We start from the raw sequence: 276,469 nt of genomic DNA, 5'->3' as shown, positions 1-276,469 counted from the left end.
CAGAGCAGAGACGTCTCGTAACGGTGTAAACTGCGTGCGCTACCTTTAATCCGATGGACCGAGGAATGTCGACGATCTTGGGGTTCGAATTCGGACAACTTGTCTCCCCAGCCGAGCGCGAGGCCTCCTACCAGCGTTAGCTCGAGACATTCGAAACAACGAGCATGACGTCACCCCCAACAAGCCTCCAGCCGGACGAGCCAGCACAGCAAAGTCCACCACCCCGGCCCAAAAACCCGGCACCAAAGTCTGCATTAACTTCAGATTTATTCATGGGTACCACCGGAACATTTGATTGCATCTTTGCTACTGCTACAAGCCAAAAAAGAGAGGTCCAGACACTCCGCACTGATGTTACACGACAACCCCAAAATAGTGTTATGTTATAAATGTGATTACAGACAGAATAAAGCAGAAAAAAAGTCTACTAATCTTAAGGGAATTTTATAATGTCATGTAAATATTTGAATGAAGGAATGCATTACCTGTTAGTTCAGGTACCAAAAGGTCAAACCAGGATAAATAAAGTTCACATATGATCAATTTGTGTAAGGCCACAGCTCAACAGTTAAACTGCTTAACTTTATATAAAGCACATGTGGTTTCAGACATAAAGGGTTTACTACTGGGTTTGGTAAAGATGAAAGAAAAACAGCAAAGCTACCATTTGTTATAAATCTGTCTATCTAACCTGCAGACTGAAGCATCTTAGCAATAATCGTGGTATCTATTGGTCACCATCACTGGTTCCGTGATTTCTGGATCTCACCCTTTAAGGGGGCTCACGGCAGAAATAAGCCAATTTGGTGTGACACAGTATATAAAGAAATGCGGCGCGGACACGAACAAAATGGTTGGAAAACAGCCTCTGCAGGTTCTAATTGTGTGGGCCGCTCTGCTCCGTCGCCACGTGTTCCTCGGCTTTCTCTGTGATCTGGGGGGCGAAGGGTCCCACCAGCCAGTTGAGCGGCGTGTTGTGGAGCAGATACTCCATGACGCCATCCAGAGACTGTTGCACCTAGAGGGGGAAAAAAACCAAAACACATTCTCTTACCTAAATTACTACATAGACACATGACAAATAAAAGAACAAGTGTAGGCAAGTTAAAAGCAGGCAGCATAAAGGTCGACTGTACTTGTGTCAGTTGGTGGCGGCTCCGCTCCAGTATGATGGGTGTGATGGAGCTGGTGCTGCCCAGGGAGGAGTACAGGTCCTCAGCGGACTGCCTGGCGTTGGTGATCTGGTCCTGCACTGTCCCTGGTAAACCCTGAACGCTTGACACCACATTAGAGCACGCCAACCTCAGCTGATCGCTCATGCCGCGCACCATGGACAGAGCTCGCCATTCCAGCTGCTGTGAGCAGAACATGGACACAACACATGTAACTGGTCCTGATGGTTGCATTAGCGTCCAGGTGATGATGATGATGATGATGTTCTTCTCATTCGGTTTCCCTGATTCAACATTAATGGTTAATCTAATCATGCGTGGGTGGCTTAAACCATATTTTCCATTTTAACACTGTTCCAAATCGTATCCCCTGACCTCAGCTTCATCCTTAATCCCGTCCGGTTCTGACTCGTTCTGTCCGGATCCCACCTGCTTCTGCTTCCACTCAGTCCAGTGCTGCCGCAGCTGCTCGGTGGCACCTTCTATCTGGTTACCGGCAGAGCCCAGACTGGTACGGGCGCTCTCCAACAGGTCGAAAGTGCTCGTAATCTGAGTCACCGCATTATAGGTGTTATCCCGGGCCTGGCGAGCCCGGGCCAGCGAGTGCTGCAGGGCTCGCTCCTGCACTTTGGCAGAGAGCTTTCCCAGGCGGACAAAGTAGCTCGGGCTCCCTGCTGAGGTGGTCACCTGACCAGAGGCAGGTTCAGCCACAGCAGCTGCAAGAGAAAGAAAAAATAAAGCAGGTTATGCTATTGCCTGCAACACCGTCGCCTTGGAAACCGCTTAGTCACAGAAATGCAAAGAATCCTCAAACTGCTAAGCCTCTTGGGAAGTGGCAGCATTTTCACATTCATAACCAAACGATAGTTGAGCGTTTCAGGTTGTCTGGCTCCGGTAACGTCAGAGGAGCAGGTGTCGAAGCTGTGTGCTGGAAACTGCTCAGGGCCTTTTGGTCCAAATTCATGGTTCTGCCCCCTTTTCTATGAATAGCACCGAGCACCCAGGGAAACAGATTCAGCTATTGCTGTTCTAAGTAACGATCGCGGCTCCGTTTGATCTGAAAATCATGGTGAATAAGTCACGCGTGCCCGTTAATCAAGGGCCAGGTCCGCTTGTGATTTCTTATATTCTGGGCAGCTACTGACCCAGCTCCCTCTCCGTCATGGGCAGGTTCTGGTCGACCCATTCCTCAGAGCGGCTCAGCGCCAGGCCCATCCCGCTGCTGACCATCTGGCCCATCCTGGTGCCCATGGCGCTGATGATACCTCCGCTGACCGCTGCCCGGGTCATCTCCACACCCCCCATCACGGCGCCGACCACAGCATCTTTGGCCCCCGCCACGGACTGGTACACCATACCCACGGTGTCCGACACCACCTACGGAAAGAGTTATTTAACTACTACGGCATCAGTTTAAACAGATTGCTAGATCTCCCTTTACATTAAATATGACCTCAAAAATCAAAGAAAATGTTGAAAGCAACCATCAAAGGGCAGCGTTTCAGGCCTGACCTGGTTTGCTGGTTGGTGAAGAACCGGCATCTTCTCCTCCATTTTATCCAAACCTTTCAGAGCGTACTCATTAACCGTGGCAACTGCAATACAAGAGGCGCGGGAATGGAACGTCAATTGGGACTGAAATCTAAATCGTGACGTGAAGTCAGACGTGGGCGTGCCGGGGTGCAGACGGAGAAACCTACGCTGTGGTTCTATGATGTCCAGCAGAGGCTTGGACCCTGTGCTGGCCGCTGCTCCCAGCGTCCGGACGCCGCTCTCGGCTGCATCCATCACTCCTTTCAGCAAAGGCAAGCTCTCCTTGGTGCTGGTGTAGGACCTGGACACGACCTCACAGGCTGAGCTGACCAGCGGGAGGTTGCTCACACGGGCAACGACATTCTAGATCACAAAATCGAGGATTCAGTGGTCTGTTAGGGATCAGCAGCTTTTGGACTTTGGACTGTGATCCTGGGTCACGCTGCTCCCCACCTGCTGGTCTCCATCGGTTGGTTCTGGTGCCGTAGCTCCGGGTTCGTTCGCTCCTCTGCTGTCTGCCATGATGACCGCTGGATTCAATCTCTGAGGGGAAACCGAGTCAGAAAGTCAGCTCACAATAACGGGAAGGAATAATGACACCAAGCTTCCTCTCTGCAGCCTTCTGTCTAAACGGCTGAGACACTTTCGCTTAAAAAAATCGGAGCGGAGTCTTAGAAATTTGAGACTAAAGCCTGACACCTGCCAGTGGCAGCCGTGGTGACGCAATGCCAATGAAACACCCTGAAGCCAACAGTGTTAGTGTTGAAAGTGAATATTTATTATTAATAGCTCAATATGAACAAAACATGAGAAGAACATTCAGCCTACCCAGGAGAAAACTCAGGAATTTCAAGGTTAAAATCAAGTTGTAATCCTATTTTCAAAAGCATTAGAACAGCATTGTGGTGTTTAAATTATACACGGTTAAAGTTCTGAGGCCATGCGAAGTAAAAAGACTCAGCTTCACATCCCTCAAAAGTGACAATCATGATGTCAAACACAAACACAAGCTCGCTCTCTCTCTCTCTCGCTCCTTTCATTTAGCTTGATGGATGTATCGTTTCTTTTGTGCTGATTTTTCCACTTGTAGATGATGAATGTGAGGAGGGAAAGGACAACTGTCTGCATGAACTCGAGATTCCCTAAAAAATAGGCCTTGCCTCATTCACTCAACGTAACCTATCATAAACCAGGATAATTCAACATGATTTGGGGCTGACAGCTGCTGGCCTCCTCTGCTCTCTTGCTCCCAACATGTGGGTAGCATCTGTTCCGCTTCCAGATGGTAAAGGCAGACAAGAGTCTACCTGAATTCACTGGAACATTGTTAACAAGATTCCAACACGGCTGACCTGTTGTATAGGGCAGACAGTTCCAGAAGAAGATGGGAAACACAGATCACTCGAGGGAAGAGCTCAGCCATGCAGCTGTAAATTGTTGCCAGGAAGCCACCAACGTTCAGGTAGAACACATCTGTCTACAGATGGGACTGCTGACAGGTAAGCCACATATCCAGGCTTAAAACCATGGCCTCCTCCCAAAGCCACGGCATTCACTTCGAAAGGTATTTTTGGGAGAATTGAATATGCACTTTCTTGGTCAATGAACATCTCTGGGCTGTGTGTGATTCACAGTTGCATTTTATTGCAACAGATGGGTTGAGCAACATATCCTGTCAGATAAAGGAAACATGACACTGCCAGAATAGCCTTGAGATAACTGTCAGGCAAATAACTGTGATGAAGACAATGTACTCAACTAATCCAGCAGGTGACTCTTCTTCACTTGTGTTTTAAGTTCAGTCTCATGATCCTTTCAGAGGGAAGCCAAACCATTTTCTTAAATTCTTTTTTTTTTTTTCTTAAAGAGTAAAGCTTACCTGAAGGAACCTTTGATATTGCTGACCAAACTTAATCTAATCTGCTGAACCAATATTGAGATACCTTTAGTCAGGAGATAAAGGGGCCTGTAACGCTGTGTTGACAATAGTGGCTTGTAAACAGGTAAATGAATTACAATTGGCACTTTAATCCAAATTCCAATTAGAAAACAGATTTAACGTCTCATACCTAACACGAATAAAGCGATTTGAGCAGCTAACGTTGCCTTATAATATGAACTTTAGCCCAGATACTGAGCTGTGAGTCACCTCTTCTAAACAGAAACCTCATCCACACTTTATATCATCATTTCGCAGCGTGAGCAGGCTGCTGCTTTGCTTTAGAGCTGAGGAAGCTAGCGAGGCTAACATTAAATATAATAAGTTTAACACGTTTGTTCATTAACGTACACTGGCTAAATGAGCACCGCACCTTCATTTGTTAAAGTTTTTGTCCATTTTAAACCACAGTCGCACTCACTGACCTCACTGACGAGATGCCGGGACTCTGTCCTGGTGTCACCTGCGGGCTAATCTGGGTCAAAGGACGGGTTCGACCCACAACAATGACTTTAACGGGCACCGAACGCCTCGATTGCGCCGGAAGTCAGCCGCTGGGGGCGTGGCCCGAAAACTTTTAGCCAATGAAATCACAATGCGGAAGTGCGACTCACTATTCTCACGTGTTTGTGGACGTCAGCCGCGATGTTTGGGCGCGTTTCACGATAGATTCGTTGTTTCTAGTACGCAAAAAAGGAATGAATATTACAGTAGGTCAAATCCAAGCAGAGGATACGGTGACAAATTTGGACCTTATTCGCCCTTATGTTCGTTTTTTAAAAATTATATCTGCTATAGGTTAATAATGTAGAATGACGTCTCCAGATCAACGTGTTATAAACTTACAAAATACTCTGAATACTCTGACGCATAGAAACTGATTACTTAATATATGATTTCAAAAATAATTTGCTGGTAATACTCCAGTGAATCCACATTTGGCTGTTTGTCATGCCGCCAAATGTTAGTAGAACATTTTTTAAATAAAAATCACGTTTATCTGAATGTAGGCATGTGATTTGGGAATCATTTGTTTAAGGAATTGAGTTTCCTTATAGTTTGAATAATTGTGTGGTTATTTATTATTTACAAGTTGGTGGTCCAAAGTGGATCTTTTTCTAAATTTATTGACTTTAAACAAAGCTTCTGTCGTAGCAGGTGTGATCTTGTCCATTAGTGATTTATAAATGCGTACAAATATAAGGATTTGTCCGTATAGGATTTACGACGTAAAGTCAGCCTGCAGTTGACACATTGACCGCGAGAGGGCAGTCTTTACTCATCGCGTCAACACCGACACGCCTCACCGACACAGAGCTCGTTCCTTTTCTCTTAAATAATAAAGGATGGAAATAACCTCCAAGAAAAGCGAGTGGTGGATGGCAGAGGAGGGCCAGAACACATTTGTAGGTTCAGTTATTTTCGTATATAAGTTTTATTATTTGTGTGGCACTGACATTTTTCATATCCCCGCTAGACATCTATTACATTCTCCCTTTCCTGTGATAGGATTTTCATTATCAAGGCCATTTTAGTCTTCATTTTATGTGCTTTTGTATTTTTTTATTGTTATTATTATATATAAATGTATTAAATAGATGGATTTGCTCAGCCTTGTTTGCACCGTTAACAGCGGATTGGAGGGTTCCCCTCCTTTCTTTAGTATTGTGTGTTATGACTTAAAGTACACATTCATGCATGTTATTGGCACGACATTCTCCTCCCAGCAAGTTAAGCAACATTTTCCCCGAAGGCCGTCATCTGGTCCTGCTTAACTTTTAGCTCTGCCTCACTGAATCACTTGATTGAGGCCAAAATTGTTCTGGATATTGAGTAAGTGAAGATTAGCAGATAACAGGGAAATCACTCATCCCTGAGAGGGAAATGAGCTCTCTGGTCATGGGCAGGTTCCGCAAATCTTTTCAAATAGATTTATCATTAAGATGTTTTGTGTCCTTTACCTTCAGATCGTTCGCTCCCAACAGAAGAGACACGCATCATTGAGAGCAAATAATCAAACCCCAAAACAAATCAGAACCAAAAGCAGCAGAGGTCACTTTAAATTCAAGTCCTAGAAGGACTTTGAAGCCTTTTCCATGGGTGTTTACTTATTTTCACATCCATCATCCTCATCAAAGAGCAGTTTTGCTACTATAATGAAATCCATTTGCTCCGATTCAGGTTTGCTAATAATGCAAGTTTCAGATGTACCAAAGCAGATCACGTCACGACCACTTCTGGGGGTCAATACTCATTTCCCCTCCAGGTTCCTGCAGTCACAGAACCATAAAAATTAACCCCTGTCCATTAATAACTACCCCGGTCTCATCTGCGCCGCACAATTGTTGGGATTCTTGTTTCCAGCATCCTGAAACAAATTTCCGGAGTCTTACTGCGGGAGGTATCAGTAACATGTAACCCAGCTAAAAATTGCACGTAGCGTGAAACTTAATATGGACCTTTTGCCCCCATGATCAGCCCATTAATGTTTTAATACGATACCACAACAGCTCTGCAGTGTTTGTGTGTTTTTTATTGGATATCGACGTAATCCGAGGTTGCATTGACAATCACCCACCAGTTCTATAGAAAATTCCAAATTTATCATCTTCAAATGGACAGCAGTTAGCATAGCCTAGCATACTAGCACCTCCAGTGCTCCACCAATAATTTGAATTTAATGTCTTGAATGTATTAATTATTCTTTTGTATGTTCTTATCTCTATTCTAATTCCTTCTACAACACCCACAAACATCTACTGCTGTGCTGCACAAAGTCAACTCTAGCTAACGATGCTAACAACCAGAGCTCGACCTCGGGCTTTTCTAACTTTGTAACAGGAACATCGTCAATTTAGATCAAATCATGATTCATGAAGAAGGGAAGCGTTATAAAATGGGGACACGAGCGCTCGATAGCAGCTTGGCAGGCTGCAGCAATATGAATGATGAACAGGCGTCACAACAATCCAACTGTCCCAGCTTCACTGTCGTGCACGTCGTCCATGATTATGTGGCCGACGGACACACAGACCAAACCTGAGGTTCAGTGTCGCAGATTAGAGTTGCGCCCGAATGCTCCAAAGATATTAATGAGTGAGTCAGTTTGATGAACTGTTGACCTGCCTGAAGGTCCAGGGAGGGAACGCAAGGGCAGTAATGGAGGGAATGTTTACTGACTCCAATCTGAAAATAGGATCTAATAAAACTCATGCGTGCATCTACATTAAATTTTTTACAACAAGACTCTTGAATCTTCTGAGTAATTTTGTCCTGCATAGTAAATCTTTTTATGGCTGCTCCACCTTTGGCTTCAGGAATATTAGAAAAGTGATTTGTGGGGACCTCTCGCAGACCTTAAAAACACCTCGTGATTTGTAGCCCAGCTCAGAAAATACGCCAAATGCCAGATCACAGCTAAAAAAAAAGCCCCGACCAATTTCAACGTTCCCACAGAGGCTACGCAATTTCCAAAATAGAAGGTCACGGACGCAGGCTCTCTTGCCGTACTTTAAATTTGCAGGCTTTTCTTCGCCGTTCTGCTTTTCTTCTCTTACCCATCGGCCCTCTCCTCAGCGCCGTGTCCTCCGCATTGCTTCAGCGGAAGCGCTCTTGGCCTCTGTCCTCTGTGTGTCTTCTCTTCCCACTAAGTATCAAATCTAATTTCCTCTGCTGTGTCGTCTCCGCGCCGCAGATGACAGATTGATGGCCGCCTCTGTGGAAGCTGCCCTGATGATAGCCGCTGGGATGGGCCCCGACCAATTTACAGGTCTGTTTGCCTCTGCTCACTAGATGATTGTCATATTTAATATCCTAAACTATGTGACTTCAGTGTATTAGTAGGGCTGGTGGGGGAGGGGGGGTCCATCCTGGTCCATTCTATTACTGGGCTGGCGCGCTGTGGCCACACACAAGGAGGTCAGGCCACATAGGAAGGACGCAGATGAGACATTATCCCCGAACAAACATTTTTAAAAAGTAACCATACGAGTTGCTAAATATTTGAATTTTGCTTCCCTTAGACGAGATGATCAAAGAGTCATTATTTATGAAAAACAGGCTGAGAGCTTTGATGTAGGACGCTAGTGTAGCGGCGCAGAAAATTGAGTTTTCAGTGCGAATGCTAAAGTCAGCGCCGGTCGTTCTCCCTGAACGTCGGCATTTTTCTTGTTTTTATACGAAGTCGCAAAGACATATTTCACTTTAGCAACAAAATATTCCTGTTAGAAGACGAATTGGAGTGTTTGGCCTTTTTCAAGGGGAGGGGGAACTGTTTTGCTTTATACCAAGGAGTAGTTAAAAGAGATGAATCCAGCGATTAAATATGTCCTGACCTTTCTCTACTGAACCGGATCATCAGACCCCTCAGCCTGGGAAACAGAGTTGAACTCGGTGACCCCTGTGTTCCCCAGCACCGACCCCCTCCTCTGAGCTCTCCTTTGGATTCGTCATATTTCCGTGGAACTGGAAGTGGAGGGACTGACTTTGTCTGCCGGGACTTTGCTGCTCTGCTCCTCTTCTCTCTGCTGCAGGAAGATAAAAAGAAAAAGTGCATCCGCCATCAAAGGCTGCAGTTTTCCCGCTAAGCTATTCTGTGTCATGACAGCTCTTCCGCTTTTAATCTCGCTCAGGTCGACTGCCGCCTGCCTGCTCTGACACACCGGGCAGGATGAAAGGACGCCGGCAAACACAACACGTATTCATTTATTTCTGTCCAAAGACAACATTTGACAGGAGGTGACGCGGCAGGAGCTCTTTGTAAAGTTGGACTGAGATTCATGTCTATTCAGATTAGCCCTAAATAGAATAATAAAAGTAATCAGGTGTATAAAGAACGGACTGCAGCAGCGATATGGTGGGAAACATCTACATTTTTGCCAAAACACTGCCAAAGTGATGGTGACTGAAGGCAGGAAGGGCATTACTGCGTTCTATTGATGTAGCTCTGCCAAACTGTAGGAATCCCAGATTAGGAAAGTGAGGGGTTTGATTATTTAATGGTTTAGACACTTCTTTGGTGTAAAAGATACCAAAGGGTGGAACTCTGCACACTCTTATCATTTACAAAGCAAAATGTTTGTATGTGGAAAGAACAAGCTAATGCTAACTAGCAGGAAGTCAGGTTGAGTCCCTAATGTGTCTAAGATAGTTTGTGTTTCTGTTTGGGTTGATATTGCTGTTATGTAATCAAGATTTGCTTTAATAAAAGGTGTAAGTCATGACTTGTCTGGTCTGTTTTTGCAGATATTGGTGAGCTCAAACATTGTTTCACTCTGGGGGACAAAAATTAGACCACTTCCCATTTCAGTACACTCCAAGGAAATACAGCTCGACTATAGTTATTAAGAGAATAAAGCTTTTCTTCTTTGAGAAATTCTGCTAATAAAACCTAACCTGTGGGCTGCAATCCACAGATACTCCTGAAAAGATGAAAGAAAATCCACTAGTTTGAGGCTAAAAGAAGTCTGAATGCCGCTTTGCTGCTCAACATTATGAAATGTTACACAAGAAATATAATATTCATACTGTAATCCTCTGGCCACACATTATTTGGACATATTTTGCCTATTTTTTCCTTTGAAATTGCCATAAAACAGCTTTGATGTTCTTCCACCGAGCTGCCTCGTCAACATTTTGGGCCACTGGCAGCCTGATGGCGCTCGTTCAGCTCCAGCATGTTTATCCTGACATCAGCAGATGGTTTCATTTAGTTGTGATCATGTGCTGTACTTTTAATTGTCTCAGTTTTGCAGTGTGGTACACACAGTCTGTTAACTACCGAGAGGCTAAACAAAGAGAGCTGGCATCTATTTACGCTTGATAATCAGCATTGCTGATTTATGATTTAACTTGAACCATCACTGACTAAAATGGAGAATTTTCTTTTCTCCGAAAGTAAATTCCCAGACATATTTCATTATAGTTTGGTATTAATTCAGTGAAATATAGCAGACTAAACAACTAATAACCAAATAATTGTGTTTCAAATAAGGAACATAATCTAACATAATCAGATCCTAAAGTAACTGATATGTCCGGAGTATATTAAACCATTTTAACGCTGTAAGTACTTGCTTATTGATTATTAACAGGGAAATCACATGTTTTTGGATTCTTCAGCATCCACTGTTGCTTGTTTAAATGGACGTACTAAAACAGAAACATATAATAACAATAATAATACGTATAACTCGCAGTCTTTTCATTAGTATTCTGAAACGCCACTAGGGGGCAGCCTGCAAAAAAGGGAAAATATTCAAATGTTTATGACTAATTGAGCTAAACATCAACAAATCGAGGAAATATCAAAAGAATTATTAGGATTTAGTTTAAATGTGTTTCAAAGACAGTCATACTGCTCCCATCACTCATTATGCAACGAGCGTTGCTTTCATTAAGTTTTTTCACAATCAGTTGATTTTATCAAAGTTCAAAACAGGTTGCTAGATGTACCCAAAGGAGATCTAAAAAGGAAGCACAAAGCTCCTTTCTCATGTCCTTTAACAGTGTGACTGCTTGAGCTGTTTCTCACAATCCTGGTGAACGTTGCCCGACAGACACTTATGGTCACCTTTGTAGAAAATGGTTGGTACTGTCTCTGTCTGCTGATCTGCAGCTGGAGGCTTCTCACTGACGTTATAAACCCCGTTTCTGCACCACATACCACACATGTGAAATTAGAAAGGAGGCAAGCAGCTAGTATTGAACTTTATATGGTGGGACAACACTGCCCCCTCTGCTTCCCGGTGGTACTGCACCCACTCGTCCACATCCATTAATTTCACAAAAACACAGAAATGGACGCAGGTCATTGAGAAAATGATCTCAGTTATTAAAAGCCTCTTCAGACTTGCAGCAACAATATGGACATAAATTAAGTGGACATACTCATTATTATTCCTCTGCTGGTCCAACTCCCCCTGAATAGTCCGCTGTCAGCATCGGGTTTGATATGGCCACACAGAGCCACGTGCAAAGCCGTTCTCTCTGGGACAAAGGAAACTTTGCTTTTTCAAGTTATAATTGTGGAGTCTGCAGAGTCACAGGCAGCGCGCCACGATAAGGCCAGCAGGATGAATAAGTATTACGCTGCTGGCACGGCCACGTTTCGCTGTGTAAAGGAAGATAAGAGCCGAAACAAAGCCAGAAAGCACCAGCAAACCAAAACATCGTCCTACAGCAATATCAACGTCAGGCAAGATAGCATTCATCTGCAGAGAGCGAAACGTCCATACTGCTTCATGCCTTATAAAAAAGGGGGGTTCGGCTGGATAAGAGTTTGTCTATACAGTACACATAACTTTTTTATTTTTTGCAGAGTCAGCGATTGTGCAGCACAGATAAGATTGTATTTAAACATCCGGGCCTGTTTTTCCTTCACAGACAGTTACATAAGTCGTTTTCAGAGAGGAATCGTGGAGGAACCGTGGCTGGAAAGTGGCGTGGCAGCTCCTCCGGATGTCATGGAAGGTTCAGTGGGTGTTAACTGCTGAACATGTGTGAAAGGCAGCGCCGGTGCCGGCCGTTAACACTGCTGTAAATACCCTGCCCCACACGGTAAATTTAACTGCGCGGGTCAGCGAGAGTCAAAAAGGTCAAAGAAAGCTGATGGCACGGACGAGCGAGGGTTTCTCTGAGGTGCACGGATGTTCTATGAAGTCGAGGTTGGAAGTTATTTCAGGTTCGAAATGACCCGTCGGGAGGTGGAATCACAAGAGAGGGTTTTCAGTGTCAGATATTTTGTTGTCAACACTTTCCCACGTCTGTTATATTTTCTGTGCAGCTGCCTCACAGACCCAGAACAAAGCCCGTCTGACTTCCAGGTTCTGCCTTATGCCGCAAGGACACTTCTGATGTTTTCAATCCAGCGACTAATTGTTCTGAATCTGTGCTTTGATTCAACCTTGTGGTTTAATCTGAACGTCAGCACAGCCATGTGGACCCTCTCAGATCTGCTTTCTGTCTTAACCGCACTCCTTTAACACTGTTCTCTCTTTCTTCACCCCCTTTTGGCCATGTCCGCGTTCCACTTTTCAACCTTGGGCGCTTTCAAACGTAGATCAAATCCACAATACAGCCGCAAAAATGAAAGCCCAGTCATTAATCGGTTCCGTTCCAGTCTCGGAAGGACTCTGCTTCAGGTTTTGGCACTTACATGCCTTCGGAGCCTGGATGACAGTGAAGAGCGGTGCTGGAGATGCTGTAGCTCAAACTACCGCTAGAAGTCCAGCACTGTGGTCCTCCGGAGCTCCTGGAAAATTGGGGGATTTTTTTCTCCCCCATCATTTGAACGGGACCGGGGCGCCGAGAAGGACACTGTCCCCTCTCAGTGAAAAGACGCAGCGCTGAGGGAGCAGCGGCGAAATAGAGCAACTATTGTGGAGACGGAAAGATTGATAACGCAGCCAGGCGAGCGGCGGGAGCGGCACATGTAACCTCCGCACGGCCGCAGCTGGTTGGGCGCCGGGCGGGTCGTTGCTCCCCTCTTTCTTTTGCCGGTCACTGTCTCCAGCGCCTCCAGTTGACGCGGGGACCCCGGGCGGCTGCTGTGCGGGAGTGTTGCCACGGACACGGGAATGCCATGTGTCGTTGCGCGACATAGAAGCTCTTTGTGGGCTGCTGTGCACCGCGGACAGGTGGTGCCTTGTGCGTCCGGGCGTGTGGGTGTTGTGCGTACTTGTACTTAACCTAGCGGGTGGGCGCGCACAACCCCCTGAGACAGTTGTCCTGGGGATGTCAGGCCGTCGGGCGGGAGCAGCTTTCTCCAGAGACAGGTGCGACCGAGAGGAGTAGTTTTCAGAGCCCCTGCATCGGTTTTGGGAGCACGCTCGCACTTCTCTCTGATCACTACTGGATTTTTTTTTTTTTTTTTACGTCTAGCGGGACTTTATTCTTGCGCACAGCGGCAGTTGCCTCCCTAAAAGCAGAGGTAAGTGTTCCGATCTCCCCGGTGTGGATGTTTGGACTGATGGTTTGGGAAGACGCGGGTTCCGTCGCGCAGTTTGTTCAAACGTTTTTGCTCCTGATAGCATGGCACAATTCGGTCGAAGCTCGTGTGCAGCCTCTCGATACTTATCAGAATGCCTAATTTTCAATTTCATACTGCGTAGCTTGCAGTCACGCACGTAACCGAGCCGCTCCGGGCGCCCGGAGCTTGAAGAGGCTCCATTGATCGGATATTGACACGAGTCAGATCGCATGATTGAAAATGGCTGACAATTACGCACCCTATTGACCGGGGGATCGGTCGCTGTCTCAACGCGCTACCAAAGTAGCTCATTGTCATCTTAATTAATTAAACAGCTTCTTTCCCCGGAACTGCGCGCTTGGAAAACACATCCTGCAAAATGCGCCAGTGTTAAGTCGAGATTTGTGGAAACAGAACTTAAAATCGTTTCTGCCGGAGTGTGTGTGTTGTGGTGTGTTGTGGTGTGCTGATGGCGCTTGTGCGTGGTCCCTGGTGTCCAGTACTCCCCTGCTTCAGGCTCTGCCGTCCTCCCCTCCCTCTTCCTCTGCAGTATCTCTAGATTACACTGAGCCAGTCAGATGATGTGGCCGGCATCCCATTTTTAGCCTTTTGCACAAAGGTAACTCTCAAAAGCTGCTTTGGTCATCTGAGATCTGCGTATCTTTTGCCCTGATTGCCTTTTTTTCATATTCAAATTACCCTTCAGCCGCCTTTTGTCTAACGCTGAAGTTCGTGGACTGGAAAGAGACACAGAAGTAAGTAAAGTTCCCAGGGGTCAAAGGAGTCCTACAATGAGCTGTAGTGTGAGTATAAAGAGACCAAGAGGGAAGGAGGGGGGGTTAAAAACGCATTTAAGAATGCGAGACAGTGCTGCTGGTCCAAGTGGAGGGAATACCAGCACCTCCACTAACCTCTCTGCTCCTCTGCCCGTGTCACTCAGCACTGGAGCACAATGGCCTCTTTAATTCCTCTTCCCTCTGGGGCTCGCTCCCACTGACAGCCAGGGGCTCCCGGATGCTGCCACGGCGCAGGTCCGTCCTCCTCAACGCCGCTCAGGTGCAGCGACGGGGCCGCACACTGGTTTGCTTTACTGGTGCCAGCAGTGGAACTCCAATGGGTGGTGAAATGACAGTACCAGATAGGTGCTCATGCATAAGGAAAAGCAGCTAATCACATGAGCTGGAGGGCCCTCCCATACAGCGGGGCCACATCAGTAAATACATGATGGCAGAGGAGCAACCTGTCGGATGTTCTCCTGGAAGCAGCTGTATCGAGTTTAAAAAAGGAAAACAATTGGCCATATTGTTTTTTCTTGCTGAGGAAAGCGTGCGCAGGGTCGTTTTGCTCGTAGCAGGTCCTTTTGTTTTCATTCTGCTGAATGATTTTTCAACAAAAAGCCTCCTCAAAAGAGCTTAATTTCATGTCTGCAGGCAGGGGAGGCTGGATAAATGTTTTCTTGGTCGGTGTTTTAAGGTTCTACAGTTGGGAGCGTCTCTCCTGCCAATTGAACGGCTCCATGGGGGGAGGATTGCACACACGAGTAAGGCAAACATGGGGGGGGGGGCTGCAGGAGTGGCGCACCTGATGTTGGAGCGGGGAAAAAAAACCCTGAATGCACGGAGGGAGCCGTAGAGGGATGCCAAGAATAGAAAGAAGCAGCGATTGCGAGTACGAGCTGATGCAGGCGCGGGCTTTTGTGTGAGTCGGGAAGTCCGATAACAAGACTGTGCTGTTCCAGTCCTGAGTTTCAGCTGCTGATGTCAGATTCTGGCCCCCTTTCCCTCTCTGTCCCTGGTGCTTCTCCATGCAGCTTAACAAAGCGCTCACTGCGGTGTGGCTAATCCTCCGCTCTCAGTGCCAAGTGTTTTATTAAAAAGTCACTTCATTTGGGAAGATGTGCCACATCTCGCCGTAAACACTGGGCCTGACAGCTCCCTGCCGCGGAGCCCACGTCGCCAATTAGGCCCAAGAATCGTTTTTATATCGTCGGGGATAAAGGGCGAAAGGCAAGAGGAACTTAAAGGAGTTTGTTCTTCCCATTGTGTCTGTTTGCCTTCCTGTCGTGTGTGTGGACCTTGTGTGTGTTGCCAGAGTGTGTGTCCTACACACCGAACAAGTGGGATTCAGCCCCGTCCAGCACCGTCTGAATGGACTCACTGTTTGCTCCTGGTCTCTGCGACCAGCGGCCGTTGCTGCGCCCCGTGTGTCAGAGCAAATGTTGCACCCCATGTGCTGAGCTAACAGGTGGCAGCAAACCTCACACCCCTCCTGGGGTCTGTGGGACTCGGAGGGATGGGGGGGTTCAGAGGTGCAAATGAGGTCGACGACTTGAAACTTTCTTAAAATCTTTAGCATCGTTTTCACAAATAACATTATTTTATTAACGTTTTAAGCACTATTGAGCGGTGGAGTGGGCCGTGAAAGCCTGTGAGGTGTAAAGAATTAGAGTTGCATTATGGGAAATGGGCTGTAGGATCCAGTATTTCTGGAGATTTACTCACGCTACACATTAAAAGTATGGATATCCAGGCCTCTTGGTTGCTTTCTTCAAATTTATGTTATTATCCGGGGAGTCTTATATCTTCATGAAAGAGACACGAGACTGTAAACCTACTCAGATTTACGCCAGACTCAGAGGATGAGTTCAACAAGGTTTTGTCGCTTGTATAAGTATAATATCTAGAAATCCACATGTTTTCAAAAGGGGAATGGAAGATGAATCATTTTCTTCTGTGGTGCCATTAGAAAATTGAAATATAAATGAAAGACCCACCAGGACACATTTAGTGGTGGAGAAAACTGGGTTTTTCCTGATATTTGAGGATCATTAATTTCTTGCTGAGCATGAACAGAGCAGTCATTGTTCCTTCGGTCATTCTGAGGTGAGTATTTTTCAATATTGGTGCAGTTGTGGGGACATGTACACGTGTGTTTCCCATTTGGGGTTCTCTGGCTTGAGATTGACAGCCGCAAGGGAAGCCTCATTGGCAGTCAAGTCCGTGTGTGTGTGTGTGTGTGTGTGTGTGTGTGTGTATGTGTGTGTGTGCGTGTGTGTGTGTGTGTGTGCGTGTGTGTGTGTGTGTCTGTGTGTGTGTGCGTGCGTGTGTGTGTGTGTGCGTGTGTGTGTGCGTGTGTGTGTGTGTGTCTGTGTGTGTGTGCGTGCGTGCGTGTGTGTGCGTGCGTGTGTGTGTGTGTGCGTGCGTGCGTGTGTGTGTGCGTGCGTGCGTGCGTGTGTGTGTGTGTGCGTGTGTGCGTGCGTGTGTGTGTGTGTGTGTGTGTGTGTTAAACCTGGCACCACAGCCTCCTGAACTTTTTGTCTGTCTTTCATTCCCCAGCATTCTGCCGCGCTTTGCTTCACACGTTCTGCCCCGATGCCGCCGCTCCCCCTCATTACCTCTCTTCTCCTGTTTCACCCGCCCCCTCTCCTTTACTTGCCCCCCCCTCCACCGTCCCTCTTCCTCTCTTCTGGACCTTGATGTCAAGGCCTCTCAGGCAGTGTGGTCTGTGTCTGCAGGCTGTCAGGGCAGGGACACTGCCCACTGGGACCCTGAATGGGACAAATTGACCGTAACAATGTTCCCACTTAGCATGTGGACCTGGGAGAAAGAGAAGGTGAAAAGGGAGGGCTGATGATTGAGGGGCAGGAGGGTGGGATACAGGAGGAGGGTCTTTGAAATGTATGAATTTAAGAGCATACCCCCCCCCCCCCCACACACACACACACACTAATTTTGAACACATCTCTGGTCTTTCTTTGGAGCGAATGGATTTTCTTGTTATTTGCCCAAGGCTAGCGCCATGGTTGCTATAGCAGCAGGATAAACATCACTTGTGACCCTACACACGCACACATGCTGAGATGCCATGCATGGCATACATCATGCCTGGCAGTTTGAGCTGCCTAAAGGTGGTACTGTGGTTTCACACAGGGGTCAACACCCGCTCCTCATTAACATGCAATAATGGCTGACGCTCTAATCTGACCTCCACCATGTATTCGCGCACGTTCCACCACCAGGCGCTTCTTTTCTTTCATCTCTCAGTCACGTATTTTGCGAGTCTTGTCTTCTTTTCTCTCACGACTCTGCATGCTTCATGGATGTAATGCATCCAGCGCTGCACCAAGGACAGTTCAAAGAAATCCGATACAGCCGTTAACAGTAGTTTCATTTTCTTTAAAATTCTCTCTCTTAATCTTGCAGAATGATTTTCTTAAATTCCCACGCCTTTTAAACAGTGGTTGTAGAGTCTGGGAAAAGTTGGAATAATGTCACGATGTGCACGGTGCTGCAGCTTGTCAGGAACATAGACTTGCTTCTATCAATAATGGCCGAGTGATGGTTGGAGACAAAGGCTCCCAATGGCGAAACTGACGTTCTCAGCAGGTTTATTGTTCTATCAAAGCGAAATGTCTGGTCTAGATTGATGCCCAAAACATTCAGCAGGGGCTAAAACATTTCCTCCCTGATTCATTTACTGGCTCTCCCAACAAGAGGACGCAGAAAACGATGGCTCACATAAACCAGGTGCCTGGGGCAAGAATTCGTCAGCAAGGATAATTTTGCCTTTTTAACAGCACAGGATCATTAAGAGTTATTTTTATTGCAACATTCAAAGAGTTCCTCCTAAACAGACTGATTTTACTGACTCCCACCATGTTGTTTGTTGGTAGATATTGTGGCAGAGAAGCTGGTCTCACACACACACACACACACACACACACACACACACACTGACTCATTTCCCACATCAGCATGGCGTGAATCTGACAACAACAATGTTCTGTGGGCCGGACTTGTTATTCTGACGGTGTTTTATAGCTGATTCATTTCTTTTGGGGGGCTTCCAGCCCAGATGGCTCTATCCTGCAATTTTATGGCCACAGAAAAAGACAATGTTCTCATTGCTGTAAACTGCCTTTGTTAAGGGCATTGTTTACCGCTGCGGCCGCAGCTGCAGGTATTATTGCTGCAGACCTTATTTATTTAATCTGCATGGGTTTTAAGTCTGAGTATTATGCATTCAAAAAAAAAATTAAAAATTAAATAAATGCGCACTTTCTGCTGCAGAGCGCTGTTTTTTTTCCCCCCTTGGCAATTAAAAGCTTTACGCATTCGCCGACCTTTGGGAGTCAGTCATGCTGAAAAGACTAAAGTAAAACTCCAGCTTGCTGGCACTCGGTGCGGAGCAGTTGGCAAAGGGTGGGGACGGAGACTGCGACCTGCTGTTTCTTGTCCCTCATCCACGGTGAGCAGAAGAACAAGGCATGAATGGACAGTGCTGCAGGAGGGAGAAAGCAGGAAAATAGTGGAAAAGTCTTGGGGGGGAATGTTCTCGCAGCCTTCCTTACTGCTGCAAAGTGGAAGAAAAGTGGGTCCTTGAATCTACTCGCCTAAATTAACGGCTCAGAAGCACCAATTAATGTACAGCCTCTCTGTGGGCCTTTGCTGTGCTGAATCAAAGAGGTCTTGCTGTGCCGTGCGTCTGCTCATCCCACCCGCGTGTGTGTGTGTGGGTGTGTGTGTGTGTGTGTGTGCACCCACACTCACACTCACACTTAGCCAACTGAGCTGGAGCCTGACGAGCGGCAGATGAGATGAAACCAGAATGTCAAGGTTAAAAGAACAAAAGAGGAAGACCAATTTGGTCAGTTCTGTCAATGAGCCTCAAAGGGGGAGGGGGGGGGGGGGTGTTTGATGGGATTATGGGACGATGAGATGAAACATGCAACGGAGGGGAGAGCGCGCTCTCAGAGGGCGCGAGGCGCTGAAACGGGTCGGGGACCCATCTGGAGGCAACAGGTCTGGTGACAGCAGGTGGGTTCCCGATCCAAGCGTCCCAGTCATGGATGTCGGCGAGAAACCAAAAGCCAGATCGCCATCAATCTGTGCCCCGACACGTTTTTATGACAGTTTCTGGAATGCAGTATTTCAAGCTGTAAGTGGATGGTTGATAACATTGGCGTCAGCCCTGTTGCCATGGCTGGGTGGATTCTGCAGAGACGACGGGAATGATCGCAGCTTCTTCACAGCTAATCTGCTAATGTGGAACATTATGCTCCTGGTCTGAATTGATTAACATTTATTTCACAGCCTTTGAGGGGGTGATAAAAAGATCCGCAGACCAATAAGCCATAAAAGGAGAAATAATTGATATCCTGAACACATAACGACTACTTCTGAGGCCTGTTTGCTGGTACAATGGAGCTTCTGATTGGCAAGTCCTCTGTGGCTTGTTTTCAGCGGTTGCCGCGCTCTCAGAATACCATACCATAGCGCGCTCGCAGTTGCTAATGGGTCATTCGTATTTGCATGTAAATGTTTTTCACCCCGTGGGCTAACTGGTGGGGCCATCAGAATGCCTCTGTCTGCATCACTGAGAGGGAGGCTGCGGTGACTGACTGCGACATTCAGAGCTCGAGCCAGACTTCACCCGTCGCTCTCATTAGCTAGTTCCGCTCGCACGGCGGCTCGGTGAGAAAGGGGGCGGCTCAGGGAAGGGTGGGTTTGCTTTATTTCCACGTTCCCCCGTTGATGCCATGTCCAGTGAGTGGATGCTTCAGTGCATTCACACTTGATGGCTTGATCTGCGCCACACATAAGAATAATCCCACGTCATTCAGCCGAGGGGCCTCGATTCGGTCACCGGTGGCGCCAGTCAGATTGACAGGCTTAAAGGTTTTGCCCACTGGGATCCTGATGCCACACACACAAGAGCGCATTTGTGTGTGTGTGTGTGTGTGTGTGTGTAAAGTGCACATTTAACCACGTAAGCATGAGCGTTTGAGCCCGACGTGTGTCATGCTCGCTGGATTTAGACGTTTACACAGCCGACAGCCCGTTTGCTGAAAAGTAAAACGATAATTTGCTGTCTCTGACACTGATGAGAGAAAATGAAAGAAATTTGTCTCGTCTGGTGAAAAACGCTGCTCCGTCTGTTGGGACCGTCCTCTGCCCAGCGCTGATGTAGGTGAATCCTGCATGAGTGCTTCTCTCCCCGTGTGACAGGCCCCCGCGTGTTTAGACGCTCTAAATAAACACATAAATTACTCAGAATGTTTCCCAGTGTTGTGGCGTAGGGACGGCTTTTCAAACATTCCCCCCTCTGATATGTGAGATCTCAATAGTTTCATCCAAATTCTCGGATGCTGTTGCATTCTTTGTGTGCTGCAGGGAAATGTGGCGGCCGTGCTGTATTTCCTTGCTGAACTGTCGCCATGTTGGCAAGTCTTGGATGTACTTTGTGATCGATTCAACAGCTCATTTGTACTCTGACTCCCACCTCTTGCAATCTTCACCTGGCAGCATCATCAGCGCGCTTCCTCGCCCATCCTCTAACCTTTTTAGCAATCATTTGCTTGCTTCCTAGAGCCTTCTGTGTTTGGGCTGGGTTTATTTCTAAACCCAGTGATGCTTTCTCTGGGCAGAACTTAATCCCACAGTCTAAACCGAGGCGATAAACAAGACAGAAAATGCCCCAGAGCCCGGCTCTTGCAGCTTGTCTGAGCTATGTCGCGCATCCCCAAAACACCGGCTGTGACGAGTCGGAACCACTGACTGAATGACTTGCGTGGTACAGAAAAAGACAGGGTCTCCTGTTGCTGTGAAAACAAGAGTACACAGACTGGAATATCCCAGGACCTCATTAGGTATATTCGCCACAGAGATTGCGCAATATCGTCTCAGCGAAGCCCGCTTCTCTCATCGGGCGACCCAACAGTTGGTCAGTTTCTTCTCTGGGAGCCAAGTCGGCTCGGTTGGCTGTCCGTCCGCATTAGTGGACATCTGTCACCCACCGTGTGTTGGGAGTGCACTTTAATAGCTGTTTAGCAGCTTCTGCCTGTACAAATCCTGCAGAATCCACACACGTCTGCCATTGTCTATTTAGTGTGTTGCAAGGCCATTTTGTTTCCAAAGTTGGAGCCTTCGTGTTGCCTTCAGTCTGGTTAGTGTGCACAGGGCTTATGCATTTACTCCTTCTGCCAATTTTAAATATTTGAATAGTTCTTGGTGTTAGCTGCTAACCGCCGCTAGCTGTTGGCAGCATTTTTCAAAATGGTGCCTTCGTTCTTGGTAGATCAAACCGTGGAACATACATAAGTGCACTGTGAAACAAGGTGTGTTACAGCAGTCATTCTCCACCTGGTTTCCTCACCGTTGAAGACGCTGTGAACATGTTTTTAATTGTGGCCCCCTGAAGCGATGAATTGAATGAATCATTACAGAGTCACAGGTGAGGGCTGCTCCTGTCAATTGTTAAGTTTAGTTTTCTAATTTTGTCACTCCAGGAAAGAGCTGGTTATCTGTAAGGAGCACATTTAGTTGTAATTATTGTTATGATTCATATTCTTGCTCTTGGCTTCACACTCTCCTGCGCGCTTTGTCTCACCTGGCTCGACATGGGGATTTTTCTTGGTATCGCCAGGATATCAGCTGAGCAACTTCGGAGCTCTGGGGGACTAAGGGCTCCTGGTTCAAGCTCAGGGAGGTGAAAAGCTCTCTTCCCCCTTTCATAAATGCTGAAACAATTACTCTGCAGCCATTTGCAGCCCCTCCTGTGGGCTCTGGAATTAAGGCTGAAGTTTTAAATGCAGCAGTAATGACTGTATAGGGGGGGGATAAATGATGCTAAAATGGTGAGTATGCAACAATAAATCCTTAATTCACTGGAGACAGAGGTAGCAACTGCTTGAAGCTCAGATTTATTGTTGTCTCTTCAGTTAATTGGGTACATTATGCTCATTTCCTTTGCCGCTATTCAAATCTTAATCGGATGTTTAATTTCTTGCGGGCTTTAAGCAGCTGGCTCTAAATGTCTTCATCTCCTGTCTCTTCATCTTCGCTGTGCATTCTCCATTGTTTTCTGGCCTTGTTAATAGTCACGCAGCAGCGGTGTGAGCGTGCCCATGAAGCTTGGGCTGCCATCCACACACTGGCTATTTGCATTTGACTGGCAGTTCAGACTCAGATATTCGATATTAACTCACACATGCACCAAATGCCATTGCTTATATCTTGTTTTTCCCCTTCACAAACGTCAAAAAGGAGGGTGGGGAGGTGATTATAGGCTCCACAGTCACTCCTTGTTTTCCACAGGCCACTGGCTCAGCATCTCCTCTGCTATTGTCAGACTGGGAGATAAGAAGTAATTGCCAACATGGCAGTTAACTTGCTTCTTCCCTGAGAGTTCTCAGCAAGGCTCAAGCAGTCTTCCCAAATCTTTTTTTTTTGTTTCTCCTTGAAAAGCCTACATCAGGATCTTTGTCTGGAGTCGGTTTACATCTGATAGTCTCTTTTCACTCCTGAAATTAGTTTCCCTCTCTTGAGGCTAACGAGCAGAAGCAAAATTACAAATGAGTGAGGATTACAAATGTAAAAGTGTGAAAGGGTAGAGATTGGAAAATAAGTGGAGTGTGTGTGCGTGTGTGATTGTGCATGTGTGTGTGTGTGTAACCTCCCTGGGATGCACTTCTGATTAAACTGAGCAGAATTCCAGGATAGTGAATTGATGGAGGGAGCCAGGGCTCATTAATGCACCTCAGAATGGCCTCCGGCCACCCTAGGTGGTGGGTCTGGCACAAGGTTTAAAACAAATCCTCCAGTCGAGGTTATATATAATTCATTAGTATCTGCAGACACCCATGCGGCCAAGCAGAGGACTCTAATCCACCTCCAGGAATGTTTTTTCCGTGTCAATATTCGGGTGAAGTTGGGGAACATCTTAGTAAGTGAGATAAATCTTGAGGCAGCCCCATTCAGCCTGAGCCAGCGCTTTGCACTATTTTTGTGCACCAGTTCTCAGTTTAATCACCAGGGGACACACAGGAGACTAGTTGCTGAATGAGCCTGGGACTCCGTGTGCGCGCCTGCCTTTGTGTGTTTACAGCGGTGATCCATCCACGTTTTGGGTTTGTGACGGAGCTGTTATCAGCACGGGGGAGAGGAGATGGGAACATGTCTTCATATGGTACTCAACAGTATGTCTTGCTATTGTTGTGAGGGCTTGCTGCAGCACTGCTCTGGAAAGCTCAGCCGAGCAGCGCCTCCGCTCAAAGGTCCGCCGGGTCCTAACCTGGATCGATTCTTCTTCGTGACACGGCCGTTCCCTTTAATGAGACAGATTATGCACTTGGAAGGCGTGGGGCCGCGGTCAGGAGCCAACAGGCCAGTTTACTGGCAGACAAGTGGGGAAAAATCACAAGAGCCTCCCCCTCGCCACCAGGCTCCACATCCCGGTTGCTGGGACGGCCCCGCAGGTAGTTTTGACGTCTCATGTACGCTATCAGGAAACAGATGACGCTGTTGCACGTTAGAGGTGCATGAGTGGCGACAATTTCAAGACAGCGCAGTAAAGCGGAGACCTGTCGGAAGATGAAGCTCCTGAATAATGGATGGGGAAACGTCTGCTCCGGCCTTTGCTGTTGCAGCTCGAGACGAAGGGGTCAAAAGGCGAAAGCGAAAGGTCGACGCTCCGTGTCAAAAATATTTTGTGATAATTAGGTGTTAAACTAGAGAGGAAAGAACAAAGAAGCCTTGGACTGTCTCCGCCAAGGCAACAGGAACCACCTTTGAAACGGCAGAACGAGATCCGACCCTGGTTCTGTCTAATTTTAATACAGACCCCTGGCCCCTCCCACTGTTACTGCACTGGGCTTTTTATAGGGCAGAGACCCCCATCTGCTGATTTCAATCAATCTTTATTTATAGTGCAGATATTTTAGAAGCAAGAGCCAAAGAACAAATCCTCCAACACAGTTTAGGATGAATGAAAGCAGAGAAACCAGAGTCAGAGAAGACTCCTGATAATAGACTCTGTAGTTTATTCATGCCGTCATTAGCGTTAGCGGTTTAAAAATCAGGATTCGCTGTGATAAATTCAGACTAGGGTCTGTGGAACCATCGCATCAGACCACCCCCGACTCATTCATGTGAACAAAACAATGTTTACTGCCTGCGTGCGCAACCTGTGCTGTCAGGGTCGGGAGTAACTGCAGGAACATAAAACACATGAGGTCTGTGCGGTCACGATCCGATCCGAGTGTGTTAAGTAAGAGCTATTTTCTCTCATTATTTCCAACGCGGAGCGGCGGCAAATGGGTCACATTTATGCAGTCATGCGATGTTTTAGGCGTTCGATCGCATCGAAAAAATACCAAAACCAAGCACGGGGGAGCAGGCACGCACCCGCGGATGCTTGTGTGTGGCGAGGACTTTGGGTGGGTGTGCGGCGTCCCACCTGGTGGAGCGCACCGGACGTCTGAAATGGCCTCGTTGAATGAAAGTCTCTGCATTCACTGAGATTTCTCCAAATCAGACGTGCACTCAGGCTTGAAATGTTTTTCTTGGACCATTGATTAGTTCTCTCCCCCCTCCCACTCCCCCACCTCCGCATATGTACCCAAAGCGCCGGGTTGCGAGAGACGGGGATTTAAATGGCGCATGTCGACGGAGCAGGTGAGCGAGAGGTCAGTGCTGGTGGACGGACGGGTTGGAGGGGGGGGGTCAACTGAAAGAACACCAGCTTTGTATTGCGCATCTCCGCGGGGACCTTCCCTGGACCAAAAAAAGCAGCCTCAGCAGAGCGGTGATTTAAGAAGAAACCAAGCTGCTATTGACTCTTATTGTGGGTGTTTATGTGGGTTTATGCTTCCGCTCAGTTTCCTACTCCATGCCAGATGACCTGGGGTCTGTCCAAAGGCCGAATGCAACACATTTCTCCTCCCTCTCGTTCTCTCTGTGGGTGTCAGCCGTGGCACAGAGAGGACAAAGAGCTCGGGTCACTTCCAGAATGATTTCCATTGCCACATAAGTGCCTTTGGAAGAATGCGATGTTGTTCATGCCAGAGAGGCAAAGAAACGGCGGACCCTGGAGGGGGCGTTTCAAGTGTTCCATTTCGCGTTCTGGTTGGAGGAGGTTCTGTGGCCGGGGCCCAGCAGGGCGATTCAAACAATTTGCCGCGGTGGAGGGAACAGCGTGTGGTGGTGGAGGAGAGTAAGCTCCAGTAAATGGAAGCCATCACCGAGGTTTGGAGCGGGAGTGCAGCTTTTTCTCGGCAGCCAAGGCCGGGGATAAAGAGGGGCTTTGGAGAGGAAAGGTCTCCAGATCCACCAGATTACAGCAGCAGCAGCAGCAGAAGCTAAGGCCTCGAAAAGTACCGTTAAATTAGAATAAATTAGAAGAATGAGGATGGAGAAATGCTTGCATCTCCGTCATGCTCTGTTCGTAATGCTTTCAAAGGCCAGCACAGGTCTCCGTGGCATCGAACTCGCAGCCAGCACCCGGAGCCCAGAGACCCCCACCCTCTTAATTAACAGGAACCACGAACACCGATTCTCCAGGATGGTAAAAGATGAAGGAAGTGAATGGGAATGACTCTGGAGACAAGAATCCTCAGGGAGTTTGAGGCTATTTTCTTTTCTGGCAGCAACACAGACTGAGTGTCATGTGAGACAGGAAGGAGGTGTGTGTGTGTGCACGTGTGTGTGTGTGTGGGGGGGGGGGGGGGACACACCAAACTCAGCATCATTCAAAGCCTCTTCTTTTCATGTGTAATCATAACAAAGCTCTTCACAAATGACAGCTTTTACTTAACATGTCCCCCCTCTTTGATGCCTATTCAACATACATTTTTGTTGCCATTTATAGCCCCCCCCACATACCCCACCCCCCCCATCTCCCATACTGTGGTTTTACAGCAACCATAATGCTGATGAGCACCAGTAAATAAGCGGCGTGGGAGCGCTGGCAGACAGAGCATGCTGGGTTCTTGTAAACCAGTGGTGGAAATGATTAACATCCACGCCGTCTCCACACGAAACCCCGACCGCTTCCCCGCCGCCCTCGTCTGTCCGCGCCGTCGGCTCCAGGGGCCTCGTCTTCGCTCAGGAATAAAGGTGGTGCGGAATGTTTCCTTTAAAGGGAGCACTTTTCCAGCCCGTTCTTTTCTTCTCCTCACATCTGTGGCAGACGAGCTGCTCAGAAAGCCGCCGTTTATACGTTTCTCTGCTTTCACTAGTCATGCTTTGTTGAGCGCCTTCCTGTCTTTTTTATTTATTTTTTTTAATGGTGCTGTGCTGTTGCCGCTGACTCCAGAACAGGCGGAGTGTGCAGACATCTTCTGACCTACCCGCTCTGTCTCACGTATACCGACTGCACCCCTGACATTTTAGCTTTGCCCTCCTTTTTGCCCTGTCTGTTCTGATTACGGCGCCACATCCATTTGCTGTCAGAGCGGCTCTTTGGGACGCCCTGACTGAGCTCGGCGTCACTAAATCACACTTGCTCATGGGTTGTTTTTAATCACAGGCTGTCTGCTTCTCCTCCGGTGCTCGGCTCATGCCTGATCGACTGTGTCTCTTCTGCTGCTGTTGTTCATGGATCTGCTGTGTTAGTAATGGTTACCTGGCAGCAGAGAGGATTAAATAATGATGTGATGTGGGCGCGCCATCCTTCACGCATCTCTGAGGATGTTATCGCACCAAAGGGATCTCCTGCGATGTGACATTTCTTCAGTCGAAGGCTTAACTGGCGTAGATTAGCCAGGCATAGATGCGCCTCTCCTTTGTTTGCTGCATCTGCATTATTTTTGTTTTCCCTCCGTCTCCGCCGCTCTAAATGTCAGCGCCGCAGATGGTCGATAAAGTTGTTTATCCCGGGTTTTAGTCCGAACAGGAGTTTAACAAGCGTGCGGGAAAACGTGCTACTGTGAAAAAGAGTAAAACACTGGGGACAGGCTAAAACAGCTGCCACCACCCGCAGACTCAATCTTTACCTCTTGCAAAGTTTCCTTCTTCCTTTCTTCTTCCTCCCTGCTCTTAGCCATAGAATAAAGTTGCATAAATCAGATGATAAGATGGCTCCACAGTGTCTTTGCACTCGAATGGCTTCATTTCTATTATCGGCCTGCCTCACAAACACATCAGGGCCCGGATCTCCAAAGACACCTGCTGTAGACCGCGCGAGCTGATGATGTGATTTATTCGACCTCCGGCTGATCGGGGCCCTTACACTCCTCCTCTTCATCCTCCGCTGGAACAAAAACATCCAAAAGGAGCTATTTTCTCTCTCACACTTGCACACGTAAGACACAAATCTGTGCCCCGCCGTGAATTATCGCTACGCGGCGAGGTGCAAAAGAGACGTCGTTGGACCATTTGACTCAGTCTGGTCTCATTTAATTCCATCTCCAGTTACTAAAACACCAGAGCATCCACTGGTGGCAGCCTCCCCTCCCAGCTGGAGGTGGAAGACGCTGGTGCTCAACCACACAAGCTCCTCTCTACTCACCAGAGACATATCATGTGCACGTGCTCGTGCACGCTTCCCGACACCTAAGCCCCAGCGCAATTTACAGTGGAAATGAAAACACTCTGATGGAGGAGAATGGGACACGGTGTGAGTGCTTTTAAATGTGGCTCTATTCCTTTATGAAACTCCCTCAGGTGAAACAAAGACATAAACACTCCTTCAGAGTGTTGAGACGGGTTTATATTATCTGAATTCCCGTCTGTGTTTCGGGGTATTTGCGGCTCGACTGCTCATGTTTATGGGTGCCGCGGTTCCATTAGCTGCTCTGCCAGTTATGGAAAGCTAGAGTGGAGGAATTAGAGCTAACAGGAGGTGATGCGAGTATGTTTATACTCTAACCTGGAGGTTGAATTGATATTCATATAAAGATTTGTGGGGCCTCCATCAATGCGTTATAATCAGATTAGAGATAAGATTAAGCGTTTACAGCTTGTCTAACTCTGGCAGTGATGCCACTAAAACCCGCTGTACCAGACTCGGTATCCTACTTCCAAATTCCTGGGTCCCGAACCTGCTCGACTTATTCCCCCTCCCCTGGTCTGTGTGTTTGTGACCTGATGGAGTCACATAAAATCGCTTCTATTTTTAATAATAAAGAAGAGAATCAGTAGTTTAAGGATGCGGAACTGCTGCCAAGTGTGTCTGAAGGTGGGATTAGGTTTTTCGGCGTAGGATTTAGGAAGGGGATTGTGTTGTTTGGCCGTCAAATCCAGGGAGCGGAGGTGTAGGGACCCGAGCCAAAGAAATACCAGAGGGGGACGGGGAATGGCTGCTTGACAGACTTCCAGTGTTTTGCTTGGCGTCGCAACTCAACTGTACATGTGACTCCCATTTGTGCTGAACTCGTTCCCTCGTATTTTTCTTTTTTCTCTTTCTCTCCCACACGTATTATCACACCGTGGAAGAACTTCCAAGCTCCAGGACAATAGGTCACAGGATAGCACACCTTTTCCTGGCCTGGCAACACACCGCCAGGTTTATAATGCCCCTTCCCTTCACACGGACCAACGCTCGACTTCCTTATTCAGTTTTTAATCTGGAAAATTCACCATCTCACCACTCGGGTGCACTTTAATAATAATACAAACACGAACAGGAAGAACAATGCATCATAGCAACTGCTGAGATAATCCATAAACGTTTTGCAAAATGTTCCCATGTAGGGTTGCCATGGACTGGGAATGTCCCTAAAATAGGCCAGTGCTGCGCTCCACGGAGGACACGCGGTGAATTTATATTTAATGGAAACCATAGCAATCTCCGCCGAAAAGTTCAGACAATTTCCTGTCGATACTGTGACGAGGAACAGTATTCAGAGTAAATTGCCTCATCCTGTGTGTGGTTTTTTAAAAAACTGTAGACGTGATTGAAAAACAGAAAATAATATCTCTGTCGGTTGATGGTTAAAACAAAATGTCGTAAAAAAAAGAAAACAGCCAAATTCAATTCAACAAATGTTCTTCGGGAGAGCTGCTGGTGCCGCCTGCATGGCAGACACGTCTCATATCTGCTGGAAATGAAGGCGGGTTGTGTAAATAACTATCAACACACATGCTGTGTAGTATTTGCCATAGAAGGAGCTACCTGATGTGGAAGGTCATTAGGAATCTTTAAGAATTTAGGACTCAGTTACACATCTTCCAAAACTCCACCCAGAGGAGTTAGTCTGGTGACAGCTCTTCATCTCCCCGCTGTCATGTTTTTCCTGTTTGGAGTTGTGCAGAGGTTCGATCTCTCCCGCTCCTCGTACGCACTGACCCGCCGTGTCCCACAACCTGAGAGGGTGTAATGGAAGCTCTCTTGTTGTAGCCGCCGAGTTAAGAGAGCGAGGAGGCTGTGGGGCTGTCATTCTGATGGAATATTGGATAAGCAGGGGTCAGAGGTCATGTTTACACCGCAAACCCTCAATTTCCTTCATGTCACGTCGGACAGGAGATATATGGTGGCGAGGGGAGGTGAAAAAGAAACTTGACTTGATGCGTTTAATCGGCATCTCTCAGAACTTCCCGTCCACGACTGTCTGCGGCTCACTCTGTCACCCAATTTGTCACCTTCTAACTACCTCTCTGTGCCGTGCGATTTCATACAGACACCCACGCTAACCTTCGTATTAGCATTTAAATTGAGCAACTATTAGAGGTGGAAGGAATCACAAAGTTTCTCCGTTGCTTTTCTTCTCTACAATAAGCTGTTATGTCTTTGCTCTGATATGATAAAGGGCTGTCATGATTGATTTCCCCACTGCCACGAGCCTGTCCTCCGAATTAATTTTGGATCTGTCTCCGTTGAATAAATCTTCGGCAGCAACTTTTTGCTGCGTTTTACTTTCTCTCCTCATCTCTGCGCAGCTCCCCGAGCTCAGTTATAATATCTTGATGCTGCTGGCCCTTGTCTGGTGGTGGTGGTGGTCCGGCATGAGAGGACGCTTGCAGAGTTTGACCTCCCTCTGACTTGAATGCTAAAATTGCCGCGGCGGTCTGGGGCAGAGCCCTGGCAGCGATTCTGAGGGGCCAAAGTCGAGAGGAGAAATTTTATGTGGAAAAGTTTCTGCCGAGTACTTTTTTTTTTTTTGACATGGCAATCCTCGACTCGACTGAGCTCAGCACTGAAGATTAAAGGTGAATCTCCATGAATACATTCAGCATTTAATCCCTCTCTTGGGTTAAAAAAATGGCAGAATTTTATCTTTCCGGATATGCCTGTAAGAAAGTGCTGGAAGAAGAAAGCATGGAGGTGATATGTTGCTTTATCAGCCCTGGGAGGAGTAGTAGCAAAAACCAGTAAGCAGCAAAGTCCCATTCTGGTCAATAACACGATAACCTCCACGCAACCTTTAAAGTAGGCGGGCTAAAACCATCCGGATCCTGTGGGCTTAGAAAGAGTTCTGCAGTTTAAAAAATGACCCCATAACAACTGCGACCATGCGGGCCACCGTTCCCAAAACAGTGCTGGTGGCTGCAGAGTACATTTTCGTTTCATTAGAGTTAAAAACTGCCTATGCTAGCTGTGTTAGCACTAGCTGCTTCAGCAGCTACTGTAGTTTTGGACGTGCGGTTGGATCGTCCGCTCCTGATCGGCGGGCCAGCAAGAACCCTGTACCGTATCAGTTAGAGCCAAGCCATGGAACACAAAGAGCTCACGCAGCATAGTTTTACCCAAAATTCCCTTCATTTTTTTCAAAAGTGCCAGCACCAGTTCATACGGTGGTTTAGCTCTGTTCTCCTTCCAAATGGAAACATTTGAAGGCCTCTGTTGCCATAGACAGAGAGGTTGCTATAAAATGAGATCTTATTTATGTGTTTTTGGTGTAGAGGAGAAGGACGAAGATTAATACGTAGATGAAGTTCCTGCGTTCTCATTGATGCAGACCGCCGCCCTCCCTCCCACTCACTGGTCCTGATCTAAAGAGGAGGGCTGCAGGCGGAACAAGGCAACCTTTGATCTCTAACATGATGGATACCGACCTCCTCTCTTTACCGTTCCACTGTTCGTTGCCGAGTGCCTCCTCCGTTGGACGTGAAACCCAACGCCTCTCACCCCCTTGACTCTGGCGTTCCCTGTCCATCTGTCTGCTGCCCGCTCTTCTCAGCCCCAATTCATGCAGCAACGGAGGGGAAACCGCCGTTGTGACACGTGCAGAAACCATCCTGTCGACAATGCAGCTGTTGAGTGCAGCTGGCAGGCAGGTGGAGAGTAAACAAAGAGGATTTGGGTGGAAACAACCCAAACCTGGCTCGAATAAACTCACTTCAGACTGTAAAATTGGGTTTTATTGTTCCCTAATTTGTTAGGTCGCTCTGCGGAATGGAAGATGTTTTCCCCTGAAGCCTTTTGTTGCTTTTGTTCCCAACGCCTGAAATAGGCCAGCTCAACTTTGGTTAAATGGATGGAGCAGAGTTGGCATCAGGATCAGGATGCTGACTAATGATATTAAAATCTCGCTAACCTGCAATACGTTACTCAGTGTTCTTGGAATTTGCTATTGATTTTAATTAGGAAGATCTGTTACATGTGTTTAGTGTCGTAAATGAAGAGCTTTCCTAAAATAACCTTTACGTCTCAGAGTTAAGACCTTTAAGGGGGGAGCAACGATTCAGTGCTCACGGCAGGTCAAACCTGACTTTTCTACAGACAATACACAATACAAGCTGAGTCAGAGCATCTTAATGTTGCTGCAGCTCTTTATACAGCCACATTTTTCATCAGGCATATCCCGTTTAGGCCAATTTTCCGCTCGTTGTAACGAGAGTTGCCAGAAAACCTAACCGGCTTTGTACTGACCGGGGACTTTACTTTTTATAGAGAGAATCGCGTATTGATTCGAGACTTTTATTTGGGTATTAGCGGGCAATGTAATTGGTCGGTATTACTGCGAGCGGAGGGAGAGCGGTGACCCGGAGCAAAGACCAGCAGCAGTTTAGTTAAGTGCTCTACATGCTCCAGGCCCTGCAGGTGAATTTTCATTATTCTTCCCTCTCACTTTGATAAAAACAGGTCGGTGTTGCCAGGATTTAAGTGGGATTGCAAAGGCTTGTACGGCAGGATGTGCTATTTTTTCTGTTATTCCTCTCCCACCGGTCGTATCCACCTCTTTTTCTCTCCTCCGTCCTGGCATCCGTACACTGCGGCAGCATTGTTTATACCTCGGTGAGCTTCCTGATTAGGGGACTGATGTGTGGAGGAGCAGCTAGATGTGAACACCGAGAGCTGAATAGAATATTGGATATGGGAGACCACCAGAGGAGAACTTTCTGGCAAACATTGCCTCCAAACTTTCTGTAGTTGCTCATAGTTCCGTAGTCCACTGCCCAGTTAGGAAATGGACATTTTACTGGTAAGGACAAACAATACTATTGGCTGCCGTTTCACTGCATGGACAGTACACAACAGGGTTTTTTAAAAATTTGAACGAAACATTGTTGGCAATCCTATTGGTGACAGAGAAAAAAATCTTTTTAATTGGGAAACCTACAGTTTATGGGTGAGAGGGAGTGGGGAAGGTCAAAAAAAGAGGGGTCGCTGGGCCCGGGGGGCGGTGTGGAACTACCGGACGCTGATACCTGTCAGTAGATGAGGTCTGTTCTTTTTATCAGTACATTTCCCCCAGAATTGAAATAGAGTGTGAAAACAGAAGAAAAACCCAACCGAGGACGAGTCCACAGATTCCCTTTAATACCATCTCAATGATTTTCTGAGATCTCATTTGCTTCGTGGTGAGAGCGGCGCCGTCCAAAAGGATAAAGTCGGAGATTTTAAATGCCATCGTCTCGTCGTGCTCCCACCGTACATACATCGAGAGGGCTGTGGGGTTGTCAGAGGGAGGCAGAAATAGTTAGAAATGGTGACCTGGTTCAGGGAGACGGGCTGCAGCAGGTGAGCTGACAGGGTTGGTGGTTAATAAGACAAAGTGCGGAGCGAGGCTCTCCTCTGGGAGCGGTGGTGTGAGGAGTAGCTACGGGGAGGAACATGTAGAAGAAATGTACCAGATGAGGTGAAACGTCGGGAGCCTGGTAACAATCTTTCATTAGTGTGGCGTTACAATGATTCTCATACTTTCCCTCATACGCACAACTGGTTTGGGAGAACATGTAGACTCAGACAGAAACACCTGAGCTGGCATCAAAGCTCGCTGCCATGAGCTGATGGTGCTCACCACTTGTGTCAACTGAATGAACTGATAATTAGATGCCGACCAACTCCATCAGTTAAAGATGTGGGCTGAGGGGTTTGAGGTTTTATGTTGTGTTTCTTCTAAGCAGTACAACAGTTGAGTATTTCATGGTGCATCTTGATCCGATTAGCATTTCCACTGGGGGACTCGGGCTGAAAACAGTGGTAATCTAATAAAATGCCACAAAGCATGCTACAACTATTGCTGTTGCGTGAGCTTTGCCACGCCGTGTGACAAGCCGACACGTCAAACCATAGTTTACGACCCTCCCGTGCGGGTGTGGTTTAACACTGACTCACTCTCATTTCCATTGTGCGATGTGAAGTCGAGCTCGCGGAGGCTTTGAAACGGACCCGGGATGGTAATCGAACCTGTGTTGGATCGTTGAGCCCCGAGCTCCGCTCCTTTACCAGCTAGGGCACCTCAGAACAAAGTGAGCCGGTCCTGGTAACCCGATCCCTCCCGCAATGATTCCCAAGTATGTGGGGGTCTCACACACAAGTCTCTCAGAAGAATGTGTCACAACTGAGACGAGCGTCTTCTTAACACGCAGAGGAACCCGATCCGCTCCTTCTGAGGCCCGGAAGAGTGTGAAAGGGGCAGAAATGAGTTGAGCGTATGGCCGTGGCGTGCGTGCGAGTGCGTGTTCAGTATCGATCAGTATTTGATCCCAACCGCTATGTCCTCCCTTGCGTCTCCCTGCAGGCTCCGCGCTGACCTTCTCTCTGACAGTCTGTCTCCACGCCAACACCCCCCCCCATCAGACCGTGATGAGTTACCCTTGAAGCGAGTGGTGTGAGATGTGTGCGTGGGGGTAGAGGGAGAAAAAGGTAACAAAAAAACAAAGGGCAAGGAAGAAAAGAGAGAATATAGGGGGAGATCTGGCTTTAGGCATGTGATGGAAGACAAATGGACTGACTCAATGGGTCCATTATGAGGCGAGGGTGGAGGCGGCGGTTTGGAGATGGATGCAAAGGCGAGGCTTTGAGAGGATGTGAAAAGATGTAGGGAAGCGCAGTTAGACCAGGCAATCTGCTTAAACAGCTTAGAGCTCCTGGCCCCATTCCTCACACTCCATCATCTCACACTTTCGGAGCACAATCAGACGCACTTCAATAGAGGTTATCTGAACCGTGCCAAGTGTGCATTAGCCGTCTTCTCTAATATTGCTATTAGGCAAATTCTTTGGTCATCTTACATCTCTCTGCACCTCCATCTGTGATTCAGGGGTCAGGGGATCGGACGTTGCTTTGAATTCCTAAGTCGTTTCTGCATCTCTGCGTGCTCGCACGGCGCACGCGACGACCCCCGCGGTGACCTTCGCTTTCAAATGTGCGTTCGTCTTCATCTGATTTTCCTCTGGCCCATTCTCAGCCTCTGCTTTTCCCTCTCTGTTCCTCCTGGTCTTTGCTTCTTGTCAGCCGGTGAGATTGTGAAGTCACGCTTTATGGTCACATTTGCTGACTCGCCCGGTCAGTCTAATAGAATCGCTTCCTCCTACGTAGACAAGCGTTTCCAGGGTAACAGAGATGGGGGAAGAGAAGGCCGGCGAGAGCTCTGTGGTGTAGTCGGATTTATCAGGAGGACGATTTCTGCCCAAACATCTGCAATGTTATTACGATTGGCGAACGATTGGATGGTGTTTGCTTTGCGTTGGGTGGTAGAACAGGTGTCTGGAGCTAACCTTCACTGGCATTTCAGAAAAGTAGCGGTCTGCTGAGGTTTCTCATAGCCGCGCGCTACCATTTCTCAAATGAGTCCATCTTATCTTATATGAGCACACGCCGGCAGTTTCTTACGCCTGCAGTGTCAGACATTTCGACAGCAGGCAGACCATAATATGACTGTCAGTAATTTCCTTACTTTGCTCCTGGGGATTAATATTCACATGTGGGATTGCTCCTCCTTCGTGTCTAAAAAGCTGCTTTTATTCCTCTGTCACATTTTTACTGGAGGTCTGGGACTGGGTATTTTCAGGAAAAAGACAATCTGCACTTAAGGCGCATAATGAGTCAGCTTCTCAGCCGTTCGGGGTCCCTGAAGAAGACATTTATCACCACAGGTGGGTGGGAGGCTGCAGCGGAGCCAAATCATGGGCCTGCACTGAGCTCTTCTGTCTCACGCACTCACTCTGATATTTGATTCACTTTGTTTTGGCTGATTTATTTTTAACTCGCCGCCACAAAATGGGTGAAAGGCGGTCGCCGGTTGGGAGTTCTGCTCGCAGATGGGCTGGTGGTCGTTCAGGAACTGACTAATCATGTTCCCGCGGTCTCGAGGTTTTTGTGCGACGGGAGGAAGTGGTGACGCATCCTCGGCTTTGTTTTGTATTCATGGGTGATGATGATAATTATGATTTCCAAGAAGTGACAAAACAGTGAAATACGGGATGCCTGAAACTGAAGGTTTGGGTGGGTACCAGCGGCCGTGCTGCGTCACGTTGAACTCACTAGAGTGTGGCTCGTACATGTAGCCAGTAATCATTAGTAGTGTGAATCTAAAACTCAGCTGCACTGTGCCCTTCAGGCTGTCCAAAGATAGAAGTCCATGTTGTTTCTCTAATCAGAGAGGATCCTGCCTGGTGGTCACCTCTCCGGTGCCAGTGGATCCCTTTTTGTTATTAATGCTGCATGCAATGTCATCCCGTTTCTATAAAAGGGGCTGGGATGAGGAGAGGGTAGCGACGGTGAGGCCTGGCCACTGCGTTTTTACCAGGGGGGTGTGTGTGTGTGTGTTTTTGGAGTGCTGCACCGTGAGAGACAAAGAAGGGGAGGCGCGGTTATATTTAGGCTGACCTGAGTGCCCGTGTGAGGAGCAGAGCGGCCAGCGAGACAGGTGCAGCGGCCAGTCATTAATGGAAGAAGAGCTAGCAGTCGCCGGCCGATGATGGGGCCTCATCTGACAACTACCTATACTCCTACCTCACTGGATATATTTAGATCCCAGGACCAGTGGCTGGGGATTAGAGCTGAGCGAATGTTTGTGCGCCAGCGCAAGTCTGCAAGTGTGTGGGGAGAGCAGGGTGTGTGGGTGGGGACTGCTGTCTCTAGGGAGACTGGCATTTGTTTGAAGATGATATACCGTGTTAGGTGTGTTTGTTCGGGAGACGCGGCCGATCACTGCAGCGTCTTTGACCACATTCCGGCGTTGCCTGGCGTGTCGTAACATCTGCCGCGTCCGCTCCGCACGTGCAGCCGCGTAAGCCGCATTGGCAGAAGGATGAACTGACACTGGAAACAGTTTAGCAGCTCGGTTTGCTCGGGACCCAACAAACTGCCTGCAGCTCATCTTGTGCGGGGGGAGAAGTGCACTGGTGCATTCCCTGGCCGTGTTGTCTGACCTGCACAGCTTGTCTCGCAGCACAAAACAAATATTGGCTGTCATGAATCCTGGCAGAGGCCGTCATTTCTGTATGCCCTTGCCTGTCTGTCTGAGAAGATCCCCCCCCCGAGGGAGAGGGAAAAAGGGAGGAACTGTTCAGCCTTGGTTGGCTCTCTGGGAAAATTTGCTGTGTCACCACTCTAAGCCTATGAAATTGCCTTTCTTTAGCTATCTGAGGTTCTCGCCGTGCAGTGATAAATTGCTGGTTTTACCTAATTTGTAATTCTTGAAAGTATATTTTAGGAATTAGCTGTGAAAAGCCATCACCCCATGCAGCATCTCCAAAGCTCTAAATAATCTTTCCTTAATGCCGCATGAAAACAAAAATATGAATTTCGCCCCCCCCCCACCCAGGTTGCGAGGTGAACTTGATGAGGTCGCTGAACTGGGCCCTGAAACCTTGCAGCTCCGACCCGTCAGCGCACCAGCGTGTCAAGTTATTCTGTGTTTATCTGGATCAAACAAGAGAAAACCCGCCAGCTTTAAAGGTTGGTGAGTGACTTTCAACCCTGATTCTAATCTCTGTGCTAAACTAAGCTAAGATGAACTACACCACCTTCCTCAGTGGGGGGATTTTCCAGTGATTGTTCTCTCATTTGACAAGGATTTTAATTAGAGCGTTTAATGTCTTATGTCTCCAGCCTGCAATTTAAACCAGAAATACTTAAATCATTTTTGCTATGTAATTGCTTAACCCAAACTATAATCCTCACTTCATGACATGTTATATATATCTACCTTATTAGTGGGTGGAAGACCCCGATGCTGGGGGGCCTGGGGGGTTAGCACTCTTTTCTGTTGTGTGGAGCTAAAAGGCAGCATCTGATCAGTTTCAGCAGAAGTGAGAAGATGTTGCAGACATGATGCAGACAGACACGGTGACGCATCCTCATTGTACTGTGCTTAAAGTGAAATTAATGCATTAAAGGCTAAAGTAACATGAATGGGAGTGTCAAGTTACAGGTTAGGTTCAAAGCATCAACCGCCCCCACCCCTGAAACCGTAGTAATCCAAGGCGGGAGAATCCCCTCTGATATTTGGTCGGTCTCGGCTCAGACTTGAGTGAATAATAGCACCCGATCCAGTTGCAAACATCGCTCGCAGCGGAAGGAGAGGGTAAACTCCAGCTCTGGGTGCTTTGTTTTCAGAGGAGAAGAGCATTGTGAGGTTTATAAAATGAGATGGACTCACTGTTTTCATTTCTTTCTTTCTTTTTTTATTTTTTTTTACCATTTTTGTTTTGTTGCCAAACTGCAAATGCGTCCGTAGGGAAAGAAGCGCACCAAAGGAGATGCCTCTTTATCCAGCCCTGCCTGCTGGCTGCAGATTGCAAAGAGAAAGAGCGCAAAAGAGAAAGACAAATCATTTTCCCTCTTTGATGTATGTAGCCGCGTTCCTCGGGCTTCGCCGCCCGACTGGGAATTGATTTGAAATAGATTCGATTAAACCAGTTCACGTTGTGTTTGCTGTTGCTGAGCGAAAATGTGAGCGGCACAAGTTTTGCAGACGACCTTTAGTTGGGTTGTAAATTGTCAGCTGGACGCTTCACCCCTTGTCCCAGTGTGACCTAGAATACCTTTGGAACCATCAAGAGTGTAATTTGAGAGGGACCGACGCTCTGTTTAGGTGGGTGTTGCGAGGTGTTCGGGTTTTTTTAACTCTTTGATTTCATTTCGGATGGACAAGGTCACCGCCACTTGAGCGGAGAGTGCGGATAAGTGGCCGCGGGGCCGCGCAAACGATGCCAGGCGGGGAGAAGGACGGACATGAAGGTGTAGGAGAAGGATATGAGTTATAGAGGTCAAGCCCACTGGAGGCACTAAAAGAGGTGGAACGGGGCCAAGATGACGATGCCAGGTTTTTATTTAAATCTGTGGTCACTGAAGTGAAACGTGGAGGCCTTGGTAGGCAGAAGCTAATAATCAAACCCTCGGAGACAATTAAAACCATTAAAATGCCCTCGACTTTATATAAAATAGGCGAAAAGATAGTTCCATTAGTAGTTCCTGTGTGTAGTCTTTGCATCTGTCTGGGTGACGTGAGCCTGGAGTTCAGGTTTGCTTTAAAAAACCAAAAGGTTTCAAGGCAAAAGGAAAAGAAGTAAATCCTTTAATTTGTTTGTGGGTAGCCTAAGTACACTCTAAAAATTGCCTTAAATGAGATAAATAGATACATGTGTTGATGCAACAAACACAAGAGACCAATTAATAGAGCGTGCTCCGTGGTTTATTCAGCCCGTGCCTGTGGAGTCCTGTTCAGTGCTCGTTTCTGTTGACATTATTGATTTATAGGCCCTACAGCTAATCAAGATTTAAAACCTGCTACAGATTTCTTTATGTAAACGCTGCCTCGCACGCATGCACGCACGAGGAGGGCTCCCTCATCTCCTCGCACCTCTTTACAGATGCTACAGATGTGCGCAACGTTCCATCCCTCCTTTCCTTGCCCGCGGCCTCTCCGCCGCCACATCCTCGCCGCCCATTTATCAACTGGCATTAGTCTGTGTGGTAAGCAACCAGACAGCTTAATCCACAGGCAGATGGTCCCGGGTTAGAGACGGCCGCTCCGTCTCTCTCAGCTCATCTTTCCTCGCTCCGTGAAAATTAAATGGAGAACAAATCTGACCCGTATAGATGAACGCACGTCTTCTGATCTTCCTCCTCTCTCAGAGCAGCTGCGATTCCTGTCGCTGTCATTGGCCTGCCTTTGCAGCCCCCCCCCCCTCCCCATCCCTGTTTTCCCAGAGCCCATAAAAGTTGGAGCACTTTAATAAGAAGATGAAAAGGGGGGCAGAGCAAGTGTGCGATGTGATGAAGATAAGAAACAAGATGAAATGGGGATGGGGTGGATGGTTGCCACAGGTGACGGGTCTCACCCCCCCCCCCCCCCCAAAAAAAAAAATCTGTTTATCGTCCTCTTTTGTGCGTCCCACATCCCCTTAGCCCCCCTCTTTCCCAACACTCTCTCCTTTTCCTCCACACCCCCCACCCTGCCCGCCTGCCGCCGCCACCTCTCCCTTCGTATTTAGGGCGTGCGTGGTTGTGGATCAGCGCTGGGGTAATTAGCAGTAGTATATTAATTATGAATGAGAGCGGGTTCTGTGGGAGCCAGTGAGTGGGCCCCTCGCAGAGACTCATCAATTAAACAACAGAGTTTCTCCTTTTGATTAAAGATAAAGAGGAAATACGGCGATCATTTGGAACCTGTTAGGCTGAGGCGGGGGCAGGGTTTGGGTCCGGCTGATGGGGAACAAGGTCCGTGTGACCGGATGGCTTTGTGGGAAGCGGCGGGATGAGTCAGCGGTGTGAGCGTCGGTGTCTGAACGTTCCGCGGTGGCGAAGTCTCAAGATCTGTCTGAATCAGTGGTTACTCTGCCCACACAGGCCGACGCTTGGACGCTCTCCAGTACACTGGAGTGCAAAACAACAACCCCCCACCAAAAAATAAAATGATAAAAATCCTGCCGTCTGTTCTCGCCCTCCTTTTCTTCCCCCGCCCCCTTTTCCCTTCCACGCCGACTCCCGAATCTTTTGTTCTCTCTCCTTTCTCCCTCCCGACGTTTTTTTCTCCTCTCGCTTGTCGCGCCTCGTCTTTTCTCACCTTCCCGGCCCGCCTCTCGCTGTGGTCAGTCGTTCAGCATGTCCTCCACCCCGCCGGTCCAGGAGGACCAGATGTCGCTGAAGATCTAAAGGTCTACAAGTGCTTTTAAGTGAGTCATTTTCATTAAGATAACCCAGAGCCGGACCCGTAGGGGACTGGTGCAGATTTAGCAGCGCCGTAGGATCCCTCATTGCTAACGTGACACCTGTTGTTTTGGACATTCTGTATTCACAAAGACACCATCACGCGCTCATATGGCCTCTTAGTCAGGGAACATATGGGGCCCCCACAGGTCTTCTCACGTGTTCCACCTCTTGCAGCCTCGCTATCAGCCTCCCGCCACGGTAAGAGGCCTTCTGCCTTCGCTGATGCTGCTGTTGTTTTCACGCTCGCGTCCTCATTTCATCCACGCCCGGGTCCACCACGTCGCTGAGGTCGGCCATCCTTGGCTGTATGCATAAATCAGGTTAAGGACAAGCACCACCTGCAGGTGTGGAGGACTGTAACATTCACCAAGCTCCACTGGATAAAAGATGACCTTGCATGTTCTGGGAAACCTAGTCAGTATTGTCAATAATAAATTGGGTTTCGATTTAGCAACTATTGTATCAACCTAAGCATTTTACATCCTTTTCAAAGCCTGGAAGTGTGCTAGACAATAACAGCAACACGGACCAGCTGACGGCCTTCAAACATGTAAATAAAGCGATGAGAACACAAAGACGGGCCTCCGGAATCGCATAATTATATTGACCCTTGGCTCCGTGCACGGTCTCCACACTCTTTGTTTCTGATTAGGTAGATGCTGTTAATGCCATTATCAATTCCACATGCTAATGCTTACAACCTGCCACTTGCATCTTCTTTAGATTGATTCAGAGCTGTTTCTGAGCTGCACGCTCGGTCTCCTCAGATGTTTTTTTCCTTTCTTTGACCAACATTAACAGCATCGGGTGCTTCTGGATGACTCCTTTCCTTTTACCTCGAAGTGCACCCTGACATCCAGTCAGCTCCTCACATTTGGTAGCACTGAAGTTCAGACTACCACAAGTTAAAAGCAAACAATTTGTTGCGTTGCATGAGTTACCATGTGCATCCTTGTGCCTTTAACCCCCCACCCCATCCCCACCCAGAAGCTCTGCCCTCCAGGCTTTTAGCAACTTCAGTGGTGTTTTTACCAGCTTACAAATCTAAAATTCTCTGACCGATGTTTATTTTACGTTCCAAAAAGGCTGCGTTCCGCATAAGTTTTAATTTATATGCTCATCTGTTGTGTGGGAAGTGTAGGCTCAGGTAAACATATCCTGAGGGGACCAACTGTGGAGAACAGAATGTGAGATGAGGAGAAATATTGTTTCGATCACTTCTGATTTCTGGCAAGAATTTCCAATTTTAGGGCTGCAATGGCCTGTGCTCAAAACACACGCCATCATTTCCCTATTCAGGCACACATTCCTGCGATGATGGGAAGATCAGCCATTCACACGGACGCTCGTGCGCCAGTGAAAGGAACATCAGGGGTAATTCAGAGTTTAGCTGCTTCTCTCCAGTGGAGAGTATTGTATACTGGAGGTAAAGAGGCATTAACATACCCTCTGATTCTGACATAGGATCGCTCCCTGTAAGTGGGTAGCAGCACTCATCGAGGAAGAACAAGACAGGAAGGAGAGAGGCCCTGTCTGTTTTGTATGTAGAGTTAAAACAAGTGTCTGGTCTCTGTTTTGGTGCTCGGAATGTCTAAGGTTTAAGGGAGAAAACACAAAAGAGCCATTAAGGCCTCATAAAGCTGCCAGGCTAATTTGGGAGCTCTGACCTGCCACACTACTTTTGGAGTGCTGGTTGCCACAATAAAGGATGTTGGGGGGGGGGGGGGGGGGGTAAAGGATGCGAGTGGCGACTGTTATTCAGTCACTACTCGGGATGAGTTAAAATGGAGCCTCAGGTCATGATGGCTGCCTTTATCTTGTCATGAGCTAAACTGTCTCAGAAAGAGAGCGCAGCATTTCCACAGGCAGCCTCTCTGCTATCTTTCCATTTGTCCCCCACTGTTCTTAGTCAACCATTCAGTTTTATCTTGTTGTGTCATCAGACTGAAATTCATTTACGCCCCCTTTGTCCTGACAGTTAACTATCTCTCTGCTTCCTATTTTTTTCTGCCTTTCTTACACACGATCACCTCTAGATAAACACTGGTTATCTCTCTCCAATAATGGTTCTCATGCTCGACAGCTGGCCTTCAGGTGGGCCTTTTTCCTCCCCCAGATATGGTTCCTGCAATAGAAGGATGTATGTGGAAGCCAGGCTCAAGCCTTTGTCACACAGGGAGGCGACGTGTCTTCATCAGTATGAACCCAGTGGAGGCTGACATGGTCTCACTGCACTAACTTTAAAACTGTTTCACTTGGTTTTCAAAAACAAATTATCAGCATTCTGAAAAAATGAAGGTTCTGAAGCTCGAAGTTGTCTAATGTCTAAGAACGCTTTACCTTCACTCATCTTCTGTTTACCACCATGTATTCTTAATCAGGCTAATGGGGGCAGCTGGAGGCTATCCCAGCAGCCACCAGGTCACCAGGCCATCACAGGACACACGTTCACCCCACACACTCACACCTGAGTAATTTAGGGTCTCCAATCAACGTAATGTGCATGTTTGGGGACTGAAGGACCTGGAGGAAAACCCACACAAATACTGTAAGAACATGCAAACCTGTTATGAGCCGACAACGACAGTCGGGCGCAGCCATCTGAAAAAGTGAAGCGTTGTCCCCACTGTGAGACAGTTTAGTTCAGCACGGTACGGTGCGATACGTCTCCTCTGCTGGTGACAGCTGCCGCAGCTTCATAAGTAGTATTGACATTATAGCAGAGCGATGTATAATGGCAGCGTAGCTTGCTAATGAATTTAACAACAGAGATGTGACACAGCAGAGAGGGCTGATGGGTACTAAAAGTACTCACAAAAACAGAGAACTCCGTGTGTCCTCATTCTGTAAGAAACAGCTCAATTCTTACATGCCTAGCTGTTAAGGGGGCTTATTTCATCCACAAAATTGCTTCCATTTTTCATTTATGGTGCGGCCGTTTCAAACGTGTGACATAAACAGCGTCGGTGAATGTTCACAGTCATCCAGTTGGGAGAGAATCTGGATTTCTGTTCGTTTTTCGAAGGAATCCAACAGGCTCTTGGAACGGAGGTGAAACGTCGTTGAAATCTAACAGAAGTCCAGTTTATTTCTCTTAAGCCAAGGCATAAACAGCCCATTTTTATTGTTTGTATCAGAGCAGGAGATGGCAAATATATTGAAATATTGTATCAAATGAATCTAATGTTCCGGTTCGACGGTCGGTATTGTTTTTAGAAACAAACATCCGCTGCGCTCTGAGGAAGGAATTCTTTGTTGATCCAAAATCCAAGCAGGGAATTAGCGAGGCACGGTCACGAAGCACGGCGGACATGGGAGACAAAGATGGACAGAGAGACGGACGGTTAAAACTGGAGCCAAGTGAAACAGCCTCGGGGCATCTGTGCAGCAGCGAAAGCCCAGAGAGCCGTCAATAAACAGGCAGGTTGTTGTTGCAGAATCAATCCTCGGAGCTTTGCTTCACTCCTAATTGCCATGTGGACGAACAAAGAACACATTCTGTTTTTTTTAATGTTCATCTGCACCAACTCTTTTCACCACGCCAACAATGTTCCAGTGTGCAGACTTGCTTTCATTTCAATCAATCACGAGCAGGAGTGTCAGATTTGACTGGATCTGAGCTGTTTGTTTCAGTTTCGGTGGTTTTTCTATTTGCTGCACATGAGTCACAGCAGAAGAGTGCAGAGGAGGAACAGCACAGATCTACTGGTAATTCAACGCTAACTCCAATTCTTCATTATTAACAATAATAATGCTGCTCAGGCAGTTTTATCAAGTGGTCACTCAGGTAAAAGCCACATTAGGACGCCTTTTGTCTTCTGACCTGGTGGCTGTCAAACTGCAACAATGGTGATGATCGTTACCTGCTTGTTTGTGAATGATCGTACCCGGTAGGTTGATGGCGGATGCAGGCAGACGCTATAAAAAGGGTCAGCGTTGCTCGTAACGCGTGCTGCCTCGGGCCACAACATGTTTTTAGGATGTTTGTTACTTTCCTGCGCGTCCACCTACGCACAGTGAACGCATCGTATTGACGTTTTCTCGGGGCTGCTGCGAGTCGCCCGGTGAGAATGAAGGGAGCTGCAGCAAAAGTTGACCAAGATGCAGTTTTATGTAGAGTTTAAAGGAAATAAGAAACTGCACAGAACACAGCAGACAAAGAGGATCAGGGGAGGAGCCGTCCGGGGATCTGAATTGTTTCTGAAATGATGAGAATTACCCATTCAGCTGGGTTCAATTTGCCTTTTCCCCCCATTTCACATTCACCAGGAGTGCTGCAGCCTTCTTTAGTGACTGACAATGTTTCTAAATTACATTTTCTAATGAAAGAGCCTGAGAATACATTCAAGGACAGTATAAATATTCAATTAAAAAACCCCAACTGTGTGCTTGCTCTCATTTATTTTCAGAATTGGACGACATAATGTTACGGCATCCTTTCTTTTATCAGGTTGAAAGGAAGTGAAAGGCCTGTGAATGTGAGGAAACTAAAGCAGGAGGAGCACACAGGGAAATAAAAAAAGTTGCAGGGGAGAAAGCTTTTTATTTTCTTAAATTGCAGCCTGTGTCAACAGCCACAGCAGGGGGTCAGCCTCCCGCCCGTTAGCCTCTGCAGCATTATACCCTGTTGCTCAAAAGTCCAGACACAGCCCGATGAGCGAGCCACTTACCCCGTTATACTGAGAGCAGTCTGTAGCTACCAATTTGCCTGAGTGGAATGACCACAAAGAGCCTTGCTAGTGCTTCAGTGGGGAGATGGGCGTGAGCGTGATGGAGCTGCGTGTTGGTTTTAAGCTTCATGCCCCCCCAGGTATCACAATCAGTGTTGTCCAATGTTCTTCAGTGTTTCTCGTGTCTGTCATATACAGGATATTCGTTAGCTGCGCACAAATTGTTTAATGCCGTTAATAACTGGGTTGATTGAGTCAAACTGACAAGCAGAGCCCGCTGACTTCCACAGCAAGATGGTTTCTATTGATTTGACCCACTCCACGAGACGCCGGCATAATGATTGACATTGTACAAGCGCACGACTCCGACCTTTGGAGGGTTCTTTAGCGCGAGCCCCCCCCTCCCGTTATGTAAAACTGAATGGATGTTTCCGGGTGACAGAGCAGAGAAAACGCTATTGAGAAGCTCCCTCTGCAGAGTGTCAAGTGAATGCCTTCATTTTTGAGCGTGACGTGATGGATGGGGGCTGAGCTCCAGAGCCTTCTGAGAGAAAGTAAAGAAAAGGAGCTGTTAACCATAACACATCCTCTTTGTCCATCTGCCTGAGTCCATTCAGGTCAAGGAAACAACATCTCTATTAATTTGTCTCTCCTGGCCCTTTGCTTTTGTTTAATAAAGCTAAAAAGGTCATCCTGTGATTGAGCTATAGAACGAGGACATCTTCTCCTTGTAATGAATGCATTCAGCACACTTCACGTCCCATATCCCTCCTGGCCCCCCCCCCCTTTCTGCCCCCCTCGCTCTGTTACCTCATTTGTCTCACCATTGTTATTGCCATCGACACTGAGAAGACCTCCCCCCTGCGCTCCCCCGTCTTCATGACTTAGAGCCGAGCATTAGCAACCATCCCTGTGAACGCACAGGCACCCCCCAAAATAGGCGGCGCTCTGATGTTCCGCTTCAAATGTCGTTGATTCGCCACGTACGCGAGGACAGAACAATCAAGGGCATCTCTCATTGTTGGTGGACTTTAATGTTTTCCTGTTGGGTCGTGAAGTCCTTTTGCTGCTTTTTTTGGGCAGCATTTTAAAAGGAACAGTGTGAACAAACACACACGTCTTTGCTTTTTCCATCTTCTCTTTCTCACATCTTTGAAAGTCTTGACTCTGATCTGATCACCAGAACCGAATCCACTGTAACATAGGCAGGTGCAGATCCTGGAGACTCATAGAGGAGGTGGGGGGGGGGGGGGGACATCAAACTGGTGTGTAAAAGTGCGAGACCCTCTCAGAGCCTCTCTGGATAACCCTCCAGTTTTATAGTGGCTTAAATCCCATCAGGCTAAACCAGAAGAGGCGGATGGAGTGGGGCGGGTTTGCTGAGGGGGGGTTAAAGAAGACATGATTTGCTGCGATGCGATAAGAGAGAGAGAACACCAGGAGGAGGTGAGATGTGTGAGCGATGAAAGCATCCACTGACAGGGGAAAGGGGCCTGACAAGAGCAAAGACGGATTGGAGAGAACGGATGCAGGTAGAAGCAGGAGGACGGAGAGAGAAGACGCCGGAGCAGCTGCGATCCAGACGTGCACAGCCGAGCTGGCAGCCTCCTTCCTCTGATTAACATGCCTCTCAGACACAGGGAGGGGGATCAAACTTGCGCACAGCCAGGACTGGGAGTTATGCCTGCAATGAAATGGCAGTGCGCATGAGCGTGCACGTTTGTGAGTGCACGGGCGTGTGCGTGTGTGTCCGCGCGCCCAGGAGATGTGGCATTCAAAGCAAGTGGGAGAGATAAAGCGAGGGGATCCAGGGTTTCTGCTGCGAGTGAAGCCGTATGGAAATTGATACCAGAGGGGCCCAGTGGAGGGGGCTAAATTGGATGAGCAGGTGGCCGGTTTGTCCTGGGAAGAGATAGAGCAGGATGGGGAAAAAGAGTTTGAGGGGAGATGAAGGAAACATGTCCAGATGCATGTAGCGTTAGCCCGGCCTCTCCAGACCGCTGCTGGGAGAAGATGCTGGCCGTCCCTGTGGCTCATGGGGGATTTGGAATTCCTTTAAAAGATCAGTAATGATGCAGGCGCAGAATCTCTCAAGGTTATTTTTACCTGTGAATATTTTAAAGCATAAAACCCATCTGGATGAAGCAGGGTAATAGATCATTCACTCTATCTAGCAACGCCATTGCCTTGGCCTTTTGTTTGGAAGGATTTTTTTGGCGTTTGCACAAAAGAAGTCTGAAATATTTCTCCATCTTGCCGAAGCCCGCTGTGCTCGAACCACTCGGAGTACTTCCTGCTGCCTCTTCACATATTAACACAGCCAAAGGCTTTGTTCTGTGGCGAAAGCCGACCTTGAAGGTGTGTTCCTCAGTCGCTCCGAGATGCGTTTATGGCAGCATTTTTGTTTCGCTCCAAGGCAGAACTAGAACTAGAGCTGGTATCATTTGAAGTTGAAAGCAAAGGGTTTGAGAATGCGTCGTGGTATTGAGGCTAGCAGGTGTTTAGCTTAGCGTAAGTGAAAGTAATGACAGCAGGATGGGAACAGCTGATCCAAATCTGCTGCCCAGCAGAATCAAAGCTCACAAATGAACCTATATCTTATATTGTTCCCTTGTTGCCTGGCAACAGCAGTAACCGTGAGGTTTTAATAGGAAACAGCAGTCATATATGCTTCGAGTCCACCCTGTTTTCCTACATTAAGCGAACATCAGAACTGAAGTAAAACTTCAGCGTTGTGAAGTTCTGCTTCTCATGTTTTTCTTCGCTCTTCTGCGATCTTCTCTGCTTTGGCCCCCACCTGACCTGCTGCCTCTGCCGCCGGCCAATTGTTGCTTTTGCAATAAATCCAGCCCCACCCGATTCACGGCCAAAAAGGACAAACTGTCGTCAAATTGAAAAATCCTGACCTATTGAGTTACTCCGGAGTATTTATGCAGGGTAATCCAAGTCCTTTGGGGAATTTTAGCAGAATAATTACGTCAAGAGGGTTTCTGTCATGCTGCTAGAGCTTTTTATTGCCATTAGTGAGGTCTGCGTATTATTTATAACCGTGCTGGAGATTATCGCCTTTTGTGTTTTGCTTTACCAGCTTTATGGCGCCTCCAGCCAGTGATGGATGGGAGTTGCTTTTAGCTTCCCGTCAGTCCTGGAGTGTGTTTTCTTTTTTTATTTCTGCCGCTGTGGTGCCGGCTCTGTCCGACGTGGATGGCTGGAGTGTGATTTATGGCCTCGGCCCCCTGATCCCTGACCCGCTAATGATGGTTGTAAACTGGTAGGAGGCCAAAGGTTGGATTCATCTCTGACATGACGTTCGACCCTGACTAGTGACGCTCAGAAGATTAAATTAGCAAAATTCACATGAGGTAAAAACTTGAGTTGCTTCTTGAGAAGAGTCTTTCCCCTTAAACATATGTAGGGGCCCCATGTCATGCAGCTTACAGCACCTCTTTCAAATAAATGAAAACTGCATGTTTAGCTGATGCGCTCCTGTGTTGTGAGGAGGGGGCTGCTTCAAACATGGCTCTGACACCCTAATGGTCGTTTGGGGGATCCACCCCAGCTCCGTTTCGTGCTTTCCTGCATTTTTGGCCCTCGGGTCCCCGCTAAATGAAAACTCGGATGCACTCGAAGGCTGATGCACGTATGTGACGCGGTGGCTAAATCATTGTTGTATTCCGTCTATGTTGCATTTGTCTCGGCAGCTATAATTCCATAGATTAGGAAGGTTAACACTGACAGAACTGCAACTCCAAAGATCCATAAAGATCTGTTCCGTGACAATAAGCCTTCAAAAGTATGTTGCTCTTTGATTCCCGCTACGTTTAACCCGTTAATGCAGGCTCATGCACTAAAGACCGGATGAGTCAGACACATCTTTCAACCACCAGCCTTTAAATTCTCCTAAATTAGACATCTATAACTGTTAAAAGACAATCCCACGCTAATTGACGGAACATGGCGTCACTGTTAGAGGGACGGGGGCCAGAACAAGCTCTGGAGGTCGGATTCAGACAGAGGACTGTTGAAATATTTCGTCTATCTGCCTATGCTGCACATATTTCCACGGACACTTCTCCGTGATGTTGTTCAGCACATGGGAAAGGGGTTTCGGTGCTCAAAGGTCACTCTTCATTTTTCATTTACTGTCCACTCCCTCTCTTCTCTTCCTTTTTTTACCCTTGTCAGCCTTTTCTCTCTCTCTCTCTCTCTCTCTCTCTCTCTCTCTCTCTCTCTCTCTCTCTCTCTCTCTCTCTCTCTCTCTCTCTCTCTCTCTCTCTCTCTCTCTCTCTCTCTCTCTCTCTCTCTCTCTCTCTCTCTCTCTCTCTCTCTCTCTCTCTCTCTCTCTCTCTCTCTCTCTCCCTCTCCTTTTAAATATGTACAATGCCGGCCAGGCTCTGGCAAATCATGGCAATGTAACTACCTAGTAAACAGGCCCATGGTTGTCCTGGACCCAGGCACGACTACATTCAGGTCCTGAGGAGCAAATTCCAGCATCATTTCCCCATTAACCCAGAGAGAGACGAAGGCCCAGAAGATGCGGTTGGACTTAAGTGAATGAAGCAAACTAAAGTGTGACGTGACTCTGAGCTGCTTTCTTGTCTGCATGTGTGTTGAGTTTCTTGCAAATGTGCTGGCGTAGCTGTCCATCTGTGCAAAAGACTCGGCTAAGCTTATATAATATGTCACTGCAGGGAAGGTACGTTAGCGCGCAACAACAAAGACGCAGTTCAAACAATGAGCACTAATCAGATACAAGAGGAACAAATGCTCTTAGTCTGTTCTTTGCACATTGTTCATATTGAAGCGCATTAAATGTAATCAGTAGAAATATCTCAGCAGCGGAGACCATAACCCCTCCCCCGGGGAAACCCGAGGGGCCGGTGCCAAACATGAGGTATGAATCATACTGGATCATAAGCAGGTCAGAGAGTTCTTAGCTCTGGATCAAGGCGACATGGCTTTATAGAAAAACTGAATTAGAAAATCTAATCACTAGAAGCCAAGCAGGAGTGAAAATCTGGTTTCACGAAAGTGCGTCTTAAATGAGAACACATTTGCTGCGTGCACTATGATGTGCAGACTGCGGTTCAAGTAGTGACCCGGGAGTGTCATCGCCATCATTTCTTTTGGCCTTGTGGGGTTTCTCCTGCCCGGTGCCATCGTACATCCTGCTTTCAGTCGTACCAGCTCTCATACATTCCACTTTCTTTCACTTCATCTGCCTCATTTCACACATTTCTGGCTTCTCCTCCTCTTCTGAACGCCTCGCCTGTATTTCCTTCACCTGAAACTCTCTTTACCCCCCCCCCCCCATTCTTTTTTGACAGTTTCTTTGTCCCGTCTTGTCATGTCTGCATACGGCAGTGTTGTTTAAAACAGCCTCTCTATTCATGTCCATCTCTGCTTCAAATCCCCGCTCCCAGACATTTCCTACGTCCTTATTTCCTCTCGTGCTTTGGCCGTGCACGGCGTGCGAGTTAATGCTGATGTACCGAGATACTGGCTATCAGCGGCCATATATTGCCAACACTCAGCGAAGCTCTCGTCTCTCACTGCAGGAAGTGGGGCAGCCAGGGTAATCTGCGGGGTGTCCTTAGGTCGACACAAAGACAACAGAAACATAAACTTCATCGCCTTCTCCGTGTACGCTCCCATGTACCTGCACAGGCTCGCCACTTCCCGTTGACCTTCAGAGCAAAGCAAGAAAATCAGAGCAAGGGGAAACTGGACACAGCAGTAAGCAGACAATCCAAAGGCCTGTGTTGATTTATGTCTCTCCACTGCGCCGTAATAAAGGCCATTAGAACACTTTTACCCATCGCAATGCTGTTTACATTCTAGCGTCTCATCTGAGAGTCCTACTGAGAACTGTGGGCTGGATTTAATATGGCAACATTGTACTATTATCTTTAAAAAAGCATTATAGCAGCATTTAAATCACAGATAAACAGATGGACAAATGATCACTTGTGTAAAGATATGAAGAGAGGATATAAGTTCAGCGGAGACACTTCAGTGAATTGTGGATCTATCAGATTAAGAGAAATAACGTTTATTTAAACATCTTTTTTGGACCAGGAAATAACAAATTGATTTGGATCTCTCTCCAGTTGAGGGGAAATGTAGAGTGGGGAGTGAGACCTCGGTTCTGTTTACAAGCCTTTCACATTACATGAGTGATAGAACTCAGGGGAGCTCGGCCGGGGCTTTTCACTGAGTTTCATGCTTCAACAATACCTGCTAATGTTTCAGTCGTCATTCTCTGTCACAGCAACGTTAATCTGATGTCAGGCCTCCAGCAGAACACTGCAAACACTCAATTTCATATAGTTTGATCTAAAATATCGGAGTAAAAATAGAGCGTGGTTGAATTTATTCCTCCTCTGTGTGGAGATTTTGAAGCTCCGGGCGCTGCATTATTTTGGTTATACTGCTGTCAGATTACTGACAGCCCCTATGTTAGATAATATAATCAAATATCCTCTGATAACACCGCAGTTCCATTTATTAGTGTTTTCCTGATATCTGGGACATGCGTAATCTTGGGTTTTCAGCTCATCGTATTCGTCTTCCCCCTCAAAGAAGCTGCAGTGCACCCAGAGACAGCGTACGTATATTCAGCCTCAGTGAGGAGGTGAATGCCTGGCAGCACTCCTGCAGCTCTGTACCCTGGTGCTTGGGAAAAAAAGGCTGTTCACCAAAAGGAAATGCCAGGCCGAAGTCAATCAGCCGAACCCCGATTGGCTGCTTTCTGCGGTCCACCACCATGTTGTTATCAGGCCTGACATCAGCGTGGACAATTCTGCAGGAGGTCAGGTGCCAAAGGAATAACTGATCCTACCTTTGGAACAGGAAGACCTTCACCTCTGTCCTTCACACGCTCTCACTGGCCTTTATCCAACTTAAAGCTGAAGCAGATCTACGTAAAAGAACCTTTACAGCATCTGGAACTAAACCTTGAAGCTGTCTCAGAGTGGCAATTTCCTCTGTCTCTCGTGGATAAAGACCAGGGACTGTAGGCGAGGGCTAATTCTAAAGCTAAAAGAAGCTCCCAGGTACATCATTCTGAGAAAAATCTTTTCTCTTGTTCAGATAAAAGCTGTTCACAAAGCATCTTTGTCCTTAAGAGAGCTCCTAAGGTGGAAAACTTAAGAGGAGGGAGGAGGACTATAAATAAGCCCAAGATTGTCTTAAACAGACAAGATGGTGAAACAGACAGAGCAGAAGAAGAGACATTACACACTCAAGCATCTATATGAATATATAGCATACATCTAATATGTAGCGATGTCCATATAAAAGTGTGATTCACATATGTTTCCTCCTATACAATAAATACGAAAGTTTGGGGAGAGGCAGTTTGTGTGCTGCGACCTCCACTCCCCCTCTGGATTACAGCACGTACCAGCGCTTTTACACTCTTTGCTTGTGCAACGTTGGGCAACGTGCTTATTTTCCTCTTCTCTTGCATCGGATTTCCCTCCTGGAACTCTGTTGTTCTTATGCTTATGCTAATGCTTTCAGGATTGCACATTTCTTCATACAGACTAAGTGCTGTGGTGGTTAATTGCCCTGTCCTGTCGTCACCAGGAGCGCATTTGTTTTTGATGCAACCAATCACAGCGTTTAGAAGACGGCGTCACCTAGCAACGAGGTCACCCTCACCTCCTCAGTTGCTCCCAGAGTCACTCACTCTTAAGCTCAGGCTCCTTGCTAAGAATTTTTAGGCTGAGTTAGGAGTTCTGAGAGGACTTTGATAATCTTTGTGAATACAGGCCCAGGAAACTTCTTAATCAGCGTGATTAAGTCCTCCATCTCCATCAGAGTAAATGAAAGCAGCCACCATAAGCAACAACCAAACCCACTAGAAACCTCCATTTCCTGTCTTCTCTTCTGTTCTACAGTACGTGGATGGAAAGAATTCAGACTTTGGCAGACAGTAGCAAACATTCTGTGCCTGATTGGGGAGATTCTCCATACCGCTTTTACCGTCTCTTCTTCCTTCCTTCTGCACCACAGCAGCATCAGTCCTCATTACAGCTCAACCAGAGACGTGCAGACATCATTTATCGGCCCGTGATTTGTTGTCCTCGACTTCTACACGCTGGCCACAGTTGAGATGTCTGTGAAGGAGCATCGATTTTGGGAGACACGGCTCCGTTCTCAACAGCCTCCCAGCTCCTCCTCGTCTGCAGCGCTGTGGTATCTTAATGGCTTTGTTTGGAAAATTAGCTGCCTAAACGCCCATGGTCAAATTGATCCAGTGGAAACAGACAAATTAACAAGCCCGTGTAAAAAGAACGGAGCTCAACGTTGAATTTTCTCTACTGTGCAACAATCCCGACAGGCCTCCAAACCCACAGCTGCTGCAGCTTCCGATTCAAAGGCACCCATATCTTCAGAGATTGACCTTACCTTGAAAACGGAGTAAAACTTTTGGTGTTTTGAAATCATTAATAAAAAACGAAGGAAGGAATAAATCTCGCTAATAAGACGCGCCGGAATGTTGCCTCAAACACTGGAGACCGTAATGTGCCACCTGACTGTGCTAACATCTGCTGCCATTTCACTTTTCAGCGAGTGGCGCTATGGCACCCTGGGGCTTGAATACTTTGGATTAGCGTCTTGTCCAAATGGCACAATGTATATGTGGTCTTGTAGCGTGTGTTGTTCAGTCATAATGGTATATGAGAGGCACGGCCTGTACCGCGCAGCACAGCTCCCCCCGATGGAATCGGCCACGGCCATTTGTCATAATTACAGTGACACTAGCGCTCTGTACTGCACACATATGCGTGCACACACAAACACAGTTATATTTGTGTCGTGTATCTATTTATTCTGCTGTAGCATGAAATTGTACAGCCAAGGGTGTCTAATTATACTAATCGAATGCACGCCTCCTGACATTTATTCATACATTATTAATACTCGAAACAATAGAATACCTCATTGGCTGGACTGACTTCCTGGCTTCTTATCTCCTCTCTCTAATGTGTCTCTTATCTCTCTCTCCATTTCTCTCTCACTCCATCCCCTATGATCTCCTTTCTTCACACAGTGACTCTTTGCCCTTCACCTCCTGCAATTTAGCTTGTGGGTGTTGGGTAATTAGCATGGCTCCCGCTTTTTATTCGGATTCAGGGCAGGGAATTCAAGAAATGTCCCGCAAAGATCGCGCGTCCTGATAAGGTTCTGTCTGGGGCTCCATTAAAAGGATGGTTGCCACAATAGCTGCTTGTGTCGGCAGCAGAAAAAAGGAGCCGGAGCACAAAGGGTTGCGGAGGCGAGCCGCTTTCATCGTATAGAATTACCGCCTGCGTTCAGTTAGTCATGGTCCAAGCGAAGAATTGTACAGTGTTTTGCCTGTTGTTATTATTATTAAAACTTTCTGGGCGTTCTTTTTGTTAGAGTTGTTTCCATTGAAGCCGGCAAAGTGTTTGTTTTTGCATAGTTCGCACACATCCGTGACCATGGAGCGTTTACAGTGAAATCCTGGGGAGGTTTGCATAAGGAAATACGACCTGGAGAATTCAAATCAGAGATGGTGCGTGAAGCGATCCGTTCCAGCAACGGCGGCCATGTAAAGCCCCCCCCCCACTTGATTTACAAAGCAAATGACTGGATGGCGCACGGAATTAAGATGATAACCAGGTGGGAGTTTTGGGAAGGATAGGACGGCGGCGTTTGAGGCTTCAGCAGAACTGAAACGCGTCTGATCACAGATGCGATAACAGCCGCCACCGGGCGAGGGGGGGCCGCCCTCCCTGCCTGACTCCGCCCGTGCAGACTCTCATCAGGAGTCCATACGCCGTCCTCGATGTGGTCTCGCTGTGCCACACTCTGCTCTGAGCTGACTCGGCACTTTTACCTCATCGGTTTAATCCCTCACTCCAGGCGGGGGGTGTGGGGGGGGGGGGCTGCAGGAATACAGAGATAAAGCTCCAGTCAGAAAGCACAATCAGTCATTTAGCTGCAGATTAATTGAAAGACAGTGTGTGCCTGTCAGCGTGAATCACTCATCTGCCTTTTTTTCTTTTGGCAGACACTCACCTCTTTCTGTCCCTGTCTCTTTAAAAATGTCCACAGAGTCCATCGTCGGGCTGCGGTGAAGACCATGACCCCTCCCTCCTTCCTCCTGCTGGTCTGGATTCTCCGAACCGCCATGTCGGCGTTCCCAGAGGAGCCGGGGCCTCTCAACTTCATCCCCACTGAAGGTGATGACCTCCTGACCTTCACTCACGCTCTCCCCTGCATTCCTCCGGGTCATCCAGCGTGAGGCGTGGGCGCTGGCTCAGCGCGCGGGGTGTTGAATAATGTTGGGGGGGTTCAGAGTGCGGGCTGTGCCAGTCAGTAAAGCTCTCACACGAAGTGTCACGGTCAGGGTGTGCGGGGTCAAGCAGAAGTGACCCCCCCCCCACACACACACACACAGTCAGACTTTGAGTCTCTGCATCAACTTGGCTGTCAGGTTTGAGCAAAATCTGATGGCAGATCAGTGATATTGATCATTTGATTTCCAGACGCTAATGTCAGACTGCACTGAGCCAGTGTAACTCAGATTTTACTTGCAGGAGATCAATACATTTAAATTATAGATGCACAGAAAGAGTGCGAGACTGTAGAGGCAGACGGAGGAATCGCTCTCAGGCTCAGGGGAAAACGCAAGAAAAATTAGAGGATATAAATAAAAACCTTTGTCTCTGGATCACCGTCAGTGACTGGCCGATGTCTGAACTGTCAGAAACGATTAAGACAAAAAATCATTTCTCTTCACGTCTCTCTGCGATGGAGGGATGTTGTTGACGTCTGTTCTGTCTTCTGCCGTCAGTGGTGAGAAGACACCCGGTGTTTCTGGGCCGACCCCACCGGACGTGGCTGAGACAAGAGCCTCTGCACATCCAGAGGATCCTCCAGATCAATCGGACGCTCTACATTGGAGCCAGGTACAGCAGGAGAGATGAAGCTCCATGGATGGATGGATGCATGGATGGGTGGATGGATCGGTGCATGGATGGATGGATGGGTGGGTGGATGGATGGATGGGTGGATGGATGGATGGATGGATGGGTGCATGGATGGATGGATGGATGGGTGGATGGGTGCATGGATGGATGGATGAGTGGATGGATGGATGGATGGATGGATGGATGGATGGATGGATGGGTGGATGGATGGATGGGTGGGTGCATGGATGGATGGATGGGTGCATGGATGGATGGGTGGGTGGATGGATGGATGGATAGGTGCATGGATGGATGGATGGGTGGATGGATGGATGGATAGGTGCATGGATGGATGGATGGGTGGATGGATGGATGGATGGATGGATGGATGGATGGACGGATGGATGGATGGGTGGATGGATGGATGGATGGATGGATGGGTGGGTGCATGGATGGATGGATGGGTGGATGGATGGATGGATGGATGGGTGGGTGCATGGATGGATGGGTGGGTGCATGGATGGATGGATGGGTGGATGGATGGATGGATAGGTGCATGGATGGATGGATGGATGGGTGGATGGATGGATGGATGGATGGGTGGATGGATGGATGGGTGGGTGGGTGCATGGATGGATGGATGGGTGCATGGATGGATGGATGGGTGGATGGATGGATGGGTGCATGGATGGATGGGTGGGTGGATGGATGGATGGATGGGTGGATGGATGGATGGGTGGATGGATGGGTGGGTGCATGGATGGATGGATGGGTGCATGGATGGATGGGTGGGTGGATGGATGGATGGATGGATGATGGATGGATGGATGGATGGATAGATAGATAGATAGATAGATAGATAGATAGAGTTCTGACAGCGTTCTGCTGGTCGAGCTGCCTCTGTTACAAAGCAGCAGCCCCTCTTTTCCTCAGGCTTTGCTGTTCGGTGGTCGGAGCGACACAGACGTGCAGCCGTTGCCATAGAGAGGTGCTCTCGGAGTTTGATTATTTAGACCTACACACAGATACAATAATGCTGCTCACAGACCGGCTCTCTGCATTTCTTTGAAAACTGCCATAGCAGTCAATCATGTGCCCCCGTTTTGTGGACTATTTTTAAAGCCCCGTCTGTGAAATTGTTCTCTGGATGACTGAAATCACAAACAAGGCCACTTTTGACAATTGCGGCTGTTTTTTCTTCGTGTTCAGGAGGCAGGAGAACAACAGAAGTAATCATTTTTTTAAACTTAATATGACGTCATGTTTGAGCTTGGGTTGAATCGTGACCTATGAGACCTCCTGGTGCTTTGCAAGCAGGAAGTAGCACAAATTAAAGACATATTTACACCACCGTAAAAAAAATATGTTACAGAAATCGTAAAATATGTTACAAAATCCTCTTTTCATGAGCACTGCTTGGCACTGCGAGTGTGCACGTGATGGTGCCAGCACATGTCGGACAATCTGCTGAATGCACTGATCCTGAACAGGAGCTGCGAGGTGGTCAGCAGGGTCCAGACAAAGACGCTCGGCTCAGCTGCACCAGATTTACACCGTAAAAAGACGCATCCGCTGCCCCCCCCCTCAGCCATTCAGGAGCCGCGCTAACAAAAAGCACAGACTCAGAGATTTACTGCACGTGTTGTCGAAAAATTTAATTTAGCGTGGAACATGCGAAAAAATAGAGACACGGTCCCCCCCCCCCCCATATGGTGTCGATTATTGGATGGAGCACCACAATGAAAGAAGACTGAAGTGGTTTCCAATAAGTGAGGCCACACTGGTCCAGGAAATGACCCAGTTGCAGGCATCCCGATGATCTAACCTCGCTACAGAGGACCGTAGGAAATAAATCAAACAGGATCACTTGTTTCCAGCCGTTCTGTCTGCACGCAGAGTCTTTAAACGCACACGTGCGCGCAGCCTCGTAAAGCAGGCGGCTACTGTCTGAAGTGTCCAGCTCTGCTTTACAGCGTAACCAGAACCCCAATCAGCTAGAAACCGGCGCTTAATTGGTTTAAAAAAAAAAGTGGATGTAAACTTCGAATGTGTCAGCCAAGCGGATGATAATGAAACGCTGGACTGCTACCTAAAAATACGAGCGCTTGCCAGTTTCAGAGCGTTTCAGAGAAAAGACGGTTTCGAAGTATATTTATATATTTCCTGCTAATGGTGTTTGTAGCTTTCTGGCAGGAAAATATCAGCCTAGGAATGATACATGTGCAAATGCTTGTGTGAGCCCCAGTCAGGGGAGGCAGAGTTTAAAAAGAGTCGTGTAAAAATAATCCCTGTGTGGTGCCAGGTATGACTGGGGAAAGAACCCACATAACAGAGCGCGTGGCCCTGATAAGACGCCTCCTCTCCTCTGCCAAATCCTGCCACCATTAGCATAGCTGCTCCTCAGACGGCGGGGGCCGCTAAAAGTCTGCAGCGAGCACCTGTCGAGAGCAGCTCCGTGTCTCTGTCCTTCCAACCTCGTTAGAGGAGAGTAAACTGTGTGTTGGCTGGTGATAGGTGGAGTTAAGCACTGCGCTGCGTTAAGTCCTGGTCCGTTGCTGTCGAGATGATCTGTGGCTCTTGTGGATTTCCGCTCTCATGACCCAATGAATCGGTTGCTTCTTAGCCGATCTGAATGTGAACAGAAGGAGATATTATACTTAGGTGGGAAAGGGAAGGCTTGGCAGGTCGCCAGACGCGGTTTATTAGCCCGGAGACGCTGACCTCAGAGGTCATGATACAGTCCGTGTCGGGACAAATGCTTCACGGACAGGGAGACGCTGAGCTGCGGCAAAAAATTGCGAAGGTGAACGGAGGAAGAGCTGCCAGGCTGAGACGAGCGTGTGGAGACAAGCTCGAACGCACACACGGATTTAAAAAAATGCAGAAATCACAGAGAGTTGTAAAGTATTTATCTCTTCACTGTCATAGTTTACAGCTTTGATACCATCAAACATGCTATTTTGGTCCAACCAGAAGAGAAATGAACCTCAGAATGAATCAGAAAACTCAAACACGCATGCAAAAAGCACAAGATAAGCTGTGAAACCACCAATATTGATATTAGCACAGCCACATCAGGCTCGTTTTACTTTTGGCTCATATTCAGCATGTGAATTAAGTGGAGGAAGTGCCTGAATTTGGAGTTTTTCCCGCAGCCTGGGGGCTCAGAAAAGATATAGCACAAATTTCCAAAAGTTTTTAGTCTATGTAATAACACAAGTTTGAAACAGTTAGTTTAAAAGAAGCAGAGGGATCCGGAGAGAGGTATAATGGTCCGAGCCTCGCTTACAGTTTCACAGCATTTCAAAAGGTCTTCAAATGCTAGAAATTCTTTTCATTTTAAATATAAGAATTATCAAAGGGAGACAAGTGTGTGTGTTTGTGTGTAAGCAGGAAAATCAATCAACCCTGGACATGCCTCATCTCTGACAAAGACGGGCTGTTCTCTGACACGTTTCATCTGCAGTCCACCACCAGCCTCATCCTGCGGCCGTTCTGCAACGCACGCCTCGAACTGGCCGAAGTGGTGTGGAGGAGAACTAAAACAAATGGAAGAAACTTGATGAATTAAGATGTCTCGACCTCTAAATTGACCATTGTTGTGCAGGCCCACGGGAGACAGTTCAGGGTCTGGTTACTGCAGATATACAGGAAATCTTTGACGGTTTCTCTCGAATCTTTGTTGGTGTTGTATTAGCTGGGACAAAAAAGGTCCAGGAAGCTTATGAAATAACAACTCAGACACGCGCACGAGGGCAGACAGAGGCGAGAAAATGGACGTTTTTTAATATGCATATCCGACTCCGCAAATGAGGCCTTTTCTTCTCGTGTAAAATGAATCCCACCAGCACGCGTGGAAATATTCACGCCACAGGCTCTGGCCACCACTGGCCAGGAAAGGGAAGGAGAAGCAGCAACGTGAACAACCGCCTGACAAACACTCGTCCCGGTGCTGCTCCATTATGTTAATGCTGAGTCAACCTTGGATGAGATTACGCCCCGCGCTCTTCACCCTCTTCAGCCTTTGGAGAACACTCAAACTCCGACCTAAACACAAACACATCCGGCAAGCGTTTGATGGTTTTTGACTTCAGCACGTTGTTCCCTTCTGGGACTGTTGAGTACATAAATGTAATCTGACAAAAACATCGAGGTGCTGCAGAAATACGGTTATCGGGACGAGAGGGGGCAGATGTTCCGCTGTCCAGGACTGCCAAAGTGAGATAATCCAACCCCGGCAGCCAGGTCTCACCTCATGATGGTGCCAGAAGGATGTGATGGAGATACTGGACTCTATCTATGGATACAGGCAGCAAAGGTTTTGTCTCTAGAATGAAGAGGGTAGAATCCAACAGTACAAGAAACATCCATAGTATGCTGCGTCAATACAAAACAATGTTGTAATACCACCAGTGGCCACTGGGGGTCCGTTCCAAAATGGAAGAAAAGCAAGATTATTGATGTAAAAGGATGTAAAACCAGCACCTGCAGAAGCAAAACAGAGAAAGAAGCATTCCAGTGAGGTTTAGTTGGATCCATTCTGCTGCAGTAACAGAGATGTGGCAGACTTGTTCGTTCCGTGCACAGACAAAGCCACAGAAATCAAGGCCTCGATCAATAACTGCTTCACATCAGGTGGCTCCAGAAATATTGGTGGATCAGGGGTGAGAAAGGGCAGTTCTGGGGATTTGGTGCAGTGTGTAGGAGCTCGATTAATGCCTCGTTTAATGTGATTATAGACTTATTTTCAAGTAACCGGGATAAGTTGATTTGATGACCAGGCGGCGTATTTAATGCAGCGAGGCAGGTTTAATGAGGTACAATGAAAATGATTAAGCTTTAAAATGGCGACAAGTACTCTTTCTCATTTCCACTGACACCGCAGTGAAATACTTGATATGAGAAAATGCTTGGATTAGGGTTCTGCAACCATCATTTTCACTCTTTTACTGACCCATCTTTGTTTTTCACCTTTAATATAAAGTCTGTTCTTTGGCGGCAGCCCTGATTTTCAGGCTCGACCTGCAGCTCCGGAAACCCTGTGCTGGCAGAAGGCCACTCTAAATCTATCGCTCTCTGTTTTCCGTCTCCAGGGATGACCTTTTCCGAGTGGAGTTGGACAATGTTGCGGGAGATGAGATGTTCTACAGCAAGGTGAGCACGAAGCTGGGCGGCCATGAGGGATGCACTGTTTAGAAACGATTGTTGTACGGAGAATAAACGTGTTGCTGGGTGTGATTTACAGAAACGCACATGGGAGTCGAACAAGAACGATATCAGGATCTGTAGGATGAAGGGCAAACATGAGGTGAGAGATCCATATTCCTGCTACTGTGGGAGCTAATAGAGCTGAGCTGAGCTAGTACAGGCTACACGCTGCTGCTGTCCAGTATTTATACTTCCTGTTTGTTTTCTTTTCTCTTCATCTCTTTTTAACATGTGCTGGCGTAAAACAATAAAATCAAACAGATACACTGTCAGTACTGGGGAGAAATCTGGGCGTGTTAATCTGATTTCTCACCCTCTGATAACTCCCGGTATCGGATGAAGCAGATCACATTATGTTGTTTACATGATCACTTGAATAATGTCCAGAAATCAGATGATGATCGGATTTTCATGATCTTGTCAATGGGCCCATTCATGACAACATATCTTGTGATATTATGAGTTTTCCATGATACAACGTTCCCTAAATTGTGACAAAATCTGATTTTTATCTCGTTTCTGCCTCTCTTTATACGCGGAGGCTGTTTCCTCTCTATGAATGCATGAGTTCCATCCTTGCAACAGCAGGAACAGACCTCTGGTAATGCCCCATCCATCAGGACAGAGAATACCCCATCACAGGATCAGGTTTTTTTAACAGATATAGTCACATCCTACTATCTTTTCCCAATCATTGTGTCACAGTCTGTGTGGAGCTTTGTGTGATTGGGCCACTCGTGTCACGATCACCCCATGCTGATACAGCCTGGAGTGCATCAATTATCTCATTGTTTCTGCTCATTTTAACCATTTACACACACGCGCGCATGGCGCGCATGCACGCACACACACTTCTATCATGTGAAACAAGCCACTCCCATTCTGTTCACCACTTGTGCCGCCATCATGCATCAGGAATTCACTTTGTGCCCTCAGAAAACGCCGGTGGGCGTCGGGAGAGCGAGGTGATCGTGGAGATGGGGTGAACTGCACCAGCGTCCCACGCCTGACTGCCTCCTATATCCTCAATGCACACATTCCTAGCAGCTCTCAGCCGCACATAAACAGCCTGTGTTCCTCCGTCCGTCCTTCCGCGCGTGTGTGTGTGTGTGGGAGGGAGAGAGAGCCGCTGTCCCCCCTGGGCAGAGAAAAATGATTTAAACACAGTGAGAGAACACCTGACATTAAATCAGGTGAGAGAGCGGCAGACAGAAACACCGGGGAGAATATGAGGACGGTGACAAAAGCTGAGCTGAAACGAGAAAAAGGGAGTGTGTGATGATGGGGTGGGGGGGTGGATGGTTGCGGGTCCCTGTTGGCCGAACCCAAGGAAAGCTGCGGGGCACGCCGAGATATGAAAGGTCTCCTGCCCCCCCCCCCCAATGGCTGCGCTGGCTGGTCAGGCCGTGAGTCAGACGACAACATGAGGCAGATAAGAAGCCACCCAGGAGGCAGTGCCAGGCCACGGCCGGAAGAATGGAGGGGTAATTACAAACGCATCAGGGTTGCCCCCAACTGTATCAAATAGAGTGCAGAAAATATGTTTTTTTAAATATATATATATAAAAATAAGAATTATTAAGGAATTTCAGTAGTAGTTGTGGAAATAAGCGCCCTGCTTTAGCATTTTGGCTCAGTAAATTACACAATTTGGAAACGAATGCGTGAAAATATATATAAGTGAAGTAGTCGCGGCTAAATATTCCTACGCATATCTTTTTATTCTGTCTCCTTTGCTGCTCTTTACCTTCAGAAAATGTCCTGTTCTGCTCGAGGGGGGTTTGGTTGTGTCAGTGGTGACACATCAGCCGCCTCGTAATTGGTTTTGTAATTAAATGTTTCTGCTTGGCCGACCACAAAGGACATGTATAGTATTCTCCTGAACTGCCCCCCCTCCCAAAAATTCATTATTCTTTCTCACACTCCCATCGACTAAGCGATTGTTGGGGGACGCAAAAGTCTCCTGCTGTCATATTTTTTTGTCCGTCACTTTGCCCTTTTTATCCGTTTCCCCCCTCGCCTCGCTCCTCACCTCTCCTGGGGCGGTTTGGGGCGAGGTGGCCCTCCGCCAACGTGTCAGGACGGCACGTAGATGTAAACGAAGGTAGTCCCGTACAGAGCACTTTAAAAGAGTGGATGGGCGTACTGAGCAGCACTTAGGCCGATTGTTTGATCAATACGGGGTTGATTGTGCTCCCAGAGGTTTTCAGCTGGCTGACCAGCAGCCAGTTTCACTTTCACAGCTTCTTAAGCTCCTAAATTGATATTTCATTTTTTAAATTTCTGACAAGTCCTTGCGAAGTCATTTGTCATACATTAACTCCTCTCTTGGATGTTAACCACTCAACCTAAATCTTTCAGGATCTTAAAATGATCTATTAATTGGGGCTGTCAAATGATTCAAACTTTTAGTCAGATTACTTCGCATTTATTAGCATTTCCAGGGGGGGCTAAAAGACTCGTGACAGACTGGAGACTAGTCGGGTGTTTTATTTAAACAGGTATGTGTCCTGAAATAATGATCATAGCCATCTGTAAATCAGTTCATTGTGACCCACCCAGCACTGGGGTCAAAGGTCGAGTTACCGAGGGCCCCACATTCCGTGTGGGTGGTTTGCACCAAGCCCCCGTCTGTTTACTTCGGGTTAGTGTGATGCTTTTAGCTGGAAGCTAAACTCCCCAGGCTCCCCGGTCCAGGCTGGTGTGGCTGCTGTGCTGCACATGCTTTAACTGGAAATGAAACATTTTAAACTTGCAGTGAATATTTTCCATTATACCTGACATTAGCATCAGCAGCACAGTTAGATTAGACCCCTCCTCCACCTTCACGATGGGTGACAGGGCCACACTTCTGCCATCTCTGTGCTGGTTGCCAGGTGCCCACCAGCAGGCCCCTCCCTCGGGCCTGGCTCCAGGTCACAGCCCCAGGCTGGTTACACGAATGATTGATTCTGCTCCTCACTGGGGTGTTGATCCGCGTTGTCCTTCAACTTGGATCACTCCGCCTGGCACACGCCTGCTAATACAGCAATCTTGGGACGCTCAAACGGCACCATGAAGAGGCGACGATTGCAGAGCTCAATCGCTCATTACAATTAATTAGCCGCCATTTCCCTCAGCAGGTGGTCTCTCTCTCTCTTTTCTGCGCTCCCTTGCTGCCTTCCTCCCCCTGATGTTTGATATTTTGGCAGCCCGTGGCGCCTTCAGCCAGAATCACCATCAAACGGGGTGGAAGGTCGCAGGGGGTGCGCGGATTAGCCTTAACATGCTGAGTAATGCCGCAGCGCACGGAGCAGCGCATCGCTGCTCATTCGGGACCGCTGCTAATTTATCTCCCGCCCACATGCTCCAAAAACACAAACATGACAGTCCTTCCTGTCGCAAATCTTTTTTTTTTCTCACAGCCGAATATGTGCGTCAGGGATTTTTCTGGGAATGACAAGTCTGTTAATGAGTGGAAAAGAAACGAAGCCAAAACTCCATGTGTGTGTGTGTGTGTGTGTGTGTGTGTGTCGGTTCTTGGCAAAGCTTTGCTCTCTCCTCTCTGGCCGCTAACATCGGGGGAGCAGTCAGGCATGTAATGGAAACTTTTTAAGATTAAGAGGAGCAGTTTTGTTTTTTTAACTGCGACCCCCTGATGTGGGCCTGCTGCCTTAACTGGTTCCTGTTGCAATCATCAGAACCCAGTCAGAACACTGCGATGGCTTCAACCGGGATGAAAAGCACATCCCAAATCAGATAAACGGCCGTTTTGGCCGTGCATGTGAACGCCGACTGTGTCCAGAAGTCAAACTGCTGTTTGTTTTTCGGATTTGGCCTCATCGTCAGACATCATTGCCAGTTCAGGGAAAAAGAGAGAGGGACGTTTTTTTTCTGTAGGTTGAATCTGAGCTGCGTACACGAGATGGAAAGCAGATGCGTGGAGGCGTTTAAGTGTCTGGCTGCTGCAGGTTGTTGTAAGCAGATGTGTCGTAGCAACGGGGAAACTGCTGGAGCTCCCCCGCCGCCATGTGTGCGCCATCACTTGCGTTTGTGTGGGAAGTGTTTGGCACGGAGGATCCAGGAGGGTAGGGGAAGTATTAGTCAGGCAACATCTGCAGAGGACAGCTAGCCTCGGCTGATATCTGAATTATGGGATTCGCGCTGATTTAAAGCAGGCTGCCTGCGGAGCGTCCAGCAGATTTCTGATCCGAGCCCGCCCTGCAGATCCGCACCATCCAACCCGGTCCCTCTACGTCCCCTCTTGCTGCTCCTCAATTCACCGGTGCCGCAGATTAATGTTTTAGTGCCCAGAGGGGCAGCAGAGGACTGCTGTCATCTGGGATTTCAGGAAGGATTGTCAGCCAGCTCAGGTGGCGTTTTGTCCAGATTTGATCCCAGGGGAGTAATGAGGGGGGCAGAACACGGGGGTTCTGGTTAATTCATCGTCACACTGCTCCACCGTGTGTCATTATCCTAATTGGGTTGGGACAGATACACCTGATTCACTTCCTGGGAGCTCTCAGGAATACAGTATTCTTACAGCCAGGTGGGCCCTGATGGCAGACCATGGCTGAAGGTGTCTGCAGAAATGGCGGGCTTCATTTGGCGTGCAAGCGCTGCCAAATGGGCACGTTTACGCAGCGGTTTAGCACCTTGGATCTCTGCTCGTCAGATGGAGGCACTTGGACTTATGAGAAGTGCTTCATCTGGCTTTGTGATTACAGCTCGGACCGCAGCGACTGACTCGCTGTAGCACCAGCATGCAAATGGCTCCCACTTACGAGCCCGCATCTGTGCCTCGATAAGCACGCGCACGGGCGTGCACGGCCGTCACGCGCACGGACAGCGCTCCAGTCTTTGTGGGGTGAAAAATGAGAAGCCTGCAGTCAGCGAGGGGATAGAGCGAAGCATCTGGAATAATGCTCACTTCCTCTCATATCGCCGCTTTCCCTCTGATGTCTCACACGCACACGCACACGTGCACGCGCGCATGCACGCAAGGTCTACTGTCACACACACGTAGTTATGCGCTCAGACACATCATTCAGCATGTCACCACCACTCCAGACCCACTTCTCTGTTTGAAGACATCAGTGTGGGTGGTGGTCTTGAAGTAGACCAGTGTGTGTGTGTGTGTGTTAGTGGTGTGTGTGTTAGTGTGTTTGTTTGCGTTTGTGTGTGAGTCTCTCAGAGCTGGTGCCATCCAGGCTGAGAGACTGTCGGAGTTTGGGGAGTGGGTTGCTGGCGACTGCTCCCCATTGATCTTTTGTATATCACCACTTACACAAACACACACACACACACACACACACACACTGGGTCTCTCTACAAAGGTGAACGACTGTTATTTTAAAGCCAAAAGCTGGAAGAATGTGAATTCTGAATCCCCGAGGCTCTTGTGTGGGTCTGAGATAAGTGCAGGAGGACAAAGGAAGGAGGAACTGCGTCACCAAAGTGTTCTTCCAGACATCCCATATGTTTTCCTTTTCAGGAAATAATGCAATCATACGATGCCGTAATGGCGATCACATTCAACCATGTGGCCCAAGTACGGCGAAAAGGTGGAGCGTTTACGAAGCGTCTGTCCTGGCTGTAGTCTGCTTATCGTCTGTACGCGCTGTCACCCAGTCGTCCCTGTCCCGAGGCAGCAGATGAAGTTGAAGCCATTTCTGCTGCACCAGTGTGGGGTGGAAGCTGCCACGCCGGGGTAGAAGCTGCCACGCCAGATTGGAAGCTGCCACGCCGGGGTAGAAGCTGCCACGCCGGGGTAGAAGCTGCCACGCCGGGGTGGAAGCTGCCACGCTGGGGTGGAAGCTGCCACGCCGGAGTAGAAACTGCCACGCTGGGGTAGAAGCTGCCACACCAGAGTGGCAGCTGCCACGCCGGAGTGGAAGCTGCCACGCTGGGGTAGAAGCTGCCACGCTGGGGTGGAAGCTGCCACGCCGGAGTAGAAACTGCCACGCCGGGGTAGAAGCTGCAATGCCGGAGTGGAAGCTGCCACGCCGGAGTGGAAGCTGCCACGCCGGGGTAGAAACTGCCACGCCGCGGTAGAAGCTGCAACGCCAGGGTAGAAGCTGCCACGCCGGAGTGGAAGCTGCCACGCTGGGGTAGAAGCTGCAACGCCGGGGTAGAAGCTGCCACGCCGGAGTGGAAGCTGCCACGCCGGGGTAGAAGCTGCAACGCCGGGGTAGAAGCTGCCACGCCGGAGTGGAAGCTGCCACCCTGGAGTGGAAGCTGCCACGCCGACGGGCCTGTTGGAGGGAGGGAACTGCGGCGTGTTTTTATTCAGCCTCCGAGCTGAAGCCTCACGCCGGGAAATTAGCTTCAAAGCTGGTTTTGTTGAGGCGAAGCTGAGGTGAGCGTCTGTCAGTCAAGGGCAGCCTGTCCACGTGCACGTGATGGGGGGGGGGGGGGGGGGGCGAGCTCAGCGTCCCCACAGGCTTCGACAGCGTGACTGACAGTGTTAATGGTGTGATAATTCCAACATTAGGCAACCGAGAAGCTGCAGTTTGCGGAGGGCTGTGAATCCTCGTCGTCCTTTCTTCTTCCTTTATCTTCCTCTGGTCTCCGTCCTCCGCTTCCCTTAACGGTCCCATTTCTGTCCTTGCAGGATGAATGCCGTAATTTCATGAAGGTGCTCCTCAGCAGCCGAGGAGGTCTGTTTGTGTGTGGGACCAACGCTTTCAACCCATTATGTGCCAATTACACGGTAAGTAAAGCACGTGGTCGCGGTAACTGCATCAGGCCTATTACACCGGAGTTTTCCCAACGTTCCCGTTGTCCTGTATTTAAACTAATCATCCATCTGCTCTGTGATTGTCCCTCAACCGTCACGTGATCAGTCAACACCAGTGAACTTGTCCCATTAGCCGTCGCACCGTTTTCACTGTTGCTGAGCCTGCTGAGGTGACCATAGAGGTCTGGTAACTGGGAGTACTTTGGTAATCGCAATAATCTGAGGCGATGCGTTTCCATGCCAGTTTAGCTTTTTAGACGCTTTTTTGGACGTCCTCACATATTAGCTCATGTTATTTCCTTTACCCTAATGATGGCCACTGATGTCTCCCTGTACCTCCCACCAATTGTTTATTCCAAATGTCAGTTCAACTCCCAGAATCGTCCTCAGACCTTTTATCTGCTTCATTTGTCCTGAAGTAATGAGGAAACGAGCCAGGCGACCACGAAGTGACTGCTGAGCCGCTGAATTGGAGAAACTCTGTATAACTATCGAGAGCGTTTCCAAAATAGCTTCACTCAAAGCAGAAAGTCGACATTTGTCAGGTTGGAACGATCCAGTGTGTAATATTTTAATAATCTATTGCCTCCTTCCATTGAGTTTGAGGATTAGCCTTTAGCATAGCATTGATCTTACTCATAAGCTAAAATCTCCACGTTTGCAGTCCTTTATTTCATGTCTGCTAGAAGGAAAATGGCAACAGTAGTTTGCCCCCGCGTCCGTGGCCTCGCACGTCCGTCCCGTCTAAGACTTTCTGGTCACCGTTGTCACTTCCTGCCGCCAGAGTATCGTGTTCTCTTGACGTCCAACACTTGTTATTCTCCCGCTGCTCAGCGTCGCAGTTGGCTGAGCTCATTATCATCGAGCGTCTGAGACAAGTGGAGTTTGAGCTGTTTACCAGGCCGAACATCTTCTAACGAGTGGTTCAGAAGGATGCGAGTGTTGATTCTGGGCCGTTCTCTGAATATTTCCTCAGCTACGTCCGTGATATGTTTGCCAGAGTCTGAAGCTTTGAGCCCCCCCCCCCTTTACCAGGCATCTGGATATGCTCCACTTGACGACGATCGCCGTCTCGCTCAATTACAGTTACCATTTCAAAGCCGTGGAAGCAAAAACTACACATGAATATTAATCGCCGACTCGGCTGAGTTGGCGTTATTCTGTGGGAATAATAAATGAGGATGTTGGAGGCAGAGTTGAGACAGGGATGGGGGGGAAGAGAAGAGTTTCACAATCAAAGGCTTTTTTAGATAACTGTTATTTTCAGTCTCTCGTATTTCACACGTACCGCAGGGCTGCAGTGGAACTCTGAGACGCGCTCGGCCTGTTATCTGTCAGCTACTAATGTCATCCTGCAACACGCCTGTCTCCTCCTGATTGGCTGGCTGCTTCTTTGGGGTCTAGTTAGCGACGCTAGCTCCTGATTTATTTATAGCGGATTTTTAATGAAATGACACCTACAAATTTGAAAAGGGCTCCGCTGCACATTCCTGTGCGCTTGAGGATAATAGATGGAAAAGTGTGAGTTCACACATGACTGTGAAGCATTAGCTTACACTCTTAATTGCATCGCGTCTTCACTAGCTGTTTTGAAGATTAATTTGTTTCATCTGTTGATTAATGCTCGTGTGTGTGTGTGGGTGTGACAGGGAGACACTCTGGAGATGATCGGAGACCCTCTCAGTGGTATGGCCAGATGCCCGTATGACCCCAAACATGCCAATGTAGCTCTGTTTGCAGGTAAGGATCATTATGCTTGCCCTTATCCTTTACTGAACGTGACTTTACTTAAATGGCTGCCGATATTGTTGCGTTCCTTCATGTGAGACAGCCATTTTGGAGCCCAGATGGAGGGCGTTTAATGTCCGCTCTTGACCTTTCGTTCACTGATTGGTTCTCCTGGTGTTTGTATTTCAGAGGGGAATCTGTTTACAGCCACGGTCACGGACTTCCTGGCCATTGATGCGGTGATCTACCGTAGCCTCGGGGACAGCCCGGCTCTGCGCACCGTCAAGCACGACTCTAAATGGTTCCGAGGTACCTAACGACATCTGCGCTAGTGTGTGAGCCTTGCCTGTGCCCGCCCGCTAATGCGTTTGGGCTTTATTGTGCATTTAGCCGGACGGGAGTTCCTTTTCGTACATCTTCTCCTTGTTCCGAGTTGACGTCAGCAGCGCTGAGCGCACACGGGGGAGGGATGTGTGTGTCTGCAGCAGAGGGCCGAATCTGTGGCCCGTCTGTAAAGAGCCGTCTGCTTCTGGACGCGCTTTATGTGTGTTGAGAGCGCCTTCTCAGAGACATCAGGGAGTCATAATGAGCTTATTGTTGTGCGTGAAATCCCCTTTCACCGTGTAATGAAATTAAGCACGGCCCTCGCCTCTTTCTCCCTGCCCTCGTGTTATCTCTGCGTCATGGGAGGGAACGAGTGGCGGACAGACACGCGGCTCTGAACGCCTCGTCACGGTCCGTCTTCATCTCAGGAAAGTTCTCACCTGTGCTCCTGCTCCCCGTTCCTTCCCTGTAGAGCCGTACTTCATCAGCGCCGTGGAGTGGGGGCCTCACATTTACTTCTTCTTCAGGGAGATCGCCATGGAGTTCAACTACCTGGAGAAGGTACCGACCCCGTCCACCGTCTCGCACTGCTTTGCTAATAAAAACACAGGCTGACAAGTTTGGAATCTGTAATTGTTTAGTTCCTATGCAAAGAGAAGGAGGAGAGGTGAGAATCATATCTCAGCTGCCAACACATGGTGTTTATACCAAATCTTTCCCCACGTCTGCTGTGACCTTTCATCCTCCCGTTCGCTCGTCTGCATACAAACCTCTGCATCAAACCAACAAATCGCGGTGTGAGCAAACAACTGATGTGGATATTAAACCGAGAGGCAGATATGGCAGCTTTTTGTGTTTCCCACCCAGATTACAGCTGGGGGTGCATTTGATATCTGCATCAAATCATAAACAAATACATTCCTTACTCACATTTGGGGGGAAATGGATTTAAAGCCTGGTGCGTGTTTACAGAGAGCAGATGATGGCTTTAACAGCAGCGCCTCATCACTGCAGATGAGTTGGGAGATGATATTTTGATGAATAATTCACTATACCATAACATTTTAAAGCAATCATCTGCCAGACGCTGCAGTGTCGTGACCCCCGCAGAGGTCATGGAGCTTAAGATTGAGTTTTTGAAGATGAACCCCCGAGCTCAGCTCTCAGTGGACGCCGCGCACGAGCTCTGTGACGGTTCATTTTCCCGTGCCTGATCCAACACAGGTGGTGGTGTCACGCGTGGCCCGGGTGTGCAAGCGCGATCGGGGCGGCTCCCAGCGCGTCCTGGAGAAGCAGTGGACGTCCTTCCTGAAAGCCCGCTTGAACTGCTCCGTCCCCGGCGACTCCCACTTCTACTTCAACCTGCTGCACTCCACCAGTCCCGTCATCAGGATGCACGGCAGAGACATCATCCTGGGGGTGTTCTCCACCCCGGCTAACAGGTGCGCCTCCACTAACGGATACACAGCTCGGTCCTCTGTATTGGTTTCAGTTGAACTCTGGTTGGTGGCTGGGACAGGGTCCTGGTCAGGACATTTGGTCCTTTCAGATCAAAGAAGCTTACCTTAGAACCACTGCCACACGTAGCGTACACCCTCTTCATCTGTTCCTGTTCCTCATAACTAAAGTTCTGCCCGGTTGATGTGTGGAGAACAAATGTCTGTATTGACCCTAGCTGCCAGCCACGATGGAGATAAATTCAGTTAAGTTTACGCTAACCTATAAACTGTGGTATGGGGTCGATACATTACTTTTACACCAACCTTTTCATTTAACTTCTTTCATCCCTCATTTATTTCGTACCAAAGAGGCTGAGGCTATTCATTATTTTGCCCTATTTTCCATTTTTAGCTAACTGTTGTAAACCTCTTTGAATTAATAATCCAGTTCCCAGCAGTACTTCCCAGCCCATCCCAGTCCTAACTGGGTAAAAGACCCATCGAGCATAGACACAACCATTAAACAACCATCACCTGCAGATTATCTCCAATGGGAATTCATCAGAATCTGAAGGAACTGAAGGGGATCCATGCGTGATCCCCGAAATCTACAGCCGCACGTGACCGTGACATTAGCGTGAGTACGCGCACGTGATACGTTCAGGTGGGTCCTGACTGGTTAGGAATCAATATCCCAGATGAATTCTTAACCAGCCTGCCTTTTGCACGCCTATTGACGAGGGTGGGTTTCAAAGCGAGCCCCCTTTGAAACCTGAATGGCGAGATTGTGTCCCACTGGGAGCTCTAATGAGATTTGCACAGATGTAGAAATGGATTCAGGCGTGCACGAAGACTGACGCACGCCCAGTGGGAGGCGGCACTTCAAGAAAGTCACCTTGAAAATGTTGTGGCCCATCACATTGTTTTCCTTCACCTATCAGAAGTCAGGATGAGCGAGGCTCCTGAGAAAAGGAGGGGGGCCGAACGGGGGCCCAGGGGTCAGAACTGTGCGCCACAGAGTGATTTAAACCACATGGAACCCTCTCAATGAGGACAAAAGGGCGATTTGCTGAAAGACGCGATGAAATTGGAAAAAGGTGAAAGGGAAGCAGAGGTGCTGTCGGTCAAAGGGGGGGATTATTGGAGGGTATTTACAGACGGACGGAAGGACCGGGCGCAATCACGCCGTGGGGAGAGAAGCGCCACATAAGCATAAACGCCGTGCACGGGCTTGACTTCTGATCCATTTCATCTGCAAAACACAATTCTGCTCCAGCGACAGAAAGCCTTTAATATTCCGCAGCGACGCGGCGTAATGTTTTGGAAAATCTGTCAAGACCGAATTGAACAAATGAGGAAACTGTCAGCCTGATGATATAATTTCACTCTCAGGGAGCGTGGTGAAACAAATCAGCTGTCTGCTCTGCCGACACTTTGTTGAAAACACTTATTAAATGCTGCTTTTAGCATTTTTTTCCCCGTCATTAGCCAACAGTAACGCTCCGCATTCATCTCTTTGACTGTACAAGGACACTTTCAAAGCTGCGCGAGTGAAAAATATTCGCCTTTTATGCGTCTGTGCTTCTCCACTGCCTGGGAGCCCTTCTGCAACAACCGCCGCTGCAGGCTCACATTGGTCCACAGCCTAGAATCAATACACCTTCCGACCTAAATGCAGCCGCAAAGAAAAGTATCACCTCCCCTTGTGTAATAAAAAGAAAAGTGAGGCTCCATACTGGCGGTGGCACGGTTAACCCCTCAGCAGCAGGAAGAGGAAAGTAAGAAAATATTGGGCAGGTATTAAAAGCAAAAAAAAGGCACCAGAGAGGGACAAGAGAGACTCAAGGACGAGCAAGTCGATAATGGATGACGTGCAAAAAAAGAAAAAGTGTTTCATCAGCTGCCCCTTATCTGTATTTTTGGAGGCCCAAGCTGTGGGAAAAAAGGGCCACTGTTAGTGCAGACAGATGGAGTCTTCACACGCTTACAATGGTTCCAAACAGCCTTGCAGAGCAAAGGGGAACCACCTGAAAACACACACACACACACACACACACACTCACCTCCTGTTTTAAATAACCCCCAGCTACAGAGGGAGCCGCGGCGATAGAAGACTGTATAAAGATTGTGTGATGGATGAAAGGACAGGAGAAGACGTGAGGTGATATGCAAAACCGCCACCGGCTCCGAGGGCCCGCTGCGCCCCCACGCTGGCTCCGTGCCCGACAAATTGCCTTTGCTGCCAGGGTGCAGCATGAGCGCGGGACCTTGGAAGTGAAGGAGAAGCTATTCCGTCCTGCCGCTCGGGCCCGTGCGGCTTCCACGGCACACTGGTGTTGGAACCGTGGGGTGAAGCCGATCTTGGACGGTTCTTCTCAGTAACAGCCTGCAAGTGAACCCTGGTGCGGTCCGTTTCCAGTGTGAGCGCACGTGGATGTTGCTGCTAGACGCAGAGAGGAGCAGTCAGAGGACTGTTACTGCATTATGGGATAAAGGGGATTGATTATTTTGCTCATTTTTGGTCCTGGCCCATCATTCAGTCCCACAGTTCTTGTAACTTTAACCATTTTCAGCATTCCTCGTCCAATCGAACCGAGTCCCCTCAGACCGTCCAGGTGTGACCGCCCCCTATGAAACGGTCAGGATTCACACCCCAGTTTCAAGTTCTTGTGCTGCCAATGTGATTGATGAGCTCTGACCTAAACACCAACCACTAGGGGTGCGAGGGAAAGGATCCCTTTGGGTTGTTAGATGGTTGGAACAAATAAACGATCTGCTGTGTGGTCGTGTTGTTTGGAGGACTTGAAGCAACAACTCCGTGTCAAGTCGGGGTCTTCCCGTCATCCTTGTGCACACAAACGTACTGAAAACAAACCACCCTCGCTCGGTCTTAACTGTTGTTTTGGCAGCTGAGCGCGTGTTGGTGCTGGAGGAGACGGACTGGGCTTCATTAGTCTTAATGGAGCCGCGCTGCAGCGCTGTGAAAACATCCCGTGGAAACGGCGTCGATCCAGCGCGTCCTGGGGGCCGGGTGGGTGGTGGGGGGTGGCTCGGTTCTGGATGTGCGGAGTCTGGCGTGACAGGGTCAGACAGATGTGCGTCCTGTGGGGAACGCAGCATGGGAAGGGAAAAAGAGGAGGAGACGAGGTTTTCAGTGCCAGGAGGAGTGTCCCGCCGGGGAGGAGGCCCAGATGTTACAAAGCGGTACCACTCCGCCCCCACCCCGTCCGCCCCCAGGCCTTCCCCGTGACATCCGTCTTCTCCTGACGCTCGCGGCGTTAAAGCTGTTCGCCTTTACCTCCACAAAACGGCGACCTATTCCCCAGTTAAGGTCATTAGTTCAGCGTGAGGGAGGGAGTTCTGTCACTGGTGCTGGCGGAGCCTCGGCCCGACACACCGGTAGCTCTGGGGGGGGGGGTGCGTTCACCACAGACAAAACACAAACGCAGCATCGTTGGTCATCAGACCTCCTGGAGGACTGGTGGTGGTTTGAGAGGAGGAAGAAGGCGAGCGACAGATGGGGTGTACGTGGGTTTCATCTGCATGCGTGACGCAGGTATTCACAATTAATCACAAGCCCTGAGACACACACACACACACACACACACACACACCATTAATCACTGATGAGGACACACTCATCATAGAGGAGAGACCGGAGCAGGAAGGGAGGGGATCTTTATTCTTTCACTCGTCCCTTATCTTCCAATCTTTTATGTACATGTGTCTGTAGCCAAAACACACACATGGATCAGAGGTCTAAGTTTTTGTTTGTTATGGTGTGTGTGTGGGGGTGGGGGGGGGACCTCATGGAGCAGATGTTCTGGTTCCTGTTCCTGGGTTCACACGTAGTTGAACCAACCTCTGAGCTGCTCCGGGACCTTTGCAAGAATCTGGGAATGATGAGAATCGTCTCAGTTTGGGAAGCCAGACGCTCAGTGACTCATTTCCTGTTGGTTTGTCTGATATTCCAGCGACTCCATCCAGGATCTCTTCCTGGTTGGAATGGTGCGATCAGATCTGCGGATCTGCTCTACGGGTGCCTGACAGGTCCTGTCAGGTTTCTGTCACGGCAACAAAAGCTGCTTTGTGTCGGCGCGAACGTCAGAATCCGAGCAGGTTCTAATCTTATCTGGTTTTCTGTCCGGTCCGCTCCTCAACGTGGTGACTTCTCTTCTTTTTAACATTCCAATTTACGGATTCTCCGTTGCTCGCTGTTATCGTAGTTATTATTCATGCTGTCCTTTATTCAGCTGTTTCCTAACAGCCCGTGTTTCGCTGCAGCATCCCCGGCTCGGCCGTGTGCGCCTTTGACATGGAGCAGCTGGCCGGCGTGTTTGATGGGAGGTTCAAGGAGCAGAAATCCCCCGAGTCCATTTGGACCCCTGTTGCAGATGAAGCCATCCCCAAGCCAAGGTACAGATGGCCGGAATCAATTTAGGCGTCTGTCCCCGGTGGTTATCTGACGGCCGTAAACAGATCAGACGGGTGTCGGTCCACACGCGTTGCGTGTGTCACGGTTACACACATTGTTGGCTTTTAACGTTTGAGGCGTGGTGTGTCCAGGCCCGGGGGCTGTGCCGTTCAAGGGTCCCGCTTCAATTCCTCAAACTCTTTCCCCGACGAGATGCTGAACTTTGTCAAGACCCATCCCCTGATGGATGAGGCCATCCCGTCGCTCGGACAGAGGCCCTGGATCGTGAGGACCATGGTCAGGTGAGTCGGACCTCCATGCCGTCCAACACAAGCGCTTTACAGACCGAGGGGCCCGTTTCTATCAAACAGTAGTAAAACTCCATCACTGGTCTCTAAAGTCCCAAATCCCTGATCTGAGTTAAAGTCTGTACGAAGAGAAACATCCCAGTTAAATGTTAAACAAGCAGAACTGTCCCTAAGGACACGTGTCGAAGCACATTAGTGTCTATAATAGATATGTCCTCTCAGGGAGCCGTGATTATTGGTTAAATCTGTATTCAGAAGGAAATATAAAGCTTAAATCACTCCCTTATCTTAGCGCTGCACTAAAATCGACTGGCGGTTTAAAGGTAAACAAAGGCCTTAAAAAATAATGTTTCAACCTCTGCTTCCTGGATTGCCATAATTGTATTTGATGTGTTAAACGCTGTGTATGCTAAGCTAAGCTAGTGGTGTTTGCACATGTCTTCACTGTGCACCTAAACCCTGGCAGTTGTGAAAGCTGCGTACGTGTGCACGTGTGCACGTGCGCTGCGATTCCCCGTGATAGTCTGTGGTAGCAGACAAGCAGCTGCAGCGCTTTCAGCTCCCATCCTCGCCGTCTACCATCTGGAGTAGACGTATGAATATTAAACACCCGCTGCGACCCGGCCGCTCATCTCTTCTACTGACCCGCACAGAACTGATTGTAGTCCAGCAGCTTCCTGGATGACTCCGTTGCCTGATTTAAGGTGATGGTGTAAGTTCGCCGCGCGGCGTCTCCTGCGCTCGGTTTTAACGCTCTCGAACGATGGAGGACGATGCTTTTAGCGAGAAGATTAAGGTCAGGAACGAGGCGCGTGACTCTGTGTAAATGCCCCGCAGGTACCAGCTGAATAAGATCGTGGTGGATACAGAAGCTGGGCCCCACAGGAACCGGACCGTGCTGTTCCTCGGGTCCAGCAGAGGGACCGTCCTTAAGTTCCTCATCATGCCCAACCAGGACAACACGGTCACCAACAGCAACATCTTCCTGGAGGAGCTGGAGGGATTCAACCCTGATAAGTATGATGGATGGTGGATGTGTGTGTGTGGGGGGGGGGGGGGGGGGGGAGAACAGGGTTGCACTGGGAGACAAGCAGAAAAGCAATCACAAGAAATAATAAAAACACCCGCTTGTCCTGGAAAAGCGCAGCTTAAATGATGCAGACGGTCTCACCTGCATAATTGTGCCGTAACGCGGCGACAGAAGGAGGCGCTGAATCCAAATCGGGTGAACTGAACAGAATAGGATTAAAGGCTAATATTTTATATCCGAAAATCTTTTAATGGGGGTTGTGACACAAGGTGTTTGGGGGGAAGAAATCATCAGAAAATAATGAAATTACGATTAAATCCCACCATTTTTGCTCTTGACAAACAAAGGGAAATTAGTCTATACGGGCTGATTAGATATTTCTAATAGCTGGATCTTGACAAATGCTGAATATCTCAAACTTTTCCCTTTAGCATTTTGTAGTTTTGGGGTTTTAGGCGTCACTGATTAAATCAAACACAGCAACTTCTTTCTGCTGTTGGTGTGTTTGGGTTTCTATTCTGAGCTACTTATGTGTGAGGGACACTTTTGCATGCGTGGAAATCGGCGAGTTCGGCTCTTCCAGCAGGTCTCGAGCTAATCAGGCGACAGACTGCTGCTGCGTCTATTGTTGCAGGCAACTTCTCCTCATCTACACAGAAGTTCCTGAGCTTCGGGCAGCAGCGTGGCTCCTCACACTCACCTCTGAGAGCGCAGATAACGATAAAAACAACGGCGTCTCGACTTCTGCGCGCGCGCGTTAGCCTTCTTCTGTGTCGTCTCTCTTCGGCGGTGCTTATTTCTCTTGCATTTGCGTACTTGTTTATTGGCTCCCCTGCCCGCGCCACCTTCCTTGACACGGCCCTGCTGGATATTGGCGGTAAAGAATGGCTCACAGCGTGGCTCGTGCAGCGTGGCGGATTTTTCGTAATTACTGCAGGTCTGCTGCAACGTCATTAGCATAAACCACCAAGGCGTCGCTAATGCGCGAGCACATCTGTGCTTAAAAAAAATAACATGTTAACCTGACGCAGTTTTCTGCCATTTATTTATCATTCGAGCAACTGTGACGCGCTAGTTCAGCCCCACGTGACTTTCTGCCCTGGTTTCTGTATTTATAGACCTCTGCTGGCGTGTGTCTCCTGCTGCACATCAGTCGGGTCATTTTTTGCTTGTTGTGTGGATGTTGCAGGTGTGTTGAAGACTCTCCACAGGCCAGGCAGCTCTTGTCCCTGACTCTGGACCGGGCCAGCCACTCTCTGCTTCTGGCGTTCCCCTCCTGCGTGGTCAGTGCTCCAGTGGCACGATGCCAGCTGTACTCCCGCTGCATGAAGTGAGTCCAGGCAGAACGCTGTCTTCACGAGGACACGGCCGCCTGGTCAGGTGTCCCTCAGTCACACACTGTGACCCACCTGAGCGCTGCAACAGGCGCTGGGCTATAGCACTGATAATAATAGTGGGAATTTAATAAAGGTGTCTCAGTTTCTTCCCACAAAAATCATGCACATTAGCTTTATTAAAGGCACGTAGTGTGATTTTCCCTTTCACGAATGGGTGTAATAAGTGCTGGTGTGTGTTTTAATGGGGATGTGAGGTCACCAACATGACTCCATCGCAGTTCCTGCAAATATGCAGTTGGGCTAAAAACGTCCTGCTAATCCTAATCCTGCATGATTAACCATGAAAATGAATCTGTGCTAAACAATGATAGTTAACTGCACACACCCACGCAGCCATATTACCGGCCCGCTCCCCCACCCCACAGCTCACTTACACAGGCCCGCTGCCTGTGGCTGCAGCCGCTCACACACTGATGCAAAGCTCTTAGCAGCACAACAAGCGTGCAGTTTGTTGACTGGAAAAAGTGACGCACACAAGCATGAAACCAAAACAGCATTCAGAGAGGTTGGCATAAGTGTGTGTGTGTGTGTGTGTGTGTGTGTATGTGTGTGTGTGTGTGTGTGCGCGCGTGTGTGTGTGTGCGCGCGCGTGTGTGTGTGTGTTTGGGCTCAATCAAGTAATGGATTGTGTCTCTGCAGGAGCTGCATCGCCTCCAGGGACCCGTACTGTGGATGGACGAAGGGAAGCACCTGCTCATTCCTCAGGCCAGGGACCAGGTACACAACCTGTCTGTGTGTCTGTGTGTGTGTGTGTGTGTGTGTGTGTGTGTGTGTGTGTGTGTGTGTGTCTGCATTTGCTCTATATTAACTTTGAAAATACTCATTCTACTAGCAAAGTAAGGACGTTTTCCCACATTTTGCTGGTCCTCACAACTTCAAAGGACTGTTTGAGGGTTAAGACATTATTTTAAGGATGAAGTTAGGATGAGTTTAGTTAGTCCATCAGAGTCAGTCAGTCAGTCACGATGGATGGATGGATGGATGGATGGATGGATGGATAAGGAGCTAGGTAATGTATTATGTCCATAAAAGTCCCCACTAAAGTTGAAATGTGTGTGTGTGTGTGTGTGTGTGTTTAATTTATCTTTCCTCTGCAGGTTTGACAGTACAGCTCAAAGACTGCGTGTGTCTTATCTGGTGTTCACGCCACGTGGCGTAACAGGCATTGGTTTCTGTGCGCTTGCACGTGCGCGCTCACGGCTGACGCTTTGACGGCTCACCTTCAGCCGGCTCCTTTTGAGTGAAATCCGATCTCTTTCCAGCCAGGCGGCTTATTGAGTTAACGCTGGAAAACAAAGGTGGAGCGCCAGTGTAACAGACAACACTGGCCCTGAAGATCACCCCAGGCTGCCTGCTTATACTATTAAAGGCCTCTGTGTGGTGTCCTGATCTGATTTACCAAAGGCGGTCAACTCGGCAATCGATTTGGCATCGAGTTACCGCCGATTTCCTCTTTGTGGACTAATGCAGCTTCTCTGCAAACTGACGCCAGCAGAGGATTCAACCTTTACAGAACATTGGATTGTTGTTTGGGCCGTTTCATTGGAAAATAGGTTCCGGTTGTTTTGTTTTCGGAGTTGAGGCTCACCCCAGGGAGGGAATATGCTTTTGTGTTTTGTTTCATGGCCGTGACCTCCCAGTGCTCCTCGCTCTTGCTCATTTCCGTTGTAGCTTCCTTGGTGCGAGTGTAAGTGTCCAGACCAGCTTAGTTCTGTAGGTCCACATGTGCACGAAGGCAGAAAATAAAGTTGAAGTCTAAAGCTCGCTGAGGTGGGAATTCAGATGACATTTGTCACCACGCTCCGCGGTCACTAAAGGCAGGAGTTGTGCCTGTGTCACAGCGTTAGCACAGCGCTAAATGCCAAGTGCTAACTTTTGCTCTCGAGGCCACGTAGTGATCAGTTACAAGAACAGCGTTTGGAACGACACAGAATGTTCTAAAACAGAAATTTCCGATTTCCCACCCAACCCTCTGGGAGCGGCCTCTCCTCACTCCGGAGTCAGAGGGAACGGGCCACACGGCTCAGCTCTCATGATCTTGGTCCGTGCGCCTTCATTCTCACACATGTCGTTAGCGTGGCAGAGACATGAGCAGTGATGAGGAGCAGGTGTGTTTTTCTTGGTGCACCTGGTCTGTGTTCAGCCCTCATTTCCTTTGCTTCCACTTGGTGTTATTGTTCTTTGAATGTTCCTGCTCTGCTTTAGTCCCCTAAAGACTTGGAATAACGTATGAGAGGGTCCAAAAACTGTGGTTGATGCCTTCTGCTTAACTTGTTAAATTAATTCTTTTCATAATAAGAGCTGAATTCTTGTGGTAAAGGAGCCTCCAGAATAATGACCAGAACAGATTTTCTTTAACACACATCCTTAGTGCTGGTATGTTGTAATCTGACCTAGAAATGTTGCAATTCTCCGCATAAATTAGCTTAATTAATGACCCTAAAGGCTTAAATGCTTATCTCTAGATAATCATGGGGATTTTTGCAGCATATAAGGCTTCCGTTCCCTCCATCAAATGTGCCGTAATTTTGCCCTCTTGGAGGGTTAAAGGGGCCTGTATGTGTGTGTTCCAGTGTAGCGCTCCCCTATCAGAGCAGATCTGCAGCGCATCGGCAGCCGACTCGCCTCTGATTAACGACCGTGTCCTTTCTCCTCTGCAGGCTGCCGTTCGAGCAAGACATCGAGCAGGGAAACGTGGCCCACTTGGGCGACTGTGACGGTAAGAGGAGTCCATCGCTCTCCGTGTGTGTGTGTGTGTGTGTGTTCTTGGGGTAAACAGCAATCCAGCCAAGGAGGGGAAGAGCTAGCAGGAATCTGGGAAAATCCACAGAAATGTCTACTGTTATTTCATATCACTCCCAAGAGTAACCACAAAGATCCACAACAAAGATGATCTGCTCGTCCGATTTTTGTCCCGTCGGGAGGGAGAAACATCCCTGTGTATTTTCTAGGCTGACTTTGTTCGTCTTCCTGTTTACCCTGTCCTTGTTTGTACGTCATCTTTGCTGTGGTTGGGGAGATTTTGGTGTTCAAATATATTCATCTCCAGCTCCAACACCACCCCCCCCCCCCCTCCCGATGTTTTCTCTCCTTCCCCGTTTCATTATGAAAATAGAAGTACACAGCCGAGCAAAATCTCTTCCAGATACGCGGAGGTTTCGGATACTCCCACGACACCTCCTCCCTTTGATCTGAGCGCTAATTCCAACGCGTGGAAATTAATCCTGTGCTGCTCGAAGTTCCCCGAGTTCATGTGCCGTGCCCCTGGAGAAGCGAACGGGGGGAATATTGCGTAAACGGAACACGCGGATGACGCTAATCCTCTTTCAGATGGCTGCTCTGTTTGATGCCGCGCTCTCACTTCAGGTCCTCCGACTGCCAAACCACAGGGGACAACCTGCAACCGATGGCTGAGGCTCACTTCATGCTTGAGGAAGTTAAGCTAGTTATTTGTCTTCATCGAGCCCGTATGGTAGCTGCTTATAGAACATGTGGGCGAGTGTGTCTAAGCTGTTGATCCTGCTTCTTTTTAGCGTCTTTCAAGTTGCTTCTTTTTTTTCTCATCAAGAGAGCTGAAGCGGAAAGAAAAACTGTGATTTCTGTGATCAGTTATGGCTCCAGATTTAATTTTCCTGGTGGTAAGTTTTTAGCTTCTACAGTGACGTTAGCGCACCGCCGACGATGTGTCGCTGCTCGTCGTTTATTTTAAAAGGATTCTCAGAGGAGAGAAGCACCAATTCCACCCTTAAAGTTGACTTTTGATGTTTGATCTGTTGGATTACAGAGTCTGATTTGGATTTCTTATTTATTTTTTAGAATTATTCGCAGATTGCGTCAGAAAGTGCTTCTGTTCTTCGGGCCGGGGGTTCAGAACCGGCTGGTTTGAGCAGGTTTGGAGGGCGGACCACAACCACAGCAGAAACTGGGGGCTGCAGAGACGCCCGACGGGCTCGCAGGCCTATTTTTAGATTCTGCTTTTATGTTCTGACTTGTTTTCCGAGGTCTCTGGATCAGAGAGCATAATTACGCTGCAGTGGCAGGACGCCTCAGCGCCCGCTGCAGACCCACGCCGCACGTGTCGGATCTGTGGCGGCTCGTCCCTGGTGGCGGTACCAGACTCCAGGGTTCAAGCTGAGCTGGCTGCTGTTGAGAAGTTTGTGGACTCGAGGGAGCTTAAAATGTATAATTGGAACAAGCATTTTTCCCAAAGCAGAGTGGTTTTGCCTCCACTTTCAGAGGAAGGTGTTTTCTGATTTGACTGGTTTGGCACTCCAGGGCCACCGTAGCGTCCAGCAGCGCCGCGCTGGGCCTCTCCTTCCATTTACCGGGACGCAAACTGCCAGCGATTTGACAAAGTTGTTTGCCGAGCAGCAAATCACAGGCGTGTTTTACAGGCGGTGCAGGTTTCACCTCGCTGGAAGTGTTTTTAAAAAAAAAAAGCCACAAAACTGGCCTGACGGGTAAAAATTGGTGGAACATCGATCAGAGGCCTGGCGCTCCGACAGGGCCCTGTCTCAGTTGTTGTCACAAAACTAATTCCGCCTTTTTTTCCTTCAGCATATCTCATATTTTCTGCGCTGACATTTTCATCCTCTCTCGTGTTCCCCGCTCTCTCCTCCTCGGCGTGAACGCCCAATCCATCCCTCTTTGTCTCGCGTGAGAGCCGCGCACGCCGCCGCAGACGTTCAGGCAGAGGACGAGAGACGGGCGTCGCTTCAATGAGCCTGTTATGACAAACTGTCACCGGCGCCGTTCAGATCTCAGTCTGTACTTCCTCTCTGTCCCCGACCGTGGTTCTTCATCTCCTCTCGCCGTCGTTTCCACCCAGAACGAGCATATACCATAATCCCCGTCCCTCTAAACACAGCAGCAGCACCTCCGGGGCCGTGATCTTCAGGGGGCTTTTGGTCCTTGAATATTTCATATCTCTATATTGGATATATCTGGGGCCTGACCCGGCAGATGGGCCGGGCCATCTCATCCTTCTTCGGGGAAATTCAGCAATTTCATTTTGACTCTCCCTCTTTCATGAAAGGGGAGATTTTTTTTCTTTTTTTAACTTGCAGCTTCTTGTGGAAGCACGTTTTCCCTCTCGGTACAGCGGCCGTGATCAAGAGTCACGCACGCCGCCCTTCATCTTGCAGTGGGCGGTGGGCAACTTTTTCAGCCGCGGTTCTGATCAGGCCGCGAAAAACAGAAGAAAGAAAAACAGACTTTTGTTTTATTTGACGGGTTCGGCAGCTGGCGGGTGGCCAGCTCACAGAGGCGTGCGAGCGTGCGTGCGGGTGGGTGGAAACGGGCGTGTTCTGCTGCGCTCTTGTTGCCCGACAGTTTCCCACCTGTGTGCAACAGGTCGATCATCTGTAGGAGGCGCTTGGCCACCTGCTGCCCCTCATCAGCCAAACAAATGGCTCAGAACTGACAAGAATTATCCAAGATGAGCCTAAATTTCCTGTTTTATACATTGGTGTTCTGGAATTTCAGCCTCAGGATGATGGAGACTGTCAGAGATGTGGAAGCATGTGGTGCGTTAGTCACTGCTTCTTGTTTAACAGTTAGATTTGAAAAGGGCTAATTAGAGCGTTCTGACGGTCATTTATCAGACCAGGGCCTTGGTTCATCTGCTGCTCCCCGGCCTCACCCCCCCCCCCCCCGTCCCAGGGAGATGGATTCTTTGAGACCAGCTAACTGCCTCCCGCTTCTCCTCAGGCAGAGAGGAGCAGTTGCCGGAGGGGGAATCGATTCTCATCTGTTCGCTGGCTGATGGCAGCGGAATAGTTATCAAGGTTGTTCCTGCTGGAGGAAAAGGGCCGAGGCTCAAAAGAGCGAGGCCGAGGCGAGGAGGCGGGCTAAATCAGAGCCAAGAGGGGAGACAAGAGCAAAAGGAGATTGAGAGATCAGAGGAAAGAGGCGAACTTTGAGGCTGAAACGGAGCAGGGATCAGAGGGGGAGAAATAAAAGGAATGATTGGAGGAAGGGACCTAAAGAGGGCCTCCAGAGGTGGAAGGAAGAGTCAGGTGGTGGGGGTAATCATACAGGAAATGGACCCAAAGCAAAGGGAAAAGAGAATAGAAGAATGTGAAGAGGAGACGGCTGTTTTCCTGCCAGCGATGTCAGTTTGATGCGGCGGCGGACAGAACGCCACATGGCTGAAGCAGCCGTGGCCTCACGTCCTCTCACTCTCATACATCAGAGCGCTCCTCCTCTCCGTCCTCCTTCCCAGCACAGTCCTTCAGTAAAATAATTCAGTTATTTCGCCACAAAAGCCGCCATGTTTCCCGACGTCTCGCAGCACCGTCATTACACCTCAGCAGGCCATTAATTACAGCAATACGAGGAACCTGAGTCCAGCCGTGTGGAAGGCATGGCTAGCTTTGTGGGCTTTTATTAAAGATCACACGCCAGCCATTAGTATGTGGCATCGCATCGTTCTTCCAAAGCTCTTCTGATCAAAGAGGATCTCATCAGAGGCACAACTTAATCGAGGCAGCGTGCAGTTGGAGGATACGTGGATGAAACAGCTCAGGTCGAGGTCGCAGGGAAGGCTAGGTTCAATTACGCTAGCGTGTTTGTGGGTAGAGCAGAACCGTTTGCCTTGGGGCTTTCCTCCCTCTCACTGGAGCAAGTTACATTTATTTTAATGCGGAGGCCCAAACAACCACTGCCGGGGGGGGGGGGGGCGGTTAATGTAGCATCTGGCACAAATCAGTACCTTTTTACCTGCAAATACCTGATTTTATTGTAAACTATTATAAGGTACCTCTAGATCATAAAGGCAACTCCTTGTTGGGAAGATGAGGAGTGTCTTATAAAGTCAGAGGCAACAATCATCTGCTTTATTTATTTATTTTTACACTAACAGCACAGCAAGAAAACGATTCCATCATTTCCCAGGGTTTCACTTCAGTGCGCTTTCTATTAAAGCCATCAGACATCAGGATGGAGATAAAATCTCTGCTTACCAGCTCACCAACCGGGCGTTGCTAACAGAGCTGCATTATATTACAGTCCTGCTAATGCAGATGAAATAAATGTAAACTTTACACTTATTTATTAGCAGTATTCACATGACGCTAGGGATAAAATAAGGAGCCGGCTCCTAAATCACAGGTAAAGTAGCCTCGTGTCACATGGCTTTCTGGAGGGTGTCAGCTTGAGAGCGGACCAACACGGAGACTCAGGTTCTGCTCTGTTGGCTCCCCTTCAACTCAGGCAGGCCTCCGGTTTGCTGCGAGCTCGGTTGTTAGCTGATCGCTGGGGCTGTGACAAAACAGGTCAACCAGAACGAACCAATACTGACACTCTGACAGACGGTTCATTGTCGGCTCCCACAGCAGAGCTGGACAAACCGGTCAATAAATCGGTAACCCACCCGTGCGTGCGTACACGGGTACGCGTCTTTTTGAATGTTGGTGACGTCGATGTCACTGTTTGACTCAACCGCGCGTGCAAAGGTTAAAATATCCTGAAACATATACGCAGCGGGCTGTGTCTAAAAGTCCAAACATCGCCTGATTTTGTTTGTTACTTTTGTGACGGCGCTAAAATAACCAAATAACCCCGCCTGCATATTTCAGCTGATCACACAACGGCGAGTCATTCCGACCTGCTCGGGTTCCCCGTGTCTGGGCGCAGGACGCGCAACGTAAACAGCGTCATGCCTCGGATTTGGATCAGACCCGCAAAAGATGTCGGATCCACTTAGGACGAATGATCCCGGCGTGTTGATTGGCCGCCGTCGGTCCTTCAAGGTCGTGACCCCCTACTGACTTGTGGATCAGTTCCAGTGCAAACAAAAGTTAAATGGTTGGACAAGCATGAAACTCCTCCTAATTAGCCGTAGCGTGCTAGCCATTCATTCAGATCAGCTCGCCGGCACCTTGTCACTGTGGGGAGATCAATGGCTACCTCTCCGCGCGGCAGTGAACGCCTCACCGTCTGGCTTTACCTTTTCATTTGGCTCGGCCAAAAACGATCTCGGATGTGCAGACAGCTCGTGAGCCAACTCTGTTAAACCGACCAGACAGGTGCAGTAAAACGCTCCAAGATGTGTGCGGCGCGCTCCTTTATGTCACACTCTTCTTGCCTTTCCAGCTTTTCTCAAGCGTGTTTCGTCCTGCGCCGATCACAAAGGAGCAGACACATGCTAACGGTTGCACCGCAGACGTGGGGTCCCGGCCCGGTGTGCCGCCAGGCTGGAATGACACCGCTATCCGTCGACACAGTGTTGCTACAGATGGAAGCAATTATGGCGCCGAGAAAATATTTCTGGAAGAACGACAGTGTTTTGACTGCTGGAGCGGCGGGATGCAATCACTCCGTAATTGAGGTCCTCTGAAACATCAGCGCAACGCAGATTCCGCGTGGTGTCGCGATAAGAACGGGCTGCGAGCGCCGTCGTGGCAAGCTTAGCGAAGGAAAGGAAATTTGTTGCCCGTTTACAAGCGCGGTCTGGGCTGACGCCACGCTAATTACTGCGGTTTGCAGAGGGGCCTCGGTCAGGGCTCCGCGGCCGCAAAGCCGACGCGGATCTGTGCATTCGTAAGTTAGGTCCTGGAGTCCAAACGCATCGCCCCCGGGCGTGCGACAGGAAATGAGACGGCAACAAAGGGGAGCGGGGGCAGCGTTCGCCGCAGGAGTTGTTTGAAGTGCCACTCCTCCTCTCCGAACTCCCTCTGGAGGCACCAAGAGCACGAAGAAAAGCAGATAGGGGAAAGTGCGGCGTAGCGGCGTGTGTTGGCGTGCCAGCGGGGGCTTTAACTCGTGCACCGCTACCACCCAACGGTGCTTCTGAGAGGCCTGGAGAACAGAGCTGATCCCCGCTGTGAAAAATGGGCCCAGCTGATGAAAAGTGTCCACTTTAGCTTAGCAGAAGGAGGACAGTGGAAATCTGAGGAGTTTCCCACTCTAAAACGAGCTCCGGGCAGACGAGAAGAGCGGCCCGACCGCCAGGAAGGCTCGGCGAGGGGCGAGGGACTCCTGAAGGCTCCGGCTCTTTCATCTGCCCTCTTCCGAGTCCCACATCTTCCTCTCGACAGCCGCATCCTCAAGTGAAGACGGGAGAGAGTGAGACTAGGAAAACATGGCGGGGGCCCGCTGACCCCTGGCTGGGCAAAGGGCCCGCGCTGATTGATGTGTTTGCGTACGCACGCGGGGTTGCCGTCTGTCAGCGAATGCTCGGGGTGACGCTTGGGAAGAGGGGGGTTAAACAAACAAAGCTCAGAGGTTTTCCATTGTTTTTGGGCTTTACCCAAAGCCCAGCAACATTTCATCTCCCCTTTAAAGGAGCGGCGTTGTTACTCCTCTTCTCCAGAACGGCTCAAGCTATTAAAGCTTCATGTGTTTTTGTGTCGCACATCTGGAAGCAATGAATCTACAATTGCAAATATGTGAGGCCAGCGATCCTCTCTTGTATTCACACATGCTGCAGTCAGAACACCTACAGAGGAATTTACACATCAGCTGGTGAAGAACGAGCGCTCACACAGGTGGTGAGCGTCGCGCCACACTTGTGGCGTTAAGAGAGGCCTGCAGGGCGGCGTCTTGAGTCCGGTAGCTGCTGTCGTCTCTTAGCAACGGGATTTTATCGCCGCCTGACAACTGGGGTTAGATCCTTTAACATCCTGCATCACCCAACACTCTCCTCCGTTCACAGCCTGTCGTGCACACCACGGCCTCGTGCACCTGTGGGAGCGCTGTGCCGGATCCCCTCAGACTCCCTCTCTGGAAGCGAAGGCAGCAGAATCAGGCGAGCGGCGATCCGCCCAGATGGCGCCGCGGGGTCTTTCACAACACCTGATGGTTAATCACTCCCAAAAAACCCTCCAGGATCCAGTCCAACTGAATGGGCGTGCGCTCCAACGCTCGGATGTGATGTATGGATGCGACGCAGGAGAAAGATTAAGCTGAAATCGTCCGGTTCAGGATTCCGAAATAAACGAATCCCACGCGGGCTTCCAATTTATCGACTTTGCCACGTTTCAACATTTATTATTGTCCCTGCACCTAAAAGGAGGACATCTGTCACCCAATGAGAGCCCAGGCAGGAACATAAAGCATAAACTATTAAAAATGGCCCCCCATGGCTACGTGCTGCCTACCCCCTGCTTTCCAAAACGGTCAAATTTATATTCCCCCAGTATCCGTCACAGGCCAGTTGCTTTGTCTCAGATTGGATGGCGCTCAGCCCATTAGCGGGCTCGCCCTCGTTAAGCCTTGACCAGATCCGGGTCGGCAGATAATTGAAATCCACAAATGAAACAGGGGAGAGCGTTCTTGACTGTGAACTAACTCAAAACGCTCCCGTAGCTTGTGATTAGACGGCAGCGGGAGCGCGTCAGATTTTTATCACGCCGCGGCGACCGAAGCGTCGACTCGTTTGCCGAGATGGGATTTTTTCCATCAGCGAAAAGAGGATGGGAAAGGGCGGAGAGTTGAAAACCCAGAGCTGAGGTCGGGCCATTTAGCGTTAAATATAAATCTTTCCCCAATCATTTTTATTTTATTTTTTTTCCAAACTGAAGCTTTCCAGAACTGCGGGGCAGCCGTCCTCCGCCGGAGCCATAAATGGTTTTACAGTCGTCCCGGGAGTAAACACGGTTTACGAGCCGGCGAGGTTAATCCGAGTAAGGACGGCTGCCGTCCCCCCGCTCCCTTTTAAAGCTCCGCTATTCTTCCAGCTTCTTTGCTCTTATCTCCAGAGCTCCAACCCACGCTGGCAAGAGAAGATCACACCTGATGTGCGTGTTGGGCGGGTGGCAGCGGCGGGGAGTTTGGAAAAAGGTCGAGGAAGTGGTGAAACGGCGGCGGCGGCCTGCGGACCGACGGGGAAAAGCAGACGCTAATGAGGAGAACCGCGGAGCCGTGGGTGCAGCCGGTGCACGCGGCCTCTTATTAACACGCTCCCCGCACTCCGCTTCACGTGCTCGGCAACGTGCGTTCCCGCCGTCAGCGCGCGTAAACACATTAGCATGCAGCCAAACGGCGGGTTGTCGGAGATGAGAGCCCCCTCAGAGTAACCTGTCAAACTCAGGAGCGGGGGCCTGTGGCGGCGGCGGCGGCCCCGTGGGGACGTGGTGGAACCTCTTTGTTCTGCTTTCATGTGCGCTCTCAAATACGCAACAGTCAACCCGCATCAACGTTTCTGATTGCGTCACCCGTCCAGCTCGCGTTTGTCGGGCTCCTGACGTGCGTCGAATTGTTGAAAGCCGGAATGTGGTTGGGGCCGGTCCGGCTCCTGCGGCGCTGGTGTGAGACGCTGGCTGACACGGTCTCACCTGTGCAGTCGGGGTTACGGCTACAATCTGGCTGTGTTTGTTTGGGTTTAAATAAAGGGAATTGATCCCAATCATTGGTTCCAGACGTGCCTGCCCTCCTGGACGCACACATGCAGATGGGAAGCAGGCGGAGCCCCTTGGAAGCAGGAAAAAGGGCAATTTGTTAGCTTTTCAGCACGTTGAGGGTCTTCATTCTTTAATGTTCCATGTAAAAACTGCTCTGAGCAGGATTTGCATAAAAGTAGAGTCGCTATAAGGGGCAGCAACGGCATCCAGCTGATCCTGTGCCAGATTTGTTTATCATTTATCCGTACGATGATGCACTTGACGATCTAAACAGACGCCAACTTTGATTGACACTTGTCAAAACAGGGTTCGTCTTCTGGAAAGCGAGCTGTAGAAACCGTCATGGGGGGCTCCAGCTGTGCACCGGCGGATCTAAACAGAATCATCCTCGCGTGACGTGAAAATATTTCCATGGATCCTGGAGCCGTTCTGATTGTCATTACGGTGTTTCCACAGAGCTCCAGGATTTCAGCAATTACTCTGAGTACAATGCCCAAAGGAAGCGGCGGGCGGGGGCCTGGAAACGAGACGCAGGTTGTAATAAACCCTGATTATCCCCATCTAATCAAGCTCGCTGTCGCCGGGTTACAACCGTCCTGGAAATGCTGCCGAATGCAGCGTCCAATCAAGCGGGATGTTTGGCAACCGGCACGCGGCGAGCGGCGCCGGCAGGAGGAGCCACCCCAGCCGTCGCCGTGTTGACGAGAAGTCTGACCTCAATTTGGAAGTGTGTGATTTTGCGTTAGCTCTGCTTCCCTTTCGGAGCTTTTGAGCCTTTGCTCTCGTCATGCCGCCACCCCTGGTGATCAAAGCGAGCGGTGGGAAAGAGGAAGCTGAGGAGAGGATTAATGGCTAACAAGAGGATGAGGAGGAGCGGGGGGATGAGGGACTAAGCAAATTAAAAAGCAGAGGCAATACAAACATTTACAAGCTCCTTTTCACTGATGATGCCCACTTTCATATTAGTGCAAATGCACCTTAATGAATCTATTTTTAGCTCCAGCTGGCTCTCATCTCTCCACCTTCAGTTGTTTAATCCTCACTCGTGCCCTCTTCCCTTTTCTCTCCTCCTTTCATCCTCCCACCTCTTTTTGAACTCCTCTGTGCTCTCTCATTGCTTTCCCCCCTTTTCCTTCTCTTCTCCCCAGCCTCGAGCTCCTCCTCCTCTTCCTCTTCCTCTTCCTCTTCGCTCTCCTCTGCTTGTTTCGCCGTAATTGGAGGAGGAAGCTTGGAGACGAGCGGCTCGGCGTGCGTCGGCCTGACAGGCAGCGCCGTTGGCTTCTATTAGGCTTTATTAAGTGAGCGGGATTGGAGGAGGAAAACGAGTCGAGCGGAGGAGCGTTCAGGCTGGTTATCGCCTGGCGTCGACATGGCCGCCATCACGCCAGTGCGCCGTGCATCTGCTCGTTATTTTGGGGGTTTTATTCGGTTACCAGAAACGTTTGTTACACATCTTTCACAATTGCATGAGAGCGGGATTTTGTTGACACCCAAAACTGGGGTACAGGGATCTGCTGGAGTGCCCCCAGTAGTGCCCAAACCTTCTACCCATGCGGGGATTCGACGATCATCAGGTTTCAAGGCCTCTATGAGAGCAACGGAAACACAGTGAGACGCTGAGCATCAAACTCACACACTCGGCGAAAGAAGCTATCAGATGCGAGTGTGACGTGAGGTTTGGAAGTGAAGAAATGCAGATCAAAGAGATCAAAGAGGACCAAGCGTGGATGTTGTGTGGGATGTCGAGCTGACCTCCACCACCCCTGTCCATCACTAACAGGCCAGAACTGAGTGTGCTTATTGAACCACCGATAAAAGACTAATTAGTGCTGAAAAGGTCATTGATTCCCCAACAAAGACGACTGACTGATGTCGGGATCCAGGCTGTGAAACCTGCAAACTGGACCTGGAGTATAAGTCTCAACACATCAGTGAATTGTAGAACTCCGTAGAACTCTGGTAATTTATTATTTCTTTCACGCGCAGAAACACTCCAAGGCAGCATGAATACGAAGCAAGACGCCCGGCAGAAGTTTATGAATAAATAAATAAAGACTGACAAGGTTGCTCTTCTCTTTATCCTAAACCTTTGTCTTCGGGTCAATCAGATATTTTTAGCTGTCCTGCTGCTGTTGCTGCAGGTGTTATTGGTGCAGACGCCAGCTTCCCTTCAAGGTTTAACATCAATAAATGTTGCATTTTTCTTTTCTTTTTGTGCCGTTAGCAGGTCGGAAAAAGGTCAAATAACTGCATCCGTGTTGGTGCCTCATTCAGTAGATGGAAATTACAGAACTGCTGGTTGTTGGTGCAAAGCCTTGACAGTGCCCCCCCCAGTCCGGCCACCTTCCCTTTACTGGGAAATGTCTGAAATATCTGCACGTGCCACGGAGCCCGTTCAGCTGTCGCTCAGTGGTTTAACTGCCATCCCTCACTGACTGTTGTCCGGCGTCCTCCCCGGCTTCCCTTTAGCCTTTAAAACTGGATCTGTGGTGTTCCGGGACTAATGTTCCTCCCTAAAGGTTGGTTGTGTCTCCTGTGTTTGGATCTGCTCCTCTCTGCTCTGGCTCCGTCTATAAAAACCTTCATTCTTTGGCATTTATTTCGCCACCCTGACGGAAATTGTCCTGTCACCACGATCCAACTCCAGTGTTTGTCCAATGTCCCCAGCCTTCACGTTAGCTTTCAGCAACTTTTTCTTGCCCCCCCCCCCCCCCCCTCCCCGCAGAACTCCCCCCCTCCCCCATTTTCCGCCACTCCATTTCCCTCGGCACATTTTCATTGTGCTCTCCCGTCCCCGGAGCTCAAACATCTGCTGAACAAAGTTTTCTTGGGGCATTTTTCTAATTGATCTGAGGCAGCCGGCGCCGGCTATGCTAACATCTTTAATATTTCATCACCTCGTCTCTCAGAAGGACTTCGCCTCATCCTAAACCGAAGAAATACAGATTTTTTTTGTACAACTATCCACTATTTAGAAAGTTTTCAGGCAGTTGGAGCGTCCAGTAACGGGGGGGATTAGCATTTTGCTTTCATTGTTGGGTCGTAGCGTTACATCATGCAGAGACCGTTTAGACGTTTGTGGCTCATTAGAGAGAAAAGTGTCTGCAGAAAATCCTGTTGTTAAACCATGTTTGTGTATTCCACTCAGGCATCCACGCTGTCGAACCTTTTCCCTTATTTTTCACGGCTAATGTCAGACTTGGCATCTTTCCCCATAAAGCTAATGTTGTGAAACATGTTAAGGTTGAGAGTCCTTCTCAATCAGGAAGACACTTATTACCACTTATTACCACAGTTATTACCACTATTAAAATTACCATCCACTTTAGGAAATGAAGGCAATTAGCTACGGCTACCTCTGCCGGAGAGCAGGAGGCCGATCCCACCCACACGTGTGAACGAGTTAAGGAAATGTTAACCCCCACTTACAGGAAGTGCTGATGCTCTTCGCTGACGAACGCCGTTCTCCGATTGTGTCTCCGCAGGATTGCCGCCACAGACCGTCATCGAGGAACCCAATGGCCTGGTGTCCGTCAACCTGCTGGTGGTGTCCGCCGTCTCGGCCTTCGCAACGGGGGCCGTCCTGTCCGGCCTCACCGTCTGCTGGATCATGAGCCACCGCCACCGCCACTCCCGGGGCTCGGCGTCCAACGGCGCCCGCCGCAAGAGCGACAAAGAGCACGGCATGCTGGGCCAGGGCTGCAGCGGGTCGGTGATGAGCGTGACCAGGACCAGCGGGGGCGAGAGGCGGCGCTCGCAGGCGGACAACCCCTTCGTCACGCCCAACGGCTGGCCTAAAGGCGAGATGGACCCGGGCTTGCTTCCCACCCCGGAGCAGACCCCCCTGCAGCAGAAACGGACCATGCGACTCCCAGACGGCGACTGGGACCAGAGTCAGACCTTCCTCACCGCCGTGGGGACGCCGTGCCCCAACAACTCCGTTATCTACCTGAGCTCCAAGTTCCTGCACGGGGGCGGCGGCAACGGAGGGATGGTCAGGATAGAGGACCCGGGGGAGGTGATACTCCCCCCGCACACCGAGCGCCAGCGTTACCTGATCCTCGCCACCCAGAGAGGCGAGCACGGTGGCGGTCGTCCCAGCGGCGCCTTGAGGAACTCAGCGGGAGAATACATCTACCCCGCCACGCCGCAAGACTCCCCTGACCGACGGAGGGTAGTCTCTGCCCCCACCCCCCACATGGACTATGGGGAGCCCCGCTGGAGCCACGAGGCCCTGAACTACAACAGCAACAATGGGGCGCCGTATCACCTGCAGCGTCACGGCCTCATCAGGCCAGACGTGCACGGGCCCCGAGCGCTGGGGGAGCTGGCTGACTTCAGCCACCTTCTTGTGAAAAACATGGGGGAGCGCGCCCCCAGTGGCCAGTGAGGGAACAGGCGGGCGAGCTCTCTCCGGACACCCGATCCCTCCGATAGCAAAACTGGAATAAATCGACCCCCCCCGGACCTGCCGTCCTCGTCCAACATCACCCTGTCTGTCCTCTTTCGCCGCCATTCAGTGTTCTGACGCCATTCGGCCGACCGAAGAGACCGACGGCGACAAATGGAGAGAGTTTGCAAAAGAAGAGGACTGTCCTCATTTCCATTACTCTGCTCCTGGTGAGAGCCCCCCCCCCCCCCGCCGGGGCATCAGACCCGCCGCAGGAGGAACTGTGGGGGGGTGAGCAAAGGAGCGGGAGGACCAACTGGGATGGGCTTGTTTTTTAAAAACAGACATTTACACGAGCACCGCCGCCATTTTGTTCGCCTTTTCTGACAACCTTGAGTGTAAAGTTCGGTTCCCGCCTTTGTTCGGGCGCGCTCGCCCGTGCATTTCAGACGACGCCGGGACTCGTAGCCGCGCCCGAGCGCACGCGCACGGCTGCAACAACCGCCGACCGGCGCGCTGGTGTTTTAACTGTGAAGTGTAGCTGCGTGGTGACGTCTCCGTGCGTGAACTATCACTGAACCTGATCTCCGTGTGCTGAAGCAATCAGAGGGTCGGCCCTCCGCGCCACAGCTGCCATGGAAGCAACAGAAAGCAATAAAGGGTTAGAAACCTGGAGATAAACGTAGGCGAATTTGATATAAACCCATTTGATTTGGGAAACGGGGAAGAGCACCGTACCCCCCCTCCATTCTTGTCCCCGCCCCCCCTCAGTGTAGACCCGGGTCCGCTGGTCCTGACCTCAGCCTCTCCTGCGCTCTGCGGTCCATTCAGAGGTGGGGAGGCGAGCTGCGCCCGTCCAGGCCGGGGCTGTGAGGCCCACTTGGGAGCCCCAGTCAGCCTCTTCTGCCTGACACTGAGCCTCATTGTGCCACAGGAGCAGGGGGAGACTGGGGGGGGGGCGACTTTAGCAGAATATCAATGGGGAGGAGCAGCTCCTGGACCTACTTCCTGAGCTTCACCCGCTCATTCGCCAGGGCGGGGGGGATCAGAATGGCACCCGTGGGGGTGGAGTTGCTCTGTCGCATCACTTCTCTGCTTTGGTGTGTTGTCATCCTCCTTTTAGCTAAAGATGTAGAGCGAGTTTCTCTCCTTCTTCAGGGCCGTTTGTGTGTCTGCGTGGCACGTTGTCAGTGTCTGCTGTGCATCCATAAACGCATTACTCATATTGAGTGCAAGAAAAACAAAAACTGCTCTGATCAGTTTTCTCACCTTTCCTCCTTTTTGCTCCTGAGTTATTAATATTGTGGAGCAGCTCTGAACGACCCGCTCAATCGTTTATATTCCTCTCAAGGATGGGAAGTTAAGACGGGCTCACGTTAGCTCGTAAGCTTGTCAGATTTTAACTTTAGAATATTTATTCGTAAAAGAGCGAGGGGCCTTATGACGCGTGTCACTCTCCCAGCTCACGCCGTCGGTGGGTTTGTCCTCAGGAGGACCCTTTTTTTTAGCAATAATGTCCCAAATTTAGCGTCCGCCACTTTCTTGTCAGTGGCGAGAGGCTAGCCTGCGAGCAACATCATTATAGCGTCGCTCCGTATCTGGACTAGGCCACGAAAATGATCCCGACAAGTTCCCTTCAGCCAGATTTTGTCAGTGCTGATAGTATTTAAAGATAAGAACAATCAGTTAATGTTTCTCTAAAAAGCGCCTGAGTTAGCCTGAAAAGCTGGAAACCCAGTGACGACTGGTTTGTGCTTGTGCAGACTTTTAAACGTCGTCGTCACTGATGCAGAGAATCATAATCGCCTGTAACATCCACCAAATAAAATGTTTCGTCATTCGTTGCCTCTGTTAGCTGACCTACGGGTCATTCTGGGGCTTTCAATAGACACGAAACAAGGGCAGGATGCTGCTGCCTGGAAGCCATAAAACACATTTTTGTTTACTTTTTCATCACAATTTCAGTGTCCTCATATAATTAGCATTGTGTTCTAGCCGTGGGTGAGACAAGTCACTGCAAAACGCATTTGAGGGGGATGAAAAATACAATTATTCATTTTTAAAGTATATTTTCACACGTGTAGATTGCTGCTTGATTTTTATTGATGCACCTCTGGGTCCATATAGGCCAGTGGTCACTACGGCTGTGATGGCAGTAAGTGTTTTACATTGAAATGCCAACAGCTTTCAGCACTTAAACAGTTTACTCAAGATAAACGTGGACGTTGTGGACGAGACGAGGCCGTGAAGTAGGTTTGTGAATGCAAAGAAGCTGAAGGAGGTCGGGATGTTCCTGCATTACTGCCCGAGCGCGTTAGGTCTCCTCTACTCATCCCGCCCTGAAACAGGTCATTAGCATTGAGGTTACAGATCCCGCCCCCCCGCCCCCCCCCCCCCCCCCCTCGCCCGGCCTGTGGTCTCCGCCGGCGCGGCCTGTCTGCGAGTGCGTGCACGAGGTCTCCCTCTCTATCTCTCGGTGTCTAGCCTGCCCAGCCAGCCGTGTCCTCGCCCACGTCTCCTCCGGTGTTTCGCTAAACATGCTTGATTAGGCAAAGTACATTCCCAGCCCGCTAATGTCCTGATGAGCCCGTGAAAGATTACTGCAGACACATCAGACAGCGAGGGAGGCACAGGTTTAACCAACACTTTACCCCTCCAATAACCACCAACCCCCCTACACACACACACACACACACACACACACACACTTTAAAGCTCTGGTCTGAGATAAGCTGACAGGGTCTGATTCTTGGAAGGTTAGTTGATGTTAGCTTCCCCGTCGGCTGCATTATCCCCTATAACCTTCGCTCGGCGTTAGCGGGCAGCTAAAGAATTCACGTGTAACCTCCCCATGAACCGGCCCTGTTTATTTAATCCGTCACCCTCCCTTCTTTTCACATACTTCAGGTCGTCCCTGTCTCTCCTCTCGCAGCAGCTGTCTTTTGTCCTCCCCGTGTGCCGGAACGCCCGTTTTTGGTTTGAACCACCGCTGACCCTGCGCGCGAGCACGTGGCATCTGCAGCTTTCATCCCCAACAGAGGTTAGCTTGTTCAATAAAGAGCCGCTGACAGACGTGGAAATCAAAGCGATGCCCTGCCTAATTTCACATCACGGTATATTTACTGATGTTTTCTTTCCTGTTACCTTTTTTTCCCATTTTCTTTTTTGCAACATTGCCTCTGATGTCCTTCAGCTTTGGTCATGATCTGGTTTTATTGCTTCTCTGTATCTCAAACTGTACTATGTTGGGGCGTTTCTGCCATGTTGCCATAGTAACGTGAAGCCCCGCCCAGCCGATAACTGCCACCTCACCTGTCCGGGATGTTCTGCCTCCAGAAGCAGGGCAGCTTCTGCTAGAAAAGCCTCCTCACACTCCTGAGAGGGGGCGTCTGACGGCTCCTTTCAAGCCAACCTCAGAGAGGGGACGAAGGAAAAAAAAGCACAAAAATAAGCCGAAAAAACAAACTCAGCATTTGCTTTTTTGTAACGTCGTTGAGTCCAAGCTGATCTTTTTACTTTGTCCCGTTTGTTTCCGTGCTAGCTGTTTGGTTTGGAATATTATTGGATGTGGTTTCCTTTCTGGGTGGCAGTGAAGACCTGTTGACCATCAGGATTATTATTAGCCTGGCGGCGAGGCAGCGCTGGCGTTTGGCGTCCTGTTCTGGAAGCTGAATCTGAACTGACAGAAGAAGAGGAGGAAGAGCTCCTGGACTCTCTGAGATACTTCCGGCCTTCCTCCTCTGGGATTTTCCCGCTACTGTGAAGGACCCGCGGCTCCTGTGTCGGAGCGGGCCGCCATCGGATGACAGCACACGTCCGTGTACATAAACCCGACGCTTTAACGTGTAATTGCCGTGCAGTAGCCGCATGACGACACAGCCTCCGTGTGTGTACAGGCGTAGCCACGTGTGAATTTGTACAGTACATGCAAGTGTGTTTGTGTGTGCTTGTGTTCCACAAAGAAACCTGTCGTCACGCAAACAGCAACACGTGCATGCACCCTCTGACACACACACACACACACACAGCCCATTCTCCATGCTGTCCACAGCTCTGCATGGAGACTTTACTCTGTGTCAACTTTCTTATTCTAATAAACCTCTCAGACATCGAACTCATCGTGTTCCTGGTTTTCTTTCGCTGCATTTGAAGGCAGATTCACGGAGTCTGTTGGATGCTTGTCTCATCGAGGGAATTCAAATAAACCTACACAGTTATTCAATGAATGTATCATTTAAAGCCAAAGGACATCTCTGCCTGGTGGTTCCCAGCTTTAGCTTTAAATAGGAGTTTATTCAGAATGTTTCTTGGGCTGCAGCAGCATTTGGATCTAATGTCCCATAGAAATCCAGACTCAGTGTCTCATATTTCTTAGACTGGTCACGTAAAATCATATCGATGTGCTCAGGTTAATCCTGCAGATTTTGCTCTAAAATCGAATGAACCAGTTGAATGTAAGTAAATGACTGAATGCTAACTTAATACAGTGAACGGTTAAACAAGATTGAACTTTTGCATCACGAGTTTGATGTTATCATTTAATTTGTCTGAGATTGAAGTCATTAACCTCAGGGGGTTGGACATGCAGATATCCACAGGTTCTTCCGGGCTCGATAACTTTAAAATGAAACTTTACAAAAGCATAAAGCATGTCTGACTAGCTAAACTCCATCTGCAAAGTGAAACACCAAGCGAAATATATCAGTCGTTCAGTGTGGCTGCGCCAGTACACCCAGCATGAAATGATGTGCGTGAAGTTGGCTTCAATACAGTGGCTTACGGCTACGTTATTGATTCATACTGCCATAAAAATGTTTCAAATGTATGAAGTATTCAAAGCATAGGAAACCGTGAGGAGAGACGTTTATTTTCTGGCTGTGTAGTACAACTACCGGCCTCTAGAGGGGGCTGTTTTTCAACGCATGTTATGGGTCTGGCGAGCAGAAGCTGCGTGGTTAAACTGAATAAATGAGGTCTTCGACATCTCCGTGTCACTTTACATTGAACAGTCTATATGACATCACTCTTCCTACTTTGACCTACTCCATAATCCTCTCTCCTTCCAGCACTTCTTCTCTCTGGGGAGCCCATCAGGCCAATTCAGGTCTGCAGAATGGTGAAGGACCATAGGCACTTGTCAGGGCCTCTCGTTCCTCCATGTTTTATGGGGCTGAAGATCTCCAGTGCTGCGGTGTTTAATGAGGAGGAGGAGGAGGAGGCCAGACAATATCAGTGATGCAGTTTCACTTCACATCCTATGGGACGAGTGTGTCAGGGATCATTTACAGCTGGATCTGCATTTTCTTCTGCCAGTTAAAAATATAAATTATCTGACATAGTGCAGCCCTTTAACCGCCCATTCCACACACACACGCGCACACACACATTTGCAAACACTCATTATAATGAAGCAGATTAATGAAGGGCCTGAAACCCAGCCAGTGGGCACTTTCCTTGATTTGAACCGAGCACCACATACTGATTTATATTCTTAACCATCTCGGTATTTCAATATTTACTCTGCTGTATCTCTGAAGGCTCGTGCTCACCTTCGGGAGACCTGAAACAAGCGGATGCAGTCATGCATATGAACTGCTTCCTCCTGTGGCCCGGAGGGTCCAAGTGAAAGGTGAGGATAAATTACATGGTTTTTCATACTGAACGCAGCCTTTTTAAGTTTTAATTGTCACTTCCAGTAGTTTTCAGGGAAGCAGCAAGACACAAGTAATCGCACACTTCTCTTAAAGTTAAATAAAGTAGAACAGATGAACTTCCTGCAATAGAGCATCCATTTTACATAAACAGACCTATTTGCCATCTTGGAGGTAAATATTAGGAGACACTGACAGGACTGCAGACAGCCAAACTGTCCAATTAGATAAATAGCAGGAGTAAATCTGAGTCTGGCGACTCAAGCCTTCAGAGTAGTAGATAATTCTTCATCGGTAACTACACCGCGCATTTATCTACATGTGGTTAATTCCTCTTTGATTAAAAGAATTGAATAACGAATAACATGGCGTCTGCAATAGCGGTCTCGTTCGCTAGGGGGCGATGAAAGCCGCTAATCAGAACTTATTCTGTCTCCATTAAGTTTTTCTCTATTGATTTAAATTTCAGGCGGTGAATTATGACATATTTCACGCTAAATACGCGGCGGGAGAATAATCCATCTATAAAATCTAATTAGCATTTGGAGAATCGCTGCACTGGGAGAAACACGAAGCTAACGACTCATTATTGCTGGAATGAAAGAGGGATGACTGTTTCTATGTCAACGGGAATGCAGGATGACTCCAAAACAACAAAAAATTGAGGTTTCGTGGATGAATTCCCACCAAATCGACAATAAATCGAGTACAGAAGCTCTAATTCTGTCGGCAGTGTTTGCAGACGGTTCCGTCACTGATTGGTGATTGCGCAGAGTCTGACGGGCCTAATTAGTAGATGAAGCTGTGTCGGCGTCACCGGTAGATCAGCGATAATTGGCGAAACAGCGGGACAGCGCGCACCGCCGCCGTGCACGCCCCGCAGCAGCGCGCACGCAGGAAAGGCGATTAAACACCGCGGGGGGGATAATCTATCGGTGCTTTACATAAATATTTAAATCTGCTCTATAGATCTGATGCATCAAGTGTCTGCGCACACGCAGACACGCGCGCACGCTATTATTATTATTTCTGTATTTCTGTTTCTAAATATGGAAAAGTGAAATATTTATTTGCCCGGAGGCTTATGGGTTGAAACATTTAAGCCACGTCAGCTGGAGTCCTTTTTTTTGCTTTTATTTAAAGAGATTTGAATAAATTTCAATCCTAAAGTGCCCACTTGTCCTTGCAACATCACAACTAAACCCCCAGCCCTAAAATTCTAACCTTGAAACCGAGTCTTGACCATCATTCACGTCTTTAAGCTGTCAGGACCAGATAGAAATGGCCTCACCTCATGAAAGGGTCCTCACTTTGCAGGTAAAATGCAGATTTGGGGCCTCAGTGTGAATCACATTGGCATCATCTCCAGTTTTTCAGAAAACACAAAAAACTATGTATCTATTTTTTTTATGCTCACTAACGAACTCTTATAAAATCCGGAACTTATTCAGTTTTTTCCAGCTGCTCTATGTGGGACAGTGTGCTTGCAGGTGTGAATCGGCTTTTGTCTTGACACACAAAACAAAAATGAGGATCAATTTGTGGGTGTCAGAGATTACTGGGGCAGTGGAGCACGCCGTTGTCTTGTTCCGTTGTTTTTCCCCCGGCCGCCCTCTTCAACGCTGCCTCCATTTCTGCCTCAATCTTTTTTCCAATTTGCCTGTAATCTGTCCTCGTTTTTCCCTCCTCTCTCTCTCCCTCTGCTCCTGCACACAAAGGTGTTTACCTGCTTTGTGCGAGGGCCAGATTGCATCTGCCATTGTCCCACTGCACCGTGTTGGCGAGCATGTGGGCGTCTCCACGGAAACCCGGTTCAGGGGTCAGTAATACTGCAAATGCTCTTCAGTGAGATGTAAAAATGTAGCAAATTGATGCGTGCTTTGTGGCTTCCTCTTTGTGTTAGAGGGCTGAAATGTTCTGTCCCATATTCCGTCCTTGCTGCCCATTCTCAGCTCTCCGTAATGTTTATTGGTTCTTCTTCTGTTATCTTCTTTGACGCCCGCTGCAGCTCCACATTGGTATCAGCGTGTCGGTGGCGGTGCTGGTCGCCAGCGTTGGCGAGATCCATGGAAGAAGGAAGCAGCCCCGGGCCATTACAGATCCCTTGTCCCGATTGCCTGTCCCATGTCTCACAGCACAGTCCCCGATTACAACAGTGCTGAAAGTGAGGACCCCCCCCCCGAGAGGCGATGCTCTCATTAATCTGCTCAGATCGGTCTCAAGTTCTTCTGAAATCTTAAGTAGCAACATCGGTTTTCATGAGCTGCAGAGTTCCAGTGGTCATCTGCTGCTGGCCTTGTGTGGACATTTGGGCTGGACTTTAAAGGACATTAAAGGACATGAAGATTGAGGATAGCATTGGGTTTAGGTCAGGGCAGGGTAGGGAGCACTAAAGACAGCAGTACACGTGTGTGTGTGTGTGTGTGTGTGTGTGTGTGTGTGTGTGTGTGTGTGTGTGTGTGAGAGAGAGAGAGAGAGAGAGAGAGAGAGAGAGAGAGAGAGATGATGTGGAGGACAGTTGGAATGATGGATAATTGAACATTTCCCCTTTTCCCCATTGACTTGGGTCTAGCCTGACGTTTTGTCAGATGTGGTGGGTTCCATATAGAAAGGAAAAGGTCTCTGCATTCGAACAAAATGTCAAACTCTCTCTCTCTCTGTGTCTCTCTCTCTCCGTCCATCCCCAAAACTCAACTAATCTGCCCGGTCTGACATTTGAGGTGATGCCGATGTAGATTAGAAGCCTGAAAGGTCTCCTGTCTGGATGATTAATGATGATAACTTTAGCCTGGTAACAGCCTCGCTAATCGGCCGCCGCTGGCCGTCACTAAAGGCAGTTTCAGCTCGTTTGCACAATCGTACCTGTGAAAACCTTCTGCAGGCCGTCTCCCTGTGGACACCGTCGGTGGGGGTGAGCCTTTGAGAAGCCGTGTGTGTACACGAGCTGTGCTGAGCAGCTCAACTAATGGATGGAATCCAGGTAAAATGAGCTGAAGGATGCATTATTGTGTCGAAGGAGCAACGCCAGCGAGAACCTTGAGCCCCACACACTGTTCCCGTGAACCAGGACATCCTTGGGTGCTGCAGGATGAAAAGGGCGGCTGAGAATCACAGGAGGATTATGTCCTCACACAGAAACACACATGGACGTGTTAACACCCCCCCTCTGTCCCTGCACAATGACTCCTCACGTCACCGTGATCGTGTGTCTCTTATCATGTTAAACGCACAGCTACAGGATGGGAACGCTCACGGCCTTGAACCCTATGTAAGACGATGAAGGAAATATATACTGTGGGCTTCCCATCTCTGTTTACATCCGCTCTGCGTGCACAATGCTCCGTATCTTCGTTTCACAATAGCACACAGTCAAAGGCTGGGTTGGGCCTCAGAGCAAAGGGGCGCAGCGATCGGCACGGCGGGGTTTGGGGGTTCCGTTCAGGCTGGCATTACGACCTCCCCCTGGGTCTGTCTGAGTTTTCACTCCTCTCTCCCCCCTCTCCCAATGAATGCTGGGATAGACACCAGCACGCTGATTAGCAATTAGTGGCGGCGAACACAGGATGAAGGGATGGCTTAAAAAACACACCGAATCTTTAACGTGTGTTTCTGGAAGTCCTGCAGAATCTTTAATGCTGCTGATAGGCCGATGAGCACAGGGTGTCCCTCCAGCCTACCTGGACTCACTCATCCAGATGCACTTGGGCTGCTGGCACACAGAGGAAAAAATACCACTTTATCTCACACCCACACGCAGCTTAGCAGCGATGTGCATTTTGGCTCTTATGTGTGAGTGTAGCTGCCTTTGTGTGGCCGGATATAAGAGCCCTTGTTTTCCACGCAGCCCATAAAAGAAGCGTTTCATTATCTTTTATTGGCAGAAAGACGAGAATAGAACTCTTAGCCACCACACTGTTTATAATTGAATGATTACAGATCCCAGCCTGGACAGCGTGCCATGATCAGAGGCCGGGGCGTTCGTGTATGTGCACGGACGTGAGTGGGGTGTGATTCTGCGGTTCTGGGACTAGAAGACGCAAAAAATAATCCCAAATTTCGCTGCCTGTGCAAAATCCATTTGGTGCTTTCATCTGCAGCCGGCGCAGGCAATCACAAGTCGACATCACGAGATGTGGAAAAATCAGAGTCTGAACGAGGACGGCAAAAACAGGAACGTCTTTGTTGTCTTGTTTGTGTCCTCGTTTTTTAGGGACGGCACACACACACACACACACACGTATACTGACAAGGAGAGAGAGAGTTCTCTCGACGTCTGTACACATGCACACAAACAGAGAGAGTGAAGGTGATGGGAGTTGGGTTTAATTAATAAATGATGTCAACATAAAGGAAAAATTGAACTGGGTCAGTGTAACTGGGACGAGCTTTCATTCATTATTTACGCTCAATTGGCATTAGGTCACAATAAAGAGGGGCTGTTTACCGATACGCTGTTATGTAAGGAGAAATCTGACACAAAGAGAGGTAAGTAACTCCAACATCATGTATTAATGACACTGGAAATTGTAAATAAAGTCCAGTATCTCAGTTTAAATCGATTAGAGTAGCACATCCTGTCTTATCCTGTGATTAGCTTTGTCAGGTGATCACATGAACATACACACACACACAAATACGTGTGTGTGTTTGTGCGTGTGATGGGTTGGTGATCTGTCTAAGGTGTGTTCCCCTTTTACTCTGTGAAAAATTCAGTTTAATTTACAGAAAGAGCTCAGGACGCTTCCCTTCCTGCTTCCTCTCCAGGCCTCACCTCTGATCCTCTTTTTTTATACTGTGCAACTCTGATTAATGTGTTTTCACACTCGCTTTTTCACCGTGCTGTCCGTGTCCTATTGACACAAGAGGGTCACACCTACACTTAATTAATATGAAAGCTTTTTTTATGTGTTCTTCTCATCACAGGGAATTAGGTAAAGTATATAAGTTCATACAACATCCATCCAGTTATACTTAATTAGGCTCACAGGATACTGGTTTCTATGCCAGAGAAGCGAGCACACACCCTGGACAGGTCAGCAGTCCATCAGAGGACACACAACATTAGCCCACTCACTCCCAGGAGCAATTTAACTCCAATCAGCCTTCTAGGCGTGAACCTGGAAAACACACATAGATCCATAAGCCAAATATAACACGATAGCAACCGTTACCCAGGTTTCCTTGACTGTCTGCTCAAGGAGACTGTGCTTCCTATTTTGACAGGACGTGTCTTGCTAACGCTGTCTATGCAAACACAACTCGAACGAGCGTGAACCGGTTGAAGCGCTTGCCTAAGAACAGTGTGACAGGCAATTTTCACAGCCTCCTCCTGTCCTCCATGCTTCGTCATTGCTGCTGCACATCATCTGTCCTCACGCAATGTTTTGTTGCTTCCTGTTCCAGCTTCGTTTATCGGTGAATCGAGGAGAGGCTGGTTGAAGCTACTTTTTTAGGCAGTGAAACTGATAACTAATATTATATCTAAAATAATAATAGACCAGAAAAGGAGATTCTAAAATTGCTTGATTAAAAAAGTGAATGCTGGAGGGCACAAAAACAACATGTAAAGCCTTGCAGTCAGCCCTCTTCAGCTCAGAGGTTGCATAATAAAAGCTACTTTAATTGTGTGTGTTCAACTGATTAATCTGGCTTAGAGCAAATATTAAAGCCCAAGCAAGTACACAAACACTCATGAGCAGAATTATAATGTTCTCATTACAATCATCAAGCTCTTTTTTTATTTATTTTTTTCTACATCTGGCTGCAGGAAGCAGCCGCCAACAGGCCCGTTCTTCTGACCATTACGCAAGCAACAGAAAGTGCACATACACCCATCTCCACCAGGGGTCGTAGGTTTGCAGATGTTGGATGTTATTAAAAACTTTCCAGGCCCCATGACTCCAATAAAACCAGAGAGGAAGAACGGGCAGATACACACTGTATACACACAATAAGTCGTCTTTCACACTGAGGGGAAGGACAGTTTTAAACCCAGTGAGATAAGCAAACAAAATAATCCAATCATCAAAAACACCCGATGAAGAGAGGCACTGAAGCACAAGAGAGTGTGTATTGTGGACCAAACAATGGAGCCTGTAATAAAAAATAGAGAAATACAGAAACATACAAACATGCTTTTATAGTTGCAAGAAAGTTGCTGGGAAAAGTAGGTCATTTTTTTAAACGCTTGTTCTCCAAAATGTGGTCCTGCACACAGTGAAAAGAAAATGTGCCTTTCAGACGTTGAAAGAAGTTTTCACAATGTTTAATCACACAGAATGGGTCCCAAAATAGTTTGGACACAGCACAGGACAAGTGGGTGACCTCAGTTTATCTATCTTGACCCCAGAACAGCTGGAACCAAATGATGGAGGAGAACTGGTGATGGGGCTGGCAAAAGTGGGCCAGCATGCCAAAGGAATAAGGCACTGCATGCTGCAGTCAGGAAAAAACATCGTCTTTTAATCACATCCGTGTTCGTGTTTTTGTGTGTTTGTCTCAAAGGAGAAGGCCACAAAGAAGACGAGGACGGCGGGACGGCGAAGAGAGACGGCTTTAATGTGGCAATAACTGTTGTAAGGTGGCAGCTTGGGTGTGACAGCGCTATTGTCCAGTCATGCTTTTATAAAGTAGGTCAAAAACACATGACATGTACCTCTGATTCACAAAGCAGCACCATGAATCAAAACAACATGGCAGCGAACCTCTACCACCCCGACCGCCACAGCCGTTCACTGAAACCCTATTTAGCTGTAAATAATGGCACGACCAGGGAAGCATTCGCTGTTTCGTGTGCTCGGTTACCTTCAGGGTTCTTCCGTGATTATTCGTTACTACGAAAATGTCGCAAACGTCTCTGCAGCTCCTTTTATTTTGCAATCTTATAATAAGCTTTCTGCTGTCGCCAGTCCTGTAATTAAAAAACATGGCTCCTTAGCAACCAAATGTTTCATCAAATGGCATTAAGCAGTTTCCATTGGAAAACACATGCACCAAAGAGGGGAGAGCGATATCTTGTGTTTCTTAGTTCCTTTCATTTTTTTCTAATGTTCACTAACTTTTAAAAGGAGCCTAGAATTTTATATTTGTACTCAATTTATGCTCTGTCACAAAATAAAGTAGAACTGTTTGTTTTTAGAATATTGCACAAAATTGCAGTGTGTGAACGACTGGAAGTGAGAGAAACAACGCCCCAGGTAACGCACACAGGAAGACGCTTCGGTTCTTTCAAACAAAAATAAAGAGTGTGTCCGCTTTGATGCACTGCCCAGAACACTTTCATACACTCAAAGGCCCTGATTTTTATTGTTTTTACAGCTCTTGGAACCACGCAACACTCAGAGCGGCTGTCAGAAAAAACATGTCAAACATGTGAATTAGCAGCACTTAAAAAGGCTGCTCTTGCACACACACACACACACACACAGACACACACACACACACAGGGCTGTGGCCATAAAGAAGCAGTTTGAGTCAGGTCATAAATCAGCTGCGGTGTGTGATCGGCACGTATATGGTTCAGGGTACAGTCCACTTCCCTTCTCCTTGTTATTCTGTCAGAGAAAAGCAATCCTTCTGTGTGTGTGTGTGTGTGTGTGTGTGTGTGTGTGTGTGTGTGTGTGCGTGTGTGCGTGTGTGCGTGCGTGCGTGTGTGTGTGCGTTCCATATGTGCATATTATCTCACCTTCAAGACACATGATTCATTACAGTGGAGCCGCGGGTCGGGGGCCCTGTCAGGAGCTGTTGTCATGGCAGCAAGGCCTGGAAACAGCGGATCTCCTTTCAGTATCGTCTTCAAATGTTGGGACAGCGACTCTGTCTTTCGCTGACTCTGTTTCACCTTCAGAGTTTTTTTAAATTCACCGCTCCAGAATCCTTTTGGCCATCGTGTGTTTATTCATTCAAATCTGATGACCCATGTTCCCTGAGCCTCACACTAAATATGCCTTCATCATTTTTCAATGCATTTCTGCTTTAAATGTCCAGCATCTGTCTCAGCCAAAGCTCTGCCTGGGGCTCCATAGGAGCCCACCTCTCTGTGTGTCAGCCCTGGCATGTCATGGCCCCCACGGTGGACAGTGTGTGTTCTGACAGCCGCCGATCACACCTGTTCTGGCCTTCCTCTGTCTGATTTAGAATTTCTGTTATCACCTTCAAGAGGCCGAGCCGCGTGGGACACACACACACACACACACACACACACATGTATTTGGAATTCTATTATTGTGAGGACTCTCATAGTCATAATACATTCTCCAACCTCTGACCTGAACTGTGACATAAACCAAGTCCTCACTATGTCGTAACCCTCAAACAGACCCTTGAAGTTGTAAAGGCCAGACAAATTCACACACACACACACGCACACATACACACATTTCAGGGTTTTACGAGACATAATAGTTTATTCAACTCTCAGTCCTCTCATTATAACACATTTTGCATCATTAAGGTGCAACTGAAGGGCACTTATGGCTATAAATTAAAAGATCAGGGGGTGTCTATTTTATTCAAAGTGTATGCATTTTCAGGTGCTCAAAAATATTTGTAGAGGTCATATTTGTTACTTGTTGCTTAGGATGATTGAAGTGGGCTCAAAATTCTGAGTTTTAATCAAAGACACCTCAGAATCTGTTTCTTGTCCAGTTGAACCTCTTTGTAGCTGTCTAACCGGTTATGATAAAGACAATATTAAAGGATGTGGCAGACGTTTGCATTAAACAGAGAAACAACTGTTGCAAGTTTGGTTCTGGTGACAACCACGATGTGTTTTTCTTTCAACTGCTGTGATTCTGTCTCTCTGTGACAGGTGGAAAGAAGAGTGCTGTTTATTTAGCCTCCATCTGTGCAAGTCATTTTCTGTCATTTTCATTAACTCTCTTTCTTTTGGATCTTGCACAGTTGAAATGTTGTCCTGTTACTAAGCAACAAATGCAGGACATCCATATCCAGACACGAATGACAGGGAAAGGGCCCACATCTCCTCCTAAGTCAACATGTTTGTTTTTTCTGTTTGTTGCATGCAAGGATGGGTGACATCACTCTGGTCACATCCATTGGAACAAAAATTAGGGCAGGATTAACATGTAATTAGCAATGAAAGAAAATGGTGGGAGCAGATGGGCGGAATAACCTGTGAGGTAATTAACAGTTACCAGTTGTGTTAATGCCTTTGGGTGTTTGTAACTGACCAGTTACAATGCTGGTTTACTCATCAACAGTGGTAGGTGGAGGGTTGTTCAGGTGCGGCACTGATGCGTTTAAGTGCACAGCGGAATCACGTATTTTACTGTATTTTTCCATATGTGACCGAATATGAAAGCTTTGGAGGTGTTTTAATTCCAGTGCAGACTGCTGGGACGTATACTAATCCAGGATCAGATCAATCTCTTCCATAATCCCTTTTGGGTCGGTGTATTTATTAGATCGTCTAAATTGTTGTTTATTGCTCTGTCTGTTTATGAGCGCGTCCAGACACAGCTGGTCCTGCAGTCATGTCTTACTGGCACCGCTGATATTATCTGGAGAGCAGCGGAGCGCTATCGACAGACAGCAGGACCGACCCTGTGAGGAAACGGCGCGGACACCCACGCTCCTAAATGTCACCTTTAATTGGACGTCTGGTCATTGAAATAATGCCTGTCAATAATCAATGTCAGCTGCAATGACAGGATGTGCATAAAATTAGCAAACTGGGACATCAACAGCTGATAACCAAAGACAAATATCAAGATGTGTGTGTGTGTGTGTGTGTGTGTGTGTGTGTGTGTGTGTGTGTGTGTGATGTCTCACCTCGCTGTAAGCATAGCACCTCTGTGCCAAGCCGACAGTGTTAAGGTGAAGCTGGCAGCGACGCTGCTGTCATATTTTAAAGGTTAGTAAAAAGGAGATTTTTTTCCCCAGGAAACATGGAAGGAAAGAGGAACTGCCTCTCTTCTTCTGCAGTTTTAGACATCCTACTTCTCTCTTTGCTAATGGACGGGATGCAGGCCTAAACAGGCTGCTTTTCTTACAAGCTGAACTTCCCAAAAAATAAGTTGTAAAACCCTTTAGTGTGGAATTATTTAAAATGCCAGATGTGTGCTGCATGTCTAAGAGTCTAACAGCTTGTACAGAGCAAGCAGGTGACATTTGTTAGCGTGTTAGCATGTGATAAATTAGGAATGAAGTCAAGTGTTTCCTGGCTTTGTTGAAATATAAAATAACAAAGCCAACATCTACTCTCTGCCAATTTACAGGGGAATTTCAGTCCCAATCACCAGAGGTGATGGGGAGATTAAAATCACCAGTGGAAAATGATGGCACACTAACCTATTGATGTGAACCTGAGGCAGGTGAGACATACTGTAGGTACAAACCAGATTACAGCCATACAGGGAGCCCGAGTGAGAGAGATTAGTAGGTATTTGAAAGAGGAGAAGCAAGAGGATTTAGCAGGATGAGGGAGAGGAGAGGATGAAGGATTATGGAAGGCAGAGCTTGAATCCCAAAATAATCCTCTCAGCATACTGGGCTTCCTGCACTGTGCAGCGGAGGCCAGTTTGGAATATTAAATCAGCATCGAAACATATAGAGAACATGTCGGCGCCCCCACTTTAATGGAGAAAGAGGGGAAGGAGAGGAAGGGAGCGAGAGGGGGGAGAGAGAGGGGGAGAGGGAGAGCTGGAGAGAGAGAGCGAGAGGGGGGGGCAGCTTTGATTTCATCTGCCTTAATCTGGAAAGCTGGTTGGAGCTGTGTTTTTGTATGTGGTGTCCTAAGCACCTCCTTCTTTCCATGCTTCGTGTTCTAATTTGGGTATTGCCACGGTTATGTAAGCTCGAGGGTCAGGGGGTCAGTGCTGTCGCTGTTCAGCACCGGATGGATGTGTGGCTGCTGCACCGTCAAAAAAAACAGCACGCAGGCCGACATAATATGACATTGAATAAGAAATGAGATCGGGATCGGGAAGGAAATCATCCGAAATGACAGGAAGAGGAAGTTTACACATGGAACCTAAAAAAAAAAAGCAAAAACATGGGGTTGCATTTTCCCCCCTCTGCATTGTTTCTAAATGGCACATTCAGGAAACACCAATCAGATTTAAACTTGTGATTTCCTGCGAATGCTTGAAAGAGGTGAAAATGAGGAAGAAAATAATAGTGGAACACTCAAGCCCACCCAGTGTGATTCTGAATCACAGCACCCAAAAAAATAAATCGCCATCTTTCAGAGAGGGGGATTCATGACAATGTTGCTCGCAGCTGGAAAAAAGCAAAACAAAAGCACTCGAGTCTCCACGCATGCACGTCCAGAAAGATGAGTAAGGAGGAGTGTGACCGCCCAGCAGTGCTCCACTAACCTACTTTCCAGGATCTGTCCGTCCTTCTCATTTCATAACTCTGCAAAAGTTACATGATGCATTTATCACCTTTTGCTAACTGATCCATTATTTTCTTGCTGTACAGTTTCGCTGGGTGTCACAAGCTTTTCTCTGGGGGATTTAAAAGGGTGTGCCCGCTCTAATTCTCACAGACACATTCCATTGTTATATTATGATGTCTATGAATGTATTTTTGTCTGTATAGGAGGAGCCCGGTCAACTGGAACGGCAGTGTCAGGATAAAGTGAAGCTATACATATGACTGTCATCTTCCTTTGGCCAGTTTCTTCTCTATTGTTGGGGGACGTTAACGAGGACTTTAACAAAGGGTATCCATTCAGCTTCTTTGTGCACAGCATTGTATGAATTAAACAAAGGCGTACCACAGAATTCTAAAGTTGTCATAATTTCAAATTTGTTTCAATTACAAAGACCGAATTAATTCTCACTGACACATTTGCACTATTCTAGCCCCACCCATGCTTTTAACTTTATATGTATAGTTCTATAAAACCCCATAGTTTAAATTTAAATTGGGAAAAAAATACATACATATATGTGGATTAGAGTCTCCGGTCAAACAATGAGTATCCTGTTGGCCCAACTCAGACATTTTTGTTGCTTTGAGGCCACCTTTTACTGTAACATATTCTAAGCATTAACAAGCACGCCTGGATTTAAAAGTGTCTTTTATTGCAAAATAATACTAATAAAAAACACCTTATAGCTACGTTTGTAGCTAAGCTTGCTTTCACGTGCAATATATTGTGATAATCTCATTTTCAATATTTCAATGTCTATCAAACACAGATTTATTTTTTTTAATTTCAGATGTAAAGCTAAATAAAAATGTCCGTGTTTGACACATGATTCGCATCATATTTAAAGTAACTTTAAGTTTAAAATGAGCTGATAAAAACGAGAGCCTGGTTGAATGAACGCTAACTAAAACGTTCATTAAATCGATGCATTCCCAAACTGACTGAATCTATTTGTCATGAGCTAAAAATAACAGAAATTAATTTAGGAGAGCTGCTCCCGTTTCTGGCCCATTCCCTAAAACACCTGAACAACAACATTCAGACCACTTCACTCATTTCTTTAGGAGTCATTACACAATTATTACATTGGGGATTAAACGTTTAATTACTGCTGCTGCACTAATAACGCAGCGCGCTGGTTTTCCAAAGGTTCCCGCGAAGGTTCCCAGTCTGTCCCCACTGACACACTGCCACACTTTCCCACGCACGCGAGAGCTTCCTTGACGCGCGCCGTGGGTGGCGCGCGCGCGTCAGCTCACGGGGCACGAGGCGGGCGGACCGCGGGCTGAGGATCATGTGTAGTCCACGCGCCGAAACTAGGTTAGAGCGAGCAGCGGCGCAGGACACAACACACAGAGCCCGAGCTGAGCGTTTCACCCTTTTATCGCTGTGTTTTCCAAACGGAGCGGCACACCTGGGGCCACCAGCGTGCACACGAGTGTTTGATTTTAGAGGTCGGCGCGTGCGAGGAAAAATGTCACAGGAAAAATCTATATGAGGATTTGCTGTTGTGACAGTTTTTCTCCGCTCCGCACCGGAGCGACCACGACCGCGTCGCCTTCAGTGTTCCTCGGCTTTTTTTCCGCCTGGAGTTTTATGACTTAAGAAAAGTTGGCTACGCACTTCACCGCCGCCGCCATGAGAGGTGAGTTTCCACATTTGTCCACCTTCGTCTCCGACGAGCTCCCGTGTTTTCACGCAACTTCGGAGTTGCGTTCACTGTCTGGACACGGGAGAGCTTCGTATGCCACGCGCGTGACACTATATAAACGCATCAAAGGAAACTAAGCCGCTCTCGTGGGAATTAAAAAACACATTTAGGAATTTTAAGGACGTTTTACAATTTAAAGATAACCTTTTAGACGGTGCTTTTTAAAAAAAACAACAACAACAACATTATCGTGTAAGCATGTTAGCGTACAAGTTCTAAAGTGTTTGGATTGTGGGGATTGGGTTCTTTTGCTGTAGCTGGGATCACTCTTATTTCACCCATGCAGCGACTCCAGTTATGTAAGAGAGGGGGAGGGAGGGGGGAGGGAGCGGAGTGATTCACTGAGCCGTGTCAAGTGGCATGAAAATCTCTTGGCTTGTTTATGGAGGATAAAAAAATAGTCCCGCTCTTATAAGCATATGTTGTCCAGGCTCTGGTTCAAGTTGGCTCCAAATTACATATACATATCACACACACACACACACACACACATATTTGTTATCATGTTGATGTTTTTAGAGTCACTGTTTCCATTATTTTGCTCAGAAGCATTACTGTGTTCATGTCATTTTAAGTGATCCCGTTTTTTAATCTTTAAAAAATAAAAAAATAAAAATCTTTAGCATTCAGAACGGTGACAGAGAGAGGAGGGTGCTCCCCTGACCTAGATCTGTCATTGAGGATTACAGCATGGGCCTGCGTGCGTGTGTGTGTGTGTGTGCGTGCGTGTGTGTCGTCAGAACTGATGAGGCAGTGTTCATAATTGAAATCAGTTGGCTCAGTGCATCTGTCCTGGCAGTTTATGCATCCGATGATGTGCTGGCACAAAGTGGCTGTGATTTCGATGCAACAAATGTTCATCTTAGAGTTTTGTGTTATTTTTTTCACATCCACGCACTGAAACCGTGCACGTCGATGTGTGTTGTTATATATGACACTCAGAAATGATTAGATTTAGTCTGTCTGGAGGTCAGAGCTGTGCACTGCTGTGACAGGCAGGATATGGGCACAGCAAGCCCACATGTAACCATGAAGCACAGCAGGGTTCAGTTAAGCTCAATTTCCTCCTTCAGCTAAGGTTGCTTACATCAACTGGAGTGCATGTCAATCCAGCCCAAGTTGGCCTGTCAGTCTAAAAGACTGGAAATGCCACATATACGCTGTTCTGAGTTGAATCTTGAATGTAGGCCCCGCGATGAGGAAGATATGTAAGGGTGAAGCTCAGACCGCCAGCCTTGCTGTTAAAGTCTGGAAGTGGCTTTCGTTCTGCAGTCGCACAAACAGGTTGGACTGGTACGTGTGCACCATCAAGCAAACCCGGTACACCGAAGCCTTCGTACAAGGCTTTGGGTGTTGTTGAAGGGCCCCGTCTGTCCAGAGTGCAGCCTTTGGCCTTCACACTGAGCTGCAGCCTGTAGCAAGGTGCCCCTGACAACTGCCTGCTAACATTCCTCTCCTCTCACAGGAACCTGCAGCTCTTCAGGAACATGTCGTGATCCTTTTTATTTCCCCCTCTTGGTACGTAGATTTGAGCTTTGAACGGACCAACCGTCTCCCGAGGCAGGGTCCTAAATCTGCTGCTGCGGTCCAGCGCAGTATGAAAATGACCTGCTGTGAGCTGAATTCCTCAGTCTGGTCCTGCTTGTGTTTCAGAGCCCCCCCCCCCCCCCACCCCTCACCCCTTGAAAGCCTGGGAGCTTGGAAAGTCTCGCAGAAAACACTCAAGCAAAATACATGTTTGCACAGCGGAGTTTTCATCCCACGTGGTTGTTATTATGTGGTGATAGATCTTCAACAAATAGAACCTAATGGTTTTTTACAGTGAGCATAGATGGGACTCAAGAACATTACAGGCATCTCTCTAACTTTACAGCTGGAGTGACAGACACCAGCTGCAGATATTTGCGCAATATGCCATAAAATCTCCTGAATGTGGGTCAAGTGTACAGAATATCAGGTAAATGTAAAGAGCAATAAGTAAATAGGACTTTGGACTGTGTTTGATTAGCTGAGATGAGGGCAAAGTCTCCCATGGAGACACGTTTATGGCCCTGACTGGAAAAGTGCTGACCTGTGGCAAAGTGCACGCCGACACACAAATGACTGTAACTTGAAAAAGCTGAGTTTGGCCTTTAGTGTTGCCTAACCCATGGAAAATGTGTGATATTACCTTACTTTTGATGCACTGAAGTGGTGTGGCCTGCACGTCCCCCCCCCCCCCTGCACAACACTTTATTGCTGCTCAGTTTCCACCATCAGCAACATCACAACCAAAGAAACCTACCCGTAGGTTTTAAAAATCTGCATGTTGTTTCCACTCTTCCTTCTGCATAACAGAGCCCCAGGTGTCAACATGCAGAATTCCTTTTCCTCATTACTGTAAGAACTGTTGGAATTAAACAAAGTTTCAGGAAATGATTCAAATAAATAAAGGCTGAGAATGAATGAACCTTTGTTCTTTGTTCAGGTCCTGACTGGGAAAGGAGTATCGGCGTTAAAGCCTGCGGAACTCTTATGCCGCCTCAATTAGCGCTCCCATTTACATTAAACAGCACGGCCATACGGGCCACAGAACCACAGGAGGAATCTGGGCAGCCAATGGCACCAGTGTAAAAATAGAATTACAGTTGGGCTCCAGCACATCTGATATTTCACTCAAATGTTTGACATGCTGCAACAAGTCGAGAGCTACTATTAGCTCCATCTGTTCCAGCCCCTCCTGCAGCTTACTGGGCTGATGTTTTGGAGGTTCTTCCAGATGTTGCGCAACTCATAAACTCTTCTGCCTTAGCCTTCAAAAATGGTTTTCCTCCCAAAAGAAAACGGTTCTCCACCCTTTTTTTTTTCAACCTCAGCGCGCTTCATTGTGAAAACCAAGGTTGTGCTGCCATCACCACCGCCGTCCCCCCCACCCCCACCCCCCCACGCGCCTCCTCCCACCAGGCTGGGGAAACTGTGTCAGTGGAGCAGCTCCGGCTCAGCTGACTGGCAGGGGAGGCAGCGAGTCGCACACAAAGCCGCCCCGTCGTCAGCCAATGGGAGGAGGGGAAGGAGCCTCGTCATACGGTTGCCGGGGCAACCACCTTTGAATGAGTTTGTTCAGGGAATGTGGCCAGATGGCTGTTATATAACAGGCTGAAGGGCGGGGTATGGCTCTGAAGCGGGAGTGATAAAGGCAGCAGTGGAGAAGCAGTGGAATTTATTTTACCCCGTTGCACTTTATTTATTTATATCCCTCAGTCGTGTCGGTCTTTATGGATTCTGTCCTGGCGAAATAGTTCTAATCCACTGAGCAGAAACTGTTTGTTTAAGTCATCTTTTCTGTGCTGACTAGAATATTAGGTGTTTCATTTGTTGTGAGCAGTTCCCACACGATCCCAAAAGAGCACTAGTTTTGTGAAGAGCCGTGCTGGCTGGTTAAAATGGCTCTCTACTGGTTACCTAACACCTCTGTGACGCAGCTGAAGTGGTTTAGTGATTGTGTGTTACACCCTGCAGCCTGAGGATAATCAAATCTCCCACAGTAACAGGAGCGGTTCTTTTGTGCGCCTCAGCTGTGGCCTTTAAAACGTTCTGCACCGGAGAACCTCTGATAGGCTTCTGTACCTCTGAGAGAAGCACCAACAATGAGAAAGAGCTCTGAAACTTTCTAATCGAGGGCCTCGGCTAATGCAATTGACCTGTTGTGGGCTTGAAGAGGCCCAGATACTTAGACTAACAGCATAATGAAAAGAACAGGCTGTTCAGAATGTTCCACGTAAGAAGGCTCAGGCATCCACAGCAAACACAGGGAGGGGCGAAGGGAATATTAGGCTCACTTTATCAATCACTCCCTGCTCCGTCTCCTGTACATGCGCCTCTCACACCCTGTCGTTGCCGTCGGGTAGAGTTCCAGCCTGTCTTTGCCCCACCACGCTCCAGGCTGTTCGGCTTCAGAACAAATCCACGCCTCCCTGGGGTTTGACGTTTAACTGCTCATTTGTTAAATGTGAGAAGCCTGGAGAATTTTATTGGCAATGTTTACCATCTGCGTAAACACAGAGAAATGTGGATTGAAATGGCAATGCTGCTGGATGAAGGACAAACGAGTCTTTGTTGCATCCCTGCGGTAACCGTGCAGTCTGTGCAGTGGCATCAGACGAAGTGACGCTCATCAATAGCCTCACTCATTCCCTCTTTCTTCTTCTATTCCAGCTCAAATAGAAGTGATTCCCTGCAAAATCTGTGGGGATAAATCCTCAGGGATCCACTACGGCGTCATCACCTGTGAAGGCTGCAAGGTGAGCCGTCGCTGGTGTTTGTTACTAAAGATCTGATGGTGTGTTCCTTTTGGCTGACGCACTTGTGTTTTTGTTGGCAGGGTTTCTTCCGCCGCAGCCAACAAAACAATGCTATGTACTCCTGCTCAAGGCAGAGGAACTGCCTCATCGACCGGACCAACCGGAACCGCTGTCAGCACTGCAGGCTGCAGAAATGCCTGGCTCTGGGCATGAGCCGCGATGGTGAGTGCAGAAGCCATCCTGGCACCGTCAGGACTTTGGGTCACCTTCTTGGATTCCTCATTTTCAATCTTTTTTTTAATCTTATTAGCCGTGAAGTTCGGCCGAATGTCCAAAAAGCAGCGCGACAGCCTGTATGCCGAGGTCCAGAAACACCAACAGTCCCAGGAGTGCGCGGTGCACGGCACCCGCGAGGAAAGCGTTGACCTGGGCGACCACGGCTGCGCCTACAGAAGAGGCTCTGGCACGGCGCTCGGCGATCTGGATGAAATCACCACGCTACCGGACGGCCTCCTCTTTGACCTGCCGCTCACTCCTGAAGATGAAGGAGGAGACTACTGTAACCTGGAAATGCTGGGCGGCAGCGCGGGGAGCAGCTCGTCCTCGCAGAGTTCACCAGAACAGAACAACTTGGACTGTGTCGACAAACACGGCATCAAGCACGAGTACCAGTTGCTGCACGACTCTGGACTCTTCTCACACACCATCCACAACCCGCTGCCTGAACCCTGCTCCCTGCTGGACACTGGTCAGTATAAACAAGAGCGCTTTCTAACAGCACCCTGGGGAGTGTGCTTTGGACGTTGGAACCAGCTTAGTAACACAAGTGCCCTTTTTTCCTGTCTGTGTAGAGCGAATAACCCAGAGTGTGGTTAAGTCCCATATCGAGACCAGCCAGTACAGCACAGAGGAGCTGAAAAGGATGGCGTGGACTTTGTACAGTCCGGAGGAGACACACTCCTACCAGATGAAGGTACGCAGTCGGTGTCTCTTTGAAAAGTGATTTGTGTGATTAGTGTCGGTCCTCATCTTGTTCTGTCATTGAAGTCTGCGGAAGCGATGTGGCAGCAGTGTGCCGTCCACATCACCAACGCCATCCACTACGTGGTGGAGTTTGCCAAGCGCATCACGGGCTTCATGGACCTCTGTCAGAACGATCAGATCATCCTCCTCAAAGCAGGTCAGTGGATAACAACACGACACAGCCCGCAGCTGAAATCTATACAATATGCTCGGACAAATCACTGGGCTGTCTGCCTGCAGCCTGCAGCCAGGCAGCTAGCGTGATGTTTATATCTTTATTACCTCCAACTCTGACACAGTTCTTGTCACATGAGTGCTATATCACCCTGATAGCTGATTTCACTGTGTGCAACGATCACATGTGAGCAATAATGTGAAAAGGAACATAGATTTCCTTGCTCACAAGCCTTGTTTTAATGAACGTACATGGCCTGCTGAGGTTATTGCACTGTAAAATATGTCCACTTATAAATCTACTTACAAAACAGAGGCCTAGTTGAGCTATTTCCACATATGGTCAGATATTTGTTTCTTTCCCAACAGTAAGTCAGTCAAAACAAGGGATTAATGGGCTTGAGACAGCTACAGTATTTCCTTGCATCATTTTATGAAGGCAAATGAAACCGAAGCCTCCATGTAGACAAGGGAAGATTAATTGTCTTCTTCAAATGTTTCCGTTCTCATGAACCAGCTGCTAAAACTGGGTAATACCAGAAGGGTGGGGTAGGATTACAGATTGGTCTGTGTGGTTACAACACACTGCATGTGGCAGAAATACATTCCAGGAGGCGTCGTCTCCCGTGACAACGTGTCTTTCATTCGCACCGTACAGACAGTAGCATACTCAGGTGTTGCTAACGTGCAGGACTAACATATAATATGTATGTATATAATTAGGTGTTTGTGTGTGTCTGCAGGCTGCATGCAAGTTCTACTGATCCGTATGTGCCGGGCCTACAACCCCATCAACAACACACTGCTCTTTGATGGGAAGTGTGCGACTCCTCAGCTGTTCAAAGCTCTCGGTGAGTCAGCAGAGACGTGACGGACAGAGGAGGCAGCTATTTCACTGAGGACAGCCTTTTGACAGCCTTTTCTCTTGGGCGTCTCTGTCTTCTGCCGCAGGCTGCGACGACCTCGTGAACGCCGTGTTTGACCTGGCGAAAGGCCTGAGCCGCCTACAGATGTCTGAGGAGGAGATGGCGCTGTTCAGTGCTGCTGTGCTGCTCTCGCCAGGTACTTGGATGCACATTTAAAAACACACAGCGAGATTCCAAAAGCCTGTAGATCTGCCACATTTGGCAAAATGTATTTCGCACGTCCATGTCGGCATTGCTTCATTCATGGCAGCCGTACTTTTATTGAAAGCTTGTTGGCCCAGACAGACACATAAAACAGTTTAACATTCATCCCCTTCAGCTGGACATTAAATTAACTTTATTACAGGAGGTAATGAAACTGGCTGAGCCAGAGCTGCCAGCTGGTGTCTGAGAGTTGGCAGCCTAACAGTAAATGTTGGATGCAGAAAATTCCGACAAGAAACGCGCAGCTTACACCCAAAACGGTACACAAGATTTAGCTGCTGCTGCTGACTTCATTCAGTTACGCTCACTGGTTTATGAGCCATCATTATCTCACACCAAGGTTAGGGTTGGAAGGAGAAAGACTTCTCAGTTGTTCCTTTAGCCTGAAAACACTGCTGACCACAGGCTGCCTGTCATTTATGTCTCCCTCAGACCGGCCCTGGCTCACAGACGTCCAGAAGGTGCAGAAGCTGCAGGAGAAGGTGTACGTGGCTCTGCAGCGCTGCCTGCAGAGAGACGGAGCGTCGGAGGAGAAGCTAACGAGGGTGAGCGCCTGCTGCGCTGCTCTGCACCTTCACTGAAACACCAGAGGCACTTGTGTGTAACACGTTCTGGCTCTTCCTCTCCAGATGGTGTCCAAACTCCCAGTCATGAAGTCCATCTGCAACCTTCACATCGACAAACTGGAGTTTTTCCGCCTGGTCCACCCTGAGACGGCGTACACCTTCCCTCCTCTGTACAGGGAGGTTTTTGGCAGCGAAGTCACCTTCCCAGACTCCACGGAGGGCTAGCAACCTTTAGTCAGCACGCGTGATTCAAAGAGAGCCATTGAGGTGTGGGGGAGGGGGAGATTAGAAAGAAATGTGGCAGACCAGTTGAGACTAAACCAACCAGCAGCTCAATGACAATCCCGCACGCTACACTTCAGAACACCCCCCCACCCCACCCCGTCAGCGAGCCCATCAGCCTCAGTCAGAGCCCCAGGACGTGCTGCTGGGTTCTCCCTGCATGTTACCTCTTTTCTACAGAATCAGCAGACCTATTGTAAAGTAGCCAATATGATTTCTATTGTCAGAAATATTTTTTTATGCCGAGACCTTAAACCTCTCATGGTGTTGAGTTCCTTTCCGGTTCCTGCTTAATTGAATGTACACCCTCCCCCCTTAATCTGCTCGGCTTGATGCAGAATGTACCTATTTCAATCTTCAGCCAGTTTTAGCCAGCGCTCAGCTTTACCGGTGTGCAGCGCCCTCGCTCTGCAGCTTCGTAATGTATTCAACAGTTTTACGGGACCACGAGCAAACCCCCCCAGCCACAGCTGTCTGACCAGGTAGCCCAACTCCCCGCTCCGAACTCTTGCACACGCCTGGTGAATCGTAGCACTTATTCTGCTGGTGGTGGCAGCGAGCGCTTTAATCACAGTACAATCAGAAACCTCGGAGCTGTTCCCAAAGGAGTGTGAGATTATCAGCGAGGAATTGTGAAACCGTCCTCCAGATGCCCCGTTCACACGTACAGACGTGACCTCAGCAACAGCCCTTTAACGCGTGATCCCTTGTATATAGATTCTGAGGGAGGGGCGGGTTGGGGGCTCCGGTTCGGTCCACATGCTGGTGACAGGTATGTTAGCACTTAGAAGTCTTTGATAGAGTTTAGAAAATGTCCCTGCCATCGCTGAGACTGCACCATTAACCCGATATGCCCCCCCCCTGAGGACCCAGCAGCCCCTCGACTTGCACGTTCACAGACTTTGTGAGTGAACTGAACTGAGCGTCTGATGCTGAATCGGGACAGTTCCTGCTGTCAGGACTGCACGAGGACGAGGGACAGACAGCAGCGGCGGACAGCAGCCCCACAGACATGAGGGGGGGGGGGGGGGGTACTGGAAGCTTGGACTCTCGCTGCTTCCCCAGAAGCCAGCGTGGGTGTTCTGTTTGGACAGTGAAATCCTGGGTTCCTCTTTTCCCATGCTACCTCACCCCGCGTCAAACACTACACGGCCCAGTCAGAAGGTCCGGAGCAGCACCCCGCCCCCTCCCAGAGTTAGCATTGCTATAGCGACCCTCTCGGCCCGGTTTTCCATCACTAGAGAGCGTTTGATGCCTTCAGGTCCAGGAACCTATGCAGAGGGAGACCCAGCAGGTTGGCCAGGATGGTGGTTCTCCTCCAGCCTGGGGAGTCGCTTTGGATTCCTGTTTGAGAAGAATCTGAAGAGCAGCGCTGGAAGCTTAGAGCGCTCTGGTTCTGTAGTGAAGGAGACTCACACAGTTCATTAGGGTTCTGACTCCTGCTCATTTGCTACCCAGCTGCACACAACACGAAGGGGGTTCACATTTTTGTGGGTACGCACAACTGTGGCATGGTGGGATTGTGCAATAAGGTCTTTCCCATAGTTCTGAGTCGGCCCGGCCGTTGCTGCCGTGCACCGCGGGCAGAGAAATTTCACAAGCACTCCAGCACCAGTCAACCTCACAGCACAAAAGAAGACGCCATTTTAGAGAGAAACGCACCAAACCTGCCAACCACTACAGTCGGCTCAGCGCCGGCACCACACGCATCGTCAAGGACGGGCCGAGAGGGGAGCGGGCCTTCTTCAGGGTTCCGGCCCGGAGGGCAGCTGTCTGGAGTTCCTCAGGGAGATAGCTGGGCTCTCTGTCCTACAGCGTCTGCAGCTAGTCGAGCTAGCGACACCTTGCACCAACATAGAAGACCTTAAAACCTTGATCACTGTGTACAGTTCATGTTCTCGTGAATGTTTGATTTCAGAAGTATCAAAGATTTTACCCCTGTCTGATATCAAGTTAGCATGATTACTATTGTTTTTTTAGTTTGGGTCGTAGATGAACTAGGATATTCAAGTAAATATATGAGAACATAAAAGATGGATTATAATCTCTGAATCTCGTGTTGGTTTTGTTGTGATCTCTGTTTCCTAATTGTTTTATTTTTTTTATCCCTATATGTGCTGTTTTATTTTCCTCATCAGTTTAGTGTCATTTTTGTCTGGAAAAGATGTAATTATATTTTTTTAAAGAGCATTTTTAAAGATGTCTCCCTAAAGGTTTCTCTCTCTTGTCTTGATCATCCTGTTTATATGTTATCTCTATTTTAAGATTGTTATTATGGAATCAGTATAGATTTTAATAAGAAAGTAATAATTTATGATGTATTGAGGATATAAAGCCCAAAAAGGCTTTAAAACAAAGAAGTGTTATTGCACAATGGTGATAGAAAATGTGGATTGAAGAATGTAATTAAAGTCTTTTTTGCAGTTAAAGCCTGTTTTGGCCCTGATTCACCCATGATTAAACGGCATTAGCCACTGGTTCTGCTTGATGCTACCAGCTAACAGAGTGAGCAGATGCTGCAGGTGGCTGCTGCCCCAGCGCACGCACGCACACACACACACCCCACTGAGACAGGACTGCTGCAGTGGTGACTGCCTGTGGTCACACTCAGGGACACTGGCTCACCACAATCACAAGAACTTCTCATCCTCCCCCACCCCTACGTGACTTCCTGCCTCTGTCTTTCTGCAGCGGCTAAAAATCAATGAGCTTTTCAGACATTTCCCTTGTCAATAAAACTCAAACTGGACATTAAACCCACTGAGGTCAAACCGATGGACGTCGCTCACGCATATTTTGACGTCACCACTGAGTCGTCTTCAGCGTTTCCACGGTGACTGGCTGCCCCCCTGCGCTATTATTTATCTTCATTATTATAATGAGTGAGTCATGATGATAATAGTGATTTTTATTTCCATTATTGCCGTTGGTTTGTTCGCACTGCAGCAGCCTCGCCGGGCAGCGGGCGCGTACCCGCCGCCTCCAGCAGGGGGCGCCGCGCCCCCGCACACGCCTCCGCCAAGCTCTGCTGTTTAAACTCGGGAAACTGATTTTCCTCCAAAGTGACTCATGCAGATTTCCCGTCGCCGTATCAAACACTACCAGTGAGCTTTCACCTCGCCGCATTGCTCTGCTCCCTGCTTAGGAAATCCAGCCACCTTTCGCCCCGTTATCTTCGCCGGGAGCTGATAATTACCCTCGACGTGGACGTGGTCAGTTGGCGTGTCCCGACTTTCGAGTGACGGCTGTGCAGTCCTATGATTCCTCCTAAACAATCCTGCGCTGGCCCCTCTCCTCACAATCTACACTGCCGAGTTTAGTCTTTAATCGTCGCAGCTCTGTGGAAAAGTTGAAGACGGTCGCTCAAGATGTCCGTAGCGGGCTTGAAGAAGCAGTTTTACAAAGCGAGCCAGGTTTGTAAAACTTTTCCTCCATGCTAGCAACTGTCATGTACCGTTAGCAGCTAGCCTAGCCTCGCTTAGCTTGCTCGGCTAGCGGTTCATACTTTGCTGCCTTTAAAAAAACACTCATAAAAGTAATAATTTTGAGTTGTGGCAGAAGGAGATAAATATGAACGTGACAGACCGTAACGTTTAGACGCCACTGGTAGCTCTGTTTTGTGGTTTTAATACTTAGCAAAGGCTGAAGTAGATGTGCAGCTCTTGTTTAGCAACAAGTATTGGAACTATTGGAACTAATGCTAAGTAATAAAAGCTGAGGTTATGAGGCTTTATCGCGGACTCAAAGATCCAGAAGTTCTCCAGACTAACATCCGACCCTTCCCCCGAAGCTTAACCCTGATTCAGATTGAGCAAGTACACATCCTGTGGTAAACATGAGCAGGATCTTTGACTGAGGAACCACTCGGAGTTCTGGTGGAAACCAAGAAATGCAACGTTTGAGAGCAAAAAAAAGGGGAGAGAAAAGGTGATGTTTGCAGAGAGGCCTTGCGTGCGTGGCACTGCAGCTCACCTGGACATCAGGTTTTTAGAGATGCTTCCAGGAATGAGCACACTGACCTATTTGCCAGCTGTTTTGTGTTAAGCAGCCCGTCAAATAACCAGGACGGAGGGAGAAACCTGAACCGTCTTTGCCTTTAAATGCAACTTGTGGCCACGGGCAGGTTGGAAAAGAATCCCTATCTCTGTGTCTGGACCTTGACTTGCATGTTTTTAATTTTTCCCTGCTCTCATGGGTGGGGACGAGTGATTTTTCTCTTCCTTTTTTTTTTTCCCTGAGTGTCTTTTTCTTCCTTCCCCTGCTGATCTAAGCAGGAAAAGCCTTTTGGTTTTTGCAGCAGCTTCCTGTCAGGAACAGACTCGGATCCCCGTCGGTTTGGTTACGAGGGGAAAAATAACATGGCCTCCTGTTCTTTCTGTTTTACTGGCTGCAGTGGAAATAAGTGGCTAAATGGCTGGAGGTGGGCTGGATAATGCAGGGAAAATGCACGCGTCCCACTGCTGCTTTACTGCACTGCAGCTCGCCAACGCTGCGCCAGAGGGGTCCCGACACAGACCGTCGACTCTGGAGGCTGCGAGGAAATCGGCCGTGGGGTGGGAATCTGTGCCCTGTGGCTCACGTGCGCTCTCACAGCTTGTTCCTCCTTGTTTTCCATGAAACGCACCCTCCGGACCACCTTCCCATCGGTCCATAGGTGGCCCAGCGTGCAGCCTTTAGTCTTTTATCTTTGTCCCAAAGTTTTGCTGATCGCCTGTTAATTTTGGGACAGAGGAGAGATTAGTTAATGGCGGCTGAATAGACGCAGATTAGAGGTTGGCGCAGGATTAAGCCCCACTTCTGAGAGTCATAATCGCTCCGCATCACAATATTCTGTGGTGACGAGGGAGCCCAGCGGCCGGAGGGGTTGAACCTGCTCCTGAAGGCATCACGGAGGATTAACAGCTGGCCGAGCCGGTCACTCTGGGATCTGGGCCGCACATCTGGGCCCCTGAACGCCCCTTGCCTCGGTAGAAGGGTGCATTCTTGTGATGTTTGCTGATGTTTGCCAGCTGCTTCTTGGAAGCCTTCATGCCACGCGTCCTGTCCCCCCCCCCCCCCCCCCCCCTCCCGTTGGTGTAAATCAGCGTTTTGGGGGTGTTGAAGCCTCCAGGTGATCTGTATCTTCCAGACAAGGGGGCCTGGCCCAGTGGGCTCAGCTCAGAACCAGATCAGACACCCCGTCATCAGAGTGGTGAGGAGGCTGGATCCAGACCGCTCCTCCCCCGCAGCTCTGGCCGTCTTTATGCCAAAACATCCCAATTGTAACCTTTTGTTTGGCTGTTTTGGCTGCTGCTCTCAGCGTGTGTGTGTGTGTGTGTGTGTGTGTGTGTGTGTGTGTGTGTGTGTGTGGTGTGTGTGTGTGTGTGTGTGTGTGTGTGTGTGTGTGTGTGTGTGTGTGTGTGTGTGGTGTGTAAATGATCCCACCACACTGACGTTTGCCAGAGATTGAAAACACAAGCGGCCTCAGTAGTAAAGAGGCAACTTCCCTGATTTTGGTTTCACTTCTTCAGCGGCGCTGAAAAGACAATTGTAGTTCAGTTTTTAATCCTGTGAGCGCCTGTGCTTTAGTGAGCCGCTCTGCTGACTCCTCCTCCTCCTCCTCTTCCTCCTCTTCCTCCTCCTCCTCCTCCTCCTCCCCCCCCCCCCACCGTCCTGGAAGACCCACACACATAAAAGACCGAAGGTGCAGCAGAGAAGGTGGAACAGGACGTGCGCGCAGCTGCTGGTGATCTGTGTGGTGTCCATTCAGCGCGGGTGTGTTTGGACCTGGGTTGCATTACTGCTGGCGGGCCCTCGTTGAGCACAGGTCCGTCGGGTCGGTGGCAGCGCCGGGCCACAGCCTGCCGCTGTCTGAGGCCCGAGCACGGCCCTGTTTCTGCTGCGGTCCGCTCAGATGAGGTTTAGAAAGCCTCCTCTCCACACAGCAGAGCCGGGGGCCTCGGGATGAGAGCTGTGGGTTGTCATGGATACCCGTGTTTGGGGCCGTCCGTGGGGCAGATTGCGCAACAGGTCGTGCGTGACCCGTCCTGTCAGTAGCAGAGGGTCTGCCGTGGGTTTCAGACGGAGCGTCCTGGGACCTCTGGCCTGAAGGTGATAATGGTCACGAGGTATTGACGGGATGGTTGAATATTAAAGGTTTAGGATGGAAAAAGACACCAGTGAAGGGTTCTAACAGGACCTTTCTGGACTCGGGACAGATGCTACATCTTCTATCAGACTGGCAGCTGAGGACAGCCGCAGACCCCCGGCTGGGGGGGGGGGACAACGACTGGTATTCAGCATCAGTGTCACATGTGAGGCAGATGATCTGAGCCAGGAGGGACGTCCACATCTGCTGGAACTACTGTCAGTCCAGGGGGACGGTCTCGGGTTCAAATCCCTGCAGGGGGGGTGGCTGCTTATCTTTGTTGATCAGATCAGCATCACAAACATGTCCCCCTCTCTGTCTCCCCCACTCTCCCTCTCTGTCCCCCTCTCTGTCTCCCCCACTCTCCCTCTCTGTCCCCCTCTCTGTCTCCCCCCACTCTCCCTCTCTGTCTCCCTCTCTGTCCCCCTCTCTGTCTCCCCCACTCTCCCTCTCTGTCTCCCCCACTCTCTCTCTCTGTCCCCCTCTCTGTCTCCCCCCACTCTCTCTCTCTGTCCCCCTCTCTGTCCCCCTCTCTGTCTCCCTCTCTGTCCCCCTCTCTGTCTCCCCACTCTCCCTCTCTGTCCCCCTCTCTGTCTCCCCCACTCTCTCTCTCTGTCCCCCTCTCTGTCTCCCTCTCTGTTCCCCTCTCTGTCTCCCCACTCTCCCTCTCTGTCCCCCTCTCTGTCTCCCTCTCTGTCCCCCTCTCTGTCTCCCCACTCTCCCTCTCTGTCCCCCTCTCTGTCCCCCTCTCTGTCTCCCCCACTCTCTCTCTCTGTCCCCCTCTCTGTCTCCCTCTCTGTCCCCCTCTCTGTCTCCCCACTCTCCCTCTCTGTCCCCCTCTCTGTCTCCCTCTCTGTCCCCCTCTCTGTCTCCCTCTCTGTCCCCCTCTCTGTCTCCCCACTCTCCCTCTCTGTCTCCCTCTCTGTCCGCCTCTCTGTCCCCCTCTCTGTCCCCCTCTCTGTCTCCCCACTCTCCCTCTCTGTCCCGCTCTCTGTCTCCCTCTCTGTCTCCCTCTCTGTCCGCCTCTCTGTCCCCCTCTCTGTCCCCCTCTCTGTCCCCCTCTCTGTCTCCCTCTCTGTCCGCCTCTCTGTCCCCCTCTCTGTCCCCCTCTCTGTCTCCCTCTCTGTCCGCCTCTCTGTCTCCCTCTCTGTCTCCCTCTCTGTCCCCCTCTCTGTCTCCCTCTCTGTCCGCCTCTCTGTCTCCCTCTCTGTCTCCCTCTCTGTCCGCCTCTCTGTCTCCCTCTCTGTCTCCCTCTCTGTCTCCCTCTCTGTCTCCCTCTCTGTCCGCCTCTCTGTCCCCCTCTCTGTCCCCCTCTCTGTCCCCCTCTCTGTCTCCCTCTCTGTCCGCCTCTCTGTCCCCCTCTCTGTCTCCCTCTCTGTCCCCCTCTCTGTCTCCCCACTCTCCCTCTCTGTCTCCCTCTCTGTCTCCCTCTCTGTCCGCCTCTCTGTCCCCCTCTCTGTCCCCCTCTCTGTCTCCCCACTCTCCCTCTCTGTCCCCCTCTCTGTCCCCCTCTCTGTCCCCCTCTCTGTCCCCCTCTCTGTCTCCCTCTCTGTCCGCCTCTCTGTCTGTCTCTAGATGGTGAGTGAAAAGGTCGGAGGGGCTGAAGGAACTAAACTCGATGATGACTTCAGAGACTTGGAACGGGTGAGAGAGCATCTTCCCACCCTTCGGCTCCCTGCCGGGTTATTTCTGCTGTATTCTCTGTTTCAGCTGATCTGTCTGCTCGTATTTAAGCTCCAAACACCCAACAGAAGTTATTTTAGACCTTAGCTGAGCACCAGACCCCCATGTAGGTCAAAATGGCTGCGTCCAACCTTCCAAACCAAAATAGTTCAGTGCTGGGCACACAGGAGAGGCCCGATATCAGACAATAACACGCACGCGTCACTTCATTCAGATATTTATACCTTCACATGTCTTTCCAACCTCATCGATCATGCTACATCCGCCGTACGTGTAGAAAGTGGAGGTGACCAGTAAAGCGGTGGTGGAAGTCATCTCTAAGACCTCCGAGTACCTTCAGCCAAACCCAGGTGAGGAGAGCAGCAGCCATCGGAGCGTAAACGCCGTTTCCCGACTCTCTGCTGACTGGAGTTTGCCCCCGCAGCGTCCAGAGCCAAGCTGTCCATGCTGAACACCATGTCCAAGATCCGAGGGCAGGTGAAGAACCCGGGCTACCCGCAGGCCGAGGGGCTGCTGGGGGAGTGCATGACCAAATATGGCCGGGACCTGGGAGAGGAGACCAACTTTGGTGAGGCGTTCGGGATCCACTCCTTTAAATGTGTAAAGCAGGCCGCTGGCTGCTAACGTGTGTGTCTCTGGGCAGGCGGAGCGCTGGTGGACGTCGGGGAGTCCATGAAGAGGCTGGCAGAAGTCAAAGACTCCCTCGATATCGACGTCAAACAGAACTTCATCGACCCGTTGCAAGGGCTCTGTGACAAGGACCTCAAAGAGATCCAGGTGAGACAGATCGAACGTCCCAGTCGTGCCCTTAACTTCTAATCAGGCTTTTTCCACCCCCCCCCCTCAGCACCACCTGAAGAAGCTGGAGGGACGTCGCCTGGATTACGATTACAAGAAGAAGCGCCAGGGCAAGATCCCTGACGAGGAGGTCCGACAGGCCCTGGAGAAGTTCCACGAGTCAAAGGAGGTGGCGGAGACGAGCATGTACAACCTGCTGGAGACTGATGTGAGCGCTCTGTGTGTGTGTGTGTGTGTGTGTGTGTGTGTGTGTGTGTGTGTGTTCCCAGGTTATAAATTCTATACTATTAAAGTGACAGAATCTGGACTTTTATAACAGTAATAACAGTAATATGGGTCAGATGGCATAAAAGGTTGTTTTATCACAGCGTGAAAGGATAGAAATGATTGTGTGTGTGTGTGTGTGTGTGTGCGTGTGCGCGTGTGTGTGTGTGTGTGTGTGCGCGTGTGTGTGTGTGTGTGTGTGTGTGTGCGCGTGCAGATCGAGCAGGTGAGCCAGCTGTCGTCGCTGGTGGACTCTCAGCTGCAGTACCACAGACAGGCCGTGCAGGTTCTGGACGAGCTGTCCGACAAACTCCGAGACAGGTGCAGCACAGTGGCTCCTGAGTCACCTGTGGAACTTCTCTAATCACCTTCTGCTCCCAGGGTGAACGAAGCTCAGTCTCGACCACGGCGTGAATACACTCCCAAACCCAAACCCATCTTCGACTTCGGAGACGACAGCCACTCGAACGGCGGCTACTCGGCCCCGATGGCCCCGCCCCCTTCCAGGAACACAGGTGAGGCAGCGAACCGGCTCTCGCGCTGGTGTCTTAAACATTGTCCTGAGCTTTCTCGGCCCTCGGTGGCCTTTCTGATGAAGATTTGGCTTCAAAGCCAGAAGTGTAAAACAGAATTAGGGCTGTGGTCACAGCAACCTTCCTCACTTCCAACACGACCGTTGGAAGCATCCGCCGGGGTTAATCATTGACAGCGGGAAGAAGCACATCTGCGTGTGATTGTGCGTGCACGGCGCCGTGCACACTGGCCTCTCTCCAACTGACCTCGTTCCTCTTTGCTGTGACATCATCAGAGCCGTATTTTCACTTTGCCAGACTGACGCGTGGACAGTCCAGAACGCGTGAGTCACAGTTTGAGTTTTGGCGCTGCTGGTGTTGACCAAGCTGATGATGATGATGATGATGGCCTGTGCACAAATCTGTGTGTTTAATTGTGGACAGCAGAGCTCCCGCTGCTTCCCTTCCTAACACGTATATATGTAAATAATGCAAGAGCCTTTTAACCGCATGATCCACATCCTGTAGGCTCAGTGGGGCGGTTGGCTGCGGTTGTGTACCGACCTGCAGCAGCTTCAGACCTTGTGACTCCTCCCACATTTGGAATGGAATTCAGGCCCTAAACAATGTTTTCAATTCACCCTAAATGTCATTTTCTTGAGGATTTACTCCAAGGTTGAAGCACCGTTTAAAAAGTTGGCTAGCATACAAGCTAATTTGTTATTTGTTGGCTTCATTGCTCACCACACCGCTAACTGCTGCTAGTTACAATTTGTCACCTCGTTTGTTATGAGCCTCTGGTTGGTGTTCACTCAAACACGCAGCATTTCCATTAGTTTATGTCAGCGTATTGTGGAGTCGCTGCATTTATCTGCAGTAACCAGCCGTTCCCCACCCCTCCAGCAGCAAATGATACATTGAGCAACTGGTGCGTGTTTGCATGTGCGTATGAAGAGACTTGGTTCTAAGGGTCAAGTTGGGTTTAAATGGACGGTAAAGTGATGAAGAATGTATTATAAGTCTTCACAAAGATAGAAGTACAAGGGTTTGTGTGTGTCGGTGTGAAGGGAACTGGATAGCAGATGGAGCAGACCAAACAGACAGGAACACGGTGTCACAGGAAGCTGTGGGAGAGTAAAAAAAAAATCTTTGCATCAGCAGTTTGCAGCTGGTTTTGCAGCGTAACGTTTTTCTGAACTAACGTAAAAACACAAACTTCACTTTGTGGTGGTTTGCTTGTTTAAGTTTTTTTTTTTGTCTAACGCCGGCACTTCCTCCTCTCATTCATCCTTCCTCCCGTGTCGTCAGCGGCCCTGGAGCAGCCGAGCTGTAAGGCGCTGTACGACTTTGAGCCCGAGAACGAGGGAGAGCTGGGCTTCCACGAGGGCGACATCATCACGCTGACCAACCAGATCGACGAGAACTGGTACGAGGGGATGCTGAACGGCCAGTCGGGCTTCTTTCCCCTCAACTACGTGGAGGTCCTCATCCCGCTGCCCCACTAATGTCCAGCAGGAGAGGGAGGAGGAGGAGGAGGAGGAGGAGGAAGGATGGTCAGCAGAATCTTTACACTTCACTTTCAGCTCCATCTTAACCGGAGAGCACCTTTGGACACCTGGGTTCTGGAGAACACACTCACTGTTTTCCACGTCCTAGAATATCACCCCCGTCCCTCCCAGAGGCCAAAGGTCACGAGAGACGCGTGATGTCACCTTCTTTGCCTCAATAATGATACAGTATTTTTCTTTAACCCTAAATAACCAGTAAAGTCAAACATACAGACCTGATTCTCTGTTAACGTTGGAACACTTTGTAAAAGAGTATTAATGTCTAAATTTCAACGAGAACAAATGACTAATGAAACATTTCAGAGGCGATAGCGCAGGTTAATTAGTAACAGGAGTTACTCAACGCCCAGACGAATGCTAACAGCAGTTAGCCTCGCATTTGGGTGTCAAGTGAACAAGTCAGTCACGTGATTTACTGCAGTTATGAGTCCGTGGGCTCGTATTTGTTACCTCTGATAACTTTGTTGGGTGATTTTACACGGTCCCAACTTTATTGGAGTCAGGGTTGTACCAAATCTCTTGATCTGTGTGTGTTTAAACTCAGGTGTGTTCACTGTCAGATTCTAAACCTCAGCATGTGTCATGTGTAACTTAACTCCACTTTATTTTCATCTGGACACCATTGGTCTGTGCCTCACGATGACACCTGCTGGCGAGGTTAGGAACGACCCTTTACCTGAGGCGGACCCAAGGAGGGTCTGTCCCTAAAGTAAACCACCAATTATGGCAAAAAAAGGAACATGAGATCTCTTTTTGGTCCATTTTTCAGATGAGTTATGTCAAAGCCGCGTGCGGTCCGACGGGCCAGCGTAGGTACCAAACCCAGAACAACTTTAGAGAAAATGCACCTTTGTCCTGGAGAGATTGTGACCACCATCACACAGACCCCCCCCCCCCAAAGCTGAAGGCAAACACTGCGCTGGCGGGCGTGTTTGTTGTGTACAGAGATGCTGAAAGTGATTGTCTGCTAGTCTGTTCAATAGAGGAGACAGAGCCAAAAACAAAAGTTAGAATTAAGTCCAGTCCAAACCTAAATAGCTTGCTTGCTTCAAGTGCATATTCTTCTATAACAGCCATATAGTCACTTCCTGTTTGTGTTTGGGCGGCTGCCACCTCTGGACTGTTGTCATGCGGCGCCTGCGTCTGTTGCTGCGGGCAGCAAATCTGCGTCATCACAAACTTTCTTTGTTCCCTCGAATGTTTGAAAATGTGAAAGTCCGGCATTAACCCCGCTTCACCGGTCGGCCCGGGACGAGGCTGGATCCTCGCCCCCACTCCCCCCCGACTTTGTCCCCAGTCCGCGCTCACAGGTGGACACTCGGCTGGAGGGAAAGACGCGTGAAAGGGAAGAATAAGTGGGTTTTCTGTCTGTTTGGATCCACTCGGGAAGCCGATCTTTAATGGGAACAGTCACTGGTGAAGTGGACGATGTCTCTGCGTCACCCCCCCCCCCATAAGTTTACATTTACATTATGCTTGTGGAAAGTTAAGGGCAACATTTGAAAGACTTTACCGTTATAGACAAAAGAATAAATAACCTTGTTTTGGTGCCTTTTAAAGGGGAAGTCCTGCATAATCACAGCAACCAAAAGCTGGCGCTACTTGAGAGAAGAGTCCGGAATTTCCTTTGTCTTGTTTGATTTCTGGTTTAGGTTATTTTAATATGTAAAAAAACATGCATGTGTTCGCACATCTGACACTACAGGCCGTGTTGTTTAGCTTAATGTGACAGCAGACCACTAATGGAAACGTTTTATTATAGATTTTAATTCATGTTTTTTAAAAATGTCCCACCTATTTTATTTTTCCAAGGCTATGTATTTGTTTAATCAGTCTTAATCACTTTGGCCCACTTGGTTTATTTTGTATACAAAGATTTTAAAGCATTTAAGTTGAATTTGCATGTCTTATATTACGTGTAAATGTATGTTTTTAGTTCTAAGTTGCATTTTTACTTTTGCTACAAGTACAGAACGTAACCATAATATGTCCTTATCAAAGTGTTTGTACCCGCTTCATTCGTCTCTCCCCCAACTTGTTACAATAAATAAAGTAAAAAAAAAAAAAAAAGATGTTTGGGTAAATTCGGAGTGGTCCGAAACTTCTGGTTTTGGTTTTAAACTCAGATTTTGGAGATTTGCGGCGAACAGAGCGACTGATGGACGAAAACACACATCTGAATGTTTTATTTTCAGATTTTTACAAGGTAAAATGCCAAAAGGTTTCAGTATGTCCAGTGTGTTTGAGGGTTCGGGGGATCATCAGCAGGATTAAGGCATTGCTCTGTGGTCGTCGTCGCTGGGCACCAAACAATCCGTCACAGTTAATTATTACATACAGTACAGGTGGGGGGGGTCAGGAAGTGTCTCGGGACCCTCCAGGAAGACAGCAGAGGGGGCACGTCACATGACACGTGGTTCAGTAAAAAGGTGCTGGCACAGTGGAGTTGCACAAGTTTCCCAACGACATCGAGTCAGTGCACGTGCTCGTGCCATACGTACCGGCTCAGGTCAGAGGAGGGGCACGGGTAGGCACATCCAGTAGGTCCATGGGTCAAAGGTCAGAGGTCAGGCTAGTTTCTGGCCAGTGAAATGCTTCTAGTTATTGTTTCTAAAATGCCCCTCAGGTCGCAAGTTCAATTCTAACAACGCTGTTTTAACTCCAGCACGGACAAATTCAAGGCATCTACGTTGTGAAATGGAAAGACTGGAGAGGTGAGAGCTGGTCAGCTCAGTGCATGTTGCCCAGCTGACTGTAGACGTGCTCCAGGATCTGGGAGTAGGCCTGGTCCTTGGGAGCGTGGCAGCTGAGAGAGCCCTGCGGGAGAGCAGAGGTCAGAGGTCACCCAAACTGTCCCCTCACAGATTTCCCCAAGATTCCCAAGGGGGCTGAAGAAAGCTGACGGGCAGAACAAGCAGCATTTTCCAAAACTTTCCAGGTTAACACATTCCTGGAAATGTTGGTGGAAAAGGGAAACATTGTGGGACTTGGGTGAAGCGTTGCGTTACCTTGATCTTGTCCAACATGGTCGTGTCGGGACACCAGAACTGGCTGAACTGGACGAGGTCGGGAGCTGCCCTGTAGTAGTCAACCAGTAGCATCTGGGGGGGGGAGGGGATCACCAGTACAGTGAGCAGCAGAAATAACTGTGTCTATGCACGACTGAAAAGCTGACTCAGGCTTTACCATCTCATTGAGAACGTCACTAGTGAGGAAGTTGTCCTGCACGTAGGTGACCTCCACAGCCACCGGAATGCCGTAGTCGTTGGGCCGTTGCTGTAGTAACGCGGGAAACGCACAAGTTTAGAGGGAACAGGAGAGAGTCTGGGTAAGAAAAGGTGGCGCCGGGCTCACCTCAGGAGGAGGAACGACCCAGAAGGGAGTTATTGTGGACGCCACGCCTTGATTGCCGTGATAATACGGACCTGAGGGACAAAGCGGTGAACAAACGTGGCTCCCTCAGCTCATGGGTGCAGCCAGCGCGGACCTACCACAGATGATGCCCAGACAGGGCTGGAAGCCGTTGTTTGAACCCTGCAGCTTCAGCTGGTGGTCCATCTGGGAGTCGATGTCCTGCAGCGAGGGCAGCGCCGGACCGCGCGGGTGACTGTGGTACCAGCCCACCAGTGACAGCCCGCGCATGAACAGGTTCTGACAGATCTGAAGGAGAGGACAGGTGCAGCAGGAGATGAACCACCGTCTCCATCTTTACAGGCTTTGCCGACTGCGTTACCTCCTCCTCGACAGCGGAGGCAGCGTCTTTGTCCGCCAGCCTGGTCCGGCAGGGGAACGCCCTCAGGACGGTGAGTACTGAAACGAATCGACCACAGGCAGAACTGAGCGGCGCCGTTTCTTTCTTTCTTTTTTTTAAATCAATATTGAAGAAGCGAAATGGCGCTCACGCTGCGTGTTGGTGTCCCACCGACCTCCGAGGTATCCCACCACCTCGCTGCTGGTCAGGTGACAGTGAAAGTCCTGGAAAGGGTTCAGAAAGAACTTCATTTGTGGAGCGAGGGGGCGTGCGGGCGGGCTCACCGTCAGCACCATGGTTACTCACCATCAGCAGCAGGACGTTGCTGGACACGGCTACGTTGAAAGGCTGGAACCTGTTGATGGCTGAAAAGGCCGACAGCTCCACCAGCGTGTGCGGATCTCTGAGGGAAACGGTGATTCGTTTAAAAGAAACCTTCAAAAAAACCGAATTCTTCTGAACGAACGCGGATACCTGGTAGCGTCTCTGGTGCCCAAAGAGCAGTATCTGACAGGAACTCTCTCTCTGTCGGCTTTCCGGGAAACCATGACGTCTGGAAGAGGTCACAGCGCGTTAAAACCGGGCGGCCGCCACACAACATCTGCACCTGAACTTTCCAGGACAACAAAGGGCACCATGTAATCCAGGCTTGTTGTTCTTCATCTTCTCGTCTGCCTGCACGGCCGTCTTCCCTTCCTCTTCATCCTCGTCCTCATCCTCTTCGCTCACCAGACTCTGTCATCACAAGACGTTTTTAGATCCGACGTGACGTGCGCACGCCTTAGTGTATAACACGGTTCTTTTGATTCTTCGATCCTCTTTTTTTTTTTTTTAAACATTTTTAGCTCATTTTTGTGGGAATCTTAAACAAATTCCTCCTGTAAACCAGTTAAAGGCTTTAAAATTCCATCCTCATTACTCTGATTCCTCTGTGTTCTGTTCCCAGTCCTGTGCGACTACACAACACAACACAACACAACGCTGCCAGAATCTCCAGAATTGGCCCCGTTCTGTCATTTAAATGCTGATGGTAACATTTCGGGGCACGCTGGTGTACCATGACAGAAGGTAAAAACGGTTCACCGCTGCTCTCACCATGTCTGCGCTGGGCTGGTACTTGTGTAGCCAGGTGGTTTTGTACTGGGCCAGTTTCTGTCCCCGGTAGCGTACCGATGCCCAGCCGCAGCCGGACTTCTTTGCTGGGTTGACCAGACGTTTGCAGTGTGTGGCCCAGGCGCTGGGGGAGTTAAAGATCTGTCCCGTCTCCACCCACCTGATTTTCCCATCAGTCAGCAAGTCTCCTACAAAGTTCTTCCCCTGAGGACACAGAGGAGATCAAAAACGTCCCACAAGCAGGAAAAAGCCCCCTCACGCAGACACTGGGATAAATAGCAGCATTCCCACTGCGTGTAATCACCAGGTAATGGATGGTTAGCACCCCGTTTCCTGGTTCCACCAGGCCGTCTTTGAGGAGCACTCTCAGGGTGATGCCCCGCCGGGTGAGCAGAGAGCCTCGGCCTGAGCTGGACCGTAAGTCTGCCTCCTCCCCTCCGCTCAGCTCCTCCTCATCTTCCTCTCCTCCATCCTCCACCACCTGTGGAGAGCTGGGTGGCTCCGAGCCTGAGAACACACACGAGCCAGGGATCCATTATTAATGGCTGCCCCTGGAGCGTTAGCACGCACGGTTCCATTAGTAATAACACCAGGTTTGGCTTTTGTTTGGTATTTAAATCATTAGATCTCTTAAATCCGGAGCAAAGTCAAAGCAAACGGCCCATTTTCTTAATTAAACTAACTTTTACGCTGGGCTGCAAAGGCGGGCAGCATCATTCCTGCTTCGGGCCATCCTGAGGCGGTGGAAGGAAACCTCTTCAACCGCTTTAAGATGCACCAAATTGGCGTTTTATCCAGTATGGCTGAGCTGCGCGCCCGGCCTTTGTTTCCACCCCCCATCAGGACGCGGCTCCCTCCGCCAGAAGAGGCCCGTCTGTCCTCTATTATCTCCCCTCGCAATTACAAATGAAATATTTCCACCGCTCTTCTCACCCATATCTCTGACAGCGTCGCTGAGCGCGCTCCAATCCGACCTCGCTGCTCCTTCCCGGGGCACCGTGTTGGGGCTGAGCTCCCGGTGGCTTCCACAGACAGGCCCCGCACTGCGCCGCACTAGCTGGGGCTATTATTCAAAAACATAAAATGAAGGCGTCTGTGTCTCCGCAGTGTAGTTTCCTTGTTGTGTTGCTTTAATGTCAGCTCCCCTCCCCTTTCTTTCTTCCCTCTCCCCGTCCTTGTCACTCTCCCAGCGCTCCTCTGACGCGCCGGACCGGCCCGGCTGCCATTATCCGCGCCAACCTTCCTGCACAACAGACGCACCCTCATCGTGTCGGTGCGATAATCCACGGTGGTCGGTGCTGGGGAAAACGCTTTGATTAGAAAGGGAACGAATGTGGCCATAAATCGTCGCTTCCTTCGCGGTCCGGTGTCGCCGCGTTCGCACGAGTCGTCTGCTATTCAAATCGGATTAAGTTTTGACTATTTTATACTATTTGCACCGAGCATCACTTGAAAGCTTAGACGGGGGTTGTTGGATGTTGTGATACGAGCCTGCTGTTTACGTGAATAGATGATTTTATTTCCAAACATCGTTGAGACGGACCTTGTCGCCTAAACCAAACTGTTATACGCCGACTGACCGGAAGAGGGCAGCAGAGTGACCGCAATAGAGATGAGGAGTTGCTCCTCGAAAAAAGAGCCGGAAAATCTGAGTCACTGGGGATTAGGAGCCGTTCTTTTAAACTCCATAAATTAACTGACTGTTTAGTTCTCCTCATTTAAGCAACATTGCTTACCATTTATTATGAAGCATTTTTTTTCTTGAGTCCACCTTCTGGGTTTAATAATAATAATAATAAGTAGGATATTTAACATGAGAAGGGTTAAGTTGATGGATTTTCACATCAAACAACTTCACTTGCTAGATTTGCTTCTTAGAAATTAGATCCTGAACATTAAAAATTTAAGACCAGTCTTGTCTGTTATATTTAATCTGCAAACTGACTTGAAAACAGACAACAAACGCAATGACAAAGAATTTATTACCAGGTTTGATTACAATGAGGAGCCATACATTACACAGTGGACACATTCTGGATGTTCTTGGTTTCAACCAGTAAATATACAGATGTTCCTCAAAGAATCATTATCAAAAGACTCATTATCATTATTATTATTATTGTATGAAATGTTTCGACATTTAAAGGTAATTACACAAATTAGACCACATCTAAATCAAATATTGATTAATATTAATATATCTTTTAATCTTAATGTTGATCATTTGTTCCGTCCTTGTGCCTCTGCTGAGGAAGGCAGAAGTTAACAACAAAATTTGATGTTGTTGACTAAGGTATGCACTCAGATCCTATCACCACTCGGTAGGAGTACTTGTTGGACTTGCAGGGAAAGATCACTCCTGCCTGGCCTGGTTGGTAGACGAAGCGCCCTTCAGCTTCCTCAACAAGGTCATCAATGCTGACCACGGACCTTCCATCACATTGGGCGATAAGGTTGTTGCTGAACCGAATGCATCTATGGAGCTGGTCCCTGCTATTCACGTCCCTCATCGTCAAATTCAGAACGAGATTCAGGTCTGCCGCAGTCAAAGGATCGTCCCGGCACCTGTCGTCTGTGAGATTTAGGCTCAACTCCCAGTTTGCCTTGCTGTAGGTGAAGGGAGCGCTGTTGTGAAAGGGTGTCTGGAAATCAAATGTCTTTATGATCCTGCCTTGGCCCGGTGACCTCTGATTCGTAAGATAGTCCATGTGGACGTGATTGATGTTATAGCTCCATGGGATGGCGGTGTACATCCTTGGCCTGGAGCTGTTGCTCTCTGTAAAGCTGCTGCTTTGTGAGGGGTATGGCATAGCCTGAAACTGGAGCCCCTCACACCTCCCGGGTTGGTACTGGGGGTCAGTGAGCAGGGATAAATCCTTGGCTGGGATCATTGGAAAGCGGATGAGCTGCAGGAGTTCTTGAGGAACAGCCGTCATCCCCTGCGCTGTGGCCCACTTCTCCAGACTTTGCAGAACAACGGTCTCCGTCTTCACCACGAGGTCTGAGCGAGTTAGCAGCTCTTTGACCACACTCCAAGGAAGATCTGTCCATGGTGGAGTAGAGCTCAAGCTCTCAAAGTTCCAAGCCAGATAATGAAGGAGGATGCCCATCAGCGCCTCATCGAAGGGTGAAAGTGCGTACTCGTACACGGAGAGTGCGGCCTGGAAAGTGTTGTCCTGTGCGAGCATGGACAGGACGATGTTTGTAGTCTCATTCTGAAAGTCTTTCAGACCCCAGTTGGAGGCCATCTTTAGGATGCAGATGTAGGAGGAGAGGTTGAAGGTAACCTCTCCTGTGTAGAAGTATCTGAAAAGCAAACATCCTTATTAGCCGGTTCCAGCCGTTGGCGCCGGTGTCACCGAGGCCGTTCTCACCTGACGAAGGCCCTGGCGTGCTGGCTGCAGTTGGAGGTGGTGGAGATGCTGAGGGGCCTCTGTGAGTCTCTGATGTTTGGGTGCTGATGGAGGATGAGCCTGTGAGCACAGATCGGGTCGACGTGGCGTCCGTCCTCCACCACGCTGATTTCCACGTCGCAGTCGCTGCCGCTCTCAAACAGCGCCCGCAGCCGCCCCGCCCAGCTTGCGTCTTGGAAAACGAAGGGGACCTGTTCGGTGACCTCTGGGGCACAAACACGGTGTTAAGCTGTGAAGCCTTCTGCCTCAGCGATGCACAGACCTCTGCGATCGTACCCTGGATGCACCTGACCCTCACATCCTCGTCGTGCTGACAGTTATGAACCCCCCAGCCGGGAAACTGGCAGTGTGTCAGATCTAGCTCCTTCCCATTGCAGTTCATCTCATCCAGCCAGATGGGTCCGCTGCCTAAACCGCCGAGGAAAAACACAAACCGCTTTCATGCCAAAGGTTCTCATTACTGAGCTCGCAGCCGTCTGTTACCTCTGCTAACTGTGGCCAAGTCGGCATCAATATCCACACCGCTGAAGCCGAGCTGGTGGCAGGCCACCTCAGCGTCCATTACGTCCCAGCCATCATCACACACGGTTCCCCAAACTCCATCATGCAAGATCTCCAGGCGTCCCTCAAATGAATCTTTACCCCCAACCAGCCTGATCTTGGACATTGAACCATCTAAAGTAAAATAAACACATGGTAGCATTCAGGTTAAAGGTCAGGTCTTACATTTAGCTTTTTCCATCTTTTACTTTAAACAGTAAAAATGAGCTAAACATTTTTACCTTAATTAGCTTTTACATTGGTTTTAAAAGATTAGATTTAGATAAATGTTTTTTGTCAGTTGCACAAGTGATGAGCAGATAATTCACATGCACATGTTACCATTAAAAAACTCGCTGTTTCTCAGAGGATTTCTATTCCTTGAAACCCCAGAGATTCACTGATTAATTTACTTCATTTAAGCAACACTGTCATGAAATGTAACTAAATAAATGATTCCAAATGTTGGGTTCAATGTAACATTCAGAATGTTTCAGTTGTTGATTGTTGTTGTTGTTGTTGATCTGGAGTGCTTGGTTTCCCACTGAATTAAACTAAAAATCAATCAGTTTTTTTTTAAAAACGGCCCCAATTTCTTATTGTTGTATTGAATTCTTGTTATATTTGTTTCTTAGAAATTAGATCCTGAACATTAACAACCAGTTTTGTCTTTTACATTTATTCTGCAAACTGACCTGAAAGCACAATACAATTAAATGCAATGAGACACAATTTAATTAAATTTAGGAGAATATATTGAAAGAGTGGACAGATTCTGGATGTTTACCAGTAAATATGCAGACAATCCGAGCAGAACCATCAACCTCTTATTATCAGTTTCAATGTTTTTATTTACTGGATCAGAACTGTTCACTGACCAGCAGAGAGGCCGATGCTCAGGAGAAGGATGCAGCAATATAAGAGCCTGTTCCCTTTCAGCCCCATTGCACTGAAAAAGAAACAACAAAATCATTAAAAATGGACATTCCAGGCCGTGTGATGCCAGACGAGGCTACGTCCAAGACAAATTTGATACAGTTTATCTATGAATCATTTTCTCTTCGCATGAGGACAATTTTATAAAAAAGACTTCCAACCAACCTGGACAGGATCGAAGCCAAGGAACGACACTAATGACAGATTTTGACTGCTCACTTTATATTTGGGTCTCCATTCTTGCTTTTGATTGGCTGGTACATTGAACTCAGCACAGAAATCAAGTCACACACTGAATCAATGATTTCCTCTTTAAAAAGGAAAAAGCTGCTTTTAGAGTTTCCTCTTGCAACATATTCTTTGATTTTCTGGGAGCATATTGAAACAACAAGCATCTCACAAAGGTCGTTCTGTATCTTTATGTGTGTGTTTGCTCTCAGGTTCTGGACGTTGAACCGAGTCAGGTCACCTCCAAACTCCTGCATCTACTCAATATGAAACAGTAACAATTCCAAAAAAAGAGAAGTACCAATGCAAAATGATAATAAACTCCGCATTGTTTTTTCAGAGGTTTCGTAATCCCATAAACTGGAGAGGGGGATTCGTTGCTAAGTAACCAGAGGTCGGTCGTAGTGAAGTTAAAGCTTCAGATCCCAGCGCGATGTCGACGCAGGGGGAACCAGTTCAGGTCGGAAAAGTGCTGAGTTTTCTCCGGGAGTGGGACCGGGGGGACCGGAGCGCCCGCGGCCGCATGCTGAGCTCGTTCCTGGGCCACAGCGCAGGGAGGACGCAGGGTGAGCTGGAGGTCTGTTCCTGGCCCGACTCACCAGCTGGATGGAAGTCTCGTATCCTTCTGTCATCTGAAGCCAGTCAGAAAGTTGTGTGGTGTGTGAGCTTAGCAGAAGATGAACCACGTGTCCAAAAGAGATCTGATAAAATGGTCTTGCACATTTTAATCAAAACATGAAGGTCCAGTCTGGAAAAATACTATTATAGTGTTAGACAGCAATTAAGATTTACTTTGTTGACAGTTACTTAAGGTTGGTGTGGGATTAATTCCTGATTAACGATCAGGTCAAAGTTAATTCCTGAGCTTCTGTCCTTCAGGTCACCACCTGCCACAAAATTGATTGGCTGGTACCAACTTCTGCTACATTGAACTCTATTTCAAATGAAATGGAAAACAAAACAATTCCATCAGCATTTACAGTTTCACAATATCACATCAAAGCAGAAGTTTCAGTGTCTTGATTTTTTCTTTTAAAGAAGAACAGAAAAAGGCATTTTTTTAGGATTCCCTTCAGCATTTTGCAATATTTTGCGGTCCTTATTTAAACAACCTGCATCTCACAAAATTCATTTTGTGTCTTTGTGTGTCATTTATAAGGACCTGGATGTGCAAACTGGCCAGGTCACCTTCAAAGCTATTACTAAGATAGTTAGTTATAATATGATACAGTAACAATTCCAAAAAATTATTATTATTATTATTAATAATAATAATAATAATAATAATAATAATAAACATGTGATTTCATTGTCATGCCGATAAACGGGGGGGGGGGGGGGCGGTGGGGGGTTGTTGCTAAGTAACCAGCAGAAGACAAATATGTGTGAAAATGAAGGCGGACAAAAGTCCGGCGCTGTCACTGTCGGTCGAAGGTCAAAGGTCATTCCTGAGCATCTGTCCTCCACTCGGTGCTCAGATCCATGTTTGGACACGTCTCAGGGTTGCAGCCATTGGCGTGTTCCTCTCTGCCTCCAGCCAGTGAGTCAATAAATACAGTAGGTTTTTGTGCTCGTCTGGCATTCAGCCCCACGTTTTTAAATGTTCCTCAGGGATCAGTACCTGGGTGAGTTCGTTGGCCACGGAGGCGTCGTCACTCTCCTGGAGGTTTTAACTCAGCCCCAGAGCATCGAGGAAATAAAGGCCGAGGCCCTCTGTCTTCTGCTCGCCATCTCTGATGCCGGCCGCAAGTATAAGGAGCTCATCTGCCAGAGCTGTGGTGCGTGTTCCTTCAGAGCAGCTCCGCTCCTCCAGCCCGCACAGCAACAGCAACATTGCTGTGTTTCTGCAGGGGCGATGGCAGCATCGGAGTGTCTGACTCACTCGGGCACAGGTGAGACTCAGGAGAGTGCGTGGATGCTTCTGGAGTCTCTTTCTCATGGGAACCCAAAGTATGAGGGTGAAATCTACAAAGGTCTGATCGGGCACCTAACGTGCACGTCAGCCAAGGCCCAGCAGTTTGTCCTGCGCACCTTACACACCCTGCAGGTAACGAACCTCTTTAAATGTAAAATCCACATCTATCTGTAGCGACAGCATACTTTGTAAGTAATTTCCCTGCAGGTTGACTTTTATTCAACAAGCTCCCCATGTGTGATCATTTAAAAATGATGAACATGATAACTCTGTCACTCCGTCTCCTGTCAGTCCAAAATGGAAATAGCCCATCACAGCATTGTAGAACCTCTGTTGGGTGTCCTCACATCTCTTCACCCAGATGTGCAGAGTGAAGGTAACCAGGGAAACGGGTCTAATCCACTCAGTTGTGCTGAATGTCACTGAGCCCTGCGTGTGTCTGGCAGTGGCGAGGCTGATCTTTGAGCTCAGGCGTTATGATGTGAGGCCCATGCTGCTCAGGGCGCTTTGGTAGAAAGAGGTGGTTAAGAACAGATATTTGATTTTTGTCTTTGGGGTTTTCAGCTTTAGATGGTGCCAAATCTCCCACACTGAACCTTCATTTAGTGTCATCTTTCCTTATTAAATCCATCATATTGTCTTTGCATGTCCACCAGAATCGGAGGTAAAACATCCATCCAGCTCTCTGCCTGTGTTTGTGCAACAAGCCGTTGCAGCTAAACTTATACGGTACTCCCATCAGCCATGATACATGTTAATAGTTTTGCTTTTTGTTCCTGTGGTCACACGTGTGCATGTCTGTTTTTTTGAATGCGTTGAAACTTGCTCGCTGAAGACAGCCCTGAGATTTCCCATGAGCTCCTCTCTCTTGGAGTGATCCAGCATCTTCTGTACACAGCAGGCAACCGAGAATAAACCGATACACAAGTACAAGCTAGCCTGGCTTTAAAGGTACGATTTCACACAAACATACTGCTGCTTAAAGTTATCACCAAATAAATAGAGTAATAGATGCTCATTTACGAACTCTCTCAAGCACTTTGTCTGTTCATGCCCATCTGTTGAGGAGCACGTGCGAAGAGTCGTCGGCACGAACCTGTTTGTAGCATTTATGGTAATCAGCCATAACATGAGGCTGCTGTTACAGTAGGATACAGTGAGAATGCAATTAGTTTTTTCCTACAGAATAAACCTGAGACTGGTGCATGAACATGGATGAAGCACAAGCAAAAAGTCTGCGCACTTGTAAAGTAAGCAGAGCTGAAGGTAATGAGTTCTTAAGTCTTCTCTCACAAGTTTATTTACCTGTGCTGCTGCTACTTACACACTATTACTAGTTCATTTTCATACAGTCACCTGTCATTTAAGATGGGTTTCGTGTGCTGAATGTGACCCTTCAACAGAAGGTTTGACTGCACTGACACCTAGAGGGCCCCAAACCATCTATAGCACCACAGTAACAACATCCGCAGCCTGAGAAAACCTGCCTGAAATGCTTTCATCTGTGTTTGTTTGGAGCAGACGCCTCAGAGCCAGGAGAGATTGAGGGAGCACCACCCAGAAGATGATGTTGGTGACAGTTGGGGACAGAAAAAGTGTAACAAATAAGCAGGAATATTGCGGTTCTGATAACTTTCAATGTGTGTGTAAAACAATTTTTGAAAAATCTTGATTAAATTTACTTTAATGCAAATGCTTATTTTTCATGTCTATGTTCAAAATTGAATGTAATTGATTAAACAGAAGGCAAGGATGCAAACTATTTGAAGATCAGTTGGGTTTTAATTTGGATCTATATTAACGAAATTAAGTTCTATATAATTTTTTTCAAGTTTGACTTACACAAAGATACATTAAATCCTCGGCATAAAAGACAGCGGTTAAGATACAATTTTTTTGTAAAGTCTGGGGTGGATAAATTATTTTATGAGCACTTAAATATGCACTTAAGGAGCGTCAGGTATATTTGGACCATGATAGGCCCCACCCACCGGATGTGACGTTTGGCCGCGAATCGTTTCCTTGCAGCGGATTGGGCCTGAACGTGGCGCGAGCTCCGACATATCCGGAAGGTAAACAACACCACGAATCTCGGTGGAAAAAGTGGATCAAAGTGCTTAATGTGCTATTTCTTTATGAGGAGACTCCGTTTCACAACACCTAAAGTCCAGATAACGCGAACGAAAATGACAGAAGCAGTTAAATCAAAGCGGAAGAGGACAAAAGTAGCTGTGAAAGAAGGTCGGTTAGCTAGTTACACCTGTTATGTCATCTCCATGCTGTGTAATATAGGACACATAGGTTAATGTTGTTTTTGACCTATAGAAGAATCCAGCCATGCTTCCTCACCATCAGCATATCACTTTTTCCACGATGCCGCTGATGTTGCGCTGCTGCGCTCCCGCCTGCTCGCATGGTACGACCAGGAGAAGAGAGAGCTGCCCTGGAGGACTCTGGTAAAATGAAGAACTTACTTGGCTGGCTTTCACATCAGAATAACACTTTTAAACTCATGATACGTCATGTAAAGTGTGGATTATTTACACTATGAGAATCTTCTGGTCTAACCAACGCATTACTTGTATTCTGTTTACAGGCTCTGACAGAGCCAGATGTCAATATCAGGACGTATGCGGGTATAAAACTGAAATGCCAAAACTGATAATAAATACACAGCTGCTGTTGTGCTGGCATGTTATGGAATTTTCTTTCCTTTCCTAGTCTGGGTTTCTGAAATCATGCTGCAGCAGACCCAAGTGGCTACAGTGATTGATTACTACAACAAATGGATGAAGGTAGAACTCATCAGAGGCGTTTGTAGCCTCCTCTGTAGTCCTTCTGCTCTGTTCCGCCTGTGTGAGCTCTTGTCTCTGTGTCCCAGCGCTGGCCCACGGTGCAGGACCTCGCAACTGCTACGCTGGAGGTGACTCAGTAGGAGCAGATGAAGGTTGATTGAAGATAAGAAGTGATTTGACCAATATTCTTCATGCACAGGACGTGAACCAGATGTGGGCAGGGCTTGGCTACTATTCTAGAGGGAAGAGACTGCATGAAGGAGCCCAGAAGGTGTGTGAATGCATCAACCATGTCCCTAGAGCCTAGGCTGTGTAAATCCTGCTATAGATTCCTGTAGATAATTCAATTTAGTGACTAATGAGAACCACAGTGTAACTAAAGTGCCTCCTGTGTGTCAGGTGGTGTCACAGCTTCAGGGAGAGATGCCCAGAACTGTTGACGCCCTGCTGAAACAGCTGCCAGGAGTTGGACGCTACACAGCTGGTGCTATAGGTTCTATCGCACTGGGACAGGTTGGTTCTCGCAGCACACACACACACACACACACACACACACACACAAACAGAACTGTACATTGTAGACCTCTGTTGCCTAGGTTACTGGAGCAGTGGATGGTAACGTAATTCGTGTGCTGTGCCGCCTCAGGGCCATCGGAGCTGACTGCACAGGTCCCACAGTAACAGAGGCACTTTGGTGAGAATCAAAGTTGAAGGTCCTGCAACGCACATGAATTTCTGTCTAAAATCTCCCATCTGTCTTTATTCCCACCTCAAATGTGATATGGATTTCTCAATTTCAGGAGTTTAGCCAATACATTGGTGGACCCTGACAGACCCGGAGACTTCAATCAAGCCCTGATGGAACTGGGAGCACGTGTGTGCACTCCTAAAGGACCCCTGTGTACGCGATGTCCTATACAGTCTCACTGCCACTCTTATCATAAGGTAACGCTGCTACTAAACATGCTAGCAAGCAACCTCATAGAAGAGATATAAATACTTCGGGTCACTGATTGTATTTTGAACCATGTGAATGAATGTGCAGGCGCATTTCAAACAGGAGAAGAATTCCATAAAGCTGATGGGGAAGCTGGACAGGAAGTCCTCAGCCCTGCCCGACATAGAGGACTGCTGTAAGTGATGTCAGCTCTGCTTTTCCTTTTGCACCGGGAGATTAAACCCTCTGACGAGCCTGTTGTTTGATAAACTGTCCTCACCGCTCCATCAGTGAGCAGCGGGACATGCACGCTCTGTCTTTCAGAACCCTGGGACGACGAACTGGGTGTTCAGAACTTCCCCAGAAAACCGGCGAAGAAGCCTCCTCGAGCAGAGCGATGTCTGACCTGTGTGGTGATCCGACAGGGAGAGGGGGGAGAGCATGAGTTCCTGCTCACACAGAGGCCAAGCAAAGGTTCTGTTGGTTGTTGGTCACACGGTCCTACTGCTCTGTAGTAAGTAATGAATCAAATTCTTTCTTTTTGCAGGTTTGCTGGCTGGCCTTTGGGAGTTTCCGTGCATCAACCATGAGGAGAAAAATGCTGTTGAGGAGAAAAAGGTGCTGTGTGCTGAGATCAACAGGATACTGGGTACCAGCCTGACCCACGGTCTTCTCCAGTATGTTGGAGAGGTAATCCTGGCATCGTTATCATGAGCACATTTACAGGCAGGTCAACTAATGACACATCGCTGTCCTTTGCAGGTTGTCCACATCTTCTCCCACATCCATCAGACGTACGTCGTTCACACATTGCGCTTGAAAGACGCCGTTTCACAGAGTGAAAACATGCAGTGGCTGACCCCGTCAGCTCTACAGGAAGCTGCTGTGTCCACAGGAGTGAAAAAGGTGTCGAAATTGTTTGAGCGAGTGTCTGTTCACGATTAGTTTAACGGGAAAACCTGATTTAACTTTTCAACTCTCCCGCAGATCATGAAGCTGTGTAATTCCGCGCTCGGTCAACAGGGGGCGCCAGATGGCGTAAGAAACCGTGCTCTCTCACCCTGAACCAGCAGCACGTTCCTGCTTTGTTGTTAATTAACGCTTCTCTTATTTAGGAGGAAAAAAGACCGAAGAAGGACAGGAAAGGACAGATCACCAAACGACCCAGACTGAGCGGCGCTAACAGCCGGAGCAGACAGCTCTCCCTCAGCTCCTTCTTCCAAACGGTGAAGCAGGACTGTTGAGCCCATTCTTTCTCTTTTCATGTTTCAGAACCTTTTTCTTATGACTGTGGTTAGCCTCGATCTGCAGCGGACACTTTCATGGCGGGCGTAATGTCATGGAATTAAAGGTAAAACATAAACCGAAGCATCGTCATGAGGGACTCCCGTGGTTTTACTGCCTAGTATCAACAGGTGCTGCGACATGGGTGTGATGAAAGGAGGAATTGTGCTGACAGCAGAAATTCCAGCAGGTTTAAAAAGAAAGTGTACTTTCATCAGCCATAAGCCGTTCACTGTGTGTGATTTTTAATGATGGAATTACTTTTGATGTCTTTTTTAAATAAAATACCATTTCACAATAAAAAATATATATATATTGTCACATTTTTTGTCTTCATTGTTACAACTAAATGTACCAGTACTAAGTATAACCAGATACTCTGCTCTTATTCGTAATAATTCAAATAATACTTAGCGGTCTAATGCCGTGAAGTAGCGCCCCCTGCCGGCGTGAGCAGGAAGGCGTATCCTGGGCAAAAAAAGGGAAGAGAAGAGAGCAGCGATTCAGATGCGAGGGTTTTTATCTTTCAGGCTCCCTCAGCTGAAACTCTGTAGCTGAGCTGTGGTTTTTTGTTCTGCCGTTCCGTCGTTTCCTCACTCCTCCCGCGAGAAACCGAGAGGGAGATTGGACAGGAAGTCGTCCAAAGTCCGCCGGCGCGGTATCAGATGCAGAATCCTCCTCTATGAGGTACGTATGTGATTAAAGTTCTTTACGTTATGCTCAAATCTGAATATTCACTTCATTGTCGTTTGTTTTTAAATGATCGTAGATGGCGTCGTTGTGGCAAAGTCTTGAGGCTGCGCACCAAAAGATAGTGGACAATGGAGGTTTGTGCGCTCTACATTTGAGCTGAAGTTGGGTTGCACTTGAAGGAGGATTATTAGCTTAGCATCTTAGCTTACATTTCAAATGTGCCCGTGCGTGCGCGCGCGAGCGTGTGTCTTCCTCCCATCTGAGTTCACAGTGACTACATTGTGACATGTCACATGATCGTGCACCGCGGAACCTCTCTATAGGAGAAACAGGCTCCAGCCACCAACAGTGTCCAGAGGAGTTGGCGTGCACAGAGATGCACTTTTTTGGAAGCCTTTTTTCTTGGTTGAAACCTGCATGGCTGCAGCAGTGTGTCAGCATGTCAGTGTACTGTCTGTCACTTCCCAGATAAAAGGACAGACCCGTGGCTGCTGGTCTACTCCCCCATCCCCGTGGCCTTCCTCTTCCTCCTCTACCTCGGTGTGGTGTGGCTCGGCCCCCGGCTCATGAGAAACAGGCAGCCTGTCGACCTCAAGGTCGTCCTCATAGTTTACAACTTCGCCATGGTCGGCCTGTCTGCGTACATGTTCCACGAGGTGCGTGATGAGCACGGCAGCGCGCATGTTCCTGTATCCCTGTTGTTACCTCTTTGATTGTCTCGCAGTTCCTGGTCACATCTTGGCTCTCCAGCTACAGCTTCCTCTGTCAGCCTGTGGATTACAGCACCAGCCCTCTGGCAATGAGGGTAAACGTGTATTGTGGTACCCGCCGACTCGGGTGTTCTCCAGCGTGACCTCTGACCTCTGCTGTCTCCTTACAGATGGCCCGAGTCTGCTGGTGGTTCTTCTTCAGCAAGATCATCGAGCTGAGCGACACGGTCGGTATTGGTGCGAATGTCTCGGCACGAGCAGTGAAATTCAGGGTGTAAGCGTCCCGTCTGATCCCCTCTGTGGACAGATCTTCTTCATTTTGAGGAAGAAGGACAGTCAGGTGACATTCCTGCACGTCTATCACCACGCAACCATGATTTTCAACTGGTGGCTCGGAGTGAAGTACGTGGCAGGTGGCCAGTGTGAGTAAAGTTCCATTTTTTTTTAATCCCACCAAATGTGAAGCAACTGCTCTGGATATCATTTTACTTCTGCTTGCGTTCGTCCGCCAATCACAGTTAACAAAAATAGTGGTTTAAAAACGAGCCCTGCCCCTGCTGTGATTGACTGCTGCTCCGGCCAATCAGAAGGCCACACACGGCAACCACTGGAGATGCCTTCAGGGACAAACTGAAAAACAACTATTGACATAACCGCGATCGATGCCGTGTCTGTCCGATCATTGCCAATATTCTTACACGCTTAAATAGCTTAATTTTGGCTCAAAACCTAACCTAAATAGGACCTGCCATCAAAATATTTTATGTAACATTTATACTTGCTAACCTGATAGCTCCTTTTTGTCTTCTAAATATTTTTACACATTTCATCTGTATTTTGGTGACAATTTTCTGATAGAAAATTATTATAGCAATAATAAATATGTAACAATAGTTGGCATAACAACAGGGATCATTTGGATATTTAGCTCCATGCTACTTCCTGGTTGTTGGTCCTCATTTCCTTGCTCTATTGTGCTCTATTGTTTCTGTAACATTGTACTCCCTACAAAGTGGCCTCTACCGGCTGGACCGAATCTCTGATCCCAGTTTGCCTAAGGAGTGGTCATTGATGTCGTGATTTTTTTTTATCACTCCCTTCCACGGCTTTACAAGCATGATAAATCTGAGGCACCCTGAAAGCTTTTACCCTTGCTACCAGTTCTTGTTCTGAATTCAGTTGCAGTGATTTATTTCCCACTGTTCTGTTTTTGTGCACCACCGGCAGCATTCTTCATTGGCCTCCTCAACACCTTTGTCCATATTATCATGTATTCGTACTACGGCCTGGCTGCCATCGGCCCTCACATGCAGAAGTATCTATGGTGGAAAAGATACCTCACATCCCTGCAGCTGGTGAGAACGTCCTGTTCACGCAATCTGAGTGTGTGTGTGTGTGTGTGTGTGTGTGTGTGTGCGTGTAAAATAAACTGAAGCGACCTTTCTCCCTTCAGGTGCAGTTCGTGATGTTCCTGTTGCACACGGGTCACAACCTGTTCACAGACTGTGACTTCCCAGATTCCATGAACGCATTTGTGTTTGGTTACTGCGTCACCCTCATCATCCTCTTCAGTAACTTCTACTATCAGAGCTATGTCAACAAAAAGAAGAAGAAATGAGAGCAGCCCTTCCTGTTTCCGTAATGCCCACATTTACCACTAGAGGGAGCAAGACGCCCACGAACTGCGGAGTGTCCTCGTGCTGCTGAGCTTCGCGCTCATTCTCCCACAAATTTGAGCACTTAATGCGTTTTTGTTGTTTTTATGTAACTTGAGATACACGTCAGAAAACAGCCTTTTAATGATCCTTCAGTTACTTTTTTCTGCAATAACAAACATTCAAATGATTGCTGTAAACAAACTGTACAATTTTATACACGTTCATATAATTAGCATCGTAATAAAGGAGGTTGGTTCTCTGTTCGAGTGCAGATTTACTGAATCACCCCGAGATAAAGCCCAACGCAAAAATAAAACGCTTAACGACACAATAGGAAAATGCAGAGGCGTTTTTCACTGACAAGAAAAAAGCACAGCAAAAAAAAATAAAATATATATTTATATATATTCTTTACATTTCGGCCTAAATCGATTGAAAGATGTGGATGAAATCACCAGGGAGACGGAGGGCCATTTCCTTTCATCTAAGGTTCACGTAGAAAACTGAAAAAGAACGTTTGTCGGCACCCGTTTCAGACAGATTTACAGCGCGTCTCCTCGGCCCTTAAATGAAATTATGTGCATCTTTTAATGACTTCTCAAAGTGCATCTTCTGGACATCAAACAGGAGAAGATAACAGAGACGCCGACGTCTGAGGAGCTACATCGTGTTGTTGCCGCTGTGGAAAGGTTGAGCTAAGGCTACAGCAGAGGCATACCCGGCTTTCAAGCTACCAGAAATATAGTTAATAACATTATACGATTTGCTGATACTGTAGGTTCTCGTCCATCTGGCAGCTGAGTAGCTCCACATTGATGCTAAGCGAGTGGGGATTTTGCTATTGGACCCACATCTCATATGAAAACAGGAAGCGCAGATGCACGATAAGACAGTTGTGGAAGGATTTGGGGCTGGCGGTAACAGTCAGTGCGGCGGGGCGAGGCGCGCTTGGCTCCAGTGTCGCTCTATGTCTCCGTGTAGACGGACGACATGTGGCTCAGGCCGCGGTCGAAGCTGCCCCCCGGGAAGAATATGCTCTCCTCCGGGCTGGACGAGAACTGGCAACCCCCTCCTCCCTGCAGCTCCTGGCTCAAGCTGAAGCCTGGGACAGAACGAGAGCGTGTTTAGATGGTCGTTTCTGAGGCGCGGTGACGGGCGGCCCGGTTGGGGGGGGGGCTCACCTGCAGCGCCAGTGTTGCTACTCGACATGTGGAAGCCATTTTGCGGATGAGAGGTGTAGGAGTGAGAATCCCCCGGGATTTGGACACCTCCGCCCGTCGTCTGGTAGGACTCTCCGAAATGGAAGCAGCTCTGAAAGGTGCCCTGGTACTCTAGGAAGGGAGGGGAGATGTAGAGAAGCGGAGAAGAAGAACAGAAACCAGGCTTGATCGACTGCCACTGGGTCTGCGGCCGATTGTTCCGGCCCTTCCAGCTGAAACTCCCCGAGGATCCTACGTTGTGACGCGGCTATATTTGTGCTCCCGCTGACCCCGCCAGCCTCTCGCCGCCCGTCCCCGTCGTCGCAGTTTGCATTCGCGATCGACCGCAGGAGTCGCGATAATGGGAGAGAGGCCTTTCCTGGGGCGCTCTTGCGCAACTCCCCCGACCACAGCATGGCCAGAGAGACGTCCGCGTGCAGATCGTTACAGGGAACTCGGTGTTTAAGGCATTAGGAAAAAGGCTCTGGAGTGACAGGCGAGCCCGCCGAGAGACGGCCCGACGCATGAGCCAGCATTCTGTTGGCTAAGTCAGCGCAGGGAAATGGCTTCCGGCATGTGGTTTTCCCCGCGCTGTCTTGATGATTTTAATCTCTCTCTCTGTCTTAAAACCATTCTGACAGTGACAGAGCAGCGCCACGGCTCCACACACACACACACACTCATCCCTCTGAGGCCTTTGGATCGGGCCTGCAGCTACAGAGAGCATTTGAGAAAGAACCCAGGCGAATATTAAAGCGATCCGAAACCAGATTCTCTTACAGGGAAGTTCTATAAAACCTAATACATCACCTGTAAGTGGGGGCAGGGGGGGGGGTCAGGATATTGAATTGAAATGGCAACCGTCATTTTCAAATTCCTGTCAAAAGCGATTTCCTAAACCTGGCTGAGGCGCACGTTCATGTGGCCAGATGTCTCCAGATGTCGGCCTTACCTTCGCTGGCAGGCTGCTGCTGCTGCTGCTGCTGCTGCTGCTGCTGCTGCTGCTGCTGCTGCTGCTGGTGGTGGTGGTGGTGGTGGTAGTGGGAGTACGGCTTGTGGTGAGGGTGGACGTGCTGTTTCTCCAAAGATGGAGGAGGTGTCCCCGTTCCCTTCATCCCAGGGGACAAGAGCGGCCCGGACAACCTGGAGGGGGGGAAGGGGGGGGGACAGACACTGGATCAGACGAACAAAATCCAGTTTACATGGACCTTGTTACAATTTCACAATCATCCTGGCTCGTTGACTGCCTGATGGGCCTAACGGAACACACACACACACACACACACACACACACACACACACGCTAAAGAAACATTCCAGCCGTGTGGAAACTTGGGCTCCCCACGCGTAATCGTCCTCCTACCACATATTATGATCCTAGGTCAACAAACAGCGGAGTGTGCATTCAAGTGAAACTGACCCCCCCCCGCCCGTGCGCACACACACACCGCCGCGGCAAGGCCAGGCTTTGTGGCCCGCAGAGAAGAAAGCACCGTAATGTTTAGATTTATGACCTTTCAGAAAGATAAATATTGAGATGACATGTTTGCGACTCTGCAGAGGACGACTCTGGTTTCCAGGCCCGGACGTTACCGCGGCAATAAAAGGGCTAATAACGGCGATATTGGGTTGCCATCACGGGGCATAATCTCAGACCCTTCAAAAGGAGCGGCCAGTTTTCTTTGTCAACACGCGCCGCAGAGTCCCGCCGAGCTCTGGAAAACCCTCGGCCGCCGGATCAAAGGAATCAAAGCAAGCGGAGAAAATATCGCTATCGTTTTCGGTTAATATTGTTTCACCATTTAGCGTCGCGGTGGGATCGCTCCCATCAGAACGCCGATTAAAAGGAGAGCGAGCGATGCGGTGAGTTTGTGCAGAAGCTGTCAGCAGCATCGGAGGCCCGGTTCTGTACAGCCTCACGTCATCTAATGTGAAAAGTATGTGGTGATCATCGTGGCCTTGTTTATTCCTGACGCCGATCCGGCGTAAAGCCTGTGTGTTCGGGGATTTCTCGATATTTGGGGCGTTACATCATGCAAATCGAACCCCCCCGACCTCCAAATCAATTGCACAAACATTTGTACGAATGTAAAAGGTTGCATCCACACCCGGGACGCGGCTGTCAGATCTTTGCTCAGCCTCTTCTACACGCGAGTCAAAAGTTCAGCTCGACAGAGGGAGGTTCTCCAAAGCCGCTGAAGAACTAGGAATCACCTTAGAACCCAGGAACATTCCCAACTGTGTCGATGAAACAAGGATTAATCTCAACACTGGTTCCTATCACCCTTTCGGGGTGCGAAGGCCTTTTTAATTTTTTTCCTGGATTAAAAAGTTAGAAGTTCTATGAACTGCAGCTCCGGCGCCTGCTTTCTAAAAACAGCTTCCACCGTTATGGAAGAATCAGCATTTCTGTTTTCTGTTATTTCTGTTTTCAAGACATGCAACAAGTGCCCGTTGTTTTATTTTGAAGAGCCTAATAACCACAAGGATCAGAATTACTGCTCAGCACTTGTTTGTAGAAGCCGAAAAAGCCCAAAAGCTTCAGGAGATTCTCCTGGTTTCCCTTCTTTTTTAACCAATTAACTTTAACAAATGTACCCAAATACTCAGGTCCGAGTTCAGCTGGACACACCTGGCCGCTCCATCAAAGCCCCCACATATTCAGCAGCTACTTAGTGCCCTCATGACTGCGTGTCAGGAACGCCGCCACATCAACCGCCGCCGTGTTGCCGTGGAAGCTCAGGGGTGCTGACAGAGTGTTGCTGGAGGCGGCCGACGCTTCCACCCGACCCCCCTCCCATCGCACACTCACCGGCGGGCAGTGGCGCTGCGAGATGCATGCGAGATCTTTACGAAATCTACGCGGCTCTACTCGCTCAGCGCGTTTTTCTTCTTTGCCTTCGCCTCTCGAAAGAAAACGTGGTTGATATCATGAACTTTTAAATGTGATTATAGCTCCCTGGTCCCCTGAATTGTAATCTGTACAGCTGAGTTCAGCGATAGGATCTCGCTTCTGAGGCTAAGCTGGCTGGTTCTCAGCCACGGGAAAAAGAAAAAAAAAAGCCACTTTTGTTCTGTTTCAGTGATGCAGAAAGTTCCGTGCAACATCTACAGCTAATTTTATAACGCCGTCTGCTAATTCGCTCAATATACACGGTATTATCTTTATGCAATAGTGTTTCTTTGAATAAAATCACATTTTCTGCGCTGCAGCTTTTCAGCCCTTCATTCAGGAACGTGTTTATCTGGGCATCACGGTAACCGTAGTCGCGCTCGCTCCGAAAGGAGAAAACTGAGAAAACTTGTGTGTGGCACCTTGTATTAGTCCGGCTCCAGAGAAGCTAGATGTTAGCAAGCGTGGCTAATCCACTGGCTGGCGCAGGCCCAGAGCGTGGCCATGTGTAGCTGCAGAGAGCAACCTTCCCCTAGGAGCTGCTGTCAGCACAAACTTGGGAAACAGTTATACTGTTCATATTTTTACAAGCTGCCTCTCTGTGCAGCTAAAGGGAATCACACGTTAATCACTGCCAGCTGTCGGCCCGGCGCTCGCTAGCCGCTATAGCTTGCGAACGACTCAGTCTTGAGGTATGAGGGGAATCTTTCATATGCTACATTAATCTCCCTCCTGATATTCATCTTCAGCTGAGCATTGACAACACTTTTTTCCCCTTCCAGGCAGCCCACCCACTCCCGCCCCACCGCTGCGAGCCATATTAGACCGGCCGGGTCCCGCAGCTGAGGGGGATTTTCAGGTGATCCGCAGGTGAAACCTTAATAAAAATCGATAAGCCGAGGCAGAGAGAGGTGCTGCGGGCGCGGGCGCCGCCGGGTGAAGCTTCTGGTGTCGGCCGACCCGGTTTCTGTGCGTCCTTCTGCACAGTGAAATGGGAGATCTGATGTCATCGTGGGAAGAAGATTTGTTGCGGCGCTGCGGTTCGCACTCAGGCACTCGTGAGTTACAGACAACTTTTGGCTCTTTGTGTTGAAGCGCAATGAGACGGTAGGAAGATTCATGAGCCGCCCTGCTCTGCTCCTCATTCATCTTCTCTCACCTGCAGCTCACTGTCCCACCAGAGAGCAGCGATCCAGCCCCCACCACCCCCACCTTTAAGCCCCTCGACCATTAAGCCCCTCTGATGGATGACAGCAGCTTTGCTGGCGCAGACTGGTGGGAACACTTCTGGTTCTGGTTTGCAATAAAGCGCAGGCTACAGCATCCTGGATACAGCTAAGCTAAGGCTAAGGCAGCCCTGAAGGCCCCGGCATGGAGAGCGCAGCCAGAGTTCTGGATATTTTTAGGGTTTCTGGAAGCTCTCTTTTAGTCCCAGGAAGATAACTGTCCTAAATGCAAAGATCCATCCTTAATCACCATCCGTCTTGGAGGAATATTGATAGTAAATCACCCTATTATTGCTTTCAAATTACCCATTTGTGCAGAGGGTGTAATTAAGGGCTCCATATTTTTGAGGCGAGCGCCGCAGAATGATTGACCGACCGCGCGCTGCCTCAAAAATGTTGCATCTTGGCCGCGAGGCCGACTCTTATTTCCTTCATGACTGTCGTCTGATAATAGCTGACAGACGGACGGACAGACAGACACGCTGGCTGTCCGTCTGACAGGACATCCCACTTCAAAACGGGAACATTTACGCAGCTGTAATTCAATTAACCCTCGTCCATCACTGATTTATCAAAACGCCTCACACTAATATTTACAGAGGGACCGTGTATAAATACACACGTGTACGCTGCTCGCTGCAATTATATAACCACACACACACCTGAAGCACTGAATACCAACATTTAGCTCCCATCTGTTGATGAGTGTGGGCCGCCACACACACACACACACACACACACACACACACACACACACACACACACACACACACACACACACACACACACACATGTGTGCCTGTGCCACACAGATCATTCAGAGCGTTTTTAACTGGCATATTTTAATATTAGGTTCAGGACATTTGGAGAGTAAGAGGAGCCTAAAAGGGCCATTTGAGCCAGTGTAAACACATTTAGCAGTGAGGTCAGAGGCTGCCACACGAGAGGCACGTTAGTTTGATAATTTTGTCAAAATGTTTAATGTCCCACTAAAGCGTTTGGGGAAAAACACGCACCGGTTGATATTGACTTTGGCAGCAAGCTGGGACACACAGGGCTTTAAACGCGTAAATCAAACGCTCCATCTTCAGGCAAATGTGAGCCGACGTTTCACAACAGGCCCGAGGACCCGAGCTCCCGGCCACAACTCACTTTTGGACCCCCGGCCCCAACCGTCATAAGTCCTGTTACGGAAACATGGCGCTAAAAATGCTAATAATAATGCTAAATGTCATCAGCACGACTTTTAATTTTAATCATGCATACATATTGTTGAGGTGGTAATTTATCAAAACAAATATCATATATAGATGTTATCAATTTACAGGCTGCGTGGTGAAGCAAAGATTCACTTTGTAATTCAAACATTTAAAAACAACAAAGAAAATTAAATTCAGTCTAAATAATAACCATAACGCCTATAAAGAAAATGTGGTTTTTTTGAAGATGCAATTTCCTAAACAACTTATGAGTAACTTTATAAATGTAGAGGTGCAAATCCAAGATTTTAATAGAACAGAAGAAGTAGAAGTTTCAGGCAGTAGAAACGCTTGCTGGTAGTGATGATGAAATGCACTTAGTGACGCCACATTTCTCTGCCTGTTTTAAGTCTGTTTGAGAGCACTTTGGAAATAATTCCAAAATAAATATCTTCACGGTTGTCGCACGGGAACACACATGTGCTGCAGGTAAACATGGCGGATTACACAGAAAAACCAGCGAACACACGTGTCAAACCTCACACAGCGCTCAGATGTTCCTCATCAGGGAGCCTAAAGAGCCGCTCCGCCTCGGTAACCGCGGTTACTGCATCCCCTACCCAGGTCTTTTTGACTTTCCATTCCTCCGCTAATGTCAGTAATGGCGCAGGCTGCTGAGAGTGAGATGAACAAAGACCAGAAGGTGATTCCTCCCCTGCTCTCAAAGCCTGAACCAACTCAACACCTTCCAGATGCTTCCAGGCCGGCCTGACAGCCCTGAGTGGCACCCATGTGTTTACGTGCAGGCGGCTCAGCCCGCGCCGTTCCCCCGCGCCGCCGCTCGCCTGCAGTGCCTCAAGTCCCGCTCACATGCAGCCATGTGTGTTTCCTGGATGACTCTGTGTAAACTCCTCTCCCTCACACACGTTCCCACACACAGGCGACACACAAATGCCATCAGAGCGCGTCCTGCCGCAGGCCGCCGCTGCTCAGTCTCACCCAAAAGTCAATATACACACCTGAGGAGCAGAACCCAAAGAGGGGAGGGAAGGATGTTTATGTAACGCAACCTTTCTCTTTCCAAACACATGTTTAATGACGCTCGATTCCACTCTTGCTCAATGTTATTGTGCTTGTAAAAATGCTGTTTTCCCTCTCGGTCTCCCTGGTGTTGAGCTTTGTTTAATACAGTACACACTGTGACTCCCGATGACACCCGGCCTCTGCAGCTCGGAGCCGCTCACTCTGTGGGGAAATTATCTACACTAATAGGAAACACGCTGTGCCTCTCCCTCACACACACACACACACATTCTGGTGCTACTATCGTTGTAAGGACTTTCACAGATGACCCAAACCTACCCTAACTCAAACCTGAACCTTCAAAGACCTTTCGAGGTGTGAGGAACAGATGCAACGTCCAAAATATCTACGTCCCCAAAATGTCCTCACTTTGCATGGGAAATTCTTCTGCTGGTCCTCAAAACGCAGCACGAATCAGAACACACACACAAACATTCCGTTCTTTCACACGTTCTAGTATCCACTTTTGCACACTTTGGAGACAAACATCCTCTACACTTATTTGTTGACAGTGTAGTGAAAACACTCACATAACTCACATGTTCCCATAACTCTTTGTTCACGAGTGGCCCCACTCCTCAGAGGTTGAGAAACGCTCCAACTGCATTGGCGTGTGTTTTTTTATGGACTCATCTTTATCTTTAGTACATAGCGTTTGATAGAATCAAGATTTGGTCAATGTGTTTACAGAAACCAACAGCTTGACCCCAAAATATGCAAAGGTGGCAGGAAAAACTCCCTGTTATCAGAAAGAAACGTTGAGCAGGACCAGACTCAGGTTATGATGATCTCAACACCAAACTAGATTGAAACTCATTTTGTTCTCTTCCAGAGATGTAGCAAGAGACACTTCCCTGGTTTATTGCTGTTTTACAGCAGTGTCTGCAGCTGTCTTTATTCCTGCAATTATCTGACAGATGTGTAATCATTTATGGGGATCAGAGGGCCTCAAAGTGTCAGTCCAACACCCACTTTTAGAGAGATTTTTGATTCGGGTCATTGGAGAATAAAACAAACATGATCCGGCCTCTCGGTTTATCCTGGTGAGAGCGCGAATCATGTCCTGCCAAATGGTTCAGTCATCGTTCCGATGCCGTTGCGTCCTGTGGAGGACTGGGACCTTATGAACACGGAACCAGAAATAGATGTGTCATGTTGACCTCCAGGAGACGGTACAGTCTCCAGTTTGTGCTCTTCTCAATCGTTAATGAATTGAGGGTTAGATTTCTCCTCTTCTTGGAGATAGAATGACTCATTTTCTCCCTCGTCTTTGTCCTCTGACTGTTTTTGCTGACTCCACATAAAGTTTCAACATGGAAATTCTTTTCTTCTGAGAGTTCCCCCCCCGGGGACACGAGACTAAACACTCTTGTGTCTGGTGCAGGACTCACCCGTCTCTCGCTCCGTCCATGGCAGCCAGCGGCGACAGGTGGTGAGGGCTGCCGAGGTCTCGGTCCAGCCGGTGCTGTCGGGCCGGCAGGTCAGTGGCGGAGGCAGAGGTGGAGCTGGAGGTCGCGGAGAGGAGCTCCACTGAGGCAGTGTGATGGGTGGAGCCGGAGCCTGCGTACATCCCTGAGCCACAAGTGAAGATCAGTCTCCAAATGTAGTGACAATGTCATTTATGATACTACGTTATTTACTGTCAGTTTTATTTTTTATAAAAGAGAAACTTTAAACGGAACATGTTAAAAATGGGAAAATTCAGTAGTTTTATCACACACAGGCTCCGCCCTCTTCGCACTAGAGCAGGCGACCTCAATACGTCGATGGTGATCTACCAGGAGATCGCATGACAATAAAAACATAGAGGTCAGCCTATCGTCCGTCCCATCACTTGATTGATCTACAGGGCAGCCAGTCACATGACATCTCCATTTTGTTGACACTTGGGTCACTGTGAATGTGCAAACAACGGCTCTACGTGCAGCAAAGCTAACAAGCTAGTCAGTTTGTTACTGCGATTTTTTCTCTTAAACTTAAGAAGGGGCATTGAAGTGAGTGGAGCTGGACCAAGTATGAAGAATAAAACCTATCACTTTCATACAGAATGGGAGGAGGACTTTTGTTTCAAAGTGTGTTTGCCTCATCTGCCAGTCTACCATCGCAATATCAAAGAAGGGAAATGTGCAGCGGCATTTACGGACTGTTCGTGGAAAATACGATGCCGAATACCTGCTGAGAAAAATGAGAAAATGAGGGGAAAAAATGAGAAAAAATGAGAAAAATGAAAATGAGCTGAGAAAAAGAAAGAGAAAGTCCCAGTTGTTTATCACAATGGCAAAAAATGTGCATAGTTAATTACGTTGTGTTGCGCAACATATGCGGTTTTGCAACATACATCAACATAAATTGTAAGAATATCAATAGTTTTCTAGATAAATACATATTTAAAATAATGGGTCGATCATTTTGACTTGGTCATTTCAAAAGTAGCTCACATGCACTAGAGAGGCTGTGTAAGACAGGGCGCCCCCTTCAGGAGTTACATGAAACAACTGATTCTGATCACAATTATTTTCTCTGATGCATCTCTCATGCATCTCATGCCGAAAATAAGATTTTGCATATGTTACATTGGTGGTATAAGGTTTTATATAAACAAAACAATCAACTGATTTTTTAAAAATAAACTGCCTACCATTGCTATTAAAATGCTTCTTATCACTAAGATGGTTGGAGACTAGAATCTAATTTTTGTTTCTGTGTTCGGTTCTTTCCAGTTTTCAGGTGAGTGACTGTGAAATGTGAAAAATAAAGTCACCATGTCCATGAAGAGTGTGTTATTCCTGGACACGGTCACACACATTCCAAACGAAGAAATGGATGAATTTGAGTTGCAGAAAAATGCCTAAACTGGTCCCGCGTCAGTCTTTCTACGTACAGCTGTGCAGCCTGCGGCTCACTTTACACCAGAGCATTGAAAGTAAGACAGTTGGACACCTTCACCCCATTTATACACTTTCCTTGTGTCTGACACAACTCTGCTTTAGCTATTTCTAAAGTTACAAGTCAAAACACCTCACAGTCACCGACCTCCCAACGGTTGCGAATCCTCCGAAACAATTCTGGAATCTGAAATTCTAGAATCAAATATGAACTACTGAGATCAGAGGAGAAGTGCGATATTACAGAGAGTAATATTTTAAAGTTAAAGCGTCTTATTTTATGTTTGAGTTAGGACAGAGATGCAGGCAGATTTGGCTGCAATAGCTCAACCTTCCTGAATGAGAACAAGATTTGGAACATCAAAGTATGACAGCTAATATGGAGGAGATGTTCACTTCTGAGCTCCTAATATCAGCTAAGATCCCATTCATGCTCCTGTCCTCTTCCAGGCTCAGTTGCCAGCTGAAAGAAATATATAAAATAATGATCCAAACAACAGCTTTAAATACCAAAAGTTGCATACATATTTCCCTTTAATGTTTTTAATCTCATCTAAAATCAACATGGCTTCCTGACTGAACCAGTGATGTAGCTCCTGGCCCATCAGAGACCAAAGGCTGACCTGCCAGCACTCCGAAATGGTTACAAGCTTCATTCAACTCATCAATCACAGCCCTAAAAGCTGACCCACCCTACCTCTACCCCTCTGGCTCCAACATCTGCTCCCTGTCCAGCACCAAACAGTTGACAAATAATGGCGCTGAGTGCCTCCGTTTCTTTGTCAGGATGGTGGTTGAGGGAGGAAAGGGAGAAGGTGGTGGAGATCTGGAGACACTTTCTCAGTTTTATTGGGGATTTATGTGGACTGAGTTCAGGAAGAAAGCTGCGTGTGAGAGCAGAAGCATGTAAACCACTAAAACAATGATGACTTCTTCCTCTGGTTAACTGGAGAACACCCTAATTATGCTCCATTTAACACAGAGGGGCTTCTCTCAGTCATGGGAATAAGAGCAGACCAATAACCTGCGAGCTCTGACTGGAAGCATGACTCATTTTCTGCTCCACAAGTGTTAATGATGGGATGGCTGCCTGCTTCGACCCACCTCTTCCCCGCATCCTACTGGCAATGCAGCAAAGTAGGAGTCATGCAAATAGGGATCCCTCATGCCAACCAGCAACAGTTTTGCAGGCCTGGAACAACACCGCGACCCTGGGACGCTCTGGCTCATAATAGAGCTCCTCCAGGCTTCAGAACACTTTAAACAAAAGGGTGAGGAACATCCATGCGGAAACAGAGGGAGGTCGAGGGGAAAAAGCCAAAACTCTGCGGCCCGGTTGAGCATTCAAAGGTGTAGCGGTGCGCTGGCGTTGGAGCAACAATAACAGGGAGCGATGGGGAGCCCGGACGCGTACAGACAAAAAACAAGCCCATTTTTAGCTGTAGCGCCTAAGAAGATGTGGCGCAACTCCTGGAACCAATGAGGTCGCTAAGCGTATCAGTCAGGAGAGGTCATTATTGTGTTATTTTCTTTTATTTTAATATTTACTCACTGCATATATGTTTAGTCATGGCTACGGTAATAGACGTCATTTATATTTCAGCAACGGCCTCAAAGAATGACGTTTACTGCCCAGCAGCACAAAATGGCCATAATACATCTACATAAATGTTGACAAGGTGGCGAGGCTCCGCAGATGGATCTGTGATGGCTTTGCCAGGTGTTTGGATTTCTCGCCGTCTGACCTCACTCGCTGAGCTGCTTTTCAGCTTGGAACAAAAATACCGTGGCCACATATGCTGGCAGCACCGGCGCGAGATAGAGCCGAGCCGACCTGTTTCACGCTGATAAAACGGAACATATGGACGAACAAGAAACTCAATATGGGTTTGATATCACAACAATCAGGAGAAAAATGTCTTGAAATTCATAGCAAACCCGCTCAATGTGATTTAAAGCTTCAGAAATCAGTGTTCCTCTGAGACGGTTGCAAATATACTGTCCTCTGTTTTAGCGCAAATGCAGTAAATTTGAAGTGATTGTGTTGTGTTGAGTTGTGCAGGACTGTTCTCCATTAAGAATTGAAATTAAACATATGGAACGTACAGTAAGAGAACGTCCGGAGAGGCGGGTCGTGTCAGATTACTCAGTGCCTTCAGAGGAGGACGAGCTAACGTTATCAGGGTGTTGGGTGGCAGAGCAACAGCGCACCTGTGAAGATGTCCTGGCCCAGTCCGGGGGAGCGGCCATCTTTGCCGTTGTAGAGGTGTTCGGAGGAGGCAGAGCCCTGGAGGTGCTGAATGGACAGGCAGTCGCTCAGGACATCTGGCTCCAAGTGAGGACACGGGCGGAGCTGCCGACCACAAACACACAGGAGGTTTGTACGAGAAACGTTTGCTCCTTCTAAGCGAGCTCCACATGGTCTGCGAGGATTGTGCAACTTCAGGAGAAAACAAAGCTTCGGTTCTGCGAGCTCGTAGCTTGGACCCTATGTGGAGTGTTTTATTTTCTCTTTTTGCAATAATGCAATTGTATTGTTAATGCGAACCAGTCACGGGGAACCAGAGGGAAGATCATGCTCTGCCTGAGTAATGTGTGTTGCCCTTGGACATCGCTGTACCAACTCAGCGCCAGTTCCAGATCACTTCTCTTTCTGCCAACAGTAATGTGGCGACTGAAAAACACATCTCAGCTGGAGAGTCGATCACCCACAATGCACAGAGGCGCTGGACAGAGCAATCAGAAAGCCCCCAAAACATACAGTTCCCCTGCTTGACCAGTAGAGGGAGAACCCTCAAGCCCAACAAAATTGTTTAAATGTGCTGATTTTGCAACAAATATAAACACATTAACAGTCTGGAACCACTCTAGCTCTTTTGAAAACACGCATCATCAGGATCCTCTCACCGAGCCAGCAAACCCAGCAAATGTCACCCAGCCTCTGTCCAGGCTACACTCATGTCTATCAGGGGAAATCTGGGGGTCAGTATGAACAGCTGACCTCTGTCACACCCCTTCATGTGCGTGATAACCAGCAGGACATCGGTCCTTCACTCCGGAGTACAGACGTCTTCAGAGATCACCCATGGCAACAGAACTCCAGCTGATCGTTCAGAGGAGCGGGGTGGAACACCAGCGCCAACATCTGCTTCCACTCTGGAATCAGATGGCGTGTTTACGGACAAACAATAGCGGCGCACATGATCTGCTGCAGCGGATCTATTATTCATTCATAAAAGCCTGATTGTAGCTCGTTCCTCTGCGCCACAGTCCTTCATTGTTCTCCACTACAAATAAAACACATGAGTGGACCACGATGTTTGACAGGTTCCTTAGCTAAGATAAACATATATGCAGCCATGCCAAACTGACATAATCTGAACTCTACACAGTTTAAGATCAATTATTGATAATATATTATGTGACTTTATAGCTTTTTTTTCATGTCTGTGAAGGTCAATGTCAGTTGTTAGCATTAAAAAAGTGACTTAATTGTTGCTGTGCAAATTGTTTTCCACTTTCAACAGCTGCCTGGCAACAAGGTTAGACGGACGGGGAGTAATTGATTGTGTTGTAACAAACATAGAAAAGAAGCGGTCAACATGTGCTGGAAACCGTAAATCAAGATGATGTTTATTTTTTGTTGAGTAATCTAGTAATAATAGGAGAAAACTGCTTATAATGCAGAGACAAAAGCTTGAACACGCATGAGTCACGGGTACGAATCCCATCCATCAACGAAGGTCGGACGACAGAGCAGATTTTCCCCTCGCTTCTAAATCATCCCCGCCTGATTCTCCATCCAGCCTCAGATCCATCCCTTTGTTATCCCGCACAAAAAAGCGATCCCACATTTCAATAGTGTGTCAGCGGAGACGTCCTTCGTCCTCACCGCCGCAGCCTCCTCCTCCTCATTCTAACGCGGTTGGCGGGCGCCGCGGGGCGGCAGCTGCACAGATAACGGCTCCGCCTGTCCTTTCGGACGCGGTCGCGGATGTGGTTCTGCTTATCCACCCTCCGCGGGTGGAAGCATCTGTGCTGGCGGGCCTCAGTGTACGTGTGCGTGCACGTGTTCCCAAACGCCTCCAAAAGATTCAGATATCGACATATATTTTCCCCCCACCGTGACACTCCAAACACTCTCTTGTTCGGTTATTTCTTTTCTTCTGAGCTGATCCAAGAGGGGAGTAAGAGCATTTGTTTGACGTTTGTCCATAACATCTGGCCACTGGTGTATTCCACAGAGCAACTTATTAACAACGCTACGAGCACACATGTGTTTCCCTTTACGACAAGAAGCGAAGGAACACATCATCCAGCCTGTTACTATCCAGCCCCCTCCACAACAATGAGTCCATTCTCTCTTGGTTCCACTTGGGGAAAGAGCGGCCTTTTGAGCATAAACACGATGATGCGGTCAAACCCGATCTATTGTGGAGGCAAAAAAAGCCTCTCAAAGAGAGGCCTTCACCACCCAGGCCCCCCAACTCAATTAAACAAACCACATGAATGTGGGGATAATGCACATCAGAGCTGCAGAGGTTACACACGATCTGTTTGAAATTTGTGCTGATAGATCATATTTGACTTTCATATTCATGTTGGAAGCTGAGCTCCACCGAGAACAGCCAGGAAGCCTGAGCGCCATCCACGGGCAGATGGAGCAAACTGGCCAACAATGCCCCTCTGGGGCATTTCATAGACATTCGCACCAGGTGAAGGTTGCTAGTTTAATTCTGCAGTGAGATGAACAGACACAGTGTAGGTTACATTTTTGTTCATCAGTCCTGTAAAATAAATACATCAATTAAATCAATTAATTCAATTAATAAATCACCCAAATTAAATGCATAGAGTAAAAAAAATCCCTTGAAATAACTACATTAAAGGGATTTCTAGAAATTTTAATAGACATACAGACAATCAAGCAAAAATCATATAAATTAGCATTCTATTAGTGAAGGAGCATGTATAATATCTAAAAGGTTTAAAATAGTATAATCAATAATTAAATATACATTGCTGCAGTTTTCCCCGAATCATTAAAGTACGAATACCTCCACAATGTAGCTATAAAAGCAAAAGATGCCTGTTTGACTCTCCTAGAGAGGCTCTCTGTTGTGGGAGGGCTCCTACCTTCCTGCGCACCTGTTGCTCCTTGGCCGAGTGGATCTTGACGTGTTTGCGGAGCGAGCTGGGGTCCGTGTAGCGCTTGGTGCAGCCGGGGATCTGACAGGCGTACGGCTTCTGTGGGAGGAGAGGACATGTTTGGCATTCTTTAAGGGGCAGAACTCAGAAGACCCCCACTTAACTGGACAGAGACGCGCGAACGGTGAGAGTGCAAAGGCAAAAGTTAAGGTCCTACCTTTGGGCTGAGAATGACAGAGTCAGAAGTAAGAGGAAGAGAAAGCATGAAAGAGAAAAACAAGAGTCATTATCCAGTTCTCTATTGTACCATTATATATATTATTTCAGATATTTAAACCCGCTCTCATCAGTGCTGTTACTATCAAACACATGCCGCCACTCCACAGGCTTAATATGTATAAAATTAATTATTTACCAGATATTTTTTTAACTAATTCAATGTAAAATATCTGCAACGATCTGGGGAATTTCATTTCAGAGCAATTTTGTCTTTCATTCTGAAAAAAAAGGAAACTTGTCCATTAACTGTAAGCGGAGACGCGCCTCGACCTCGACTTTCTCCGTAAACAAGCCACTATTATTGCAGGCAGCTTCCTGAGCCGCTCATCTCCGCCATGTTTGTTTTGCTGAGCGACGCGTCCAAACACAGCTCCTCGCCACCATTTAAGAAAAAAACAAGAAACCTTCAACTTCTGTGCAACACAAATATCACTAAAGCCTAAAAACGATTCTCCTGCGAAGTGTTCTTGGCGCGTTAACGTGCAGCCGTAACCATGACGGCCCAGATCAGCTGTATCGTTTCACCGGCTGTGGAAAGAGCGGGAGGTGGGAGAAAACCCTGAGCGGACGGACTAACGCACGACTGCACGCAGAACGTCATTTAAGGATAAAGATTCATTTATAATCACGCGTGCACTGAAAAAGCACGAGCGGTTGGTCAGAACGCAGTATGACATCATATCAAAAATGTCTCTGGGCCACAGTTCAACACATTTAAGGCTTCTGTTACGATAAGAGGAGAAAAAGATTGGTGAACATCTTATAGAGAGAGATGACCATGAAGGGGCTCTAAATCACTAAAACTCCGAACAGGCAAATCTGCAGGATTTTTTTTTTTGAAAATCTTTGCAAGAGAGATTTTCAAAAAGTTGTCGCCGTCCTGGAAGAAAGAACCCAAACGCACCTAATAGTTTGTGCAGGAAGACTGTTGAGCCGTGTTGGCACGCAGACGGTGATAAAGTGAGGTGTGTGCGTGCTGGTGGGGTTGCTCAGACATGACGAGCGGCGGCGCTGGCTGACTCAAACTTTCTTTCTTTTTCTTTCCACGCGCCGGACCAACAGGAGAAGCTCTGTCTCGGTTCGGAGCGCCGCTCCGGGTCTGTTGTGGCCCAAACTGTGACTCTGCCTAATGGAACTGATCATTTAATGATCTGTCACAGCCAAGCGTGCAAACGGCGAGAATTCCGCCGAGTGACAGCAGGTGACATACGGCCGAGGCGCGGAGCTAAACTTGGATGCCGGCGCGCTTTTAAATGATGCCGTAAAAGTGAGTGGCGGATGTTGGCCACGCTCGCGTAACACACGCACGTGTGTCGCTAGTCATTTAACGGCAAATGCTGTTAATTTGTGAAAGATGAATGGATTCGTTTGGACGGCGAGACAGGGCGGAGTCGTGGTGTCTGACCGTGTCCAGGTGAGTGCGCTGATGCTTGGCGCGGTCGCTGGAGTTGCTGAAGGCTTTCTGGCAGCCAGGGTGCTGGCACAGGTACGGCTTCTCCCCCGTGTGGCTCCTCAGGTGGATCTTTAGGTTCTCCAGGCGTGAAAAGGCTTTGTTGCAGCCCTCAAACTGTGGGCGACAGAAAAGAGATTCATAAATGCTCCATCGATGTGGAGAAAGATCAAACATGCACACAAACCTCTTTTCTCACCCACAAATCACAAGAACTCCAAAAAAGCCGACCCGTGTCCTGATCATAGACAGTGTGGTTGCTAACAGACCCCTCAGTGGCTCCCACCAGAGCCCTGCACGTGAATCTCCAACCCTTAATCTGACCTTTCACATCCAGAACAACTTTGGTTTGGAGGACCGACCAGATCAAACTGCCCACTGTTGAGGATGACCCTAAATGCAGACGAGGAAGGAGACCCAGGAGATTCAGGAGACTCTGGAGACCCAGGAGATTCTAGAGACCCAGGAGATTCAGGAGACTCTACAGGCCCAGCAGATTCAGGAGATTCTAGAGACCCAGGAGATTCTAGAGGCCCAGGAGATTCAGGAGACTCTGGAGACCCAGGAGACATCTCGCTATAGTTGAAGAGTTTAACGACTTGAATGGGGACGACAGACACATGAGGATTGATGATCCTTCTGATGATCATTCTTGTGAATCCAATGATTACTTTAAGGTTAAATGTCCCCTTTTTGCCCCACACCTGTCCTCCATTTGGGGTCTCCAATAAGATTAATTGGTGCCAATGTGGGCTCTGGATGCTGAAACAGGAGCTTCTTTCATCAGCTGGAGGCAGCCTTGTTTCTATGGGTTCCTAAAGATGACCTTGAGGAGTTCTAGAGACTTTATGTGACTTCATCCTCTATATGGCTCTGACTCAGATGTCCAACTCTTTCCTCTCACACAGCTGGAGCCGTCTAGACCAAACCATACTTTACCAGCTATGAAAATCTCAGAAATACTCAGAAACCTGGGTGGTATAATCCCAAGTATTTTTTTCCGAAGCTCTTGAATTACGCGGCCAGTCGGCGGGACCGTTGTTGAAAACAACGTGCACTTGAAAGACCTGCCTCGGGGCCGTCGCCCATGCCCCCGAACGGCAGGTGAAACAGGAGTGCGCCTTTCATCGGCGGTTAATAGGCTGTAATGCCGAGCACCAGGTAAGTGTCCCTCTCTGCCTCGTGCGCCGGATTGACAAGTGACAGCAGGCTCACGCACGAGCCCCGGCTCGACCCATTTGGTCCAGACCACTCAGCCAATGAGGACCACAGATTTGTTAACACATGAATGATTCACGGAGCCTCTCCGATGTCCGTTTCTTAGAAAACATGGCTGCTCGGTCGAGGACGCTGTCGGTTTAACCTGCAAATCGATAGACTGATGCATCTCTACGGGCTCTTAGTCCTTCAGAAAAACACCATATAAGATTAACAGTATCTAATAGACCCTTTGTGATACAGGTGATTGGATGGTGACCTTTGACCCCTGCACTTAACCCAACCCTGTAGAGCAGCGTGTTACCAGCCAACACTGCTCGCGGACCTTATAAATGAAATCCCAATTAAATCCACACGAGGCCAGAGAACCCAGGTTAGGATTTGAACCCAAGACCTTTTTTATTGCTGCAATTTAAAGCAATTTTTTCTCTCCGGGATTAACCTGATCTGTGAACTAAAAATATTTTTACTTGTTAAAATAACACAGAAACACACACAGATATATGTGTAATTTGATATGAATAAACTGTTCAATGGTCTCAACCTATATAACCGTGTATCACCCCATCTTCTGTTTTAAGTTAACCATGCTAAGCTAATGAGGCGCGTCCCCTCTGTCCATTGTCCCCTGATCTTTAGTGAAGCCAGCCGACAACAGGTCGGGTTACGGCTGAGGAGAGAGTGACACTATTCTTCTAATGAGCCTCCAGCCTCATCTGGACTCTACTCATCCCTGATCTCCTTCATTCACTAACACCATCCAGGCATCCTTCTGTTCACCAGGGCTCCATTTAATACAAGCGAAACCTAAGCCAGCGGAGCCGGGTTGGGTGACCAGCTTCACCTATGGACGTGTTGTGCTCTTTAGGGCCGATCTCAACAGCTATGGCTTCAGGGAAAAAGCAAAACACATATTTTGGCTTTTAGTGACGTAAAGAGACGGGACGAAGTGGTGACCTGATCTCTAAAAACAGTTTAGACGGTGCCAATCACATTAATCACTTTTAAAGTGTTTAGCTTTCCTCCCTGAAAGGGCCATCTAGACGACGGGCTCCTGACGTGGCGAGAGCTGGGTTGAAAGGCCGGACAGGTCCGGCTGATCACAGCAGACAGATTATGGCTCCGGCGTGCACGCTGGTGAAGGTGCAGCTTTACCCTGAAGCCTTCATGGGAAATGACTCTTGACTGGCAGGGAGAAAGGCCCAGCGGCGTCGGGGCTAAAAGGCTGCAGTGTGCGCCCCTTAGCGTAGCGGCTCATTAGCATCCTGCAGGAGCGGAGCGTGATGGAAACCAACTCGCAGCTGCAGAGGAGTGTTGGGGTGAAATATGGCTGCTGACATTTAGGATAGCAGCCTGATTAAAGGCTTTAATAAATACAGTAAAAAGAGATTCAAAGGACTGATTTAGGGTTACGGTGGAGGCAACGCTGCTTTTGAAGGGGAAAAAAACCCTTCTTATTTGTAAGGTCATCACGACTGAGGAATGATGTTCTAAGACTTGTTCTAGCCTCTCTACGGTCGCTACAGACACAAGGGGATCTCAACCAGCACTGATATATCTGTTTGGGCTCTGGGCAATAATTGTACATCAGACGTCTGACTAATGATGGCAAGATGGGCTTCGACTGTTCGGCTGCTTACTAGCATGAAATTCACCATTACTCATGTTCAGAGGGCCCCCATAAAAGAAAAAAAAGAAGGTTCTCGGCGTTCTCTGTCGGTTCTTCGCCGTCAGTGTGTTAATGCATCCAGACTACTTTCCAGTCAGGCCTGACAGACGCGATAAAGGGCAAAAAAAAAAAAAGTTTCAGTCGTTAAAAGAAAACACAGCCGGCCAGCGAATGATCCAAGTGGAGCTTGTATAACTTTGAGAGTAAGAAAGAAAAAGAAAAAAAAAGAGCGGTTGAGGGAATAAGTTGATTTATCACAAGTTGTCTTTTTCTGCCCTGACCAATGAGGAAAACCACCGACACTTCAGGATCTGTTCGCAGGGAAGGCCGCGGAGCAGCAGAGGGCTCCGGCTGCGGATGGGAGGAACATGTGCGTTTAATCTGCCCGCTTCCAAATGCCCCGTGGCAACCACAGCAAAGAGCAGAAGAACGTAAATGGATGAAATTATATCCATATGATTCAAGCAGACAGCTAAAGAAAGGCAGGTTTCTCATGCGCTTTGTCAGGATACAAAATTAAACACAGCTTCGCTAAAACATTCGCATTACATAGTTTACATATATCATTTCCACTGAGAAGCGGGAGCCTTTTAGCAGCCAGCCCCGTCTGGGGCAGGTAGGCAGGAACCCGTCTTTCTGTTTCTGGTGACCTTTAACTTGTCTTTGGGAGGAGAAAATGGCTAAAAGCTAAAGACGCCAAGGTGTGCTGTCCAGATGCAGCCGAGCGAAAGGAAGTCGTCATGTAAATGACCACCGAAATGGTTCTGAGTGGCGATTTTGCACTCAGGCTTTCTGGGGGAGGGCGGATTTTAAAACAACTACACGGTTGGTACAACAGGAAGCATTGCTATGATGACTAAATGAGGCCGCTCACATAATGAGCCGGTCCAGCTGCGCCGTCCCTCTCGCTGTTAGACGGAGGTCGGAGAGGAATTCCGGTGGCGGATCTGAGCCCTTTTGGGGGCCCGGCTCAGCGCGACAGTGCCGCATCATGGAAGCACTTAACCCGCCGTGTTCCAGAGGCCGCCGTTCAAATGTCTACCAGCTCTGCATCAGATTAAAGAGCTAAGATGTGATTTCCTCTTCAGCAGGGCAGCCCCGGGTTCACCGGGTCACCAGGTTTCCCTAAGCTGTCCCGTCCTCAAAGAAGAGAAGAAGACGCAGCATCAGGTAGAAGGGAAAAGGTTCCATGCACAAACGTTCCTCACCATTCATGTTTCCATCCAGGCATTGGCTAAAGGTGTAACCATCAGAAATAATCCAAACGATGGAGGTTTGGGTCTTATTTCAGCCTTAGTGCACCCGACACATTATTCATTTGTTATATAATGTTGTATCTATTTTATAGTCCTGCAATGAGGGGATATTCTATATGCAATGACAGCTTTTGTAAAGGACCTCCCTCCCGATTGTCACAGTCAGTACCAACCACTGGAGCACAATACGGAGCTGTCAGAGCTGCAGCCATTAGCAATTATGGGCCCATTAATTATAAACCCATTCACGAAACCCGAGCCCACCGTGAAAAAGGCCGACTGGGCGTTACGCAATGAAAATCGTAAACATGATCTGCGTTGTGAGCCAGCGCCTGGACTGATGTTACCGGCAGATCCTCTCTGACCGGTCCACCGGGCCCTGGCGTCCACACAAGCATCCGTCTGTCCAGCACCTTTCACTCACACCTCTGACTCGCTCACCTTCCCCGCCTGTCTCTCTCCCAGCGCTACTGGGGGACAACAGGCACCAGTTCAGCCCCAGGATGTTTAATGACGCTCGATCCATCAGTGTCTCCGTCATCTTTTTGTGGAAATTTGACTTTTACCCTCATCGTCACGGTTCCTCTGGAGTTGTGATGAACCGTAGAGTTCAATCATAATATGATTTCCATTTTATTTTAAAGGCTGTTTGTTTTTGAAATGAACTTAAGAGGAGTTGGAGGAAGCTAAATGGAATGTAGCTTTACCCTTATATTGATCTAAAAAAGGGGGGGGTACTTTAAAAACACCTCTTCAGAACAGCCCCCCTACCTGTGTGGAGGGTGAGCCTCTGGTCGGCACCATATAGATCTTAATTCAGATAAAACTGTGTACAAAAATTGGCCTACTCAAGATAGAGGGATTATTGTTTAAAGCGCAGTGATTTTGGGCTTGAGTCACCATCTCAACACTAAACAGCAGGTCAGAGCTCCATGTTCTAGCCTCACATCTTGCCAAATGTATACATCTGCCATTTGTCATGTATCTTTCCATTCCCACGATCTAAGTCGCTTTAGAATTGTGATTAACCATGATTGTTCCACGGCCCCGCTGTGAGTGATTTTGGTCATTTAACAGCAGTAAATGGCAGTAACGTCGTGTAAATATTGATGTGTGTGTGGGTTGAGTGGATTCCAACCCCAACATCCATCCAGAGATCCACATACATCAAGTTGAATTTTAGACTTGCAGCATGTCGTTTACTTCCTCAGATGGAATTCTACATTTTTCTGAGCAAATACAAACGCCTTAAATGGTCACGTGACTGTTTCTCACAGACTACAGGTTCATGTTCTGTGCTCAGAAACCTGGTAAAGAATAAAAACTCTTCCCTTTTCATGGAAACATTGTTTGTCTTCTCACACCTCAACTCTGAAAACAAATAAGCCGCCGACGGGTCCGGCGAGCGGCGGAAAACACGCCAGCGATGCCAAACAAGAGGTCAACGAGCAACCGAGTGTGCGAACACAGCGCCGAGAATGTGTTTACGTAATCATCTGGAGGCCGACCAGACCGCGACGAGTTTGAGGTTAAATAAAGAAGAAGAAGAAGAACTATGGTGCAACCCAATTGCTGCGGTGCCCCGAGGTTTGTTCACTCTTCTGCGTCTCGTCTGTTTCGGGCTCCAGTTTCCAGCTCCGCCGACAGGCCTGGTTGTAACATCCTGTCAAATCGCAGCGCCTGCGTTGCCACTAATTCATCAATTCACCGCATTTCGCTTCAGATTTGTCGCCCGGACACGTCTGCGCCTGCAGGGAAAACAGGATCCCTCCCTCCTCCAACACACTTGGGCAACATGTCGTCGGTAACCGCTCTCGTATTTATGGAATATTTCCCTCCAGCATGTCGGAGTCAGCTGTGATGAGCCGCCGCCTCCCCTCAATTTGCTACAAATTCCACTTTCCTACACACAATTTGTAACCCTGCAAAGCAACCGTGACCCCATCTGATTTCTTTGGCTCGGGGCCGTTCTTTGTAAAAAGTGACGTTAAAAGAAAGTGGCGGGGAAGTGACACCAATGTTTGTTTTCCAGGCGAATGGCAGCTGCGGCAGAATATGGCGTGCCGCGGTATGAAGGCTCCCGGTTATGAGAACGCGAAAGTGGAAGAAAAAAAAAATAACAGAGAAAAGACAAAAGGATATGTTTTGACTCAAAGGCTTCTTGTCTGTGCTGCAGCCGAGTCCAAGAACCTAAACCCCACATAAACCTTTTTACATTAATGGTAAAATAATACCGAAGCTGAACATCCTGAATCTGAAACAGATGTTTAAAGAAGGGCAACAGAGAGCTAAAAGGTTCCTTTCTGCAGAGCGCGGGGCGTTAAAACTCCACAAGAGCTAAATGAGAACTTAAATATCTGTTGGGTAACACAAACTGAGCAGCGATTTGGACCCATTTCTGTCTCGCTGAAGAGGATTTTTGGTCCCGTCGCCCCTTTTTTAATTTCCCTCCTCTCGACCTTATTATCAATCATTACAGCCAGTGTGGTTTTGGTACAAACCCACCATATTTTGATATATGTGCCATTTAAGGCCACAATTTACGCATCAGTCCTCAGAGCTGCTCAAATCTTTCCATTTGGACCGCTCCCTCGCTCTCTGGCGACCATGAGAACGCTGAAGGCCTCAGCAGTGTAAACACACGCAGGATCCTCTCTGCGAAGGCTTTCTGGGCTCGTAACAAATGCGAGAGCTACGCTAATGCTAAAAGAATGCGACCGACGTTCACAATACTAAATCACGACGGTGAGGATTTTTTTGTCTGAACCTATTAGGGGTTCTCCTAGACTTTGAATGTTTTGCAAAAAAATTCTAACCAGCACACTAACCACAGAAAAAATTGCTTGTGATTTAAACTCGACACCGTTGATATAAACACGTCTTTCACTGTGTCAATTATCCAGATTTCTGCGTGTTTACTTTGCACAGTAGCGGCTCGGTCTCTCTTACTTGCTTTATTAGGTGTAATTTAAGGGTAGTTGGCTCTAGCACGCTGAAAGTTGGACTGGGTGGAGGGGTACTGTCTTTGTGGGGTTGTGGCATGGCCCTGAGTCAAAAGTAGTCCCAGAGTGTAACGACAAATGTCCTCATTTACTGGTTCAGTGGTGCTGCAGAACTGACAAAATACAGGCAAGACACAATTGTGAATATCACACGCATGCATGCACGCACGCACGCACACACACACACAAATCCTTTTTGTTTGTAGTCGGTACTCAAACCTACTTTTAATGCAAGTGTAACTATAACGAACAAATGATGCCTCCGAGCCACGTTTTAGGCATGAGCAGGTAAACATGACATGCTAACATGACTCTCATGCTAACATGAAGCATGACCACCCTCCCACGTGTATCGGTAAAGTGATCCGGCTCAGCAGTGAGGTTAAGTTGATTAAGCTTTTGGATGGGTCACAATTATGACACAATCTCTGTGCAATGTATGAGCAGCCGCGGCTCTTCAGGTTACCAATACTGGGCCGTGATTAAATGTCGAGGAAATTGGGAAACTCAAAATACCGCATTCCAGATAAATGCAATTAGAGCGTATCACATGTAAATCCTGTGTTCTTTGATAACTGAGGATGTGGGCGAAGGAGAAGTAGACGGACCCATTTGACCTCTTGGAGCGCTGCAGTCGTTATTGTGGGAAAATCACAGTGAGTGTTTAAGAATCGGAAGCTGGTTTATTACAACTAAAACACCCATAATCATTAACGCAAATATGTAAATGTTGACTTTTTTCTCTGAAATTTCAGTTAAAATTAAATTGAGTTGCATCAGATATCACCTGTCATGCATCCATTTTATAGATTTCCTGGTTTCTTTAAACTGTTACTTTGGATCCAGAAGTCATTTAGATTTATTTGTCTTTGCGAGAGAATATTTAGCTTCATACCAGCAAAATCTATGAAAATCATGAATGAGGAAATTTTAAATTAAGATAAATCTAAGTGGAGATTTTAATCATGTGACCACCCCAATAGTAACAGGAAAGAATTGGTTTTTATCAAAGTCCTGCTGAATTCAGACAGAAATGGTGACATTTAGACAGACAAAAGGTTGGAGAAGGTTGGGAGCCAACTGGGGAAGTTCCCCCTGAGCTTTCAACCGCAGCTTCCCCTGCCATGCCAGGAGGTTAATCACACACTTATCACATGCTGACGTGGGTCACGCTGGCAGGACACTCGCTAAAAAGGGTTTAGTGACAAATCAGGTAATTTGGCCACCTGTTCCTGCGCTTTATGACTGAACTCTGCACACGAGTTACTGGGAAGTGGAGCGACCCCCTTCCATCAGATTCAGGGCAGCCGTGGCCGAGCCGGTCGTCGTGCTGGTGCCAGCCAGACATACTTGAGGGGAGCTGTATGCGGAACCTTTCCTCTGAAGAGTTCAATCGATTTTCCTCCTGACTGGCTGTACTCACTGTAACCGAGCCTCATACAAACCATCCTCTTTACTCTGTACTCAGAGATTTAGTGTCTGAGCGGTTCAGGCGGGGGTGTCGGTGGTGCGAACACTTTCATGCCACCCTCACTCGCCACCCAGCGTCCAGACAGCTCCAGTTTCACGCAGCATTCGCAGAAAAAGTTGGCTCATGTGCTCGGCTTCGGTTTTAATTAGCTAATGTAGCGCCAGGCTCGTCTCCTGCGTCCGAGCCGCTTGTTCTAAGAAGACTCCATTTACCCTTGAAAAGAAACGCCATCCCAGCAGTGGCCTGCGCTCGGGGTCTCTACGTCTGCTGATGCCTCCTCCAACAAAACCACCTAGGAAATCTGAACACTGTCTATCGACGCGCGTGTGAAAAGAAGGTGAAATTCCGTTAAGCACAGGAACTAGAGCTGGTGCATTCGGGCAGAAAGTCGCTGACTGTTTTATTTTGAGATTCTTTCTCTTTCCATAGAGACACATTCAAGACTAATGACAGAAATATTCTCTTTCCTTTTTCTATCCATTCCAAAAATGGGAAATTAAGTCAAAGCAGGAGCAAGAATAAAATCTAATAAATGAATGATGATACTGGATCCGTCTGTGCCCATGGTAAAGCGCCAGAGCCTGGACTTCTACTGTCTGGCTGCTTTATTTCCCAGTCAGGATATTCTCTGACCTTCATAGGTCACAGTCCAGCCTGCAGACGCTTCAAATCTGCTGGCCTGACCTCTGACAAAGCACAACAATATCAAAGTCTGGGACCATGTCAGGCCTACTCCGGCTGGATATATTTTTAATATTTATGCAGACGCACGTGGAAAAAAATGCAATAAACTAAAACAACAAGCGAATTAGGCATGAAACACAACAGGATATTGCAGAGAGATCATGTCGTTTCCTCCTCGCCGGTGTGTGCCTCAGCGTCCGCCTGCCCTCCGAAATAAGCCCGGGGCCGGCTTTAATTGTTTGGGAACGGGGGGAAATATATATACATCTATATCTGCAGAGGGGGATTGCTGCAAACGCTGCAGCCTACTTGTTGGAGTCGTAGAAAAGTCTTTTAGAATGTATCAACGATACGGAGGCTGATGCTGGAGAGATAACAGAGGGATTAACTCGACATTTCTTCATAAAACAGAAGGTCTCGCATGTTTCCTCTCTGCGAATTCTTCAAATTCTTCACCACTTCACCGCACAGACCGAAAAAAGGAGCCGTGGTCCAAAGCCCACACACTTTCTGATACAACAAGCAAATTAATTGCATAAAGAATTTAGCATGGAAGGAAATAAAACACACCAGCGCGCCGCCGCCTCCTGCTTCTTCTTTGGTGTCCTGCAGAAATTAAGTCTGTATGTTCCTGAACGCAAACATCGTTACCAACGCAAACACACGCCGTGTTTATTTTCCCTGGACCCTCGAGTTTATCTGCCGTCCCACACTAACATGTTCAGTCCCCGACGGTTCCGTGTGTTGATATAAGCTGGAGAATATTTCGAGGATCTGTTTATTAAAGGCTGAAAACACGGGAGCGTTTCAGCCCAACTGTGTATGGAATCAATACTTCCTATTGTGAGAGATAATGGAAACAATAAACACATATTACTCCATGCGTGTGTGTGTGTATGTGTGTGAGTGTGTGTGTGTGTGTGTGGGGGGGGTTAGGGTCTGTTGCAGTGTCAGTACCTCTCATGTCCGCAGACGGAGTCCAGCGTCTGGCCGAGACTGAGATGAATTGTTCCAATGCTCCCATATGGTAAACATCTTCCAAAACACACACACACACACATACACACACTCTCCCAGCATCATATTCATGCGTGCTGCGCTATACCACAATACAAACAATACACACGGACGCTCTGACTCTGTGTACCGTGACCTTATTCAGATAAACTCACAGCAGCAACAAATACGACAAGGGAATAAAAGCAAACTGAAAGTGTTGGGACACACTCCGGGGGAATTAAAGCTGGAAACGCACAAAGCGGCAAATTGCTTCCAAAACGTGTCCGCGCTGAGCCAAGCAAGCAGGACCACCAGCGCCCGGCCGTTTCTTCCTGCTCACATGTGCGCTGGTCTCAAAGTTAAGGTAGAAATGAGCAGAAAACTGCTGTGAAAAGGGAGGTTGGAGGAACGGACCCTCCTTTCTGATGAATCCCTGTTCTTGGGGAAAACAAAGGACGGAAAGACCCGTGAGATAAAACAGGTGCCGCAACAATACCGAGCTTTTTTATTTTTTTTTTACAATAATTAGGCCTTGGACGGCTACTCGGAGTTGAAGAGCAACATTTCTGACAGATGAGCTTTGAATGAAGCCGCGAGCGGAGCAAAACGCTGCCTACTGTCCCTCTGCGGCTCCGTTTCCAGACTACTGCGTTTCTCCCCGTGTTTAGTTAGGACACGAAGCCAATTCTCTTAATACTTGTGGGACAGCTAAACATTTAAAGCCCCCATTTAAAAGGATCAAGTGTAGGCATTGTTTGGTTATGTTAACCATATGTGTTGGCTTTTCATGATCTGACTCCCGTCTCAGAAAACAGTGTGCTCATGAAAATAAACACGGCTTCGCCCTACACAAATTGTGGACTAATTGTGTATTTGGACTAAATCATTCTTACGGTCGGAGGACTTTTTTTCCACTTGCTCGAGGGACGCCGGGAACTGACAGCTTGACATTGATTAGTGTTTTGACTTGTGAAATTGGAGCCTTACCTGTACGGAACGCAACTGCAAATGTATTTATACTGACAAGGTAGCAGTGCTTTTACGGCACCTCACATCTTCAGTGGAAAAAAATATACAAAAATATATGTTCCACTTAAAATGCAGGACTGTTTCACAACCAAATCAAAATAAAGGCAGTCACAGGCTACTGTAATTAGCAGTGAAGTCCTGGACCAACTAGAACCAGCCTCGGGGAGTGGTTCAGTTTCAGAAAAATGTTCCAAAAAATATCTAGCGGTACAGATGCTAGCAAACTAAGCATGGAGGACGGTTTCGGTCCTACTGGATATCAAGTGCTCAACTGTGATGTGTGTGCGCGTGAACAGTGGTGTCTTGCTTTGGTTTGTTTGTTTATGGGGGTGAATTCTGTTGACTCACCATACACTTGTTAGGCTTCTCTCCAGAGTGGACTCTCATGTGAATGAGCAACTTGTAGCGGGCGTTGAAAGGCTTGTAACGGCGGATGCAGCCGGCCCAGAAGCAGGTGAAGTCCTCTCCTTTGCGCTGGTCGATGTGGACCTTCTCGATGTGCCTCACAAGCTCCTCCTGCTGCTCGTACGCAGCGCTGCAGTCGATCCAGCGACACGTCTGCTTGTCGGTCAGCACCCCACCTCCGACCTCTTCCCGCTCCAGGACCATCTGAGACGTCGAAGGGCTACCAGAGGTCGGTTTGAGTCCCAGGGAAGAGGTAGATGCTGTTTGCTGGCTTTGGTGATGCAACAGGCCCCCTGGACTTTGCCCCACATACTGGTGCAGGTGATAAGGAGGGGGCATCGTCGGGAGAGAGGGGTGGTGGTGAGGGTGACGAAGACGCCCATTCCGACCGTTTAAGTGATGGTGATGATGGTGATGATGATGATGGTAGTGGTGCTGAAAGAGTTCCTCTTCGTTGGGGGAAAAATCATCCAAGGGCTCCTGCTTAAGAGCACCTCCTGATCTTTGGCCCCCATCCAGGAGAATCCCAGCATCGGGCCCTGGATGTAGCATCCCAGACATCAGGCTTAGTAGCCCCAACCCATCAGAACCTCCTCCTCCTCCTCCCACGCCTCCCCCGGGTGCACCCCCAGTGCCACTTGGCTGCAGCATGGAGGCCTGTTCTTCACACAAGCCCTGGTTCGGCCCCTGCTCTGGCTCCCCAGATGATGCCGAAGAGGAGGATGAGGAGGAGGATACCGACAGCAGGCAGGCGGCAGGTGAAGACAGCTGGCAGTTCTCCTGTAGCATAGCCCGCTGGGGGCTACCGTGTGTTGGCGGCCTCTGCGGCACTTCTCGTGAGCAGGCGTTAGAGGGTGGGGACGTAGACGAGGAGGAGGAAGATGAAGAAAAGCCAGTACTGCCGGTGGGGCAGGGCGAGACGTTAGCACGAAATCCGTTGACGCAGGCGACCATGGACATCTGCGAGGAGGAGCAGATGATGGCGGTGATATTGATCTTCTCGGAGGAAGCGGCGCTACTGGACGGCGGACCTGTTGCGCTAACGTCACCGGCAGCGTTGGCTGCTTGTGAGGCCAGAGACAGGCAACGTCTCTTCAGACTGTTAGCGCTGAGCAGCCGCGCTGACTGACACGAGCCAGCAGGGGACAAAGCCAGCAGGGAGGAGTCGTCTCCATTATTAAACGGTTGCACCGCTACCCGTGACACGGCGCCGTCCACGTTGCCCGCGACGCAAGCTCCGCTACCGCTGCTGCTAGCTTGCAGCGCCTCTAGCTCCTCTCTCATCACTCCCAAAACTTGGCCTGCGATACAGTTCTCAAATCTGTCCTGGGATGTGCAGGGCACTCGACAGCCTGCGTTTGGGAACCTGTATCCCATCGAGTTTTCCTGTTTGATGGAGTAGGCAAGAGAGGAGTGAACCTCATTGGTACCGCCGCAGCCCAGGCCAGGTGAGGCCCCCGCCAGGGTCCGCTGGAAGGTGGAGGAGGATCTGTAAGGAGAAAGAGACACAGGCAGGAATATGAGCGCCATTAGCCCGGCAGCTGTTGACAGACGCCGGCCTGTTGATCCTTCCCACAAGCAGCAGTGTCAGAGCCTCCAGCTTACCCCTCCAGCTCTAATTCTCTCAGTTTACATAAACGGATGACATGTCTGAGCTAAAATATTACACCGGAGACCCTCATTCACTGTAAGGTGTTCACCAGATCCATAATAGTGTGCAGTCAGAGTTAAGAAACTGCAGGTGATCAATACGAATCATTGAAACTGGATCTCCTGGTGGTGAGAGGATATGAATGGGCATTTATGGCTAAAATTGGGGGGCGACTGAGACCGAGAGGCCACTGTGTGTCCACCTGACAGGCTTTGATGACACAAAGGGGTTAAACCCAACCCAACATTGGGGATAAATAAGGAGTCACCTGTTTTGGTGGCATAATTGCAGCCTATGAAGGGTCAGCGTTTACAATACTCTGTATTATGGTGGGAATCTTTGCCCCGCTGAATGGGGAACCCAGGTCGGATTTCTCCATGCGTTGCTGTGATCTCCGACATAATCATTCCTGTCAGTTGGCTCATTATGGATTTTGTCCAAAGCCCCTGAGTGATATGAGAAGAGCTCTCTTTTCTCTGGGCCCGTCCCATGAAGGAATCGTCTTTGTCTCTTCCCCCGAGCAGGACGGGGAGGAAAACATACTGCTAACGCGAGCTAGAGCGCCATACATTGTCATTATACTTATTAAAGCCCCCGCTCATTGAGGAAAAAAAGGAGTTATTAGAGGCCAATTCCCACAACGGGAACTTGGAAATTCTGTTGGCTGTGACAAGAACAGAGGCGGAAAACAGAACAAACCACATTCATTTAGAATAGCTGTTGCAATTTGGACCCCTTCGGCCTTTTTTTAAAAATAGAAGTGTGCAAAACTTCCCAGCTTCTCGTGTGCATCCGACTCTCAGAAGCATAAAAAAAAGACGAAAAAGAAAAACAGACCGTACCTACAAAAATGTGGGTTACCTGGTGTCTTGGGGAGAGCTGTCCTGCAGCTGGAGCTCAGGCGTAGCTCCGTCACAGGGGAGACTCTGGGCGTACAGCCCCCCCACCAGCATCGGCATGGCCTGCTCGCATCGCATCAGGGCGTCCTCTGCGTCATCGAGGTCGGCGTCGACGTCTTTCTCCGGGCAGTAAGCGGCGCTGGCTGCGAGAGGAGCAGCAGGAACGACGGTTAACGGCGAGAGTTTAAAGAGAACAGTGACCCAGTGTCACCGTCCAAATAAAATAACAGCTCAGCAGATTAGATCAAGAGCTCCTCGGAACACTCCGGAGGAGGAATTGGGTCGGAGTGGGACGTGTGCCATTCATGACATGTTGAAATCCAATTAGATTAAGACCGCTCTCTCGGGGAATAGCTGCTGGCAGCCACGGAGCAGAATCCTCTGATAAATGGGGAGCTTGTTGGAAAAGCCCAAACGGTGACAATAAGAACATCGCCAGAGGAGATTTACTGCTGAATTTCAATGCCGGAGTAATTGAGGAGCTCCGTTCCAAATGGTGATGCGTCCATTTCGGAAAACCAAGCTCACACAAACCAGCGACGGCGATCCAAACAGTTAAAAACGTTTTCAACACTTCAAATGACACATTGTCCCATCAAGTTTGATTCATTGCTCCGGAGGTTACGCAAGACCTCCTTTAGGGAATACGGTGACCTCAACACTTATTGAATTTATTGTCGTTTATAATCACGTTAAAATAATTTGATTTACCTTCATTTATTTGTGATTTACGAAAATGTATTATGACGAGGAACTTAACCCAGACGTGCTCGATGTGTCGTTACTCCAAACTGCCATTCAGGATAGCAAAAATATTATAGCAGGTTCTGGTTCGTAATGTAATAATTCAAGAAGAAAATACCCTTTATCTCCGCAACCCGAGCCCTGTAAGCTCATAAATGGGTTTCGAAAAATAAGAAACTCATCAGTAATAATAGTAGAAGAAGAACGAGGAGCGTCGTATGAGGAACTCTTTGAACGGTAAGCCGATACCCTCCACACTTGGGTGCTGGTTCCATCTTTCCTAACTCAATTTCCAAATTCGATTTTCCCCTAATGGTGTTATTGACGGTGTCATCGCACACACCAGCTGTTATTAACACAGTCCCCTAATAGTTGGGGGGGGGGGGGGGAGTGGATCGGATGGAAAAGCGAGCGTGTTGTGCAATGAAGAAGAGGAAAAGAAACCTGCTGTAACGGCATGAGTGAACTGTTGGAGAGGGAGAGTAAACAGAGGAGGAGGAGGTACGGAACATCGTTTCGTATGTGTCATTAGTCTCCTCTGTGTTTGACTTGTTGCGGGTCGCTGCCGAAACACAAAGAAGGAGAGAAAAGGCCAAGTGAGCGATGTTAACAGCCTGGTATCACCTGGGGACTGAGAGAACAATGCTGGTTTCACTCAGAGCTGTTCGCGCGAGGCAGCGATGTCTTTCAGCGCTGGGCTGTTTTCAAGAAACACAAATGTGTTTACTCTGTTCTGGGCTCCTCGCGCTGCCTTTGACTGCGCCTTGGCCGCGCGTGGAGCGCAACTGGGTTTCTGTAGCCCCACTGATGCAGAGCCAAGTGTTTCCCCGCCTCCAGTCAGGAATAATTCAATCAGGATGGCCAGAAGCGACTCGAGTCATGACGGACATCATCAGGATCTTTTCAACGACTGTTGCCCAGAATGCATCAGTGTAAGAACGCGTCTAACCAGGATCACTGTCATCGTGGAGCGCGGTCGCTCTCTCTCTCACACACACACACACACACACACACACACACACACACACACACACACACACACACACACACACACACACAGGGAGTCATCAGCATAGAAACAAGAACAAGCTTTTCCAGAGCTCTGTGTTCTCTTTCACAACACAAACGTCTGAGAACAGAAGGTTTGTTATCGATTCAGGAATCTCATCGTCGCATTTGCGTAAAAGAACCATAAAACCTTCCCAAAATAAAATAAAAAACAACCTCTGCCGCTCACTTTTTCCTGAGAGGCTCCGACATTCACACGTGTTTTTAATGGCACGTTGGAGCGGCACCGCGCACCGTTTCGTGGTTGGAATTCATTCGGGCTGCAGCGAGGACGACCCCGAAATAGCTCCCGAAGGGTGTCGCATTGTAACGGTCCCGCGTGTGCCGGGGACATAAACGCCAGGGCCTTACGTTGCGACCCCCCCCCCCCTCCCCCACAACCTCCCTTTCTTTGGCTGCTGATTTAGAGCTTCGCCACATTAACAGATTCCGTCACGCTCAGTTTGTGAGGAAGGGCTCCCCGACATATGGCAGCTTGGATGGGGACCAGCAGTACATTGAATGCCATGGTGATTCAGCACTGAGCATTTCACCACGGATTACAGACCCCGTTTGATCGGGACAAGGAAGCCAGGGAGCGACGATCATGGCGGAGTTATTTTAAAAATGCACTCGCAGCTCTGTGTTCCTCATATTTTACAGTCCTTTGGATCCAAATTCGAATTTTCCCAGCGATGTATGTTCAGCGTAAGGCATAACTCTTTGTAATCAGGTGCTCTAACTTCTAGCTGACGTAACAATATGGGTCCCAAAAGCTGACAGAGAGGAAGAGAGACTGTCAAATGTTCAGGCCAAGTTCAAGCGGAAAGCTGGGAAAATGTTACAGGGTCCCTAACGTAAAAGCCTAAAGCTAGCATAACAGTAAATCAGTACGATTGCTGGTACGTTCTGTACGTTGTTGCAACTGACCGACATCAATTATTACAGTGGCAGTTATGTCTCGAAGACACACACACACACACACACACACACACACACACACACACACACACACACACACCCATTCAGCCTTCACAAAGATACATAAAATAACCCAGAAACCAAAACATCGACCTGTGTAAACAGCAGCTGAGGCCAAAAAGGTGTCACCTCAGGCCAGCAGGTAAATGTCTCCAGCTCAGTGTCTTTCTGCATTCACGTCAGCAGAAGACTGTTTTTCCCTGCTCGCACACTCGCACGCGGCTTCTTTCTAGCATTTACAATAATTCAGGAGGATCACAAAGCAATAGAAATAAATCATATTGTAATGGGGGAAAGTCACATATTTATGACTTATGTGAAATCTTAAAAATGTCCCGTCACTTTTTTGCTATTGTAGACTCAAAATGAAATACTTTCAACACTGCTAAATACTTTCTTGTGATATTCTTTAAAAAATGATGGCCGCAGGCCCATTAATCACATTTTTAAGAAAATCTCTTAAGTAGAACTGTCCAATTTAGCACAATAACACAGATTAATTCAATGAATACTATATATATTATATTAATTTAATTACCATTTTTAATGCAAATAAGATCACTTGCAGCACACATCCAGGGTGTTCTTCTGAAGGCATCACAGCCACATGAAGCAAACAGTCGAGGATTCTTCTGCAAGTACTCGAGTGACGCCCAGTTTGGGCCGAAACATCCTCAGACTGTAAACTGACCTCTGACCATTGCTCTGCTGCATATAGTTTATTTTTCTGTTTAAACAACACACATGATAAATGTATGTAATGCCGCCAAAAATGAGTATTTTTGCCCCAAGAAGATGACGGGAATAGCAATGGATTAATCTGTGGTTAATCTGATTAAAACTTTGAATCAGTCTCCAATTTAAACAAAGCTACGCTCATAATAAACACTAACTGTATAGAGAGCTTCTGCTTATTTACATGAAAACTCTACATGGCAGCTTTAAACTGACCCTGCTGGAAGAAGCGTTTACTGCCAGTCGGGGATCGATTCCAGTTCCAGATTTAAAACAAGCGGTTTGAAGCAAACAGCACTTGTAAACACTTAAGGCCCATTTAGGGGCGACGCTTCGAATGCACGGAAAGAAAGACAGAGACAAAAAGAAGGAGGGAGCCAAAAGCACCGGGGGCAAATGTTGTGTTTCGCTGCACGAACATGTACACAGTGGCTGACTCATTTCCACGGAGGGCCGATGAGGTCAGACATTTAAAGATGTAAAAAAATAACAACAAGTCTGTTGTTACCAAGAAAACCAAATCCCATTTGAAACCCGAGCAACTGCAACACTCGTGTGCGTCATCAAATGGAGGCGTCCACCCGCCGTCGCCTTCAGAACGACACCCTGAACCTGCCTAAGATATAAAACCAGAATCAGGATGAGTCAGGAGGTTTCCGAGCGCACGGATGCAAATATTTACCTAAATGGATCAATGAAGTAGCTGGAAAACCTGTTTCAGGACATGTGTGATTCTCTTTTTTGCCTGACGTCAGGCGGGGGAATCAGGTTGTAATTACCCCGCGGTGCATCTGTTCTGATGTCATGCATTTGTCATGCCTCTCACCCGCTGCAGTGGGTGGAAAGTGCGTTCTAGTCCCGGTCCTGCTGATGAATGCAGCCACTGTGACCACAGAGCCAGACAGGAGCGATGACTGACTGCAGACCTGCTCGCTCCCATGGCGAGGACAGGGCTCACTCTTTGGAGGGACGTGCCTTGCCCGCTGGGTGGATCCGACCCCCCCCCCTTCCTGACGTGGCGCCCCCTCAGGCTGATGATCAGAGGCGCGTTCAGGATCGCTGGTGTTGCCTTTTGGCGAGAAGCTCGACTGACTTCACCTTGGTGACTAATAACTGACTAACAAAGCGGAGCAAGCAGAGCAGCCCCTCTGGACCAACGCCGCTGAACCAACGCAGCTATTTTCCCACAATGCATTGCCACGCAAAGCAGACTGAATCAGAGTACGTTTGGAAGTTAGCGTGGCTGTCTCGATGAATCGCCTTGACGCCGCCTCTTGTGTCCGTATCTCAGACAACGCAGCATCTGAGCAGCAGATGCTCCGGACAGCATTATTAAGGGTAATTGGTGGTAATCTGGGGTGATTCTTTATTTCGGTGACACTTCATTTACTATAATTCGCGCCTCTCCCTTTTAAGTCACCTAAGCGTTGCGTTAAGTGCCAGAGCGAGACCGCACTTGTGCCAGCGGTTAATGCGTTCAAGTCTTCTGAGACACGCGGGGGCCTCAATGAGAAGCAGATGTGTGGATGGATGGATGGTTCGTGGAGGGGAAAGGGGAGCCTCTGGGGGTGCACCGTACTCCAATCGGGACTGGGATGGGGGGGTCGGAGAGGATGGCAGGACTGTGATGAAAACAGCTGCGGCGAGGGCTGCGACAGGCCGCCATGACCGCAAGACGGATGCCTCTGGAAATCCGATTTGACACCTCAACTGGCCCCACTTTGGCACCATAAATCACCCCCCCCCCCCCCCCCCCAGCACTTAAATAGTTAATAAACGCATTTTAATACCTGCCCACCTCACCTGCTTTCATCAGGCCTCTCCGCCCAGCAGAATTGAGGCAGGAAGGACGGTCTCCTCGTCCAGGGCAGATGTTGGGTATTAGCCCCCCCCCCCCCCCCCCATCTCAGGCTCATAACGGACGTCTACATTTGTGTTTGCAGCAGGGTCCCAGAACCTTTGTTTGTTTGCTCAGTCCCGGGACATTTGATTGAAAAACCCGAGGGCACGAGTAAATGAAAAATGTTCTCCTAAAGCAGGTGCAGGCGGAGGGAAGCAGAAATGTCCGAGTCTTCGCTGCGGGATTACAGCAGACATGGGAACTCTCAGGAGGATCAGATCTATTGGATGGAGCTGGTTCCCCCTGTTCTCGGCGGGCTCTCTTTGGTCCGCCCCGGTCTCTCATGGTCACTGCGCTCACGTAATCAAGTTATTGGGAAAAGGAGCCACGTGGCCCCTGAGACTGAGCGCACGATCCAGCTTCAAATGAGCACGAACACAGAAAAAACTGAGATTTTAGGGCACGGTGATGTTTTATCATTCTTTCAGTCCATAAATACTGTCATTCTGAGCCAACTGAAGGGATTTTCCGAGACTAAAAAGTGCAGGTATTGTCGGGACAACCTGCTCTGGCGCACTGCACAGCAGCAGAAATGCAAGTAAATACAGTTGTTATTACCCTTTATTACCGGGATCTTTGCTCAGACTGACTGGTTGGAGCAAAATGGTTGATCAATATCGGTCAGGAGTTTCGAAGTTTGAAGTGTAAGATCCATTACAGAGTTAGTTATTATATGTTAGACAGTATCATGTTATTAATTAGTTATTATATGTTAGACAGTATCATGTTATTAATTAGTTATTATATGTTAGACAGTATCATGCTATTAATTAGTTATTATATGTTAGACAGTATCATGCTATTAATTAGTTATTATATGTTAGACAGTATCATGCTATTAATTAGTTATTATATGTTAGACAGTATCATGCTATTAATTAGTTATTATATGCTAGACAGTATCATGGTATTAATTAGTTATTATATGTTAGACAGTAAAATGAACATAATAGAAAATAATGACATGCTAAAACACACTCGCACACACACACACACACACACACACACACACACAGAGTATTAAATGCTCATTAACAGACATCTTCACTGCCTCATTGATTAATGTAATTAAAGCACTAGTGCATGTCACCACCTGCTGGTTACATAGTGTCACACCATCCTGCACCCACACACACACACACACACACACACACACACACACACACACACACACACCCTCTTTAGAAAAAGAGGAATCAGGCTGCAGATTTATTGCACTTCAGTTCGGTCCTGATAATTTGTAGATACTTGAACTCGATACTTGATGATGTCATTGGTCTGGCACACACGTCTGTACGTGTTGCAGTCGGTTCCTCGTATTTCTTCCTGACATGAATGACCTTTTCTTTAAAAAAGCACTTCAAATTTAAATGCAATGGCAACAAATGCAGAGGGCATAAAAGCAGAGACAACACTTAGTTATTTTTATGAAGCGGGTAAATCGATTTGCAAGTCGTAAGAAGTGCTAAGTGATGTATTTCATCACCTTTATTTAATACAATTTGATGGATAAACTCCATAATAACATTAATTTGGAGGGTTTTCTGCCTATTTTGGCTCAGCTCTGACAATTTAATCTAATGGTTTTATTGCTTTGACTGCTCAAATTCTGCCTAAAGACTGACACTGATACTTTTCTTAGATTTCACAGAAATGAAAATAACTTTGTAACATCACGAAGATTTAAACCCAGACCGAATGAAAAGGCTCAGCCTTCCGCCCTGATCTCCAGAAAGGGCAGTAAAAAAATCAACAAGCAGCGACGGACTGTCACCAACATAATTTATCATCTCTGTCAAAGTCTTTATAATCCAACAAGAATTTGCACATTCAACAACCCACTTTAAAGACCCAGGAGCCGCAGTCCTGCCCCAACAATCACAGTCACAACAAGCTTTTGCTCACAAATCACATCTGTTGCCAGGATTAATCACAACTAATCACACGTTTACGAGCGTCGCTCAGCCAAACCACATCCTATAATTTCCCTGAAAGGCCCACATCAGTCTGAAGGCGAAGCGGCACCTAAGGCCCCGGCGAGGCCTGACGATTGGCCCGATCGAGCCGGCCGACTGTCGGGCCCGTGATGCTCTTGGCCGGCAGACGTGACGAGGACGTCTGGCTCGGTGACAGACACCTTTATGGAGCTGGTGAGCAACATGGCTCCAGGAGCAGCCCGACAGTGCTGAGACCTGGCGCGGGATCAGGAGGTGCTTCAGGGGCAGACAAGAGGCTGGTCTGTTTTGAGAGGCGGCGGTAAAAGGAGACGGTCCAGGGCTGCCCTGAACGCACCACGCCCTCCGTTAAAGGTGAGAATGTAGCGGTTCTCAGCAGAAGCTTATTAGCTGCAAAAAATAAACGTAAACACAGCCGCAAAGCACCAAATCTGTGACATTTGAAGATTTGAGGCAGAGGTTTATGCACGCGTCTGGTCGGGTTGTATCAATAGAGCAGACGGGGGACTCAAATCAAAAGAGTTTAGCTAGCAAAACACCTCACCTGGTTTATGCTAATGAGGAGTATTCAACAGCAACTGACAAAACAGAACTATTTTTATATTCCATGTATGGCACAAGAGCAGCAACAACAGGTAACATCAAAGCAGAAAAGGAATTTGTGGATGAAACTCAGTATATATAACCTGTATTCCTCAACAACCACACCATTATAACCAGTTCATTCAGCGTCCATCTCTCCAATGAACCCGTGTTATAGTTCTATATATTGAAAGATGACTGAACATTCAACTATCCCTCTTGCTTGTGAGTTGAGCAAAGAGGAATATAAAAGTCGTTCAGCAAAAGTCTGGCAACTTCACATCTTGTCAAAACATTTGGTTTCACAGACAGTTTGTTGATTTGTCAGGATTATCGCTGGGAATTAAGATTGACATATGAAGACAACCTTTTTCCACAGAGCCTGATGGTTGCCACAAATATTTCATATCAGAAAGTTGGGACAAAAAAAAGGTTCTTAAATGTGGCCGCAACCAAGATCGGTTCAAAACCAACTTCTATACATTAAACACTTTACAGAAGCATGAGAAGATTAGCTGCTAGCTAAGATAATCCACGAGACTTTGTTCGCGGCGGCGTCAGTTAGCAGCAGCGACACGTGTCAAACTTCAAGGTGGTCACCACAAGCTAGCCTAGCATGGCTCATCCCCGGCTGTCGGGACAGAACCCCGGGTCGGGTCTGTACCCAGTATTTACAAGCAATCCCAGATCCGTGATCGATGGGGATTGAACGCAGATGTCAGGAAATTCCTCCGAAATGACAACGTCCTGGATCAACCACATAACGTGAGAACATCTCCGCACAGATACCGTCCGTCCGCCAGCCGCGATCGGCATCACCGCCCGCCATCTCTGACAAGGGTGCGATTCCACAGCATCTGTAAAACAAGCCGCCGATTTGTATCTTTAATTGCTTAATGGGAATGGTGGGAGAGATAAACGGATAGTTGGGAGACTGTATGGGGGGAATTCCCCTGGCGGCCGGTGGTCCGGCTGAGAGGCTGCGTTTAGGTCGGTAATTAGACTGAAGCAGCATTTGAAAATGATTATTTTGTTACCTACACAGAGCGCGCACAACCCCTCTGAAGGGATACTGGTTGTTTAAAAGAAGGACCAAACCAGATGTTCCAGAAACCAAACGCGGAGTCCCGTTTCACTTCCTATTTCTTTTTTCCCTTTTCTTTTTTTAACGTCTAGAGCGAGAAGAATATCCGACTGTTGCCCTGTGAAAGAGATGCAGTATGTTCAGAAGTGCTGTCTTTTGAAGCTCCTGGGTGAAGCCGAGAGCTGCATCCGCAGAGAACACCAGCGTGTCCGGATCACTCGGGGGAGGGAGGGGGGGAATTTTCCCCAAAAGCCCCCAAATAGGTGAAAAAAAGGAAGCTTCAGACGACCGACGTTTCTGAATGTTATATTTGAGCGCACAAATTAAGATAATTATCCGTGAGGGCCGTCTTTTGTTTGCCCTTCTTCCTTCACCACGTTACTCCATCGTTTTATTCCAACGCTTTTTTCATCGCTTTTCTCTCTCACTTTCACAACCAATGCGAATTTTTAGATTTCAAAGCTCCTGCATGTTCAACACAACAGATGCCGCCAAGTGGACATGAGTGGAACTGCAGCTGCTCTGCTGACCTCCAGATTTGTTTGTTTGTTTGTTACCCCTTCATTACGACACGGGGTAACATGAGCGTCTTCATCGGTAGATTACAGAAACAGGACAAAAATCTCCCGCCATAATGCTAATTAGCCATCTTACTGCGTACAAAAGCGCCACGTAAACATGTTTACAAGATCCAAAATGGGATTTTCGTCAGAGGTGGACAGCGTTGGGTCGATTGACCAAATCAATGGGAAAAAAAAGTAAAAGTAGATAAAGGAAAGAAGCTTCTTTTTGAGTGAGGGGCTCTGTGCTACAACAGTTTTCTACTGTTATATATAGAATCAATAAGTGGGCACCCGCTGAGAAAAACTGTGTTGGGTTTCAAACCACACATACCTAAGGAAGTCAGCAATACCGTTCCTTTATTTTGTGGGGAGTCCTCACTCGTCCAATGGCTCTGGCATGGAGGACACCCCCCACCCCCCCACCCCTTGTAACCACAGTGGTAACTTGAGATGGACGTTTCACCAGACATTATATTTCACTTCACATCAAAAGCAGCTCCGTGACGGCGGCCGGGCAGCGACGGTCCAGGAAGAGCCCGCTGCTCTGAGACCGAGCGGCGCGACTCCCGCACCCCCGTGGTCAGGGGGACCCAGGTGCGGCGGGGGCCCGTAAAAGTCCGAAAAACAGTACAGAACGACACCTATGGAAACACTGTGTGATCTGCAGTGGGAGGCTACATTGGGAGTGTTTACACAGAAGGGCCGCGCTGTGTCAGAGCAGACGGGGCCACCATCAAAGAGCTTTATGAGCAAATATATTCACACTGCGGAGGCATTTCAGATGTCCCGGCATTAAAGGCCTCCTGTGTTTATCCTTCTCCTGTTTAATGGCTGTAATAAGATTCCTTTTTCGATGATTTCTGCTCTCTCTCAGTGAGTCAGTCCATCCGGAGTCAGACGTGAGCGGCGACTCAGTGCTAAAATGATTTCGCAGACGGGCCCTCTCACTCGCACGCGTGGAATGTGCGTTAAGATGGAGGGCCAAAAAGTGAGGATCAAGCCCCAGGATCACCCTCTGGTGGAAGGCTGCGGTACTGAAAGGAGCGACGGTGACCACTGACTAGTTTTTGGCCGAGAAACAAAAAATATCAGCTGCAAATAGCGACACCAGAGCAAGACGGGTTCAGTGGAACCAGATTTGTCTCAGTCGATGGTCAATGGCAAGTTAGCTGGCGTCTCCCTATCCAACCCCTTTGGGGGCGGGGGGCGGGGGGCGGGGGGGGGGGGGGGGTGTTCGGGTCTGTCCATACAGGCAGGAGCAGATCGGCTTCCGATCACATCGTCTCGATGCGTCAGCGCCGCTTTTTCAAGCTAACGTGCTCCCATGTAAAGCCCCGTTTTGGTTGGACCAACGCAATGATTCGGTTTGATTGTGGTTTAATCCCAACATTTTGCACGACTTCAGGAATGAACCGCACAACTTACAGTGAAGGAAATTCCCTCACGCTCTATTCTGCACATAAGCAGTCGTCCACCAAGACGGCCGCGTCCGTGCCGAATGTGTGTGTGATTACGTTAAGCTCACACGGTGCTCCAGGATCTTCCCAAAGTTCTCGATCCGTATTCGGATGGATTTCACTCCGTTTCTCTGAAACATTCAGTGAGTTTCAGGCCAAATTCAACAAAACAATTCAAAAGGATTCAAAACCAAATTCCTCAAGCTCTTGCTCAACAGAGCAGCGCCGCTAAAGATTCAGGAAGGGAATGAAAATAAACAGTGAAAGAGCGTCCGTTCGCTGACGGGAGCTCCAGGGAGGACTGAATCATCTTTGATTCCACACCAGGTAAAATCATCAGTCTCAGGAGGAAGCGGCGCCTCTTTGTTAGTGATTAAGTTAAGTTAAGTTAGTGATGGACCTTCGTGTCTTACATCACACATACAGGTGATGCAGATCCACCACCAACCTCTAGACGAGTCATTTCAATGGTTATTGATCAAAACCCACATTGACTCTGGTGCTCCTGGGCGTCTAGACAGAGTCTAACCAGACAACAATCGGCAGAAAGAAAGAAAGAAAGAAAGAAGGTATTCTTCCCGTCCTCGTCTTCGGCTCTGTGTAGTTTGGCTGCTGAGGGGCTTCGGGCTGAACACGGAGGGACCCTCGGAGGGCTCTGGTCTATACCATGCCTCAGGTCCTTCACATATCCTGGCGCCCTCTTACAAACCATAAAAAGATTCTTTTGGTCCTGGACCTGTTTTCCAACATATTCTCCAAACCCATAAAGAGGGTTTTGCTTTTCATTTATTTTATTTGAAGAACTTTGAAATGCAAATGTTTGTTTCCTCCACCATTAAAAAAAAAAGAAGAAAATCGAAGTAAAGTGTGCCCTTAAACCCAAATTTGATGTGAAATATGAATTCTGGCCACTTGACATCATCCCCAACATAAACAGGCCGGTGCCCAGTGCCAGTGTTTTTGTGCGGTGAGGTGAGTGTACCTTGGCAGGCTGATGCTCGGCCCCTCTTGGTGGACTTGGTGGCCCCCGAGGCCCGTGGCAGGCTGACATCTTCACACTGCCTGTTTTTTCATGTCAAGGCAAAAGCCTGGAACCGTAAAAACCACCGTGGCGAAGCACGGGCGAGGACGTGTTGATGTTTGTTGGATCCCAATTTAGGCGCGGCCTTTTCTGAGCTGTTGGAGTGCACGTTCGCTAACCTCTCCCCCCGAAAAATCCAATGAAAGATAATGAATTCCCCTAAAATCCTAAACGATGACCAATGGAGCATTCTCTCGGGTTTTTAATAATCCTTGACGCATTTTCACTGAAATGGCCCAAACACTTAGAGCCGCTACCTCGTCTCGTCCAAGGATGCAGACGGGAGACGAATGCCGCTCACAAACGGCAAACGTCCGAAAAAAGAGCGCTGGAGAGCGTGAGCGCCTGCAAGGCCGGGTTCAAGCACCGTGGTAACACGTGTCGTGTTGTGATACTTGGGATTCAAATCAAGACAGGCGGCCGCTGCCTCTCTGGTTGGTGTGTTCCTGTGCGTGGTGCTGGATGCTACGGACGAGAGGAGAAGCGGCGTCTGCTAGGCTACTGCTCCCATCCTGCTCGAGGTTTAGGAGAGTCTCAGGGCCGATCCTACACTGAAGCAGGGACTCGGTTAGGCCCAGTAAAAAAGTTCCTATAAATGGCCGTTGGGGCAGGTTCCTGCGGTGGAGACACGCACCAATGACCCTGGCCCCGTAAAGTTAGATAGAGGAACTTCATACCGGACTTATGCGTCGGCCAGGTTTTTGATTTTCCAGAAATTTTAACTGCAGTGGAAATGCAAACCACACAGTTCCCCAGAAACTTTTTTTTTTACCCAGGTAAATAAATTCCTGGCAATAAAAGATGGAAATAAAGGGGCTAAAAAGATCCCAACGTCCATATATAACATATATAAACACCTATAAGTACCAGTGCAGTATAGGGTACAGGAATATGGGTAAATACAGCATATTCAGTAATATGAGGTCCAATGAAACAGACTAAATAAACTCCTGAGAGCAGAAATGAGCCAGTTACATTTCTCATGTCACATTAAATAGTTCAAACGTGCTCAGAGTCCACTTACAGCGCAGGTGGCGATGCTAAACGCAGCGTGTCAAGGTCGGGGCGTGACAGCTATTCCACTATAAAGTGCTCGGTGGGAGAAACCCAGAGTGGCGCGGCCAACTTGAGCGGCCGTGACGGATGACGGCGTGTGAGAGGACGAGTCCTCGGGTCAAAATTAAACCGCTGTGACACACTGGGAAAGAGCGAGGGATGATTAATTACAGGACAGCCATGAAACGGAAAACCAGGGCGAGAAAAGCTGATTCTTCGTCTCTTATAGTGGAACAGTGTTTGTGTTGCCCGCGGGCCTCTCCTACACCTGGCATTAAGACGGGTTTTCACGTAATCCGAGCGCTTCGCCACATGAAGGCACTCGTGTGAATGCAGCCGAGCGCCGCCAAGCTGTCTCGGACGGTGGCCGAGGATGCGCCGCCGATCACGCCGCGCCAGCGCGGATGGAAACGCGTTTTCATCCTGGCGGCACTTAAAATATCGCTAATTGCTAATTAGTTCTGGAGCTGAAGAGTGTTTCCAACGATGGGGGGGGGGGGGCATTTATGTGATGCTAACGGCTGATGATGAGGATATTTCTGACGACTTTTTCACAAGGTTTAACAAGAGCCACCATGTTTTTGACACTTCCTGGTCCACGTTAAGCATTAAGGTTTATACCGCAGGAGGCGTTTTAACACCGGGGCGCCATATTGTACCACACTTGTTCGCTCAACATCTTGCACCAATATACAAATAAATAAATATATCCCATGTTGTAACACAACACACCTGTCTGTCCATCTGCAGGACAGCACGCACTGTCAGATCGCATGCAGCGACGGCGAGCGCGCCAGGCTGTGTAATGCCGCCGAACAGGCAGCAGGTACGCGTTAGCTAACGGGTGCTGGAATAAAAGCAGGCCGAGGTTGCGTTCAGGAGCAGCGGGGCTGTTTTGACTAAGCCGTCTCAGCGAGGGCCGGTCATGGAGACTCCCAGCATTTGTTAAAGATTAGCGGCCTAGCCCCGCTGTACTCACATCAGGTCACGCAGAGTGCACGGCTCGGACCGAGGCCACTTCCACCCTATCGCGCTCCCATCTGCGGCCCTCGCACCGCACATCAACCGGAGCGGGGACATGAGACGTGGCGAATAATGTGATTAAAGGCGGAGTCGGGGGGGGGGGGCTGTTTGGACAGAAGTCAGGCCCTGGTGGGGACTTTGACAGACACTCACTGAGGTCATGCACGGTTTGGCTTGTGGCATTTAGACTGTAACAAACACATTACGGCTCTTTCTTATCTCGTATTCTGCGGGTTTGTGTTCCGACCGTACCCGCTGCGTCCCAAGCTGGACGGGCCCCGCAGCATGGGAGCGCAGCGTCAGATGTGAACGCACAATCTCGATGCTGAATGAAGGACCGACAATGAAACACATGCTCTCAGTGTATCATTAGCCAGAAATGAGATGAAAACCAACTGTGCAGGAACAATAAAATAAGTTGTTGAGCGAGAAGGGCGCAGATAAATCCTGCAAAGCATTTTCCAATTGGCTGCGATTCGCCTCCGCCGGGCCAACTGCTCAGCACCTGGCTGTCGTGGATCTAATTCATTTGAACTCTCCAGCACATGCCTGCTAGATCACTGTCGATATGAGCCGAAAGCGTCCGATGAGCTGTGATGTACTGCGAAGTGGCGTTCTGTGGTCAGAATTAATAAAAGGAGATTAGAGAGCGGCAATTACTCCACTTTTTTTTTAAACTTCCTGAGATGCTTTAGCAGCTCGTCTTCACTGTATATTTTCTTAGCACGGAGATACGGCTCGGCTCACAGCTGCTCAGATTCTGGCTCCACATTACATCACCAATGCGAGATGGCAGCGGCCCTGACTTCACTTTCAAAGCATTGTGAGGAAGTGATGACACATCAACCTTTTTTTCTGTGTGCAACAGCAAGCCGGGAAAAGTAGGTCCTGCTAAGAATGCTAGCGCTTCCACTGGTTCCTATTAGGACCTTTGGCTCCTCTTTCAGCTGAAATGGAGAAAGCTTTCGGTGGCGAGGTAAAGTGTCTCGCATAAATGTGTGTGTAGACATGCACAAAAGCAAATCAGCATATGTAAATACAGACATGTGCAGCTGTCCTGACGCATTAAATGATTAATGCTATGGATGTGTGCATAAACCACAACATTGGAGTCCAACCAGCTGCGAGCTCATTTCAGAGGTAGTTGAAATAACTCATGAGTAAATAGTGACTCGCTAAGTGACTAAAATATTTCTACATGTGAAAATAAGCTTTGGGAAATGCTGCAGTCAGTGAGGGAATTCAAAGTTCAAGTTCAACCATGCTGATATTGTACCTAAACTAGCCTCAGCCTACAGGGGTGAACTGTTCTGGGTCACATTAACGGCTTGGTTTGTTATGGTGCATGTGGTCGTTTTTGAAGGACATGTTTAGAAATGCTTAATCCTCTCTCTCTCTCTCACACACACACACACACACACACACACAGACACACACTCATTCAAAACAGTCTAACTGCCAACAACAAGCTCCATCAGAAACTTTCAGTGTCCAACATGATGTTTTTGTTAAGCGACGTGTTCTAACAGTGGACTTCTGGGGAATGTTGAGCATGTTAATGAAGAGTGCATACTGAGCCCGGTACTCTCTGTAACATGGATCCATTTAACACAATTACTGAATGGCTCGTACCAGTTCTAATGGAGAAGAGAGGTCTAATCCTGGCAGCAGCGAAGCAGAGAGGCTGCTGAACTGGCCCTTCGGGAAGGGGGGGAAATGCTGTTTAATGGTTCAGGATTAGGGGGGAACGGTGTAAAATCCAAAGCGCATGCCTTCCTTTAAACAAGGTTTGATGTGGAGGAAAGAGCAGACGGACGTCGCTGAGCGCTCCTGGATGAGACACTGGTTCAGTCCCAGAGAGTAAAATCAAGTCGACGTCCCTGAGATGAAGCAACCGGCACCGGCTCGGATTCCTTCAGCTCAGAACCATGATTAAAGATAAACGACAGACAGAGCCGGGGCACTACTGCAAAGTTATACCATCAGGTCTGTAAACAGCCGAGTCAGGGCTAGCGCAAACAGTCGTTAGCACATAGGGGATCAAGCGCTACCAAACTTAATAATCCAGATGTTTAAAAATGTTTCGGTCAGCCCCAAACCTGCAGCTAGAGCTGGGGAACTGCTCACAAAATACAGGTGAGCTGACATAACGGTCCAACTTTAGCGCTAACGGGGCGTGAGAAATTCCTCCCGAACAAAACGCACCCATTAAAAAAGCCTTTGGTGGAATAAAAAAACCAAAACTACGTTCGTTTCATTGCGGGTTCTCACACGGACGAGGTTCCCACACCAAACCACCTTCTCATCATGGGAAATTGCATCTTCTTATCTGGCGCTTTATCTTCATGCTCTGATATTAGTCCACCGCGAGGTATCCTTCCCTTTCAAATATAATTGTCTGTAAAGAGGCTGTAAAAACAACCCTGAGCATTTCAGATCACAGTGCTGGCACCGAGCCTCTAAACTTTATTAACATCCAGAGTCGGGCCTGGCCAGCCTCCCAGCCCTCTGCGACTCCCATTCTTGAACCTTGCTTTGCCCCTAAATCCCCCACTTCCTCTCATCATGTGACCCCTCAGTTGTCCAGATCTTTCTCAGCTCAACGCTGCTCAACCTTCGCCGCCACGCTAGCAGCACATTAGCACGGTGATGGATTCCAACAGCACGATAATTCGGAGGACACGGCAGAAGCCGAAGAGGCCAAGAGAAAGAGCTTTTCAGACCCGAGAAACTGGTGGAAATGCGACCGATATTGACTGTGAGTAATCAGACTTGGCTGTGATGACTCAGCATGAATAGTTCTTCCTGTAAGTAAGCTCCATTCTGTCACTCCTCTGTGCTCTTTATTAGTCCTGGAGACTGGAGTCAATTTCACATGACTGGAGAATTCTTCCAGAGTGCTGGCCTTCCATTAACAAGCTCTAATAAAGTATATAAACTGCACTATTAGACTTTATAATGTCTTTCATAGTCCTCTGGGGCAGCGCCAGCCAATGGTGCGGGGAGCTGCCTGGGTTCTGCCCTGTGGCAGCTTCCTGGCAGAGCGGGAGAAGGAGCGGGAGCTGGGCTCAAACCCCAGCGTTTGGCTGCTTTCTTCTGCGCGCTAATGAAGGTATTAAAAACCGACCCGCTTCGCATCATGTTTGCCCGTTTTGTTTTTGACCACTTGCTTGAAGCCAACGTTTGATTGGCTGATTAATCACCGACGCGGCCAAGCTCGTGAAAGGACGGGCCTGTTCCGGGCGCCGCTCGAGCACGCTCGGAACGGGTTTAGCAAACGCAGGACTCAGCCTAGCGGGCGCTACGCGCGGCAGTTGAATCCGACAAATTGCCGATTCAGCAGTAACAAATCGGACGAGAGCAGAGTCGCTGTCCAGGACAAACTCCTGGAGCCAAGACGGCGTTCTCACAGCTTATTTAGGGAGGCTGTTGAAGGCCTAATCTAAGATCTCTCTTTTCTCTCTCCAGCTGTGAGGGTCCAGTCTGCTCTCGGACCCCACCTGGCAAAGGCCGGCGCGGCGGCCGACGGCCCTCTCAGCTGCAGCGGGATTTTTCTTTGATGAAACACGGCAGCGTCCAGCCAAGAACAGCAAGTGGTGCAGCCGAGATGTAAATGGAAAACCACCCGAGCGCTCAGTCGGAGTTCTGCAGGCAGGACCTGAGTAGTACACGTGGTCGTCCGTGTCGCGTCTGGTGGAGAAGAAGAAGAGTCCTGATGGGATTATCGATAAACCAGCTCCGGCCTCACGGCTGAAAAGCTGCACCCAATTCCTGGAGCGTTCCTCTCCTGATCCAGGCTAAAAATACATTTTTATGACACATGTGAGCCAACTCTGCAGTTTGGTTTTCTTTTCACCAGATGAAACCGAGGCCCGGAGCACGCTCCCCCTCGCGATTCCAGAGATTTCGACACTTACTCAATCGAGATCGTGTTCTCTTTTTTTCTTCCATTTTTCTTTCCCCTTCGCGCTGCGCGCCTGGACTTTGCTGTTTTGGCAGAAACGGACCCGGAATGCTTTTGGTTTCGGAGAAATGCTGCAAGAATACCACACTGGTCACATCAGAATGGCAGATTTGAACCTGACTGACGCTGCACTCGGAGGACGGAGGGACGGAACCGAGGCGGCGCAGCTAAAATTAAACGTTTGTTTGTGGCCGCGCGCGCGGCTCGGTCCATTTCGCAATCTCAGACGGGGACTAATCGGAAGCAGAGACGCTCAAGGCCTCCCATGAACCTCCCCCTCCGTCTCCCGGCCGTCTTGTGCCACTTATCTCCTGTTTCCAGGCGCGTCATGCGCAGATGTCAGACCAGGGGTGTTCTCGCGGCGGTGACTCAGGAAGAGCAGTCATTCCATTCGGCGTTCCAGTCGTCCTCAGACCTTTTTTTACGGGAATACCGTTGCAGAATCATCCCTGGGCTTTGTGAATCAGTGGAACATGCTGCAAACATTACACCCGGCAACACCATTCCCAAGCACATTGGGCCATAACTCACCGCTGAGCTCATGCAAAGACGCACGGATTCTTTTTTTGGGGCCCGGTGGGAACGTCCCGGCTCCTGAGAAAAGGCCTTAACAGCCAGGAGCAGCTCGGCAAGTGAAGATCTGACGGCTGCCTGGGAAGCGCCGCAGGTCGCCGACCATCGCGCCCACCAAACGCTCCAGCTTTAGCGCAAAATGCTAATTAAAGTTCAGAAAGAGGTCAGATCCCTTTTATAAGTATTGACAGGAGAAAAAAAAGTTTCCTCGGGAGTGGGGGTGGGGCCGGGGGGGTAAGTCTTTCACAACATCTGGGAGGAATAGCAGCTATAAACCTGACTCACCGCTAAAACCCTTTTTTTTTTTTGACGTATCAGCAGGCGGTGATGTCAAGATACTTCAGCCACGTTTCAGGAAAAAAAAAGAAAAGATGCTAACGCGAGCGCGCTAACACAGAGCTGCAGCGTTAAAACGGAACCCACTGGTTTTAATGGGAGACCATAAAGCCCCCGATTTAAACTGCGCTTTAATTCGCTGAACAAATATTAGCCATTGCATCACCTGTTAAATCATTTCCACGGCAGTATTTCCTAATGATCTGGGATCTGGAAACACATCTGTGGGCTCTCCCACATTCAGCAGCAATTAAAGCTCTTAAGGCTCTTTGCTGGTTGCACAAACTTTCCAGGTTCGGCAGAGTGGGCGTTAGAATGTCAGCAAAAAAAGGTGCTGGGATGTGGCGAAGGCCGGAAATGTACCAATCATCGCAATTTTAAACCAATCGAAGCTACAAATATTAAAATAGAGTAAAAAAACAAAAACGATGATCAGCTGTAGCCAAAATGCAAAGGTGAATTTGGGAAAATCTCTCCAGAAACCGCTGATAAGGCACTTTATTACTCCGCTTACAGCTCCTCTAATAGGACAGAGAATAGTAATTTCATCAACCGACGTAATTAAGTGGGGAATTATGGAGCTGGTGACAGCATGACTTTGTTCAGGTGCAGCGGAGCCTCGGATTAAACGGTCGCGAGGCTCTGGAGGCGGCCAACGCTCTCAGAGGGGATCAAATGCTCCCCTGTTTCTGAAAACAGTCTGATTATCACCTCACAGCCTCGTTCTCCAAACACTGCTGGGGAAAACACGGGAAATCCAGCCAGGACAGAGTGAAGTAAGCGGCTCCGTGTGTTGAACACCGGTACACCAGTGTACCAGTGTTCAGTACCAGTGGGGGGGTGGGGGTCAGACTAAGCCTCACCCTGGAGCGACAGGGTAAAGCTGGGGAGCAGAGCGGAGAGTTTCCAGGTATTTTTATTCTCCTTCCAAGTTGCTGCAGATCAAATCTGGACGTGTGAGTGTCCCACTGCAGCGCTGAGGTTGCACCACCTCAACTCCATGACTCCCTTTTATTCATCCGCGCATCACTCCAAACATGCTGACAGAAAAATGAGCGTCCACTGAGGCTCTGGCACGTTGGGAAGGGATTCCCAGCACCTGGTGTGTCACACACACATCCCGTCGAAGTGCGTCCCTGCCAGGAAGAGCTGAAGCTGCAGCTCTCTCCAGCGTCTGCTCACATTCGGGACCGATTCATCAACCAGATTCTGCAGACAAGCGGTTCGAAGAACACGTCTGAAGGTTCCCAGGTCACCTCCCCTCACACCGTCAGTGTATCAGGGTAAATACGGCCCATATTTCAAGATTTATTCCAGCATAAATCTGGAATATTGGAGGGAATATTCTATTAAAGCTCCAGCTCTGTCCCCAAATGGGGGCTGTAACGTGATCACGATACAAAGACCGATGAGAGCTGGGATCACTTTCATATTCTGACACTCCCCAGGAGAGACTAAAACACACACATACGCATCCTTGTACTTCTGTCCTTATGGGGACGCTGCCAGACTGAACACATTCCCTAGCTCCTTACTCTGACCATGACCACCGGCCCCCTAACCTGGACCCAACCAACTAACCTCGAAACCACGTCTGAACCCTCAAACAGCCCTTTGACGTTGGGAAAATGTCCTCACTTTGCTAGTAGAATTTATTTTGGAGCTCAGTATGTAGCAAGATCAAGAACACACACACAAACAAACAAACACACACACACACGTGCTGGCTACAGTCCGTTAGGACAGGATAAGAAATAGAACCGAAGTGATTTAAAAAAATAAAAATAAAAAAGCCAGTCCAAAATACTAAAAGACATTTAATGAGATAATTATCATTTGTAATAAATTTCGTTGCTGCTCTCCACATAGAAGACTGCCCCCCCTTCCCCCCCCCCCCCCCCCCCCCCCCCCTCTCTCTCTCATGCTGGATTTATTAAAGCTGTCCCCAAAGTGCCTCCGGAGTCAAAAGCCAACAATATGAATCTGCAAGTCATAATCCACAAACACATGTTGCGCTCCCCTCGCTCTTTACGGGAAGCCAAGTCAGAGCCGTCGCACAGACAATGAGACGATTCATTCCGGTCGGAGATGATGGAGATGGAGGGTCTGAGGGCACAAACTGCGCTCCAAGACTCCGAGCGGCTCGGGCGCCTTCCGCGGACATGTGGTTCGCGTTTAGCACAGCAGAAACAATAATCAAACCCGCTGATCCTCTTCTTGCTGAGGATGATTGCTAATATAAAAGTCTGGTCCGTCTAATCATAATTTAGGACGGGGGCTGTAATTACCCCCCACCGCACAACAACACTCTGTCTAAACAGGATGGAGCCGAGTCTGTTTCCACTCCCGCCAGCTGATATGAAATGGGATTTTTACAGCACATTTGCTTTGTGGTTATAATTCCCTTAAATAGGAAAAAAAAAAATCGTTATTCAAAAAAAATTCCTTTACCCATTTGTCATCCGAAGGCGTCTTTTTAACCCGAACAACCCAGCAGAACAACCCTCCCCCGAGGAGAAAAGCTGCTGCCCCACGTTGGAGTTTATTCCAGATATGGCGCGTTTCTTGCCCATGACTTCTCAGAGTCGATCTGATCGTGAGCTGGCTGAGAATGCAAGAGAACTCTGCTATTAATTATTGATTACAGATTTAAACGGGCCGTCGGTGTCAGAGTGATGCTCGGAAACGACCTCACGCTGCATCATTTGTAAACGATCAATCTAAAGCTCTAATTTGGCCGCTTCGCAGCTTCCGTTGCACCGCAGTTACACCTCTGGGGGGGGGTTCGCGTCAGTAAGAACATTTTAGCTTAATGCTGATCCACTTTTTTTTACCAAGAGAATGAGTCCGATCTGGATTCACCCACCTTGCGCCGGCGTCAGAGGGAGACACGGCCGCACAGCTTTGGCGGACAGATGCGACTTTTCCTCCGCCTCTGCGAACCTCTTCGGGCTGCCGCAGCTCATGTGCGCCGCCGCGGCCGCGGCGTCAGCGGAGCTCCGGTAAATCTGAGATCCAAAGCCGGCGCGCCTGCCGCGGATGTCCGCCTTGCCGCCGTACACCGACAGCGACAGACCGCTGAAGTCGGCGAAGGTCGGGTTGTGACAGTGGCTGACCATCCCGACCGGCGCTGGGGGCTTGTGCATCGGTCACTCGGCTCGTCCCGCAGCGGCTGGTCGCATTACCTGAGCGCGCACAGAGGAAACAAGAGGTCAATCACTGCAAACTGCGGCCGCAGCATGGCTGAGGTGTCCGCGCTAGAGACTGGTTTTACTGGGACCTGGTTAACGCCTCCTGGTCCTGCGAGCTGCAGAAAAAGAGCCGATCAGCATGATTGTGGAAGTGAGGGGAGCGCGTCATCAGCGAGAGCATCCTCCAGCAGGGACAGCATCCTCCCTCTCCCTCTCCCTCCGTCTCTCTCTTCCTCTCCCTCTTCTTCTCTCTCTCTCTGAAGATGGGAGTTTTGGAGAGACCGTGATTGTGGCTTGAAATGATGCAATTTAAAGGGTTTAGAAAGTTATTCTGTTATATTTAGCTTGGCTCTAGAAAGACGCGCAAAGACAGTTAAATTTGTTCACATCCCCCTGAATCTTCCTACAAATCAAGAGCATCTGTGATAATTATTCTCGGCTACAGTTTTTGTTTTTAGGTCCACGTGGCTTAAACAAGCATTTATAAGTAAATGTTTAAAGGTTGTTCATACGTTTCTTTAAAAAAATGTTCCTTCTGTTAATTCAACGCAATTTTGTTATGGGGGCTTAGGTGCTGGTCTGTAGCGCCATCTAGCGTTGACAGGGCTGAATGAAGACCTGGAGAAACTGTTGCTTCAGTTATTGTTATTGAGATGGTTGCGGTGCGTTCAGGGACACTTATGAAAGAACACCCTGATACTGTAATAAAGAATTTTCCTTTGATGTCCACCTGGGATGGGAACTATTAAAAGTAGTTCGATATTATGGTTATAGCATGACAAGAAAATATATACGCGTGTCTCTGCTACTCACGCGTTAGGCTAGCAAGATATTGTTTCAAACGTCTTTAAATGATTTCAGCGTAACGTCATTGACTTTCTTATCCAACAACCAGGCTCTCGATGAGTGGCTGTAAATTCCGAGCCCCGGCGGAGGCCGTGAAGGCAGCCCTTATCGGCCAGGGACGCTAAAAGGCGTCGGCGTTGTTCTCCGGAACTCAGACGCCGTTTGTCCGCAAACATGTTGCTGCAAAAACTCGCCATGTACCTGTCGACGGCGGGCCTTTTCTGCTTCATGATTACTCTCAACGTCGTTCTGTGGATCTTAAACATCGTTGCACCCGCCCTCGCCAAGAAAATAGCCCTCAAAATGGGTGAAAAGGCGACGATGACCCAGAACCCCCTGTTCAAGTATGAAGACTGGGGTCTGACGTTCGCGTCCACGGCTTTAGTGAAAACCGCATCTCGTCACATGTGGTTGTCCCTGGGACAGGAGGCTTTCGCGGGGCTGGAAGCCCCGGACTCACCTGTGGTGACCATGGAGCGGAAGAGATCGTCCATCGGAGAGTTCATGAAAGGTGCGTCTCGGCGCGGATCTGGCGCGTCTGGCTGATTTACGCTGCGCTCACGCTGTTGTCGTCCGCAGCAAACAGACCGCTGGTGCTGAACTTCGGGAGCTGCACCTGACCCCCGTTTATGTTCAAACTTGAGGAGTTCAAGCAACTCGTCAGGGATTTCAGCGATGTCGCAGATTTTCTGGTGGTTTACATCGCAGAGGCGCATTCAACAGGTCAGTCGCACCTCCGGGGGGGGGGGGGGGCGGCAGGTCACATTTACCATCAATTTAATGTAAAACAGGGTTTTCAGAAGGGCCAGAGACAGTTTACGTGCTAAATCAGTGCATTTAACCTCTGTCCCACTCTAACCAGGTAATTCAACCTCTCTGTCCTGCCATAAACAATCCAGTTGCACTCTGTCCCAATTTAACCAGACAGGTTATCCCCTGGCCCACTCTAACCAGTTGATTTAACCTCCGTCCCACTATATCTAGTCTGTTTGTCCTTTCTCGCCCAGTATAACCATGAACATTGTCTCCAAGTATTTTCTCCCATCACATTTGACTAACATCTCAGGCTTTGGTGCTGCGTTCAGGCTCTGTCCAGTAAACTCCGACTCTGCTCTGCCTCAGACGGCTGGGCCTTTAAGAACAACTTTGACATCAACCAGCACCGGAACCTGGAGGACAGGCTGTCCGCAGCCCAGATCCTGGTTCAGAAGGACCCCCTGTGTCCAGTGGTGGTGGACGGCATGAACAACAGCTGCGCCATCAAGTACGGCGCCCTGCCGGAGCGGCTGTACGTGCTGCAGGCCGGTAAAGTCCTTTACAAGGTGAGACGTGACGTCATGTGATCAGGCGAGTAAAACCCGTTGCACTTATAAAGGCGTGAGGCTCCCGTCTGGAGGCTGGTAGCGTGAGGGCGAGCTGTGGCAGACGTTCCAGCACCCCCCCCACCGGGTTCGTGACCCCATCTGATGCAAAACAGCCGCCTCTCCTTTGTTACGTGTGCGTTTGACTTTAGTCTGTGTCGAATGAACTTGTTTTGATCAGCTGCTCTTTTTTATTTTTCCCCCCAGGGAGCAGTGGGGCCGTGGGGTTACGACCCACAGGAGGTGCGCTCCTACCTGGAGAAGATGAAATAGGAACCAGGAAATAAACACGTCCCAACTATGATAACAGATCTTATCAAACGGCACCGTTCACATTAGCAGCCCTCCAAAGTTCACTTGATAGTTCAGCTAAAACAGGATGCGCAAGTTCACTCCACCGAAACTTGTGTTCTCACCTGACTCGAAGTTCGTTTGTTTCTTGCAAACATGAACCCATCGACCAGGAAATGGACCCCCACCAGGATTTGATTTTTTTTTTTTTTTAAACCCACATATGCAGTCATCCACTGTCCTGTTCAAGATTTATATCAAACCACATCCACAGGTACCGGTAATTATCTGACGTCGCGTCAAAAATCAGGACCGATACAGTAAATCTACCCTCTGAAAGCGTCCCCACGCTTGGCTCCGCCCACCAGTGTTTCGTGGTGACGGCTGCAGAGTAAACCGCTGGCTTCTGCAGCCCGATGAGCTGAAACGCAGAGACGGAGGTCAGGTTCTGCTGGAGGGAACTAAAGTTTTCAGAAAAGGTGTTTAAAAAAAGAGAAAAAAAAGGATTCAGTCAGTCACATGACCTGGCTGACTGCCCTTCCCTGCCGAGACCTGCATCAAGGTGGAAGAAAGACACCAAAACATCAGTTTTTGAAACCAAATCTGAATGAAATTTCTCATTTTCTGCCTGTTTTGCTGCATAATTCAGCTTATTCTGCTGCTTGACAGCAGTGTTTCGGGATTCCAGGCCTGGCTCGACGGATCCCATAACATACGACCAAAACCATCACTGTCCAACACAGCGGCAGGGTCAAATGCATTCTGGGTAATCTTCCAAGAGGCTGCTTTTACATGACGTTTACAGTGTAAACCTCTGGTAACTGTAACCCGATCAAAGAAGACTTTAAAGTAGATCCTCTGCCAGTCCCTCAGGAGCCCTCGCCTGCTGTAATGTGTGTTCAGCATCGTATCCAACCTGCAGCTTGGCCCTTTGATGTCACACTGCCTTTTTAATTTGATGTTTGATTAAAGAAAGTAACCGACTTTTGCATCACTTTCTTATTTTACATCCTGCATCCTGCACGTAACGGCATTGTGGTCTTGGAGCCATTCTTCCCAGTATGCAGGAAAAAACAAAACTCCTCATTTCCTGCAGCTTTAGCGTTCACACACACACACACAAACGTGCACGGACAGGCCCCCGCTTCATGTGAACGCCGCTGCTGTTTGCTGTCTTGTCTGGAAGCGATAAAGGTGTCGTACGGTACGAAGGGTCACAGGGTTCGCCCCAACAAACCCACCTTGGCTTATGCTTACACGTGTGTTGCACAGCCCAAAATTCCGGGTTTGATTGGAGTTAATGCCCAACTTTCTCTTTCAGTAATGATCCCATGTGGCTTCTTAACACCAGTTGAGGCAGATTTGAGTTTGCTAATGTTTTTGATGAACAAAAAAAGGTCAGCGTTGAAGGCCCCCCCCCCCCCCCCCAGAATTCCAGTGATTGTTTAATTGTTGCACTTCCTGTGCTCATCCAGCAGCAGCTGCTCCTCACAATAATCCGAGATTCCATCTGAGCTTTAAAGTTAAATCAATTGTTTGATTCGCGCGTTTAGGAAGGATACATGTCGCGACTCTGTTGGAGGAAGCCCACTAGAGGGCGATGTGGCTCCATTTTTTTTAACTCAGAAAAAAATATCTGCATTTAAGCTTTTGAATAATGACGATGTTGACATTCATTTTTTACATAACAGCTACATTTAGTTGTCTCTTTCAGAACAGTTCCAATGCCAGCCGCTGGTATGACGTTCATCATGAGACTTTGCGTGGGACCAAATGATTGATGTTCTGCACACAACAGGGATGTATCACTCCTATTAAAATGTATTAAACTGACAAAAGAAAAAAAACCCTGCCAGAATGCACATTAAAATGCATCATTTGTCAGACACCTACCACATTAAGTTCTCTACAGCCTGGGCCGTCTTTAATGAACCATTGAGCTTCTCAAATCCATCACTGCTGTAGAAACTATTCTCCAGATTATAAAAAAAACACTTTGGACAAAAGAAGCAGTCCACACGGGTGATTTAAGTTATTGTAAAATTATATTAACAAGCAATCTTTCCTCGATTTGAAATAAAAAAATATCAGCAAATAAAAAGGCAACATGGGACAGATGTGTATAATGCTTAAATGTTCACAGGAAAAAAATGTCATCACATTTACAAGACTGCTGCTAAGTTTATAATACCTACGAAAATCAGTTTAAAGGCTTTGACTAGCTCTGAATAACTGGGACAATATATGTAGTCAAAGATTGTATCAAAATGTAAAAAAAAGTGGCGCGGGAAGAGGGGGGCGGGGCCAAAAGGGACGAGCAATGATGCGGGAAGGGAGAGAGGGGACTAGGGACTGACGGGGCTGCGACATAAACGGACCCGTTCAGTCGTTTCATCATAAACAACCAGAGTGGAGATGAGGCAGGCGGCTACGATGATGAGAAGCACAGCGTGTGAAGCACAGACAGGTAAAGATACACACATCTTAAAGCAGGAGTCGACATAGCGAAGAGCAGCACTAGGTAGTTGTACAGATTCACTCATGCACTCGCACATCTGGTTTCCCTTTAGCCTCAAACCGACCTCGGGGCGGAACCGTCTGAGCGCTTACACGGCTGCGAAACTGCGTCTAAATAAAAGTCTTTTCCCCTTAAAAACCTCTTTAAATAGAAGGATGAGCATCGGGAAGAAAGGTGTTATCGGTAAAGGAGTCCTGCGCCAGGCGGCGCCTGTGACAGAGCGGCGAGAAGTGAAGCGACCACGCCTCCCAAGCTCACGATGCATATACGCACTCTCCAGTGTTTTCAGTGACGGAAGCCGAGACATTTTCCTGCGCCACAAAGCAATTATTCGCAAGACCAAGAGGTAAACTTCAACTTTTTTCAGCGCTCTAGGGTGGAGGGGGCACACAGGGACGGGGGGGTGGGGGCGGGCTCTGCAGAGGACATAAAAGGTGTCATGTATGCATTTTCAGTAGCTGGTTTTGTCACACTTGGAACCGATCGATGGAGAAATTGTCCTTCATTTTGAGCGAGGAGCAGTGGTCGCCAGCCTCCCGTTGGCCTTCTGGAGAACCAAAATGGAGACCATCCCTGATTTGGTGCTAAAGTGTTTGGCCGTGTCCTATACTGAGTTCAGATCCTTGGAATGATGGCAAAAAAAAGACAGTTGGGGCGAAGGGAGGGAAGGTCACACGCTCATCGTCATGGTGGGAGAGTACTGAGGAGACAGGAGACGAGCGCACGTTACCCCCTGCTGGGCTCAGCGCTGCGGAACTGTGGTGAAGGAGACTTACGTTCTCGCTCTGAAACGAGTGGAGGAAGTTTCCACTCAGCTCCCCATCATCCCTCGGGGTCCCAGGGGGATTGCTGATGCCACTTAAATTGTTTGGGGAATTCTGGAGAGAAGAAGCGAGCGATATAACTGAAGTGCACCCGAGTCCAGATTAATCTCAACGTGATTCACCCACATTTACCTTGTTCATTCCATCCAGGTCACTGGAGCCTAAAAAATGTAGACGCGACTATGATTCTACTGGAGGACATTAAATCAGTGCTGGAGTGGGTGCTTTTGTTACCTAGTGACCCGTTCATGTGGTGTGGTTCCATCCCAGCCATGGCTCCCAGGGGGCCATCCGAGCCAGGGCCCATCGGGAACTGGAGGGGAAAAAAGACAGCAAAGGCTCACCAACGAGGGCAGAGCACAGATGCCAGAATCACCATCCAGCCATCACTTATTCCTAACCAGGGTCACCAAGGGAAGTCCACGACAGGAGACACGCTCAAATGTGCACGCACGTGCACACTCAAACAGACGGGGGCAATCTAGAGTCTCCGAACAACCTGACGTTCATGTGTCATGGAAAACTGCACATCAACGCTGGAGTCAGACTCCGAACCTTCTGGCTGTGCTGCCACATCCTCACTGAAACAGCAGCTCGCAGCATTAAACGAGGCGGCGTAGGCCGCCGTTCATTTAGCCTTCAAGACTAGGAAAATCTAAATGAAGCTTCAGAACCTGAAAGTCCATCCTAGAATTCAGATTCTGACTCATTGGCCGACTCCGTGTCTGGCACAATCTCCTCTGTGCGGGATGACGCAGCTTCTGGCAAAAATAGATAAGGCGTGCTTTCCCTGCAGAGGCCATCAGCCCCTCCGGAACCTTAGCTGCTGTGGCAAAAACGTGATATTAGAATCGTTTTCAGTCCTCGCAGCCCAGAATAGTTCTGATGTGTTGGTGATTAACTGACGTAGCTGAAGAACAAACCACTGGTTAAGAACAGCATTGAAACTTGCCACCTCCATGATGAAAAACAACTTACATTATTACGGTTTCCGGGTCCAGTGTTGATCATCGTGTACAAATTGTCACCAGAGTTGTTTGAATCTGGAAGAAGTTCAATTACAGATGGAATTAATGGGGGGGACGGGACAGGAAATCGGCAGAGGAAGTATTCAGGAAAGCACTAACCTGCAGGGCTGGGCATGATGGGAGTTCCTGGGGGTCCTCCGCCTCCAGAAGCACCCTGACACGCATCAGGAAAAAAATGTGTTAAATGATGTTTGCATGGGTTCAAATTAATTGCGTGCGTGCACGATAGAAGAGCGGCCAAGCCGGGTTCTCACCCCGTATGCACCAGGAGAGGGTGAAGAGTAAGGCATCTGAAACCAAAAACACACATTAGAGCAGTGCAAATCCTTTTTACACTGCAAAATGTCCTCATCCCATCATCCTAATCACATCATGGCTGAGTCCAGCCATCAGTGGACACCGCGACACATAATACCTCAATTACGTCACACACTAGGACCTCAGAGCACAGCGGACCAGACTGGCATCTTTACATCTCTGACTAAAAGTTTGTGTGTGTCAGTACTCACAGAGTTGGCGTTATTGGGGTTGGGCCATGGCCGGCCAGTTCCTGGACCCCTGGATACCAACGAGAGCATTAAAAATGTTGTTAGGAAATGTATCAAAGGGCTGCAAATCTCTAGATTGATTTAGAGTTCTTCATGTGCATGAAGGCTCACATGTTGACTCCTGGCATTCCAGGACCCATGGTGTTGTGTGGAGGCCTCATCCCACCACCAAAGTTCTGATGGGACAAACAAAACCACATGGGTTTGTTCCGATTACATTTTTGATGTGAGATCAGACTTGGCCAGAATAAGATTCCACTAGGTGGCAGACATATATGATACAGTGAGCCGTTTTCCATTTAGTAAATGTCATTAGTATAGACTGTTCAGACTGTTGGCTGCTTCCCCCCAGCAGAGCTCTGATCTCCCCATTACACCCAGTTACAGAAGAAAAGGTTGATCTGAATTGTAATTACACTTTCTCACACATTCCATTTTGTTTTATTTAGTCAATATGCTTTTTTAAGTCTCTCGACACTATTAAATGACAATGCCGCACTTTTTTGAATCGCAATGCGCATAAACCAGTTGTAGATTTCATCTACCTGTGGGCCGGGCCCCATGGGTCCCATGCCTCGAGGGCCGCTCATTCTCTGCATCGGACCCAAGTTAGGATGGCCTGGATGAGGGAAAAACAAATATCACATGAGGACTTGCTGGGAGACACTCTGCCCAATGTAGCTGTGAATGCACCAGTCACACCTTGTGGTCTTGTCGGGTCCATGTTGGGCAGCATGGGATGCGGACCAGGACCTCCCCCTGGTGGCTGACAGGGAAACAGCACCAACATTGGTTAAAAGTGCAGTTTTATAAACAGGACGTGACATGTACATGAATGCGACTTCTACCTGACTGCCCATCCTTATGGGCGGGCCTCTTGGGCCTCCAGCAAAACGAGGCGACATGAAGGACTGTGACAAAAACAACAGGGTGCCATGAGATTCTGGTCAATGAAGATCTCTAAATGTAGTGTTTAAGTTTGCGTGGATACAGGATAAATCAGTGAGCAGTGATGAATGCCAAAGCATGAAGCATCAGCACTGAGAACCAATGCTCCCATGTGAGCGCACAGACAGCAAAAATGAGGAAAGGAGGGAGAGACGGAGCATTACCTGAGAGTGAGGTCCCATCATACTGTTAGGGGGAGGAGGCTGAGGGTGAGGAGATCCCTGGGGACCAGGAGGACCCTGTGGCATTGTACAAAAGAAAGGGAGCAAGGAGGGAGAGTGAGCAAAAAAGAAGTGCAGAAGAGGGGCAGAGAAAGAAGCGAGGTTACTGCAGGCAGCAGTCTGAGTGCAAGAAAAAAAGCGCGAGAAATGCGTAAAAATAAGATGCTAATTTCCATGTGCTGAATACAGCACATGAGAGGGCTTGGAAGAGAGGAGCAAGCAAATGATTTAGCCTTGTAGAGAACAGAGAGATGGAGAGGATGTGTGCTCTTTTGGTTGTCAGTCAAGACATTAAGAGGTCTGCTGTATTCAGCATGTTATCAGTGCTAATTTTCCTGAATTAACAGTGTCAATTAAGCTGTACGCAATTATCCGCGTAACAACAGTAAACACCGGTACTGTGCTGCTAATGTTGCTGATCTGAGAGAGTAAGGCACCTAATTTAGCCTCTTAAGATGGCTCCTGATGTAAAAAGTGTGTGTGCATATGAAAACAAAATGCTTCCTGATATTAAAATGTCACATAATTAGTCACACCTTCTAATACACAAGATGAAATGCTATGATTAGATGAGCAGGGGCAGAAACAATGCTAATTTATGCCACCAGAGTTGGCTACAACTGCCTGGCAAGAGTTTATTGTCATGAGATATTGATTTAGGGAAGGTGCTGCACCTTTCCAGTCCTCCATTAGGGGAAAATGGCCAGGCGACGCCTGATTGTTTACAGCGCTGGAGGCAGATCGAATGTTTAGGACTATTTCTAAGCCCAGTGGGCAAAACCAGACAGTAGCAGCAGAAAAGCAAATCTGCTGACGGGATTAAAAACAAATCTGAACCCAACGAAGGTGCAACTCTGACAGTCAGGGAAGTTTATCCAACCGAGATTAAGATTTATACCAGATTGGGATCTGAACTGACCTGGAAAAAGCCAGGGGGCATGGGTCCTCCCGGCATGCCCTCACCAGGCGGCATGCCTCCCATTACAGGGCTGGGGGCTGCTGCTGCACTCTGAAACAAGGAAAACAGGAACATTAGTCCCTCTTGGTGTGCAACAAAAGACCATACTAGAAAACAGAAACTAGTATTTCAGTAGCTTTGACAAGTGGGCAGTTTTCAAAAAGAGCAAAAACTGGAGCAGTGCACAATAATGACCAATAACATGTAAATATGTCAACATCATTTGCTTTTAAACTTGTTATGATGCAACACAGTTTTATTCTGACACAAAAGAGGATCTTGGCATATTTGGCAGCTGAACTAGGGCACAGAAGGAGTCAACAGCTCTTGGATAAACAGCGTCGATGCACACTTAGCTCATGTCGGTAGCTGAGCAGAATGAGTTAATAAGCACTATGTGACCAACCATCAGGTCGCTTGTAACGACTTAATGAAATTCCACATAATTGCTTTTTAAACATATTTTTCCACTCGACTGCGTGCATCATTTGATGACCTTATTGAAGCTTCTTGCCCACCGAGGCCTTAGAGAATGAGATAAAATATCGGTGCGATTCACCGAGTCAGGGACTCCAAAGTGCTGCTGCACAGCAGGGGGTTTGCAGGACCGATTTCCTGCTCAAACCGCAGCCCTAATTCACTAATGTGCCATTTGCTTCAGTCACACGCTCCTAATTGACTGGGTTTTTCTTCGCTGCAGCCGAAGCAACCTGAGACGGGCAAGCGTCCTCTGAGCTGTGAGGTTTAGCTTCCACTCAGCTGCTACACAAGACCAGCTTCACTGTTGCTTTAAGGTTAATCTTTATAATGTACATACATGTAAGCAAGCCAGAGGACTCAATGTATCACACATACAAACACATGTTCCCCTCCACACACACACCCGCAATGATCTAACATTTAAAAGCTTCGACTACAGCAGGACCACATTCTTTTGGTGGCGAGAACATAACTGTGGTCCACATCTACCCACTTTAACTGTCCCACCCTCTCAGACGTGGTGCTTTGACTCATACCTTACCTGACAGTCATGTTGTATATGAACCAGCATAGCTGAAATTCATTGAATATGTGCATTAGACAGCAACGCTAAACACCACAGTACATGTTTCAGCCCTTGGTAACGGAAGTAATATTGCTTCGGTTGTCTCTCGGCCTTCGACCTCTTATCAGAGAAAACGTTTCCTCTCTGTGACATCCAGCGACACACCGAGTGGAAAAAAAAGAAAGAAAGAAAAGAAGCACAATCCCTTCTATTTTCTCTACCGCTGATTCGTGAGTGCGTGTGCAAGCCAGTGTGTGTCCGTGTGTCACAACAGTTTCCTGTGATGTTGCTATGACAACGGACTATGCTCAGAGGGACCTTTTAGAGGGGGAAAAAAAAAATAAAAAATCAGCCTCCGGTTACAGAGAGTGGTGAAAGTCGGTGCGAGTCGAGCGGCCTGCAAATATCAGTTCTTTGAGGGAAGCGAGAGAGTAAAAAGGAGATTTATGTAGAAAATAAAAAAGGGGGGCCACAGTCACACAACAGCGGTCAAAACAGTGTGATTTCCACTACGGGCCCTCTAATTATAAGTGCTCGGCCTGTTACTGCCCTGTGAAATACCTCAGCATGGAGAGAGGTGAGGCCGGAGACAGTCGCACCTCTACCGCCCCCCCACCATCATCGGCTGGTAGAAGTAAACGGAACCACCGTCAGCCTGTAAAGTCCCCTCCCCCCCGTGGCTGAATGGGATGCCTGAGAAATCCTCCGTTACCTGACGCTTGCAATCAGCTACCTTGTTATTGGAGAAATCGACGCACAACTTACGGACCTTTGAACACTTGGATTCAAACTAAACTGCACATCTCTGCAGCCAACAGCGCGGCCTCATTCTGACGGTGCATGCATAAATGTGCCAGCGTCTCCAGCGCTAGCACACCTCCATTTCCATGGCAATTTGGTTGAGTGCGATGCAAATAAGGTGTTTGTGCGTTCTTGCTCGTCAGGAAGGGCAGCAAATGTTTGCACACCGCTTCACTGTCATCCTCGTCCCATCTGAACCCCTGGCAGCAAATTCTCCCCGACTTATTTAAAAATACGAATGAAAGAGAAACTGTGCTGGAAAAAGCGACCTCTCCATTCTTCTCACAAACCACCGTGCCCATTTGTTTCGGCCCGGTTTCTACTGGTGGCCCACGTAGAGGGAAAAAAACAAATGTGATGCACAATGTTCATTCACTGGATTTCTTATCTCTGTTCCACACGAGGGAGTATTTATGCTGACGACCAGTGACTCTACCTCGTGGCATTATTGCACCCCCCACCAGGGAATACTGAGTGAGGGGTCAACAAAGGCCCACAGCAACTGAACCATGAGACCGACATAAGCTCAACAAATATACACAGCCAGGTTAGAAATACACCAACGTATCAGTAATCAGCTCGACCTTAATCACAAACATTAATTATGATAAATACAGGTTCTGACATTGCCAACAGCTCAGTTTTACAACGGCGGGCCTCTGTTGCGACACAAATACCACGTGGAAGGAGCCGTCACTTCTTAATTCCATCCCACCTGACCGGCCTGACAGGAACAACAACCACAGGAAGTCGGTTTAACTCTCCCGATAGTTTTGTCGGGGTTTCAAAAGGGCGATTCTGAATCTTGGATTCAAAACAATGGCCAATTAGAAAACAAGTAGAGGAGGACACAGTTTGGAGCTACTCTGGCGTGACCGTTTTATGGTTTTATACTGTGATACAGTTCTGTGTTGGTTTATGACAGGAACTAAACACACCGAGGATCACAGCACAAAGAGGAGGATTCTTTATCTTAAGTGGGCTATTTCTTCCTGACAGCACATATTTTAGGTCGGAAACACCACCGAATTTTCTTGAAATATTTCAATGTTTAAAGCGTAGACGAGACACGGTCATATGTGTTTACATTAATACTGGGCTGTTCGGTTTAAAGCATATGCGGGATTATTGTGGGCAAAACTGAGGCCTAAAATCAGACATTTGTTTAGAGAAAGTACTAGTTTTATTTAAGCGACTATTTCCCAACAAAAGACAACCATATGAAATCACCTTCAAATTTAAAATCCATAAGTAGTTACAGTTATTTTTTCAGTCCATCCCGTTTAATTAACAAAAAGGACACAATGCTGTAAACTGGGAGGACAGCACTTCATATGTGAACATGTTTGAACATATGCTCCATGAGGAGCTGAACCCAACCCCTGAAGTGGACAGACATGTCTGCCCGCATGTATACACAAGATCCCAGGACATGTGTAATACACAATCTTCAGCCCATTAGTATCTGAAGTGCGTACTGTACCGAGCAGTGACGAATGGCTGTGCTGGACTGAGAAGTATTGCGCATGGAAAGGGCAGGGTCTCAGCCATGTTGGTTTAGATCTTTATCATGTCTTCCTAAGACTCACAGCTGTGTTTGCTGGACTCTCCCAAACAGCCTGATGCAGCAACAGTGTCTAGCCTCACAGTCTTTGCTACAGGAAAGGGGCAGATGTCTCAGCTTTGCCCCAGGCTGTGAGGCTCTTGTCTGGGGCCTTCCTTACAACTCCCCGGGGGACCTTGTTGAAGGCAGACTACCCCTCACCCAACCGTGATTCAGCTCATATGTGTTTGTGTTTGTGTTTGAAAAGCGCATCCAGTAATCCAGGCCAAACTCGTTTCCCCTGAATGCGCTTACAAAAGACTGAAAGACTAGAATGATAATCAGGCCGTTGACTAGCATGGCTAGACTGCAGCACACGGAAAGAAACTAAGAAGGTAATTTTGCACGTAAATGTAAAAATCTGACACAGACCACCCCGAGTTCAGACCTGCTCTTAACAGCCTTGGTCCTTCAGCAGAATCACACAAAAGAAAGCAGCACCTATTTTTAGCTTGTAAATGTTTAACCATCAATCAACATCATAAAACCCACTCTGGACCTGGACTGGATGCTCTCTCCCTCTCCCTATTTACTTACAGTAGGTCACATTCACCTCACATCTCCTTCCCAACCCCCCTCCCTCTTCAATCCCCTCGGCTCCTCCACGGTGGCGGATGCCGGGCATATGCCATGGTGCCACTCCCCTTTCCTTGTTTCCAATCTGCCCCTCAGCTCCGTGACAGCCATCAATCAGGCAGCGACGGCTCGACGCCATGGTGACGGGGGGCCCCTGGGGTGGGGACGTTCATCAGACCCACCAGGGCTTTACGAGTGTTGCCGTTTAATAGTGCTCACGCTCACCTCCCCCACATCTAGACAAAGGCGAGGGTCCAAGGACCAGTACTGTCCATATACACACTTGCCTGACCCCCAAACACCCGCAAACGCTCACAAAAGGAACCAACATATGAGCAAAAGATGGCTGCAACATGTAGGAGACAGCCAGACAGAGAATCTCCCCGCTCCCCCACAGTGGCAGCAGTGCCAGGGACGACATTTCTCGGCTCCCTCATTTGCTTGATGATTTACATGGTATGAAAATGGTTGCACTCTGCTCACATTTTATAATAACATTTTATTTTCAAACCTAAAATTGATGTTTCTGAACTGAACCCTAATATCTTGAGAATAGAAAATTGCGATTTGACCGCCAGAAGAAATAAATTCCTCCTAATTCTTATAAAGCAGAGGCTATTAAAAGGGCAGAGCTGTGCAGCAGCTTCTTCTCTGACTCCCAGGTCACCTACAAGATCTGGAGACCCGTTACCCTGACAACTCAAGTGCACAACTGATAATCTCCATTTTAACTCTATACTGTCCGACAGATCGCTGCACCCACTTTATTCAAATTGGATATCAGTCATTCATCGCACCCCTATGGTCTTAATGGAAGGATGTAACCAGCCAAAAGCTTTATTTAATAAAAGATACAGCTCCTTCTGATTATTAGTCCAAACACTAACAATCACGTGCATAAAAAGATGTCACAATTCTTTAGATGAAGAACAACCATCATACGTAAAGATGAAAAACCTACTATAAAAGGTGCACTTCTCCTGAAAAAAGACTCTTTAGATTACAATAACGATTATACAAATGAAAGTGATGTGATTCAGCGGGTACTTTAGGTACCGCGCGGGCCGGGTCAGGTCAGGTGGACTTCTTTGTCAAGGATCCAAGGATGCGTGTGCTCCAGAGAGCCTGCACCGTGCACGCAGCAGGCACATCGTTCTCACAGCTCTGGCAGCATCCCAGAGCGTAACGTGTTTAAGAGAGCACTCGACAGGTCTGACTCAGAACATGCTGACATCAGCATCGTTTTCCCAGAAGCCCATAAAGCTCATTGTTGGGCACATCATTCGACTCACCGACAGGGTAAGATGGCGGATTGTAAATGAGTGTAGAACGGGAGGGAAGACACGGCAGCTTATCGGAACAGAGAACCACACAAACCAGCCACCATCCTTGGATGAAGCATTATTATTTCCTTTGAAAAATAATATATACTAGAATAAAATTCCATCGGCAATCCTAAATTCAAGATGGATGGCTTGACTGGAGTTTTGATATTTTGGTGGCTCAAAAAAAAAGGAACAATTCCATGCAAGATAAGTTAGGAGAGCATAATTTTAACGACCTTTTAATCTTCACAGTATAGAGGAAAATGATCGAAGCAACTGTTATCCTCAGGAGCTCTACTCACATAATCATGGAAGGCTTTTGCTTCGCTGGAATGATCGCAGGTTTCTCTCCTCTCAGGTGCAGCACAATACAAGTCCCAGAATACACTGCACACAAGATGGGTCATGAAGCAACAACAAGCAGATGGAGAAAAAAATAAATAAATATATATATATATATATATATATATATATATATATATATATATATATATATATATATATAGTGGGTTTTTACATGTAAGGAGGACGCTAGCTTAATTTCTTACCACCACCAAGAGTGCAGAAATCCCGGAGGTTCTCCAAGTGTTATGTTCTTCTCCCATCGGATCTGCAAAAATGGGAGTTGCATAAATGAGACGTGGAGGTCCACAGCACGTTTAAAGTATTCCCACCTATTTTGATCTGTGAAAATCAGCATGGATGAACTTTTCCCCCACATGTTTCACATACCTCTGATAAAAAGGTCTGTGCAGACTTCTGTGCTCCTATGTGCAGCAAATACTCATAGACGTACAAAGCCAACCTGAATGGAGCAAAAAAGACATAGCGGGGTTAATTTCACAGAGCGAGACAACAATGGAAAACCCTACAAGAAGCCGTCCACGGGGTGACAGGAGTCGGGCACAGGCCCTTGGAACAATGGCTAGCAAAACCTTTCCCAGAAAAATAGACCCATGTGATTCTGCTCGAAGCGTGTATAAATAATGGGTTTCAATGGAGAGTCAACGCAAGTGTGGTTTAATATAATAATAGCATAATAATGTGCCACATAAAACCCCACCAGCACGCTGTACACTGGGAGGACTGGGGGAATAAACCCGGAGCCTCTCAGGAGCGCAACAGAGAAAACAATGTAGTGAGTGGCAGGGCGATGTTATTGTTATCTCCTCGCTGCTCACGACTGGAATATCCGCAAAAACCTGAGGCAAACTCGGGTCGAAACACTGCCACGCTGCCCTCGAATTCGGTCGATGTAAGAGCGATGAGGCAAAAAGCAGCAGTAACACGGCCGAGGGAAGGAATGGCGAGGAGACAAGGCGGTTCATTCAATTCTATTCTCGCCAGGAGGAAATCGCCTCTCGTTAGCCAGTCCAGCGAACAACAGAGCGCAAGAGGGGAAAAAACTTACGAGGCTAAAAAAAAACACACAATAACACACGTTTCTGTGCTTACTTTTCTCGTGCCTGGCTGTCCGACGGCACCGGGGTGCCTTTGCCTTTGGGGAACATTGTTTTGTGTGGGTGGACGCCCGCCTTCTCTTTCTTTTTTCGCTATTTCATCTGTCAGATCATCGCGGCCGCGACCCTCTCGCACTCCAACCACACTGTCGCTCAACCAAGTCTGGTCCGGGGAGAAAAGGGGCGGGGCTAATGCTGACTGATGCCGCTATTAACCAATGAGAGCGCGACATTTGCCTTAAGGTCCGCTCCGTCGAACGCGCATTTGTTTTGACGACGATAGCTTCGATATTAATAAAACCAAAATCAAGCAATTAAAAAATAACTACATTCTATTGCTCACAATTGTACAGTTGTAGTATCAAAATTGACGTCCTTTAATAATCCGACCTTTTTAGCAATAGTGATATTTTGTAAAAATGAAACTAATTTCTTCACCTTAATTTTAGTATTTATAATTTAGATTGTTTTTGTTTATTTACGTGATGTTGAACATCTATAAGCAAATGCAGGCGTTGACGTGAGGAACGCTCAACTAGTTGTGTGGGCTTTAGAGCATTTCTTTTATTCAGTCTTTGACGATAATATATGAAAAAGATTGTAATTGAATAAATGATTATCTCACCACGTTTGACTAGTGTAATAACTTTAAACTACACACAAAGGGCTGCGTATGCCCGAGGTAATGACTTACTTGGAGGCAAAATGGTAAAAGCAATTGAAAGTTTTTAAACAATGGACATTGGATCATAATTTCAGTGTGATTTCTGGGGGATCTTGAAAGTCTTCGTGGTTTTTGCTAAATGCGACATCGATTTTGTTGTTGAAGATAAAGTCAGGACTGTCCCACCTTAAAAATGTTGACGTAACACAGGGACGCTTTCTGCCCCCTCTCTTTCCCCACCTAGCGGTGCAACTTTGAGGAGCTGAAAGTGCGAAAGTTCGTGCTGAGGATGAGTGAAAATCGAGTCAGGGTCCTATACGCAGGCTTCAGAATCTTCAGTTATTAATGCGTTGAAGCCGAAGCGCACTGGCGTTTCTGTCGACTTCAAAATAACTTTAACACCTGGTAAGTGGTTTCATGCAGTTTGTTTTCAATGTCAACGTCAATGGACTTACGCTGCAGCATAAATAACAGATTTACCTCTATAGTTTTCTGCAATTTAACTGCTACATGTCCTTGTATTCAAGGGTTAGACCTTTCCCCTGAAGCGTGCGTAAAGGTTACGGCAACTTCTGAGATCGATAACAGCAACAAGAGTCAAGTGACAAGCATTTGTTTCCACTGGCGAGTTTTTCTTTAAATAGTTTCTGTCTCAACATGTGTGCAGGGGCTCAAACATAACTACCTGTGAGTATAAGAAGGCTGCAGACCTTTTCGAGTTGCAGCGCACTTAAATGGTCTACTGGAACAAATATTTCAAGTTTTTCTGGCTCTTCTATCAGTGAGCGGAATCTTGGGCAATACGGAATGCATGCTGGGATTATTTACAGCACCTTGTGTTACAGCTTTACTCTTTGCTGACATTTTATTCCGCACCAGCAACTAATCAAATCATTGTTTTGTTTATTTAAACCAGGTCTATATATAGAAAACACTGTCCCCTTTGATTGTTCTTAATCCAAGTACGCCTTTCACCGCATCAGAGCGTGTTTATATGCTTTAGTGGATCATGCTACTGATGCCATTTCGTAATACATTGATTTTCCTATGTGTAGCTGAACGATGACACCTGAAGATAAATCTGACATGGTCCAGTACCCCGTCCCCATCCAGGGCAGTGAGGAAGGATACCGAAACCCCACTGAGTTGAAGATGAGTCAGATCGTGCTGCCATGTCACGCCAACCACCGTGGGGAGCTGAGTGTGGGACAGCTGCTGAAGTGGATGGACTCCACAGCCTGCTTGTCTGGTCAGAAAACATAGACAAATCTGGCTTGAATATTCAAACAAACACTGCCTCTCTTACTTTAACCTCTTTGTGCAACGAGTGCAGCGAGTCACTCTCATATTATGATGTCTGTTATTTGCTGTTACTATGTGTCTGAACTCAGCCGAGAGACACGCAGGATGTTCCTGTATTACCGCTTCTGTGGACGACATCCATTTTGAACTCACAATAGGGTAACGTATGATTTCCATGATTTTCAGATGGATCATCTTGCATCCATATGTAATAAATTAACAGCAGCTGCTGCTGAAATGAAGCAGTTTATCTACTGTTGACAGTAAAACCACTGCATATTTATAGTAAAGAAAAGATGTGTCTGTATGTGTGTTTATTCCAGGGTGGGAAAGGTGGTCAACATCATCGCAAAGGTCAACCGAGCTTTTAGTTCCAGTATGGAGGTTGGTGGTGGATGTGGTTCCGTGTGGTTTATTTTTAGATAAACTTCATGAATGCAGTGATTGTGTCCCTTTAGGTGGGTATTTTGGTGAATTGTGAGGACCTTTACACAGACAGACAGTGGAAGGTTTGCCAAGCTTTTGCTACCTTTGTCGCCAGGCGAACAGAAGCTGGGAAGGTAAGTGACAATAAACACAATATGGCTGCACGAGAGTCCCAAACAAAGCCGGTCCCAACGCTCCTTTGGTGCTTTTTGTGTGTGCACAGGTGCAACTGAAGCAAGTGATTCCTCGCACACAGTTGGAGCAGATGGAGTACAGCCTGGCGGCAGAGCGGAGGAGGATGAGGCTCCTCCACGCTGAGATCATTACCGACCTACTGAGCAGCAGCACGGCTCAGCCAGGTACAGGCAGCACACATGGGGGCTCTGTGACGCAGCGCTCGGCGGTGCGGACGGCTGATGTCGTGTTCTTGTTCTGGCTTTCCCAGGAGAATGCCAGGAGTACCAGGATGCCGTGCCGGCCGAGCAGACGCGAGTGGAGAGCGTGGAGCTGGTACTACCGCCGCATACCAACCACCAAGTCAGCACCTTTGGGGGCCAGATTATGGCGTGGATGGAGAACGTGGCTACGATTTCTGCGAGGTGTGTGCAAACAGCCTGGACCATCCTCTCCCCAGCTACCCCTTGGAGAACACTAAGGTGTTCCAGGTCTAGATGGGTTAGTTCTTTTAGCACGTCTTTCCAGCTGCGCATGCTCCGGACCCCTCCCCACAGAGCCGCCCAAAAGGCAGATGGCCAAATGACCTCACCTGGCTCCTCTCACAGAGGCGCACAATTCTCTTCTCTCAGAATGGCCTCTCAGATGTCTGAGCTCCTTAACGTCTGTTTAAGAGTGAGCTAATCACTTCAATTGGATATTCCTGAAGGGCCACGCTGGTCCAAGAGGAGCTCAAGGAAAACAAAGACTCAGTGTTGAAAGCAAAAATATGCATATCAGCATGGAAACATCTATGGAGTTCCGTCCAGTATCGGTGTTCCTTTCACAGGTGTCTCTGGTTGTGTACCTAAAGTGCAGATGTGAGGCTGATGTCAGTCCTTCATGCTGTTTGTGAGGGCAAGCCACGGGTCCCAACACCAAACTTAAAGCACTTTGCCTTTTTCTCTTTTGTTTGGATGCAGCCGCTTGTGTAACGCTCACCCGACCCTGAGGAGCATAGACATGTTCCACTTCCGGGGCCCGTCTCATATCGGTGACCGACTGGTGCTGAAATCCATCGTTAACAACTCCTTCAAGCACAGGTGACGCAAAAGCTGGTGATGGATGTATAAGTTAATTACAGCGTGACTCATTTTACATTTTCTTATGTTTCAAGCTTACATACAAAAACACAAATAATCTCTTGTCAATTGACAAAAAAATGACCCAAAATAAGGTAAAACTGAGCTTTGGAAGATGTATTTAATAATGAAAACCTTAATAATGCATGAATGTGCAGCAATTATTTAGACTCTTGTGTTCCAGAAGGTCACCCTCCAGAGTGACACTCCACCAATCAGAGCTTATCGGCAGAGTGGTCAGACTGGTTGTGCTGTGGGGGGGGTTCTGCAGCTGGGACAACAAGACTGGAGCTAAACAGAGAAATTTGTTTAAATAAAACCTGATGTAAAGCCCTCAGGACCTCAGTAGGGTCCCTAATGTTTTACAGTCCAACAGGTCAATGGCTCTAAGCACACAGTTGGTGCACAGGATTGTCTTCAGGACAGCTCTGTCAATGTCCTTGAGTGGTTCAACCAGAACCCTAAACCCACTCACACAGCTCTGCTCAGACATCAATCATGGCTGTGCCCATCCAGCCTGAGATGAGCTGCAGACCAGAATGTCAGAATTTCTCCAAATTTTGGTGAACAAAGCTCGTGGCATCAAACTCCAGAAGACTGGAGGCTGCAGCCGCTGCCAAAGGTGCCTCAACTAAGCACTCAGAAAAGAGTCCGAACACTTGAGTCAATGCAACATTTAGCATTTTGCAAACAGTTCTTCATTGTCTTATTGACTTTAGATTGACAAGAGAATATTTGATGTCTTTGTTGTATTGTAGCATAGGCCACAACAGAACAAAATGCACTGTCTATTAGGTGCTGGGGGTTTTAAAGAAGACTTTAAAACATGTTTATACGTCTCTAGCATGGAGGTGGGCGTGTGTGCTGAGGCCTACCAGGGGAGAGAGCCCCTCCGCCATATAAACAGTGCTTTTATGACTTTTGAAGTCCTGGACAGTAACTGGAAACCTAGGACACTGCTGCGGATACGACCTGAGCCTGTGGTGAGCTTGATTCTGAATCCTGTCAGTCTGAAAACACATTCTGCAAATAAATGGGGAAAATGAGCATCCTGGGACAAGGATTTCACTAGCAGGTTTCTTGGTCTTTTATAGGATGGAAAGAGGCGTTACCAAGAAGCGATCGCTAGAAAGAAGATCCGTCTTGATCGGTAAGTCGGTTTTCTGAACTAGTCAGTGTTTAACTAGTTTTTTAGTGGCTTATCAGAGAGCCGATGTGGTTTACAGCAGGTATTAGTGCCTGCAGTTGTGAGGGTAAAGGTTGCTCTGCATGCTACATATGCGCAGCATCTCCTTTGTTACTGGCAGGTCCCGTTGACACTGGTTCCTCTCCTTGTTTACACAATTTTTTACAATTTTTTTCACCCCAAAACCAGATATTACACTTGATACAGCAAATCGCACACGATGCTGCATAAACGCTGTAGAAATCCTCAGTGTCTCACTTGTGATGTACTGCAGTGCATGACTTTGCAGGGCAGGATTTCACAGATTTACAGTCGCAAAGTCTGTCAATGAGGTCATTGTTCACCCGTAAAATACCCAGGCCCCAGTATAATCGCGCCACGGTGTTGCAAAACGGCGTGAAAGCCAGCGGCACTTCACTCACTTTCTCAGATCGTCTCTTTGTTTAAAATATGCATTGTTTTACATCTTTTTTAAAGGAAATACATTATCTCTTGCAAGCAGACTGAAGTGCCTGTGTCTGTACCCTGGGATCCGAGCAACCAGGTATTCCATGGCAAACAGACACGCGCACGCTTAGTAAGGCTTACTGGATATTGCAGTTGCGTTCGAGAGCTGAAGGAGCCATTTGTTTTCCAGATGTACCTGAGCTACAATAATGTCTCAGCGCTGAAGCTAATGGATGCCAGAACCAACTGGGTATTAACTTCTGAGAAAAACAATGTAAGTGTTGTGTTTGATGATCGTCCCGGATATGGGATGTTAAGCAGACACAGCTGTTGTCATTCTGCTGTTTATTCTGCTGCATTCAGAGACTTTTGTACCGCAGAACAGCAAAGAGAAAGTCTGATGTTGCCTCAAGGCTGCTTCTGTACCACCGACAAGCTCCAGTGGTTACTTTAGAGCTCGGGGGAACTAGACACAACTATCCACACCCAATAAATGTAGAATCATGTGTCCTTCCATTTAAAAAAGGGGCCTTTGACAGCAGCTACTATCTAAAAGGAGTGGAAGGAATCCTGTTAATCCAGCCTTGTGTTTGCGGGTGTGCACCTTTCTCAGGTCAGGCTGTACACCCTGGAGGAAAACCACATGTTGCGTTTCAAGGTGGAGATGCATGTGGGCGTGGCAGCAGAGCAGACCTTTCAGCTGCTGTCAGACCTGAGGAGGAGAAAAGAGTGGGACCAGCATTATAAGTTAGTACCGCACTTTAATTTGGGATGCTTTGAGATTTAATCTGCAGAGGCATAAACTCATGTTCTGAGTTCCACAGTGAAAGTCCTTCTGAATTGTTTCCTCTGATGGCGGCAGGGAGTGTGAGGCGATCATGCAGGTGAATGAGGAAGACACCCTCTATCGCGTGACCACACCGTCTGTCAGCAAAGTGGGGAAAGACAACGATTTCATCCTGCTGGCATCGAGGAGGAAGCCGTGTGATTCCAGGTGATTCCGTGGAAAAAACCTCCCTGCTCATAGCGTGCTGCGTTTGTTCTATATTTTTGAGACGTGCTCTTTCCTATTCTCCTCAGAGATCCATACTTGATCGCCCTGCGTTCTGTCAGTTTGCCCACCCATCCGCCTACTGACGCTTACACCCGGGGAGAGGTGCTCTGTGCTGGGTTCACAATCAGGGAGGAGTCCGGAAGTCTCACCAAGGTCACCAAGGAAACGCAAAGTAAGCATTTTTCCCCCACACAATGTCTGACCCAATGGGTTTGGTTTCAGATCACCTACTACAACCAGGCCACACCAGGAGTCCTCCCCTACATCGCCACAGATATCGTCGGCCTGTCTTCCAGCTTCTACAGCTCCTTCTCCGCTTGCAGCCACTTCCTGGAGGCCAACAAGGATGTGCTAACAGCCACGTTCCTGTGACCCCCCCACCCCCACCCCATCAGGCCCAGAACCATCACGCTCTCACTTTTTACCTGTTGCAGAAATAGCAGACTTGGCATTTTTGATTCAAGTCTTTAACGTTGAGCTCTGCGCACAAAAGAAGTGAATTTATTTTCACTGTGTTGTTTTAAAAAAAATGTTTTTTGCATGTTTCCAGCAAGATTACCAGGTATGAAGCAAGAATAAGCACTGTTTCAGTATTAGACTGTAAGCTGCTTAAGGTTTACCTCCCACTTTATAAACTGAAGGGTTTTACTACTTTATTGAACACTGCTAGCAGGATTAAGGGTTAAATATCTTCATTTTCTAGGGGCAAAGAAGCTTTTAACAACTGTAAGCTGACATTTGAATCAGACATTTTTGTTATAGTGTATTTATTACCTGCTAAATGAAAGGTTTTTATCAGTAAAGATTATTTCAATTTTAAGTGGCTGTTGTTGCTGTTCTTATTTAAAGATGTGGTTTTTAGAGGGCGGCTCTGTTGATTGCACTAGCAGTTTAAAATTATGATTGTTTCCCCGGTTTGCTCCAATGATGAGCTCTTCCCTGATTAAACTAAGACAATAAACAGCAGTGGATTGTGCTCCATTTCCCTGACCTTTACACTGCATTCCTGCCATTCCGGAACTCATTTGTGATCAAGAAGTGTTTGGGTGTAATGTGGTGATCGGAGTGTTATAATAGGTGTGCATCATTATTATTATGCTGCTGGACCCCTGACTGTGGTTTATTAGTGCTGAGAGACCTGCTTTGACCTGCAGCTAGTAACTCCACGATTCCTCTGTGATTGGCCTACTGCTTCCCTAATTCTCAGAAGGTCTCAGAAAATTAAGAGTTCTAACTGAAACTTAAGTGTCAAATTGAAAAATCAGACACACTTTTAAATATGAAGTGCTCCTGCCTTCTGTGTCAACACCAGGGTCTGTGAGCAGGTTGTGTCACTTGTGACTTCAAACCTCATTCATGCTCCTTCGCACTCTCTCTCTCTCTCTCTCTCTCTCTCTCTCTCTCTCTCCCACACACACATACACACACATGCATTTGCACATACAATCACACACACAGCACAGTCGTCCATTTGTATTGAAGGAAGGCAAGGAAAACAGCAACACACACACAACTCTGGGCCAACATTTACAGTATGTCACACACTGTTAGCAGGTAGCACTAACTTTTAGTCTGTGGCTTATTTCCCTCTATAATTCTTAGATTTTTTCAGTGAATGCCACTTCTGTGTACCATTTATGGCTACATCCTCCCTCAAGGGTGTTTGAGCCTTAAAATCTTGGACTGCAGTGTTTAGTTAATATACTGGTAAATTTTTAAGAAATTATTGCACATGCATGAAGTTGTAAGTTTTAACCAGCCCTGAGATTTTACAGACTATACAGCAGCCATAATTCTCATTTACCTTCATGACTGGAGTGTTATCTCCATAGATCATCACAGTTCTTTGTAGGATAAAAACGGTCACTTCCCCAAAATAATTATAAACTGACGGAATTATGTGAACTTGTGTTTTTAAAAATAAAGATTCTTTTCTATTTTTAAGTTCTGAAATGTCATGAATGACAAAAGTTTAATATCTTTACCCAAGGTGATTAAAGTCAGAACATTCAAAAAGACCTATAAATGTAAACAAACGTTGTTTGAATAAATATAAATTAATGAACAGATTGGTTACTGTTTAGTTTTTAACCAACGGACAATTGAGTCATTGTTTTCTGCTTATCGAGCAAAATTCATTTTATAATGTCAATAACGTGTCAAAACTGAACAAAACACGCATGCGCACCACAGACGTGTGCAGACGGAGAGTTCTACGCATGCGCGGAACTTGCTCCAGGAAATGTGTGAGACCGGTACAGAAAGAAGCTGCAGAACCTGTCCGACATCCTGGGTGAATGTGATCAAAGTGAAAAGACAACTTTAGGCGCAGCCACGACTGTCTACACGGCAACATGAGTGAGGAATATGCGAAAAAGTTGCGAAATGCAACAAGAGAAAAACTCAGGAAATTTAACTCTTTGCGAGGTGAGAGCCGATGTTCAGTGGATCTTTTAATTATCGGATTTTCTTTTCAGTAACTGACGTTTATATAAAGAAGTCCCACGTATTGACTTTTTAAATGAAGTTAATTATATATAAGTTTGGTTGTGGCATCACCCCGACCTGGACTCTGCACACCGATAGCAACAATAAAAACACGACCTCTCCTGTACCAGGATCTGATTATTGATTTACTGCTTCTAAATCTGAGGAAATAGATGTTTTTATTTGAACCACGTTGATCTAATTGTCTCGGTTTCAAAGTCTGACAACTCATGACAACTCCATTGTGTTTTCCTCTTTTCTAATGCAAAATACACTCACGTGTGATTTTAAATTTCAAAGGCAGAGAGGTGCAACCTGGCGAGTTTTGGGATGTGGTGGTTCTGACAGCAGTGGACCGGGATCAGAGGGAAGCCTACGAGCTGCAGATCGCTGAAAAGGTGAAAAGGAAGGAGCTTCCATTTGGTGCTGACTACAAGATCTTCTCAGATCCACCCGGGTGTAAAATCGGTGGGTTGTTTAGGCATCCAGGTGCCACTGACAAGCTCCAAAAACCAGTTTTACTGTTCCTAATTAGAGCTTGTCTTCTGAAGGAAACGGTGGCTCGACTTTGTACGCTCTGCAGCAGCTGAACGACATCTACGGGGAGACTCTGAGCAAACTGAGGGTCCTTCTCGTTCATGCAGGTTTGAAGTCATTTTTAGTTGCTAAACGTTGACTATCCACTGTCCTACTGTACCAGAACCACCTTTTGATAAAGTATTTATTGATAGACGTGCAAAATTGTGATGACATTTGTCACTTTAAAGAGGTTATTAGCTTTAGAACAAGCTGTGTTCATGTCATGACTTGCATATTTACATTATTATGGCAACCAAGGTAGTTTTCTCTGTCAACTGGACTGGGTTTCTTCTCTTGAAGACGTTTCGCCTTCTATCCAGAAGAAACCCAGTCCAGTTGACAGAGAAAACTACCTTGGATACAATGACCTGGATGACTGAGAATTTACACAGACATTATTATGGCAACTTTAGAAGGACAAACATTCCACCAAGCAGAGCTCCTTTGTCTGTTTTGTTGTAAGTGAGGGCTTCTTCAGTGCACCGGAACTTAAACACATGGAAGGGATGTTTTTGGCTTCAATTCTGTTTCCTCTCCATCCAGGGGGCTTTAGTCAGCGTTTGCCCATTGCCAGTGCTCTGGGGAAGATCTTTGCTGCCGTGCCGCTGGGTGACCCTCTCTACCAGATGCTGGAAATCAAACTGGCCCTGTTTGTAGATTTTCCTTCTCGGATGAAGCCAGGTGTGCTGGTGGCTGCTGCGGATTGCCTGGAGCTCTACTGTGTCACAGAAGACGATGGCGCCCTTTTCGACAGACATGGCTTCACAGCACTAGCGCACCCCTCCTCACTCATTACTGGGACCACCCACGGAGTGTTTGTATTAGATCCCTCTAAAAGGTCTGCTGACCTGGACGTGGAGAAGGTCGGCTGCCTGCGGTTCCTGCACAAGCCGAGAATCGCAGAGATGAGAGCTAATGGCGCCGTTCACAGCAACTGCCTTTCTTTACCTGACACGGAGTTTGTTTACACTGACAGCACTTTTTACTTTGACTTTCAGACCTCCAGGTCTCTACTTAACCTGCTGAAAGAGTTGGAACCCTTGACATGTGAGATTGATGCGTACGGGGACTTTCTCCAAGCTCTGGGCCCCAAAGCCACCATAGATTACACCGGCAACACTGCAAACGTCACCAAAGAGGAGAGCAGTTTGGTGGAAACCCGTAAAAGGATTTTCCACCGTTTAAAGGGTACTCCCTTGAATGTTCTGGTACTGAACAACTCTAAGTTCTATCACCTAGGTACCACATCGGAGTACATTTTATACTTCACTGAAGATGTGGTCCTGCGGAGCGAGCTGGGCCTCCTGTCTTCTGCTTTCAGCCTCCCAGTTAAGGAGAACCCAGACGAGGTTTCGGGAGGTGTCGTCATGCACAGCGTCCTCCACCCCAGCTGTACCGTAGGAGCCCGATCTGTGGTGGAGTACTCCAGGCTGGAAGCAGGAGTCTGCATAGGCCAGGGCTCCATCATTAGCAGCTGCTGGGTCAGTGAAGGCCTCTCGGTGCCTGACAGAATCCTGGTTCATTCACTGTGTGTGAATTATGAACGGCGACCCCGATTCCTTACAGTCATTTTCGGGATCGACGACGACCTGAAGCGCCGATCCGAGGCGCCCAGGGAGGAGCTGAAGCTTTTTGGACGCAGTCTGGCAGAATGTCTGTCCCACTGGGAGCTAGGAGACGAGGCAGTGAGGTTCTCCAGAGATGAACCAAAGTGGAGCCTGTGGGAAGCGCGTTTGTTTCCCGTTTGTCCCGATCACCAAAGCTCGTTCTCAATGTCCCTGGCGATGCTACGTTCGGTCCTGAGTGGCTCCACGTTCAGGCTACCCAGTAACACCACACTGATGTCTATAGACGAAGCTTTGCAGAGCAAGAACCTGGAGGAGATGTTGAAGTTCAGGAAAGGACTATACGATGAGATCAGACTGTCAAAGTCAACCTGAGGACGTTAAAGGACCAAACTGGGATTATTCAGGAAGTTAGAGCTCAGGTTTAACAGAGATATCAGCTGTTAATCGGCATCTGTATCATTTTTCTATCTTCCTTTCCTGACTTGGTGTGACTTTATTCTGGGTGTGTGCGTTTTTAGGACCTCTTCTGGACTGTTTTTTCAACTAAATCCAAAAAAAGAATCAACGATTCACAGTCAATCATTGTAATTGCAATAATAATGAAATAAACCTTTTTATCTCTGTCCCATTGGTGTTTTGCCTTCAGTGCGTGCGACCTCCTACCATTTTGACTCACTCTCAAACAGATTTACGTTGGGAAAAAAATAGTGTGTTTTGCAAAGGAAACTAGCAAAATAAGCGACAATGTGACCAAGCGCGGGAGAAGTCATGCCTGTTCACATTTGGATGGATATCAGTTGTCCCTGTTGCTGTTTATTTTTAGCGCACAGCCGTGATCCCCCCTTTATCTGGACATGTGCAATTGTGGCAGTGTGAGATACCGGATCACTGTTTTACTCCAGGGAGTTGGACAGCGCTGCTCTTTTTACAGGACAAGAATCACATCCATGGGAAATTACAAAACCAGGCCATCCCAGACGTGCACAGGTAACCACAACGTTCCTGCCTGTAAACGGTTGGTTGAATGTGTCCAAGCTTTGAAACGGTCCAAAGTGATTTGAATCTTGGCAAATGAATGACAGAGCTGAAGTACAGGTGATCATTTTGGCAAGTTTATAGCGTTTGTTGTGCTTTAACGTTGACCGTCGATCATTTGGCCATAAAGATGAGTGGAAGAAGAAGGTGGGAGAGTCGTATGCTGTGATCATTGAGAAGTTGGACGATGACCTCCAGCTCAAAGACAGCGAGCTTGTGGATCTCAGACTTGCTTTCAGGTGATTCACCGACGCCTCCTGAGCGTTCGTACATTTGTGTGTCGGTTGTCACACGTGGGTGATGTCGGTTTTCCTGTGGCTCAGTTCTGACGAAGCTTTCCAGAAAGTGAATCTGAGCTACAGGACTGAGAAAGGGCTGTCGCTGCTGCATCTTTGCTGCGTATGTGGAGGTATGCCTGACCGCTCCAGCTATTAATAACTCTTTAACAAAAGTGGGCGGGAGGATTAAAAGGAACTGACGGACATTTTTAGACGACGATGACCTTTGACATAGAACCGTAGCAGGAGTAAACAGTGCATTTAAAACACATTTTGATGTGATACCGCATAAAATATACCTAAATCTTTTTGCACAGGCAACAAGGCCCACATCCGCGCGCTAATCCTGAAAGGCCTGCGTCCGTCCCGACTGTCCAGGAATGGCTTCACCGCCCTCCATCTTGCTGCCTACAAGGTGGGAGTTCGAGAGCAGTGGCGCTGTTTGGTTTTCTTTGTCGTTTGTTGTTGAACTGTCCGTGTTTTGCCACAAGGCGGCGTGCGAGTTCACAAAGGCCTCAAAATTCTGACGCGCTGTTTACGCAGTGATGTGGAAGCATAGATATGGCTGCAGAGTATTAGTCAGTAAACAACAGTCAGGCCCGCCCCAAAATCATAAACACTCAACAACACAATTTTTTCCTGCTTAATCATGACACAGGATAGTTTACCTGCTGTAAGTATTTTCTGGATTGAGCGTGCAGAGTTGGTGAATGTTACCGGACCCCTCTGTAGCTGTGGAAGATGCTCTCATGTGCAGCCCGGTCTCAAAGCCAGACATGCTTCTCTGCTGCAGGATAACGCCGAGCTGGTGACCGCGCTTCTCCATGGGGGGTCAGATGTGCAGCAGGTGGGCTACGGTGCCCTCACCGCCCTGCATGTGGCCACACTGGCTGGCCATCATGAGGTGGTAGCTTTTCTTTTCTTTTTTGTTGTGAAAATTGGTCAGGAAGTGTCGCCTTTCTTTATGCTGCCATTTTTGTCACCAGGCAACAGATATCCTCCTGCAGCACGGAGCTAACGTCAACGTTCAGGATGCTGTGTTCTTCACCCCGCTGCATATCGCCTCTTGTTACGGCCACGAGCAGGTAAACCCCAGTCCCGTGCGTGTTTTTAAGCTGCTGACGTGTGGCTCTTGCTAAGGCTGTTTCTCTCTGGGTCAGATCGCAAAGCTGCTGCTGAAGTTTGCGGCGGATGAGAATGTGAGCGGTGAGGTGGGCGACCGTCCTCTTCACCTGGCCGCAGCCAAAGGTTTCCTGAGCATCGTCAAACTGCTGCTGGTGGAGGGAAGCAAAGCCAAAAGTGAGCTCAAACACTCCCACAAGGAATCACATTAAGTCTCTCTTCCCTTCCTGTGAAAAATAACCTTGGTAACACCAGCCCAAGGGTGAACTAATCATTTATGCTGATTTCAAACAGCCCACAGTACAGGGTCTGATTTGTAACCCCTTCTCTTCCGCTCCCAGTGAATGCCAAGGACAACGAAGATCACATTCCGCTCCACTTTAGCGCCCGCTTTGGTCATCATGAGGTGGTCCGCTTCCTCCTGGAGGGCCAATTTGACGTGCAGCCACACGCTGTCAACATCTATGGGGACACGCCGTTGCACTTGTAAATGGTTTCCGGTGTCTATGTACAAGTTTGTCATGTGTGAGCCTTAATGCTGTATGCACCTCCACGTGTCACCAGGGCTTGTTACAATGGGAAATTTGAGGCGGTGAAGGAGATCGTGCAGCTCTCTGGTACAGACGGCCTGTCGAAAGAGAACATATTCAGCGAGACCGTACTTCACAGGTACAGCCTGACATGCTGCGTCATCCAAAAAAAATTTTGGGTAGCTTAATGTGAGCTCTGCTGCTCAGAGGTGATGCTGAATCTCCTCCACAGTGCGTGCACCTATGGAAAAGACCTGGAGATGGTGAAGTTCCTGTTGAGCCAGAACGCAATGAGCATCAACCACCAGGGCAGAGATGGACACACAGGTGACTCTTTTAAATCTAGAAGTGACACAGCTGAGAGGTCCTGTGAATCTTTGTGCCTTCCTGAACACCATATAAGCTCTTTTTGTGAACGAGCCATAGCGCCCATCGCTGATTCATCTGTTCAGCTCTGCACAGTGCCTGTTTTCACGGACACATCCGCCTGGTGCAGTTCCTGCTGGACAACGGGGCAGACATGAACCTGGTCGCCTGTGACCCCAGCAGGTCCAGCGGGGAAAAAGATGAGCAGACCTGCCTGATGTGGGCTTATGAAAAAGGTGCAAAGAAGAGTTTTAACCATCAGGTTGTATTTGGAAAAAAAAGCTTAAAACTAACAGGGGGACTTTCAGGTCACGATGCCATCGTCACCTTACTGAAACACTACAAACGTCCCGATGACTCTCCCTGCAACGAGTACTCCCAGCCGGGAGGGGGTGAGTCTTCTCTCTCCAGACATTAAACTGTGAAACTCCTCGCAATTAATCCGGGTTCTGGATCCGTCTCTTCAGACGGCTCCTATGTTTCCGTCCCTTCTCCTCTGGGAAAGATCAAAAGCATGACGAAAGGTAAGCAGATGGAGAGAAGTGATCTTCACTCACAGCTCAGCATGGTTTATAGGACTTCTGATGGTTATCGCCTCGGATTTATAACTTGGTTTGACTTAAGCTCTACATTCCTAAGACGAAATCTTTCATCTCTTCAGAGAAAGCCGAAGTGCTCCTCCTCAGGGTCAGCCTCCCGTCGCAGTTCCACCTTCAGCTGTCCGATCTTGAGTTCAACGAGATTATCGGATCAGGTAACTGATCATAATTGTCTGTTAATTCCGTATTTCATCATTAGATATCATCGGATCTGTCTCCCCCTCAGGCTCCTTTGGCCAAGTCTACAGAGGCAAGTGCCGAAATAAAATAGTTGCCATCAAACGGTACGCAGACGTCAATCAAAACTCCTGATCCGACACTTCGCTTCTCCCCTCTGATGGGAGGATTACTGATCCGTCCTCTGCTGTTGTCTGCAGGTACCGAGCCAACACCTACTGCTCCAAGTCGGACGTAGACATGTTCTGCAGAGAAGTCTCCATCCTGTGTTGCCTCAATCACCCCTGCATCATCCAGTTTGTAGGGGCCTGTTTGGATGATCCCAGCCAGTTTGCCATTGTGACCCAGTACGTCTCCGGAGGCTCGTTGTTCGCTCTGCTGCATGAACAGAAGAGGTAAGAAAGGGGATATTTTCAGTTCTCTAATAATAACTCCAGCGCTCGATGCTTGCTTCCGTGCACAGTTTGAAAACACCCTTATTTTAAGACCCCAAACTACTTTAAGGAGTTATTCAAGTGTCCGACACATTTCCCATCATCCTCCTCGGAGGCGTCTCCTCACCAATTTCTCCTGCCGGCGTCACCATTGATCTAGAGCTGAGTGTTCAGTTAACTGTGTGACCAGGTGCCATCTTTATAGACCTCCCTATTGATCTGTGTGAAGCAGCGGGTGTGATTGGCAGGGACCATTGATCCGGCTGTAAGTGGCTGCTGCTTTAATTATGTGTCAATGGACAGGCTGATCGACCTGCAGTCCAAGCTCATCATCGCCATCGACGTGGCCAAGGGTATGGAGTACCTGCACAATCTCACCCAGCCCATCATCCACAGAGACCTCAACAGGTGGGCACAACAGTTGCCTGTTGTTTTTTTTGGGAAGGGGGGGGGGGGGGGTATTGACGGGCAGAAATAACATGTTAGGACTACCATTACGTGCACTACATTTGATCTTTGCAGCCACAATATCCTGCTGTATGAGGACGGACATGCAGTAGTGGCTGATTTTGGAGGTAAGACACATTTTTATGAAACATGAAATAAGGCTACAGTTTTTAAGTGAACAATATTTGCAGTTCACAGGTAAACTTGCAGAAAACCTGTCTGGTGTCACAGATAGGGAAGCTCAATAATGTGGTCCAACTCTATATAACAATAAATGAAAACCCATAAACCAGGGTTTCATTAGCCTATTTCTGAAGAACATGTAAAGGCATCAGATCACATTATGACAAACATCTGTTTACATCCTGTCATTGAATGCTGTCACGTAAACAGGACCATCGACTCACATGTTCTTCACTCTGCAGAGTCCAGATTTCTGCAGTCTGTGGACGAGGACAACATGACCAAGCAGCCGGGGGTCAGTGCTCTCATGTCTTTTTCAGATCATTTTTAGATGAGTCTTCCTAATGTCACAAAGTTCTTTTTTGATGCTTTATAAAGCAGCATCAACAGAGAGAAAGGTTCTTGTTGCTAGTTACAAGTACATTAAACGTAAAATTTCACTTGACTGTTTATTGTTGCCCAACCTAAAATGGGTATAACGTGGATCTGGAAACAAACCTGTACCCGAAATATTTCAGTGTTTATTGGGTTGTAATGTCGTTTCAAAACCAGAGAGGGCGCTCCAGCTCCTTAAGTGCACACAGAGCCATGGAGGAACCTTCCATGTGGTCTAATTACGTGGACTGATGCTGAACGCACACTGAGTGTAAATAAAACCCTAAATAAAATAAGAGGATTCATTTATGCTGCTATTTGGCAGGAGGTGATGTTAAAGCATCACCTGACTCCTCCCATCCATTACCAGGAAGGAAAAACCTGCGTCCTTGCAGATTTGATCCCATTGTGCTGACTCATCACAACATTTAAGCGCTCGGTCTGCACTTTGGTGTTAATCGTGCTTCAGCTCTTGGGAATTGGCTGTTATGAGGAAGTACCTGTCCTTGCTGGTTGCTGTTTATGAAAGTAATTGTGTGTGTATGTGTGTTTGCACGTGCAGAACCTTCGCTGGATGGCTCCTGAAGTGTTTACGCAGTGTACTCGCTACTCTGTGAAGGCAGACATGTTCAGCTATGCCCTCTGCCTCTGGGAGCTGTTCACTGGAGAGATTCCCTTTGCTCACTTGAAACCTGGTAATAAACAGGCAGTTTAATTTGTTAAATTGGTTCAGATCATTAAACATCAGCAGGACATGAAATCACAAAGTCACGACTGTGCTGACATCCATAATCAATATAGCTGTTTTGTATTTAGCGTGTGTAAGTGTGTATTTAGGTCAGGTTTTAAGCCTAGGTGTGTGTATTATGGTCAATTTCTGTCAACAGATTTCTAAAAATCGCACACATTGGTCCAATAAAGCAACAACTAGACCAATTCTGACACAACTTAAAATGAAAACACAATACAAGCACAAGTCGCAGCTGTGATGGGTTATTTTGAAAAAGCCTGAAGAGATAAATACCAAACTGTTCCGTGTGTCCTCAGCTGCAGCAGCAGCAGACATGGCCTACCACCACATCAGGCCTCCTATTGGTTATTCCATCCCCAAACCCATCTCTGCACTTCTGATGAGAGGCTGGTACGCCTGCCCAGAGGTAAATGGCTCCAGTCCCTTTTTAGCATCTGATCTAATTCCGTGTCATTATCTCTGACAGAGAACTAATGAACCTTAACGTCCCCAGATCGTAAACCACTGCACCCTTTTAAAAAACTAGCATTTTCCCCCCTCCTTCATTAAACAATCTCCACAATGGATTAAATATGTTGCCATAATGTTTCACCTGCAACACGCCGCGCTGTTTTTAAAAGACATAACTGGGAAATTGGTGGCTGTGATCCTTCTCTTACTAAAGAAACCTTAAAAGATAAATCCAAACTGTGCAGCGTTGCAGTAATGAAAGCTGGTTGTTTCCACTTCAGGACAGACCCGAGTTCTCAGAAGTGGTTTCCAGCCTGGAGGAATGCTTGTCCAACGTGGAGGTGCCCAGTGGTTGTGAACGTGACACTGAAATTTTACTGTAATACCACACATCCTTTCACAATTGACCCCATGCCTGCTTGTGTGTGTGTGTGTGTGTGTGTGTGCGCAGCAGCTGATGTCTCCAGCCTCCAGCAACAGCAGCGGCTCCCTCTCTCCCTCCTCCTCCTCTGACTGCCTGCTGGGCCGCGGAGGACCCGGGCGGAGCCACGTGGCTGCCTTGCGCTCTCGTTTTGAGCTCGAGTATGCGCTCAACACCCGGGCCTACGCCTTCTGGTCTCAGAGGTGAGAAAACACAATACACACAGTGCACGAACAGCCTTTGGACTGGTAGAAACCCACCAGTTTGGTCAGTCTGACCTGTTGCCTGAGCGGCTGCAACAGTGTAACCAGTGTGAGGGCTGGAGTTGCTTGGATACCCAACACATGAAAGGAAACGCAATACAACATGCATGATGTTGGGTCTAAGAGAAGCCGTTGTGTTTGTCCGTATGCATCTTGTGTGTCAGCTGAGACACAGCCTGGTTACAGTTGCTACGATCCCACAAAACAGGAAGTGCTCACCTGGCTCTCCATCAAATACCAGAAACTCTCAAGTTCTGTTATTACTTACTGTTATTACTATTATCCTCTTTTTTAGAAACAGTGCAGGGGGAGCACTTTTATCTCCATCTTTATGATTGTAAATCAGTTGTAGTGTATTCGTGGCAGTACCTTGCATGAGGAGTGCGTTGATTTTATTTATTTTTCAGTGAGCGTCGCCGTGCGTCCGGGGGGGTTTCACTGGAGGAGGTGCGGAGGAACATGCAGCTTTCCCCGATCGATCGCAACGGTTCGTGCACAGAATCAAAATGGCCTCAGCTGCAGAGCAACGCTCATTGTGACACTGTGCATGCATCAGACATTGTGTTGCTTTTATTTGTTTGTGTTAAAAGTGCAGGATTTATGAGGACTGAAAAACCCCTCTTGCACGACTCTTTCAGGCTACGTTTCAGATCCCATGAGCACAATGAGGTACTGCTCGTCCTTCAGCAGCGGCGGCAGCTTTGAGGACAGCAACTAATCCTGGAATTCTTAACCGCTGTTTTATTTATTCATGCCTCTTCCTGTTTCTCACAACCGATTTTAACTAAAACTGTACAGTCCACAGATAACAGCAACATGTTAAATACTCTGAACTACACTGTATTTTGCTTTACTGGATACTTTTGAGAGGAGTTTATGAATTACTGATTTATAACAGCTTTATTGGGTAAAACAATGCATGTAAACTGTGGTTGTTTGGGTTATTTTTTATTCTGTTGAAGCCTTTAGATCTTGTAAATATACAATTTGGTTAGTTTTGCCTGCATCGCATAAGCCTGTGTGATTTCAAAGAACAAATAAAATCAATAAAATCCTAAATGATCCTTCTTTCATCCTCATGATCAGCCTCAACCAGGTGAGAAGACAGTACAAAAAAATCCTAGCATGATTCATGGGGCCAACAGTTTGGTGCTGCAGTTTTTGACCAGAAGCTGCCAGAACAAAGGAGCTAAAAAGCTGTAAAGGAGTTTAAAGATGGATGCTGCACTGCTGCTGCAGCTGTCTGATGGCAAATCCTGCATCATGGCACTCGTGCCCAACTGTAAAGAGCAGCAAACGCAGTGGATGAATTATTCAATCGTTAGTCTGCATGAGTGGAAGCGTATCTGTTTACAGTTAGCAACCGTACCCGAAGCCTCCCTCTGCTATAAACAATAGGATAAGATTGTGCAATGGGGACCTGTCGAAGTGAAGGGGACTATAAATGAATGAAATGTCATTTTTAGTGTAGGCTGAAGATTGTCTAAATGCTTAGATTTTTAATAAAATATCTTTCCTACTGGTTTTATTGGAACTGCAAGCGTCACTCTATTGTCCGTTCTGTGTCCTCACAGCAGCCAGCAGAGGGTAGGAGCTTCGACCAAAGTGTGTTTCATTCAGGGACGACACGCTCAGACGGTCTTTGCTGTGTCGGAGGTCTTGGATCAGCCCTACGTCTGTGGTATCTGGTAGTTCAGGTGCACGCTCCTCTGCTTCCCCAGGCGTTCTCTCCCCTGTTAACTCAGCTGCTACTGTTTTTTCCTTCACCTCCCATATTTCTTCTGCATTTTCCGGCTCTTCTGCACGAGATGAACGCTGGCTGTGAGGCTCAGTTTCAGCTTGCTGGTCTCTGAACTCTTCAACCGGTGTTGGTTTTCCCTTCAGGTCAGGGTCTTCCTGCTCCGATTGATGCTCAACGCTGCCTCTGGTGACCGAATCATGACTCTCTGCCTTGTCTTTCACTCCAGGTGTGGAGACTCTGTCCTGCTCAGCGTTATTTTCCATAAAACCCTCTTGGTCTTTTACTTGCTGCAAGGATGTCCTGCTTCCTTCTGACCCAGCAGGAAGCCCTTTTGTTAACTCTTCATCACCGGGTTCATATCCCAGCCTCAGGTCCCCCACCTCAGTTGCCTCCTGCACTCCTGCCTCCGGCTCTTTCTCACGTGTGTGGCTAGTTTTGAAGATGTTACTCTCCTGCTGTAATTCAGTAGTTTCCTCTTTGCTTTGCTCCTGGTCTTCATTCTCCACCACCTTCAACGGCTTCACTGGGCTCATCGGCTCTGCAGACTGGTCGTGCTGGGTTACCCCAGCCTGTGTTTCCTTCAAGTCGTCCAAGGGTTCGACAAACGTCTCGAAGAACTTGGCCACCTGGTGCGTGATCACCCAGTTTGAGACCAGGTCTACATTTTCTTCTGTGTTTCCGATCTCTGTAATTTCAGGATTCGCGGCGCGACACTCTTCCTGATCTGGAAAGGATGCTTGAGGGTTGAGCACCACGCTGGCTCCCTCCTCCGAGGCCCTGCTGGGCTCCGTTTCTCCGCTCTCTCCCCTGAGAGCAGTGAGATCCGTGACGGCGGACAGCGGATGTTCCTCACTCTCCGGCATCGCGATGGAGATGTCAAACGTAGGAGCTGTGCCGGTCAGAAGCACGGGGGTTGAAGACTGTTCCGCTGTCACCTCAGCCAGGACCTCTGTGGTCAAGATTTCATCGTCTTGCTGTGGAACATTGCAGCTTTTCTCTAGTTCTGTCTCTTTTATGTCTGGTCCTGGTCCGTCTCCAGAACCAGCATCAGGGATCGTGGTGTCTAATGACTCTGCAGTGGATTCTTTTGCCACTGCTCCCTCTTCCTCATCAGGTTTTATCTCATCACATCTGTGCGCTGCTGTTTCAGCCCCCTCTGCATCTCCCTGAGCTACTGCTTTGGACGAGGTCTCAGCGTTCTCAGCGTCCATTTCTCCCTTTTCCTCCCCACCTGAGGCCTCCTTTACAGTTTCCTCTACTTCTATGTTTGCTAACTCATTATCTGGCTCGACGGTACTTCCTTCAGGGTTTTTCTTCTCCTCTGCTGAGTCGGCATCTGTGTTTTTCTCCAGTTCACCTGCGCTCGGTATCCCTCCCTCCTCTTTTTCGCGGTTTCCAGTGTTGATCTCCGTTTGCTCTTCTGTTTGCTCTTTTTTAACCTCTCCACAGGTCTCACTCATCGTTTCACCCACGCCTGTGGCTTCTTTTTCATCTTCCTCATCTCCATCCTTGACACATGCGCTGTCTTCCCCTTCATTTGTTTTCAGTGACTGATCTGTTGTCCCATCAGCTCCCACGCTTGCGTTGGTTTTAGTCTCAGCGTCTTCCTCTCTTCTCTCCTCGCTACTGTGACTATCTCCTATCTCAGGTTCAGTCTGCTTCTCTTCAGCTTTACCTTCAGATTTCTCCTCTACCTCATCAGGTGTCTGCACAGACTGTTCTGTCTCTTCTCCTGCTGTTTCTTCCTTATCATCCCTCTCAGCATTTGGAGCGTCCCTACTCATTTCAGTGCCTCCGCTCTCCTCTAACACGTTTCTCCCGTTTCCCATTGTGAGTTCTGCGTTTGGTCCCGTTGGCCCGTCTTCACCGTCTTCCCGTGGCCTCTCCTCTGTATCTGCTACAGGTGCCTCTACAGAGCTGAGGGCCTCTTGGCCCTCTGAGAGCTCCATTTTCATCTCCATTGTCTCCTCCCCCGTCACCGCCGCTGCCCCCGCATTATCCTCCATCGCCGTCTCATTTTCAGCCTTTTCATTTGGCGTCGGCGTTGATGACTCATCCCCCTCGCTGTCTTCGGCCTCTCGTCCCTCTTCGTGAGTTTGTGTCCCATCTTTTGCTGCTGCTTGCTGTTGAATCTCTGAAGACTTGTCCTCAGTTTTGTTTTTAGATGCAGGAGGCAGACTTGTGTTTTCTGCCTCTTCTGATGGGGCTTCTCCTGCTGTAGCTTTAGAATCACCAGTGTTCTCTTCTGGTTTTTGTTTCATGTCATCCTCAGGCATTTCCTTCTCCTCCTGAACCATTGAGTTACTTCCAAGGTCTTCCTCATGTTCTGTCTTCTGTTCTGTACCTGTCACAGGTTCCTCTGCAATCACAAATGGTACACTTTAGCCTGCAATGTTGCAAAGATTGTGGGAAACATTAACCTTTGGTACCTTTCTTGTCCTGCTCGGGGCGTTTACGCACATCCTCCTCATCTTCGGTGCTTGTGTCGCTCAGCTCAGGCTCCGAGCTGTCCTGGGACTCCTTCAGGATGGCCTCGGCTAGCTTCTCCTGCACTGATTTGGCTTGAGATTAAGGAGCAAAAAGGATGTTACTCAAGGATTTCAGAAGGATCTCCAAGTACAAATAGAGAAGTGTGTAACAAGATAATAATAGAGCACAGAAATGGGGGGGAAGCATCAAGCACAATCAGGATAGAGAGAAACATTAAGACTCATTTGAAAAGAACGTGTGTTCCGTTCAATCAATTCTGACATAGAATAAAATAAGTCAGACAAAACAGTGATTGTCATTTTCCCACCATCACATCTGTACAACAAAGCCTTAATTAGACTTGAATATCACAGCATACTGTGTTAATTACTTGCTTTTTCTTGCTTGTTTGTAATGATGGGGGGGGAAACTGCCATTAAAGATGAATCCGTGTTCTCACTCAGCTGGAAGTTCTAGTAATAGCTGATTTCTGCTCACCCCTCTCCTGTTCCTCCTCCTGTTTGCTCTCATCTGCCATTTTTCTCTCATCATCCGAGGTGTCAGCGTTTGGTTGATTCTCGGTCCCCGAGGGGCCGGTGGAGACCGAGATGTTGGTCTCTGTGCTGTCCTCCGTGCTCTTCTGGACCTCAGACTCTTTGGGCTCCACCTCACTGGTTTCTTCTGGATATGTTCGAGCTCTTTCTTCTGGGGGAACATCAGTTCCTTCATGATCGGACTCTTTCGGTCTCTCGATGTCAGTTTCAGCGTCGCTCTCCTCTGGGTCGCTGCTGGAGGAGGAGGAGCTGGAATGATGGGATGTGATGTCTTCTGTGGAGGAGAGCATCAGCAAACACAACTGAATGAAAGTCTGAACGCTGTCGATGTGCAAGAATGAGATTTTTTACTCGCCATCGTTCCCATTGTCCTCGGTCTCAGAGACATTTCTCTTTTTGATCTGACTTTGAGGGGACGAGGACGTGTTCTCTCGTGCGTCAGCATCGTCTGCAGGGCCTTCATCATCTGCTTCAAAGTCTTCCTCATAGCCTGTGGAGGGAGACTTGCTGAATCACTGCGCTGCAGCATCTCTCCGCTGTTGTCTGTTGTGTTCGTCTCTCACCCTCTCTGGTTTTGGCCCTCACAGCTACTCTTTCCTCTCGGCCTGGAGTCTCTACATCTTCTGGTTGGCTGGTTTCTTGGAGAAGATTGTCTGCTTTCTGTGCTTTAGGAGGAGCCTTCAGGCTGATGTTGCTGTCTCCTCCTGCATCCTCTCTCACTCTCTTTGGCGGAGGGGTGGGCTGTTTGTCTAGTCCCATCGCAATGATGCACCTGGGGGAAAGGCCACTTTAAAGCAGCACCCCTTGCGTGTCTGGTTACGTCTGAGTCAATTAGCAACTATGTTTTAATGCGTATAACCGTTATCTGATAGCAGAATCTAACAAACAGCACTCGCTTGTGCACCCTCTCACCCACAATAACCACTCAACACATCAGGTTGCTGTTGGAGTGGCTTGTGAAAGGGTCCCTGGTGCATTTCACGCATGAAATCCGACCAGACTTCACGAAACGACTGTGTGTCCATGTAACACATGTAAAATCATTTTCCATGCACGTATTTTAGAAGGCTCTTTTGGACCTTACTTGTAGCAGGGAGACGCTTCCTCTACGCTGCAGAAGCCGAAGTGTCTGTGCCGGCCCCTGAGCCTGGAAGCCCTCCTGTGCTTAAACTCGCAGCAGGAGCTCAGCCTCTCCACCTGCAGGCCGTTGAGGAAGAAGGTCAGGCTGAAGGGGTAACCTCGGTGTCTCCTTGAAACGAACTGGAACGTTTCTAGTATTTCCAAAATCGAGACGAAAATGAGTGGCTCAGTGCGCCCTAAATGTGGAAGGAGCTCGGCGGCGGACGCTAGCACTGACCTCCCCCGTGGAGAAGGCCTTTATAGACGCATAGATTCTCTCCTCCGCAGTGCTGCTGAAAGACTTTGACCTCATCCCTGGTGTCATGGAGGTCGTGAGAGAGGTGAACCTTTTTGCCAAAGTAGATCATGTTTACAGTCACTCTGCTCTGTTGCACAGAGCTCTTCAGCATGGGGGGGTCCTGGATGGAAATAAGAGTTTAGAGGTATCCTTTAATGTCACAGTTGATGTGTGTAACTATGCAGATATTTGTGCCATTCATTAAAAGACAGTATGTGTAGGAATTTAGGACCTCATTGACTTTGGCTGCAGTGAGGTTGGACGGACGCAGTCGCCGTCCTCTGTGAGCGCTGCTAGCAGCGACCTTCACCTCCAGCTCTTTCCTTTTTGTGGGTGGAGGCACTGGGGTGACAAAGGTGTTGATGACTGGGAGGCAATAGGGCGAGATGCCACGCGAGGCCTCCAGTCCCGTCAAACGTCTGTTCGACTTCATCTGGCAGGGAGGCGAGTCCCAAAGCGAAGGCGGACAGGATTAGTGTTGCTTCGGAGAGGAGAAATACACCCTACCACACAGCCACGATTAAAAACAGACAACCACAGTGCTCTCAGGGCCTCACAGTGCAGCTGAGCGGCTGATCGTTCTCATTGAAGGAGTCGGGGGGTCTGTAAGGGGAGCTGCGCCTCAGCGAGGCCGTGGTGCGGTTGCTATGGAGCGGCTTAAGGCGCACCGGCCTGTGCATCTTCCCTGGAGCCGTGTTGGGGCGGGACGAGCCCGGCTGCAGCACACACATCGCATTACACACACATGACACACTAATGATGTATGTGAGTAGCATGATGAAAGACAAAGCTAGGATGTGAGATTAGCACTAGTGTCATTTTTAGCACTTGGGTTGAAATCCTTTCATGTCATTGTGCAGGGTGTTATTATCCAACACGGACGTCATTACACAAGTGATCCCGTGCTTCCCTGCACTACTTTGACCATCACTCATCATATCTTTGTTAATAGATTTCAAACAAGCCTCTGCTTGTTGAAGTGCCACTTGTTTGCAGACTCCAGAGGGAAACTTCCCAGGGTAAACACGGATCAAGGCTCGGATTATTAGCTCCCTTTGTTCTGGCATTGCTGTCCCTCCAAGACGTCTAATCCCGAAGCTTCTCCTGAAAGGCCCGTGTTTGCGTGCAGAGCCAAATGCCGAGAGACGTCTCTTCAGACTCAAGTGTCAACGCAAACACGCGCGGCGGCGGATAATGAGCTGTGTTACAGGCACACACCGCTGAGCCGTGACCGACTGAGCGATTCACACTGCGACTGCTGGATTTTTGCGCATCAAACATATCATGGATCCTTTTCTGACACATTTCTGCTTCATTCAACAAATGCAGCCACACGAACTTTCACACAACCCCAATATCTTTAAATATGTTCCTGATGAGCGCACCGCCATAATGGCTCTTGCTTAAAGGTCAGGTCCTTCAAATAAAAATAAAACACCGTGTGGTGGCCGTGCTGTAATCAAACGCCTCATTTTTAAAGTCACTTTAGGTCCTGATTTAAGACCTTTAAGACCTTTCTGGAACCACGAAGGAGACCTCACACAGTAAGGAATGAAACAGGCTCTCACTCACAGACTCGGAGGATTCGGAGCGATCCCCCTCTGGAGCCGACCGCTGCTTTCGAGTGACCCTGGCGCCCGTGGGTGGGCGCGGAGACAGAACGCGCACGAAGTCTTCCTCATATCGTTTAGAGCGCTCCAACTTGCAAACAAGAAGTTTAATTCACACTTTTATCTCACAACAGGATCGTTCAGGTGTGCCTGGTTTATCCAGGTGAAACACGTCTCAAGCCCTGGGTGATGCACTTTGACCTTTAGGTCCAGACACAGAAGCTTATGGGTGTAATTGTAATTTGAATAAAATGTGAATTTAATGAAATGAATCATTAGCAAATGATACCGTAGGGCAGCACACCACAGTCGAGATGGAAATGATGTACCTTGATCTTATGTACTCTTTCCCTCTTTGCAAACTCCTCCAGCTTCCGTTTGATCTCTATTTGATGGTCCCGCTGCACGAGAGAAGCGCAGGATCAGATTAGCTTAATCTCTTATGCATTATGCAGATTCACAGATTCGATGAGTGAGACAAAGTTTTTTTTCGCTCCCGTTCTGGCCCCAGCACTCCTCCCACCTCCATCTCCAGCACCTTGTGGAAAATGGCCTGGGCCAGGCATTCTCGGACGTGTCTCTGGTGCTGTCTCTGGCTCAGCCGGTGTCTGTACTCCTTGTCTGGGACAATGCGTCCACTCCGGGTGATCTACAGACATCAGTGGTGTCAGTGCTGCTGGGTCAGTGAGACAGTATTTCTGCCTGTCGTGCTAATGCACAAGTAAACTGATGGATGCTTGCATGGATGGATGGATGGATGGATGGATGGATGGATGGATGGATGGATGGATGGATGGATGGATGGATGGATGGATGGATGATGGGTGGGTGGGTGGATGGATGGATGGATGGATGGATGGATGGATGGATGGATGGATGATGGATGGATGGATGGATGGATGGATGATAGATAGATAGATAGATAGATAGATAGATAGATAGATAGATAGATAGATAGATAGATAGATAGATAGATAGATAGATAGATAGATAGATAGATAGATAGATAGATAGATAGATAGACGTGAATGTTCCTGGTACCAGTCCGGCTCTCTGCAGGTGCCTCCTGATCCGGGTGTTGCTAAAGTATCCGGCCAGATGTTTGTCTGTTAGACTGTTGTAGGCTGAAATAAGCCTGCAGACAGATGTGGAAATAATGACTGGAGCCTGTTTAACATGATCCATGACATTAAACATGCAGAATCTCCAAACACAAGGCGCTTCGACTTTGTGCCTATTATTATTATATAGCTATTATTATGCAAAACTTTAATATGTAATAGTTTAAAGCAGTTTTAAGCTGCTAGTGTTGATCTAGTCGTGTTAATCAGTATTTAGGTGTGATTCAGTTGTTTGATGAGAAAGCAGAAGAGCCTCTGTTGTAAAGTTTTAAAGTTAAGTAAAGTCCAAAAGTCTGGTCTGGTGTGTTTGTGTAAATGTTCTGAAACACTCCAACATTCAGAAACTTAATAAACATTAAAACAACTATGTTGTCAAAAAACATAAATAAAACCAGACGTGTGATAAGGTTTAAGTATGACCTGCATCTCTGACACCCCCCATCAAGGATAAAGTTGCACCTACCCGGGGTTAAGGTGACTCATGGCTTTTGGCTGGAACTTTTTTTTTTGTTAAAAAGCACCCACAGACATCCCGGCCGGAGCGCCGCCGCTGGAGGAGAGGCCGCCGGGTCGTCTCCGGGAGGCGTCGGAGTCGATGTCCGCAGCCGAGCGGCAGAGAGCGACAGTAAATTCTGCAGAGCCCGACCGACCCTGCGCTTCACTTCCCCCGGAGCTGCGCTGATGACACTCACTGGTTGCCATGGGAGATCACGTGACGATGCAGCACAACGGCACCGGTTTTTCCTTACATGCGGTGTCAGCAGCAGCGGAGCGGCGTTGGTGTCGCGCGCGGCAGCACTGAGAACAAAACGCCAGGAGTTAAAGTGGCAAAACTACCTGTTTGTGTCTCTTTTGGGACGTTTCTACGGTGGGATTTCTTAAACAGCTCCGGTGGGTTCAAGTAAAACTGCTCAAGCCTTCTTGGATTTGAGCTATTTTACTGTTGCTGTGGCAACATTTGTAAATGATCAACATTAACCCAAGGAGTCATGCGCTGCCCTCGACACACGCCAGGTTGACCTTTATCCAAGGTCAGGCCTGTCAGCAGAGCAAAGCCACCAGCCAGTAGTTCTAAAGGGCCTCCGGACCGGCGCCATCCTCGGAGACAATCACAGCTTCAGCGGGCCAAGGTGCCAACGGCCCGTCTTCATCAGGCGTGACAGTGGCCCAGTCAGACAGGGTCTCGTCAGGACAGGGTCTCGTCAGGACAGGGTCTCGTCAGGACAGGGTCTCGTCAGGAGAGGGTCTCGTCAGGACAGGGTCTCGTCAGGACAGGGTCTCGTCAGGACAGGGTCTCGTCAGGACAGGGTCTCGTCAGGAGAGGCCAAAAGACAACAGAGCAGAGGTCACTGCTGCGGACGGGTCTCTGAGTATCTGAATTTAGGGAACTTTGTCGTATGTGGCTGATGTCTTTCTGTTCCCAGCTCATCAAATCTGAGCTCTTTGACCCAAAAGCTGCCCTGACACTGACAGTAGAAACTCACGGCTTTGGATAAAACCGAATTTTGATTCCCAAGTGACAATTGAAACAGCTGAGATGACACAGATCCTGTTTATTCTATTTTTTTCCAAATAATTTGCTTGTTAATTCACAGATTATTGAAGATTAATACTTTGTTTAACCACAGCTAATATGAGCTTGGACACATTTGTCTCATCCAAGAAGAAGCTTTAATACTCATCGTGACTGTTGCACAATGATGCAGCTCTGCTGTGACTGAAGTTGAAGGTTTCGCCTCAGTTAATGAGTTTGCGTGAGCCGGATGAGCTCGCAGGAAGGTCCTTTAGCGCCATCTTGTGGGAATAACGAACATTTCTGGGATAAAAAAGGATGAATTGTATAACTAAATTGTTTATAATGCTGATAATAGTTTTATAGTTGAGAGGTTCAAAATGATGGAACATTTAATCTGCCTGTTCCCAAATGTACAAGAAAGGTTTCACATTTCTGTCTAATCAAGCTTAAAGAAAAAATAATTCACAAAGAATTCCCCATATTTACCATTAGGATAAATTATAATGACATTTCCCCCCCCCCAACCAAGACCATCAAGATCAACACTCGCTAATAATAGTGGTTTCTTTCTTTGCCGAGCCTCCGTGTTCTACCTCTACCTATAGGGGGCGCAATTTGATTCAATACTAGGTAAATACATAAAGAAGGTAAAGCCACTGGAAAAACCATCAGATTGTAAAACCACTGATCTCCTGGTTGATCATAAAGTCTGTCATCACGATGACAGTGTGGAAGGAATCTTTACTGGTAAACTTATCGGTCTTATTATTACTTATATTAGCCCAAATTATTCTATATATGGTGTCCTGTGTTTTGGTATTGAGCTGTTCTTAATATTTATAAAACAAACTGACTAAAAAATGCGAGGAAGTTTTCCACAGAATAAATGTTTAACTATGTGGAACTGCTTAAACATTTTAGTATTACTGAGTAATCAGGAATTTTGGTAAATGGATCTACTGTCATCATAAATACTGTCACAACACCCCTAATGTCTTTTGTTTATGTTTATTAGACAATTATGGTGAAGTTTCTGGGATATTTCCCCCGTCACTGCTGTGCTGGACAGGATGATGCTGGTGCTGGGCTGTTCTGACCTTTGACCTTCAGGAGAAGGATCCTGGGTCTAGAGCAGCGAAGCGTCAGACGCCTGCTTCTGCGGCGGGAACGAATATTGAAAAAAGTACGTTTTCGGAGACCATCTCGTCCAAAGACTGGACTGAAACGCTCATTGATTGTCAGAGTGCTGCATTAATCAGCGGGGCCGAACGTGTTCGGGGGTTAATCATCACGTGTCGGCGGCAGGTAGACGCGGCCGCTACCTGCTGCAGCAGTCGCCACGTCGGGCCGCCGCGGCTGGGATGGAGACGCCATTAACGCTCACAATAAACACTGTAATCAAGGCCGCCGGTTCAGCGGCGCTAAATGCTTAATACACAACTCAAGTCTTAAAATAACAATTAGTGTAGAAACAGAGGAGGGGTGATTATAAATTCCATTCAGCGACGGCTCTCGGCTCTGAGCTGGGAGGTGGCGGGGAAGTGCTGGGGAGTCATGCAGCTCTGAGATGGGGGGGCCGGGATTTGCAATCAGCGTTAAATAGAGCCGTTTTGTGCCTGTGTGATTGTCAAGTGGGTCATTACTGGCTGATAAGAGCACTTTTTTTCTGCCCTGTGCAGCTCTGATTGGGCTGAACAGGCTGCTCCCTCCGGCGCGCTGTCCCAATGCAATCAGGCCCTTCTTTCACCGCAACTGCCATTTTCACCGCTGTGATTTCCACCCATCGGCCCCCACTCTACCCCCCCCCCAGTCTCTCCACTCCTTCAGCCCCCCCCCCCCCACACACATTCAACGAGTACCCATTTAGAGCAAGGAGAAAAGGTCACGCCAAAAAAGCTCCCCGTGCCAATTGTAAACTGCTCCAATTCTGCCTGATTTCAATGAAGTAAACGGGTAGGTGCCCCCCCCCCCCCCCCCCCCCCCCCCCCGTTGAAGCAAAGGGTCGGTGTGGAAGTGGCAGAAATTAGGAGAGGGCTGCTGAAGTTCACCAGGGTCAAAGGCTCATCACTCGTCAGACTCCGCCACCTCCACAATCATGGGAACAAGCCGGTTCCTACAAAATAAAAGCACTTCAGACGCAGAAACGCCAGGAAATCAACCAGTTTTTGCAGCGTTTATTTAGAGAAACTTTGCTGCCTCTTCGTAAACAACTTTAGTTTTTGCGATATCTCTGGACCTGACACTTGACCTTTAGCACCAACAGGCTAATACGGCTGCTTTCTCCACATAATAAACGGTGATTAATCATCCCAGATATCAGACTCAGGTAGCAGCTTTTGCCGAATGTGCATTAGGCACCTTGGAAAACGCCGTTGAGACGGATGTGGAGGCGACGCGGCAACAGAACAGGTTGACAGGCGAGGCCGTTGTTTTGGTCTGGTCCAAGGCGTCCCAAAACATTTACCAAGTCACCCACGACGGGTGGAAAACATGCAACTGTTACATTTCCCCGTGCCCGCCCTTCCCAACATCTGCGGTCGCATCAGGAACGCCACGCCAGATGCTTGGCCCAGATACCCGTCATATCAACCCCCCCCACCAAAACCACCTGAGCGCATCGTTGGAGGTTCTGGGGATTTTTTTTTTTTGGGAGGGGGGGCTCAGAACTCTGACAGAGAGCGGTTGTCTCATGGCTGAAAGTGTCTGTGTGTGTGTGTGTGTGTGTGTGTGTGTGTGTGTGTGTGTGTGTGTGTGTGTGCAGCCTGCAACGCCTGAGATCCGTTATCTGATCTTAAAAAAAGAAAGAAGAAATCAAACATTTATCGGCAGCGGGTGGAACAGGACAAATGTGGATGGAGGCACGCTAACTCCTTTATCCCTCTGTGATGGCGAGATACGGAGCCAGACTCATGCTGGTGCAGGTCAGATTGTTATTCCATAAGAATGAAAAAATGTGTGTGTGTTCGTGTGTGTGTGTGTGTGTGAGAGAGAGAGAGAGAGAGATGACTTGCATGGGGGATTTGGTTGACTGAGTAACTGAAAATAATACTGATTATGAAAAAACAAGAGGGAGAAGAAAGTTGGTGTTCAGCACACGGAACCATCTGCATCCTGCTGCTGAGGTGGATCAGAATGTCAGAGGTCACCTTTGATCCTTTTCAATCGTCTTTAACTCGACATCCTGACTCTGAAATTTGTTTTCATGGTAAAACACGCCAACACCGACTCCTCATCCGATCCCATCGTCACAGTTAGCATGTAATAATTAGCATGTTCCCGTGAAATCAACAGATATGTTAAAGCCATGAAGTTAAAACTCAAACCATCTTAAATAATCTCTCTGTCTGTGTTAAAGGCCGCACATTTAACCACAAATTTAAATTTCAAGCGTTTTACAGCTAATTATGCAGATTTATAAACGACTAAATATTTCTGTTGTGGCACCTTTATACCAGCAGAATTAGCTCTAATTCCTAAAATGCTTAAAACAAAATAAATGTTCTTAGTTCTTTTAAGCAGTTTGAAAAATAAGAAAACATTTATAGTAAAATCAGATATTAGATTATTTTCAAACAAAGAATGAGTCAATTGATTTTTATAATTTATATTATTGTGTTACTGCTTTTTGTGCCTTTCATGTAAATTCACAATGCTACATTTCCTAAACGTGTGGGTTCTTTCTTTCTTTAAATTAGTGACTCACAAACTGAAAGTAAATGACTCAATCTCATTTTTATTTTAGACAAATCCTAACAAGTGTGTCAGGACAGCCTAGACAAAGACAGAGGGCTGTTTTTAGGATGATCTGACCAAATGGAAATCTAATTCAAGAATGCTTTTTCCAGCCCAGTTTGTGTTGCAGGGAGGAGGCGCGGCTACAGGAAGGTGGGTGGTGGGTGGAGGGGGCAGAAATATTATGATCCTCCCTCTGCAAACAGCGCATCAAATCCAAGCGGAGCCTTCCAGGAGGGGAATTTAAGAGTTCCATCACTTACGGCGAGCAGAGGCGCGCTGCCCCGACACCACCATGCGCTGGAAGAGTGAAGGAAAAGGCGACTGTTGCCCCGGCAGCGAGGACGACAACGGATCTGTGGCGTCCAGCAACGAGGTGGGTGCCAAAACCTACCCCGGCGGGGTCCGGCTGGGGCCGGGGGGGCCGGGGGGCCGGAGGACAGAACTTCAGCCAGTAATGCGCCGCCAATAAAACCTAAGTGAGGCCTTTAAATGCGTCCGTCCGCGCGCTGACAGCTGAGTATTTTCACAATTTGCAGAAATGTCGAAGAAAATTGCGGCTCTTGGAATTCTGCAATTAAAACTCAAGTAGTTAATGAGACCTCTTCACCTTTTGAGTTAGTCGTTGGCGGAGGAGCGGAGCCACCTTTTCTTTTAATTGCTGCTATTAACCCCCCCCCCCCAGAAGGCCTCGCGCCGGCCCGCTGATTGACACGTGAAAGTGGCGTGCTCGGCTCGCGCCTGGGCGCGCGCGCAATCGCCGGCTCCCGCATGCAGATCTGGTAATGGTAATGCGGGACAAGCAGCGGCTCAAGTGCTGTCTGTTTGCGCAAGTAATGACTACCCCTCTCTTTTAAATGTCATTTCGGTAATCGCCGCGCGTTGTCATGGTGAAAAGAGAGCGGCATGATATTTATGGGATGGTGCGCGGGCGCGGTTTCGGGCCACAGTCGCGGACGGGAGCTGTGACCTCTGCATCATGTGCGAAGACTGCAAAGGAGACGCAGAGCTGTTGGGGGGGTACGGCGGGGACGCAACGGTAGATATGCCTAAACTTTGAGGCCGGGTTGGGCGATGAACGATTTTTTAGATGAGACCGTGAACGCGGCAGCCGATTGCGTCCAACCAAACTTTTCCCCACTTATTGGTTGTGTTTTGCTTGTCGAAATATTGGCACGATCTGTCAGGCCGGAAAAACGGGAATATTTTAATGGAAAGTTTTCAGCAGCACGAGCACCAGCGCCGCGGGCCGCCGGAGTCCTGGCGCGAACGCGTTCCTGTGCGTAATTGTCTAACCGCTGGTCTGATCCCCGCAGGGCGCGTCGGTGGAGGTTCTGGATGAGGACTCGTCGTCCCTGCAGGCGATGGCGTCCGCGCCCCTGATGGGACGGGCCGTGTGCGCGAACTGCGGCGAAGAAATCGTGGATAAATATTTATTGAAGGTAAATCACGGCCGGGTGGTTTTTATTGCGCGGTGTTTTCTGTCGCAGGGCGGATTTGATGCCGGGTGATTTATGCTTCGGAATTGTAGGTTTTTATGATTTGTTTCTCCGTCTCTGCTGTAGGTTAACGACCTGTGCTGGCATGTGCGGTGCCTCTCGTGCAGCGTCTGTCATACCTCGCTCGGCAGCCACACAAGCTGCTACATAAAAGAAAAGGAAGTTTTCTGCAAAATGGACTACTTTCGGTATGTAATATTATTAAATGTAACTCGGCCTCTCTTCTCATTTTCAACACAGCAATTGTTGAAAATCCTGAAGCTCTTGAACAAATTGAAGAGCTCCGCAGGAATCGGTTTGTTAAACGAATTTTGTAACAACCTTATGACAACTATTTTTTGCGCAGAACAAAAATAAAAGATTTTTCAAACTAAGATAGTTTTTTTTAAAAAAAAATAGTGCGCCCGCTTATTTCTGATTATCACGGCAAATATAGTATTTGAAAATAAAAATGTTCGTATTCAGGTGGCGGTCAGTAAACGCACCATTAATCAATTGTTCCTCACAGAATCTTTTGGACTCACGGTTCCTCTTTAACTCACAAATTTGAACTGAGGGATTGAAAGTGACGCTGGGCTCTTCTGCAGGAGGTACGGCACCTGGTGTGCGTGCTGCGGCCGGAACATCCACTCCACGGACTGGGTCCGCAGGGCCAAGGGGAACGTCTATCACCTGGCCTGCTTCGCCTGCTTCTCCTGCAAGAGGCAGCTGTCCACCGGGGAGGAGTTCGCTCTGGTGGAGGAGAAGGTGCTCTGCCGGGTTCACTACGACTGCATGCTGGACAACCTCAAGCGGGCGGTGGAGAAAGGTGGGCAGGCCGCATCAAAGCAGAAGTGGCTGCAGGTTTCCCCTTAAAGCGACTCAAAAAAAACGTTTTTTTGGAAAAAAAAATTAAAATTGATGCTGCCAAAAATCTTGAAGTTATTAAAAGCAGAAACAGATACCCTGAAGGGCTGAAAAGTACATTTTACACAGAGAAATAATCAAATGAATTTGTATTTCTGTTTTAATGTGAGAATTGTGGCGTTGCTGCAGGAAACAGCGTGAACATGGAGGGGGCCGTGCCCACTGAACAGGAGATTAACCAGCCAAAACCCTCCAAGAGAGCCCGGACCAGCTTCACTGCTGACCAGCTGCAGGTTAACCTTCATCCCTATCATCATCATCATCATCATCATCTTAAGCCATTAAGCTGCAGGGAACAAAGTCAATTGTTTAATTATAGACTGGGCTGGAAGAAAAAGCCAAATTATTGCTTAACCCTTTTACTCCTTGCTCCGTCTTTATTTTATTCACCCTTTAATAGAGAGGGAAGGTTACAGATAATAAAATGGAGTCTTATTATTTAAAGGCCGGCCAAGTAAAATCTGATCATTTATGATTGGTTATTTTAAAATAAATGTAATGTCACCATAGGGGACCAAAAAAAAAAAAAAGATAAAACATGCAGATGAATTTGAACGAGTCATTTAATTTGTTTAGTAGGTTTTTCCTGCCTCTACCTGCAGGTGATGCAGGCTCAGTTTGCTCAGGACAACAACCCCGACGCTCAGACGCTGCAGAAGCTGGCGGAGCAGACGGGCCTCAGCCGGAGAGTCATACAGGTCAGAATGTTCTACTCTGCTGGCCCAACAGCTCACACATATTTGGAAGGACAGAACTCGTCTTATTCAGCCGCTGCACATCTTTATTTACATTAAACTGATTTTTACCACATTATAAAATACCGCTTCAGCTGGTCAAGTGTCTACATTTCTTTTTTTTTTAAATAAAAGGTTACTTTAGAGGGGAAATGTTCAGGAGGCTGATCAGAGCTCAGTTCATTAACAAATTATATAGCAGCTAAATTATGCTATGTTCGAATCTTCCGCTTAACCTGGGGGGAGTTTAACTTGGCAGGAAACAGACTGGAGGAAGTGTGCACGAGCCAGGGCAAACAAACGTGCGCGGCAATGTTGATCTGGAATGATTCTGTCTAATTAATGACATCATTTGTACTGTTGGAGATGCTGACAGGAGCTCAAACAGACCTCGGGGTGGATTCGGGATCGCTCGGCCGCAGGAAATATGTTAACAAGTTCAACTTCTCACCGTTTAGCAACTGACAGGTAAAGCTTCCTCTCCAGGTCTGGTTCCAGAACTGCCGAGCTCGTCACAAGAAGCACGTCAGCCCCAACCACACCTCCAGTGCTCCCATGACCTCACTGCAGCCCAGCCGCCTGTCCCAGCAGCCCCCGACCCCCGAGGAGCTGCAGTACACCGTGTACGGAGGCCCGGAGGGATCAATGCTTTCTGCCCTGCACTCCTTTATAGACAGTGAGCCCCAGCCTTTTCACTACGTGTCGTGTTGAAGGGATTGTTCAGCTGCTACCCCCCCCCCCCCCCCACCCCCCCACCGAGCTGTAGCCAGATTCAGTCTGACTGCAGAGCGGGGACGTTGAAGACAGGCTGCCGCTTCCAGCCCCGTCCTCTCCGATGCCGGAGCGGCGGAGCTGAATAAAGCCACGTTCAAACTAAAGATCAAATCTTTTTCTTGAATTGTGCTGAATCTGGCTGGAGCTCTACAAACCCAGCACCAGGGAGGTGTGTCACCCCCCCCCCATGAGGGTTCCTGGGGTGAACTGGCCCTTTGAGAGATTTACTGTGCAGCTCTGAATAGTGGAGAAAGTCTCATATTCACTTTATTGCTGGAATGAACTGTTAAATCATAGAAAGATCACAAACATCACGGCTATTTCATCTACTTTTGCTTTTATTTTTTATTGTTGTCCTTCGTGGTTTACATATCAGCATTAAACAAAGAAAACAGGGGACATATTTGTCAAAAATATGTAGAGAAGCAACATAGGAAGGCTTGTAGGCGCGTGAGTGCTGCCAGCAGAAATGAACTGATGTCCATCAGAAGTCCTGACTGTGCCCACAGTTCACCCCCTCCATCCATGTTTGAGCTGCTCTCTCTCTCTCTCTCTCTCTCTCACTCACACACACACCTCAGATGCTCCATTATTGCCCTGCACAGTGAATAGTTCTCACTCTGGGGTGGCGTGGGGTGGGGTAGGGGGCATTTGGACGTTTCTCTGCACATTTTGGCACCCTCGAGTGCATTTTCGGTGACTTTGTCCCCCGTTCTGCCCTGCACTCCTTTTGTTCTGTGGTTCTGACGGAGCGCCCCGTGTATACCTCATAGAAATGTCGTTTGTGGCGGCACAGTTTGACAGCGCGAACCCGAGCGGAAAACAACCAGGCCCAAAAGTGTCCACTCGTTATGAAGGTGAACTTGAAATCGTTTTGTGTTCCGAGTATTGCAATTTTATTTATTCGTCGTACGTGTAAGTCTGTTCAATAAATGTCTACTTTCACAAAACTGTGATGGGAGCAGTCTTTTTCTCTTTCTGTACGCATCCGACACCTTCGATCTGCTCGTGAATATATAAAAAATACAAAAAAGACATTTGGTGCATTCTCTTAAAAACATGCATCCCCTATAAATGCAAGATAACTGCGTACAAATAAATAAATAAATATACGAGGGGCATGTCTGCACAGTTCGAAAACACGTTAGAGCTGCGTTTCTGTTGAAGTTGGAGACCAAAATTGACGCGCTGGTTTTACGTGTGTGCACTTGTTGTGCGGCTGACCAAAGGAATCTAATTTCCAGGCTTAGAAGGGAGGAGGAAGAATTGAAACTGTTTTATCCACATTTATCAGCTGTCACGTAAACTGAACTGCCTGCACATAAAAACAGAGCACAGAAAAAGATGAAGGCTGACGTGCCGTATGAGTAACACCCACTTTGGCCTGCACGCACCGTTTCGCTCCCTTTTTAACCGCTTTGTGTTTTCTAAACGTGTTTGTTGGATGAGTTGGAGCATGCACTGCTCATATGGGGGCAGAATGAAAAGTCTGGAGCTGCTATCATTCATCAGGACGGGTAGAAAAAAAACAACCAAAAAACAAAAAAACACCCTGTGACATTTACGGTAATAATGATCTTTTACATCATAACTGCACAGAAACTGCAGCAAAATAATTCCACTAAGGAATATAGAGGGTCCAGCCCCAGAGGATCAATAAATGACCCTAAAAAACCCTTATTTAATCCTAAGCTTACACAGAAGTACAATGCTTTGCTGACAATGGATGATAAAATGGTGGAAAAAATATATCACTGCATAAACTTCTCAAAGCTGTCAAGACAGCATCCCCATTAAGCAGAGAAGTGCATTTGGCTGCATGTGGCATAAAGCGTTTTACATCCTGTATAGTGTATATACTCTAAAATCTAAGAAAAAACCCTCCGTCACTCAGTTGCTTATTATAAATTTTCTACTAATAAAAAAGTCTTAAGCATTTTAAAAGGTGAACTATAAGCTTGATGCCATAAAACACTCAGTGGCAATTAAAAAAGTCACTTCAACGAGTGGATCACATGACTGCTTCTCAATGTGAGACAGTTTAAAGGTAACATCTGTAATGACACTAGTGGCAGACCAGCTATCAGCTCACCGTTGGTTCACTCAGAACAGCATTGTGAGCAATAGCACCACCAAGTGGACAACACTGGTAACTACAAGAGAGGGCAGCACTTGGTCCCAGTAAAACCTGCGTTTGTTGCCTGGCTGCCAGAGTATATGCAAAAACAGTCCCTATTAAAACTTCATATGAAATGGAAAGGATTTTTAAAATATCCGAGTTGAGTAACATTGTTGTGAAGGTAATGGTCATAACACTTTATACAGTAGTGTTAAACGCTTTTGAATACTGCTGCACACGCTGGCTCATACCGAGCTTCGGTCTCTCTTCTCCTTCCACTTTCCTCTATTTCCTGCTCGGCTTCTTGGCATTCCTCTTGTTCAGGATCCTGGCCAAGCTTTTGCTCATGTAGAAGGGCCGTTCCAGAGAGCCGTTGTTGACTTCCAGATCCCACACTAGGAGGCAGCAGTAGCAGGGGGTTAATCACTCAGGTGAAAATGCACCGGACAGTACTTACACCATTTATCTTTATTGAAAAAAAGGTTCACATTTCTGTTGGATTGGACTGATAGAAAAGTTCTGTACAAAAAGAACAAAGAGTAACCTACAGACAATTGTATTGTAATCTGTATTAAAACAGCACTACACTGGAACCATCCAATAAAAAAAGTTACCAAAAATGGCTTTGACATCCTTTTAAAAACGGTATCGCAAAAAGTTCCTGGTGTTAAGGTCTAAAACCACAGAAGAAGATAACAATGTTCTCAAATGTTCTCACAACTAGGCACATAAACTAGTGGATTCAGCGCTCAGAACTTTCCCGCAAACCATCGGGTTCTGTTCCATGTTCGCTAAAGTTTGTGTCTGATTAGCAAAATAGAAAAGTCTAAAAGAAAGAGGAAAAAAAAAGTAAAATAAGACAGCTTTGTTTTGGCGAGTGTGCAGGTAACACACCGGTGGATCGATGTACTTGTTTTAATTTAGTGGACTCGTATAAAACTGATGATAAACATCAACAACCAGCAAAAAGAATCATGCTAGACAGAAGAAAGAGACCAGGGGGTCCTTCCTCACATGTGAAAGTGCATACACTTTTACACTAGAAGACCAAAGTGCGACAAGAGGGTGCCTCATAGGTCCACCACTGTCGGTGGGGATGAACGACGGCATAGTTCATCTGCGGCCTCTGTACATGTTAAAGTCCTTGTGTGTCTGTGTGTAAAAATGCTCATCTTCAGCTGAGCCTGTGCATCCGTCCTGCGAGTTGACACGTACCCTCTCAGTAAGGCAGAGGTCAGAAAATACAGAGAGAAAAGAAAAAAAGAAAGAAAAAAAGAACAAGGGCGTAGCAGAAAAAGGCAAATATCTGAGTTGGCTCAAGACAGGAAGTAAACAGGTATTTTGTTTTTCTAGTCCTCGATGCCTTTTCTGTGAAGTGCCATTTCACGCCCAGGCCGGAACAAGATGCAGCCGGTTTTGATAGATAGCCCTGCAGTGCTCGCTCTCAAACATCCAGACCAGGTGCCCGCATTTACAGCAGATATGGAGAAGTGAGAGAAAGAGTCAGTAGTTCAGTCAAAGCATCGCTCAGGAGGCGCTGCATAATTTAGCACCCTCCTCCCCTCTGCGCAGGATCTTGTGCAGGCCGGCAGACATGAAGTAGGGCCTGGAGGAAGAGCCGTCGTTCCTCTCCAGGTCTTCACCTGGACCCAGCACAGGAGGAGCAGACAGAGCGGACCACGCACAGAGCACCGGGACGGGAGGAGAAAGGACAAACTTAGTACAGAGAGAGCAGGTTTAATGAGCCGTGCAAGATTCAAGAGCTTAGTTAGTGAGAGTTAGTTGGAGCGAGACATTCAGAGGAAGCGCAGAGGTGTCTGAAGAGACCCAAGACGTGGGAGGTAACGCAAGGTCGTACTCACAGAAACACAGGAACAACGTGTCCACGCACATGGAGTAGACGTTAAAAAACCCATGTGCGATCATGTAAGATCCTAAAATCACCGTCTGAAAACACAGATCACGATAGTCACATTAGTCACGCTGAAACTCAGGACTTCCTCCGCAGTAAAAACAACAAAAAACACAAGCAGCCTCCCTAAATGCACCGACGGAACCTTCTGCGTGTTAATAGTTCGGCTAAATCTTGTGGAAAATGACCCCTGCTCCGCCGGTCTCATGATTTAATGACTTATCCTTACCAGAAGGGGGACCCAGATGTAATTTAGGGTCGGCAGCTCCTCTCGGATGATCGGTATTTTATGTGTGAAGAAGAAAAATGCGAGCACGCCTGGAACCAAAGGGGAGCAGAGTGAGAGCGAGCAGATGCACTTTTAAAGAGTTAAGTAGCAGGAAGTGGAAATACTACAGCACGAATAGCACTAAACCTTCTGTAGCTCCTGCAGCCATATTTAATCATTCTGCACCAGTAATGCAAAGCCACAGCCGCCACGGTGCGACTCGTGATCGGCTTCCTACTCAGCCCGATGTATCGTCCCGATTCTGTTTTCTTTACGTTTAAGTTACAGATCGTGTTCGCTGGAAGAAACCCACCAACGCTTCCCGAAATCAGCAGTTTTCCCAGGAACAGCAAAAAGTCCGTCACCTTATCCAACACAGCCACCCTACAGGACAGAGGCAGAGGAACCACCCATCCGGGAGGGGTTCAGACACAAATTCCGCTTTTTTTTAAAAACAGATTTTTTTAAAGCCAACCGGTGATTTACCGAATAACATTCCTCATCAGGAGGAAGAAGGCGTCCTTGGACGAGGTGCAGAAGTTCTTTCCGTATATTGCTATCTGTTTGTGAGGAGGGAGGAAGAGATGATCGGTGCCAAACCAACAGCATCACTTCAGAGAAACGGTTGTTCCTGAACTCACCATAATGTACGCATTCCTGTTTATGAACCTGATGAAGTGTTCCAGGCACCAGAAGCAGCATTTGAGGCAGCAGAGCAGGAATCGAGAGCAGGCGTTGTGAGCGCCTGTCAATCAAACAACACTGACTTTCAATACACAATAAGGTCAGCAGGGCTGTTTTTGCCTCTTCTCTTTAAAATGTCACACCTTACCTTTTAACTTGTGGTCCAAATATTCCAGAACAATTCGGATCATCTGCACCAGAGACAGGATCAGGGAACCAAAAGCAAGAGAACCAGTGTGGTAACTGTGAAAGAACCACAGGAAACTATGGACACACGGGTCTGATACATGAGAGGGGAAATGTTTGGTGCTGCAATAGTGCCACCTAGTGGCGCAGCGCGTTCATACCGTATGGCTCTGCTAAAAGAGGAGTAGAGCGGGCAGGCGGGGATGTCGTTTGGCTTCTTCAGGGCCCAGTAATAGGAAGCAAAGGCCCCAGCCAGGGTGCACTGGCCCAGCGCGATGGTAAAGTTGACCAGCCAGAGAAACACAAACAAGTTGCAGAGATGGAGCACCAGGATATAGCGATGGTAAACGCTCTCCCCCCCGTAGAAGGCGAACATGCACTGTGAGCCGGGACACACTTTGGTAACATTGGTCTGGCTAAAAGTCTAAAAAAACAAACAAAGACATTAGACATTTGTTACACTGGCGTCGTAGCAAAGTTAACCGCTCGTGATCAGATTTATTAAAAGAGCGTTTTTTTTAAAGCCGTGTACTAACATTTGGATTGCACGTGATGTTAGCATACATGCACTTGTCATCAGCTGGAGTGACCTTGTAGATGGCGCTACCGGACGATGCCAGGAAGCTGGAGTCAAACCAGTTAAAGTTATATCTTTACATTTCTCTGTGTATTATCTTTAGAATGCAGACAGGAGGATACATGGCTGTGACGGCCCAATAAGAGATGCAGATGGCCAGAAGAACAAAGGTGATGATGGGGTAGAAGAGAGTGGACATGATGTAGCCGATGGCCCTGAAAACAGGAAAGAGCAGATATTTTTTTAGCTCCAACACACAAATGGTGACACAAATGATGGACACTGACTTGCTGCCTTCCTTCAGCAGGGCAATAGCAATGCGCAGTCTTGTTCTCAGGAATATCAGTATCACCAGGATGACGGCTTCCGCCACAGAAAGAGCGATCACTGCAAAGCAGACACGTAAAAATCAGTCAGCGTGAATAAAAATGGGTGTTAAGCACAGACAATAGGTGTTGAAGTGGCCACGCACTGAAGATGAGCCATGTCTGGCTGAGCTGCAGGTAGACGCTGAAGTCTGTGTGGAAGCCGATGTCAGAGATGGTGACATTAGCGCCGGGCTTCCCACTCAGGCTCCTGTACTCCCAGAAACAGTGCCAGATACCTGCAGGAGGGACGCAGCGACAGACACCATCAAACCTGTCTCCCTTTGCTGTGATGCTAAATTGTTCAGGGGATTGGGGGGGGGCTCTCACCGTAGCCAATAGCTGTGATGACCCCGAAGATGAGGAGCCAGAAGAGCACGTCGGCGGTGTAGCGCAGCAGCAGGATGAAGAGCAGGCTGACCAGCATGGTTATCACCAGAGCACTGCAGCAGCACAAACACACCACTGGGTCTCAGCTCTGCTGAGTGGAGCCCAGAGCAGGAGGAGCTCCAGCAACACAGGAGATCAAAGCTAAAATCAGGCCGAAGCCACGCTTACACGAGAATCCAGTCCCAGGAGTTGGCGTAATCCTCAAAGATCTTCATTCCAACCTCATTGGCGTTGAGCAGGTTGGCGATGCCTCTGAAGGGATAACGAGAGAACACAACGAGTGAAGAGAGGCGAAGGGGGGTTAAAGACAGGTCATCTCGCGGATGGGGGGGTTCTGCCTGCATTAGTAGCTTATTTCCATAAATATTTAGACCTTTTCAACTTTACTGTCAAATAAAACACAGTCATGACAGTTTAAAACATATGCAGGTAAAAAATAAGCAGCAGAACTAAGTTAAAGTACTAATAAGCAACGCTGCACAAAAAAGGGAAAAACCAGGGGAGGGACATTAATAGATTTTATTGTTATTATTCAATACAGGGGAAGACTCATTACTGATGGAGACAACACGTCATCAAAGCAGGTCAGTGACGTTGCTTCGTATTATTGTGTTATTCTTATTTTGAAAGCTGCTGTGCGCCCCAGAATGACTCAGCTAAATGTCATCTCACCCTGATGGCTGTCCAGAAAAACGGCTTAATGACAGAGGAAGGAAAGAGAATAAGACTACGTCTCTGGAACAAACAAAACAATGAAAACGCATCTGAGGAACTCTACTGGTCCGGATCACACAAGCACCGCAAAACCTCCATCTATTCACCCATGACGACCACCAGGGGGCGCCACAGCACTATCTTATTGGGCACCACACTAGTAGATGACTTGATGTTTTTAGGTTAATGTTAAAAAAGATGTATGACTCAGTTTTAATTTGCATTTGCTTCCGCAAATGGAGCAACAGGGAGACTTTGTGAAACTCTGAGAGCTTAAGTAGGACAGTCGGTCCACAAAAAAGCTGCTTTGAGACAGAGTTGAACTAGACAAAGGCACCTTTTGACTCCGCTGAGTAGCAGTGAAGAAAAAGGACATTGTTTATGTTATGTATCATTGTAAATACCCTGATTAGTTAGAATAGTAGAATGTTTGAGCTATGGTGAACGTCTGACATTTTATTTTATGTAACACCGCCAGTTCTTGCATTCATTACCCACAATGCTTCCCCAATTTCAACATAATTTGGGAAAAGGGTTTTAATGTTGGAGCCTTTTTCTCACTTCAGAGAAAAGAAAAGAAATAAGCACGTCATCTCTGATTAGAGAAAGAAGCCGCTGACGAAAGCTCTACGTCAAATGTGGTTTTACTAGAATAAAGCAGCCTTTACATGATTTCTCTCTAATCTCAGCCCCTCCACAGGTTAAAATCTGGGAAGCAGCTGCTGCGAGTTTGTTCCCCTCAAACTTGTGCGTAAGCTGCAATTTCATGCAATCATCATGCAAACGAATGTGCTTGGGCACATTCTTGGGCGTCAGTGACAGATCAGTGTCAGGCCCACACCGGTCCTACCCTGTAATATTTGTCCTGGAGTCTCTGGGTGGGGAACTGGCCGCCCTATTGACAGCATAAACATTTTTTTTTAAAAAAGAGGCAGCCAATGCCAGACGGGATCCAACGTTTACAGCTGTTCTCCTTTCAGAACTCGACCCGGTATCAACAAAACATATGTATAAAAGTCAAATCGGCAGTGAAACAGATCTTACTTGGCAGCGTCTTTGAGGTCGCTAACGCTCCGCTCGTTATTGTGTCCGTCTTTGAAGATGGTCTGATTGGCAACCGTTAAAATCCCATTTCTTGTTATGAAATCGGGGAAGCAACGCTGAACAACTGCAACGCACATTAGATCATTTTTACGTCTCTGCTCCGCCAAAAGCTTGCATGGTTAGCATAGCTTTACATACAAGGTCTGCTTGGCACGATCATAGACGGGCAGTCTTCGTCTCTGATCACCTCTGCAATCGACTGAAAGAGAAGGACAACAAGTTCCACCAACTTTCATTAAAATGTCGAACATCTCAGCGAGAATCACATCAAAAGACGTCCATTGGTTCTTCTTTAGGGAAACGGCGTCATTCTAAAGCAGATCGATCAATGTTGTTATGTAAAATTGATCCCGGCCTCCTTGGATGGAAAACCAAAAAAGGGCCATGTGATGCGTGTGGGAAGGGAAATCAAACGTTCCGTTCTGACGATAAGAACGAGCTGTGGATGCTCCCACACACCACCTCACACTCTGGGTCTCACACACACACACACACACACACACACACACACACACACACACACACACACACACACACACACACACACACACACACACACACACACACGGTGCCAACGTCACTGTCACTGAGCTGGGCTGTGATGTGCATCAGTGCACAGCCTGCTCGCTTCCATCCGGACACTCAGACAGACTGCCGAGGTCTGGCGATGGAAGCTTGCAACCTGTCCTGTGTCCGACTCCCTCTCTAAAACTGTCTCTGACGCAACAGTCGGGGAAATCGTTTCCGCCTCGTCTGCCGTTTCTCACCTTCCGGCCCATCCTGAATCCTGGTTTGCAGAACTGTTTGTAATATTCCCAGTTTTTGGTATTCCAGGCATCGAGGAGAGTTGAAAATCTGTCAGGGCACTTGGAGACGCACAACTGTGGGAGGCAAAGCACCGTCTTAACGAGAAAGCCCGTCAATCTCGCATAATCAAGCGTGGAGCAAATGTGGGGAGCAAGAGTCAAGAGAGGGCGGCGCTCTCTCTCTCACCTGGGTTGTAGGGCACTGGAGGTTAATTAAAACTGCAGGATTGGCACATTTCAACATGTTGAAGTAGAATAATATGGCTTTGTTTCTGTGGAAACGAGCAATGAGAGAGATTATAGAGGGAGTCGCTGAGAGATAGAAACCTTTCTAAATATAAATACAGCATATTTTAAACGGTAGTGAAACTACTGAAGCTACTCATGCACTCACGCATTGGGGGTGTTCTGCTGGCCACAGAATTGACCGTGGCTGTCGGTTGGATAAACGACCTTCCTGGGGTCACCGTGGATCCAGGCTGGAAGCAAAAGACAGCAGATTAGTGTGTGGCGCTAGCTTGTGTCCTCAGAGCCATCACACCATTATCCCCATTTCAGACTCTTGGTGGCTCTAAGTGACACACGCAGGCTGCCCGTCTAGTCTAGACGAACACAATTAACGCAACCTGCAATCAAAAGGCAACACAAAACAGCAGAACAATCCTCTTTCGTTTGTGTGCTCCCGTTTCTCTTGATGAGAGCATCGGCAGCGCTGAAAATCCTTTAATTTCCGTTTACATGCCCAAACAACGTGGTGTCGAGACCTTTCCCCCTGCCGAGAAAACCTTGGTTCATTTGAAACAGCAGCCCGTCGCTCTTTGACGTGAGGAAAATTAGCAGAAATAACACGTTCCCGTGTGATTGCTGACATTCCAGCGAGCGTTTTGAGTCAAAACTTATCGGCCTGTCACAGCTCCTGCTCTTTTTAAATTACTGGGAGTTGGAGGTCCTTCCTGTGTGTCATGGCCAGATGGAGACGTGACTCCACTGTCAACGAGGGACGGCTCTGGTGAGAGCGCCGGGACCGGAGTTACCTTAATTAGTGATGGATTGTGAAGTGGTCCACGAGTCAAAGAGAGAGGCAAAAGTGGAAAATAGAACCCGGAAAATGAATTCAGAGGAGAGAACTTGAAGGGAGAGCGGAAAAGGACAAACGCTGAACATAAAAGGAGAGGTGATGGGAAAAGATTTACAGGACTGCGTGTCCTCTGTCGGCCAGACAAAGTGGACACTCCGCCGCACTTGAATGAACCCAAATGGCTGGAAGAAAATTTGAATGAGATGGGAGCCGCGGGGAATGACTGGTCATCCAGTCGGAGACATCAAAACAGTAAGACTCTTGAGATTATCTCCACCGGAGTGGAGCTGCGCGTGACAGAATTCCCACTTCCTCAGAAAACCTACTTTTAACCGTCAGATTAAAAATATAAATCACATGAGGGAAAACAAAAACAGATTGAAGATCCTGTGGAGAGAAGCTTTATTTTGTTTGCGGCGTATTATTACCGCTTCTCAGCTCTCCACCAGTGAAAGATTGTGGCTGCGAACAATCTGGCACACGCAGGAGGAGCGAAAGGCTCGCGCTCGCAGGACACAATTCCACCCGGATATCGCGCTACTCTCCTTCACGGGCCCGCCTGCGCGGCGTTACGCGTGATGTAATCGGCTGCAATGGTTCACACTCACCGACAGTTCCCAGAGCAACGTAGCCGAGGATGACGACGATGAAAATGATGCAGCACACCACATCCGTGCAGCTCCTGGGGGGGCGACAAAGTGTGGAAATTAGAGTTGTTTTGGCGTGGAGAAACCAATATGGCAGAGGGATATTAGGCTTGTTTAGTGCTTCATTTTTTTTTTAGCAATGTGAGGACTAAAATACGCCCCAAAGGCGTCTCATCTGGAGCAGAAAAGCAAACCTGCTTGTCAGCCATCGTGCTGTAAGACAGGTGAGATGTTTAGATGAGAGACGGCGGTGAAGTTCTGCCGACTTTCTAATGAGCCCCCGAATCCCACCCCCCAGAGTCAACCGTCCCACAGGCACCAGGCAGCTATTTGAAGACTGACGCAGTCTCACCAGTAGCCTCATTCTGCTGCTTTCAAGTAGATCTCTTCACTACTCACTGTCTCCAGTAACAAGCTTTCTTCCTGTGAGAGGAGCCGTCTCAGCTCCCTTTGAAAACTATACTATTCACACAGGGCTGCACCCGCCCAAACCAGGCGTCAACCCATTGTGCTTGGTGTTGCCATTCAAAAGGCAGCCTCATCAGGTCTTTTGTATACGTAAATGAGCGAGACAGAGCCCTGACCGTATTTCATCACTGTACTTTCAACTCAAGCGTGGTTACAAGGTCAAACCCTCCTGCATCCAACCCTTCAGCCCCTGGGATTCTGCTCAGCTTAATGGTGTGAATGCTGCTATTTATGGTCCCAAAAGGGCCGTTAATGCTAATAATTTCACAGTAAAGAATGTGATTAGCACCATTCTAATATGAACCTGCATCCAGTTTGCGTAGACCTGCAAACCACCTGGTGGATTATGGCTATAACAATATAACTGCCCTATAATCTGTTCAGGGAGAAGCCCCCCCCAGTCAATAATAGAAGGCTGGAGGAGCGGATAACTGTTATAAGAAAGGATGCTGAAGCACTCCTGACTCCTATCAAGCACCGGGAATGTCGGCGCCACTTTCAGCACGGAAAGCAATTATTTTGGGAAGATAACAGAGAAACAAAGGAGGCTAAAATGGGCAGCGCTCTGCTGGCTGACAGCTACAGTCTCACACTGACTGAATATAAAGGCAGAAAAACTTGCCACGCCGTGTGCAATCCATGTTGTGCAGTGCGGGAGGTGGGGGAGAATCGTTTAATTTTACGCATTACGCATTAAAAAAACATAGGATTTCGTGTTCACTGGCTGGTCTTCAGCTGTCAGCAGTGTTGGCCACTGCTCAGTCACAACTCACAGCTGATTAAAGGCTACAACAGGACGGGAGAGGTAGCAGTCTCAGAGCGACCTTGGCTCTCCTCCACAGCTCTGCAAATGCCTGGTTTCCAGCCTCCGCCGTATAGACGACTCTGCATTATTAAGCGAAAGAGCAAACACAGCAGCACGGTTGCGCACGCAGCACAAAGCTACCTTTGAAGCCCGTCTGAGTGTTGAAGGGGAGCTGACAAAGTGATGGAATGAAAACAATTCCGCACTGCTCTCTTATCGCAGGGATGCACTCCCAAAAAAAAAAAAAAAAAAAACCCAGTCGAAAAACAAATCCACATGGACTGCAACCTGGACATGCTCCCAAACACCGAATCTCCCCAGATGCCGTACACTTAGATCCAAAGCCGTGTTTGTTGAGTGTACTGGCAGGAGCCTTGGAAAGAAATAAAAGGGTAAAACTCTGCCAGAAGCTCAGTGAGAACACCACCAAAGTTTGGTCGGCAGCTGTCAAAGGTGAAAGCACTGACCTGGAATAGCACGGAGTATGTTACATAGCATTGATCTCCCTGTGTTGTGGCTGACATTTAAAGCTCCTTAATGCTCATCTTAGCAAAACAGAATTCCTTAAATCACAAGGCAGCTGAACACGGATCAGTCATGTTGAAACATCTGGCCCTGGTTATTTCTGGAGAGTTTTTATCCATGTCTGCTTGATCTTCAGAGAACCGCGGTGTAATTACAGACATGGTTGCTTCTTTTAAGCATTGAGCCTGCATTAAAAACAACAAGATGACCACAGAGTCGGTTCACTCCCACTTCTCATTAAGACGAGCCTCTGAGCTGCAGCAACATCAAAGTATCCTTGGTGCCTTCACCCAGCTGGAGCAGTGAAATGGGCTGGAGAGGCAGGAATAAAGAGACACAGGAGACTGCAACATGCCTTCACGGCAGCCTGCTAAACTGACACTGAACATAAAAGAGATAAGAGCTTACATTATCTCTGAAAATGACTAAATCATCAAGAAAAGCCTGCAGTGAGACCCCCGGGGATGTGGCTTTATAGCAAATTCTGCTTCTTATTGTGCTGCGGAAAGAAAACTTCATTTCGTCCCATTTTCTGATGCAAGAAGCTCAACAGTTTAACTGGAGCCTTTCAGCAGATTCAGCAGCGCTTTCAAATACTTCTGATGGCCAAATGTGGGTTAATTTTTCATCAGGAAGTGTGGTCTCCGATATATAACGGCTGAGATTCCAGTGGTTCTTTGTGGCTGGTTTCCGGTTTAGGTTTAACAGGATCATAAAAAGCAAATGTGCGACCAGTGTGGCCGCCCGTCGTGCTGGGGGAACTCACATGGTCATTTCATGGGAAATATTTACAAGTGGAAAACATTCACAATGGCTACAAATCATCCAAAGAGTGGACGTTTCAGCAACGTAACCCAAAATGTAGCAGAAAAAACAAAGCGCTACTGTACATCTCAGACTCTACAGGCCTCAGTTAGCATGCTAAATGTCAAAATTCAGGACAAAGATAGTCATAAAAGAGGCAACAAGCATGGCTTGTTCTGGAGGGGCTGCAACACAGAAACATCTTTTTAGAGAGGAGAAGCTTGGTCTCTTAGAAGAACATTACAGCAGCACGTTACACATCACAGTGTCAAATTCTTGGTGAAGATTAACACACATCACATCAGCGCTAATATTTTACACCAACAGTCAGACAGGAGGCTCCGGGAGCAGGTCCTTCATAGTATTGGGAACTCAAATATGAGTTAATGTGCTTATTTAAACCACAGGTCCACATCTGTTTGCATGAGAGCTCTCTGGTTAATAGTGTGTGTCCGCGGCCTGATTCCAGCCACCAGCCTGACTTATTTCCATCGATCTGTGCGGTGGAGTGGAGCGAGCTGCCACCGTCCGGCCCAGATCTTTATTAACGCCGCATGACAAATGACGGATCGATGGGAGCCCCGGCCATGCGTGGACGCCAAAATGATTACACAATAGGTAAAATCAATAAGAGTGAGTGTTGTTCTTGTGGTGTATAAAGAGTAAACACATTTAATTATTTTAGATGGATTTTTTAATGGCAGTATGAGAAGTAATGAGCAGAAAGTAGAACGGCGCTGTACCTGTTGTGAACGGGCCCTCGGAAGTTGGGGTCAAACTTGCGCGGCTCACCTGTAACGGAAGTACAGTCAGGTTAGTTCAGCAGGGCAGGAAGATGGTTGGTTTCCTTCATTTTCAGGCTAGTGTGTATCTATAGGGACACCCCTTCTCTGTTCATTCACTTGTCATGGAAAGAAATGATTTACACCACAGAGCTCAGTCGTTACAACACTTCAACAGAGAGGAGCTTTGTGTTTCCCTGGTCGCCATCCCCACATTACAGTGGGACGACTGGCAACATTACTGCACTCGAGGAAAGAGAAGGCAATAAAGACGGAAAGTTATCCACGCCGAGATAAAACGCCGGCGAACAGGGACAGTATTCATGCAGCAAAAAGACCTCCTGTGTGGAGGTGCTCTTCCTTCACCACTGGGAGGATTCAGAACTCACAGCTTTTGTGCTGGATCAGAGACCCGTCTACCTGTGAAAACGTGGCTATTTCATCTGGATCCATCGCAACGCGAAGACCAGATTGACACACCAGTCATGGATTTCATGGGCTCTATTGGGGGAGCCAACAAGACCCGGTTCCCACAGCCAAGAAACCACTATTATCACTTCTGCCTTTTAGGCCTCATTAAAATGTAAGAAGTGTATGACTCATTCCTGGTAAATATACACACATATTTGAAATAGATGTGATTTTGAGAAGAAGATATCATTTTAAAGAACGGCAGAAGATAAACAGCACTTCTAAAAACAAAACTCCGGCTGCAACTGGAGCTGCGATACTATCTCATTTTATCCCTATTATCTACTTTTCTTTACCACTGCAGGCGGTCTGGCCTCTCCACCCGTGTTAGCCCGCGCTTCAGTTCGGAGTGTTTTTGTAGCCATTTTTAGTAACCCACCGGCCGACGCTGTGCATTCATTACAGGTCTCTGCTGCAGGAGCGTAGGTCACGAGGGCCCATCCCATATACATGAAACATGCCATGGATTCAGACCGAACTGAGGTGTGGCAGGGAGTGAAGCGGAAGGGGAGCAAAGGAATTCTGGGCCAAATTTGAGCGGTGCTACGAGCCATCCGCAACTGAAAACCTCAACCTCCGATTCAAACTCATTAAATATGCAGATGTTTTGTCACTCAGCAGCAGCCAGCGCCCTCTGCCCTGTTGAGCTGGGCTGAGAAGGGCAACATCCGGTGGGGGGAGATAAAGTTCTGTCCAACACCAGTGTGACAGCGCTGGTGAAAATGGAATGCCGTCAACTTTAGGAGTTCCGCTATTGTTTTATTTTGAATCGTGTAAATGTCAACTTCTGCTGGTGCAATCACCTTCGATCTCTAGGGAGTCAAACCGCCACTAAAAGCATATGGCGTCCTAATGAAAGCTACTTCCTGTCTGTCGCAGGCACGTTTGTGCTCATTACTTTATGATCAGATCGTTTTACAGTTTCTTTTCTTAGAGCAGCTCTCACAACCATGGCAACGACAGTAACGATAATACGCTTGAAGGGGAACCAGTTTTAACTAATCACTGACATGATACACATGTTCAAGTGTAATATATCAGGGCAGAATAAAGGTCTGCATCCATCCATCATCCATCCATCCATCCATCCATCCATCCATCCATCCATCCACCCACCCACCCATCCATCCATCAATCGGATGTAAAAGCTGTTTTTTTAAACCTTTTTCCAGACGGGGACAGGAAAGAAAAATACTTCTATGGCCAATAAAATGATCAAAAGCTGAAAACCTACCTACTTTAGAAGGACGCTGAAGATGAAATCAGCAAGTCCAAAATACATTAGCTCACAAAGTACACAAACGGAACCACATACACCTTTTTTAGCTCACACAACTCCTATCACAGAGTAAAGCCGAGCAGCTGCTTATCACTACCTGCAAGATACCATCAGCAGTCTGATCACAGAGGAATCTTTCCCGCAGTCGCAGAAATTTTAAAAAGCACATATAACGTGACCCTAAAGATGAATTTCTCTGAAGTATCGCTGTGGTGCTGCTCTGCCACCTACAGAGCAGCACCACAGCGACTCAACAACATCACATTTCAAGGGTTTTAAGTAGCGGGAACTAAAATCAGGGTCCCATCCTAACCAGCCCTTTTATTTAAACTGCATTTAATTTTCCTGTCTCAGATTACACGGTTTAAATTTAATCGTGCCTGTTTAAGCCGGTGTGGTCTGTGGCTCATCTGTCTTGACGTCTCGAGCTGCTTATGTTTTGCCCACCAACTACATCCTAGCTTTTTAGAAAGCCCTTGGATTTCCGGCTTTCTCTGTGTGAAGCGTCTGAACTCCTCAGCCAAGGACACCAGTGTCACCAGACCAGGTGCTCGCTGCAGAGCACCATCTGCTGTTGGATGAGACGCAATCTTCAGTCCGTTCCATGTCCAGGACACAGCTCCGGCTCATCGTCTTGAATGCAACCATACACCCAAATGTGTGGTGGATCGTTTGCGGTTTTAAAATATGACAGGTGATCAACTACAACTGATCCCAGAACCATTTTACGCTCGCACAAAATAAGTCCAAATCACTTTTCCACAGCGTAGAACACTTCTGCCCTCGATGCTTCATGGTTGGTTGGTGATCCATCACGCACACCTGGCTGGAAATGAACATTCTAACATTAGCATATTTTCTGTTGCTGACAAGAAACGATGTTTGACCAATCAGCAGCCTGCACAAACCCCCCCGCCACATCAGCGTTACACAACCGATGCATGACTGTAATTTAGTTTTCTTCTACCAGGTCAGGGTGCAACTATATTTTATAAAAAAATTAGCCATTACCGCAACACCGTAAAGACTGCCTGGTCTATAATAAACGGAATGAAATCCCATTAATGCTGATATGAGTGGCCAATGATATGGAGTTTTACCATCTTTAATGTCCAACCGTGGAGGCAACACTACAGCTGAGAAGGCCGGGGTTCAGGTTCAGGGAGGTCAGTGAAGTACACACGAAGGACTAAGGGAGGGGGGACAGACATAATCATTTAGTTCTCCACAGGATTCTGCTGAGGAAATGAAGTTTTCAGCTAGAATGACAAAATGTTTGTTTTGAGATGTTCTGTTTGACACGAAGCCAGAAATCAATGAAAAGCCGGTGTGTGAAACAACCCAGCAGCGTGCTGTATTCCTTCTTGTTGGCTTGCTCTCTTTCCTTCCTTCCTTCTTTCCTCCCTCCCTTCCTTCCTTCCTTCCTCCACCTGTGCTTGAGGTTTCTCATTGAGGTAGATGTTAATTTAATAAGTTAATAGGACAAGAGTAGCTATGAATTCAGCTACTGGAGTCTTTTTTTTATTTACATGCAGGTTTGCGCAGCAACGCAGCAGCTGTCAGAAAACCAGGCAGTGCGAATAATGAGTGCAAGCTGAATCAGGGAGCAGAGAGGAGGATGTTTCCTGGTGCGGCGAGTGTTGGGGTCATGTCATTGTTATCCTGATCGGCCTTGGAGATGCAGCGCACATTCAGCAGGACGGCATAAAGCAAGGTCCTCCATCAGATGTAGAGGAGAAAACAAACATAGCACCTAGAATATAAAACCACCAACTCCAGCGTATGACAGAATACTGGAGAACAATCTAACACGCTCTCCAATATACGATAAAAAAATAAAATAAAATCACCGATCAGCCAACCTAGCAAACTGAAATATTCCGGAGAGGATGACGGAGCACGCTCTTCGTCACTGCGGATAAATTTAGC

The 276,469-nt window shown here is 47.9% G+C and overlaps 19 protein-coding genes and 2 long non-coding RNA genes across 45 annotated transcripts in view; 13 read left to right on the top strand and 8 right to left on the bottom strand.

The window, feature by feature from the left end:
* The window catches only part of LOC101077584 (AN1-type zinc finger protein 5), a 4,354-nt gene extending 3,767 nt beyond the window's left edge, over positions 1–587 (bottom strand). The window contains exon 1 of one of the 2 annotated variants that reach the window (XM_029827651.1): positions 486–587. The gene's annotated coding sequence lies outside the window, so the exon portion shown is untranslated. Of the gene's footprint in view, positions 1–43; positions 181–485 lie in introns of those variants that run through there. The other variant, XM_029827650.1, reaches the window with a different exon arrangement.
* plin3 (perilipin 3) lies at positions 251–5,222 on the bottom strand. 3 transcript variants are annotated; one of them, XM_003974101.3, is made up of 8 exons: positions 5,070–5,222; positions 3,159–3,248; positions 2,873–3,068; positions 2,685–2,767; positions 2,318–2,549; positions 1,548–1,888; positions 1,137–1,355; positions 251–1,018 (listed from the first exon to the last, which is right to left on the bottom strand). In XM_003974101.3, the coding sequence occupies exons 2-8, from the start codon at positions 3,225–3,227 to the stop codon at positions 878–880; spliced, it is 1,281 nt and encodes a 426-aa protein (XP_003974150.2). In that variant the 5' UTR covers positions 3,228–3,248; positions 5,070–5,222; the 3' UTR covers positions 251–877. The 3 variants fall into 3 exon arrangements, with proteins under 3 accessions (XP_003974150.2, XP_029683505.1, XP_029683506.1); XM_029827645.1 differs by having other exon boundaries at positions 1,137–1,352; XM_029827646.1 differs by having other exon boundaries at positions 1,602–1,888.
* A 3,059-nt stretch (positions 5,223–8,281) lies between these two features.
* LOC115247227 (uncharacterized) lies at positions 8,282–9,852 on the top strand. The gene is made up of 2 exons (XR_003886289.1): positions 8,282–8,413; positions 9,005–9,852. It is a non-coding gene; the product is annotated as an uncharacterized lncRNA (long non-coding RNA).
* Positions 9,853–12,791: 2,939 nt separating this feature from the next.
* On the top strand, positions 12,792–98,745 carry sema6bb (sema domain, transmembrane domain (TM), and cytoplasmic domain, (semaphorin) 6Bb). 5 transcript variants are annotated; one of them, XM_029828544.1, is made up of 19 exons: positions 12,792–13,418; positions 13,525–13,573; positions 37,326–37,463; positions 55,477–55,604; positions 56,219–56,333; positions 61,427–61,487; positions 61,579–61,641; positions 68,134–68,232; positions 69,909–69,999; positions 70,177–70,296; positions 70,784–70,872; positions 71,536–71,753; positions 76,035–76,166; positions 76,317–76,466; positions 77,310–77,489; positions 78,692–78,832; positions 79,539–79,616; positions 81,560–81,618; positions 93,727–98,745. In XM_029828544.1, exons 4-19 carry the CDS (start codon positions 55,505–55,507, stop codon positions 94,629–94,631), a joined length of 2,601 nt encoding a protein of 866 aa, XP_029684404.1. In that variant the 5' UTR covers positions 12,792–13,418; positions 13,525–13,573; positions 37,326–37,463; positions 55,477–55,504; the 3' UTR covers positions 94,632–98,745. The 5 variants fall into 5 exon arrangements, with proteins under 5 accessions (XP_029684404.1, XP_029684403.1, XP_029684402.1 ...); XM_029828543.1 differs by lacking the exon at positions 37,326–37,463; XM_029828542.1 differs by having other exon boundaries at positions 12,792–13,573; positions 37,326–37,459.
* A 14,199-nt stretch (positions 98,746–112,944) lies between these two features.
* Positions 112,945–123,273, top strand: rorca (RAR-related orphan receptor C a). The gene is made up of 10 exons (XM_011614753.2): positions 112,945–113,328; positions 117,589–117,674; positions 117,755–117,896; positions 117,985–118,422; positions 118,526–118,647; positions 118,722–118,854; positions 119,615–119,722; positions 119,823–119,933; positions 120,434–120,546; positions 120,631–123,273. Exons 1-10 carry the CDS (start codon positions 113,322–113,324, stop codon positions 120,790–120,792), a joined length of 1,422 nt encoding a protein of 473 aa, XP_011613055.1. The 5' UTR covers positions 112,945–113,321; the 3' UTR covers positions 120,793–123,273.
* A 591-nt stretch (positions 123,274–123,864) lies between these two features.
* Positions 123,865–133,871, top strand: sh3gl1b (SH3-domain GRB2-like 1b). 2 transcript variants are annotated; one of them, XM_029828547.1, is made up of 10 exons: positions 123,865–124,262; positions 128,552–128,620; positions 128,937–129,009; positions 129,084–129,227; positions 129,303–129,436; positions 129,507–129,665; positions 129,939–130,042; positions 130,103–130,236; positions 130,530–130,577; positions 131,542–133,871. In XM_029828547.1, exons 1-10 carry the CDS (start codon positions 124,218–124,220, stop codon positions 131,736–131,738), a joined length of 1,107 nt encoding a protein of 368 aa, XP_029684407.1. In that variant the 5' UTR covers positions 123,865–124,217; the 3' UTR covers positions 131,739–133,871. The 2 variants fall into 2 exon arrangements, with proteins under 2 accessions (XP_029684407.1, XP_003974149.1); XM_003974100.3 differs by lacking the exon at positions 130,530–130,577 and having other exon boundaries at positions 124,218–124,262; positions 131,542–131,738.
* A 101-nt stretch (positions 133,872–133,972) lies between these two features.
* Positions 133,973–137,943, bottom strand: mpnd (MPN domain containing). Its single transcript, XM_003974107.3, has 13 exons — positions 137,599–137,943; positions 136,970–137,172; positions 136,648–136,869; positions 136,188–136,287; positions 136,027–136,105; positions 135,859–135,955; positions 135,704–135,776; positions 135,535–135,611; positions 135,293–135,461; positions 135,156–135,226; positions 134,988–135,077; positions 134,810–134,902; positions 133,973–134,618 (listed from the first exon to the last, which is right to left on the bottom strand). The coding sequence occupies exons 1-13, from the start codon at positions 137,600–137,602 to the stop codon at positions 134,532–134,534; spliced, it is 1,365 nt and encodes a 454-aa protein (XP_003974156.2). The 5' UTR covers positions 137,603–137,943; the 3' UTR covers positions 133,973–134,531.
* Positions 137,944–138,629: 686 nt separating this feature from the next.
* LOC101076673 (galectin-3-binding protein A-like) lies at positions 138,630–141,840 on the bottom strand. Its single transcript, XM_003974106.3, has 6 exons — positions 141,720–141,840; positions 141,497–141,567; positions 140,562–140,753; positions 140,355–140,486; positions 140,040–140,283; positions 138,630–139,971 (listed from the first exon to the last, which is right to left on the bottom strand). The coding sequence occupies exons 2-6, from the start codon at positions 141,561–141,563 to the stop codon at positions 138,954–138,956; spliced, it is 1,653 nt and encodes a 550-aa protein (XP_003974155.3). The 5' UTR covers positions 141,564–141,567; positions 141,720–141,840; the 3' UTR covers positions 138,630–138,953.
* A 1,333-nt stretch (positions 141,841–143,173) lies between these two features.
* Positions 143,174–144,342, top strand: LOC115247246 (armadillo-like helical domain containing protein 1). The gene is made up of 4 exons (XM_029828388.1): positions 143,174–143,322; positions 143,394–143,560; positions 143,633–143,829; positions 143,989–144,342. The coding sequence occupies exons 1-4, from the start codon at positions 143,174–143,176 to the stop codon at positions 144,121–144,123; spliced, it is 648 nt and encodes a 215-aa protein (XP_029684248.1). The 3' UTR covers positions 144,124–144,342.
* A 171-nt stretch (positions 144,343–144,513) lies between these two features.
* Positions 144,514–145,390, top strand: LOC115247225 (uncharacterized). The gene is made up of 3 exons (XR_003886286.1): positions 144,514–144,648; positions 144,734–144,811; positions 144,883–145,390. It is a non-coding gene; the product is annotated as an uncharacterized lncRNA (long non-coding RNA).
* A 253-nt stretch (positions 145,391–145,643) lies between these two features.
* On the top strand, positions 145,644–149,018 carry mutyh (mutY DNA glycosylase). 7 transcript variants are annotated; one of them, XM_029828066.1, is made up of 16 exons: positions 145,644–145,769; positions 145,841–145,938; positions 146,026–146,153; positions 146,294–146,333; positions 146,419–146,492; positions 146,579–146,620; positions 146,692–146,763; positions 146,892–147,005; positions 147,089–147,186; positions 147,293–147,437; positions 147,538–147,625; positions 147,721–147,903; positions 147,977–148,119; positions 148,192–148,335; positions 148,417–148,467; positions 148,545–149,018. In XM_029828066.1, exons 2-16 carry the CDS (start codon positions 145,884–145,886, stop codon positions 148,671–148,673), a joined length of 1,506 nt encoding a protein of 501 aa, XP_029683926.1. In that variant the 5' UTR covers positions 145,644–145,769; positions 145,841–145,883; the 3' UTR covers positions 148,674–149,018. The 7 variants fall into 7 exon arrangements, 6 of the variants coding, with proteins under 6 accessions (XP_029683926.1, XP_011613053.2, XP_029683927.1 ...); XM_011614751.2 differs by having other exon boundaries at positions 146,023–146,153; XM_029828067.1 differs by having other exon boundaries at positions 145,700–145,769; positions 145,838–145,938.
* A 146-nt stretch (positions 149,019–149,164) lies between these two features.
* elovl8b (ELOVL fatty acid elongase 8b) lies at positions 149,165–152,037 on the top strand. Its single transcript, XM_003974099.3, has 8 exons — positions 149,165–149,400; positions 149,483–149,540; positions 149,875–150,062; positions 150,131–150,211; positions 150,287–150,343; positions 150,424–150,538; positions 151,344–151,471; positions 151,570–152,037. The coding sequence occupies exons 2-8, from the start codon at positions 149,483–149,485 to the stop codon at positions 151,732–151,734; spliced, it is 792 nt and encodes a 263-aa protein (XP_003974148.1). The 5' UTR covers positions 149,165–149,400; the 3' UTR covers positions 151,735–152,037.
* Positions 152,038–152,137: 100 nt separating this feature from the next.
* On the bottom strand, positions 152,138–206,485 carry glis1b (GLIS family zinc finger 1b). 3 transcript variants are annotated; one of them, XM_029828063.1, is made up of 11 exons: positions 205,781–206,485; positions 205,367–205,685; positions 183,382–183,562; positions 180,813–182,358; positions 169,092–169,253; positions 167,625–167,631; positions 167,396–167,506; positions 164,471–164,612; positions 153,926–154,116; positions 152,956–153,105; positions 152,138–152,876 (listed from the first exon to the last, which is right to left on the bottom strand). In XM_029828063.1, the coding sequence occupies exons 2-11, from the start codon at positions 205,644–205,646 to the stop codon at positions 152,740–152,742; spliced, it is 2,907 nt and encodes a 968-aa protein (XP_029683923.1). In that variant the 5' UTR covers positions 205,647–205,685; positions 205,781–206,485; the 3' UTR covers positions 152,138–152,739. The 3 variants fall into 3 exon arrangements, 2 of the variants coding, with proteins under 2 accessions (XP_029683923.1, XP_029683922.1); XM_029828062.1 differs by lacking the exon at positions 167,625–167,631 and adding an exon at positions 160,766–160,946 and having other exon boundaries at positions 205,781–206,456; XR_003886251.1 differs by lacking the exons at positions 152,138–152,876; positions 152,956–153,105 and adding an exon at positions 160,766–160,946 and having other exon boundaries at positions 153,979–154,116; positions 205,781–206,483.
* Positions 206,486–206,672: 187 nt separating this feature from the next.
* Positions 206,673–208,255, top strand: dio1 (iodothyronine deiodinase 1). The gene is given in 4 exon segments (NM_001136144.1): positions 206,673–207,048; positions 207,117–207,260; positions 207,660–207,859; positions 208,106–208,255. Coding segments are annotated over 4 exon segments (747 nt in total). The 5' UTR covers positions 206,673–206,711; the 3' UTR covers positions 208,172–208,255.
* Positions 208,256–210,197: 1,942 nt separating this feature from the next.
* Positions 210,198–222,219, bottom strand: ssbp3b (single stranded DNA binding protein 3b). 2 transcript variants are annotated; one of them, XM_011614748.2, is made up of 18 exons: positions 222,040–222,095; positions 221,317–221,389; positions 221,133–221,194; positions 220,887–220,971; positions 215,196–215,285; positions 214,220–214,294; positions 213,956–214,018; positions 213,810–213,873; positions 213,653–213,726; positions 213,219–213,283; positions 213,069–213,117; positions 212,814–212,849; positions 212,659–212,713; positions 212,510–212,574; positions 211,766–211,844; positions 211,664–211,692; positions 211,484–211,585; positions 210,198–211,407 (listed from the first exon to the last, which is right to left on the bottom strand). In XM_011614748.2, exons 1-18 carry the CDS (start codon positions 222,093–222,095, stop codon positions 211,378–211,380), a joined length of 1,152 nt encoding a protein of 383 aa, XP_011613050.2. In that variant the 3' UTR covers positions 210,198–211,377. The 2 variants fall into 2 exon arrangements, with proteins under 2 accessions (XP_011613050.2, XP_011613051.2); XM_011614749.2 differs by lacking the exon at positions 214,220–214,294 and having other exon boundaries at positions 222,040–222,219.
* Positions 222,220–222,943: 724 nt separating this feature from the next.
* Positions 222,944–229,431, top strand: acot11b (acyl-CoA thioesterase 11b). Of its 3 annotated transcripts, none has more exons than XM_029828690.1 (17): positions 222,944–223,113; positions 223,236–223,332; positions 223,764–223,957; positions 224,100–224,169; positions 224,334–224,394; positions 224,469–224,570; positions 224,660–224,795; positions 224,882–225,035; positions 225,573–225,692; positions 226,576–226,714; positions 226,826–226,881; positions 227,395–227,461; positions 227,555–227,638; positions 227,978–228,111; positions 228,227–228,358; positions 228,445–228,571; positions 228,641–229,431. In XM_029828690.1, the coding sequence occupies exons 3-17, from the start codon at positions 223,771–223,773 to the stop codon at positions 228,788–228,790; spliced, it is 1,719 nt and encodes a 572-aa protein (XP_029684550.1). In that variant the 5' UTR covers positions 222,944–223,113; positions 223,236–223,332; positions 223,764–223,770; the 3' UTR covers positions 228,791–229,431. The 3 variants fall into 3 exon arrangements, with proteins under 3 accessions (XP_029684550.1, XP_011612921.2, XP_011612922.2); XM_011614619.2 differs by having other exon boundaries at positions 223,236–223,395; XM_011614620.2 differs by lacking the exon at positions 223,236–223,332.
* Positions 229,432–230,641: 1,210 nt separating this feature from the next.
* On the top strand, positions 230,642–233,677 carry fpgt (fucose-1-phosphate guanylyltransferase). The gene is made up of 4 exons (XM_003973973.3): positions 230,642–230,845; positions 231,206–231,373; positions 231,457–231,549; positions 232,028–233,677. Exons 1-4 carry the CDS (start codon positions 230,773–230,775, stop codon positions 233,422–233,424), a joined length of 1,731 nt encoding a protein of 576 aa, XP_003974022.2. The 5' UTR covers positions 230,642–230,772; the 3' UTR covers positions 233,425–233,677.
* Positions 233,678–233,786: 109 nt separating this feature from the next.
* Positions 233,787–241,538, top strand: tnni3k (TNNI3 interacting kinase). Of its 3 annotated transcripts, none has more exons than XM_003973974.3 (25): positions 233,787–234,039; positions 234,218–234,326; positions 234,411–234,496; positions 234,683–234,780; positions 235,159–235,269; positions 235,352–235,450; positions 235,526–235,664; positions 235,829–235,973; positions 236,052–236,156; positions 236,250–236,344; positions 236,470–236,619; positions 236,692–236,775; positions 236,851–236,907; positions 237,045–237,137; positions 237,209–237,266; positions 237,360–237,554; positions 237,897–238,001; positions 238,116–238,168; positions 238,466–238,518; positions 239,161–239,293; positions 239,646–239,755; positions 240,081–240,140; positions 240,254–240,423; positions 240,891–240,970; positions 241,122–241,538. In XM_003973974.3, the coding sequence occupies exons 1-25, from the start codon at positions 233,907–233,909 to the stop codon at positions 241,199–241,201; spliced, it is 2,601 nt and encodes an 866-aa protein (XP_003974023.2). In that variant the 5' UTR covers positions 233,787–233,906; the 3' UTR covers positions 241,202–241,538. The 3 variants fall into 3 exon arrangements, with proteins under 3 accessions (XP_003974023.2, XP_029684460.1, XP_029684462.1); XM_029828600.1 differs by having other exon boundaries at positions 240,251–240,423; XM_029828602.1 differs by lacking the exon at positions 234,411–234,496 and having other exon boundaries at positions 240,251–240,423.
* Positions 241,539–241,670: 132 nt separating this feature from the next.
* Positions 241,671–250,046, bottom strand: erich3 (glutamate-rich 3). Its single transcript, XM_029828599.1, has 14 exons — positions 249,859–250,046; positions 249,316–249,409; positions 248,798–248,923; positions 248,604–248,675; positions 248,237–248,365; positions 247,222–247,380; positions 246,897–247,097; positions 246,605–246,785; positions 246,332–246,518; positions 245,811–246,019; positions 245,603–245,737; positions 245,192–245,521; positions 244,654–244,785; positions 241,671–244,583 (listed from the first exon to the last, which is right to left on the bottom strand). Exons 1-14 carry the CDS (start codon positions 249,876–249,878, stop codon positions 242,032–242,034), a joined length of 4,527 nt encoding a protein of 1,508 aa, XP_029684459.1. The 5' UTR covers positions 249,879–250,046; the 3' UTR covers positions 241,671–242,031.
* Positions 250,047–254,865: 4,819 nt separating this feature from the next.
* Positions 254,866–259,510, top strand: LOC101077737 (LIM/homeobox protein Lhx8). Of its 4 annotated transcripts, none has more exons than XM_003974033.3 (7): positions 254,866–255,019; positions 255,960–256,085; positions 256,209–256,330; positions 256,730–256,950; positions 257,178–257,281; positions 257,651–257,746; positions 258,269–259,510. In XM_003974033.3, exons 1-7 carry the CDS (start codon positions 254,939–254,941, stop codon positions 258,491–258,493), a joined length of 975 nt encoding a protein of 324 aa, XP_003974082.1. In that variant the 5' UTR covers positions 254,866–254,938; the 3' UTR covers positions 258,494–259,510. The 4 variants fall into 4 exon arrangements, with proteins under 4 accessions (XP_003974082.1, XP_029684187.1, XP_011612924.1 ...); XM_029828327.1 differs by lacking the exon at positions 254,866–255,019 and adding an exon at positions 255,359–255,476; XM_011614622.2 differs by lacking the exon at positions 254,866–255,019 and adding an exon at positions 255,499–255,682.
* Positions 259,511–261,124: 1,614 nt separating this feature from the next.
* On the bottom strand, positions 261,125–273,243 carry slc44a5b (solute carrier family 44 member 5b). The gene is made up of 23 exons (XM_029828387.1): positions 273,180–273,243; positions 272,752–272,800; positions 269,368–269,441; positions 268,076–268,160; positions 267,869–267,953; positions 267,643–267,756; positions 267,014–267,074; positions 266,816–266,939; positions 266,622–266,666; positions 265,226–265,309; positions 264,998–265,110; positions 264,775–264,906; positions 264,590–264,689; positions 264,425–264,517; positions 264,262–264,349; positions 263,887–264,149; positions 263,688–263,782; positions 263,497–263,600; positions 263,342–263,415; positions 263,169–263,239; positions 262,817–262,905; positions 262,538–262,622; positions 261,125–262,318 (listed from the first exon to the last, which is right to left on the bottom strand). The coding sequence occupies exons 1-23, from the start codon at positions 273,241–273,243 to the stop codon at positions 262,203–262,205; spliced, it is 2,208 nt and encodes a 735-aa protein (XP_029684247.1). The 3' UTR covers positions 261,125–262,202.
* Between the last annotated feature and the right edge of the window lie 3,226 nt (positions 273,244–276,469).

The sequence above is a fragment of the Takifugu rubripes genome, chromosome 20 (genome assembly GCF_901000725.2).
Source record: "Takifugu rubripes chromosome 20, fTakRub1.2, whole genome shotgun sequence".
NCBI lineage: Eukaryota > Metazoa > Chordata > Actinopteri > Tetraodontiformes > Tetraodontidae > Takifugu > Takifugu rubripes.
Note: the sequence above shows the minus strand (reverse complement) of the source record. Positions and strands in the feature narration are given on the sequence as shown.

What these genes read in the sequence shown, in the direction of transcription:
- fpgt (XM_003973973.3), top strand. Translation starts at nt 230,773, where the DNA reads ATGAGTGAGGAATATGCGAAAAAGTTGCGAAATGCAACAAGAGAAAAA. An exon ending in GAAATTTAACTCTTTGCGAG is followed by an intron (nt 230,846 to 231,205) that starts GTGAGAGCCGAT and finishes TAAATTTCAAAG; the next exon opens with GCAGAGAGGTGCAACCTGGC. An exon ending in TCCACCCGGGTGTAAAATCG is followed by an intron (nt 231,374 to 231,456) that starts GTGGGTTGTTTA and finishes TGTCTTCTGAAG; the next exon opens with GAAACGGTGGCTCGACTTTG.
- acot11b (XM_011614620.2), top strand. Translation starts at nt 223,771, where the DNA reads ATGACACCTGAAGATAAATCTGACATGGTCCAGTACCCCGTCCCCATC. An exon ending in CAGCAGCACGGCTCAGCCAG is followed by an intron (nt 224,796 to 224,881) that starts GTACAGGCAGCA and finishes TGGCTTTCCCAG; the next exon opens with GAGAATGCCAGGAGTACCAG. An exon ending in AGTCCGGAAGTCTCACCAAG is followed by an intron (nt 228,572 to 228,640) that starts GTCACCAAGGAA and finishes GTTTGGTTTCAG; the next exon opens with ATCACCTACTACAACCAGGC.
- mutyh (XM_011614750.2), top strand. Translation starts at nt 145,818, where the DNA reads ATGTGCTATTTCTTTATGAGGAGACTCCGTTTCACAACACCTAAAGTC. An exon ending in AAAAGTAGCTGTGAAAGAAG is followed by an intron (nt 145,939 to 146,022) that starts GTCGGTTAGCTA and finishes TTTGACCTATAG; the next exon opens with AAGAATCCAGCCATGCTTCC. An exon ending in TCGCAACTGCTACGCTGGAG is followed by an intron (nt 146,621 to 146,691) that starts GTGACTCAGTAG and finishes CTTCATGCACAG; the next exon opens with GACGTGAACCAGATGTGGGC.
- sh3gl1b (XM_029828547.1), top strand. Translation starts at nt 124,218, where the DNA reads ATGTCCGTAGCGGGCTTGAAGAAGCAGTTTTACAAAGCGAGCCAG. An exon ending in GGGAGAGGAGACCAACTTTG is followed by an intron (nt 129,228 to 129,302) that starts GTGAGGCGTTCG and finishes GTCTCTGGGCAG; the next exon opens with GCGGAGCGCTGGTGGACGTC. An exon ending in ACAACCTGCTGGAGACTGAT is followed by an intron (nt 129,666 to 129,938) that starts GTGAGCGCTCTG and finishes GTGCGCGTGCAG; the next exon opens with ATCGAGCAGGTGAGCCAGCT.
- slc44a5b (XM_029828387.1), bottom strand. Translation starts at nt 273,243, where the DNA reads ATGGATCCAGATGAAATAGCCACGTTTTCACAGGTAGACGGGTCTCTG. An exon ending in CTGCTGAAGGAAGGCAGCAA is followed by an intron (nt 264,518 to 264,589) that starts GTCAGTGTCCAT and finishes TCCTGTTTTCAG; the next exon opens with GGCCATCGGCTACATCATGT. An exon ending in CTGATGAGGAATGTTATTCG is followed by an intron (nt 263,240 to 263,341) that starts GTAAATCACCGG and finishes TCTGTCCTGTAG; the next exon opens with GGTGGCTGTGTTGGATAAGG.
- LOC115247246 (XM_029828388.1), top strand. Translation starts at nt 143,174, where the DNA reads ATGAAGGCGGACAAAAGTCCGGCGCTGTCACTGTCGGTCGAAGGTCAA. An exon ending in TTCCTCTCTGCCTCCAGCCA is followed by an intron (nt 143,323 to 143,393) that starts GTGAGTCAATAA and finishes AATGTTCCTCAG; the next exon opens with GGATCAGTACCTGGGTGAGT. An exon ending in GCTCATCTGCCAGAGCTGTG is followed by an intron (nt 143,561 to 143,632) that starts GTGCGTGTTCCT and finishes GTGTTTCTGCAG; the next exon opens with GGGCGATGGCAGCATCGGAG.
- plin3 (XM_003974101.3), bottom strand. Translation starts at nt 3,227, where the DNA reads ATGGCAGACAGCAGAGGAGCGAACGAACCCGGAGCTACGGCACCAGAA. An exon ending in GGACATCATAGAACCACAGC is followed by an intron (nt 2,768 to 2,872) that starts GTAGGTTTCTCC and finishes CTTGTATTGCAG; the next exon opens with TTGCCACGGTTAATGAGTAC. An exon ending in CATGACGGAGAGGGAGCTGG is followed by an intron (nt 1,889 to 2,317) that starts GTCAGTAGCTGC and finishes TTTCTCTTGCAG; the next exon opens with CTGCTGTGGCTGAACCTGCC.
- elovl8b (XM_003974099.3), top strand. Translation starts at nt 149,483, where the DNA reads ATGGCGTCGTTGTGGCAAAGTCTTGAGGCTGCGCACCAAAAGATAGTG. An exon ending in CTGCGTACATGTTCCACGAG is followed by an intron (nt 150,063 to 150,130) that starts GTGCGTGATGAG and finishes ATTGTCTCGCAG; the next exon opens with TTCCTGGTCACATCTTGGCT. An exon ending in GTACGTGGCAGGTGGCCAGT is followed by an intron (nt 150,539 to 151,343) that starts GTGAGTAAAGTT and finishes CACCACCGGCAG; the next exon opens with CATTCTTCATTGGCCTCCTC.
- ssbp3b (XM_011614748.2), bottom strand. Translation starts at nt 222,095, where the DNA reads ATGTTCCCCAAAGGCAAAGGCACCCCGGTGCCGTCGGACAGCCAGGCA. An exon ending in GACAGCCAGGCACGAGAAAA is followed by an intron (nt 221,390 to 222,039) that starts GTAAGCACAGAA and finishes TGCTCCATTCAG; the next exon opens with GTTGGCTTTGTACGTCTATG. An exon ending in GGAATGCCAGGAGTCAACAT is followed by an intron (nt 213,118 to 213,218) that starts GTGAGCCTTCAT and finishes GTTGGTATCCAG; the next exon opens with GGGTCCAGGAACTGGCCGGC.
- LOC101076673 (XM_003974106.3), bottom strand. Translation starts at nt 141,563, where the DNA reads ATGGGGCTGAAAGGGAACAGGCTCTTATATTGCTGCATCCTTCTCCTG. An exon ending in GAGCATCGGCCTCTCTGCTG is followed by an intron (nt 140,754 to 141,496) that starts GTCAGTGAACAG and finishes ATTTTACTTTAG; the next exon opens with ATGGTTCAATGTCCAAGATC. An exon ending in GAGGGTCAGGTGCATCCAGG is followed by an intron (nt 140,284 to 140,354) that starts GTACGATCGCAG and finishes TTTGTGCCCCAG; the next exon opens with AGGTCACCGAACAGGTCCCC.
- rorca (XM_011614753.2), top strand. An exon ending in TGCTGTGCTGCTCTCGCCAG is followed by an intron (nt 119,934 to 120,433) that starts GTACTTGGATGC and finishes TGTCTCCCTCAG; the next exon opens with ACCGGCCCTGGCTCACAGAC. An exon ending in CGGAGGAGAAGCTAACGAGG is followed by an intron (nt 120,547 to 120,630) that starts GTGAGCGCCTGC and finishes CTTCCTCTCCAG; the next exon opens with ATGGTGTCCAAACTCCCAGT.
- glis1b (XM_029828062.1), bottom strand. Translation starts at nt 205,646, where the DNA reads ATGCACAAGCCCCCAGCGCCGGTCGGGATGGTCAGCCACTGTCACAAC. An exon ending in AGAAGCCTAACAAGTGTATG is followed by an intron (nt 169,254 to 180,812) that starts GTGAGTCAACAG and finishes TGTCGCCCACAG; the next exon opens with TTTGAGGGCTGCAACAAAGC. An exon ending in ATGGACGGAGCGAGAGACGG is followed by an intron (nt 154,117 to 160,765) that starts GTGAGTCCTGCA and finishes CCCCCCCTCCAG; the next exon opens with GTTGTCCGGGCCGCTCTTGT.
- LOC101077737 (XM_003974033.3), top strand. Translation starts at nt 254,939, where the DNA reads ATGCGCTGGAAGAGTGAAGGAAAAGGCGACTGTTGCCCCGGCAGCGAG. An exon ending in TGGATAAATATTTATTGAAG is followed by an intron (nt 256,086 to 256,208) that starts GTAAATCACGGC and finishes TCTCTGCTGTAG; the next exon opens with GTTAACGACCTGTGCTGGCA. An exon ending in TCAGCCGGAGAGTCATACAG is followed by an intron (nt 257,747 to 258,268) that starts GTCAGAATGTTC and finishes CTTCCTCTCCAG; the next exon opens with GTCTGGTTCCAGAACTGCCG.
- tnni3k (XM_029828600.1), top strand. Translation starts at nt 233,907, where the DNA reads ATGTGCAATTGTGGCAGTGTGAGATACCGGATCACTGTTTTACTCCAG. An exon ending in CTTTGCTCACTTGAAACCTG is followed by an intron (nt 239,294 to 239,645) that starts GTAATAAACAGG and finishes GTGTGTCCTCAG; the next exon opens with CTGCAGCAGCAGCAGACATG. An exon ending in TTCCCCGATCGATCGCAACG is followed by an intron (nt 240,971 to 241,121) that starts GTTCGTGCACAG and finishes CGACTCTTTCAG; the next exon opens with GCTACGTTTCAGATCCCATG.
- mpnd (XM_003974107.3), bottom strand. An exon ending in GGCACCAGAGACGCTACCAG is followed by an intron (nt 135,956 to 136,026) that starts GTATCCGCGTTC and finishes CGTTTCCCTCAG; the next exon opens with AGATCCGCACACGCTGGTGG. An exon ending in CCATGTTGGACAAGATCAAG is followed by an intron (nt 134,619 to 134,809) that starts GTAACGCAACGC and finishes GCTCTCCCGCAG; the next exon opens with GGCTCTCTCAGCTGCCACGC.
- erich3 (XM_029828599.1), bottom strand. Translation starts at nt 249,878, where the DNA reads ATGAGTCACCTTAACCCCGG. An exon ending in CTGCAGCCAAAGTCAATGAG is followed by an intron (nt 246,786 to 246,896) that starts GTCCTAAATTCC and finishes ATTTCCATCCAG; the next exon opens with GACCCCCCCATGCTGAAGAG. An exon ending in GGAGGAGGAACAGGAGAGGG is followed by an intron (nt 244,786 to 245,191) that starts GTGAGCAGAAAT and finishes CTTAATCTCAAG; the next exon opens with CCAAATCAGTGCAGGAGAAG.
- sema6bb (XM_029828543.1), top strand. Translation starts at nt 55,505, where the DNA reads ATGACCCCTCCCTCCTTCCTCCTGCTGGTCTGGATTCTCCGAACCGCC. An exon ending in CAACTTCATCCCCACTGAAG is followed by an intron (nt 55,605 to 56,218) that starts GTGATGACCTCC and finishes TTCTGCCGTCAG; the next exon opens with TGGTGAGAAGACACCCGGTG. An exon ending in ATCGTGAGGACCATGGTCAG is followed by an intron (nt 76,467 to 77,309) that starts GTGAGTCGGACC and finishes AATGCCCCGCAG; the next exon opens with GTACCAGCTGAATAAGATCG.